Consider the following 261127-nt stretch of genomic DNA (forward strand, 5'->3'; position numbering starts at 1 on the left):
GGGCGAGGTGGCGGGCGCCTGTAGTCCCAGCTACTCGGGAGGCTGAGGCAGGAGAATGGCGTGAACCCGGAAGGCGGAGCTTGCAGTGAGCTGAGATCCGGCCACTGCACTCCAGCCTGGGCAACAGAGCAAGACTCTGTCTCTAAAAAACAAAACACAAGCCAGGTGCAGTGGCTCAAGCCTGTAATCCCAGCACTTTGGGAGGCCAAGACGGGCGGATCACGAGGTCAGGAGATCGAGACCATCCTGGCTAACACGGTGAAACCCCGTCTCTACTAAAAAAATACAAAAAAATAGCCCGGCGAGGTGGTGGGCGCCTGTAGTCCCAGCTACTCGGGAGGCTGAGGCAGGAGAATGGCGTAAACCCAGGAGGCGGAGCTTGCAGTGAGCTGAGATCCGGCCACTGCACTCCAGCCTGGGTGACAGAGCCAGACTCCGTCTCAAAAAAAAAAAAAAAAAAAAGTATACAGATCAGTAGTGCAGACTGAACTATTTTTTATTTTTATTAGTTCCGAACTTTCTAGTCTCTTAATTTGGTCTCCCTATCCCCATGTGCCAGTATTGCACTGTTTTAATTATGTAGCTTTATTTTTTCCTTCTTACTTTTTTAGAGACAGGTCTCACATTTTTAGAGACAGGGTCTCACTGTGTTGCTGAGGCTGGAGTGCAGTGTCTCGATCACAGCTCACTGCAATCTTGAACTCCTGTACTCAAGCAGTCCTCTTCCCTTAGTTTTCTGAGCAGCCAGGACCACAGGTGTGTGACACCATGACTGGTTAATTTAAAAAAAAAGTTGTGTTTTTTTTGTTGTTGTTGAGATGGAGTCTTGCTATGTTGCCTGGGCTGGTCTTGAACTCCTCATCTCAAGAGATCCTCTCGTCTCAGCCTCCCAAAGTGTTGGGATTACAGGCATGAGCCACTACACCTGGCCAAGTAAACTTTAGAGATTACTTAGGGAACATTGACGTATTTATAATGCCGAGTCTTCCTATCTCTTGGTAGGCCTGATGGGGCTTATTTATGAGGGAGGAGGAGCTGGGGCAGGAGACCCCAACATTCAGGTCTCACTGAGGGGAGATATACCCGTGACACTTCCATTCGGAACTGCTTCCTTGACGGTGATGTGGAGTGAGCTGGACCAGTGTGTGCATGCATGTGTGTACCCAAGCTCATGGCACATGGGGTGGGGAGGGGGTGGGGATGGCTCAGCAGTGATTGGAATGCAAGAGTGGGGACTTTGGGGCCTGTATGAAAAAGTGTTATGGCAGAGTGACACACCTACAGAAGAGTGTGGTCAACATAGGTCTCACACTGGGTGAATTTTCACAAACTGAACACACGCGTGGAACCACCACCCAGAGTAAGAACGGAACAGAAGCATCCTCAGGGGAGCCCTAAAGCCCCCTATGCACACCCCTCCAACCTCCCCTTACCCCTACCGGCTGCTCCATCCACACCTCCACATGACTTCTTAAATCTTCAGCTTTGCGGCCTCATAGCTAAAGGGATCAGGGAGGGGAAGCTGGGGAGTCTGTAGATATGGAATGCGGGTGCATACATCAGGTCCCTCCCTCTCCCTGCCCTCCAGAAGCACATAAAAAAATCTGACTGAGGGCCAGCCTCCCTGTTACACTCTGAGACTGTGCTCAGAGCTAGAAGACAAGACCTTTTAGGCTGTACTTCTGGGAAGGCAGAGGGCTGCGTGTTAAGCCTGGACCGAGAGTCCCAGAGCCCAGCTCCAGTCCTGGCGACATCGTTCACTGCTGCGTGACTTCTGGGCCCTGGTTCTCCTCATCCACCAAAATGAGTAGGTTGGCCTGAGTTGTCCTTAAGAGCCCTGAATAGCCTTAAAATAGCACTCCTCATCTCAGCACCCCACTCCCTGGCTGTAGCTTCTCACTGTCCCTTTTGGGACCAAAATCCTGTGTGTGTCCATCTGCAGGTACTAATGGCTTTCTTCTCAGGCCCTGCTGCGTCCTGCCTTTCATCTCTTTATTTGTCTCTCTGCTCCTGGGGTTAGGTTGGGGCCAGGGAGTGGATTGTTTGCCCTCCTTAGATATCTTTCTTTTTTTCAGACAGGGTCGCCCAGGATGGAGTGCAGTGGTGTGATCTTGGCTCACTGCAAACTCCATCTCCAGGGTTCAAGTGATTCTCCTACCCCAGCCTCCCGAGTAGCTGGGATTACAGGCACGCACCACCATGCCTAGCTAATTTTTTTTTGTTTGTTTTTTGTTTTTGAGATGGAGTTTCACTCTTGTTGCCCAGGCTGGAGTGCAGTGGCATAATCTCAGCTCACAGCAACCTTCTGGTTTCAAGCGATTCTCCTGCCTCAGCCTCCCGAATAGCTGGGATTACAGGCACCTGCCACCACACACGGCTAACTTTTGTATTTTTAGTAGAGACAGGGTTTCACCATGTTGGCCAGGCTGGTCTCAAACTCCTGACCTTGTGATCTACCCACCTCGGTCTCCCAAAGTGCTGGGATTACAGGCGTGAGCCACTGCACCCAGCCTAGTTTTTTTATTTTTTGGTATAGATGGAGTTTCACTGTGTTGGCCAGGCTGGTCTCGAACTCCTGATCTCAGGTGATCCGCCTGCCTCAGCCTCCCAAAGTGCTGGGATTACAGGCGTGAGCTGCAGCACACGGCCTTAGATATCTTTTCCTCTAATTAGTTTATAATCTTTGAGCGTTGACCCAGGCTGGACCTTCTTGGACTGGAGCCAGGTGGTTATCTCTGATGCTGCCAGGGGAGGATTAAATGTTTTATCTCCTGAGTTGGTCACATGCGCACGCAGGTCTCTGAGTCAGCATTGAGCATTACCTGTTTATGGGTCCAAAAGAACCTCCCTCCCAGACCCTCTCTCTAGCAGTATACGGTCCATGGTGTGGATGGGAGGAAGGCAAGGCCAAGGTAAATACTGACTCCGCCAAATACAAGACAAATACAAGCAGGTACAAGAAGTACAAATACATATGTGGGGGAGGGAGCAAAGGCCTGCCAGCCAGAGCTAGTCATCTGAGAAGAGGGGGTTGTGGACAGGTGGGGCTGGGAGCTGAGTCAGAGAAGGCCCCTGGGCCTCTGGTTAGAGCCTGGGAGCCTTGACTTGCCGTAGCCTGCGGCCTTGCCTCTTCCTGGACAGTGGCCGAGGGTGCCCTCTGAAATGTTAAGGAGAAATGAATGGGCCCAGACGATGGGGTGACCTGGGGAGGACGCGAGATTTGGAGTCCAAGGGGAGGCAGTTTTAGGGTCTAACTCATCCTATACACGCTGCGGCTGTGGGGAAGGGAAAGAAAGGCCAAGGGCATGACTCCTGGCTCCTGAGAGTCCCCCGGTATCCCATTAGGTTGGTAGCTGCAGTGATGGCGCTGACCCCCCACTTATGCACACCCCTCAAGCCTCAGCATTCCCTTCCCTGGGCTCTGAAGGGTAGAAAGATCTGAGAAGAGCGGGGAAGAGGAGAGGAAATTGGGAGAGGGGAAGAGAGAGGCTGGTGGGGAGCCCAGAGAAGGGAGCTGGGGGTGGAGTATGGAGAGCTACCTGGGCCAAGGAGGGAGGGGCTTTGGCCAGGCTCACTTGGATCCAGCATGGATTCCCTCACACGTGAGCTGTGTGAATTTGGGCAAGTTCCCTAACTTCTCTGATCTCTTGTCGCCTCAACAATGAAATGGGGACAAGACTTCCTCCCTGGAAGACTTTTGGTGAGGAGTAGTGGGCTCGTAGGGAAAGCCCAGGGCTCAGGGTAAGTGTCCCAACTGCTAATGATTGTTACAGTTATCATCACATCAAAGCCAGGAGCCAGTCTCGGTCCAAAGATGGAGAATGCAAGAACAGGCGACCAAGAGCCCTGGGACTTGTCCTAGCCCTCGTGGGAGCAGATTCTACATTTGTTTCCATTTGGACACAAGGTACCCACAGGCTTCTCCTGGAGGCTTCTCAGCACCCACCTACTTTTAGATCAAGACCATTATTGCTGGCAGGGGACCTTTGGTTTCTCTGTGGCCCCTTCTGAAATCCTATGCCTTTGCAACCCCAGAAGCTGGGTCAGGCTGGGGGGCCTCCTGTGCTGCCAGCTGGCCTGGGCAGCGGGGACCTACGTCCCTGCTCAGAAACCGGGGTGGTGGGATGGGATTAGCAGGCACGAGCCAAGTCTATGTCCTCGGTGGCAGGCCAGGCAGCTGGTTCACCGCTTACATAAATGGGGCCAGGAAGCTGAACTTGTTTTTGCTGGCAAGAGCCACGGCAAGCTGCAAGAGAGTTGAGAAATATGTGTCTCCGTGTGCGTGTTTTTCTCTGGTTATTGACATTTGCAAGTTTACTTGAAAAGGGGGAAAAAGTAGAAAAACAACAAAGCTGTTTGGGTTCCTTGCACCCAAACTTACATCCCAACTAGGGAGGAACCCCACTTTCCCAGAGCTGTGCTGCAGGGTCCCCAGGCCAAGGAGTGTCTGGGCTATGGTGGGGGTCCCAGTACCCCTGGGAGGGAGATTCCTAGGCCACTGGGACAGGGAGATACGGGCTTGCTTGCTGGGAGTTACTAGGACTTAAACTCTCTTTCCCTTGAGGAATAGGAGGCAAGGGAGGTTGTGGGAATTTTCCCTCCTCTAGAGCTCTCCAGGGAGAAAGAAGCATTTTTCTGAGGGCACTGGGACGATCTGGTCATCATCCTTCTCCCAAAGCCATCAACTACTAAAATAATAAATCCATAGATTAATTATGTGTTTTCAAGCTGAGTATTGTCTGCTTCTTGCCCTCTGAGAGCTAATGATTGGGCGCTATGGGATGCTAGACCACAGGAGTGGGGGCCCGTGGGGGTCCTACAGGTCACAGTCTGAACCCTCATTTCACAGAGAAGGCCAGTGGGCTCTGCCAGGGGCAGTGACGTGCCCATGGCTGCCTGTGAGTCATCACAAGACCAGGAATAGAACTCAGGTTGCCTGACAGCACAGAGCTGTTTCCTCTACACCAAGGGGCCTCCTGCTTGTGCAGATGTACTTTATTTTATTTATTTATTTATTTATTTTTGAGAAGGAGTCTTGCCCAGGCTGGAGTGCAGTGGTGCAATCTCGGCTCACTGCAGCCTTTGGCTCACTGCAACCTCTGCTTCCCGGGTTCAAGCGATTCTCCTGCCTCAGCCTCCTGAGTAGCTGGGATTACAGGCATGCACCACCGTACCTGGCTAATTTTTGTATTTTTAATAGAGATGGGGTTTCAGCATATTGGCCAGGCTGGTCTCGAACTCCTGACCTCAAGTGATCCACCCACCTCGGCCTCCCAAAATGCTGAGATTACAGGCGTGAGCCACCGCATCCTGCTGAGATGTACTTTATGTTAAAGAACAAATCAAGGCAGACTGTATGTTTGTGTCAGCCCAACCCCACACAATTAATAGTCAGTGATTAAACTGACCTGACCAGACCAGACACCAAGTGCCATTGACTGTTCAGGAGGAGCTTGGGGGTTTGTTTTTGGGAGGCAATACTGCCTCCTTTTGTGATCTTAGTCCCAGGTGAGGTGCTTCCTTGTCCTCTCTGTGGAATCCCATTCCTTCTTAGCTTGGGCTGAAGGTGCTCCCTCCCCGTATGTGACCCTGGCCTTGCCGCAGTCCTTGGGTGCCCCTTCCTCCATCCTGCCTCTGTACTGCTTCATGGTGCACAGGAGCCAAGGAGGGGCAGGGGACAGTTGGTTTTTTCTCAGGGAGATTGGAAGAGAACAGAAACAAGAAGCAATGGAATGCTCCTGTCCTGGAGGCTGGTGGGGCAGTGGAGAGAAGTGGGGAAGCCATTGAGCTTGCACATAATTTTGACAGGCTTGGCTCATGCCTGCCAATCCCATCCCACTGCCTGGGTTTCTGAGCAGGGACATGGGTCCCCGCTGTCCAGGCTAGCTGGCAGCACAGGACAGCCTCCAACCTAACCCAGGCTCTTGGGTTGCAAAGGCATAGCATTTCAGAAGGGGCCACAGAGGAACCGAAGGTGCCCCGGCCTGTGGAGTCAGGCCTGATCTCCTTGAGGGTGCTAACACCCTCCATGTTCCCCTGCAGGTCCTCCTTCCCTCCTTACTGCGTTTCAGATACTCCAGACACCAGCCCTCCCCAGAACTCTCACATTTTTTTTTTTTTTTTTTTTGAGACACAGTCTTACTCTGTGTCCTAGCTGGAGTGCAGTGGCACAATCACAGCTCACTTCAGCCTTGACCTCCCAGGCTCAAGTGATCCTTCTGCCGCAACCTCCCAGATAGCTAGGACCACAGACATGTGTCACCATGCCCAGCTAATTTTAGAGTTTTTTGGTAGAGATGGAGTTTTGCCATGTTACCCAGGCTGGTCTCAACCTCCTGGGCACAAATAATCCTCCCATCTCAGCCTCCCAAAGTGTTGGGATGACAGGTGTGAGCCATGGTGCCTGGACTCTCAATTCTTTTTTTTTTTTAATTATTATTATTATTATTACTATTTTGGAGATGTAGTTTTGCTTTTGTGGCCCAGGCTGGAGTGCAATGGCACGATCTCAGCTCACTGCAATCTCTGCCTCCTGGGCTCAAGCAGTTCTCCTGCCTCGGCCTCCCGAGTAGCTGGGATTACAGGTGCGTGCCATCATGCCCATCTAATTTTGTATTTTTAGTATAGGGTTTCTCCATGTTGGTCAGGCTGGTCTGGAACTCCCGACCTCAGGTGATCTGCCCACCTTGGCCTCGCACAGTGCTGGGATTACGCCCGGTGACTCTCAGTTCTTAATGCCTTGCATATGCTGTTCTCTCTTTATGGAATATAACTCCCTGTGGCTCGACTTATCAAACCCCCATCCATTTATCAAGGCCTTGATCGATCAAATCTCTCTTCCCCCTTTAGAATAATTGATCCCTCTTCTTAGTTCCCTCAGTATGTTGGAGACATTTATATCAGGTTGGCCTGTATTATAGATAGTTTTAAGTTCTAGGGCTTTGTGGGGTTTAAAGAAGATTACGATATAGAAAAGACGGGAAGGAGTGCCAGTGCATCGTAGATACTCAGTAACTTCAATATGGAGTTTTTTTTCCTGGATTAGGAACTTCTGAACTTGCACATCATGGGTGCACAAAAATTATTGAATTCTTGAAGAAGGGACAGGCATAGGCTTGTAATCCTGGCTCTAAATGCTAGCAATTGCTCACGGACAAATGCTCTGTTGATTGTGTGCTCTTTGCTAAATTTCAGAGTGTGCACCAGCCACGCCTTCGCCCCCGCCTGCCCGCCGTCTCCTAGGGCCTGCTATGCAAGGCCTGTGTGTCAGGCCAGCGGGGAGCATGAAAACGACTGGGCATATCTCCCAGGAGCAGGAAGGACTGCTCTCAGGAGCCCCTCCTCACCTGGTTCCCCATCGTGTGTCTTCCTTTTGGCCCTTCTCTTTGGTGGGGCCTACTTAGGGAGGGCCCCAGCAGATTCCCAGAAAAACAGGGACAGATGGGAGGAATCAAGGCTGAGCCCAGGGATGGTGTCTTGTGTCCACTAGGGAATCAGGCCTACAGGGGAAGGCTGGGCTATGCGTGCAGAATTCAGTAACAGTGACAGTGAGAGAACTCAGCAGTGCAAGGGCAAAGTGGCACTGTCTGGCCTGAAGGTGCTCAGAAGCTGCTTGTATTGAAAAACCCACCCTCATCCCCCGATATCCCTCAGTGCCCACTGTGCTCTGCCGTACCCTCTCCCTCCTTCCTAGAAATCCTAACTCAGACTGACCCAGGCCATCTAGCCTGTTTAATTTTATATATATATATATGTATATATATAAAAAATAAGAGCAATATAGGCAACTTATAGAAAATTCAAACACTACAGAAAGATGCAGGGAAGAGAAAGAAATCACTTCCAGCACCATCATTTGGAGAGGAGGGCAGAGGTAGCAAGAGGACACTTCTGTGAATGTTACTTGTTCTGAGAGTCACACATGAGGCTTCCCCACTGCCACCCGGCTGTCACGGGTACTGAGTCAGAGATTTGGGTCAGGAGGCAGAGGGCTGAGTGGGTTTGAGGGGAGGGGTGGTGCTGCCCACTCTGACTTTAGCAAGTATATTTTCTTATGGTCTTTATGAGTATTTCTTTGATCATTCTGCATACAGTGCTTTTAAAAGCGTAGTTAACACAGTGTTGTTCGCAGGTTCTAGAGGAAATATATTGTGAAGGAGGGCTGTGACAGGCAGTACTTGCCAATGGGTGGTTTATAATTAATCATTCCCTATTTTAAAAAATAGTGACTCAGTTTTAAAGATTCAGAAAACCATTACTCAAGTTCCTTGGCAGAGGAAGTGGCCATTAGGCTGCTCCCTGCAGCTCTGCTTTTGTGGAAGAGGAAAAAAAAATAGTATTTTTATTTGGTATTTCTCTGAGCTGCTCAGATACTTTGGCCATTGTTAGTGAGTGTAGGAGCAGAACAGCCCCTGCTATTGTTCAGGCTGGCCGCTGAACATGGCAAGAGCTTCCCGCTGAACTGGGGTAGGGGAAATGACCAGAAAGACGTATTTACTGGATTTGGCAAAGGCAGAAGCAGAAAAGAGAGCTTCCTCTGGCTCCAGGAGTCTATTTCCTTGCCTCAGCGGGCTCCTCTGCCCTCCAGCCTGGGCCTGCCCATCGCACAACACGAGAGGGCACCACTTAGACCCCCTCTCCGCAAACCGTGCTCCTGGGAGTTTTTGGTGCCGAGACCCTCCCTGTGGGTACCCCTAACGTGCCCTGTAGTCAACAAACATGCATTAAGCACCTACTGAGTTCTCTGATGAGTGATGACCAGGAGCTTCCAGTGTTGTCACCATGGTCAGGGAAGGGACCTTTTTATAGTTGAGGACTGTGCCGTGTGAAAAGTGCCAGTGATTGGATGAGCCGTGGTGGTCCTTGACCCCTGCCTTCGACCTTCATGCATCCTACACTTGTGTCTGTTGCATGCTGGTGCTCCTAGACTGCCCTGTGAATTCTGATTTCTGCTAATCAGCTGAGGAAGGGATATTGCAAACATTGCACTGGGAGCAGTTCTCTTTGGGCACTGTTTCCATCTTTGTTCCTGCAAGTTTGTCATTTATGCAGGAACTTGAAGTCCATGTTAGGCTTTATCTTGACAGCTGCTTTATCAAGTGGAAAATGGAAAAGCGGAAATATTGGTGCATTGATTAGAAGTGTCGTTGCATCTTCCATACGTAACCACATTCAGGCACTGATGGACTTCAAGATGTGGACTGGATGGGTAAACTGCTGCCTCCATCAGGTGCCCACTGGAGTTCAATGCACTGGACCATGTGTTCAGTTGTGAAGGAAAAGGGCACATATCACACACACGCCAACACCAGCAGTTTCACTCTTAGGGAAGTTCCTGGGCAAGTGCACTGAGTCATGAGAAAGTTAATAGCCGCCCTCTTTGATGTGGCAAAATACTGGGAATGACCCCAAACCTCCCTCAGTGAGAGAATGATAGGGTCACACAACAGAATACTACATAGCAGTGAAACTGAATTAACTATATATGTCAGTGAATCAGAGAAACATATCAATGAGGCCGGGCCAGGTGGTCATGCCTGTAATCCCAACATTTTGGAGGCCCAGGTGGGAGGATTGCTTGAGGCCAGGAGTTTGAGACCAGCCCTGGCAATATAGTGAAACTTCAGGTCTCAAAAAAAAAAAAAAAAAAAAGAAAGAAAAGAAAATAGCCAGGCATGGTAGCATGTACCTGTAGTCCCAGCTACTTGGGAAACTGAGGTGGGAGGATCAGTTGAGCCCAGGAATTTGAAGTTGCAGTGAACTGTAATTATGCCACTGTACTTCAGCCTGAGTGACAGAGTGAGACCCTGTTCCAAGAAAAAAAAAAAAAAAAAAAAAAAAGGGGCAGCCGGGCACGATGCCTCATCCCTGTAATCCCAGCACTTTTGGAGGCTAAGGCGGCAGGATGGCTTGAGGCCAGGAGTTAAAGACCAGCCTGGGCAATATATTGAGAACTTGTCTCTAGTAAAAATTAAAAAATTAGCCGGGCATGGTGGTATGCACCTATAGTCCTAGTTACTCAGGAGGCTAAGGTGGGAGGATTGCTTGAGCCCAGGAGTTTGAGGTTGCAAAAAGCTATGATTGTGCCACTGCACTCTAGCCTGGGCAGCAGACTGAGACTCTGTATCACACACACACACACACACACACACACACACACACACACACACAAAGGAAGTTCGAGAAAAGCACCAGCTGGGCGTGGTGGCTCATGCCTGTAATCCCAGCACTTTGGGAGGCAGAGGCGGGTGGATCACCTGAGATCAGGAGTTCAAGACCAGCCTGACCAATATGGTGAAACTCCATCTCTACTAAACATACAAAAAAAAAAAAAAATTTCGCCAGATGTGGTGGTGTGTGCCTGTAGTCCCAACTACTTGGGAGTCTGAGACAGGAGAATTTCTTGAACATGGGAAGTTGAGGATGTAGTGAGCCGAGATTGCGCCACTGCACTCCAGCCTAGGTGACAGAGTGAGACTGTCCCTTCCCCCGCAAAAAAAAAAAAAAAAAAGAAAAGAGAAAAGCACATCACAGCAGAAGACTATATTCAAACCATTTATATGAAGCTCAAAAATGAAGCAAAGTTAAGAAAAATTTAGGGATCCAGGGGTAGTGAACCTATTTTTAAAAGTTAGGTTGGTGGGCTCTCCTGGGTGTTTTATGCTTCCTAAATTAACTTTTATGTATGTAGCTTTTACATACATTACATATATGAATTTGCATGGATTATGTAATATATTAAAAAATGATGTTTGCAATGCTAAAAATATATTGTTGAAAATTCTATGTGAAAGCTATATTGTAGTTGGGGCTTTTTATAACCCTTTCAAGCCCTCTGGGCAGTAGCAGTCCACTCCTTATTGCCCTCAGTGGACTTCACCTTCGAGGGACTCAGATTTTTTTTTTTTTTTTTTTGAGACAGAGTCTCACTCTATCACCCAGGCTGGAGCGCAGTGGCATAATCTCGACTCACTGCAACCTCCGCCTCCCAGGTTCAAGCGATTCTCCTGCCTCAGCCTCTTGAGTAGCTAGGATTACAGGCATGCACCACCATGGCCAGCTAATTTTTGTGTTTTTAGTAGAGATGGTGGTGTTTCACCACGTTTGCCAGGCTGGTCTTGAACTCCTGACCTCAGGTGATCCACCCGCCTCAGCCTCCCAAAGTGCTGGGATTACAGGTGCGAGGCCCAGCTGGGACTCAGATTTTGCTGAGGACCAGGAGAGTACTGTATACTGTGTCCTGGCCTTGCAGCAGCGAATGCGTCTCCCATCTCTCAAGGGCAGGTCTCTGGGATGCCTGATTGTGTCTTCCTCGCCAGCGCCTGGCTGCTACAGCCTCCTTGAATGTTTATCAAACATAGGACTTGCTCACTGTGGGAGAAAGTAAGGCCATAGGGGTCTTAGGAACCTGCCCAAACTCCCCTGGCTGCATGGTGACAATTCAACCACCTTTCTTACCCAAGGTCCAGGGCTCTGTTGGTGACCAGAGAAAACCTTAGATGACCGGCTGCCATCATGGCCTTGTATCTGTCCCTATTCTGTCAGCCTCCGGGTAGAGGGTGCCAGGGAGGAGGACTCTGGCTCCAGGTGTGAAAGTGAGAGGGAAGTGTGAAGGGTATCTGTATAGCTAGGCAGGGCCCAATGCCAGGCAGAGCTATCTCTGCCCCTTTGATGTCTATGTCTCTCTCCCTGGACTGTGGCCAGTAGCTAGTGTGGGCTCCAACCTCACCAGCTTTGGGGGTGTTATCTGCCTGGGAGTCACTGATCCTTACTCCCTCCTCTGACAGCCACCTTGGATGAGGTGAAAGGAAGGACAGTCTGCTAAGTATGAGATAACGCCTCATAAACAAGAAGGGCTTTGCAGGCCAGGCAGGGAGCCTCGTGCTGCTTCTGAGTCCCAGGAGCATGGGCCAGGAGGTGAGGTCAGGCACTCAGCAGCTGCTGGTCCTTTCTGAAATCTTTGGCCAGATATATTGCTACTGCTTGCTAATAAACGGTTATGTATTTGGTTCGAAGGACCAAGTGTGCTTACATGAAAACTGGCTGTGTTCCCTGGCCTCTGTTTCCTTAGCTGGTTGGACTAATTTGATTGATTGGTTAATAAATGAGTCCAAGGTGGTTGGGCTAATTTTTATCTTAGATTCTATGAATCTATAACTGCTACTCAAAAAAAGTGTACTTGTTCCTTTAATCTTTAATCTCCTTTTTCTTGAGTAGTAGAATACACCCAATTTTTTTTCAAGGGGTAGATAATGCATTTTGTTTTTTAACCTTCCAGTTTGGTCCCTAGAGTAAACACAGCATTGCTGTAGTAGATGTAGGGTAGTGGAGGGAGCGTGGAACAGGGAACCAGAAGCTCTGGTTTCTACCCCAGCTGTGCATCTCGGCCAGTCTCCCGATCCTTCTGTGCCTTGGTTGCCAACTGTACAATAGGCATTCTGCCATGAATACCCTGCGATTCGGAGGCCTCCTGTGTACATGTGCACTTGGGTGCCTGGCATTCATTCCTAAGGGCATCCATTCATTCACACATTCATCAAGCGCTCAGCAGGCCCCTGCCATGGGCCAGGCAACGTCCCGGGCACTGGAATGTGACGGAGAACAACAGAGCAGGGTGCCTATTCCTGTGGTGCTTGGAGTCTTGAGGGAAAGGGAGACACGGAATTGGTAATTACATGGCAGCGTGTGGGCGACGTAGTGCAGAATGAGGGCCTAGTGCAGCTGAGGGACTGGAAACGATGTTTAGGCCAAGACCTGGAATAGGAGGAGTTGTCGAGGGGATGATGTGTGAAGAACGAGTGAGGAGGAGAGCTACGGGAGCTGAGGGGAGAGCGCCACACCTTCTAAGGAGTGGGGAGAGATGAGACCTCCAAGGACAGCAGGGCCCTGCGGGCCACGCTGAGGAGCTCGGACCTCATCCTGTGGATGGTGGCAGGCCCTTGAAGGGTCTTCTAATCCAGGGAGTGGGGCGGCTGGATTGTAGCTTCAGAAGGCTCTCCCAGGCAGCTGGATGGTGAGGACCAGGTTGGGGAGGCCACCAGGAGACTGCTGCCCTAATCCAGGCAGAGGTGACGGTAGCCTGGACCACTTCATGTTATCACTGAGGCCTCTCGTGGCTTCCTCAGACCAGAACGAAGCCCCTTCTTCAGTGGCTATGGGCTCACCGAGTGTCTTCTCCCTCTTCCAGAGGTGGCGAGAGGTGTGCTGACCAGTCTGCCAGGAGACAGCGTGACTCTGACCTGCCCAGGGGGAGAGCCGGAAGACAATGCCACTGTTCACTGGGTTCTCAGGAAGCCAGCTGCAGGCTCCCACCTCAGCAGATGGGCTGGCGTGGGAAGGAGGCTGCTGCTGAGGTCGGTGCAGCTCCATGACTCTGGAAACTATTCATGCTACCGGGCCGGCCGCCCGGCTGGGACTGTGCACTTGCTGGTGGATGGTGAGTTGTGCCTCAGAGCTCCTGGAGATAGTTCTCATAAGAAATGAGGCTCTGTGCATTCCAGACAGTCCCTGTCTGAGCCTTCAGACTCCCGCCATTTCCTTGGTGCAAGAATTTTGGGGAAGGCCCACCAATGTCTGCCACCCAGATGCCGGCAAAGACAGCTGCTGGGTGGGAGCGTCTGACTGATGGGAAACATTGGCTTTGGGAGTTAGGACTTCCGGTGAACTGGTGAATAGCCTGGGGCCCGGAGTCAGGCAGCCTGGGTTTAAATCCTGCTCCTTCACATACAGCTTAACTTCTCCGCCCCTCAGTGTCATCTTTGGCAAAATAAGGTTAATTTTATTACCTTACCTTAGAGTTGTTGCAAAGGGGGTATATGTGAATTTGCCTATGTGTGTGTGTGTATGTGTGTATCATACACATATGGTGCTAAAAAGTCTGTATAGCACATCCTAAGCTCTCAAATTAGCTATTCTTATTTTTTTTAGAATTAGCAAGTTCTTAGCTCCCTCACACGTAGATAAAGACTTCCTGGAACCAGTGCCCTGTGTGCCAAGCCCTATGCCAAGGCACTTTCTTCTTTGTATCTCTTATAATCCTTCAGCAGCCTTGTCAGGGAAAGCAGGCTTATCATCATTGCCATCATCATTACATTATCATCAGTTTATTTTATACATGAGGAAACTGAAGAGCGGCTACGACTTGCCCAAGGCCACACAGCCAGGTCTGTGTGACTCCAAAGCCCTTTTTTTTCCGATCATCCTATCTCCTCTTCAGACAAGTTGGCCCTGAGGTGCTTCCCTTCCCCTGTCCCGGATGCGTGTCCCAGACTGACATGAGGTCTTTGGTGTCCTTTAATTTCCAAGCTGCGATTCCATTCGTGTGTGGCGAAGTGTGGCCATGGTGTCTGGTCCTGACTGGCCCCAGGACTGGCCCCTAGCCATGCGTTCCCTTCAAGGGAGGCTGCCCTGCCTGCGAGGTCGGGTGTGCCCCAGGATCCCCGCCGGCCTGCTCACACCTGTGATGCTCTCCTTTCAGTTCCCCCCGAGGAGCCCCAGCTCTCCTGCTTCCGGAAGAGCCCCCTCAGCAACGTTGTTTGTGAGTGGGGTCCTCGGAGCACCCCATCTCCGACGACCAAGGCTGTGCTGTTGGTGAGGAAGTTGTAAGTATCTTGGGCTGAGCTGGGTGCACGTCGGCTCCCTCCTTTCTGAGGCCCCCAGAGAAGGGCTGGTTCAGGTGATTTCAAATCATTAGGAAGTAATTCCTTCAGGCTGAGGAAGAGGAGATGAGAGGAAACTGAGATTTACATTTGACTGCCCCCTTGAGCTAGGCACTGTGCTTGTGCTTGGAACCTTGTCCTATTCACTGTTATCACAACAGCTATGGGAAGTGGGCGTTATTTTTCTCACTTAACAGATGGAGAGACTGAGGCCCAGAGACTGATTAATGGGTTTGGGTCACTTAACTAGTAAGTGGTTCTGCTGAGAATTCAGTCCCAGTCTGTCTGATTTCATTCAAAGTCCGAAGGTTGCTCTGAAAAACATGCAAATGTCCCTAGGAGAGGGTAGCACAGCCAGCCTCTTATCAGTGTCTGGGCCCTTGTGGGCATATCAGGCTATTTCCATGATAAAGGCACGAGAGAGAAAGCGGTGATGGGCAGGGGAGAGGGAGCTAGGGGCCATGGGGCAAGAAGTCACGCCTGCCTGAGGGTGCCTGAGGGTCCCTACATCATCACAGGAAGACGGCTTAACGTGGGAAGACTTGGGATGGGTTCAGGCATGCATGTAGAGGAGGTAGAAGATGCTGAAAACAAATCTGCCTCTGCGGTTTTGCCGGTCTCCATCCCAGAGCCACCGTCTCCCCAGTCCAGAGGTTTACAATTGATTTTGAGCTATCAGTCATCAGAATACAGTGGCAAGGAGGACACATTCCAAGACCCCTAGTGGATGCCTGAAATTGCAAATGGTGCTGAACTCTATATATACTATGTTTTTCTATAGATATGTACTTATGATAGTTTAATTTATAAGTTAGGTACAGTAAGAAGTTAATAATTAATAATAGCATAGAACAATGATAATAATATACTGTAATAACAGTTATGCGAATGTGGTCTCTCTCTCAAAATCTCTTATTACTGTACTCACCCTTCTTGTGATGATGTGAGGTCGTGAAATGCCTGCATGGTGGGATGAAGTGAGGTGAATGATGTAGGCATTGTGACTTGGTGTTAGGCTACTAGGACTTTCTGACCATGTGTCAGAAGGAGGATCACCTGTTTTGGGTGACTCTGGGTCACCGAGCCATGATGATGGCGGTGGATGTCAGGACGAGCGACGAGTAGCATGTACAGCGCGGGAATGCTGAACAAAGCGATGATTCACGTCCTGGGCGGGACGGCATGAAATCTCATCACACTTCTCAGAACAGGGGGCAGTTTAAAACTTCCGAAGTGCTTATTTCTGGAATTTTCCATTTAATATTTCTGGACCGCAGTTGACCACAGGTAACCGAAATCTTGGAAAGCAAAACCTCAGATAAGGCAGGACTACTGCATCAGAAAGCCAGAGCAGTGACTTCAGCAGGGTGGTTCGGCTCCCACTTGGGTCTGTTTCCATAGAGTTACTGGGCCGCCCGGCAGTCTTATTTTTGTTCTGTCCTCTATGATGAAAAGTGCAGATTACCCATCTGTGAGTGATGCAGCTGCCATCAGCACTGTCAGCTCATGCCCCAAGCCTGGGTAGCTTCACAGTCCAGCGAAGGATACGCCTTGTTGTACCTCAAAGGCTTGTACCATAGACAGGATTAGGCAGGATAGAGACGGTGGCTGGCAACTTCCCAGGCCAGCCTGTGGAAATCTCTGTCACGTCTGACACTTCAAATGAAATACTTTTTTTTTTTTTTTTTGAGATGGAGTTTCGCTCTGTCGCCCAGGCTGGAGTGCAGTGGCATGATCTCGGCCCACTGCCACCTCCGCCTCCGGGGTTCAAGCGATTCTCCAGCCTCAGCCTCCTGAGTAGCTGAGATTACAGGCACACGCCACCACGCCCAGCTAATCTTTGTATTTTTAGTAGAGATGGGGTTTCACCATGTTAGCTGGGCTGGTCTCCTGACCTAGGGTGATCCACCTATCTCGGCCTCCCAAAGTGCTGGGATTACAGGCGTGAGCCACCGCGCCCGGCTTGACTGGAATACTTTCCATGTTGACAGCAGGAGTGGGAGAGAGTGCGGTGTCCGTGTTGCAGTGCTTGTCCTCCTCCTGAGCAGCCTCGAGCCTTTGCTTCCATCTGCTTTGAAGAGTCAGCATGGCCACTGGGCACCTTTGAAGTGAGGAAAGAGCAGGGGAAGTAGCTGCGAGAGCCTCAGGGGCCCCAGCCCCCACTGAGGCCCCACCCGGACCTCAGGCCACTGCAGGGCCTGGAAGAGACAGGCCCCTGGAAAGGGATTACTGGGAGCTCTGCTTTTTCTCTGCTTTTTTCTCTTGTGTGTCTGCTTTCATACCCTGGCCCAATTGCAGCACCATTCACTCCTTCTTCCACAGGCATGGGCGAGTTCAGCCTCTGCCTTGGACCAGGCATGATGCTGGGGCAGTGGGAGAGACGCAGGCCAACAAGACTGAGCCCCGGCCCTCTGACCCCGCCTGGGCACACACGTAAAGCAGTCGGTGACCCTGCCTTTGTGGCTGGGTGGAAGCCTGGGTGGTGTTGCGGGGAGGAGAAAGGGGGCTTTAACTCAGCCTGGAAAGGTTGGGTTTGTCCCATGTGCTGGACTCAGCAGGAGCCCAGGGTTCGAACCCAAGTCAGAGATGGCAGACTCATCACCCCAGCCAGATGGTGAGTGGCTGACGTGGCCTCATATCCCCACATGTGTCATAAGAGGGTGAAACCTTAGATTTCCAGGCCAGGTGGGATGGTGACTGACTCACCTCGAACGTCTTCAGTCACCCAGAATTCTTTTCTGGACTCACCTGCCAGAACCCCTCTAGCACTTTTTGAGTCTCTGGAGTGGCGTTTCTGCTGGGTGTCTAGTCATCTGAGGACAGGTCTTTTTTGTTAGTGCCTTAAAGCCAGGGTGGGGCCTCTCGATTCATTTCTACATCCCCTACAGTGCCAAGAGCACAGGCCCAGTGGGAGACCAGAGCTGGCCAGCCCACCAAGGCCTGAGTGACTGGCTGAGCCCTCCAGCCTAGCTCCCCTCACCCTTCGTGCCAGGCGCTAGGCTACATGTTTATATATATTTATAAATCCAGCTAGTTTCCTCATCTGTAGATTTTACATTTATTGCTCTTTTTCTTTTTTTTTTTTTTTTTTTTTTGAGATAGAGTCTCACTCTGTCGCCCAGGCTAGAGTGCAGTGGCGCGATCTCTGCTCACTGCAACCTCTGCCTCCTGGGTTCATGCGATTCTTCTGCCTCAGCCTCCCGAGTAACTGGGACAAGCATGTGCCACCACGCCAGGCTAATTTTTTTTTTTTTTTTTTTTGTATTTTTAGTAGAGACAGGGTTTCACCGTATTGGCCAGGTTGGTCTCGAACTCCTGACCTCATGATCTGCCCTCCTTGCCCTCCCAAAGTGCTGGAATTACAGGCGTGAGCCACCACGCCCAGCCCTTATTTTTCAGTCTTAACAGAACCAGCCAGGCATGATGGCTTACGTGGTACAACATGTTGCCAACAGCCTGGGCAACATGGTGAAACCCCATCTCTATTAAAAACACAAAAATTAGCCGGGCACACTCGGTAGGCTGAGGCAGGAGAATCTCTTGAACCTGGAGGCAGAGGTTGCAGTGAGCCGAGATTGCACCACTGTACACCAGCCTGGGCGACACAGTGAGACTCCATCTCAAAAAAAAAATAATAATAATAATCTTAACAGAACCCCTATGAGATAGGTAGTATTAATATTCCTGTTTGTAAATGAGAAAAGAAGACTTAGAGATACAGGGCTCATGAGTCTGGAGCTGGGATTCAAACCCCGGGATTCCATTTCCCCCTTCTCTCCGCTCTTGAGTCTATGCGAAACTGACAGGCGAGCCCTGCCCTTGTTTTGTGTCTAACAGTCAGAACAGTCCGGCCGAAGACTTCCAGGAGCCGTGCCAGTATTCCCAGGAGTCCCAGAAGTTCTCCTGCCAGTTGGCAGTGCCGGAGGGAGACAGCTCTTTCTACATAGTGTCCATGTGCGTCGCCAGTAGTGTCGGGAGCAAGTTCAGCAAAACTCAGACCTTTCAGGGTTGTGGAATCTGTACGTAAGCTCTTCCCCCTCTCCAGCAGTTTCCTTCATTTTTGATTTAATCCTTCTTATCGACTTCTCAGAGGGGCAGGGAAGGGGTGGTTGAGGGATTTGGTGAGTTGGTGGCTTTTGGGCGTTGCTTGCCGGGAGGTGTGGCAGTGATGAAGCAGGCCCTTGTGGAGCTGTGCCTGGGGAGTGAACGGGGCTGGGTGGGGCCCTGCCTGCTGGGAACTCAGCCTACATGGGCTTCTCTACACTATATTTGCTGCTGCATAGGAGCCATGCTCCCTTTTCCCACAGTGCAGCCTGATCCGCCTGCCAACATCACAGTCACTGCCGTGGCCAGAAACCCCCGCTGGCTCAGTGTCACCTGGCAAGACCCCCACTCCTGGAACTCATCTTTCTACAGACTACGGTTTGAGCTCAGATATCGAGCTGAACGGTCAAAGACATTCACAACATGGATGGTAAATTTATGTTTTACTTCTGGTCAGAGAGGTGCCCCCAGATGCTTAGGCATAGTAGAAAGGATACTAGAGGCCAGGCACGGTGGCTCACGCCTGTAATCCCAGCATTTTGGGAGGCCAAGGTGGGCGGATCACGTGAGGTCAGGAGTTGGAGACCAGCCTGGCCAACATGGTGAAATGCCGTCTCTACTAAAATTACGAAAAATTAGCCAGGCGTGGTGGTACACGCCTGTAATCCCAGCCACTCGGGGGCTGAGACAGGAGAATCCCTTGAACCCGGGAGGTGGAGGTTGCGGTGAGTGGAGATCACACCACTGCACTCCAGCCTGGGTGACAGAGTGAGACTCCATCTCAAAAAGAGAGAAAGAAAGAAAGAAAGAGTACTAAAAAGAAAACCATAGGCTCTAGGTCCTGCTTCAAAATTGGCTACCTTCGTTGCTTTGGATAAATGTTTTAAGCTTTCTGAGCCTTGGTGATATATCATTTATTAAATGAGAAGGATAATGCTAGGCCAGTCTCCTCTTCCCAGGCTTGCCTGTGAGGAGAGCAATGTGGGAAGGGATTTGGGCTATAAACATGTCAAGCATTGTGGCTTGCAGGATTCTGTAGTGCATGGGTGGGGCAGGGACTTTCTGATTCAGCTCCCGTGGGCCCTGAGGGCAACCCCTCACTAGTGGAGCCTCCGGGGTGGTGGGAGCCTCTAGAGGCCTCTGCCAGCTGAAGCACAGGGCTGGTCAAGGCACCAATCCACTGGGGAGATGCCTGCCCAGCACCACCCTGGACCCCTCCCCAGTCACTGTGCCCCCGCCCTCAGGTCAAGGACCTCCAGCATCACTGTGTCATCCACGACGCCTGGAGCGGCCTGAGGCACGTGGTGCAGCTTCGTGCCCAGGAGGAGTTCGGGCAAGGCGAGTGGAGCGAGTGGAGCCCGGAGGCCATGGGCACGCCTTGGACAGGTACTGGGGTGGGCACTGAGGAAGGAAGGGGTGTTTCAACTGTCATTGCATCAGATATCCATTGCTATGTGACAAGTCACCTCAAAACTAGTGGCCTAGGCCAGGTGTGGTGGCTCACACTGGTAATCCTAGCATTTTGGGAGGGAGGCTGAGGCGGGTGGATTGCCTGAGGTCAGGATTTCGAGACCAGCCTGGCCAACGTGGTGAAACCCCCGTCTCTACTAAAAGTACAAAAAATTAGCTGGACATGGTGGCGGTTGCCTATAATCCCAGCTACTCAGGAGGCTAAGGCAGGAGAATCTCTTGAACCCGGGAGGCAGAGGTTGCAGTGAGCCGAAATCACACCATTGCACTCCAGCCTGGACGACAGGAACGAAACTCTGTCTCAAAAGAAATAAACAGCTAGCAGCTTAAAACGGCAATCATTTATCTGCTTGAGATTCCAAAAATACAGTCAGTTAGGCAGCTTTTCTGCTGGTCTTGCCTGAATCAGGAATGCAGCTGCCATCAGATTGGGATGGTCTGAGGTGGCCTTGGTCACATGTCTGACGATGGTGCTGGCTGGTGGCCGGGGCCCTTGGTTCTCCCTGTGGCTTCTCATCCTCAGCTGCCAGCCCAGACTCAGGGCAGGCGGGTGGGGATCCCGCCACTGCTGGAGGGATGCGAAGTTAGCCGTATTTAATCTAGGGCAGTCACTCATGCTTTTTATTTTTTTCAAATGTTAAAGGTAATAATAATTGCCATTTGAGGACTGTTGAAATTAGCATGTTTGTTGTAGAACATGAAAAATTCCAGAAAAATATGAAGAATAATTATCACCAGTAGTTTTACTCCCTAGAGAAAACCAGTGAGATCATGTTAGTATGCTGCTTTCCTTTTTCTAGGTACATGTATATGTGTGTGTATTTATATGTATAAACGTGATATTCCCCATGTTGTCAATTACTTTTGGAAACTTAGTAACTGCATCATCAATATATATTTTTAAAAACCCCATGGAGATTTTTTTAAACTTAAATTTTTTTTTTTTTTGGAGACAGGGTTTCTCCTTGTTACCCAGGATGGAGTACAGCAGTGTAATCGCAGGTCACTGCAACCTCTGCCTCCTGAGTTCAAGCAATCCTCCTGCCTCAGTCTCCTAAGTAGCTGGGACCACAGGCATGTGCCACCACGCCTGGCTAATTTTAAAAAATTTTTTTGTAGAGACAGGGTTTCACCATGTTGCCCAGGCTGGTCTTGAACTCTTGGCCTCAAGCAATCCACCAGCCTCAGACTCCCAAAGTGCTGGGATTACTGGTGTGAGCCACCGCACCTGGCTAAACTTAAAAAAAAAAAAAAAAAAAATTGCTGATTTTTTTTTTTTGAGACGGAGTCTCGCTCTGTCACCCAGGCTGGAGTGCAGTGACGTGATCTCGGCTCACTGCAAACTCTGCCTCCCGGGTTCACACCATTCTCCTGCCTCAGCCTCCCGAGTAACTGGGACTATAAGCGCACGCTACCACGCCCAGCTAATTTTTGTATTTTTTAGTAGAGATGGGGTTTCACTATTTTGGCCAGGCTGCTCTTGAACTCCTGACCTCGTGATCCACCCGTCTCAGCCTCCTAAAGTGCTGGGATTACAGGTGTGAGCCACCGCGCCCGGCCTAAACTTTTAAAATTGTAATCAAATTAATACATGCACGTGGCAAAGAAGTAATAAACAGCTTATAACACTGAGCAGTGGTCCCTTGTCCCATGCCTTCCATTTCTAGTCCTGCTTTCTAAGGAAGTTGCTTGACTCTTTCTGTTTCTAGTTCCTCTGTTGGTGCCCTCTTTAACTCTAAACAAGCTTATATGGCTTTTTTTTCTTTTCCCGATAAAACCACTTGAGACATTATCTATCAACACCCTGCTATGAAAGGTTAGGATTAAGCAGACCTAGAATGCAAGAATCTCCCTGACCACAACCCAGACAGTGGTCAGCCAGCCTCTGCTTGAATGCTTCCAGAGCCAGAGAGCTTACTACCTCTTGTAGCAATCTGTTTTATTTTTCCCAGTGTTTTTGTTGTAGAATGGCCTCCTGGCTCACTTTGGGGTCAAATGTTTCTAGCCCTGTGGCATAGTTGAACCAAATTAATCATTCTTAAATAACTCGCAGTTAGGAAAAAAAAAAAGAATAAGATACCCATGTATTTGAGTAAGTATGGATAAAAAGGAAAAGGCAGAATTGACATCAGTCCCATCCCTACCCCTGCCACTTTCTCCCAGCCCTGGCCCCAGGGAGACAAGGCTTTCATCTGTCAGCTGCACATTCTTCTGCCAGATTGGATGGTGTGGGGTGATGGCTGTTCCTCCTGGCTGGCTTTGTTCTGTGGGGTCCTTGTCCCTTGTCTTTCCTGTCCTGGGGAGAGCCAGAGGAGTAGGCTGGGGCTTAGGATGTAATCCTAGTTGGATGCAGTAATATCAAGTACAAGCTTCCATCTTTGTTGGCACTTTCCCTGTTCATCAAGAACAGGAGGCAGCTTTCTATTGGGCCCTCTCCTCAAAAGCTTTTTTCCTGCTCAGGCCTGGACAAGGAGTGGGGCCTAACTACTATATCTTAGACCATTTTAATAAATCAGTGCATCCTTCAGGGTAGATCATATTGACCTGTCTATGGTTTTCTTTGATTTGTGTATACTTTGAGCCAAATACACTGACTTATCTGAATGCTGAGCATTAGTATGGCTTTGGGGGCCTTTTTAAGGTGGGGGGCGGAAATCAGCTCTAACATCATGCAGAGGAATAGGAATTCCAGATATAGGCTGACCCCTATTTTACCTTTTATTCCAGCCGCTTAGTTTAGATAGTCATAAGCAGCTTGAAGCAATCTCATTTTGTTAGAAAGTTTCCTCGTCTAAAAATTTTCAAATTGTAAAATATATATAATATAATATTTACCATTTATATTATTATTATTATTTTTTGAGATGGAGTCTTGCTCTGTCACCCAGGCTAGAGTGCAGTGGCGTGATCTCAGCTCAATGCAACCTCCACCTCCCGGGTTCAAGCAATTCTCCTATCCCAGCGTCCTGAGTAGCTGGGACTACAGGCACCCGCCACCGTGCCTGGCTAATTTTTGTATTTTTAGTGGAGATGAGGTTTCACCATATTGGTCAGGCTGGTCTTGAACCCCTGACCTCAGGTGATTCACCCACCTCAGCCTCCCAAAGTGCTGAGATTACAGGCATGAGCCACCGCACCCTGCCCATTTATATTATTTTTAAGTGTACAGCTCTGTGGCATTAAGTATCGTTGTGCAACCATCACCACTTTACTTCTCCAGGACTTTTTTCATCTTGTAAAATTGAAACTCAGAATCTGTTAAACAGTAACTCTCCTTTCACCCACTCCTTCCCCCAGCTCATGGCAACCACCATTCTACTTGCTTTCTCTGTGAGTTTGACTACTCTAGGTACTTCATTTGCTTGACTGTTTGCTTGCTTGCATGCCTGCCTGCCTGCCTGCCTTTGTCTCTTTCTCTCTCTCTCTCTTTTTTTTTTTTTTTTTTCTTTTTGAGACTGAGTCTCACTCTGTCGCCCACCCAGGCTGGAGTGCACTGTCGTGATCTTGGCTCACTGCAACCTCTGCCTCCCGGGTTCAAGCAATTCTCCAGCCTCAGACTCCTGAGTAGCTGGGATTACAAGCATCTGCCACCACACCTGGCTAATTTTTTTATTTTTAGTAGAGATGGGGTTTCACCATGTTGGCCAGGCCGGTCTTGAATTCCTGACCTCAAGTGATCCGTCAAAGTGCTGAGATTACAAGCGTGAGCCACTGCGCCTGGCCCTCTCCCTCTCTCTTTTTCTTTCTTTTTTCTTTTCTTTTCTTTTCTTTTTTTTTTGGGGGATAGGTTCTCCCTCTACCACCCAGGCTGGGGTGCAGTGGCGTGCGATCATGCTCACTGCAGCCTTGACCTCCTGGGCTCAAGAAATCCTCCCACCTCAGCCTCCCAAATAGCTGGGACTACAGGTATGCACCACCATGCCTGGCTAATTTTTGTATTTTTTATAGAGACAAGGTTTCACCATGTTGCCCAGGCTGCACTCCAGGTACTTCAAATAAGTGGAATCAGAGAGTATTTGTCTTTTGGTTACTGACTGACTTCACTTAGCATAGTATCTTCAAGATTTATTCATGTTATAACATGTGTCAGACGTTCCTCCCTTTTTAAGGCTGAATAATACTCCATTGTGTAGAGACACCATACTTTGTTGATTCATTCGTTCGTCAGGGGACACTGGGTTTGCTTCCCCATTTTGGTTGTTGTGCATAATGCTGCTATAAACGTGGCTGTGAAATATCTGTTTAGATTCCTGCTTTCAGTTCTTTTGTGTGTATATACTCAGAAGTATATTTGTGGTATCATATGGTAATTCTAATTTTCAATTTTCATGGAAATGCCATGCCGTTTTCCACAGTGGCTGCACCATTTTACACTTACACCAGAGTGTATATGGATTCCAGTTTCTCCACATCCTTGCCAACACTTGTTATTTTTCATTTTGCTGCAATAGTCCTCCTTGCGGATGTGAAGTGTTATCTCATTGTGGTTTTGATTTGCATTTCCCTAATGATTAATGTCTTTTTTGAGACAGAGTCTCACTCTGTCACCCAGTCTGGAGTGCAGTGGGGCGATCTTGGCTCACTGCAACCTCCACCTCCTGGGTTCAAGTGATTTTCGTGCCTCAGCTTCCTGAGTAGTTGGGATTGGCGTGCACCCCACACCCAGCTAAATTTTGTATTTTTAGCAGAGATGGGGTTTTGCCGTGTTGGCGAGGCTGCTCTCAACTCCTGACCTCAAGTGAGCCATCCGTCTAGGCCTCTCAAAGTACTGGTATTACAGGCGTGAGCCACCACGCCCAGGCTGAGCATCTTTTCATGTGCTTCTTGGCCATTCATGTATCTTTGGAGAAATATCTATTTAAATAGAAAGTTCTTTCTTATGTGAACCTAACTCTGGCCTCACTGGCCCTTGCTCTGTCCTCAGGGATAACCGATGACAAATTTCCTAGTCTGCTCTCTCTGAATTCTTTTGGAGTTCCCAGACTTGCATCTGCTTGGGCTCCTCTTCCCAGGCTGTTACATGGGATGGTCTGTGAATTCTTTACCTGTCTGGCCCCCTTCCTCTGAATCTGGTCTCATTTGTGGATGTCCCTCTTTAAGTTGCTGACACCCTCCCTCTCTTGGAAGATGGTGTGGTAGGGGCTGTCTGGCCAGCACTGGGTATGGTCTTCACTTTCCAGCCTCGGGTGGACATACTTCTGTGGCATAGACACAGCTTCTGTGGGAGCTCAGACAGAACAGTTGGTTTCTTCTCACATAAGGAGCGGCAGACTTTGAGCCCTCCACCCTATACATATGTGGTTTGAGGCAGGGGAAGTCTTCAAAACCCAGTGGTGAATATATCCAAGAAAGAAACCTGCTGCTCCCCTCTCTGCTGAGGGCGAGCAAGAGGAACTTGGATGATTCTGATGCAAGAGGGGGATTCAGGTTGGAAATTGGCAGACAGTTCTGAAAAATAAGAGGAAGGTTAGAACACTAGGTGAGGTGTTTGTTATGGACCACAGTTATTAGGCTGTTAGGGATGCGTCAGTGTACTAGACGCTGTATCACCGTGTGGGGTGAGCTTACCCACCCCAAGGACCTTCAGCTCTCAAGGCCCAGACAGACAGGATGCACCTGCCTCCCAGCCTAGGTGTGGGAGTGGTGGCCTTTGGGAGACACAGAGGTCCTGGGAAGCACCTGGGAGTCAGGTTGTATGACCTTGGTAAAGTTAGTTCAGCTCTCAGAGCCTCAGTCTTGTCATCTGTAAAGTAGGGATGATAGCACCAATCTTGTTCCTTTCAGAGAGTTTTTGTGAGTCTGATGAAAAAATATTCTTTAGAAATGCTAAAGTATACTGCACATATAAGTGGATCAGCAATTACAGGACGGTGCTGCTGCTTGGGAGGAGGAGAGTGGGACCAGAGGCATCTCAGAATCAGTATCCTGGAGGCCATCCTGAACTCACTGCGTTAGAGTCTGGAGGAGGAAATGGAGTGGGCGGTTTGAGAAAACTTTCCTGGTGGTTTTACTATGTGCTTGAGGGGGCTGGAGGAGGGCGCATGCCCCACCGTAGTATATCTAATATGTAATAGATGGTGCTTACAGCACGATAAGGCTGTAAGCAGACTGTTCTGTTGGGGCGGTTTAGAGATAGCAGGAAAAGCTTCATGGAGGAGGTGACAATTGAATTGTGTCTTAAAGGATGTGTAGGAGGGTCCCAGATAGAAAATGGGGATTGTAGGCAGAGGGAACAGCAGGTACAAAGGCACGGAACTGTGAGCAAGGGGAGGGTGGCAGGGAGCTGCTTGGTGAGGCTGACACCTGTGTGGGTGGGTGGTCTGAGTGGGACAGGTGGAGGCCGGCCTTGGTGGGCCCCTGTAGGAGTGGAAGTGGAATGCCATAGAGGGCGGCTCTGGAGCCTGGACTTCAGCAGGTGCTGAAGGTGCCCTTGAGGCTGGGGCTTGGCCCCCGCACAGACTGTAGCCCAGGACAGCCTTTTGCATGAAGCTGGGGGTCCCAGAGTCACTCTGTCGTAGCCCTGCTTTGGCCAGCAAGGCCAGGTCACGTCTGTCAGCACCTGCAGCGGCGGCTCATGGAAATTGTGCAGGCTGGTATCCGTGGACAGGGCGCGTGGTTGGCGGCTTTCTCTCAAGCGGGAGTTCTGAATTTATCCTCTCCTGATGGGAGTTCTCCCTGTCACATCAACACTGAGTCTGGGGGAACCACAAAATCATTTTTTTTTTTTTGGAGATGGGATCTCACTCTGTTGCCCAAGCCGGAGTGCAGTGGCGTAATCGTAGCTCACTCCAGCCTTGAACTCCTGCCTCAGCCTCTGAGTAGCTAGCACTATAGGCATGCATCACGATGCCCGGCTAATTTTTTAAAAAATATTTTACAGAGATGAGGTCACCCTATGTTGCACAGGCCTTGAGTGATCCTCCTGCCTCGGCCTCCCAAAGCTCTGGGATTTATAGCCATGAGCCACTGAGCCAGGCTGGAGCCCCTTTTCAAAGAGGGCATGGGGCAAAAAGCCTGGGAAAAGCCCATTAGGCACAAGGGGATTATTCCTTGCTCCTCACACATCCCTTTAACTCCCTCCTTTATTCCCCAAGAATGGGAATCACACCTGTTGGAGGAGGTACTGCCAAAGGTTTGCATTTGCACATGAGGGGGTGCCCTGAAGCCAGGACTGAGCAGTCGGTCCCTCCAGCTATATATTATCTTCTCAAACTCTTTGACTGTCCATTCTGGAGGAGTTTGTTTTGTTCCTCTCTGCAGCACTCCCAAGTGGGACATTCTGGGGTTACAGAGCCTTGGTTACACATTTCTGGAGAGATTTTGCCCTGTTCACTTCTCCATGTGGCATCCCCGAATTCCCTCTCAGCCCTGTTTTCTGCAGCTTTCTGGAACATTCCACTGGGGCCCCCCCCCCCACTTCTACTGCATCACCTGCCACTTTGTGCAGAGCACTGACTCTGGAGTCAGGTAGCATTCGGTATAGTTGCTGCCCTTGCCCTTGACCAGCACGACCCTGGAGAAGTACCTCACTGAGACTCAGTTAGCTTATTTGTCAAGTGGGAATAGTAATGCCTGCCTCAAAAAACCCAAACCCCAGCCTTGCTGGGTTGTGAGTCTTCAATGAGGTGAGAAGCAATTAGCACAGAGCCTGGCACATGACAAGGGTGCAATAAATGCCAGCAGGACTGCCTTTCACCCGTGTCTCCTGCCAAGCCTGTCTCTCGAGCTCTGGATTCATGTCTTCAACTCAGCCCAGACTTCTGGCCAGATCCTCCCTCCTGTGCCAGGTGCTCAGCATGACCCAAACCAAACATATCACACCCCTCACAGACCTCCCTGCCCTGCTTGTCCAGGGGACAGACACGCCACCCACTCAGCTACCCAGCCAGGAGCTTGCACATCACGCCAAACGTCTCTGCCTTGGTTTGGATTCTCACCACATCTCAGTAGTATCTAGCAGTCAGCCGTCGTGGTGCACTCCACTCTTCCTGCCTCTCTCCACGACCCCTCCTCCTGCATCCTCCCCTTGCCTACCCGCCTGACATCCCTGTGCACAACTGGGCGATTCCTAAGCATTGGGATTTCACGGGTCTGTAAAATTTCAAAAACAATTCTGGGGACCAATTAAGGTTGCCAGCTTTTTTATTTTTAGAGACAGAGTCTCGCTCTGTCACCCAGGCTGGAGTGCAGTGGCACGATCTCCGCTCACTGCAAGCTCCGCCGCCTCCTGGGTTCACGCCATTCTCCTGCCTCAGCCTCCCTAGAAGTTGGGATTAAAGGTGCCCGCCACCACGCCCGGCTAATTTTTTTGTGTTTTTAATAGAGATGGGGTTTTGCCGTGTTCGCCAGGATGGTCTCGATCTCCTGACCTCGTGATCTGCCCGCCTCGGCCTCCCAAAGTGCTGGGATTACAGGCGTGAGCCACTGCGCCTGGCCAACCATCACCATAATTTCTTAAAAGAAAAGATGCTTGGTTGGGCGTGGTGGCTCAGGCCTATAATCCCAGCACTTTAGGACGCTGAGGGGGGAGGATTGCCTGAGCCCAGGAGATAGAGACCAGCCAGCTACCGTAAGGAGACCCTGTCTTTACAAAAAAAAAAAAAGTTAAAAAAAAATTAGTTGGGCATAGCAGTACATACCTGTAGTCCTAGCTAAGTGGGAGGCTGAGGTGGGAGGATCACCTGAGCCCAGCATTTGGAGGCTGCAATGACCTATGATAGCACTACTGCACTCCAGCCTGGGCAACAGAGCCAGACCCTGTCTTAATAACAAAAAACGACCTTGCTTTAACTGCCCCCCCACACCTGCCCCCCCAAATGAGGAAGGGTGAAACCTCAGAACGAGGGGCGCTTTTGGCACCCAGACACCGTGGAGATGTACACACAGCCTTTTCTGAAGCCACTAGGCTTCTCTCTGCAGACCATTCCAAGTGGCGTTTGGGACCCAGCTGGAGGTGAGTCATTTCTCCTCGGGAGGCTCCTCAGTGAGGTTTATGTATTTGTTTCTGTACGAATGGAGGAGCAGTGATGAGCTGTCTGTTGGGTGGTTGAAAGGCTGTGAGGAAAGGTGTGAAGTAGGGTCTGCTGGCTCAGCATGGAGGAGCTGCCTGGCGCTGCTGAGCCTGTGGGTCCCACGGTCTCTCCTCCCCTCTTCGTGTGGCTTTGTGGTTCATTCCCACTTTAACCCCAGCAACCTGAGCCTCCAGAGGTTACTGGGCATTCTCTGGGCCACAGGCGGTGTTGGGGGTCAGGACTGTGGGTAGAAACTTTCTTCCTGAAGCATCTGTCTTGAGTATAGTATGGGGAACCTTTGAAAAACCCTAATGACTGAGTCTCATTTCCATGGTTCTGCAGCGACAAGCAAGGTGGAGCCTACAAGGCTCCAGATGAAACTGACTCTGGCTGGGTTTGGCAAACTGCTGGGCGGCATGAGCATCCGTGGGCAGCCATATTTTCTATTTAGGGCTGCCCCATCTTCTTTTCTTCTTTTTCTTTTTTCTTTTTTTTTTTTTTAGAGACAGGGTTTGACTATGTTACCCAGGCTGGTCTCAAACTCCTGGCCTCAAGGGATTCTCCCGCCTCAGTCTCCCAAAGTGCTGGGATTACAGGTGTGAGTCCCGCCTGCTCCGTCTTCTTTGTCTTCTGATTTTAGCTTTCATTCTAGCGTCTCCATGCCCTCAGGTCATGCTTTAGATACCCTGGGCTATGAGTGTATGACTGTTCTCTGCTGGGCTGGACTGAGCTGGGAAGAACACAAAGGAATAAGAAACTGGGTCCCGCCCATAAATTCTAGGTTCAATTCTGGTCACACTTGCTGTGCGGCCTTGAACAAGTCACTTTCCCTCTCTGGGCCTCTGTTTCCCCTCTGTACAATGGGAAGAGTGGATGCATTCTTGTACTCCCTCTAGTGCTGCGGGTGTGTGGTTTCCCCCTTACTGGTGACAGCATATTCCAGGAATTCTGGAAACCCTCCCCCACGCAGAAGCAGGGTCACCCTCTCCCCGCCTCCTTGCTAGTCCTTCTTACTCCTGGCCCAGTGAGGCTCATGATTTTTGTATAAACCATTCTGTGGAATTTTAGAATTCTTGATGGAAAAATGATGAGCTGACAAGAGAATATTTTGAAATCCAGAGCATTCCACTCACTGCCTGTTACGGTTAAGGCCCAGGCCCAGGCTTTCCTTGGATGCTTAGCCTCCTCTTGCCTTGGGGTTTCTGCAGACACACTGTTCCGTGGAGGGGGAGGGAGCCGTGAGGGTGCCTGGTCCACATCCCTGCTGCCGCAATGTGTACTAAACCCACACAGGCAAATGAATATTTGTTTGTTATATATTTTTTATTGCAAAAAGGTGCATAGAAGGAAATTGAAATAGTGCTTATCTCTGGTGATGTGTATCTTTCCATTTTCTTCCTGTGTGCAAATATATAGTATTATTATATATACTGTAGTACACAATAAATAATCATAAAATATATTTCTTTAGAAAGTTTGGATCAAAATACGTGGAATTTGTCTTGTCTTGCATTTTTTGTACAGCATTATGTCATGTCTTCAATGTTTTTCTAAAACAGTTTTGGCCGGGCGTGGTGGCACACGCCTGTAGTCCCAGATACTTGGGAAGCTGAGATGGGAGGATCACTGAAGCCCAGAAGTTAAGCTACAGTGAGCCATCATCATGCCATTGCACTGCAGCCTGGCGACAGAGGGAGACCCTGTCTCTGAAAATGTATAATAACTGGCCAGGCACGGTAGCTCATGCCTGTAATCCGAGCACTTTGGGAGGCAAAGCGGGTAGATCACCTGAGGTCAGGAGTTCGAGACCAGCCTGGCGAATATGGTGAAACCCTGTCTCTACTAAAAATACAAAAATTAGCTGGGTGTAGTGGCGGGCGCCTATAATCCCAACTACTTGGGAGGCTGAGGCAGAAGAATCACTTGAACCCAGTAGGTGGAGGTTGCAGTGAGCCAAGATCATGCCACTTCACTCCAGCCTGGGTGAAAGAGTGAAACTCCATCTCAAAAAAAAAAAATATATATATATATATATATATATATAAATTTTAAAGGTTTCTGCATTATGTAGTTATATCATAATTTCTATAACTAGTCCCTTATGGTTGGATATTTGGTTATCTCCAGCATGCTGGGTTTTTTTTTTTTTTTTGAGACAGAGTTTCACTCTTGTTGCCCAGGCTGGAGTGCAATGGCATGATCTCTGCTTACCGCAACCTCTGCCTCCCGGGTTCAAGTGATTCTCCTGCCTCAGCCTCCGGAGTAGCTGGGATTACAGGCATGTGCCAGCATACCCGGCTAATTTTGTATTTTTGGTAGAGATGGAGTTTCTCCATGTTGGTCAGGCTGGTCTGGGACTCCCGACCTCAGATGATCCGCCCAGCTTCCCAAAGTGCTGGGATTACAGGTATAAGCCACCGCGCCCAGTCCATGCTGTTCTTTTAAATAACATTGAGATGAACTTTTTTCTGATTTTCAAGCACCTGAGACAGGACTCCGGGGCCCGTGAATCACTAATAACAACTGTTTCTTCTGTCCACAGAATCCAGGAGTCCTCCAGCTGAGAACGAGGTGTCCACCCCCACGCAGGTGAGCTCCTGTTCTTGTAAAAGGGTCAGGGCAGCAGCACCTAGTGGTTAGGAGTGTGGGCGGATGCCAGACTGAATTTGGTTTAAATCCCAGCTCTGTCACTTAGTAGAAATGTGGCTGTGGTGAGTTATCTGTGCTTTTCAAGACTCTGTGAAAGGGAATCATAAAAATTATCTTGTCCCAGGACTGTAAAGAGTGGAGCAGCGTTGGCCTGGCACGCAGAACTGCCCTGCATCTAGCGGCAGCTATTTCATCTCTGACCTTTTTGGACACTGCTAATGGCTTAGCTTGAGATTGGATTCTGTTCATCTGAGTCCTTCCCCTGTGGAGTCCTGGTGTCATAACTTGCTGGAAAGAGGATTACCTCTGAAGCTGCTTAACAAATTCCATGAGTAATCCAATTTCCTATCCAACTATATCTCCTCCTGTGGCCCTTAATTCCCTAAATGCTAAGCTGGGAGGCACAGCCACTTCTGGAGCTGTGCAGCACAGGGAAGGAGCCTGGGGCTCTTGAACCTTATCTGTGTTCCATGTAGGAACAGCTGCAGGTGGAGCCCATACCCATAGGGCTAGAGTGCTCCCAACACAGGTTCTGGGGAAACTGACACCGACTGAGGACTGGCCTCATCCTGCTAAACTGTGAGCCTTGCATTTGCTATTTCATTGGCTCCTTATGTTAACGTTACAAGGGAGTGCTTGTAAGGGCTGCTTAACATGGGGTAAGAAGTCTGAGGCCAGGGCCAGGTGCCAGGGCTCACGCTTGTAATCCCAGCACTTTGGGAGGCCAAGGCGGGCAGATCATCTGAGGTGAGGAGTTCAAGACCAGCCTGACCAACATGGAGAAACCCTGTCTCTACTGAAAATAAAATCAGCTGGGTGTGGTGGCACATGCCTGTAATCCCAGCTATTTGGGAGGCTGAGGCAGGAGAATTGCTTGAACCTTGGAGGCGGAGGGTGCGGTGAGCCAAGATCGCACCATTGCACTCCAGCCTGGGCAACAAGAACGAAACTCCATCTCAAAAAAAGAAAAAAAAAAAAAAAGAGAGAAGTATGAGGCTGGGCGCGGTGGCTCACTCCTGTAATCCCAGCACTTTGGGAGGCTGAGGCGGGTGGATCACCTGAGGTCAGGAGTTCCAGACCAGCCTGACCAACATGGTGAAACCCCGTCTGTACCAAAAACACAAAAATTAGCTGGGCGTGGTGGCGCGTGCATGTAATCCCAGCTATTCAGGAGGCTGAGGCTGGAGAATCACTTGAACACGGGAAGCATAGGTTGCAGTGAGCTGAGATTATGCCATTGTACTCCAGCTTGGGTGACGAGAATCTCTATTTCTTTTGTGAAACTCCATTTCACAAAAAAACAAAAAATAAAAAGAAATCTGTCCAAGGTGACATAGCTTGTAAGTGGTGGAGCCAGGATTCCAGTCACAGTGGTACCTGCACCCTTGCATCGGACCTGTAAGGACAACAGCTGATTCAGTGTATCCACTGAGCATCTTCTCTGTGCAGGGTGCTGTGCCCTTCAGCTTTTGGTGGAGAGGCAGGTGCAAAGAAAGCCCCACCCTTAGCAGACACGGTGTGGATAGAAAAAATGCAAATAATAGTATTATTGATTTTTCCACTGTTACGAATGAAATGGAGAAAGGAATGCTTTGGGCGGATCGGGGAGGGCTCTGAGGAGGAGGTACCTCCTGAACTGGTTCTAAATGGTGGTGGAATCCACAGAAACAGGCTGATGGTGAGGAATGTCTCTTTTAGGCACCTACTACTAATAAAGATGACGATAATATTCTCTCCAGAGATTCTGCAAATGCGACAAGCCTCCCAGGTAAGGACTGGGTATTTTCACATTCACAGGGTCTGAGGGACAGATTTGTCTCTGCGGAAAGTCCTTTCTTATTTGGACAGGTCGTCAGAGGATCAATGGCAGAAATGTTTTGTTTTTATTTTTGTTTTGTTTTTTTTTTTGAGACAGAGTCTTGCTCTGTTGCCTAGGCTGGAGTGCAGTGCGATCTCGGCTCACCACAACCTCCACTTCCCGAGTTCAAGCAATTCTCCTGCCTCAGCCTCCCGAGTAGCTGGGATTACAGGGGCATGCCACCATGCCCGGCTAATTTTTGTATTTTTAGCAGAGACAGGGTTTCACCGTGTTGGCCAGGCTGGTCTCGAACTCCTGACCTCATGATCTGCCTGCCTCGGCCTCCCAAAGTGCTGAGATTACAGGCACAAGCCACCGTGCCTGGCCAGAAATATTCTTTTATTACTTTATATGTTGAAGTTTGATATTGTTAGCTAAGATACAATGAGGAGACTGTAAGAAAAATGGGATAAATCAGTGAGATATTTCACAATTGGCCCACAATACAAATGAATGTGCTGCAGACAAGATTACTGGAGTCCGAAATGGAATACCTGTTGAGGGAAATCTTTATTTTGGGAGCTCTTGATTTCAATGCTTCTGATTCCCTATCCCTGCAAGACCAGGAAAACTTACCAGTATTTGAATCAAGAAAGATCACAAGTCCTGTGTTTGACTAGGTGTATGGGACTTATGGAATCCAGACTCCAGAGGTTCAGTAGTTGAGTGGCTCCAGCTGATGACTCTTGGGCTTTGTGAGGCAGTCCTTGCCCTCGTTCCCCATCCCTGGGTGGATTCCTGCCTGCCCCTGATGCTGGCTGCCTCTGCTACAACAGCCCAGCTGCCAAGCCCTACCATGGTGCAGTGCACCTGTGGAAGACCTGCTAAATACCTGGGCCTGAGCTCTGCACAGCTGGGGACTCGGAGAGGATTAGAGCCATCCCTCTTCTCAAGGAGGCTACAGTCCAGGCCCCCACAAAGAGTAGACTGGTAACTGTGACGAAGACCAGCATGTGAGATGGGCAGAAAGGGAGGCACAGATAAAGCAAAGTGGAATTTAGAGATTTGAGAGAGTGCATCAAGCTGAGCAGTCACAGAAAGCTCATGGAGGAGGTGCCATTTGAAATAGGCTTTGAATGGCATGAGTGGGATGCAAGAGGTTGAGTGTTCAAAGGTTGCTATGGGCCGGGCGCGGTGGCTCACGCCTGTAATCCCCGCACTTTGGGAGGCCGAGGTGGGAGAATCACCTGAGATCAGGAGTTCAAGACTAGCCTGGTCAACATGGTGAAACCCCATGTCTACTAAAAAATACAAAAATTAGCCGGGCGTGATGGTGGGCGCCTATAATCCCAGCTACTTGGGAGGCTGAGGCAGGAGAATCGCTTGAACCCGGGAGGTGGAGGTTGTAGTGAGCCGAGATTGAGCCACTGCACTCTATCCTGGGCCACAGAGTGAGGCTCCATGTCAAAAAAACCCAAAAGCAACAGCAACAACAAAAACAAAGGCTGCTGTGGAGGAGGGGACCCTCCAGTCCTCTCTGTCCACCCTCACTGATGATTTTTTTTTTAACTTTTTTTAAAGATCAGCCCATGGATGGTCTTTAGTGAGGTCTTTTTTTTTTTTTTTTTTTTTTCCTGAGATGGAGTCTCGTTCAGGCTGGAGTGCAATGGCACGATCTCGGCTCACTGCAAGCTCCGCCTCCCGGGTTCATGCCATTCTCCTGCCTCAGCCTCCCGAGTAGCTGGCACTACAGGCGCCCGCCACCGTGCCCGGCTAATTATTTGTATTTTTAGTAGAGATGGGGTTTCACTGTGTTAGCCGGGATGGTCTCAATCTCCTGACCTTGTGATCCACCCGCCTTGGCCTCCCAAAGTGCTGGGATTACAGGCGTGAACCACTGTGCCCAGCCTGTCACTGATGATTTTATCTAGCTTCATGTCACTAAAGACCATCCACAGGCTGGCAACTCCCAATTTTATATCCCTACCCTGATCTGTCCACTAAGACCCAGACTAATGTACCCAACTGCCTAGTTGACACATGGGACATCCGCTAGCAGTCTCGAATATATATATATATATATATATATATATTTTTTTTTTAAGATAGATTTTTGCTCTTGTTGCCTAGGCTGGAGTGCAATGGTGTGATCTCAGCTCACCGCAACCTCTGCCTCCTGGGGTCAAGCGATTCTCCTGCCTCAGCCTCCTGAGTAGCTGAGATTACAGGGATGCGCCACCACGCCCAACTGATTTTGTATTTTTAGTAGAAACAGGGTTTCTCCATGTTGGTCAGGCTGGTCTCAAACTTCCGACCTCAGGTGATCTGCCCGCCTCAGTCTCCCAAAGTGCTGGGATTACAGGTGTGAGCCACCGCGCCTGGCCAGCATTCTCAAATTTAACATGTCTGAAAGAGAACACGTGACACTTCCCCACCTCTTCAACCCAGATCTGTTCTTCTCCATCTTCCCGATCTCAATAACTGGTACTGCGTTTGCTCAGATGGGGGATTGGGCACACTTCCTCCCTACTCCTCATCCTGTGGCCAGTCCCTCAGCAAGTGTTGTCCTTGTGCTTTGAGACGTACCTAGGAGCTGACCACTCCTCACCATCTCCAGCGCCAACACCCAGTCCAGCTCCTGCCACCTCTCATCCAGCAGGATTTCCTGGGCTGCCAACTGGTCTACCAACTTCTAGGCTTAACCCCCAACCAACTCTTTTCCAACCAGCACCTAGAGTGTCCCTTAAAACACAAATCCAAGCTCTCTCTGGCTCAGTGCCATCTCCCCCAGAGTATAAGTCAAAGTCCTGACAAAGTCCCCAGTTTCTACGGGGAGTCCTAGCGAAGCCATGTGGTCCCCTATCTTTAGACGTTGCCTCTCCATTCTCCGTTTCCTCACTCTGCCCCAGCCACAGTGCCCTCCTTGCTCCTCCACACATGCTCTACCTCAGGGCCTTTGTACTTGCTGTGTGCTCTGCCTGGACAGGCTTCCTCTGACGTCCACTTGGCCAGCTCCTTCCTATCACTCAAGTCTCTGCTCAGTTGCACCCTTCTCTGGGAACCTTTTCCTGAGAATTTTTTTAAAAAACATTTGTTTGTCTGTCTTCCTTGATTGGATGTAAGATCCATTTAGGCACATGATAGGCACTCAAAGAGTATTTGTTGGATGAAAGAAGGAACAAATATATGGCTTGGTGCCGTGGCTCATGCCTGTAATCCCAGCACTTTTGGAGGCCGAGGTGGGCGGATCCCCTAAGGTCAGGAGTTGGAGACCAGCTTGGGCAACATGGCAAAACCCCATCTCTACAAAAAATACAAAAATTAGCTGGGCGTGGTGGCGCGTGCCTGTTGTCCCAGGTACTTGGGAGGCTGAGGTAGGAGAATTGCTTGAACCCGGGAGGTGGAGGCTGCAGTGAGCAGAGATCACACCACTGCACTCCAGCCTGGGTGACAAGAGCGAGACTCCATTTCAAAAAAAAAAGAAGGAACAAATATAAAAGATGATGAAATATTAATAAATAAGCAAGCCAAGCATACTGCTTTCATTACACAGCTGCATCTCTCAAGAGACATGGGACACGCTTGGAGAAACTTGTCCTTGCAGCCACTGCCCACTCACCAGTCTGGGCTCATTGCACTGCCTGCCTCCAGTAGGCATCGGAAGTGATGGCTGGCAGGCAGCCTCTTCTTCAGCAGTGGATTGCATTTTGGGTAGAAGAGCCTGAATGCTGGGTCCATACAACTGTGACTGCATTCCCAGCAGAAGGAGATGGTTTGCTTAGATGTGCCCTCTATCCAGTCCAGGAACTCTGGCAGTGGTAGGAAGAGCCTTTCTGTGGGAAGACATGGCTGCTTGCAAAGCTAGTTTGTTCTTTCCTTCATTCAAGGAAATATTTTTTTTTTTTTTTTTGAGACGGAGTCTCGCTGTGCTCCCAGGCTGGAGTGCAGTGGCGTGATCTCGGCTCACTGCAAGCCTCCCCGGTTCACGCCCATTCTCCCGCCTCAGCCTCCCAAGTAGCTGGGATCACAGGCACCCGCCACCACGCCTCCGCTAGTTTTTCGATTTTAGTAAAGACGGGTTTCACCCATGTTAGCTTTCAGGATGGTCTCGATCTCCTGACTCCTCAAGGATCCACTCCGCCGGCCTCCCAAAGTGCTGGATTACAGGCTTATCACTTCATGCCCGCCTCAAGGAAATATTTTGGAGATCCTACTTTTGTATCTTCGCACTGCGGTAAGCTGCTGGCAGGCTACAAGTGAAAAAGACACATTACGCGGTCCCTGCCTCAGGAAACCTGGCACCTAGAGGTGGAACTGGAGAAATAACTGGGAGGGCCGCTTGCTCAGCTTGGAGTGGGGTCAGTTCTCAAAGGAAGTGACATCACTTCATCTGAGATCCAAAGGCCACGTAGGGACTGGACAGCAAAGGTGTACAGCAAAGGTGGAGAAAACAGACAGGCGAGAAGAGGGAATGTGTGTGGAGAGCCCTGGAGGAAAAAGATCATGGCTTGCTGGAGAAATGAATGATGTTCCTATGGCTGGGGCTTGAGTACCAAATGCGGGGACAGGCAAGAGATGACACCCGCATGGAGAAAACTGCTTCCAAATATTTGGTTTAAAGCATCCAATACTCTCTGACATTGTCCTCAAAGGAACTGCCATCAAGGAGGTCCCCAAAGCCTTCCGTTTGTTGTACCCTCTTTGTGCCTTATGGGGGCAGGTAGAATGCCACCAGAAAAACCATCCTGAAAGTGAATAGGAGTCCATGGCTAGCCACAGGCACTCAGAAACCCTGAGCTTGAGGTGTCTGTCTTGCCACATGGTGGAATCCTGAGGTCTGCCAGATTAAGCTGGGGGTGATTCTTCTAGAGTGGGCTTTGTTAAGAAACAAACAAACGAAAAACAGTGAAGCTTGTCAAGTGGCCTGTTGGTTGGCAGAGCTGTTTCATTTTCTGGGAGAGGGGTTGGAGGGGAAAGTTCCTTTGAGGCTTTTGACAGCACCAGCTAAGTGGTTTTCTTCTCCTCCTCCTGTTCCTTTTTCTCTATATTCTCCTCTTCCTCCTCTATCTTCATTTTTTTTTTTTTTTTTTTTTTTAACCTAGTGCAAGATTCTTCTTCGGTACCACTGCCCACATTCCTGGTTGCTGGAGGGAGCCTGGCGTTCGGAACGCTCCTGTGCATTGCCATTGTTCTGAGGTGAGATGGGTCCTGGGGGATGGCCCTGTGGTGTTCTCATATTTATGTAGCTTTCTTTTGCCCATTATGAAATTTACAGTGCATTTATTTATTCATTTATCCATTCATCAAATGAATGCACGCACCACAGCACACACAGCACCTAGTATTATGCCAAGCCCTGTTTTAGGTGCTGCAGGAGACAATGCTGGGCAGGGCAGATACAGTCTCAGGAAGAAGCCAGACACTAAGAGGTAATCACTGCTGTGGTAAGAGCTACAAAAAGCATGCCATGGTGAGGAGAACTGACCTGGCGTTAAGGAGGAAGAGGAATTGGTCTGAGAAAGAAGATGGTTCTTTTTTTTTTTTTTTTTTTTTGAGTCAGCGTCTCACTCTGTCATCCAGGCTAGAGTGCCGTGGTGCAATCTCACCTCACAGGACAACCTCTGCCTCCCAGGTTCAAGTGATCCTCCCACCTTAGCCTCTGGAGTAGCTGGGACTGCAGGTGCACACCACCCTGCCTAGCTAATTTTTCTATTTTTTGTAGAGATGAGGTCTCATGTTGCCCAGGCTGGTCTCGAACTCCTAGGCTCAAGTGAGCCACCTGCCTTGGCCTCCCAATGTTTTGGGATTACAGGTGTGAGCTACCACGCCTGGCCCAAAGAGGGTTCTTACGAGAGAAGCCCAGGATGTAATATGGTTGACAGTGTGTGCATGCACGTGTCTGTGGGGGGGCAGCGTGGTTGGGGCAATATGGGGTGGGAAGAGTGGAGAGGTAGGCTGGTGCCAGGTCATAAAAGGCCTTGAAAGAGAGGTGGGAGGAATTTAGGTCTTTTCTTGAGGGTAATGAGTGTCTGTTGGAGTTTTAAGAAGAACCTGGGCCAGGCGCGGTGGCTCACGCCTGTAATTCCATCACTTTGGGAGGCCGAGGCAGGTGGATCACCTGAGGTCAGGAGTTCAAGACCAGCCTGGCCAAAATGATAAAACCCTATCTCTACTAAAAATACAAAAATTAGCCGGGCATGGTAGTGCATGCCTGTAATTCCAACTACTCGGGAGACTGAGGCAGGAGGATCACTTGAACCCAGGAAGTGGAGGTTGCAGTGAGCTGAGATTGCACCACTGCGCTCCAGCCTGGGCGACAGAATGAGGCTCATCTCAAATAAAGAAAACCAAAAAGTCACTCTCAATGCAGTTTGGAGACTGGATGAGGTGGGTGAAAATGGATACAGTAGCCCAAGGTCTGGGCAAGAGATAATAAGAAACTGTTTAGGATGGTGGCAATGGATTGGAGAGCCATGAATTGATTCTTTTTTTTTTTTGAGATGGAGTTTTGCTTCTGTTGCCCAGGCGGGAGTGCAGTGGTGTGATCTCTTCTCACTGCAACTTGCGCCAGCACTTTGGGAGGCCGAGGTGGGTGGATCACCTGATGTCAGGAGTTCAAGACCAGCCTGACCAACATGACAAAACCCCATCTCTACTAAAAACACAAAATTTAGCTGGGCATAGTGGCACATTCCTATAATCTTAGCTACTCGGGAGGCTAAGGCAGGAGAATCGCTTGAACCCAGGAGGCAGAGGTTGCGGTGAGCTGAGATTGCACCACTGCACTCCAGCCTGGGCAACAGAGCAAGACTCCGTCTCAAAAAAAATAAAAAATAAAAAATAACATTTGAGAAGCACCACACAGTTAAATCCAAGGCATCCAGCAGGACCTCCTTAGGAATATTCTATGTATCAATCCAGGAACTTAAAGGTCACCTTTAAATGCTCTGCTCTAGTGTTCTTTTCCATCCATGGTTAGGAAATACTCTTTCAGGCTGAGCTGCACCCTGGCCTCTGTCTCCTCATGCCCATTTCATCCCAATCATCTTCATTCCATTTGGTCATTGGTTTTGTCATTCATTTCCAAGTTTGCAGAAAAGTCAGCCAACAGTGCCTTCAACGAACAAGCAATAATGAAATTTTTCAGTGTTCACAATTTTACTGCAGGAACTGGCTGTTTTTCATAAGCTGAAACCCTAAAATAAGTCAGGCTGGGTCTTCTGGGCAGTGGTTTATTGTGATAATATACAAGTGGAGGTGACATTGCACTCTGTCCTTCTTTCTACACGTAGAGAGCTTCCAACACGTTAGCTCATCAGACCCTGCCAGTAGCCCTGACCTAGCTTGACTACCAAGTGTGGTTTGGGTTGAAAGATTAGCAAGATGCCTTCTCAAATTGGGTTCAGGGTTGTTTTCACTTTTCTTTTTCTTTTGTTTTTGAGATGGAGTCTCACTTTGTTGCCCAGGCTGGAGTGCAATGGTGCGATCTCAGCTCACTGCAACCTCTGCCTCCCAGGTTCATGCCGTTTTCCTGCCTCAGCCTCCTGAGTAGCTGGAACAACAGGCGCCCGCCACCATGCCTGGCTAATTTTTTTGTGTTTTTTTTGAGTAGAGAGGGGATTTCATAGTAGAGAGGGGGTTTCACTGTGTTAGCCATGATGGTCTCAGTCTCCTGACCTAATGATCCGCCCGCCTCGGCCTCCCAAAGTGCTGGGATTACAGGCGTGAGCCACCATGCCCAGCCTTCACTTTGCTTTTTCAATGAAGTAGAGAACAAGCCATCTAAAGGGTGTGTGGAAGGTAAGATTCTTGATGAGTGGAGGTAGCTTCTTGGAGGACGCAAAGCCTTTTATATATTTTGGCCAGTGAGGGGCCATGTCAGCATTTACGGGTCCACCTCCTGCCTGTCAAAGGATTCCTTGCCTCACCCTAGGTATACCCTCCTGTGTTCTGGCTCTGTGTCTATATTAGGGATTCAACAGGCTTTTCTCATAACCCACCACAGGCCCTGTAGAGCAGATGTGATATCCATTTGACAGAGAAGGAAACTGAAGCTAAAAGAGATGGTATGATAACATCTAGTAAGAATAGGCCAGGCACAGTGGCTCACGCCTGTAATCCTAGCACTTTGGGAGGCCAAGGTGAGTGGATCACCTGAGGTCAGGAGTTCGAGACCAGCCTGGCCAACATGGCGAAACTCTGCCTTTACTAAAAATACAAAAATTAGCTGGGCGTGGTGGTGCACGCCTGTAATCCCAGCTACTCAGGAGGCCGAGGCAGGAGAATGGCTTGAACCCAGGAGGCAGAGGTTGCAGTGAGCCGAGATCGTGCCACTGCACTCCAGCCTGGGCAGCAGCAGCAGAAGAAGGCCAAGAATCAAACCAAAAACTCCTGCTCTTTCTATAGGGCCTTAGGGGTCATCTGGTGAAACTCTTTTATTTTATAAATGAGGAAACAGCCCCCAAAGGTAAAATGACTTGCCTAAGGACAAGCAAGAACCAGAAGTGGAGCACACGCCCTGAGAGTCCCTGCCTATGGCACCCGCCTGCTCTTGGCTAAGAGCTGGGCCCAGCTGCTCCCATCGGCCCACCACTGGCCCTTAACACACAGCACCATCTTGGTGTGTCGTAACGACAAATAGAGGAGCATCAGGTTGGGAACAGACCTGGTTTGCTATTCTGATGATGATGCTTGGACACTGGCTGGTTGCTAAACAACCAGAGTCCCTGCAGGCACAGACAGGGCCAGTGCCCTGTGCTGAGGACATGCCAGGAATTTATTTCCTAGCCTAGTGAGTTTCCATTTTCTTCTGTATAAGGCAAATTTGTTTGGAAAGAGGCCAGTTATTTCAGGCGATGAAGAATCCTTCTATTCCCCAAATCCCCTCTGTCTAGCAAAGAATATAAACTTAGAAATACTGTGGGGCTCTGGGCTGCCAAAATGGCTGAACCATGGTTACCATGGGATGGCCACATTTACAGTAGGTGAAGTGTGAGAGGCAGGTTGACTTCATCCTGCCAGTCTATACTATATTTTTTGTATGGCCCTAAGTCTTTTTCCAGCAATATCGGTGATTTTTTTCTTTGTCTTTTATTACTCATTCTTTTTTTCTGAATCATAGATGATTTTTTAAAATTTAAATAGGCTATTGAAAAGGCTTGCCATCTTACAGGGGCCAATTCTTCCCACCCTATTCCCTGTCCCCCACGGATTCTCTGTCTTTATTTTAGGTTATCAGGCATTGGGAAAATAGGATTCTCCTAGTAAATAATTATTTTTCTGCATATTTATCTAGAATGAACTTACATCATTAAATGAGGACTTCCTATGTGTATGCCTATGACTTAAACATCATTTTGTTTTGAATGTAGTGTATCATTCTGGTATTTTAAGAGCTTCTCCTACCTCCACAGCTGGGGGACAGGCAGAGGGACTTTCATGGTGTTCTGGGCCGTGGAGGTGGCTGGGTGCAGTGGGCACTGTCTGTGGCCTTTGGGGTAAGGGGTGGCACCTTGGTTTCTACATATCTTTCTAAAAAAGTGAGAGTTTTGAGCATTTTTAAAAACTTCTTTTAGCTACAGAATCTTTTCTTTAAACAAAACTTTTTGAAGCCCAAATATGTAAAATAGATAAAAGGTGGAGGTCCAGGTGCAAAAGAAGGCAGCAGAGAGCTCATCTGTTTCTTCTATCTGCCTGCCCCGCGTCCTCTCCAGCCCCCAGGCCCTGCTCACACCCATCCAGGCCAGCTCTGGACACCCTCAGGTTGGCTGGTTTCAGAGTCCTCTTTGAGTTTAGTGATTTTCAGAAAAGGATTTGTACTCTCCTTAGAATATTTCAAAAGGAAAGCTCACCGTTCTTGGTTACCCATTCGGTTACTTTGAAAAAAAAAAAAAACTAAGGACAGAGATTGCTTCCATATTAGGTCAATAGGGACTTAAATAATGACAAATGGAAAAAATATGTCATCCAAAGAGAGCCACTGTTAATTTTCAAAATGTAAATGTGATTAAAGTCTAACAAATATACAGAAAAGTTCCCACATCGTGTGTACAGTGCCATGAAGTATACGCACCCATGTCATTGTAATTATAATGAGATGCACGTGGCAAGTCAAGATGCCAAGACACCAGGTTGCAGCAGAGAAAGAGGTTTAATCAGAGGGTCACCTAAGGAGGAGATGGGAGGAAACCTCTGTGGGATCCAGCCCTACGGGGCTTAGTGGTTATTCTCCCCATGTGCGGAGATGAGAGATTGTAATAAGTAAAGACACAAGACAAAGAGATAAAGAGGAAGCAGCCGGGCCCCGGGGACCACTACCATCAAGATGCGGAGACCAGTAGTGGCCCCGAACCGCTGGGCGCGCTGATATTTACTGCATACGAGACAAGGGGACAGGGTAAGGAGGGTGAATCTTCTAAGTGATTTACAAGGTGAAGCAAGTCATGTGATTACAGGATAGGGGGTCCTTCCCTTTTAAGTAGCTGAAGCAGAGAGAGAAGGCAGCATACATCAGCGTTTTCTTCTCTGCACTTATAAGATCAAAGACTTTAAGACTTTCACTATTTCTTCTACTGCTATCTACCATGAACTTCAAAGAGGAACCACGAGTGCGGGAGGAGCATGAAAATGGACAAGGAGCGTGACCATTGAAGCACAGCACCACAGGGAGGGGTTTAGGCCTCCAGATGACTGCAGGCAGGCCTGGATAATATCAGCCTTCCACAAGAAGCTGGTGGAGCAGAGTGTTCCCTGACTCCTCCAAGGAAAGGAGACTCCCTTTTGTGGTCTGCTAAGTAACGGGTGCCTTCCCAGACACTGGTGTTACCGCTTGATGAAGGAGCCCTCAAGCGACCCTTGCGCGGGCATGACAGAAGGCTCACCTCTTGCCTTCTAGGTCATGTCTCACAATGTCCTTTCAGCTCCTGACCCTATACCCACCCGTTATTCCTAGGTTGTATTAGTAATGCAACAAAGAGTAATATTAAAAGCTAATGATTAATAATGTTTATAATAATGATTGATAATTGTCAATGATCATCTGTATATCTAATTTGTATTATGACTATTCTTATTCTAACTATTTTCTTTCTTTTTTTTGAGACGAAATCTTGCTTTGTCTCCCAGGCTGGAGTGCAGTGTCGCTATCTCGGCTCACTGCAAGCTCCGCCTCCTGGGTTCACGCCATTCTCCTGCCTCAGCCTCCCAAGTAGCTGGGACTACAGGCACCTGCCACCACGCCCGGCTAATTTTTTGTATTTTTAGTAAAGATGGGGTTTCACTGTGTTAACCAGGATGGTCTTGATGATCTTGTGATCCGTCCATCTCAGCCTCCCAAAGTGCTGGGATTACAGGCGTGAGCCACCATGCCCAGCCTACTCTATTTTCTTTAGTATACTGAAACAGTTTGTGCCTTCAGTCTCTTGCCTCGGCACCTAGGTAATCCTCCGCCAGCACCTCAAATCCATCTCCCCAAGGAATATGGGGCTAGGGTTGTAAAAATGTTGGACTGGGCCAAAGTATGGAGATGGTTGACTGGTTGCAGGGTGTAGGGTGAGGTCCAGGGACAGGGAGATGAAGAAGCTGTCTTCTCATGCCAATCCCATTCCTCTGTGAGGGTCTTCAAACTGGTTGCCGGAATTCGGGGTCTGTAAAACATCTTAAGTGATCCTTAAACAAAAGTGTTAGGATCCTAATGTCAGAAATCCTATCTACAGAAACAACGGGGATGCAGATGGTCAGTGTCTAGGGCTACGTGACTTTTTGCAATAAGGAAATTGGCCAAAGTGCAGCCTGATTACTGCTTCATTATAACTATTAATGTATTTCTGTCCAGAGCCCAGCATGCAATTTTTGTCAACCCTGTGGAGATGGTTTCACAATCAACACCCAGATCAAGAACACTTAATATTTAGACAAATTTCCTGAGTCTTTTTCCTCTGCCTAGTTTCTTGTTTGTTTTTACACAGCCATGATTATTCTGTATCCTCAACTCTGTATCCTGCCTTTCACACTTAGCACTATAACACAGGCATTCTTTCACATTGGTACAAATTCTTTGTAAATCTCACTTTCTTTTTTTTTTTTTGAGACGGAGTTTTACTCTTATTGCCCAGGCTGGAGTGCAATGGTGTAATCTCAGCTCACTGCAACCTCCGCCTCCTGGGTTCAAGCAGTTCTCCTGCCTCAGTCTCCTGAGTAGCTGGGATTACAGGCGCCTGCTACCACGCCCGGCTAATTTTTGTATTTTTCTGTAGAGACAGGGTTTCACAATGTTGGTCAGGCTGGTCTCGAACTCCTGACCTCGTTATCTGTCCGCCTTGGCTTCCCAGAGTGCTGGGATTACAGGCGTGAGCCACCACACCTAGCCATAAATCTCACTTTCATTAGCTGTAGTATTAGGTGGATATACCGAGTTATCTTAATCAACCTCCTATTACTTCTAATTGGTGGCACCCAAACATTACCAATTATTTGGGTGTTATTTTGCTTTTATTTTATTATTTATTTATTTATTTATTTATTTATTTATTGAGACATATCACTCTGTGACCCAGGCTGGAGTGTAGTGGCACGATCTCAGCACACCGTAACCTCCGCTTCCTGGGTTCAAGCAATTCTCCTGCCTCAGCCTCCCAGTAGCTGGGATTACAGGCATGCGCCATGACACCCGGCTAATTCTTTTTGTATTTTTAGTAGACACAGGGTTTTGCCACATTGACCAGGCTGGTCTTGAACTCCTGACCTCAAGTGATCCACCCACCTCGGCCTCCCAAAATGCTAGGATTGCAGGCGTGAGCCATCGCACCCAGCCTTATTTTGCTTTTATAAACAACACTGTGTTGAACATCTTTGTGCATGAAGGTTTTTTTATTTTATAGCTATGTTCTTTCTTTTCCCAGAAGTAGAATTCCTGGGTCAGAGAGTCTGAATTCTTTGAAATCCAGAGTGTAATGACTCTCTCCTCAGTCCTTTCCTACAGGAGAACTCCATTCAGTGACTCAGCATAGCTCCAGTCAGCAGCCCTACTGGGCTCTCTTCCTGTGTGGTGTCCACATGGTGAAGCCCTAAATAACATTCTGCAGATTGTTTATTCCATTTGGATACCAAGCTAAAAGCCAGTGGCAGATTTGGAGCCAACTATTAGTTATTTATCATAACAAGGACAGGAATAACCTGTCGATATAAAAAGAAACCCAAGGAAAATCCCCCAATCTTGTTTTTGACATTGGTTTCCCCTCCTCTTTCCCAGCCCTTCCTGGAGTAACTGATCTTCCATGGAATTGAGGGAGGCCACCTTGTTCCCACTTTGGGGTTAGTAGGCATGTCAGTCACAAAGTGGGAAGCAAGAGGGAGGGGCTGAGGCTTGGCGCACTGGCCACCCTGGCACAGTTGAAGAGCCCCTTCAGGAACGGGACGTGACTGTGCTTTTGAAGATCCATGTCACCATTTCATCTTTCTTTGAGCTGTCAAGTGACTTTTCTCAGTTACTGAGCCCTGGCTTTGGGCCCAGAGTGGAGCACTGTGAACGAAGCTGTGATCAGAGAGATGTCTATCTCCTTCCTGTGTAGCATTGACTTTCCTGTTAGATGAGTCAAATTGTGCCCAGTGGTGCCCACAGTTGAGTCTGTAGGAACTCACCAGCATGGTAGGAGTGGACCCAGAGGCGTAGGGAGAACTGGGGAGGTTGGCAACATTAGGAGCAAGAGGAATAGGAGGGCAGTTGAGGGAGCAGTGGGACCCTTTTCCTGCTATTACATGGCAGTTGCAAATTATCTGCCTCCTGCCAGCCTTACTTTGACTGAGAGGCCCATTTTCTTTCCCTGCTAAAATAATACTTTATTTTTCTTTTCTGTTCTTTTCTTTCTTTCTTTCTTTCTTTCTTTTTTGAGACAGAGTTTCGCTCTTGTTGCCCAGGCTGAAGTGCAATGGCGTGATCTTGGCTCACTGCAACCTCTGCTTCCCGGGTTCAAGCGATTCTCCTGCCTCAACTTCCCAAGTAGCTGGGATTACAGGCACCTGCCACCACGCCCAGCTAATTTTTGTATTTTTAGTAGAGATGGGGTTTCATCACATTGGCCAGGCTGGTCTTGAACTCCTGACCTCAGGTGATCTGCCCACCTCAGCCTCCCAATGTGTTGGGATTACAGGCATGAGCCACCGCACCCAGCCTATTTTTCTCTTTTTTAAGTAAATGTATTTGGGACTGATGATGTGTACCTAATGAACAGCCTCTGGAATGGGACAATTAAGGAACTGTTAAGTGACTTTTTGGTGCCTCAGTTTCCTCAGTTGTAAATTGGTCCAATAATACCTATTTCCTTGGGAGTGTTTTGGAAACTCAGCAACTCTTCAGAGTATGGTGAACTCCCTGGTGATAAAAGCAGTCGGGTCGGGTGTGCTGGCTCATACCTGTAATCCCAGCACTTTGGGAGGCCGAGGCGGGCGGATCGCTTGAGCCCAGGAATTCAAGACCAGCCTGAGCAACGTGGTGAAACCCCATCTCTATGAGAAATACAAAAATCAGCTGGATGTAGTGGCACACGCCTATAGCCCCAGCTACTCAGGAGGCCGAGGTGGGAGAATCACCTGAGCCCAAGGAGGTTGCAGCTGCCGTGAGCTGAGATCATGCCACTGCACTCCAGCTTGGGTAACAGAGCAAGACCCTGTCTCAAAACAAACAAACGAACAAAAAACAAAAAGACAGCTGATAGTTTTTGCTTCTTTGAGCTGAAACCTGGGAGCGCCAGGCCACCAGGGCGGCCAGCTGTTGGTGTTTTCCAATGTGGGCTTGTCACAGGGGGAGCTAAACATCTGTGTGGTTTGTCTTTGTGTGTTTATGTGAAGGTTCAAGAAGACGTGGAAGCTGCGGGCTCTGAAGGAAGGCAAGACAAGCATGCACCCGCCGTATTCTTTGGGGCAGCTGGTCCCAGAGAGGCCGCGACCCACCCCAGTGCTTGTTCCTCTCATCTCCCCACCAGTGTCCCCCAGCAGCCTGGGGTCTGACAACACCTCGAGCCACAACCGACCAGATGCCAGGGACCCACGGAGCCCTTACGACATCAGCAATACAGACTACTTCTTCCCCAGATAACTGGCCAGGGGGCACTAGCAGGCTGGACCTTGTGGATGACAGAGCACAAACGGGCTCAGCAAAGGATGCTTCTTACTGCCATGCCAGCTTATCTCAGGGGAGTGGGGCCTTTGGCTTCACGGAAGAGCCTTGCGGAAGGTTCGACACCAGGGGAAAATCAGCCTGCTCCAGCTGTTCAGCTGGTTGAGGTTTCAAACCTCCCTTTCCAAATGCCTGGCTTAAAGGGGTTAGAGTGAACTTGGGCCACTGGGAAGAGAAGCATGTCAAGACTCTTTGGACATTCAACACGGACACTCAAAAGCTGGGCAGCTTGGTGGGGGCCTCAGTGTGGAGAAGCGGCTGGCAGCCCACCCCCCAACACCTCTGCACAAGCTGCGCCCTCAGGCAGGTGGGGCGGATTTCCAGCCAAAGCCTCCTTCAGCCACCACGCTCCTGGCCCACTGCATCATTTCATCTTCCAGCTCAAACTCCTAAAACCCAAGTGCCTTTGCAAATTCTGTTTTTCTGAGCCTGGGGACGGCTTTTACTTAAACCGCCAAGGCTGGGGAAAGAAGCTCTCTCCTCCCTTTCTTCCCCACAGTTGAAAAACAGCTGAGGGTGGGTGGGTGAATAATACAGTATCTCAGGGCCTGGTCGTTTTCAACGGAATTATAATTAGTTCCTCATTAGCATTTTGCTAAATGTGAATGATAATCTTAGGCATTTGCTGAATACAGAGGCAACTGCACTGGCTTTGGGTTGCAGGACCTCAGGTGAGAAGCAGAGGAAGGAGAGGAGAGGGGCACAGGGTCTCCACCATCCCCGGTAGAGTGGGAGCTGCGCGGGGGATCACAGCCTCTGAAAACCAACGTTCTCTGTTCTCCACCTCCCACAAAGGAGAGCTGGCAGCAGGGAGGGCTTCTGCCAGTGCTGAGATCAAAACTGTTTTACTGCAGCTTTGTTTGTTGTCAGCCAAACCTGGGTAACTAGGGAAGATAATATTAAGGAAGACAATGTGAAAAGAAAAATGAGCCCGGCAAGAATGCATTTTAACTTGGTTTTTAAAAAACTGCTGACTGTTTTCTCTTGAGAGGGTGGAATATCCAATATGCGCTGTGTCAGCATAGAAGTAACTTACTTAGGTGTGGGGGAAGCACCATAACTTTGTTTAGCCCAAAACTAAGTCAAGTGAAAAAGGAGGAAGAGAAATAATATTTTTCCTGCCAGGCATGATGGTTCACGCCTGTAATCCCAGCACTCTGGGAGGTCGAGGCGGGAGGATCACTTGAGTCCAGGAGTTTGAGACCAGCCTGGGCAATGTGGTAAAACCTCATCTCTACAAAAAGCATAAAAATTAGCCAGGTATGGTAGCGTGCACCTGAAGTCCCAGTTAGTTGGGGGGCTGAGGTGGGAGGATCTCTTGAGCCTGGGAGGTCAAGGCTGCAGTGAGCCGAGATTGCACCACTGCACTCCAGCCTGGGTGACTGAGCAAGTGAGACCCTGTCTCAAAAAAGAAAAGGAAAAAGAAAAGAAAAAATATTTTCCCTATTAGAGAAGAGATTGTGGTTTCATTGTGTATTTTGTTTTTGTCTTAAAAAGTGGAAAAATAGCCTGCCTCTTCTCTACTCTAGGGAAAAACCAGTGTGTGACTACTCCCCCAGGCGGTTATGGAGAGGGCGTCGGGTCCCTGTCCCAGTGCTGAGAAGGGAGCCTCCCACGACTACCCGGCAGGGTCCTAGAAATTCCCCACCCTGAAAGCCCTGAGCCTTCTGCTATCAAAGGGGGAGGTTTTTAAAAAATCCCTTACCTCGGTGCCTTCCTCTTTATTTAGCTCCTTGAGTTGATTCAGCTCTGCAAGAATTGAAGCAGAACTAAATGTCTAATTGTAACACCGTGATTAACCACTTCAGCCGACTTTTCTGCCCGAGCTTTGAAAATTCACTGGTGTTAGTGGTTACCCAGTTAGCTCTCAAGTTATCAGGGTACTCCACAGTGGGGATATACCAGACCACAAAACCTTTCTAATACTCTACCCTCTTAGAAAAACAGCCACCATCACCAGGCAGGTGCAAAAGGAGGAAAGTGACCATGTTTTGTTTACCGTTTTCCAGGTTTAAGCTGTTACTGTCTTCAGCAAGCCGTGCTTTTCATTGCTGGGTTTGTCTGTAGATTTTAGACCCTATTGCTGCTTGAGGCACCTCATCTTAAGTTGGCAAAAAGGCAGGACGGCTGAGTGTGGTGGCTCACGCCTGTAATCCTAGCACTTTGGGAGGCTGAGGTGGGAGGATTGCTTGAGCTCAGGAATTTGAGACCAACCTGGGTAACATAGTGAGATACCATCTCTATTATAAACAATAACATTTAAGAAAAAAAAAAAGGCAGGCAGGTGGTTATGGTGGTTCCCTCCCATCCTGCTGCATAAAGTTTCTGAGACTTGAGAACAGCAAAAATGCTGTTAAAGGGAAATATTAAGAATGAGAATCTGCATGAAGGGTGATTATGTGCCCACAGTTAATTCTTTATACCGTTTTACCCACATGTGGTATTACCGAAGCCGGGCAGAAGCATGCTAGCGGAAGATGTGAAATTCAGATAGCTCATTATTGCCAAGAGCTAGGCAGCTTTGATCTCCAAATTGTTATTGCTTTCATTTTTATTGTAATGGAACTGCTTTTTTTTCTTTGTTTTGTTTTTGTATTGAAGAGGGTTTTTTTCCCTTTATTTTTCATAAGCTACTGTAAATGAAGAAAAAGTGTCTTCTCTGGGCTGTAGGCCTGGCTCAGTGTACACAGGTATACATCCTAAGCTCTCTCTGTTCTCTAATTTGTGGTGACTGAATATGTGTCTCGATCCACGGGGCATTTCTACCTGTATTTCTGCAGCACCCCCACTGCCTTGAGTCCCCAGCAGTGCTGTTATTTGCCTAATACCTGTAGCCATCTGCCACACAGCCAGACATGAAACGCTGGGACAGAGACCACTTAGATTAAATACAACAGCTTATCTTGCTGGGTGGGGAAAGTAAAAAATATGCTGGTTCAAGGTCTAAAGTAAAATGATAAATAATGTTTGTAGCATTAATGAAATATTTTCAAGAAATGTGTCTGGGGGTAGCATTGGCTATGCTGACGAGGCCTTTGGTAACTCAGAAAGCTCTTGGCCCCAATGGCGACTTGCCCTTGCACTTTCTTTATCAGGCTCTGAGCTCACACGGAGCCTCTGGCATTTCCCTGCTGTCTTGGGAGAAAGGAAACTGGTTGTGGCGGCAGGGTGTGGAATCTGCTGCTGGAACCAGGCTGGAAGCCCACCTGGTAGTGAACAGGGCCCAGCGGGGCAGGCTAGGAGTGTTGTGGTCTATGGGTTTGTGTCCTGGAGAATGTTCAGGAATGTCTTCTTGGCTGCTTTGGTGCTGAGCTCTGTTATCTCACAGCACGTCCTGAAGGCTAACCCAGGTGGGGAGGATGCGGACACCAGCTCCAGGTGGAGTTGGTGAGAAATCTGTCTTAACTTGGAGATACAGGGGCAACCTGTGACCCTTTGAGGCAAGAGCCCTGCACCCAGCTGTCCCGTGCAGCCGCGGGCAGGGGGCTGCACATGGAGGGGCAGGCGGGCCAGTTCAGGGCCAGTTCAGTGCCCTGTAAGGGCCCTTCAGCCTCCTGTCCTCTGTGCGGCTGGGCGCCAGCACCAGGGAGTTTCTATGGCAACCTTAGTGATTATTAAGGAACATTGTCAGTTTTATGAACATATGCTCAAATGAAATTCTTCTTTAGGAGGAAAGGATTGGAACAGCATGTCGCAAGGCTGTTAATTAACAGAGAGACCTTATTGGATGGAGATCACATCTGTTAAATAGAATACCTCAACTCTGCGTTGTTTTCTTGGAGATAAATAATAGTTTCAAGTTTTTGTTTGTTTGTTTTACCTAATTACCTGAAAGCAAATACCAAAGGCTGATGTCTGTATGTGGGGCAAAGGGTCAGTATATTTTTCAGTGTTTTTTTTTCTTTTACAAGCTATTTTGCATTTAAAGTGAACATTGTAAATGTTTGTAATAAATAATTTTTTAAAATACACTTGAAATGTAATTATTGCTTTGGGCACTTGGGTCATCTAAAAAAAAGGCTTACATGATTAATGAGGAGAAAGGATTGATGAAGGGTGGGTAATTAAGTAGAACCATTTTTGGGGGGTGTCCCCTTAATACAGGATTAAAGCACCTCTCAAAAGTAGGAAAGTTCAAGGAAGAAGCAATTTCTCAGAAGGCTTTAATTATGCAAGTATTTCCCACACGAGTCCTGGGATTTCTGGAAGGGGTGTGTGGGATTTTGCCACGCTTACATTACCAGGTGGTGGACAGGTGGGGAAGGAAAAGGAAGGGCCATTATTTGTCAGAAGACTGTTTATTGGACCTGGGAGCGGGCGTAACAGTATCACAAAGGCCACCCCGATCTCTTGATCATCAGATAGGCCGAATCCATCCCCTACTGAAAAGGATCTTAGGTAGGAAAAACTTGGGACACAGCCATCCACATCTTCCAAACAGAGGAAAAGCCATCACACGGACTCTCTGTGGGTGAGAGCTGCTGTGTAAACAGTTCAGGGATGGGGAGGAGAAAACTGCAGGGAAGCCTGGAAATTATGTAACTCCACTGGAGTGAGAGGCGCCGCCTCTGGGCCCCCACCTGGGCAGTCAGAGGAAAGCCACAGGACAGGTGATGGCAGCCACCATCTCCTTCAGAACAACATGCTCTCCTCTTTGAGGTTGGTCCTTGTCTTGCAGAAAGTGACACAGGCACCAGATGTCACCCAGGTGGCCAGGCTGTGTGGGCCGTGGAGGGGACACAGGAGTGGGCACTGGAGCCAGGACATGGAGGGAGTTGCCTCCCTTTCTTCATGGCATCGCTGTTAGGATGACATGGTTACGGTGCTCTTTCCAGAAGAACTTGGGAGAGCAGATGGTGATTTCTGTAGAGGACGGCAAGGAACATGCAGTTATTGGAACAGCCTCCTAAGAAAGTATTTTCCTTATTTACTGAGGCAGGGCAAACAAATCTTTCTGCATATCTGTGAGAATTACAGCACAGGGGCAGGAAACAGTGTTTGCCATCCTCCAGCAGCAAAGGTGTGCTGGCGAGGTGAAAGGCCTTTAAGGCCAGGTGCAGTGGCTCACTCCTGTAATCCCAACACTTTGGGAGGCCGAGGTGGGTGGATCACTTGAGGTCAGGAGTTCGAGACCAGCCTGGCCAACGTGGCGAAACCCCATCTCTACTAAAAATACAAAAATTAGCTGGGCGTGGTGGTGGGCACCTGTAATCCCAGCTATTCTGGAGGATGAGGCAGAAGAATCGCTTGAACCTGGAAGACAGAGGTTGTAGTGAGCTGAGATCATGCCATTGCACTCCAGCCTGGTCAACAGAGCCAGACACCGTCTCAAAAAAATAAAAAAATTTGCCCGGCATGGTGGTGGGCACCTTAATTCTGGCTGCAAGGGAGGCTGAGGCAGAAAGACTGCTTGAACCTGGGAGGTGGAGGTTTCAGTGAGCTGAGATCACACCACTGCACTCCAGCCTGGGTGACAGAGTGAGTGAGACTCTATCTCAAAAAAAAAAAAAAACAAAAAAATTAAAGAAAGGTTCAAATGCAGCACTGCTGTGTACAAGGGCTGGGGCGAGAGCTCAGAGCAACTCCTTAGGCAGAGTGGTGAGCCCGCGGGCCCCAGGGTGAGGGGCCTGTTGCACCATCTTTCAAACACTGCCCAATCTCTAGTGTCTTTATGGAAGCCAGCACCTCTATGCACCACTCATGCAGGCAGCGCGTTTTCCTGCAGAACATAAATGCTTTGGTATGCACTGCGGCCAGCTTGTTAGAACCCCATTCCTGGCTTCACCCTCAGGGATTCCAGTTCAACAGGTCTGAGCTGGGCCCCCAGAAAGCTATATAAGCTGCTCAGATGGTTCTGATGAAGGTGGTGATCCATCCTGACAGTGGCTGGACTGTGAGTTCCACAATGAGGTGGGTGCTGGGGGTTCCTCATACTTCCGGACCTGGTGGGCTTCAGTGGATCCCTTCTGTGGGTGGGCCTGTGCATCAGGAGGAGGCCAGGTGCCAACCTTCGACCCGGGCAATCACAATAGCATGAGCGTAAGTTCCACAGGTGATGCTGCTGTGCAGCCAGCTTTGAAGATCTCTGTGCCGGGGACCGCAGGGCTAGAGGTAAGATTCATGTTTCCGTGGGTATTAACTAGGAAACAAAAATCTATGGCAGCAAAGCAGTACACCACTGGCCTTACTGGTTACCTAGAAGTTCACAGGCCCTTTATGGTAGAGATATCTACTAAAATTACCTAATAATAATGGCTACAGGCTGGGCGCAGTGGCTCACACCTGTAATTCCAGCATTTTGGGAGACCAAGGTGGGAGGATGGCTTGAGGCCAGGAGTTCAAGACAAACCTGGGCAACATAGTGAGACCCATCTCTACAAAATAATTTTTTGTTTGTTTGTTTGAGACTGAGTTTTGCTGTTGTTGCCCAGTCTGGAGTACAATGGCACAATCTCGGCTCACCGCAACCTCTGCCTCCCAGGTTCAAGCGATTCTCCTGCCTCAGCCTCTCGAGTAGCTGGGATTACAAGCATGTACCACCATGCTCGGCTAATTTTTTGTATTTTTAGTAGAGACAGGGTTTCTTCGTGTTGGTCAGGCTGGTCTTGAACTCCCGACCTCAGGTGATCTGCCCGTCTCAGCCTCCCAAAGTGCTGGGATTACAGTGAGCCACTGTGCCCGGCTCTACAAAATAATTTTTTAAAAACCAATTAATCGAGCATAGTGGTGCATGCCTGTAGTCCCAGCTACTTGGGAGGCTGAAGCAGGAGAATCCCTTTAGCCCAGGAGTTGGAGGCTGCAGTGAGCTGTGATAGTACCACTGTACTCCAGCCTGGGCAACAGGTTGAGATACTGTGTGTCGGGGGGACAGGGGTGGAAGGGGAAGAAAGGAAAAAAAATAATGGCAGCTGGGTGCTGTGGCTCATGCTTGTAATCCCAGCACTTTGGGAGGCTGAGGTGGGTGGATTGCTTGAGCCCAGGAGTTTGAGACCAGCCTGGCCGACATGGCAAAACCCTGTCTCTACTAAAAATACAAAAAACTAGCTGGGCATGCTGGCACGCGCCTGTAGTCGTAGCTCCTCGGGAGGCTGAGGTGGTAGGATCACTTGAGCCTGGGAGTCTGAGGCTGCAGTGGGCTGTGATCACACCACTGTCCTCCAGCCTGGGTGACAAGTGAGAGACCCTGCCTCAAAAAAAAAACCAAAAACAAAAACAAAAAAACGCCTCCCATTTACTGCCTCTCCACCACGTGCTTTGTAAACAGGATATTCTTCCTTAATGTGGCTGCAATGTAATTATTCTCACCCGTTTACAGATAAGACACCTGAGGCTTATATTGAAGACAGTGGTCCAAGATGCCCATGCTAGTTAAGAGGCTGAACGAGACTCCAAACCTGGGTCTGCTGGACTCTAAGTGCTCTTTGCTTTTGCCATGGGACTCAGGCCCCAGCCACTCAGGGGCTTCTCTTACCAAGCCCTTTCTCAGGCCAGGCGCCCTCACCCTGTGTGGGGTGGGGCCTAACTCACTCACCCTGGGAGGAGATGGACCTGGTGTCCTCATGTGGTTTGTCACGTTTATCAGTGTGAGCTAGGGCTGGAGGCTAACCCATGGGAGTCTGAGCACACATACAAAGGCAAGGCTTCAGGGCTCCCATAGATGACCTTAAGGCAGCGGCAGCCAGAGATGGGTCACAAAGGAGAGGGGCAGCAACTGGTTTCTGACACAGTAACTCTCTGATCAGGGGCCAAATCAAGCCACTTCCCCTCCATCTATACCTATCCACACCTCTGTACTGCGTGAATGGTTTGGATTTCTCCTGTTGGTTCCTTGGTATAAATTTTGGTGAACTTCCTGAAAATCTTCCAATTGTGCTTTATTTATTATTATTTTTCAGACAGAGTCTTGCTTTGTCGCCCAGGTTGGAGTGCCGTGGTGTGATCTCGGCTCACTGCAACTGCCTCCCAGGTTCAAGCGATTCTCCTGCCTCAGCCTCCTGAGTAGCTGGGATTACAGGCATGTGCCACCATGCCCGGCTAATTTTTGTATTTTTAGTAGAGATGGGGTTTTGCTATGTTGGCCAGGCTGGTCTCGAACTCCTGACCTCAAGTGATCTGCCCACCTCAGCCTCCCAAAGTGCTATTACAGGCGTCAGCCACCACATCCAGCCAAACTGTGCTTTATTGCCTTATTACAATCCACTCCCTCTGAAACGATGGTCACCACTCTGTGAGTGGAGTTGCTCTCTGGGTGCAACGATTCATTCAAGGCATGTTTACTAGGCCACTGTGCTGGGTGTGGGGTACAAGAGGAACCGATGTCCTCCTCCAGGAGTTGGCAGTGTGCCTGGCCAGAGCCACACAATTAACAAGCAAATGCTGTGTCTGGGAGCAAATGACTAATCTGATCTAGGGAGTGAGGGAGCAGAGTAGGAGGGTCTGGGGAGGGGGAGGCCTGCCCAGGGCTGCAGGGAAGGGCTGCGGGCGGGGGCCCGGTGGGAGAGAGGCTGCCTTGGATGTCTACTATATTGAGCACCTCTGCAATGTTCTTTTTTTTTTTTTTTTGAGACGAAGTTTCACTCTTTTTGCCCAGGCTGGAGTGCAATGGCGCAATCTTGGCTCACCGCAACCTCCGCCTCCCAGGTTCAAGCAATTCTCCTGCCTCAGCCTTCACAGTAGTTGGGATTACAGGCATGCGCCACCACGCCTGGCTAATTTTGTATTTTTCAGTAGAGACAGGGTTTCTCCATGTTGGCCAGGCTGGTCTTGAACTCCCAACCTCAGGTGATCCGCCTGCCTTGGCCTCCCAAAGTGCTGGGATTACAGGCTTGAGCCACCGCGCCCGGCCAAACCTCTGCAATGTTCTAAGCACATTTACGAAGTCACTGAAGACCAGATTTGCTCTTTTTTCTTGTGTAGATATTTAAATTTTTTTAAATGAGCATTGTTTTTAGAATTAAAGATAGCTTGATTAAACAATTATAACCCCTCTATTTTGGAATAATCCAATCATATTATATGGCCTACGAAAAATTGTTTATTAAAATGTACAAGAAGTGGGTGGGGATCACAGACAAAACAAAATTGGCTGTAAGACAATAATTGTTGAAGCTGGGTGATGGGACAGTGTGGTTCATTGTATTAATTTCTTTTGAGACAGAGTCTTACTCTGTTGCCCAGGCTGGAGTGCAATGGCACAATCTCAGCTAACTGCAACTTCCACCTCCCGATTGGAGGTGGATCACTCCTGACCTCAAGTGATCCACCTGCCTCGGCCTCCCAAAGTGCTGGGATTACAGGCGTGAGCCACAGTGCCTGGCCCATTGTATTCGTTTCTAAAAAAAAGCTGGAGATTCTCCATTTTAAAATGTGCAAGTGTTTTAGAAAGAATGTTTCACTTGCAAGCACACCATCTGAAGCAGTCCAGGACGGTGCAGTGGCTCATACCTATAATCCATGTACTTTGGGAGGCTAAGTCAGGAGGATCGCTTCAGCCCAGGAGTTCAAGATCAGCCTAAGCAATATAGTGAGACCTTGTTACTACAAAAAATCAAAAAATTAGCCAGGTGTGGTGGTACACACCTGTGGTCCCAGCTACTTGGGAAGTTGAGATGGGAGAATTGCTTGAGCCTAGTAAGTCAAGGTTGTGGTGAGCCATGATCACACCATTGCACTCCTGCCTGGGCAAAAGAGAAGACCCTGTCTCAAAAATAACGTAAAATAAGGCTGAGTATGGTGGTTCACGCCTGTAATCCCAGCACTTTGGGAGGCTGAGGCACGAGGATCACAAGGTCAGGAGTTTGAGACCAGCTTGGCCAACATAGTGAAACCCTGTCTCTACTAAAAATACAAAAATTAGCCAGGTGTGGTGGTGGCCGCCTGTAATCCCAGCTACTTAGGAGGCTGAGGCTTGAACCAGGGAGGCAGAGGTTGCAGTGAGCCAAGATTGCATCACTGCACTCCAGCCTAGGTGACAGAGTGAGACTCTGTCTCAAAAAAAAAAAAAAAAAAGTAAAGCAATCCAAAATAAACCACACCATCTCAAAAAAAAAAAAAAAAAAAAAAAAAAAAAAAATTAAAGCAATCTGAAATAATCCACACCTTTCTTATCTTTTAAGTAAAATATGTTTCTTACCAACATGCTGGTTGATAGCTTGATCAACAAATTGGCTTTTATGTGCTCATCAAGTAATAATTTATCTTTCCCTCAATCCAAATTAGTAAACCTGTTTATTTATGCACATAAATTAGAAGGCAACCATTTAAAAATGTCATGTAGGAAGTATTTTAAATTTGAATCAAGATATTACAGTGATTCATACTACATGATTCACAAAGGGGAAGTAATTCTGGTGCTACCTGTGGATTCTGGAAATGATAACCTCATGCCTCAGACTGAATCTCCTCAAGGTATGTTTATCAGAGCTTAAATGACCTGAAGGACTTCACACTACCCAGTTCTACAGGCAGAGCCTCTCCCAAGCAGGGGAAAGGCTGCCTAGGCCCATGCACACAACTTGCCAGACCCAGCAGAGGATTGTCCTGGAGGTGGAGGTGGATACCGAAAACGCAATTCCTATTTCCCTTGCTCTGAATCCATGTGGCCCCTCTATGGGTAGAGAGCACATTGATCACACAGGTGACCTGAACGTGCAGTCTGCTAGATGCATTTCCATTTTAAGATAATAGACTGGCATTTCTGTGTGTGTGTGTGTGTGGTAACAAATGCATTAACATAAAATTTACCATCTTAACCACCTAATTTTTTTTATAAGAGATGGGGTTTCACTATGTTGCCTGGGCTGGTCTGGAACTCCTGGGCTCAAGTGATCCGCCTACTTTGGCCCAAAGCCCTGGGATTACAGGCACGAGCCACTACGCTTGGCCTATGTTAACCATTTCTAAGTGTGCAATTCAGCAGTGTTATGAATAACTACATTCCTATTGTTGTGCAACCAATCTCCAGGACTTTTAATTATTTCACGCAGAAACTCTGGGCTGGACGTGGTAGCTCGTGCCTATAATCTCAGCACTTTGGGAGGCCAAGGCAGGTGGATCACATGAGGTCACGAGTTTGAGACTAGCCTGGCCAACATGGTGAAACCCTGTCTCTACTAACAATACAAAAATTAGCTGGGCATTGTGGTGCATGCCTGTAGTGCTTGGGAGGCTGAGGCAGTAGAACTGCTTGAACCCGGGAGGTGGAGGTTGCAGTGAGTTGAGATTGCGCCACTGCACTCCAGCACGGGCGACAGAGCTAGATCCTGCCTCAAAAAAAAAAAAAAAAAAAAAAGAAAAGAAAAGAAAAGAAACTCTGCACTCATTAAACAACTCCCCATTTCCTTTTTCCCTGCTACTTCCTATGAATTTGACTGGGTACCTCATGTAAGTGGAATCATATAGCATTTGTCTTTTTGTGACTGACTGGTTTCACTCAGCATAATAGTCTCATGGTTCATCCATGCTGTAGGCTGTGTCAGGATTCTCTTCCTTGTTGAGGCTGAATGATACTCCCCTGTATTGCCAGCATCAGTTACGGGATTAGCAAGATAACGAAGCACATGCTGCCCAGTGGCCTCCAGAAATTCCTGATCTACAAGGTCAAGGAGCTGGAAGTGAAGTGCTGCTGATGTGCAACAAATTATACTGAGCTGAGATTGCTCACAATGTTTCCTCCAGAACCACAGGCCATTGTGGAGCGAGCAGCCCCGTGGGCCACCAGTCACCACTCCCAAGGCCAGGCTGTGCAGTGAAGAAAATGAGTAGACAGCTCAGTGTATATTTTGTTTTTAAATGAAACCATAAAAAGTGCAAAAAAACCAAAAAAACCAAAAAAACAAAAAAGCCACTCTAGAGTGAGACCTGGGCCACAATCTGGGCTCTACCACTTACTCTATGACTGACCCAGGACAAGTCATTTCATCATTCTAAGCACCCGTGTCTTTATGTGAAAAACCAACTTCCCACCTGGCTGAGTTGTGGCAGGTTAAAATGAGACGCTGTTATGATGGAAAGCATTTGTCCAGCAGCACACCTGGTGCGGAGAGAGTCTATTCTCACTACTTACATCTTGGCCTTTCACAGGGTCAGAATCCAACATTCAACACCCAAACCCTGGGTGCTTGTAAACATGTGTTCAATCTGAATTCTGAAAACCATTACTCTCAATTGCTCGGGTGCTGGTTGGCAGCAGCATTGCTTAATGTGAACTTCCTCTTCTCTTAAACACAGATGGGGTAAAAACAATAGGCACTTGTTCCACCTGGTGGCAACTTACATAAATGTTTAATGGAAGTTAAAAACGTGATACCATACTAAACAGGAATTTTCAGGGGAAAACTTTTTGACAGCAGACTCTACAGTATGCCCTTCTAGGACCTCACGTGAATTTATTTGTGCATTTCCAAATAGGAGCTTCCAACGGGGCTTCTCCACCATTGGCTGTGTATCCAAATCACCTGGTAGAATCTTTTTAAAAATAGGGTTTTGAACTTTGCAACAGACTTAGAGCATCCCACAGATGGCATGGGGCATTTGTATTAATAACAAACTGATAAAAACAGAGGCAGAGCCCAAATCTCCTATCTAGAGAGGGATGAGAACCAGTGCACTTTCGACTCAGGAAGAAATGGGCCAAGGAAATGGGAGTAAAACGTCCCTGTATTACTATTTTACTTGGGAAGAAAAACATAATAGGAGGACTCTAAATGTGAAAGAAGAAAGAAAAGATCAAATTCTGCTGGTTATGTTCCATCATGGTGCTTCTATATTTCATTAATGGTGATTGCAAATGAGACTCTGCTGTCGCTCTTACCATGGGAAGTCTTTTTCTGAAGGAAGATGATTCTCAGAGCTAACTGAATTAAGCCAAACCACTGTAGTTTTCTTGGAATAATGTTTATTTAAAGTTACATTTCAGAGGAAACCATCTTCAGGAGGGCATGAAGCCTGTATTGGCTACTGCAATACAACCAGAAATTTTATAAAACATTTCTGATATAAATTACTAAGGCACTACAGATAGGCACCTATATTACATACAATCTTCAAATATTTTTAAAAGTTGAAACTATGTATTAGTTGATATCTAAAATATTAAAGCCCCTGACAAACTGAACGGCTAAGAACTTGACAAAATGAGATGCCTGTCTCAATGATTCTGTTGCCAGCATATTAATTAAAATACAATTTGAGATTCTAAATTACACGATCCAGCCCTAGTCCACGGACCTTGTGATAGTTGTATCAGGCTTCAAAGCACCCTTTCTGCAGGAAAGGGCATTTTTCAAGATGGCAACTGCTGTGTCATCATTTTCCCCTTTCTGGACTGTATCAGAAATCCTTCAGAAAGCCCTACCCTTACATGCATAGCTGCTTTTCCCAACTGCAGTTTTCTCTTTTTCCACTAGATGGCAGTAACGCACCATCTTTCTTCACACAGGGTCCGTGGTGAAGGAGGGTAAGTTGAAGAGAAGGCCCACTGCACAGCAGGCCAAGTTTATCTAAGTCCAAGTCGGTGGAGTACAAAAATTAGAAAGGAGAATACAGAAGAGCGATTCTAACCAGGTCATAAGGCCAAACCAGTGCTCGTTATGGAAAAATAGGAGACAACTAATGAACGGGAGATCTGAGAAGGGTTTCAGTGCAATCCTGCTGAGTGTCAAGGGTGTGCAGGGAAGGGAAATGAAAGCGACATCACTGCACTCCCTGGACCCTGGAAGGAGGCAGAAACAAGGAGCTAACCTTTGACTGAAAAAGGGCATCTGATAGAACAGAAACTAACCCCACTTCACAAGCAACTGAAGAATGCCTCACAGTTGTTCTGAGTATCAAGATGCGTCCAATAATAACACCCAATAACAGACTAGTAACAGAGTTACATAATCCAATTAACAAATTAGGACAATTTCCCACCCGCCTCAAAAACTCCTGGCTGCCTTATCAACTACCTGCCCACCTCCCCATCCTGCGGCAGAGGCTAGTACACAAATACCAATTCTGCAAAGTACGGAGACTTCCAACAGCAAAGAATAAAGGCTTTCTAAAATGCTTAAGCAAGTGCTTTGAATAACCTGAAATGACACTTCTGCCCCCAACAGAGAGTAGGTATATCAATATTTACCTTTTGGTAGACATATTAACATTTCTCCATTATTTTATTCCTAGCTTAAATACACACAAGGCCAGTGGTTTGCAGGCCATCCTGATAGATACAACTATGGCATCAAAGTAAATAACAAGGTCCTTTACTCTCTATTCTTACAGGCCTGAAACTAACCCAATGAACTTGCCCAGTCATCACAAGCAGAGTATTTTTTAAAAGAGGTGTGAGTAAGAACAACACTGACACAGCTCTACGAATGCTAAATTCAAGGCAAATTCACTAAAAGACATTCTTCTCACGAGATAATATCCTGGGAGATGGAGTAACTCAAAGCAATGAGGACTACAGGAAAATACTTGTCTCAAGACAAAATGACAAAAAGCCAAAGCATTCAGAGCTCAGAGAACATGTCACAGAGCTGCAGATCAGCTGGCCAGGGAGGCTTAACAAGGAAGCCATTAGGGACACCCTGCTGGGCCTAATTGTTTTTAGAACATATGGAACTTTGTGCCACCACACAGCTGTGAACTCCCTGGCTTTTGTCAGCTTGTGTCACAACCTCAAGAAGAAAACAGTAGCTCACTAACCCCCCCACCTCCCACTTCCCACTAATTTACTGTATTTCTTCTTATAACCTCCTGTACAGCTGTAAAGCAACTGGACAATATATAAACCCTGCCTCTCCTCTACTTTTAATTCTATAAAGAATATAGTATGACTTGTCACAGAGAAATAGTATAGAAGCAGCACAATCCTGGGCATATGATAGAAGCTCAATAAATACTTAATGTATCTGGCCTGTTTTCAAAATGTTACTTCATTATACATTCATCACAGTTGCTGGGTATGGGCCAAAAATCATTTAGTGCACAAAGAAAAATTGTATAAAGCTTTTAGCATTTATTAAAATTAGAATAACTGCTGTATTCCCTTTGTAGAATAAGGTTAAAAGGTTTCATTTCTAGAATGTTAAACTACAAATAAGTTTAACACAATGAATAATTTGTATAAAAAAAAATAAATATTTGTTGAATGGATGCTGAAAAAACCTTTTAAAATCTTACACTAAAGATATAGTAAATGAACCAATACACATTTAAAACATTCTATCAGTATCCGAAAAAAACATTCCTTTTGGTTGGTCGGTTGCTTGTTGAGACACGGTCTCAACTCTGTCACTCAGGCTGGAGTGCAGTGGTGCGATCATGGCTCGCTGCAGCCTTGACCTTCTGGGCTCAGGTGATCCATCTACCTCAGCCTCCTGAACTGGAACCACAGGCATCCACCACCAGGCCAGGCTAATTTTTTTTTTTTTTCCCCGAGATGGAGTTTCGCTCTTGTCACCCAGGCTGGAGTGCAGTGGCGTGATTTTGGCTCACTGCAACCTCTACCTCCTGGGCTCAAGTGATTCTCGTGCCTCAAGTGATTCTCATGTCTCAGCCTCCCAAGTAGCTGGGACTACAGGTGCCCACCACCATGCCCAGCTAATTTTTGTGTTTTTAGTAGAGACGGGGTTTCACCATGTTGGCCAGGCTGGTCTCAAACTCCTGACCTCAAATGATCTTCCTGCTTGGGACTCCCAAAGTGCTAGGATTACAGGTGTGAGCCACCGTGCCTGGCCTAATTTTTGTATTTTTTGTAGAGGTGGGGTTTTGCCATGTTGGCCAGGCTGGTGTCAGAACTCCTAACCTCAGGTGATCTGCCTGCCTCAGCCTCCCAAATTGTTGGGACTACAGGCATGAGCCACCACACCCAGCCTACATTCTTTATTAATAAAATCACTGTGTTCCAGTGAAGAAAAGTTCCTCTTAAATTTTTAAAATCAAAGATCACACAACCTTTTGGCTGAGATCTTATCTGAATAAAGCAGCAAAAATTTACTAACCTCTAAATCTTATAGTTAAATATAACTAATAACTAGAAAGGTATATTTTCCTAAAAAATTAACCAAATCAACATTTTGTGTGTATTTATAAGCTACAAAGGTTAACTTTTGATTGATGACAGTCAGTACATTTGCATATGGGGCAGTTTTGAGACCCAAGTGACCAACCCCAGAATACAGACACATCTGCTGAATTTTAATTCTGGAGCCACTCACCATAGTACTCTTCTCACAGTATGCCATTCCCATGGTTTCTTTTCACAGTAAATAAACCGGTGATACAAGCTCATGATAAATCACAAAGATTCTAATACTATGAATCTTAAGTAACAGTATTTAAGAGAAAACCTCCAGGTCTTTTCAAACACTTCTGTAAAGGACAAGGCAGTCTGTTCAGTACAGAATGAGAGAATCTTTGTGGGCTTTAGAGACGCAGTTTGTACAATCAGATTTCAGGGTTATATTTTTTAAAAATTTACTACAAACACAAAGCAAATCTAATTTTAGAGACAAAAATTAAAAATTATTCCATAGCAACTAAAATGCCCAATGATGATGAAACAAAAGACACAAAAGTTATACATAATGAATTCAGTAACAAAACAGTTGTGGAGCTTTGCAAATTTCCAGAATTTTCAAATTCAGAAATGCAATCTTTGTTGTACCTTTTATTCTATAATTCAGAATTCTAATAATGATGCCAATGCCTAACAATATTGGTGATACGTAAACCTGGGGGATCTTCCTATTTATGCTTATCTCATTGATTTGCTAAAAAATGAGAAAATCCATAGAGATTGAGAGAACACACACTTTCTTGGAAAGGCTGACCAACAAAATAATCCTTAGGCCACACTCTGAAGTTGTGAATTTCCATGAACTCTAGAGCTGAATTAGGACTTCTGAGGGAGAAATACAACCTTCTTGCCCATCATTCACATTTTCTACTGCTCATTTATTTCCCCAATAATGAGTCCGATATAACATACTCTTCCAGTCCGCACCATCGTGTGAAAAAGCCACGTGGATTTTCTGTTGGTTTGTTTAGAGACCAGGTATTCCAGGTAGTAAGTAGGCACATTTCTGGAGAACTCTGATGCTCCTGAACTCTTGACTTAACTTTCCTGAGGGTCACACCGTAAAAAGAACACCAAACTCGAGCTGGAGGCAACAGCTAAATCATGATTTCTTATTGTAGAACTACTTAGCAAGGAAACAAGGGACAGGTCAGAAACAAAGTGTCATGGAATCACTTTAAGACCAAAGACTTGGCCAGGTGCGGTGGCTCATGCCTGTAATCTCAGCACTTTGGGAGGCTGAGGTGGGTGGATCATTTGAGGTCAGGAGTTTGAGACCAGCCTGACCCACATGGTGAAACCCCGTCTCTACTAAAAATACAAAACAAAAAATTAGCCAGGAGTGGTGGCACGCACTTAATAGTCCTAGCTACTTGGGAGGCTGAGGCAGGAGAATGGCTTGAACCCAGCAGTCAGGGGTTGCAGTGAGCCAAGACTGCGCCATTGCACTCCAGCCTAGGCGACACAGCGAGACTTTGTCTCAAACAAAACAAAAGACTCCGACTTTTCAAGGAAGACTCCCATTTTCTAGCAATTGCTAGTCCAGCCTTGTCCTCTGAGATGCTGGTTGTGCGCTGATGGTGCCCTTGCAGGTGCCAGAGGCCCAGGGCTTGCAGTGGCTGAACCTTAGTGAAGCTTGCTGTGCACGGGGTAGAGTAAAGTCATGTGTTCTGCCCCTTTGAAAGGCAACTTTTCATTGGAATAATAGTGTACCACTTCAGGGATGCTGTCAAACACAGCGCTTGTCTGATTCAGTGTGTATTTGTTGTCTTTGGTCTGAGCCACTATGATGTGGACACATCCTTGACTAGTCCTAGAATAAAAATCAAGGAGGAGACATGAATGAGTGGGCAGAGGATCCCTCCCCACTGGAAACAATTGCAGCCAGATTCACACTAAGTTGGTAGGTTCTCATCCATTCCCGGAATGGTTCTACACACACAGAAATGCATCTGACACTCTAGTGGAGCTCTCAGAAATTTCAGTCTAAATGCATGTAATCCTTGAGTGGTTTATCCTTATTACATATGAGTCATCAGGTACTGGAACAAAGAAAACAATTAAAAAGAATGCCAAGTCCCTTCTAGCCCTCAAATTGCAAAACCCGTGCTTACGCCCAAGCACGAGGCTACTAAGGTGAGACAGAAACTCATCTTCGGCTGGGCATGGTGGCTCAGGCCTGTAATCCCAGCACTGTGGGAGGCCGAAGTAGGCAGATGACTTGAGGTCAGGAGTTCAGGTCCAGCCTGGCCAATATGGTAAAACCTCATCTCTACTAAAAAATACAAAAAAATTAGCCAGGCGTGGTGGCAGGCACCTGTAATCCCAGCTACTTGGGAGGCTGAGGCAGGAGAATCACTTGAACCCAGGAGGCAAAGGTTGTAGTGAGCCGAGATTATGCCACTGCATTCTGGCCTAGGCAACAGTCAGACTCAACCTCCAAAAAAAACCAAAAAAAACCTCATCCTTCTCACCACAGCTAAAAGGACATATGTAAGGGTTCTTCTTCCCTTTTTTCCCCAAAAAGGACACATAAATAATAATAATAACCATTTCCTCCCCTCGCATCTGGAAAGACCATTCCTGGTTGTATAAAATGAAAGCTGGCACAGAAAGCTCAAAGATTTAATCCACAAGCACCAATTTCAGGAACACAGTCGAGCTATTCCTGGTATTGTATATCTGGTGGCCTATCCCATTTTCTGAGCCATATTGCTCAACTCCCCCGCCCCACTCTGTTCTTCTCCAGCCTGATTGTTTCAGCTGCAGGGGCTCAGCTTCCTCAGGAAGGAAATGCTGTTAGAGCTCTTGACAATGATCCTCCAATATAGGGCCACTGAACTCACAGAGCAGTGAGAATTTCCATCATACACACTCCACCAGGCCTACCAGGCAAAAGTGAATTTTCTGTGTACGATCAGACAGGGGGAGCAACAGGCAAGTTAGTATTTCCTTCTTTACCAGAAGAAACTGGTGTCAAAATTGCAGTTGGCATTTTGACAATCATTGGGGATCTTTATTTATTAAAGTCCCCAATACTAGGCAATAAAAGAAAAATGACTGTACTACCTGTTATAAATAATTCTTTTCATCAGGAATTATTTCTCTACTGAGAGGACCTACTCCAGATTAGGTAATGTAAGGTACAAATTGACTAATGCACAAAGATAATGCAATAAGACCTTCATTATCATAATAGATAATGGAGGCATTTACCCAATACCAATTTTGCATTCTCATCCGAGTGTCTCATGTTCCGCTGTCCAAACAAATGCCTCTTATTTTCTGCAATGCACACTCCTGTGAACCACCTTCACAGTATGTCTTTTTTGACTAGAAGACTGTCACACAGTGTTCCTTCCCCTTGGAGATGAGGAAAGCCATGGGGCTTACTTACTTTAGGGCAATGGAGTACCTGCTGTTCCCTGATTCACTATTTCGAACCAGGTAACCAGCTTCTTTGCAGGGCTGTAGTCGACTCTCAGCCTCAGCACGGCTGATGGCACCATGATACCAGCTGAAAAATGGGGGTGGAAGAGGGGAAGGCACCATGAGTGTCAAAATACAAATCCAGACTGGGCATCGTTCCATAAAGCGTTGTTTGAAATGAACTTCTGGCAGAGATGCAACAGCCTGAACTAGATCCTGCTTCACATTCAGAACAGACAAAATGCAGATCTGGGTGATCCCGGATCACAAAGCCTATCAATCATACAAGAGTGAGTTAACGGCGCTAGTGTCATTTCAACAGTTTTCACTCTCTACAGAAGAATAAGATTTACAATGAGCTTGTTGAGATGCAGTGCACTTTCCATTTTGCACAATGCACTGGGCTTTGAAGATGGGTTTTCATTAAAAGCCCCATCTAGGCAACTATTCATTAACAAAAATAATCATGTGAAATGGGCCAGTGTGCTCCCTGATACAAATCTGTCAGTAAGCTCCCAGCTATTTTCTGTTACAAGGGTCTGAGGAGGAGACTCACGGCTGCTTCTCCAGGGGCAGGCCCGGGTCCACTTTCTCCCCCTCACTGTGGTCCGAGAGGGCTGGCTTCAGGATCTTCTGGGTCCAGCTCTTCTGCCGGTGGTGCTGCCTCACTGTCTCCTCCCTGACGGAAGGTCGCTCAGCTCCTTCAAACTGGACTGGAAGAAAGACTCCAATTAACATCGCAGGCCACTGGGATGATCCATGTAAACTCCAAAGGAAAAAATCCTCTTTGCCTGCCTTGGCTCAGGAAATACGCATTTTCCCCCTTTAACGATAATATACTTCAAATTACCCTGGCTAGCTGAGCTCCTGCTGTCTTTGATATCTTATCACACTGCTAGCATCCCACATACAGACACTTTTTCTGTAAAATATTCATCAGTATAAAACAGTTTTAGATTATGAGAGGAAACCACTTTAATATATTTCAACATGGACTTTCAAAAAACTTGTGGTTTTGCGGCCAGGCACGGTGGCTCATGCCTGTAATCCCAGCACTTCAGGAGGCCAAAGCAGGCGGATCACAAGGTCAAGGGATGAAGACTATCCTGGCTAATCTGGTGAAACCCCGTCTCTACTAAAAATACAAAAATTAGCTGGGCGTGGCGGCACGTGCCTGTAGTGCCAATTATTGGGAGACTGAGGCAGGAGAATCACTTGAACCTGGCAGGCAGAGGTTGCAGGGAGCCAAGATGGCGCCACTGCACTCCAGCCTGGCAACAGAGTGAGACTCTGTCTCAAAAAAAAAAAAAAAAAAAAAGTCAAACTACTTGTCGTTTTGCTATGTTTAGAATAAAAGATTAAACATAGTTACAGGTTGAATCCTTGCAAGAATGTGTACCATCCTATAAAACCAAACCAACAGTTTTTAATATGAAATAATAAAGCAAAAAGAAAAGACAACTCAGAAACAGAAAGAGACTACCAAATACTACATCTGAGATGCCATGACACCTAGGCTGGACAGAAGGAGATGAAACGGCAGCACCTGGTACAGGACTGAGAGATGAGCAGGTACCCGAGAAGGCGACTCAAATCAAATGAAACTGACTCCAGGCTGGGCATGGTAGCTCTTGCCTGTAATCCCAGCACTTTGGGAGGCTGAGGTGAGAGGAACACTTGAGCTCAGGAGTTCAAGAACCACCTGGGCAGCATAGTGAGATCCCATCTCTAAAAAATTAAAGAAAAATCCGGGAGTGGTGGTGCACACCTGTAGTCCCAGCTCTTTGGGGGGCTGAGGTGAGAGGACTGCCTGAGCTCAGGAGGTTGAGGATGCAGTGAGCCATGATTGCACCAACGCACTCCAGCCTGGGTGACAGAGTGAGACCCTGTCTCAAAAAACAAGAAAAAAGACAAAAACTGACCCAAATGCTTGCTATCAAATATATTACCTTCTCCCTTCACATTGGTTATACTTTTTTTTTTTTTTTTGAGACGGAGTCTCACTCTGTCACCCAGGCTGGAGTTCAGTGGGGAGATCTCAGCTCACTGCAACCTCCACCTCCCGGGTTCAAGCAATTCTCCTGTCTTAGCCTCTCCAGCTGTAGCTGGGACTACAGGTGTGCGCCACAACACCCAGCTAACTTCTGTGTTTCTAGTACAGATGGGGTTTCACCATGTTGGCAGGATGGTCTCCATCTCTTGACCTAGTGATCCGCCCACCTCGGCCTCCCAAAGTGCTAGGATTACAGGCATGAGCCACCACGCCCGGCCTGGTTATACTTTTGTATTATTATTATTTTTGAGTCAGAATCTTGCTCTGTCGCCCAGGCTGGAGTGCACTGGCGTGATCTTGGCTCACTGCAACCTCCCTACCTCTTGGGTTCAAGCGATTCTCCTGTCTCAGCCTGCCCAGTACCTGGGATTATAGGTGCCCGCCACCAGGCCCAGCTCATTTTTGTGTTTTTAGTAGAGATGGAGTTTCGCCATGTTGGCCAGGCTGGTCTTGAACTCCTGGGGTCAAGTGATCCACTTGCCTTGCCCTCCCAAAGTGACTTGGATTACAGGCACAAGCCACCCACCCAGCCAGGTGTGTTCTTCCAATGGTCATTTCAGGCATTTCCAAAACAGCTGCACACTGAGAAGAGAAAGGAATATAAAGGTACCCACAAGGAAAAAAACAAATGCCGGGCCGGTGCGGTGGCTGGAAGCCTGAAGTCACACTGGGGCGGGCCTGGCCTGGCGCCCTCACCTGACAGAGCCCGCACGATCTGCTCCTTCTTCCACTCCCACGGCTGCTCATACTCAGCCGCGGGCCGCTCGTCGTTCTCGGGCAGCCGGCTGTCAGGGGGCCGTGCCTTCCCCTCTGCCCTGGGCCCCCCTTCTGCAGGCTCGTAGGGAGTGTCGTACAGCTGTGGCGGCTTCCCCAGGAGGTCCTTGGAACTCCGTCTTTTGGCCAAGGTCTCTGACTTCAGGCCACCCTCTGCAGGTTCACAGGGACTGTCAAGCAACTGGAGAGCCTTCACCAGGGGATCTTTGGAACCCCGTCGTCTAATTTCTGAAAAACACACACCATACACAATGCCTTGAAAGCAAAGGTGCCATAAAAGCCTGGTCATTAACCCAATTACCTCAGCACCTCTGTCTGTCTGAAGGTGGCAGATAACTCCAAGATTGTTCCCTGATGGGCTGATTACTTCTCAGCTGTGTTACAAAAGCAAAACGAAGGTGCCTACAACTTCTTCCCTCCAGCTGCCTGAGTCAGATAATGGGATCCACCTTTTTTTTTTCCTTTGAGACGGAGTCCTGCTCTGTCGCCCAGGCTGGAGTGCATTGGTGAGATCTCGGCTCACCGCAACCTCCGCCTCCTGGGTTCAGGCCATTCTCCTGCCTCAGCCTCCCAAGCAGCTGGGACTACAGGCGCCTGCCACCACGCCCGGCTAATTTTTTTTTTCTTTTTTTGTATTTTTAGTAGAGATGGGGTTTCACTGTGTTAGGCAGGATGGTCTTGATCTGATTTCATGATCCGCCCACCTCGGCCTTCCAAAGTGCTGGGATTACAGGCATGAGCCACCGTGCCGGCTGGGATCCACTTTTAAGGTGGGAGATTACATTTGAAGACAAGCACACCTCTGGGGTGCCACTTGCAGTTTGTAAGTAGTGGCCTCAGGGTAACCTGCTTAAGTTCCAGGTTCTGGTGTCTGCTCTGAGTATAGCTCACCTTCCAAGTTTTTTTATCTTGTCAGGAAGCCCAGATAAAAGAATTGTAATAAAATGGACTGCAAGTCAAAAATGCATTTAATACATCTAATCTACTCAGTATCATGGTTTAGCCTAGCCCACCTTAAACGAACACATTAGCCCACAGCTGGACATGATTATCTGACACAAAGCCCATTTTGTAATAAAGTTTTGAATATCTCATGTAATCTGGCCGGGTGCGGTGGCTCAAGCCTGTAATCCCAGCACTTTGGGAGGCCGAGACGGGCGGATCACGAGGTCAGGAGATCGAGACCATCCTGGCTAACACGGTGAAACCCCATCTCTACTCAAAAGAATACAAAAAACTAGCCGGGCGAGGTGGCGGGCGCCTGTAGTCCCAGCTACTCGGGAGGCTGAGGCAGGAGAATGGCGTGAACCCGGGAGGCGGAGCTTGCAGTGAGTCAAGATTGTGCCACTGCACTCCAGCCTGGGCGACAGAGCAAGACCCTGTCTCCAAAAAAAAAAAAAAAAAAAAAAGAATATCTCATGTAATCTACTGAATGCTGAAAGTAAACACCAGAATGGTTATATGTGACTCAAAGTACAATTTCTACTGAATGCATATCACTTTTGCACCACTGTAAAGGTTGAAAATTGTAAGTCAAACCACAGTAAGTCAAGGACTGTCTGGATATTCAAAGCACTGCTGCATATACACTGAGTTAAAGCATTTATGTGCATCAGTCAGAATTCTTGACTCCTATGCAGTTTCAATAAACTGGGGGAAGCCAGACACATTCACAAATAATATGTATTCGGCTAATAACTCCAGGATAAATCAAAGTAAAAGAAGTGTTACAAGGAAAACCAGTAATAACAACTCAGCAGCTAACATTTATCAATGGTTTAACATGTATGAAGCACTATTCTAAGTATCTAGTAACTTTCACAATCACTCTGCGATTATGGGATATCATTATTTATTATAGAAGAGAAAACTGAAGCACAAAGAGTTTAAGGAAATTGCCTAAACCAGTAAGTGCCAAAGCCTGGATTCAGAAGCAGGAAGTTGGGCTCTAGAAGCTATACTCTTTAGCCACTACACTTGGATTGACTCCAAGTGGAAGAGAAATGGAAGATGAGTTGACTTTGATAGAGAAGGTCATTTCCAGTGGAGGAAGCTGCATGAGTGAAGATATGGAGGTGGGAACGACAGAGGTCTTGTTCCATAATGAGGAGCTGAGAGATGAGTCTAAAGGCCAGAAGGCCACAAAGGAGAGAGGCAATGGGTAGTGGGAGAAGCAGCTGGAAGCATAGGCAAGCCAGGTGCCAAGGTGTAGACATTTTAAAAGTAAGGACACAAAGTTTAGACGGTTGTGTATGTAATACAAAACCATTATAAGGTTTTTTGTTTGTTTGTTTTTAGCAAGGAATAACAATTACATGTGTGTTTCACTGGAAGATAACTCTAACCATGGTGTACAGGATAGAGTAAATCAGAAAGGTACAGTCTGAACTGGGGCATAAAAATAGATGGAAAAAACCAGATGCAAACCAACCAACTACTAGCTAGCTAACCAGCCAGCCAGCCACAGTGAAAAGGAACTAGCAGCACAGGGTGGTGAGCAGCCTGGGGTCAAGGGGCCTTGCCAGGTAGACTTAGAGATGGCTGGAGTCTGGACAACCAGAGCTGGTGATATAGAGTCTACATTATACACCAACAGAAGCATCATTTTTGTGGCTCTTCTAAACGCCCATCAGGAAGCCTTCAAACCATCCTCTACCTGGTCATAGTCAAGGAGAAACTTTCTATATGCAGATATCTCATCTCATCTCTTAACACCTCATAAGCTCCCGACGGTCTACTTAAGAAGTGAAGAGGCTGGGCGTGGTGGCTCACGCCTGTAATCCCAGCACTTTGGGAGGCCAAGGCGGGCGGATCACAAGGTCAGGAGATCGAGACCATCCTGGAGAACACAGTGAAACCCTGTTTCTACTAAAGATACAAAAAATTAGCTGGGCGTGGTGGCAGGCGCCTGTAGTCCCAGCTACTCGGGAGGCTGAGGCAGGAGAATCGTGTGAACCCAGGAGGTGGAGGTTGCAGTGAGCCGAGATAGCGCCACTGCACTCCAGCCCGGGAGACAGAGCCAGACTTTGTCTCAAAAAAAAAAAAAAAAAAAGTGAAGAACACTCAGAACGGCATAGGAGGCTTGTATGAGTAGGTCACTGTCTTTCTCCCCAATTTCTTGACACTACCCTGCCCCATCTCTCCACAATTCAACGCTTTGCTCTGACCAAGTGGAACTTCTACAGTTCCCTGCATACTACACTGTCTTGAGCCCACCGGTGTCCTGGCAATCTTGCAATCCTTTACAATCTAACTCAGCATCTTCTCCTCTCTGGAGAAGCCTTTCCTGCCCACCTTCTTCTCTGATGCCCCACAGAGTTGATCAGGTGCTAAGGCTGGACCAACCCACTCTCACCCTGCTCTTCTCCCACTGCATCCATTTATATGTTGATGCATTTGTATTTTCAATTTGGTGGAGTCTGCCAGGGCAGAGACCACCATATCTTGTTTATTATTGCAGGACATATCATTGTGCTAAATAATGACTGGACGGATGGATGGGAGGAGAGGGAGGGGAGGGAGCTGTAGAATGTCTCCAGGCAGGTGACAGTGTGGATCTGGATGAATGTCAAGGGGTTAACAAATGGATCGTTGTGCATATTGTGAGAATGAAAGCAATCACAAGAGAAAAGGAGGGCAGATTGAAAACGAGAGAGGATCAAAGGCAGAATCTGGGACTCCTTCAGTTAAGGGTGGCTGGAAGGAGAGGTGCCAGCCAAGAAGGCTGAGGGGTCAGGTGAGGAGGAAGAGGCTTAAGAGACCGCAGGGCCGCAGACACAAAGAGTGGAAAGACTTTCTATCTGTAACTTCAAAACAGGCATGGGGATGGCCCGTGGAGAAATACCACTGACTCATTAAGACCTCTATAACAAAAAGAGGGCAACAAATCAGGGAAACGTTATTAAAATCAGGACACCAAATTCAAAAGCGCAAAACTTAGGTACAGGCTGAGGTTATAGTTCTCTGCTGACTAGGGGCCGTCAGCAGCTGTCTCAAATTCTGTGCAGGGACAGCTCATTGAAATCACCTGGGGGCTTTAACGCATACTGCTTTAACCACCAGAGGTTGGGATTGGATTGGTCTGGGGCGCAGTGTGGGAGTCAGAGTGTAAAAATCCCCCAGGTGATTCTAAAGAGCAGCTAAACCTGAGAACCACTTCCACAACTCCTGGGTGCCCATAGTCCCCATCCTGCTTCCTCGTGCTCCGGAGCCCATCTGTCATTGCTAGTCCCATCCTGAGGAGAAAGGTACTGCCTGTGCCTACAACTTTCACATCAGAATGTAGGAGTCGGAAGAACTGTCCCTGGCCCCCACCCCCAGGCCAGGCCAGGTATCTGGGGTTGTCTGAGGTCAGAGCTGCATCTCCTGAGTTCCTGGACTCTCAATCCTACAGCTTTTCTTCTTCATTGCTTACTCCAAACGGAGATATGGAAAACAAGAAACAAAAACATACTCTGCTCTTGGCTCAATTAAGACAAGGCTGTAATTTTTTTAAAAGGAACTTTTCTAAAGAACGAAGAAAAGGGAAGCAGAAAACACAAAGGAGTTCGAAGGATGAATATAGAATAGAATTTTTAGGTTTCTAATCATAGTTTACACTCAGTTGAGACCATCTGGCACAGGCTGGGGAAACCCTTTCCCAAGGTCCTCGCTGCAATTCTGCCCCAGCTAAACTAAGAAGAAAAAGAGGTGATTCCAACCTTAAGACAGAAGGAGCCCTGCTCACAAGGACATTTTAATACATTTGGATTAAAATGATGTACAGGGTGGACGGGCAGTGTTCCCACCAGGCCCTCCAGCCCACCTCCCCTAAAATAAAATAAAATGATGTATAGTGATTAGAATCTTGAGTTATTACACGTGTTTGAGTTTTTACTTTTGCAATGAGGTCCTTCTATATAGACAGTCTCCCCATACTTAAAGTTCTGGGAGATACACAAAGCATGGAGTTGAGAATGCTTTCTTGCAGGATCCTGGGATTAGGCAAAATCTGCAAACTGCTATCATCTTTTGAATCAATGTTTAATTAGGGGGAGAAAGGGCTTGAGCACAGGCCTCCCCTCCCCATACCACCCGCTCCCTTCAAGGGGAGTAACCTTCCAGTCCATTCCAACACCTGGCTGCCCCCAAACCTGAGGCGCCACAGAAACAGAAACAATCGTGGGGCCGCAAGCCGACCCTTCCTGCAGGGAGAATAGCCCCTGACGTGCAGAGCTGGCTCCAAGAGGAAACGAGCCTGAGAAGGAGGAAATGGCAAGAGGAAGCTACACCCTGGCTGCCGATAGAGGCCATTTACCACAGCAGACAACAGAATGCAGGGGACGGGCAGCAGATAAACACTCATTTGCGCCTGGGGCTGAAGCTCAGGACTGACCTGCACTTACTAAAAACATGCGGTTGGTTGGTGTGAAACATTATACGGGCCCAAAATTTTCCCTTCTCAATCCCCAACTCGCTGCAGGTAATTATGCCATTCACACAAAAACAAGAAAGTCTCAGCAGAAGACTAAGATTTTCTTTTACTAAATTAATTGTAGTTAGCAGTAAGTATTGCCCTATATAGTCCAGAATGCTCTATGAAAATAGAATTGTCTCTGGAGTGTCTAACTCATGGCTGTATCGACTAGGTATACACCTGCTAGGTGTATTATGCCCAGAATCTCACTGATGCCTCACTAAGGCAGTGACAGATGTGTTACCCCATTTTCACAGGTGAATACACGGAAGCCACGGTCATGCAGTAGCTATGGTGAGGCCAATTATTACCAACTCCAGAGTCCATGCCTTATGCTCAAATGATTTCATGTAAAACGTTAATTCCAATTTCCAAATAATGTGCCTTTTTCCCTAATCCATTTTAATCCATTTCATGTTTCCAAAACATTAAACTTAGAGCCTCTTAAGACTCTTATTTTCCTTCTGGCATCAGAAACAGGGGTGTTGGGCAATTTTTTACTCACATCTTTGATCAGTGCTCAAGCTTTTAAAATCACTTTAATATTTTCTTACTGAATAAATCTAAACATCTGAACAAAAGCAAGTATAATTCAGAAACCCTGAAATTTAGCAAGGAGAATAAAGACAAATCAAAACCAGTCTTCATTTGCACTTTTTTCCATAAGGTTTTTTCTGTTTAAATCTCAGGCAAAGATGGACATAATTTTTTTTTTTTATTTTTTATTTTAGAGATGGGGTCTCACGATGTTGGCTAGGTTGGTCTTGAACTCCTGGTCTCAACTGATCCTCCCACCTTGGCCTCCCAGAGTGCTAGGATTACAGGCACGAGCCACTGGGCCTGGCCAGATGGACATAATAGCTTTTTTTTTTTTTTTTAATGGAGACTCAAACAGTGAGGTTCTCTTTTAGATTTGGCTATTTAAACAAACCAACAAAATCATTTGGAAGTAAAAATAAAATTTTAAAAATAATCTTCAACTGGAGCTCAAAAGCTAAAACCACAGCTTGCTGAATGACATGGTATTTTCAGTTGTATAATTTGGACAAATTATTTAATCTTTCTGAACCTAGGTTTCCTCAACCGTATAAAGAAACCCACTTGCATGGTGGCTCACTTTGTGGCTGGCAATCCCAGTACTTTGGGAGGCCAAGGCATGAGGATCACTTGAGGTCAGGAGTTTGAGACCAGTCTGACCAACATGGTGAAACCCTGTCTCTACTAAAAATACAATAATTAGCCAGGTGTGGTGGCACATGCCTGTAATCCCAGCTACTTGGGAGGCTGAGGCAGGAGAATCACTTGAACCTGTGAGGCAGAGGTTGCAGTGAGCTGAGATTGCATTCCAGCCTGGGCAACACAGCAAGACTCCATCTCAACAAACAAACAAAACACTTTACAGGGTTGCTGCAAGATTTAGTGAGGTAATTTGGCCAGGCTGGTACCTAGTAAGCTCTCAATTTACAGCTGTATGACATCAACTGCAGAAAGAATCCTCATGCTAACTAGCCAATGGGAACTTTTAAAGACCTGTCCAATGCTAACGTTTCAAAGTGCTGGCTAAAACTCCTAATGCTAGACTATGTAGAATATTTCTGCTAAATATTTAGCTAAATATTTTAGCTAGACTAGTTAAAATGTTCCTGTGAATTTAGCAGAAAAACAGAGGTTTATATGAATATTGCCTTGTATTCAGTCATATCTTTTTATGAACAATCCTTTGGATAAATCTCAGTGATAATTTCCTCGTAAATTCATAAATTCTTAACTTTTAAAAGAACAAAGTTTTGGGGAGACCCAGGGAGCCTGGGTCCCATAGCGATTTGGCCACAGGAAAGCCATGGGCTTCTCTGGGTTTCCTCTGCCCCTGAGGTAGATGCTGGCTCCTATTCTCAACTTCATGGCACTTAATCATGCTTTTCAATGACTTATTTTCTTTGCTGGTGTTAGGTCTGTTTCCCCCTTAGGTTGTGAGGTCCAAGGGCAGAAATCATGTGGGTCTTGTTTCCTGTATGCCCAGAGCTCAGGACAGGGCCTAGTACATAACAAGTAAACTCCCAAGAAATATTTGTTGGGTATTCTAAAACAACATATGGGCAGTATTCCACACACCTAAGATACTGTTAAAACCAGACCTGTAATTCCCATTTCACTGGTAGAAAAAAGGCAATACAGAAATGGCAACACAGATTTAACCACTCCACAGTTTAACTGTGTTCATTAAAATCCTTTCCATCTCCAGAAACGCTGAAACAAGTAAAAAAAATCTCTATCGTTTCTCAAGAAAGATGGGAAATTTCTGAACTCGGACTTGACAATCAGGTACACAAGGAGCAAACTGAATAAAAAAGTAAAAGGTTTAAAAAACAAAAAACAAAAGCCCAGCAGCAAATCTTTTATTTCTAGCTTCCGATAAACTCACTTCCTGTTATTCTGTCCAGCTTCTAACCTATGAGTAGAATAAGAGGTAGAGTCTCTACACTGATTTCGAATATTCGAAATGAAGAAACTTTAAAATCCACAAATAAAATTTTTTTAAAGTTAAGAGCAAAGTATACTTAGATCACTAGTTTAGAAAGTAATTTGGATTTTTAATAAATTTGAATTTATTTGCCAATTGAATATATTAATTTTGTATTCCTAAATGAATTTATTTTCAGAAATTGTTTAAAACAGAGCATGGAACTTAATACATCCTCAAATATTAAATGCTAGTGATTATTATTACATTTATTCCATGTTGGACAATTTTGACTTCTGAAGACAACATTCTCGGTTGGGCGGAAAAATGCCTCACTTATGGGTGAAGTTTACGGTGGTTTTGCATATGGCATTTCAAGTGTGTCCTAAACGCCATGTGGTGTCGGGGGCAGACCACTCAATGTGGAGTGGGAGATCCGGGTGCTAATTCCTGCTCTGTCTCTTAAAACGTCTCCTGAACACAGGCAAGCCTGAATCCCTTTGATCTTGTTTTTTTTCACCCTGTCACGAGGGGGACAGCATTGTAGTCCCCTAGCTTACAGAGCTCTTGTGGGAATTACATGAAAAAACAAACAAAAAAACCCCCAAAATTATATTCATTTTTATAAAATCACAGCACGTTCCCTCTTATCAGTGCAGCTCTCCAAATAAACAGATGTACGGTATAAACTACCTACTTTAGTTAAAGAAAAAGAATAATAACCCAAGGACAAAGAAAGGTGAATCACAATTAAGCATAAAACTAAGAAAATCCTTTTCCTCAATTTTATGTAAAAGTAAATCCTTTACCCTATTCCTTTCAAGGCTCTGATGTTTTTTAAAACTCTGACAGTTCATTTTCACTTCCTTTCATTCACAGATTTCATTAGGGGTCACAGTCCAGTGACCTTCAGGGTCACAGCCTGGCCAGGGTACACCCTCCCCTCACGGACTGCCTTATCTCTGTAAGCAGAGAAGCAGGAAGCGGAGCCAGGCTTTCCTGTTCCAGCTCGTTTTCATTCTGAAGCCTGTCTTGGCCCTTCCAGTGTGCTGCCGCTACCCTCTGCTCAACTCATTCTGAGACTATACTTACAGAACCTGAGCTTGACAGCTCTTCAATCGGTTCTAAACAGAAGGGACAGAGTCTTTCATGTGGGACCAGTTACTCTTCCCAGGCATGAAACCCACAAGATTCAAATAAGGCTCCCTTGAGGCAGCACTCAGCAACTACATTTTTCATTATGGATAGAAGAATGTTTAAGGAAAACTAGGTGAATACATAAAGTTCACAAATAACTCTATATTATTTCTATTTAAGTATCATTTATATCAACTTAATTATGACTAAAAGGGAAAAGTTTGACACTAAGAATGACAGAGTGACTGCTTAGCTCACAAATTGGAATTGTTCTGACTTGAAAAGTTATAAGATTAGTCTTTGGTTTTAGGTGGTTTGCCTTGAATGGCTTGGTTTACAGCAGTTTTTTTTTTTTTTTTTTTTTTTTTGAGACAGAATTTCGCTCTTCTTGGCCAGGCTGGAGTGCAACGGCACGATCTCGGCTCACCACCACCTCTGCCTCGCGAGTTCAAGCGATTCTCCTGCCTCAGCCTCCCGAATAGCTGGAATTACAGGCATGCACCATGATGCTGGCTAATTTTTTGTATTTTTAGTAGAGACGGGATTTCTCCATGTTGGTCAGGCTGATCTCGAACTCCCGACCTCAGGTGATCCGCCCACCTCGGCCTCCAAAAGTGCTGGGATTACAGGTGTGAGCCACCACACCCGGCCAGCAGTGATTGTTAATTATTGCTTAGTAATTAAACTTTTGGCTCCAATATTGTAGAACTTGAGAAAGTCTTCTACTACAAAATGCAGAATCGCATCATATTTGCATTTTTTTTTTTTTTTAAGACAGAATTTCATTCCTGTTGCCCAGGCTGGAGTGTAATGGCATGATCTCAGCTCACTGCAACCTCTGCCTCCCAGGTTCAAGCGAATTCTCCTGCCTCAGCCTCCCGAGTAGCTGGGATTACAGGCATGCATCACCATGCCTGGCTAATTTTGTGGTTTTTTTTTTTCAGTAGAGACAGGGTTTCTCCACATTGGTCAGGCTGGTCTTGAACTCCCGACCTCAGGTGATCCTCTCACTTCAGCCTACCAAAGTGCTGGGATTATTGGCGTGAGCCACTGTGCCTGGCCTTTTTTTTTTTCCCCCCCCCCCGCTTTGTCGCCCAGGCTGGAGTGCCGTGGCGTGATCTTGGCTTGTTGCAACCTCCTCCTCCCTGGTTCAAGTGATTCTCATGCCTCAGATCCTCAAATAGCTGGGATTACAGGTACGCACCACCATGCCCAGCTAATTTTTGTATTTTTAGTAGAGATGGGGTTTCGCTATGTTGGCCAGGCTGGTCTCAAACTCCTGGCCTCATGTGATCTGCCCACCTCTCTCCCAAAGTGCTGGGATTACAGGTATGAGCTACTGTGCCTGGCCATGCTTGCATTTTTTAATAGATTAAACTCCCTTAAGTATGTATTAGATCCTTGGTAAGATGTATGACTCCCATTACGAATGTTAAAGCTTCTGAAAGTGGCCCCAAAATGTATATAATCATGTTAAAACTGAACATCACATTCTGAGCAAATCTGCACTCATAAATGTCACCTTGCACAGAACTAGAAAAACTATAAAGACTCCTTTAAATTCTAAAACTCTGAAGGATACTAAATCATAAAGGAAGTTACCTAGTCTGACATTAGTTTGGGGTCTAATTTCTGTTTCTTCAAGTCAGCAGGATCTGGTTAAATTGTTTTATCCCTCTTCCCCAATAGACACGGGTTGCTGTATTACAACACTCTCACTGAGTGTGAGATTTCAGTCCCTATTCTGCAGAGCCTGCTTACAAACCTGTTATCATTTGTTGTGCATCATATGGTTCCATGTAACCGTCGTTCTCTCCAACTCTCTCTGCATCCCTTTGACCCTTCGTCCGTTTGGCATCATAAGGGTCAGCATAGTCTTCTAAAATGATGACCTGTAAAAGAACAAGAGAGGACAGTTGCTAAGGGCCACCATAAACCAAAATGGCAATGGTATCAAAATGGCTACTGACATCTCCTGCATCTCCAAAGAGGTCAAAATCTCTACAACCAGTTCCAGATAGCTTTTGCACTTGATTATGTGTCCCAGTTAGACAAACACCTGATTTTTTTGGTCGTATAGTTGATTTGCAACAATTCATCTAAACTCTTTCACTTATCCCCAAGGCTCTTTATACCTTCCTTTATTTCCCCAAGCAATAAAACATTTTCTGGGTTAGAGGGTGGCAGGGGTGGATGTGGGGAGTGAAGGGTACCCGTGGCTTTACAGCAAAAAGGGTATGTGGCTTTACCATATACCCTATGAATTGAGTTTTTCAAACTTCAATCCGCTGAGCAGTACAGTCATAATGAGTCAGTCAGTCATCCACCAGCACTGGCTAGGCACTGTGAGGGAGTCAAAATAAACCTAAGACATGCTTCCTGTCCTCAAGGAGTGGATCACAGCTCCAAAGAGACAGGTTTCATAAATGAGAAACAGATCAGTACTAAACAGTATTGTACGCGTTCTTCGTTCAATAATTCACAGGCAAATTGACTGTCACAGGCTACAGACCAGATAGGGTTTTGATCCCTATCTGGGATCTCCTATTTTGTTTCAGAAAGCATCTGTCTTTCCAAAAATAGAAGGTGCCTGAGGAGGTGATGTGTGACAACATGGGTGACAACACCAGAGGTTAGGGAACCCTTCTCAGGGAGGAAGCTCCAGGCCTTGCTCCACAACCTCCGTTACATTCTCCAAAGAGTTTAGAAATAACACTGGAGTTGGTGAGAATTCAGATACATGAGGAGAAGCGAAGAGGAGGAAACAGCCTGGAAATAGCCTCAGAAACCTCAGACATCCAGAAGTGACAACCATAAAAATAACCAGACAACCACTGCAAGGGACTGTGACTGCGACTGCCATTCACTTAACCAACATTTATCTTGACTACCCACCATGTGTACTGCAGTTGCAAGATACAGTGAGGAACCTAAGATGATACTCAGCCCTTGGCTTCAAGGTGATTATGATCTAGTCACACAGTCAGGTGGACCACTGAATAACATATGAGCTGGGTCCCTGTCCCATCTTTACACAGCTCTCCACTCAGTGCTTGGCCCAGGGTGGGCATGCTGTATTTACAGTATGAAAAAATGGAGGAGTAAATAGAAGTGCTCAATGCAGACATACATAGCATGTATTATGGGCTCTTGACTTCATACAGGGAGGTAACAGGTTTGAAGCCAGGGCAAGAGAATATTAAAGCTCCCATGTTAGGAAATGATCGCCTGGACCGGAATCTGAAATCTCGGTTTGAGCTCTTTTCTCTTCCCGTTTCACATCGAAGAGAAGATAAAAACAACCAAATCAGACCAACTCAACTCAGCAAGAATGGATGGAGTCCCTTCCTATGTTCACACTCCCTTTCTTAACTTTTCCACACTGGACAGCACCCAGAAAACCTCCAGTGTGTCGGTCGCAGGACACATCCTCTCTTCTCATCTGTAATCTCCTTGAGAGCATTTTCTTGTCATATTCTGTATTCCCCAAAGTCTCTGATGCCCTGTGCCCCTTTTCTCATATGGTTGCTGCACCACAAATACCCATGGAATGAATGAAAGGGCAGCAGTCTTGGAGACTTGCTGAAGCTCCGAGGAGCCCTTTACTCGGTGGAACTGCAGAAAATGATGGAACTTCCAAATCAGTGGAGAAGGCGGTTGGTCAACCCATTTCCTGAAGCTTTGAAATGCATACTTCACAGTTGAGATGTTACCATTCCTTATGTTCAAGAAGCATAAAAGTCATACACAAGTCTAGCTTTGCAATTCCCCTGAATATCAAAATTAAAATAAACTACATCTATAAAGGGGTCAAATGAAACCAAACAGGAATATCTCATTCAACGACTCTTCTAAACTGCTAACAAAATTCAATGGCTAGTACATTTCTGCAAAGCTCCCCACCCCTAGAATAAGAATTTTTCAAGAATTAAAAAACAGTCTAAGAATTTTAAATGGTCGTTTAGAAGTTCCCGAATTGTGGAGAGAGAAAGGACCTTAGGAAACCTATCCTCACCGCCTCTTAGGTCTAAAGAAGCTTAGGGCTTAGCAGGTGCCCCGGGCTCCCCTTCAACTGAGAAGTGGTCCAAGGGAGGCTGTATTCTTACCGTGTCTTGCTGCTTAATAATCTTGCTCTTGTCCAGCTCTGGCCCCAGGGAGGAAGGGGAAGAGGACGCGGAGGAAGAGGAGCTGGAGCTGGAGCTACTGCTACTGGGATAGTTGCTCTTCCCGTTCTTCTCCTGAGTGTCCACCTTGATGAGCCTGTTGATGTAGGTGCTGCAGCCAGAGCTCTTGGTCGCACCCCGGTGGGGCTCCTCCTCTGTGGCCCGGGAGTTTTTGCGGCCCTTGCCCGCGGCGGCCTGAATCAGACCCTGCAGGCTGTCGCGGGACAGCCGGCTGTCCTTGGGGCCGACGCCGGCCCTGCCGCTCCCCAGCTCGGCCGCCGAGTTCTTGCGGCCCTTGCCAGGACCCGGCCCAGCGCCGCCCGCCTCCGAGTTCTTGCGCAGTTTGCCGCCGCCGCCCCCGGGCTTGGCCCGCTCCGACACGGTCTTCAGGTTCAGGGGGAACTCCTTGAACCACTTGGCCGCCATGAGGGGGCCCGGGCCGGCTCGGCCTAGGAGCGTCGCGGCCGTGGAGGAGGCGAGCGAGGAGGCCCAGCCCAGACACGCAGAGGCGCCAGGGGTCGGGGGCCACTGCATTCCCCGTGACTCGGGCGCTGGAGGCCGCGGCGAGGCCCCGCGACGGCTGCTCCGCGCGCACCCGTCCGGCCGTCGCCCACGCCCGGCAGGGTGGGGTCCTCACGGCCCGGGGCGCCGAGCGGGCGGGCGCTAGCCTCTGCCCCGGACACGGCAGGCGACAGGCACGACGCACGGGGGCCCCGCCCGGGCTCGTCTTCAACGCCTGCCCGTCCGGAGGACACCGTGGCTCTCGGAGACAGCGAGCGCCGGGGTCTTCCCCCTGCTCTTTGCTCCCGCGGTGGGAGAGGCTAGGCCCACGGAAGCCCCCTGCGGCCCAGCCCACGCTCCCAGGGACCAGAGGGGACCGAGCGGAGGCGGCGGGAGTGTCCTCGGCGCCGCGACAGACGGTGGACGGACGGCGGACGGCCCATCAACTTCGCGCGCCCCTCCCCTCCGCGGCTGGCGCCTCCCAGCCCCGCCACCTCCTGCCCAGAGCCAGGGGCGGCGGGGTGAGCGCCACGGGAGAGGCGGGTCCGAGGCTACGAGGTCGGGAGAAAGGGGCGGCGGCCGCACGTGCGAACCGGCCGCGCCCCACTGTGCGGAGAGCTCCCTGCTGCCGCCGACAGCCCGCGTCTGCACGGAGCCGGTCTCGGCCGGGCGCTGCCTTCACACGCGCCCAGGAGTGTGTCACGTGCGCCGCTCACCCCCAGGAAGGAAGCCCCTTGGCCCGCACTGCGCTAGGCGCCCCTCGCCCACCTACTCCGCTGCACTCTTTCTGCAAACGTTATTTTTGGCGGTAGGGCAGAGGTTGCGGGCTGAGGGTCGGGCGCAGGGACAACGGTCGCCAGCTCCTGCGCTAGTTCCGTTACTCTCCCGCGGCACAAGGTCCTGGGCGCCGCGAGGCTCTTATCCCCGTGGCCGCTGGGGATTGGCTGCCGGCAAGCCCCGCCCCGTGCCCCCGGGCTCTGAGGGGGCGGAGCGCGGAGGGAGAAGGCGCGAAGGCTGGGCGTCGCGACCGCAGGTGGACGCGCGTGGCCCGCGAGACGAGGTATGACTTGTTCCCAGGTCCCGGGCTGCCGGGCGAGGGTTGGGAGGGAGGGGCGTCGGCAGGCAGCTATGGAAAACGCCCTCGTCCCGATGGACGGGGGAAAGGGGTCGCTGTACCCGCGGGGACGTCGCTCGCTCGCGCCGGGTGGGAGCGGCCCTCCTAGTCCTTATTTGTGCAGGCGGGGAGCGCCATGTGCAGAACTGTGGCCTCTTTATGGGAAAAGACGCCTGTGCCATTCCTCCGTCCCTTTGAAGCCCTTTAAAAAACTTTCTGAGGCCGGGCGCGGTGGCTCACGACTGTAATCCCAGCACTTGGGAGGCCGAGGCCGGCAGATCACCTGAGGTCAAGAGTTCGAGCCCAGCCTGGCCAATATGGTGAAACCCGGTCTCTACTAAAAATACAAAAATTAGCTGGGCGTGGTGGTACGCGCCTATAGTTTCAGCTACTCAGGAGGCTGAGGCAGGAGAATCGCTTGAACCCGGGAGGCAGAGGTTGCAGTGAGCTAAGATCGTGTCATTGCACTCCAGCCTGGGCGACAGAGCGAGACTCTGTCTCAAAAAGCCAAAAAAAAAACTTTATGGTTTAGAAAACGAAATTTAAACTTAGTTTGCTGAACAGAAATCTTTTAGTTTAGCAAACTAAATGTGCTGCAGGAGCTGAGCAACACTGAGTCCTCATGTACAAGTCATGGAAACAGAATGATCCCGGCTGTGGACGGCCTCATTTGTGTGGGTGGTGGTTTGTGAGGTTGGAAAGCTGAAGAAATGCGTGCTCATACTGACCGTTCTTGAAAATGCGTATTGACATTTTTTTAAAGCTTTATTGAGATATAATTCACATACCATAAAATTCACCTGTTCTAAGTGTGCACCTCAAGTGTTTTCAGTATATTTGGTGTGTTTATAGTACAACCATCACAACAATCTAATTTTAGAACATCTCCATCACCCCCAAGAGAGATCTCCTGTCAGTTAGCAGTCACTCCTCATTTCCCTCTCTGCCTCCCCAATCCTGGACAGCCACTAATCTACTTTCTGTCTTTACTGATTTGTCTATTCAGAGAGGTGAAATCATGGAATATGTGGCCTTCTTTCCCTTAGCATCATTTTTGAGATTCATCCAGGTTGTATAGCATGTATTACTACTTCATTCCTTTTACATCGCCAAATAATATTCTATTGTATTGCTATACCGCACTTCATTCATTCATCAGTTGATGGATATTTGGATTGTTTTCACTTTTTGGCTATTATAAGCAACACTACTATGAATATTTGTGGAAAAGTCTTTGTGCGGACACGTATTTGAATTTCTCTTGAATAGTTACCCAGGAGTGGACTTGCTGGGTCATATGGTAATTCCCTGTCTAACTTTTTGAGAGCCTACTAAACTTTTCCAAAGTGGCTGCACCATTTTACATTCCTACCAGCATTAAGTTAAGGACATGTTTCTTCATGTCCTTAACACTTGTTAGAAATACAGGATGTTATCTGTATCTCTTGCTTTTAGCCACCCTGATTGATATGAAGTGTTATCATTGTGGTTTTGATTTGCACTTTCCTAATGGCCAAAGATGCAGAGCATCTTTTCATGTGCTTATTGGCCATTTGTATATTTTTGGAGAAATATCTAGCAGATCCTTTGCTCACTTTTTAATCGGTTTATTTGTTGTCTTTGTTGGTGAGTCGTAAGAGCACCTTATATATTCTTTAGGTCTTTTTAAAAACACAAAGCCTGGCCAACATGATGAAACCTCGTCTCTACTAAAAACACAAAAATTAGCCGACATGGTAGTGCGTGCCTGTAGTCCCAGCAATCTGGGAGGCTGAGGTGGGAGATTCGCTTGAACGTGGGAGGCAGAGATTGCAGTGAGCCAAGATTGCACCATTGCACTCCAGCCTGGGCGACACAAAAACAAAAAAACAAAAAGCAACAACAAAAAAAACTACGCAAATAGGATACTTCTCCAGACCAAACAATAGATTGGAAAGAAACTGAGCACTTTGGAATCATACGGTCATATGGTTTGGATTCACAACAAAAACAGGCTTCTCCCATTTGTGAGCATGGGTACTAAGTGATCTTGGCCAGATACTAGGTCATCACCTCTGCACCTCCGGGACTTCATCTGTAACGTGGGTTAACAATGTCTCCCTCTTAGAGTTTGAGTGAGGATTAAATGAGAATGTGTATTAGCTGCTTAGCATAGTACCCGGCAGGCCCTTAAAGGCATCTTGGACAGATTTATGCTGGGCCTTGGCTTGGGAAGTCTCAGTGCCTGTTCTGTTCTAGAAGCCCATAGGCTTTTCCAGGGATTACCAGGAACTGGGACTAACATCCTTTATCTCTGATTTTGCCTACAAACCTCTCTCTCCATTTTTTTTTTTTTTTTTTTTTTTTGAGACGGAGTCTCGGCTTCGTCGCCTGCTGGAGTGCAGTGGCCGGATCTCAGCTCACTGCAGCTCCGCCTCCTGCCCTGCCATTCTCCTGCCTCAGCCTCCCAAGTAGCTGGGACTACAGGCTTCACAACCGCGGCTCGCTAATTTGTATTTTTAGTAGAGACGAGGTTTCACCATGGTCTCGATCTCCTGACCTTGTGATCCGGCCACTTCGCCTCCCAAAGCTGGGATTACAGGCGTGAGCCACCGCGCCCGGCCTCCATTTCTCTTTATCCATCCATACCTAAGTCTTTTAATTATCCGAACTACTTTTAGTTCTATTTAGAATTGGTTGCAGCTAAAATGGTTGTTCTCTCCTACAGCTGGGAATAATTTAGAGAAAAGAGTTACTGTTTTATTTTAAAATTTAATGTTTTAATTTATGTTTTCTGTAAAGTACAGGAAAAAAAATCCCTTTAAAATGACTTTAACAGCCTTGTTATCTGTAGAAAGAGAACCAAGGCTTTGGAATCACAGGACTGAGTTACCTCAGTATCTTTTATAATTTTATAAAATCACCTGATATCCTTGAGCTTTGGTTTTCTCATTTGTAAAATGGGAAGATAATACTCACGGAATTGTAGGAAAGTGCCCGTGAAAACCATAAAAATAAACACAATAACTACCATTGAGTTCTTGACACCTGGCAAGTGCTTTAAGTGCAGTGTCTCAGTTCACTGCCATGATCTATGACATGGGTGTTTTGATTCTGATTTGACAGTTGAAATTTGCCCAAGGTCTCTGGACTGGACTCACAGGTGCATCTAACTCCAAAAGTTCTGTTATTTCCACAGGCCAGCCACTGTGCGGAGCTGTGTGTGGTTTTAAAGTTGCTCATGCTATCTGTATTCGTTTTCTATTTGCTTTCATAACAAAATACTACAACCTTAGTGGCTTAAACAACACAAATATTATCCCACAGTTCTGTAAGTCACAAGTCTGTCACACGTCTCAGTGGGCTAAAATCAACGTTTCGACAGGGCTGTGTTCCTTCTGGAGGCTTTAGTTGGAGAATCCATTTCCCTGCCTTTTCCAGCTTCTAGAGGCTGCCAGCATTCCTTGGCCTGCAGCCCCTTCCTCCATCTTCAAAGCCAACAACAGTAGTCCAGTCCTTCTCGTATCACATCACTTTAACTTTGTTTCAGTTGTCACCTCTCTCTCTCTTTTTTTTTTTTTTTGAGATGTTGTCTCACTCTGTCGCCCAGGCTGGAGTGCAGTGGCCCAATCTTGGCTCACTGAAACCTCTGCCTCCCGAGTTCAAGCAATTCTCCTGCCTCAGCCTCCTGAGTAGCTGGGATTACAGGTGCCTGTCACCACACCCAGCTAATTTTTGTATTTTTGGTAGAGACAGGTTTTCGCCATGTTGGCCAGGCTGATCTCGAACTCCTGACCTCAGGTGATCCACCCACCTTGGCCTCCCAAAGTGTTGGGATTACAAGCGTGAGCTACCGTGCTGGGCCTGTTTTGTCAGTTGATGGGCAACCTTAACTCTATCTGCAACCTTGCCATGAATCTAATATATTCACAGATTCTAAGGATTAGGATGTAGACCACTTTTGGTCGGGGGAGGGGGGCATTATTCTGCTTACCACAGTACCTATTCAGTGGTTACATGATGGTGAACTATCCTGGCATTCCTCTAACTGTGGCCGGTTGGCTTTGCAGGAGATCCTGTTGGAAAGCAACTGCAGCATGTAAGTCACTTCCTTTTGCTAATGAACAAGTCTTGCTCCATCCCCCAGCCTTCTCTTTCTCCCATTCCGGTCTCACCATGCCCCGGTCTTAAGACTGGCATCTCTTGCCAGTCAATCCTAACCCTAAGTATACTTTAACTGTTAGTGATTTAAAAGGTCTAGTGAAGGTCTTCCTGGCTTGGAACCTGATTCTGGGAGGAGGAAGGGAAGTCCTTGGTCAGGAAGGGGAATGGAGGTTTATGCAAGGCCCCTCTGGTTATGCCTAGCACATGTTTCCTTTTGTCGGAGTCTGAGCTTGGGAGGCTCGATGCTGACACCTGTGTTTGACAGGTCCTGGAATAGTAGTGACCCCCAACTGTCTGCTAAACTGTTTGGGAAGAATGGAGTGTTGGAAGAGCAGAAATCTCCAGGTAAGTTAGGCTGGGGGATTTGCTGGTGCTGGAACTCTCATCCTACAACTTGGATCCCAGTTAATGGTTCCCAGTCTGCCCAGTTTCTGTTCAGTGTGAAACTTGGGATCTGCCTAAATTCTGCTTTTCCTCCAGTCGGCCACCATGTTTCCTGTCTCATAGTGGATGTGACGCCTGCCACTGCTGCGATGCAGACCCTTACTCCCTGGTGCACCTGCTGCACCTAATCCCGTGCTTCTGTTTCACTTGTGCCTTCTTCCAGTTTTCCCTCTACCATCTCCAAAGTGATCTTTCTGAAACCGAGGTCTATTGACACCCCCTAACCGGTTACAGCCCTCACCCATATCACCCAGCCAGTGGAATAAACTGTGACTGCTGTGGTACAACCTTCTGTTATTTCATAGTTTGGCCTCACCTGCCTTTCTAGCCTCCTCTCTCACCACTCATTGCATGCAGTGTGCAGTCCACCTGGCACCTAGTCCTGGCTGTGAGCAATTTCCCAAATGTGCTGAGCTTTTTCATATCTCCATGTCCTGGCATGGGCTGTTCCCTCTGCCTGGATTCCCTTCAGCCTCCCTCCTGCATTCCCCTGCGTCCCTGCATGCTCCCCACTGTCAGCTTAGTGTTAACTCGGGAAGCACAACCCCATGGGTCCTGAAACACTTCATAATTACTTCTCTGATTGCAAGCGCTGAATTCCTGGTGTGCCCATGGCTCTAGGTCCCTGCAGAGTGATCCCCTGCTGGGGGGAAGGCAGGGATATGCACGGCCAGCACTTATCACGGACCACTCCTTAATATTGATAAGTATTGCTGAATGATTGGGTACAGTATAGCCATTCAGTGTTCACGGGGGGTGGGGGATGTTTGTAGGGGTGTATGTGCATGGGAATATTTTAACATTGAAGAAAAAGTGAAGTCAGGTGCAGTGGCTCACGCCTGTAATCCCAGGACTTTGGGAGACTGAGGTAGGAGGATTGCTTGAGCACAGGAATTTGAGACCAGGCTGGGCAACATAGAGAGACCCTATCTCTACCAAAAAAAAAAAAAAAAAAAAAAAAAAAGCCAGTTATGGTGGCATGTGCCTGTAGTCCCAGTCACTTGTGAGGCTGAGGTGGGAGGATTGTGTAGACCTGGGAGGTCGAGGCTGTAGTGAGCCATGATCATACCACTGCACTCCAGCCTGGGTGACAGAGCATGACTCTGTCTCAAGAAAAAAAAAAAAAGAAAGAAAGAAATACAAAAAGTGACTTATGTGTTCTGACTCCTCTGAATCCTGTAACCGTATGTATGCCTGCCATTTAACGCTGTTTTTCTTCTTAGGTTTCAAGAAAAGAGAGACAGAGGTGTATGTTGGCAATCTTCCACTGGATATTTCTAAGGTATTCTTCACAATAGGCTGCTTATCTTCCTTGGTCTTCCCATATGACTTAGTAACCTGCCAGTAACTTAATTTCCCCAGTTTTTAAAGACGTTTGAGAGCTATGATAGTGCAGACAGTCACTGGTTGGTGACTAGGGTAACCAATGCATCACAGTTTGCCTCGGACTTTCCCAGTTTTAGCACTGAAATGCTAAACTGGCAACCCGGGCAGTTAGTCCCACTCTTTATCCCTGTATACCTGGAGGGTTAGTCAGCCTTCTTGTCACTTTGGGTTGAGGCAGCTTCTTTTTAGGAAGGGACCTTGTTAGGGCTCAGCTGCTGATCCGTTGGTAATGGGGAGTAGTTGGTTTCAGCCAAAAAAAATGACACCTATTTGACTTTGAAATGAGCTGGTTAGGTCAGTGCTGTGTTAGTGGGACTTAGAGAGTAGAATGTAAGCAATCGTATTTTTGACCCCAGGCACCTTACTGTCTATTTGGAGAGGCCAGACCAACAAACCTGAAATAATTATAAAACAATATAAGTGCTTAAATTTTGTAGTAAGTATATTTGAAATACAGATGAAAGGAGAATGAAAGTGTGATCTATTGAATTGAAGCACCGCCTGACTTTTTTTTTGGGCATCTGCTACATGCAAAATATTGTGCCCCCCGTTTGTCATGCTTAAAGATAAACAGCCTAGTCCTTGCCCTCAAGGAGCTCAATCCTGGAAGAAGGATGAGAGAAACTAACCTTTGTGGATCCCCTGCAGCATGCCAGACATTTTTCACAATTTTCTTGTCTCCATTTTCCCTTGCTAACCAGTTCCACTCAATCATCTCCGCCCAGTTGTACTTTATTCCTTTACACTATTTACTATATTTTAACTGTCAGGCATGCGCTAGGAAGTAAGCTAAATGCTTTATTCATGTGATTTTATTAAATTATTATTGTAACTCTGGTTGGTGGTAATGCCCCCATCTTGGAGATGAGACAGCCAAGGCTCTGAGAGGTCACGTCCCTCAGCTAAGTACACAGACCTAGTGAGTGGTCAGTCAGGAGTGGAATCCAGGTTCAGTTGCTCCCAAGTCCCATGTTCTTTGCTTTGTGCCAAATCATGTAACCGATAAGATATGGCAATAACTCACCAAATAAAAGATGGACCATTATGTTTTGTCTGACAGAGAGAAGAAAATGGTATTGGAGCATAGTAAGTCATTGTGATCCAATAAATGAAATCATGTTCAATCAAAGGGGCAGGCTGGGGGATTCTTGGCACCTGATAGATGAGCCTACTGGGGCTGGTTCTTCTCCCCCGTTTTGGCAGGCTACTCCAATCTGTTACTTGACAGTGCAGTGGGCAGAGGAGCCCTACATGTGGGTCCTGCAGTGGTCGGGGGAGGTAAGATGCTGAGTAGTCCTGCCACCTCTCTCTTCCCCCCTACCCAGTAGACGCCATTCCAGAGCCCAGCACCTGGGGCTTGCTTGGCCATACTGTCCCACACCATGGTAAGGGAACGTTTCATCCTCATCCCCTTCACAGAAAGCAGCAGCCCTCCCCGTAGTGCCTTCTTTCGACTCAAACTTGGACCAGCCTCATAAGAGAGATTTGAGTTGTGCTTTAGAGAAGGAGTAGGGTTTTAAAAAGAAATTTCTAGACCAGGCATGGTAGTTTACAGCTAATCCCAGTACTTTGGGAGGCTGAGGCAGAAGGATCACTTGAGCCCAAGGAGTTCAAGACCAGCCTAGGCAACATAGTGAGACCACGTCTCTTAAAACAAAAAAAGAAAAGAGAAAAAGAAATTTCTAATGATAACATTAATGCCGTGTCAAGAACTGTGAAACGAGCTGAGTGTGGTGGTTCACACCTGTAATCCCAGCACTTTGGGAGGCCGAGGCGGGCGGATCACAAGGTCAGGAGATCAAGACCATCCTGGCTAACACACTGAAACCCTGCCTCTACTAAAAATACAAAAAATTAGCCGGGCGTGGTGGCGGGCGCCTGTAGTCCCAGCTACTCGGGAGGCTGAGGCAGGAGAATGGCGTGAACCCGGCAGGTGAAGCTTGCAGTGAGTCAAGATTGTGCCACTGCACTCCAGCCTGGGCAACACAGTGAGACTCCATCTCAAAAAAACAAAAACAAAAACAAAAAAACTGAAACGTCTGAGATTTTACCCTGATTACAAACTAATAAATTGGCCTGCAGCAGTTTCCAAGTTTCTGGTAGAAGACACAGAATCTTGGGTCAGAGTTGAAAGATCATCTACTACAATAGCCAGTATTTTAAAAAAACTTTTCATGTAATTAACATTTTAAAGTCCGGGCATGGTGGCTCACGCCTGTAATCCCAGCACTTTGGGAGGCAGAGGCGGGCAGATCGCCTGAGGTCAGGTGTTCGAGACCAGCCTGACCAACATGGAGAAACCCTGCCTCTACTAAAAATACAAAAATTAGCTGGGCATGGTGGCACATGCCTGTAATCTCAGCTACTCGGGAGGTTAAGGCAGGAGAATCACTTGAACTCAGGAGGTGGAGGTTGCAGTGAGCTGAGATCACGTGCCATTGTGCTCCAGCCTGGGCAACAAGAGTAAAACCCTGTTTCAAAAAAAAAAAAAATTTAATTATAGATATTATTTACATATCTTAAAATTTACCATTAACTTTTTGTTTGTTTGTTTGTTTGTTTGTTTGAGACGGGGTCTCATTTTGTCACCCAGACTGGAATGCAGTGTTGCGGTCTCAGCTCACTGCAACCTCTGCTTTCAAGGCTCAAGTGATCCTAGCCTCATATGTAGCTGGGACCAAAGGTGCGCACCACCATGCCTGGCTATGTTTTTGTAATTTTAGTAGAGATGGAGTCTTACCATGTTGCCCAGTCTGGAAAATTTGTTATTTAAAAATGTACAATTCAGGCCGGGTGTGGTGACTCATGCCTGTAATCCCAGCACTTTGGGAGGCCGAGGCGGGTGGATAACTTGACATCAGAAGTTTTAGAACAGCCTGGTCAACATAGTGAAACCCCATCTCTAGTAATAATACAAAAATTAGCCGGGCGCGGTGGCTCACACCTGTAATCCCAGCACTTTGGGAGGCTGAGGTGGGTGGATCACAAGGTCAGGAGTTCGAGACCAGCCTGGCCAACATGGTGAAACCCTGTCTCTACTAAAATATAAAAAATTAGCTGGGCATGGTGGCACGTGCCTGTAGTCCCAGCTACTCAAGAGGCTGAGGCAGGGAAATCACTTGAACCCGGGAGGTGGAGGTTGCTAAGAGGCAAGATTGCCCCACTGGACTGCAGCCTGGCAACAGAGCGAGACTCCATTTCAAACAACAACAACAACAATAACAACAACAACAACAACAAAATTATCCAGGCATGGTGGCACATACCTGTAATCCCAGCTACTCAGGAGGTTGAGGCACAAGAATCGCTTGAACCCAGGAGACAGAGGGTGCAGTGAGACGAGATCGGGCCACTGCACTCCAGCCTGGGCGACAGAGTGAAACTGTGTCTCCAAAAAAAAAAAAAAAAAAAGTACAATTCAGTTACTAGTATATTCACAAGATTGTGCAGCCATCAATCCTAATTTCTGAACATTTTCATCACCCCCAAAATAAACCTCATACCCATTAGCTGTCCTTCCCTTTCCCCCTTCCTCCTAGCCCCTGGTAACCACGAATCTACTTTCTGTCTCTTAAGGATTTCCTATTCTGGACATTTTATATCAATAGAATCATACAATGTGGAATTTTGTGTTTTCTTTCACTAAGGATGTTTTTAGGGTTCATTTGTGTTAGAGTGTCTTAGTATTTTGTTCCTTTTTTTTTTTAGACAGAGTTTCGCTCTTGTTGCCTGGGCTGGAGTGCAGAGTGGCTGGATCTCAGTTCACTGCAACCTCTGACTCCCGGGTTCAAGAAGTTGTGCTTTAGTCTCCCGAGTAGCTGGGATTGCAGGCATGCGCCACCACGCCTGGCTCAATTTGTATTTTTAGTAGAGATGGGGTTTCTCCATGATGGTCAGGCTGGTTTCGAACCCCTGACCTCAGGTGATCTGCCCGCCTCAGCCTCCCAAAGTGCTGGGATTACAGGCATGAGACACTGCACCCGGCGACTTTTTCCTCTTTTAAGGTGCATATCTTCTAGCTCTGTCCGCTGAGAGACCTTGGAGCTCTGATTACCCAATAGCAGTAACACACCTAGCCCATAGATTGTGTTCTTTTCCACTAAAGAGAACCAGGCCTGCTTAGAAAAATGACTGATTCCAGATCTGGAGCTGTTATGCCAGAAAGCTATCAAAGACTATTGAAATTTGAATGAAAAGACAGGAGGTTTTATTCAGAGGTGGTTTATTTAGAGGTGGTGTTCTTATTTCTTGGAGTTTGTGCTGAAGTGTTTGCATGTGAAGCAATGTGGTGTTTGAGATTTGTTTCGGAATAGCCTAGTGGCCGGGAGAGATGTTACGATGAAATGGGAATGGCCATGAATTGAGAATTGCTGAGGCTGCTGAGTAATAGGCATATAGGGATTTGTAATACTATTTTATCTGTTTTTATTCTGATTTGAAAGTTTCCAAACAAAAAGAAAAAGACACAAGAGCAAACAAAGAGGGTGTCCCATGCGCCAAAGACGGAGCAATTTGAGCATCAAGTACTACATTTGATTAAAATTCACCAATGATTTAAAAAAGCATTAATTTGTAATGGTATAAAGAAGGGAGAAATAACACTGGACACAACTAAAAATGGAAAGATAATGGTTCATTAACATAAAACTTGATAATTAAAGAGAAGGAAGAAGTATTTATCTTGTTTTTCCAACGCCAATGTAATAGCATTTTCAGAGCAAAAACACCCTAGTGAATGAGAGAAAGTTCTTTACAGAAGAACTCTAGCTCATAAATGCAGAAGAAATGATAGAATTAAAAAATGACCATTGTGCAAAGCCCAGTAAGATACCTGTTTCAGACAGTGGTTATCTGAGCTTCCTTAATTCATCAGTTAAAGTATTGATGGGCACTTTTACAATGGATGGATCAGGATGTTACCATTTGAACTTGCTAATTTTAGCCTCACTAAAAATGAGATAACCAGATATGAGCCCCCTAAAAAGTGATGCAAGATAAAGGCAACCACAGCATTTTAAAGTTCTACCAAAAAAAACACACCTATACTAGTCAAGCTCTATGACAGATTTGTAGTCAAAAGGAAATATAGGTAATAGAAGACCAAAATAATGCCACTGAGATCCTCAGCAAGATGGCTGAATAGGAACAGCTCCAGCCTCCAGCTCCCAGCACAAGTGACACAGAAGACGTGTGATTTCTGCATTTTCAACTGAGGTACTGGGTCCATCTCACTGGGGAGTGCTGGACAATTGGTACTAGTGAGCTGGTGCAGCCCGACCAGCAAGAGCTGAAGCAGGGCGAGGCATTGCTTCACCTGGGAAGCGCGAGGGGGAAGAGAATCCCTTTTCCTAGCCAAGGGAAACTGAGACACACAACACCTGGAAAATCGGGTAACTCCCACCCTAATACTGTGCTTTACCAAGGGTCTTAGCAAACCAGCAGATTATATCCCACACCTGGCCCAGAGGGCCCCACGCCCACGGAGCCTCCCTCCTTGCTAGCACAGCAGTCTGAGATCTAACTGAAAGGCAGCAGTGAGGCTGGGGGAGGGGTGCCCGCCATTGCTGAGGCTTAAGTAGGTAAACAAAGCCGCCAGGAAGCTCAAACTGGGTGGAGACCACTGCAGGTCAAGGAGGCCTGCCAGCCTCTATAGACTCCACCTCTGGGGACAGGGCATAGCTAAACAAAAAGCAGAAACTTCTGCAGATGTAAATGACCCTGTCTGATAGCTTTGAAGAGAGCAGTGGGTCTCCCAGCTTGGAGGTTGAGATCTGAGAACGGACAGACTGCATGCTCAAGTGGGTCCCTGACCCTTGAGTAACCTAACTGGGAGACATCCCCCACTAGGTGCAGACTGACACCTCACACCTCACATGGCTGGGCACACCTCTGAAATGAAATTTCCAGAGCAAGAATCAGACAGCAACACTCGCTGTTCAGCAATATTCTACCTTCTGCAGCATCCTCTGCTGATACCCAGGCAAACAGGGTCTGGAGTGGACCTCAAGCAAACTCCAACAGACCTGCAGCTGAGTGTACTGACTGTTAGAAGGAAAACTAACAAACAGAAAGGACACCCACACCAAAACCCCATCAGTACGTCACCATCATCAAAGACCAAAGGCAGATAAAACCACAAAGATGGGGAAAAAGCAGGGCAGAAAAGCTGGAAATTCAAAAAATCAGAGCGCATCTCCCCCTCCAAAGGAATGCAGCTCATTGCCAGCAACGGATCAAAGCTGGACGGAGAATGACTTTGATGAGTTGAGAGAAGAAGGCTTTAGTCAATCAAACTCAGAGCTAAAGGAGGAACTACATACCCAGTGCAAAGAAACCAAAAATCTTGAAAAAAGAATGGAAGAATGGATAACTAGAATAATCAATGCAGAGAAGGCCATAAATGAACTGATAGAGATAAAAACCATGACACGAGAATTACGTGACAAATGCACAAGCTTCAGTAACTGACTCGATCAATTGGAAGAAAGTATCAATGACTGAAGATCAAATGAATGAAATGAAGTGAGAAGAGAAGTGTAGAGAAAAAAGAGGAAAAAGAAATGAACAAAGCCTCCAAGAAATATGGGATTATGTGAAAAGACCAAATCTGCATCTGATTGGTGTGCCTGAAAGTGAGGGGGAAAATGGAACCAAGTTGGAAAACACTCTTCAGGATATCATCCAGGAGAACTTCCCCAACCTAGTAAGGCAGGCCAACATTCCAATTCAGGAAATACAGAGAACGCCACAAAGATACTCCTTTCCCAGTTATGCACCAAGGCACATAATTGTCAGATTCACCAAAATTGAAATGAAGGAAAAAATGTTAAGGGCAGCCAGAGAGAAAGGTCGGGTTACCCACAAAGGGAAGACCATCAGACTAACAGTGGATCTCTCAGCAGAAACTCTACAAGCCAGAAGAGAGTGGGGGCCAATATTCAACATTCTTAAAGAAAAGAATTTTCAACCCAGAATTTCATATCCAGCCAAACTAAGCTTCATAAGTGAAGGAGAAATAAAATCCGTTACAGACAAGCAAATGCTTAGAGATTTTGTCACCACCAAGCCTGCCCTACAAGAGATCCTGAAGGAAGCACTAAACATGGAAAGGAACAACTGGTACCAGCCATTGCAAAAACATGCCAAAATGTAAAGACCATTGATGCTAGGAAGAAACTGCATCAACTAACGAGCAGAATAACCAGCTAATATCACAATGACAGGATCAAGTTCACACATAACAATATTAACCTTAAATGTAAATGGACTAAATGGTCCAATTAAAAGATACAGTCTGGCAAATTGTATAAAGAGTCAAGACCCATCAGTTTGCTGTTTTCAGGAGACCCATCTCACATGTAGAGACACACATAGGCTCAAAATAAAGGGATGGAGGAAGATCTACCAAGCAAATGGAAAACGAAACAAGGCAGGGGTTGCAATCCTAGTCTCTCATAAAACAGACTTTAAACCAACAAAGATCAAAAGAGACAAAGAAGGCCATTACATAATGGTAAAGGGATCAATTCAACAGGAAGAGCTAACTATCCTAAATATATATGCACCCAATACAGGAGCACCCAGATTCATAAAGCAAGTTCTTAGAGACTTACAAAGAGACTTAGACTCCCATACAATAATAATGGGAGACTTCAACACTCCACTGTCAACATTAGACAGATCAACGAGACAAAGTTAACAAGGATATTCAGGAATTGAACTCATCTCTGCACCAAGCAGACCTAATAGACATCTACAGAACTCTCCACCCCAAATCAATAGAATATACATTCTTCTCAGCGCTACATCGCAATTATTCCAAAATTGACCACATAGTTGGAAGTAAAGCACTCCTCAGCAAATGTGAAAGAACAGAAAGTATAACAAACTGTCTCTCAGACAACAGTGCAATCAAACTAGAACGCAGGACTAAGAAACTCAATCAAAACCGCTCAACTACATGGAAACTGAACAACCTGCTCCTGAATGACTACTGGGTACATAACGAAATGAAGGCAGAAATAAAGATGTTCTTTGAAACCAATGAGAACAAAGATACAACATACCAGAATCTCTGGGACACATTTAAAGCATGTGTAGAGGGAAATTTATAGCCCTAAATGCCCACAAGAGAAAGCTGGAAAGATCTAAAATTGACATCTTACCATCACAATTAAAAGAACTAGAGAAGGAAGAGCAAATACATTCAAAAGCTAGCAGAAGGCAAGAAATAACTAAGATCAGAGCAGAACTGAAGGAGATAGAGACACAAAAAACCCTCCAAAAAATCAATGAATCCAGGAGTTTGTTTTTGAAAAGATCAACAAAATTGATAGACCGTTAGCAAGCCTAATAAAGAAGAAAAGAGAGAAGAATCAAATAGATGCAATAAAAAATGATAAAGGGGATATCACCACCAACCCCACAGAAATACAAACTACCATCAGAGAATACTATAAACACCTCTATGCAAATAAACTAGAAAACCTAGAAGAAATGGATAATTTCCTGGACACACTCTCCCAAGACTAAACCAGGAATAAGTTGAATCCCTGAATAGACCAATAACAGGCTCTGAAATTGAGGCAATAATTAATAGCCTACCAACCAAAAAAAGTCCAGGACCAGATGGATTCACAGCCGAATTCTACCAGAGGTACAAGGAGGAGCTGGTACCATTCCTTCTGAAACTATTCCAATCAATAGGAAAAGAGGGAATCCTCCCTAACTCATTTTATGAGGCCAATATCATCCTGATACCAAAGCCTGGCAGAGACACAACAAAAAAAGAGAATTTTAGACCAATATTCCCTGATGAACATCGATGCAAAAATCCTCAATCAAATAATGGCAAACCGAATCCAGCAGCACATCAAAAAGCTTATCCACCATGATCAAGAGGGCTTCATCCCTGGGATTCAAGGCAGGTTCAACATACGCAAATCAATAAACATAATCCAGCATATAAACAGAACCAAAGACAAAAACCACATGATTATCTCAATAGATGCAGAAAAGGCCTTTGATAAAATTCAACAGCCCTTCATGCTAAAAACTCTCAATAAATTCGGTATTGATGGAATGTATCTCAAAATAATAAGAATTATTTATGACAGACCCACAGCCAATATCATACTGAATGGGCAAAAACTGGAAGCATTCCCTTTGAAAACCTGCACAAGACAGGGATGCCCTCTCTCACCACTCCTATTCAACATAGTGTTGGAAGTTCTGGCCAGGGCAATCAGGCAAGAGAAAGAAATCAAGGGTATTCAGTTAGGAAAAGAAGAAGTCAAATTGTTCCTGTTTGCAGATGACATGATTGTATATTTAGAAAACCCCATCATCTCAGCCCAAAATCTCCTTAAGCTGATAAGCTACTTCAGCGAAGTCTCAGGATACAAAATCAATGTGCAAAAATCACAAGCATTCTTATACACCAGTAACAGACAAAGAGAGAGCCAAATCATGAATGAACTCCCATTCACGATAGCTTCAAAGAGAAAAAATACCTAGGAATCCAAATTACAAGGGATGTGAAGGACCTCTTCAAGGAGAACTACAAACCACTGCTCAGTGAAATAAAAGAGGACACAAACAAATGGAAGAACATACCATGCTCATGGATAGGAAGAATCAATATCGTGAAAATGGCCATACCGTCCAAGGTAATTTATAGATTCAATGCCATCCCCATCAAGCTACCAATGACTTTCTTCACAGAATTGGAAAAAACTGCTTTAGTGTTCATATGGAACCAAAAAAGAGCCCGCATTGCCAAGACAATCCTAAGTCAAAAGAACAAAGCTGGAGGCATCATGCTACCTGACTTCAAACTATACTACAAGGCTACAGTAACCAAAACAGCATGGTACTGGTACCAAAACAGAGATATAGACCAATGGAACAGAATAGAGTCCTCAGAAATAATACCACACATCTACAGCCATCTGATCTTTGACAAACCTGACAAAAACAAGAAACGGGGAAAGGATTCCCTATTTAATAAATGGTGCTGGGAAAATTGGCTAGCCATAAGTAGAAAGCTGAAACTGGATCCTTTTCTTACTCCTTATATGAAAATTAATTCAAGATGGATTAGAGACTTAAATGTTAGACCTAATACCATAAAAACTCTAGAAGAAAACCTAGGTAATACCATTCAGGACATAGGCATGGGCAAGGACTTCATGTCTAAAACACCAAAAGCAAAGGCAACAAAAGCCAAAATTGACAAATGGGATCTAATTAAACTAAAGAGCTTCTGCACAGCAAAAGAAACTATCATCAGAGTGAACAGGCAACCTACAGAATGGGAGAAAATTTTTGCAATCTACTCATCTGACAAAGGGCTAATATCCAGAACCTACAAAGAACTTAAACAAATTTACAAGAAAAAAACAACCCCATCAAAAAGTGGGCAAAGGATATGAACAGACATTTCTCAAAAGAAGACATTCATACAACCAACAGACACATGAAAAAATGCTCATCACCACTGGCCATCAGAGAAATGCAAATCAAAACCACAATGAGATACCATCTCACACCAGTTAGAATGGCAATCATTAAAAAGTCAGGCAACAACAGGTGCTGGAGAGGATGTGGAGAAATAGGAACACTTTTACACTGTTGGTGGGATTGTAAACTAGTTCAACCATTGTGGAAAATAGTATGGCGGTTCCTCAAGGATCTAGAACTAGAAATACCATATGACCCAGCCATCCCATTACTGGGTATATACCCAAAGGATTATAAATCATGCTGCTGTAAAGACACATGCACATGTATGTTTATTGTGGCACTATTCACAATAGCAAAGACTTGGAATCAACCCAAATGTCCATCAGTGACAGACTGGATTAAGAAAATGTGGCACATATACACCATGGAATACTATGCAGCCATAAAAAAGGATGAGTTTGTGTCTTTTGTAGGGACATGGATGCAGCTGGAAACTATCATTCTCAGCAAACTGTCGCAAGAACAGAAAACCAAACACCGCATGTTCTCACTCATAGGTGGGAATTGAACATTGAGATCACTTAGACACGGGAAGGGGAACATCACACACTGGGGCCTATTGTGGGGAGGGGGGAGGGGGGAGGGATGGCACTGGAAGTTATACCTGATGTAAATGACAAGTTGAAGGGTGCTGACGAGTTGATGGGTGCAGCACACCAACATGGCACATGTATACATATGTAACAAACCTGCACATTGTGCACATGTACTCTAGAACTTAAAGTATAATAATTAAAAAAAAAGAAAACCTAAAAATAAAAAAATAACAATGCCACCATAAAGCAGTAGCACTCTTGTCTATAGAACAGCTGACCTGATTTCCAGAACAAGTCAGTCGTGGAAAAATTGAAGTAGATCTGATAGAGATTTAAGGAGATTTGGAAGAGACTTAGGGGCTGGGTGTGGTGGCTCGTGCCTGTAATCCCAGCACTTTGGGAGGCCAAGACAGGTCACCCTGACCAATATGGTGAAACCCCATCTCTACTAAAAATACAAAAATTAGCCAGACATGGTGGTGGGTGCCTATAATTCCAGTTACTCGGGAGGCTGAGACAGGAGAATTGTTTGAACTTGGGAGGCGGAGGTTGCAGCGAGCTGAGGTCGCGCCACTGCATTCCAGCCTGGGTGACAGAGCAAGATTCTGTCTCAAAAATAAAATAAAATAGAAGAGACTTAGAAATGACAGTGAAATACAATGATTAGCCTTTGTCTTGATCCTGTTTTGGAAAAAACAACCACAAAAAGACATTTCTGAGACAATTGGTGAGGTTTACCTGTTGATAGTAAGACATTATTGTTTTTCTTAGCTTGATAATGGTGTGTCTAGTGAGAAAATGCCTCTTTGAGGAGTAGGCTAAAGTATTTAAGGGTGAGATGACAGAATGCCTGGGATTCTCTAAGACACTGGTGAATAAGGGGTGGAGAGACGGGAAACACACAGAATGGGGGTGCTGGTTGAAGCATGGTGATGGGCTTGTGGGAGTTTATTGTACTCTCTACTTCTGTGTATGTTTGGAATTATTTCATAACAAAAAGTTACCTACATCCAGAACCTGGCACCTGTTGTCACGCCGCTGCTTGCACCCCGGCCAACCCACTGCTGTCCCATCTAGATTACTGCCAGGGATCTTAGTTCATTTGTCTTTTTTTTTTTTTTTGAGACAGGGTCTTGCTCTGTTACCCAGGCTAGAATGCAGTGGTGCAGTTATGGCTCACTGCAGCCTTGAGCGCCCGGGCCCAAGCAAGCCTTCTACCTCGGCCTCCCATGTAGCTGGTACCACAGGAACACATCACCATACCCAGCTTTTTTATTTATTTATGTATTTATTTTTTTAAGACGAAGCCTTACTCTGTTGCCCAGGCTGGAGTACAGCGGCGTGATCTCGGCTCACTGCAACCTCTGCCTCTCGGATTCAAGCGATTTTCCTGCCTCAGCCTCCTGTGTAGCTGGGGTTACAGGCGTGCACTACCACGCCTGGCTAATTTTTGTGTTTTTAGTAGAGGGCTTCTAAAAATGGGGCTTCACCAGGTTGGCCAGGCTGGTCTCGAACACCTGACCTCAAATGATCCGCCCACCTTGGCGATCCGCCCACCTTGGCTTCCCAGAGTGCTGGGCTCAGCCTCTGGCTAATTTTTATGATGGGATTTCGCCGTGTTGCTCAGGTTGGTCTCAAACTCCTGGGCTCAAGTGATCTGCCTGCCTCGGCCTCCCAAAGTGCTGGGATTACAGATATGAGCCACCACACCCAGCCCGCTCTTCTTGCTTCTGCCTTGCTCCCCTGCAGTCTAATCTTAACATAGCAGCCAGAGTGACCCCATACAGTGGCAAGCAGGTCTTGGCCCCGCTCCACTTAGAAGCCTCCAGTGGCTTCCCTTCTTATTTAGGAAGAGCAGAGTCCCTTGTGGTCTTGCGTGAACCACTCCCTGTGCCTGCCTCACTCCTGCCTTCTTCCTTGTTTGCTCCACAGCAGCTTCTCTGGCCTTGCTCAGCCCAGAACCTGCCGTAGGGCCTTGCACCTGCAGTTTCCTCTGCTCACTGCTCTGCTTCGGAGGTGGCCTTCTCAGAGGCCCTCCCTGGCTCTTCTCCCTCAGTTGCAGCCCCCATTCTTCCTGTCCTTCCTGCTCTATGTCTCCTTAATACTTTCCACCATTGAACTCACCACACCTGCTACTTACTCCTCTTATTTTTTTATTTTTTGAGATGGAATTTCGCTCTTGTCACCCAGGCTGGAATGCAATGGTGCGATCTTGACTCACTGCCACCTCTGCCTCCTTAAGCGATTCTCCTGCCTCAGCCTCGCGAGTAGCTGGGATTATAGGCACCCACCACCACATCCAGTTAATTTTTGTATTTTTTTAGTAAAGATGGGATTTCACCTTGTTGGCCAGGCTGATCTCAAACTCCTGACCTCAGGTGATCTGCCTGCCTCAGCCTCCAAAAGTGCTGGGATTACAGGCGTGAGCCACCATGCCCTGCCACCTGCTACTTACTCCTCTTAGTGATGATCTCTTCCCCATAAAAGATGAGCCCAGGAGGGCTCTGCTTTCTGCACCTAACACATTTCTAGCACAGAGTGGGCACCTAATAAGTATCTATTGAATGAAAGAGTAAGAGGAAGTGAAGATAGCGTTGATGACTTTTTCAAGGATTTTAGTCAAAAAGAAGAGTAGGGAGATAGAGTAGTAGCTGGAGGGGTGTAAGGGGTCTGAGATGTTATGTGTAATAAGTATTAACATGGCGAATTCGTATGCTCATCCAATGGAGAGGGAAACTGATGCTGGAAAGAGAGGAGCTGATTTAGCGGCAGAGGCCTCGAGAAGGTGGGAAGGAAGGGATCGGGGCAGGGAGAGCTCTTCCACGTAGAGGGATGAGTACAGATGCGGGGGTGGTGGGAGAATGAAAGTTCCCCTTTGGTTGCTTCTCTTAGTGAAATAAAAATCAGGGTTCTCTGCTGAATAGAAAGGATGTGCAAAGTGTGTACAGTAGTTTTTTCTGGGAGAGTGGGGGTATGATGAGGAGGAATAGGTAGTAGGAATGCCATGAAGTACTGGACACCAGGTAGTGATTGCAGTGACAGACCCAGGCACCTAAGCTGGTTAGTGAGCACAGCACGGGGCCAGGAGCATTGCATGGTGGCTCATGCCTGTCATCCCAGCCCTTTGGGAGGCCCAGGTAGGTGGATTGCTTGAGGTTAGGAGTTTCGGATTAGCCTGAGCAACATGACAAAACCCCGTGTCTATGAAAAATACAGAAATAAGCCAGGCCTGGTGGCGCATGCCTGTAATCTCAGCTACTTGGGAGGTTAAGGTGGGAGGTTGGCTTGAGCCTGGGAGGCAGAGGCTGTAGTGAGCCAAGATCATGTCACTGCACTCCAGCCTGGGCAACAGAGCCAGACCCTGACTAAAAAAAAAAAGCACAGCAAGAACATTGTAGGTTCGGGTGGGGCAGGACGGTTAGGAGAAAAGGGTCAGAGTCAGGGGTTTGCAGGAGGGTGGAAAGCGGTGGAGTCTGAAGGGTCCCAGTACGGAGGAAAGGAGTTGGAGAACCAGAGGTGTGAGCAGGAAAGATAGGAGGGGGTCAGAGAGTGCGGGGTTCAAAGCTGTCATTTGGGGGTAGGCATTGGGAATGACCATGTCTGGGGTGTTCCCTGGAAAGCAGGGAGCTGAGGTGCTGGGCAGGTGGTTGTTGATCCCTCACCTTCTGTCTGTGTGTTTGTGGCTTGCTTTGATCATGTCCGTGTTGGCATGTGCAGCTCTAGGCAGAAATTTCAGCTGTTACAATATTCCTTTGTATGAACCTACCACAGTATGTTTACCTGCAAATAGACATTCCAGTTCTTAGGTTGTATCATATGAAATAGCTGGTATTGGACCTTTTTTTTTTTTTTTTTGAGATGGAATCTTGCTCTTGTTGCCCAGGCTGGAGTGCAGTGATGCAATCTCGGCTCACTGCAACCTCCGCCTCCCGGGGTTTAAGGGATTGCCTCAGCCTCCCAAGTAGCTGGGATTACAGGCACCCGCCACCATCCCTGGCTAATTTTGTATTTTTAGTAGATGTGTTGGTCAGGCTAGTCTGGAACTCCTGACTTCAGGGGATCTGCACACCTCAGCCTCCCAAAGTGCTGGGATTACAGGCCTAAGCCACTGTGCCCGGCTTGGACCATTTTTTTAATCTGCAAAATCATCAATTTCACATGGTTCAAACTAATATTTTTCTAGGTTTTGCTACCTTAAGCAGAGCTTCAGTGAACCAGCTTGTACGCGTATCGGTGTGCGAGGTGTGAGTGCCTCTGGGGCCTGTACCTAGGTGGGGGGCATCTGGGCCACATGGTCCTCACAGCTGGACCAGGAAGGGGACTGACTTGCACTCCCACCAGCAGCACAGGGTTCCTCTGTCATGAATGCTTGGTGTTTCCCAACTGTTAAATTGCTGCCAGTTGGATTGGCATGAAATTACTTAGCACTTAGGTGACTGCAGTAACCTTCTGCGTGTCTGGCACAGAGACAGTGGTCCATAAATGCTGGTGCCTTAACTAATAGCAGGCTATAGATCCTTTAAACCATGTGGTTGGCGGTGATTGACTGAAAGGGATGTGTCTTTAAGTGAAATAGGTTACAAAGCAGAAGGTACAGTATGATTTCATGATATTTATAGTAGATGTGAAGTGTTCATATTTTGGCGGCAGGATTATGAACAATACTTCTAGTTTGCTTATCTGTGTTTTTTTAAAAAAATTCTACAATAAACATTCAATGTCTTTGTAATTTTAAAAAATCCTGGTAAGTTACTTTTATGATTTAAAATGAGATGTAGAATTCCCTACGGGGCATGAGGCAATTTTAGCTTAATGTAGCAAGCCTCCTTTCATATCTATAATTGATCAAAACCTTTTTTTTTTTTTTTCGAGGTGGAATCTTGCTCTGTTGCCCAGGCTGGAGTGCAGTGGCACAATCTTGGCTCACTGCAAGCTCCACCTCCCAGGTTCATGCCATTCTCCTGTCTCAGCCTTCTGAGTAGCTGGGACTACAGGCGCCCCCCACCACACCCGGCTAATTTCTTTTTGGATTTTTAGTAGAGATGGAGTTTCACCGTGTTAGCTAGGATGGTCTCAATCTCCTGACCTTGTGATCTGCCTGCCTCAGCCTCCCAAAGTGCTGGGATTACAGGCATGTGAGCCACCGTGCCCAGCCGATCAAAACATTTTTAAATAAACAAATTAAACTGTTAAGGGGCAGGAAAAAATGTCAAAATTAGGGCATGCTTTCAGATTTTAGAAATTCCTAGTGATAACTATCAACTGTAGCAGCATCTGCTGATGGGGCACCCTTACTGATAACACTGATTGAAATTCCATGGATGGGCCGGGCGCAGTGGCTCACGCCTGTAATCCCAGCACTTTGGGAGGCTGAGACGGACGGATCACCTGAGGTCAGTAGTTCAAGACCAGCCTGACCAACATGGTGAAACACTGTCTCTACTAAAAACACAAAAAATTAGCCGGGCATGGTGGTGGGTGCCTATAATCCCAACTACTTGGGAGGCTGAGGCAGGAGAATTGCTTGAACCCAGGAGGCGGAGATTGCAGTGAGCTGAGATTGCGCCTTTGCATTCCAGCCTGGGCGACAAGAGCAAACTCTTGTCTCAAAAAAAAAAAAAAAGAAAATAAGAAATTCCGTGGATGAAAAGATGTCATTGGGTTTTTAGTATTTGTGTGTGTATGTTGTGGGGAGCGAGGGAGATTCTTCTCTCACCCTCAGGCACATTTTCTGGAAACTCGTGCTTCCTAAATCTGAAACCATGGAACAGTCATTTTCGTTTTCAGTCTTGGCTGTGTATTGAAATCATCTGGGGAGCTTCTTAAAAAACACCGATGCCTTAGTCCCAACCCCAGCAATTCTGGTTTTGTATACCTGGAGTGGGCTAGGTGTTGCATTGGTAATTAAAAGAGAAAAAGTATTTACTCCCCAACTGAATGTTGTCTGTAGTCGAAATAGAGAACCATTGCTGTGGCACAAGGGTTTGCAGACTTTTTCTGTAAAGGGTCAGATAGTAAATGCTTTTTGTTGTTTTGTTTTCCTGTTTTGTTTTGGTTTTTTTTTTTTTGAGACAGGGTCTTGCTGTGTTGCCCAGGCTAGAGTCCAGTGGTATGATCTCAGCTCACCGCAACCTCTACTTCCTGGGCTCAATCTATCCTCCCACCTCAGCCTGCTGAGTAACTGGGACTACAGGCATGCACCACCATGCCCAGCTAATTTTTTGTATTTTTTGTAGAGACAGGGTCTCATGTTGCCCAGGCTGGTCTTGAACTTCTGGACTCAAGCAATCCGTCTACCTCAGCCTCCCAAAGTGCTGGGATTTCAAGCTTGAGCCACTGTGCCCGGCCACATAGTAAATACTTTATGCGTTGAAGGCCATTGTAACCTGAAAGCAGCTGTAGACAATGAGCGAATGGATGTGCATAGCTGTGTTCCAGTAAAACTTTATTTACAAAAAAAGGTGGTGGACTGGATTTGGCCCAAGGTTATGGTTTCCTGATACCTGCCAAAATATTCGTTTTCTATTTTATTTTAACAATAGTAAAACCTGAGAAGAAAACTATGATTTTGCACTATATAATGGAAAAAAAAATGTAGGATTTGAAGTTCAGAGTCTGGAGTTCAAGTCCTGTTTCTAAATTGGCTATATAGCCGTAGAGACATCATTTAACCTCTCTGATCCTTATTTTATGCCTCTGTGCAATGAGTGTAGTAATAATGTGTACTTTATAGGGTGGTTGTGAAAACCAAATGGAATAAAGGATATGAAAGTGCTTGGTAAACTGAAAATGCTAAGCACACATTGCTCGTTCTCACAAATTGCTTGTTGCTCAGCATCTTGTAGATTCATGTGTAATAAACATTAAATATTTAAGATAAAGCAAATTAGAAAATTTGAATATAAACATAGTATAAACATGAAGACTGAGAAAAATGAGTTATACCTAATGCATTTCTATTTTCTTGAGCCAACAAAGTGACCTTGGAAGATGGTATAAATATAAATTTTTTCCAAAATAGAGTTTTCCAGAGAAAAATTGGTTTTCATCATGGTTGTGAAATGTTATAATCATTAACACTCTTGTGGGGAAGCCAAGGAAGGAGGAAGTATTGAGGGGTACAGGCAGGAGTTGAAAGAGCTGAAGCCTGAAGTGAAGCCATCACAGTGGGCAGCAAGCGCACGTCTGTGACCTGCAAGGAAGCATTTCAGTAGGGCTGGAACCAGCCTGGCGCAGGCAGTCAGAAGGGAGTGGGCAGGGAGGAAACGGAGGCATTAGGTGGAGACGGCTCTTTCTACAAGTTTGGCAGAAAAGAGAAAAAATAGGGTGTAGCTCGAAAAGGCCTCAGGGTGGCATAGACATTATCATAAAGCAGGGGAGGTTGATGCCTTTGTGTAGACAGCAACCCAAGCCCGTGGAGCAGGATGGGGAGCAGGGGATGGGGTGAGGAAGATGGCCTGAGGGCAGACTAGGAGAGGAGTTAAGAAGGGTGTGGGGAAGTGTCTGGGGAAGAGGAAGGGAACCATATCCCTGGGCAGAGGCCAGGCAGGGTTGAGAAGCAGTGAGGAGGAGGTACTTGCAAAGCTTCGGAAGTCACTTCCTCCTGGGAGCATGCCCTGACCACCTCCTTTCCCTCCAAATCTGGATTAAATGACAGGACGTGTGCGCCCATAGCCAGCTGTATGTGCAGTGATGAAATGGTCTGTTTACTTGATTGTGTTGTCTGCATCCCTGCTTGACTGGTGAGCTTCACTGAAGACAGGGCTGTGGCCTTTCTTGTGTATCCTACAAAACCTGGCACATACAGCGCATAATAGATCCTCATTAAGTATGGGTTAAATTGGATCCAGACTTGCTGTCTGGGGATCTGAAACCTTGAGAACTGTTTGTAAGTTATGTCTCTGGGTCTCTCTCTTTTAAACCCTGGTGTTGTAGGAAGAAATTCTGTACCTTCTAAAGGACTTCAACCCTCTTGATGTCCACAAAATCCAGAATGGCTGCAAATGGTAATGACTGTTCTTCCTTTGTTTTCTTTGGGAAGCAGCTCCTTTCCTCCCTGTTCATTTTGCTGATGCACTCACGTTGCAGACTAGCCCAGCAACCGCCGCATCCACACCCACTCTGACTTGGCAAAGGAACATTTGGGAAACCCCCTTTCCATATTTAACCCTCTGACCCAGCAGCGAATACTGTCTTATCAACAAAATCCTGGCTTAGAAGTCCAGAGACCTGGGTATATATTTGGTCATGCCCTTGCTGTGTTTTGTGACTTGAGATAAGTTACTATACCACCCTCAGCCTTAGTTGTTCCTGAAAACCAGACCTACTTATATTTTCCCTTTCTTGTTTTCAAGGCAGTAAAAAGTGGTTTAAACATTTGTTTGTTTGAGACAAGGTCTCACTCTGTTGCTCAGGCTGGAGTGCTGTGGTATAGTCTCGGCTCACTGCAATTTCTGCCTCCCAGGCTCAAGCAGTCCTCCCACCTCAGCCTCCGAAGTAGCTGGGACTACAGGTGTACACCACCACATCTGGCTAATTAGTGTATTTTTTTGTAGAGATGGGGTTTTGTCATGTTGCCCAGGCTGGTCTGGAACTCCTGGACTCAAGTGATCCTCCTGTCTTGGCCTCCCAAAGTGCTGGGATTGTAGAGGTGAGCCACCACACCTGGCTTGCTTTGAACTTTTGGGGCAGTAGTATTAATGAAACTCAAAGTCATAGACATATGCTGCATAGTGAAAGTCAGCTCATTTCTTCTGCTCCTTAGAGGCCCATGACAGTATCTCACAGTGGCGCAGGCCCAAGTCTGGACATACTTGTAGCCTGCTTGTTCGTATTCTGTCACTGCAGAGAGAGAGGACACTGCCCTTCCAGCTCAGGCTTGGTGCCTCCCTGCAGCTCTGGGCTTCTCTGGAGATGTGCTCAAAGCCGCCCTCTCTCTCTTCCCTTTTCAGCTTTGCATTTGTAGATCTGGGCTCCATGCAGAAAGTGACACTTGCAATCCAGGAGCTGAATGGCAAACTCTTCCACAAGCGAAAACTGTTCGTGAATACAAGCAGAAGGCCCCCCAAGAGGACCCCTGATGTGATACAGCAGCCCCGGGTGCCACTGGTATGTCTTCTGGCCTTTCTGCTCTGGGGCGTTCCCTTTTCACCCTTTGGAGTGCGGCTGACTTTGCTTTCAGTGCTTTCATCCACCTCCAGTCCAGTCTGACTGTGGAAAAGCAGGCAGGGTCTTGGGTGAAATCAGGGAACTTTTATGGCCTTTAACAGTCAGAAGTAAGGTCAGATGCAGAAAACTTGGAATTTGTAAATTAAGGAGACTATATTTTTGGCAAGGATAAAAAGGGTCATTAGGCAATTTAGTAAGGGCTTTTACAACCTGGAATATTGAAATTTAGGTTTTCCTTGTTAATGTAGCAGACATTGAGTGTCTACTGTTTGTACAGCCTTGTTCTGGCTGCTGGTGTGAAGTATAAGACAAAAGTCAATAAAATCCAGTTCTTCCTGGCAGGAAGATAAACATTGCCAAATATGAGGTATGAGGGGCAGTTAATGGTGGAGGCTGCCTCTGCAGGCGGAGAAGATAAGGTCCATAACTAACCCCTGGGGACTTCCCTCAAAAGGAGGAGGGCCCGTTCTCGGTACACAGAGGTGAACCAGGAGAAAAAGATCCCATTCCAGAGCCTGAAGTGTTAGTGCTAGAAGCTGACTTGGCTGCACATATGAGGAAATCTGAACAACAGTGGCTTAAACAAGTTAGCGGCCGGGCGCGGTGGCTCAAGCCTGTAATCCCAGCACTTTGGGAGGCCGAGACGGGCGGATCACGAGGTCAGGAGATCGAAACCATCCTGGCTAACAGGGTGAAACCCCGTCTCTATTAAGAAATACAAAAAACTAGCCGGGCGAGGTGGCGGGCGCCTGTAGTCCCAGCTACTCGGGAGGCTGAGGCCGGAGAATGGCGTGAACCCGGGAGGCGGAGCTTGCAGTGAGCTGAGATCCGGCCACTGCACTCCAGCCTGGGCGACAGAGCGAGACTCCGTCTCAAAAAAAAAAAAAAAAAAAACAAGTTAGCGATTTGTTTTTCTTTTCTGTAGAAGTCAGGAGGTAGGGAGTCCAGGGTTGCTCTGGAGCCTCCATGGTGGTATCAGGGTTCTAGGCAGGAAGAAGGGGAGAAGCAGAGGGCAAAAGGGGCCTGCATCCGCTTAAAAGGCTTTCCAGAAGCCCTGACCACAGTTCTGCTTGTGTTTCGCTGGATATCCCTGTAACTGGTGGCCTTAAGTGCACAGATGCTGAGAGATGTAGTTTTGAAAGATAGACACATTGTTGCTAAACTTGGGGTTCTGTCCGCAAGGAAGCAGAGCATGCATATGGCTGGCAGTTAACAAGGTCAGCCACAGAGCTAGAGAGGTTGGAGGTGGAGGCCGAGAGATGGGTTGGAATTATTGACTACAATAGATTTTCAGAGGTGGGCCAGGCGCAATGGCTCACACCTGTAATCCCAACACTGGGAGACCGAGGCAGGAGGATGGCTTAAAGTCAGGACTTTGAGACCAACCTGGCCAACATGGCAAGACCCCATCTCTATAAACAGGAAAAAAAAAAAAAAAAAGATTGTCAGAGGTGACTCCCTTTGCTAATTTCAAACTCTTTCTCTTCCCTTGTCTCTTAAGCCCTCTTTGAAAGGGCAAACTGTAAGACTATACTGCTTAGGAACCTTCCTAGTAGCAGTTGTCTGCTCTTCTCTGTGTTATGCCCTTCACCGAAAACTTCCGCTTCAGGCTCATTATCTTTCTGTCTTATCATCATGCAGATTTAGCATCCACATGGATGATTTGTCTAAGAGTCCAGTCACTTACTTCCTGGACTGTTGTATCTTTTTTTTTTTTTTTTTTTGAGACGGAGTTTGGCTCTGTTGCCCAGGCTGGAGTGCAGTGGTCGGATCTCAGCTCACTGCAAGCTCTGCCTCCCGGGTTTACGCCATTCTCCTGCCTCAGCCTCCCGAGTAGCTGGGACTACAGGCGCCCGCCACCGCGCCCGGCTGGGTTTTTTTGTAATTTTTAGTAGAGACGGGGTTTCACCGTGTTAGCCAGGATGGCTCGATCTCCTGACCTCGTGATCCACCCGTCTCGGCCTCCCAAAGTGCTGGGATTACAGGCTTGAGCCACCGTGCCCAGCCGTATCTTTTTTTTTTTGAGACAGGGTCTCATTCTGTCACGCAGGCTGGAGTGCAGTGGAGCGATCTCAGCTCACTGCAACCTCTGCCTCCTAGGTTCAAGGGATTCTCCCACCTCAGCTGGGACTACAGGTGTGAACCACCATGTCTGACTAATTTTTGTGTTTTTTGGTAGAGACAGGGTTTCACCACGTTGACCAGGCTGATCTCAAACTCCTTCCTGACCTCAAATGCTCTGCCCACCTCAGCCTCCCTAAGTGCTGGGATTACAGGTGTGAGCCACTACACTCCACCTGGATTGTTGTATCTTTAATGATCTTTTCTTCCACTTGGTCACAGTTTCTCATTCCCATAGCTCTATTTCAGACCTTGTCATCACTGTAACCATTTCAAGCATCCCACTCTGCACTGTCCCCTAGTCTTTGCAGCTCTCTTACTCTGAAAGAATGGTTCTCAAGCTTTAACAAGCATCAGAATCAACAAAAGAGTTTATGAACACAGCTTTCTGAGTCCTAGCCTCAGCGATTCTGACTCAGTACATGTAGGGTAGGGCCTGGGAATTTGCACAAGCTTCAGGTGGTGCTGATGCTCCTGGCTCTGGGACCACATTTTAGTAGCAAGGCTCTATAGCCTCAGTCCAACAGTTGATGCATTGGCACACATAGGCACCCAAAGTCCACTGACCCCACCGTTTTTTCATTATTCAATATTCTCTTTGTTCTTTCATTTTCCTCTTAGCCTAAATTCTGTAGTCAATAACTACCTTAGTTCAAACACCTTTAACTCCATTGCCCTTTTCTCACTAGGTTATAGCTTGCAGAACACTAATCCTAGTTGAAGCCAGCCCTCTGCCTATTCTGAACCCACCGTCTGAGCCCCTGAAGACATTCACACAACCTTGCTAACTGGTCTCAGTATGTGTGTATGGTCACAGGCTTTCCCACTGTTCCAAACTGACCTGTTTTGGAATTCTCTGATCTTTTCTCCTCCTATGTCCAATCTGCTCTTAAGCCCATCTAATGAATTTTCCATTTTAGATATTTTTCAACTTCCATTTGATTCTTTTTTTCCATTTATCTGCTGAACTTTTTCATCTTTTCACCTATTTTGTCTCTTTTTTTAAGATAATATTTTTATAGTAGTTATTTTAAAATCGTTTTCTGCTAATTCCCACATTTGAGTCATTTGTGAATCTGCTTCTATTGACATTTATCCCTTGATTATGGGTAAAATTTTCAGGTCCTTTTACAAATAGTTTTTTGTTTTTTCCTGAGACAAGGTGTTGCTCTGTCACCCAGGCTGAAGTGCAGTGGCTCAATCACGGCTCACTGCAACCTCCACCTCTTGGGCTCAAGCCATCCTTCCGCCTCAGCCTCCCTAGTAGCTGGGACTACAGGGATGCACTACCTTGCCCTGCTACTTTTTGTATTTTTTGTAGAAATGGGATTTCATCATGTTGCCCAGGCTGGTCTCAAACTCCTGGGTTTAAGTGATCTGCCCACCTTGGCCTCTCAAAGTGCTGGGATTATAGCCATGAGCTGAGCCACTGCACCTAGCCTATAGTAATTTTTTATTGTATGTTGGACATTATGGATGCTATATTGTGGAGACTTATGTTATTGTCCTCTAAATGGTGTTGAAATTTTTCTAGCAAAGATTAAATTACTAGCAGATCTTTTATCTTATTAAGGGTTTTTTTGTGTGTGTCATAGTTAGGATTGGAATGTTTCATTGTGAGCCTTCTTCTTGGGTAACATCATTTTTCCTAAGGCTTGGCTTTTGTAGGGTCCCAGGTGAGTGCTCCGGGTGCTTGCCAAGGTCTGTCCCCCTTGCTGGGTTGGAACTCCATTGTCTCCAGCACTGTGAGACCTCCGGCATCTGTGTCCTCTCTCAGTGCCCTCTCCCCCACCTTCACAGCAGCTGTTCTCTTTAAGGCCTCCTGGTACTTGTCCTGCACCACGGACAGCTTAGGCCTCAACCAAGGACCTGAGGTAGACACCTAGATTCCTTGGATTTCTGTGTGGCTCCTTCCTCTTTGGTCCTCCGTCCCCAGATTCCTGCCACCCAGACTCTGTTGCTGCCCAGTGAGACAGCTACTTTCTGCTTGGGCTCTGTTTCCCTTTGCTGTGGTTTGGGAAAATGCCCCCAGGCAGAAGGCCAGGGTGAATGTGGCACTCACGTGCTTTCGTTTGCTCAGGAAACAGCCCTCTGCCATCTACTCTCATTAGTTCTATGCTGGAAACGGTGAGTTCCGCTATTTTGTCCAGTTTTAGAGTTGTTTGGGGTGAGAGTTAAGTTGTGTCATGCCAGAACCAGATACTGGAAAAGAGAATCATGGCTCTCACCTTTTTTTTTCTCCTGGGATAAAGATGATTTTCCAGTGTTCCCACTGCTTTTGAATTAGAAATAAGTACACAAAATCTGAACACAAAATCTCCATACATGTGGACATTTAAAAACATTCCTATGTAAACAACACATGGGTCAAATAAGAAATTATAAAGAAACTTAAAAACACTTAGAACTGAATAATGAGGAAAATACTACCCCTGAAAAGTTTCGGGATATAGTGAAGGCAATATTTAGAGGTTCGTCCAACCTTAGAGGAGCAAAGAAGAAAGGTTGAATATTAATAAGCTAAGAGTTGATTGAAGAAGTAGGTAATTTTGAAATCCAAGTAGAAAGTAGACATTAATGGCCGGACACGGTGGCTCACACCTGTATTCCCAGCACTTTGGAAGGCCAAGGTGGGCAGATCATCTGAGTCAGGAGTTCAAGAGCAGCCTGGCCAACATGACAAAACCCCATCTCTACTAAAAAATACAAAAATTAGCCGGGCATGGTGGTGAGTGCCTGTAATCCCAGCTACTTGGGAGACTGAGGCAGGGAGAATTGTTTGAACCCCGGAGGCGGAGTTACAGTGAGCTGAGATTGCGCCACTGCACTCCAGCCTGGGCAACAGAGCAAGACTCTGTATCAAAAAAAAAAAAAAGGCTGGGTGCAGTGGCTCATACCTGTAATCCTGGCACTTTGGGAGGCTGAGGTGGGCGGATCACAAGGTCAGGAGTTCGAGACCAGCCTGGCCAATATGGTGAAACTCCGTCTCTAACAACAACAACAAAGAAGAAAAACTAGCCAGGCGTGGTGGCATGCACCTGTAGTCCCAAGCTACTTGGGAGGCTGAGGCAGGAAAATTGCTTGAACCTGGGAGGTTGCAGTGAACTGAGATTATGCCACTGCACTCCAGCCTGGCAACAAAGTGAGACTCCATCTCAAAAAAGAAAAAAAAAAAGTTGACATTATTGAAATTAAAAAAAAAAAAAATCTAGCCAGGCACAAGGGCTCACGCCTACAGGCGCTTTAGCAGGCTGAGGTGGTAGGATCACTTGAGCCTGGGAGGTGTAGTGAGCTATGATAATGCCACTTCACTCCAGCCTGGGCAACAGAGTGAAACCCTTTCTCTAAAAAAAAAAACAAAAAAAACAAAAAAAAAACCACCAAAAAAACAAAACTTTCACTTTTTTTTGGTTTTTATTTGAGACAAAGTCTTGCTCTTTCGCCTGGCTGGAGTACAGTGGTGTGATCTCGGCTCACTGTAACCTTTGCCTCCTGAGTTCAAGCGATTTTCCTACCTCAGCCTCCCAAGCAGCTGGGATTACAGGCACACACCACCATTCCCGGCTAATTTTTGTATTTTTGTAGAGATGGCGTTTCATCATGTTGGCGAGGCTGGTCTCCAACTCCTGACCTCAAGTAATTGCCTGCCTTGGCCTCCCAAAGTGCTGGGATTACAGGTGTGAGCCACCGCAACCTGCCTGAATTTTTTTTTTTTTTTTTTTGAGACGGAGTCTCACTCACTCGCCAGGCTGGAGTGCAGTGGCGCAGTCTCGGCTCACTGCAACCTCTGCCTTCTGGGTTCAAGCAGTTCTCCCTGCCTTGGTCTCCCGAGTAGCTGGGATTACAGGCACCTGCCACCATGCCCGCCTAGTTTTTGTATTTTTAGTACAGACGGGATTTCGCCATGTTGGCCAGACTGGTCTCGAACTCCTGATGCGGGTCATCCACCCGCCTCTGCCTCCCAAAGTGCTGGGATTACAGGCGTGAGCCACTGCGCCTGGCCCTGAATTTTTTTTTAATATTTGTTGAATCTGTGGATGTAGAAACCACAGATATAGAAGACCAGCTGTATTGGCTTAGGGCCAGACAGTTTGACCAATAACATATAATAGATAACTCAAAAAGAGGCTCATTCGTACACAGAAACTATTATTCAGGTAGAGTGGTAGATCTCTGGGGAAAGGTACACACTTCAGTAAATTGAACTGGGACAATTGCTTATTCATGAAGAAAACTATGAAATTGTATCCTTACCTTATCCCATGCACAAAAATTCTAGGTGGATTATAAACTTGGTAATGAAAAGCAAAACTTAAAAACTTAGAAGAAACGTAGTCGAATATTTTTTTGATCTCAGTGAAGATGATCTTATCAGATGTCCTACTAGATATGATCTCAGATAAGATTTGTCAAGGCATAAAGCATCAGGTGAAAAACAAAGATGGATAAGTTAAAATAAAGACCACCTCTTTGAAAGTTGATATATAAAGGAAGATAAATTCAAGCTGAGAACTGGGAGAAGATATTTGCAATAATATAACTAACAAAGGATCAGGAAAAGTATCATAGACTTTGGCCAGCGATTCAAATATGGCCTGTTGCCCATTTTTATACTGCTGACAAGCTAAAAATGCTTTTTTATTACACTTTTTATTTTGAGATTAATAGCAGATTCACGTACAATTGTAACAACAATACAGAAAGATCCCATATACTCTTTATCCAGTTTCTCCCTAGTGTAACATCTTACAAAAACTATCACAACCAGGATAGTAACATTGACCCAGTCCAAATACAGAACATTTTACTTTTTGTCTGTTCTATAGTTTTTGTTTCTCTGTTTTCCTGAGGCTTACTTGACCATTTTTTAGAATTCCATTTCTTGGCTGAGTGCAGTGGCTTCATGCCTGTAATCACAGCACTTTGGGAGGCCAAGGTGAGGGATGGCTTGAGGCCAGAAGTTTGAGACCAACCTGGTCAACATAGGGAAACCTCATCTATTTTGAGATGGAGTCTTGCTCTGTTGCCCAGGCTGGAGTGCAGTGGCATGATCTTCACTCACTGGACAACCTCTGCCTCCTGGGTTCGAGATTCTCCTTCCTCAGACTCCCTAGTAGCTGGGACTACAGGCGTGCACCACCACGCCCAGCAAATTTTTTTGTATGTTTAGTAGAGATGGGGTCTCACCATGTTGGCCAGGCTGATCTAGAACTCCCGACCTCAGGTGATCCGCCCGCCTCAGCCTCCCAAAGTGCTGGGATTACAGGTGTGACATGCTGCGCCCTACCACAAAATTTTTTTAAACATAAAAATAATAAATAGGCCAGGTGCGGTGGCTCATGCCTGTAATCCCAGCACTTTGGGAGGCTGAGGCGGGTGGATCACGAGGTCAGGAGATCAAGACCATCCTGGCTAACACACCCCGTCCCTACTAAAAATACAAAAAATTAGCCGGGCATGGTGGTGGGCACCTGTAGTCCCAGCTACTCAGGAGGCTGAGGCAGGAGAATGGCGTGAACCTGGGAGGCAGAGCTTGCAGTGAGCCGAGATTGCACCACTGCACTCCAGCCAGGGTGACAGAGCAAGACTCCGTCTCAAAAAAAAAAAAACAACAAAAAATGAAAATAATAAATAGGCCGGGTACAATGGCTCATGTCTGTAATCCCAGCACTTTGGGAGGCTGAGATGGGCGGAGACCAGCCTGGCCCACATGGTGAAACCCTGTCTCTGCTAAAAATACAAAAATTAGCCGGTTGTGGTGGTGCATGCCTGTAATTCCAGCTACTCGGGAAGCTGAGGCAGGAGAACCTGAACCCGGGAGGCAGAGGTTGCAGTGAGTGAGATCGCGCCACTGCACTCCAGCTTGGGCTACAGAGTGAGACTCGTCTCAAAAAAAAGTAATGATAATAAAAATAAGTAGAATTCCATTTTTATTTATCTATAGTGTTAAGTGCATCTCTTTGTATACCTTTTTAAATGGTTGTGCTAGATGTTACATTATTACATTATATACATATAACTTACAGCTTACTCATGTTGGTTTTACCAGTTTGAGTACATCTATTTACTTCCCTTTACCTTTCCCTGTTAATAATGCAGTTGTATTTGAAATAAAATATTTACTCTATAAACATTTAGATCCAAGTCGGAAAGAATTATAATGTGTTTTTTTTTTTTTTTTTTGAGACAGAGTTTTCCTCTTGTCACCTAGGCTGGAGTGTAGTGGCGTGATCTCAGCTCGCTGCAGCCTCCACCTCCCAGGTTCAAGCAATTCTCCTGCCTCAGCCTCCCGAGTAACTGGGATCACAGGCATGTGCCACCACACCCAGCTAATTTTGTATTTTTAGTAGAGACCTTGCCATGTTGACCAGGCAGGTCTTGAACTCCTGACCTCAGATGATCCACCCATCTCAGCCTCCCAAAGTGCTGGGATTATAGGCGTGAGCCACCACACCTGGCTAGAAAACATAATTTTTGCTTCAACTGTCAAATATAACAGAAAACTCAGGAGAAGGAAGATGTATTGGTTGGTGCAAAAGTAAGTATAGTTTTTGCCATTAAAAGTAATAGCAAAAACCGCAATAACTTTTGCACCAACGTAGTATTTACCCGTATTTTTTCTGTGTTCATTCTTTTTTTCTTTTTTTTTTTTTTTGAGACGGAGTTTCACGTTGGTGCAAAAGTAAGTGTAGTTTTTGCCATTAAAAGTAATAGCAAAAACCGCAATAACTTTTGCACCAACGTAGTATTCACCCGTATTTTTTCTGTGTTCATTCTTTTTTTCTTTTTTTTTTTTTTTGAGACGGAGTTTCACTCCTTTTGACCAGACTGAAGTATAATGGCGTGGTCTCGGCCCACTGCAACCTCTGCCTCCCAGGTTCAAGCAATTCTCCTGCCTCAGCCTCCCAAGTAGCTGGGATTATAGGCGCCCACCACCACACCAGCTAATTTATATATATATACACACATACACGCACATACACACACATATATATATATATTTTTTTTTGGAGACAGAGTCTTGCTCTGTCGCCCAGACTAGAGTGCAGTGGCGCGATCTCAGCTCACTGCAAGCTCCGCCTCCCGGGTTCCCGCCATTCTCCTGCCTCAGCCTCCCGAGTAGCTGGGACTATAGGCACCCACCACCTTGCCTGGCTAGTTTTTTGTATTTTTTAGTAGAGATGGGGTTTCACCGTGTTAGCCAGGATGGTCTCGATCTCCTGACCTCGTGATCCGCCCGTCTCAGCCTCCCAAAGTGCTGGGATTACAGGCGTGAGCCACTGCGCCTGGCCTATTATTATTTTTTTGAGACGGAGTCTCACTCTTGTTGCCCAGGTCAAAGTGCAGTGGCGTGATCGCGACTCACTGCAATATCTGCCTCCCGGGTTCACGCCATCTTCCTGCCTCAGCCTCCCGTGTAGCTGGGACTATAGGCGCCCACCACCATGCCTGGCTAATTTTTGTGTTTTTAGTAGAGATGGGGTTTCACCGTGTTAGCCAGGATGGTCTCGATCTCCTGACCTCGTGATCCGCCCGTCTCAGCCTCCCAAAGTGCTGGGATTACAGGCTTGAGCCACTGCGCCCAGCCATTTTTATATTTTTAGTAGAGACTGGGTTTCACTACATTGGCCAGGCTGGTCTTGAACTCCTGACCTCAGGTGATCTGCCTGTCTTGGCCTCCCAAAGTGCCGGGATTACAGGTGTGAGCTACCACGCCCGGCTTCTTTCTTACTTGCTAACGTCCCAAAGTTCTACCTTTTATCATTTCTTTCCTGTTTAGAGAACTTCCTTTGGCTGTTCTCCTAGGGTAGGTCTGCTAGTAACAAATTCTTCCTTTTCCTTCATCTGAGAATGTGTTAATTTCCCCTTCATTCCTAAAGAATATTTTCTTTTTCTTTTTTTTTTTTCTGAGACAGAGTCTTCGCTGTTGTTGCCCAGGCTGGCTGGAGTACAATGACACGATCTCGGCTCACTGCAACTTCTGCCTCCCGGGTTCAAGTGATTCTCCTGCCTCAGCCTCCCGAGGAGCTGGAATTACAGGCACCTGCCAACCATGCCCAACTAATTTTTGCATTTTTAGTAGAGACAGGGTTTCACCATGTTGGCCAGGCTGGTTTTGAACTTCTGACCTGCGGTGATCTGCCCACCTTGGTCTCCCAGAATGCTGGGATTAGAGGCATGAAGTGTCTGGCCTAAAAACATTTTCATTAGATAAACAGTTTTTTATTTCAAACTGGAAACATAATTGTGCCACTTTCTTCCGGCTTCCATGGTTTCTTTCTTTTTTTTTTTTTTTTTAAGAATTTTTTTCATTAAAATTTTTTTTTTCTTTTGAAACAGAGGTGGGGTTTCACCATGTTGCTCAGGCTGGTCTTGAACCCCTGGACTTAAGTGATTCACCTGCCTCAACCTCCCACAGTGCTGAGATTACCCAGCTGAGCCTCCATGGTTTCTGATGAAAAATCTGTTGTCATTCAAATTGTTTTTCTCTGCATTCAAGATTTTTGCTTGGTTTTTAGTTTTCAGAAGTTTAATTATGATATGTCTTGGCATGCATTTCTTTGTGCTTTTGCTGTTTTGGGTTCACTTGCCTTTTTGAGTCTAGGTTTTCTCGGTCTACCGTCTTTCTGTTGTTCAGATTGCGTAATTTTTATTGCTGTGCCTTCCAGTCACCAGTTCTTTCTTCTGGTCCTCCATTCTGTTGTAGAGTTTACCCACTGAGCTTTTTATTTTGGTTATTGTATTTCTCAGTTTAAATTTTTTTTTTTTTTTTTTTTTTTTGAGATGAGTCTCACTCTGTCACCCAGGCTGGAGTGCATTGGCACAATCTTGGCTCACTACAACCTCGGCCTCTTAGGTTCAAGCGGTTCTCCTGCCTCTGCCTCCCAAGTAGGTGGGACTACAGGGGCCCGCCACCACGCCCAGCTAATTTTTTTGTATTTTTAGTAGAGATGGGGTTTCATCATGTTGGCCAGGCTGGTCTTGAACTCCTGACCTCAAGTGATCCTCCCGCCTCAGGCTTCCAAAGTGCTAGGATTTACAGGTGTGAGCCACCACTTCTGGCCTAAAATTTCCATTTTTAAATACTGTTTTTTGCTGAGACTTGGTTTCTTTGCCGAGAGTTTCCATTTTTTTTTTCATTTGTTTTAAAGGTGCTTGTCATTGTTCCTTGAAGCATTTTGTCATGGCTGCTTTAAAATGTTTGTCAGGTAGTGCCAGCACCAGTGTCGTCTCGGCATTGGCAGATGTTGATTGTCTTTTTTCATTCCACATGAGATTTTCCTGGTTCTTGGTATGAGTGAGTTTCACTGGAAACTTGGACATTTTCTTGTTATATTGCTGGACTGGATTTTGTGTACACCTTGTGTTTTAGCTGGCTTCCTCTGACGCTGCTCCCAGAGGGGAACATGGTACTGCCTCGCTGCTGCCAGGTGAGAATGAAAGTCAGGCTCCCTACTCAGCCTCTAAGGCGGCAGGGAGCGCCTTGTTACTGCTAGTTCTGGTTTGTGGTCTCCACTGACATCTTGGCTTGGATGGTTTCATTACCCCTGGGGAAAGTCTTGACTCTCCACTACACCTCTTCTGACACCACCCTAATAGGGAGAGATTGGAGGCTTTCTGTCTGTGAGGTGGGTATGGAAGTCCAGGTTCCCAAGTAGTTTATATTGACACCCAGGCAGGGTGGCCGTAGGGAGAGATCGGTTTCGTTATTGGGTGGGGGATGAAATCCCTGGCTGCCTGCTTGGCCCTTTGTGATCAGGGTGGGGATATTGGGCGACTCATCCCAGCCTCATGAGGGCAGAAGTCTGGGCCCTGCATGCTGTCTTTGCTGGCATGCGTGGAGTTGGGCTCGCCTTTTTGGTGGCGTTTAGCTGGAGTAGAGGAGTTATTATCTACAAGCTTTCTGTCTTCCTAGCCTGTCTCCTTTCTGGTGCTTTGGCTAGAAAGAGCAGGCTTTTGTTGGGGCTTTCTTTTTTCTGTGCCTATTGGTGTTTCTGGGTTGCTGGCCTCTTCAGTTCTAAGTTTGGAATATATAAAGCAAAAGGAAAACCCAGAGAAGTCATCACCACGTTGTACCCTGAGTTCCAAGGTCTCTGGCCAGCCTGTTCCCTTCTCTCCACCTCTCAGAGTCTTCTTATGTTCATTTTATATGTAATGTCCCAGGCTCTTAGTTGTGTTTAACAGAACTAAGATGAAGTATGTATATTTCATCTTCTCAGAGTGGAGGTTCTAAGAACAATTTTTATTTATTTATATTTTTAGAGCAGGGTCTTGCTCTATTGCCCAGACTTCAGTGCAGTGGCGTGATCTGAACTTACTGCAACCTCGAACTCCTGGGCTCAAGCAGTACTGCCTCAGCCTCATGAGTAGCTGGGACTACAGGTGTGTACCACCATGCCCAGCTAATTTGGCCTCAAGCAATCCTCCTGCTTTAGCCTCCCAAAGTGCTGGGATTGCAGGGGAGCCACTAGGCCCAGCCATATATATATATATATTTTCATTTTCTATTTGTAGAGATCCCACTCTACAAATTTCTATTTGTAGAGGGTCCCACTATGTTGCCCAGGCTGGTCTTGAACTCCTGGGCTCAAGCAGTCCTCTCCCCTGCACTTCCCAAACTGCTGGGATTATATTGGTGTGAGACCCCCAGCCGTTTTTTTAAAAAAAATGAAGAATATTTCATGACACATGAAAATTATATGAAATTCAGTTTGTGTCTGTGAAGCATTCCTGGCATGCAGCCTCAGCCGTTTGTTTACAGATTGCCTGTGACTGCTTCCTCACTGCAGCAGCAGAGTGGACTCGTGACAGACAGTAAGTCCCCTAAAATCTAAAATATTTATTATTTGGCCCTTTGCAGAAAAAGTTTGCCAGTTCCTGGGCTAAGATCTAGGCTATTTTTTAAAAAACAAAAATAAAAAAACAGGATGAAAGTGCCTGGAAATCAATGCGAGAAAGAAACAACCTAATAGAAAAATGGGCAAGAGCTAGGAATAGGCGTTTTGTAGGTGAAGATACATAAAAGCCAGCAGGACCACATCCGCAGGCTGCAACTTTCCCGTTGCTTACCACAAGGTGGCAGTTTCTGACAACACCCAGGCACCTGGTGGTTTTCCATCACCTGCTCCTGTCGAGTCAGCCACCTTTGATGCTGCTGGTTTCTGTGGTTTTGCCCATCCTGGTAGAACTCTCTGCCGAAGGAGCAGGGAGTGGGGAAGCCCCAGATGCTCACTGTTTTCATACAAGGGTCAGTCGTTGTTACTGTTTTCTTTTTAATAGATGTGTTCAATTTCAAGTATGCTTCAGTCAATTTCCAGAGTCCTAAAGTGGTTGTTTTTGACAGTTTGTCAAGATTTGTTATTGTTTTTTGGGGAGAGGATTTGTTGATTGAAATATTTTGTAGTAAAATTGTTTTAAAGAAAGGAAAAGGTAACATTAGAAGATCAGCTTACGTAGCACAATACACACATCCAGGCAGAGTTCAGGTCAGCATGGGGGAGAGATTATCAAATGATGTAAGATAATTTCCCATGGGGGAAGGATGTGAGTTTTCAGATACAAAGCAGCCAGTGAGTGCCCAGGATAATGAATGAGAAAATAAAAACCTACATGAAGGCACTTTACAGAAGTATTTTTAGAATACTAGGGATAAGCCTTAGGAAGAGAATCCATATTGAAGGATATGGAATCAGGTGGTGTGATAGAATTCTTCAGGAAAATAATACCCAAGCCCAAACAAGTCAGTCAAGAATAAGGGTAGCACTTTGGGAGGCCAAGATGGGCGGATCACTTGAAGTCAGGAATTTGAGAACAGCCTGGCTAACATGGTGAAACCCCATCTCTATTAAAAATACAAAAATTAGCCAGGCCTGATTTTGTACACCTGTAATTCCAGCTACTTGGGAGGCTGAGGCAGAAGAATCCTTTGAACCCAGGAGGCAGAGGTTGCAGTGAGCCAAGATCGTGCCGCTGCACTCCAGCCTGTGCATCAGAGCAAGACTGCATCTCAAAAAAAAAAAAAAAAAAAAAAAAAAAATATATATATATATATATATATGGGTAGGCCATCTGCAGTGGTGTGCACCTGTAATCCCAGTGCTTTGGGATTTGGGATTTGGGAAGCCGAGGCAGGAGGATTGCTTTAGGCTAGGAGTTTGAGAACATCCTGGGCAACCCTGTCTTCAAAAAATGTGCCAGGTGTGGTGGCACACACATGTAGTCCCAACTACTGGTGAGGCCGAAATGGGAGGGTCACTTGAGCTGAAGGAGTCTGAGGTTGCAGTGAGCTATGATTGTGCCAGCACTCCAGCCTGGGTAACAAAGTAAGACACTGTCACTTTTAAAAAAAGGTAGAAAAAGACTTGCTCAGAAAGGTAGGGTCTCAAAAAATGTGTGCCCCATGTACGTGTTCCCATGTACGTATTCTCAGAAAGCTATGAAGGAGTGTGTTCCAAAAAAAATGAATCAGTAAAGCCAAAACAAGACAGAGTCTGGTATCCAACCCAAATCCAAGAGGAGAGAGATGAGAGGCTTCCCAGATTGGCCACAGGCAGTCCTGGAACAGTGCAGCAGGCAGTCCAGAACAGAGTGAGACTCTAGGGGTGACGTTGACAGGAAGAAAAATGGAAAAGGGTCACTGGAGGTTACAAGATTCAAGGAAATCCAAGTAAATGGACTGGGGACAAAGCAGCAGTTAATTCCTAAGAAAAGGTTGCAGGCTGGGTGGGGTGGATCACGAGGCCAGGTGTTCGAGACCAGCCTGGCCAACATGGGTGAAACCCCGTCTCTACTAAAAATACAAAAACTAACTGGGTGTGGTAGCACGTGCCTGTAATCCTAGCTACTCAGGAGGCTGAGGGGGTGAAACCCTGTCTCTACTAAAAATACAAAAACTAACTGGGTGTGGTAGCACGTGCCTGTAATCCTAGCTACTCAGGAGGCTGAGGCGGGAGAATCGCTTGAACTTGGGAGGCAGAGGTTGCAGTGAGCTGAGATTGTGCCATTGCACTCCAGCCTGGACAATACGAGCGAAACTCCATCTTAAAAAAAAAAAAAAAAAGGCCGGGCGCGGTGGCTCACGCCTGTAATCCCAGCACTTTGGGAGGCCAAGTCGGGTGGATCACGAGGTCAGGAGATCGAGACCATCCTGGCTAACACAGTGAAACCCCGTCTCTACTAAAAATGCAAAAAAATTAGCCGGGCATAGTGGCGGGTGCCTGTGGTCCCAGCTACTCGGGAGGCTGAGGCAGGAGAATGGCATGAACCCGGGAGGTGGAGCTTGCAGTGAGCCGAGGTCGTGCCACTGCACTCCAGCCTGGGCGGCAGAGCGAGACTCTGTCTCAAAAAAAAAAAAAAAAGGTTGCTTAGGAATAAAAAATAACACATGACTTGATTCAATAGTGATCAGGATTTTCAGTCACATAATAGAACACTGGAGGGTTTGAGCAGGCGGTGACATAGCCAGATTAGAACCCATTCACATGTTCATATGTTTTAGAAAATCAACTTTGTTGAAGTATTCAGTATACTTACTGAAGTATAATTTACTTAAAGTGAACCCATTTAAGTGTACAGCTTGATGAATTTTGACCAGTGCATGCAGGATGTAACCACTATCACAATCAAGATAGAGAACATTTCAGTTGCCCAAAAGATTCCCCCTTCAGGGCCCCCAGCAGCCCTCAGCTGTTGTCCATCCTTTCGATCAGATGGAGCTTTTCCAGCGTGTCCTGTAAATGGCATCAGGGTGTGCGTGCTTCTTTGTGTCTGGCTTCTGTCATTCAGCGGAATGTTATTGAGATGCATCCATGTGGTTGCACCATCAGCAGTTCTTTTTTTATTGCTAAGTGATACTCTGTTGTATCATGTGCCACCATTTACTCGTCCTTGCACCTAGATTTAACTTTTAAAGGGACCTTCTAGAACCCACTGGAGGAGGCCAGAATGGAGGCAGGAAGACCTGCTTCTGGCGGTCCAGGGAAGAGATGAAAATATATTGTCACACCAGCCCTGAGGCTGCCCCCCAAACACGCCAAGTGCATCCCCACCTTAGGGCCTCTGGACCTACCATTGTTAGCCCAAAAGTCTCTTCTCCCAGGTGTCTATAGGGTTTGCCGGCTCCCTTCATTCTAGGCTCCACTGAGCAGTCACCACCTCAGGAGGACTTTCCGTGAGACACCACCCACCCCTGGCTCTCTTCATCCCCTCTCTCTGAGTTGTGTCTCTTCATCCCTCTTACTGCCAGCCAAAGACATTATTCCTCTTTGTATATTTATTTAGTGTCTGCTGCCCCCAGGAGAATGTGAGCTTTGTGGTGGCATTTTATATTTGTGGGTGACTAAATGGGGGCTCCCTGAGGAGCCCATGCAAAGGTCTTTGTCTTTCATCTTTGTCATTTTGTGTCTGGCACATAGCAGTGCAAGTGATTAAAGAATGAAAGGGAAGCAATTGAGGTTAGAGCTGCAAATGTGAAATTTCCACCAGGATGGGCCCCTCAGGTATTCCCAGGTGCAGTTCCCCAGGTTGGTGGAGGTCAGGGCAGGGGTAGACAGCACTTAAAGAGAGTTGGCCCAGGGTTGTGGCAGTGAGCAGACTTGGAGGCTGCAGGTTGGGAAGCTGCCTGTGTTCTGGGTGTCATGAGGCTGTACCCTGCTGAGTGTATGCAAGAACTTCTCCCAGGTGTGTGGAGGGGACTGGATGGATGGTCCCACCTCCAAGCCTTCTGCCCACCAACTTTTGTGTTCCTGTTTCTCCTCTCCCACTGCACGGACTCCCCAGCATCACTCTGGAGCAGGCGCACCTCTTAGGACACTTGACCAGCTGGTAGAAATGTCCCAGAACAAAGTAAAGGGATAATTAACAGCTGTTGATTGATCTGGGCATGAGGGTGACCATGCTTGTAGCAACAATGGAACGTAATTAAAATTAGCTGATCTTGCAGCTATTGAGGTGCTGCCTTGATCTCTGTGGCTTCCATGTGGCCACCTTTGTATTACAGACACATCTGGAAATTGGAGGTCTGTGTTTAGGTGACATACCTGCTGTGGCTGTTGGATGATAATTATGTAGATTTTCCTCTGGAACTTAATTTTACAAACTGTCAAAACGGGCTTGTTATATTTATCACTTAAATCATTAGGGAATAATAATTAGACCAAAAATGATGTAAAATGCTTCTGTATTAATAATCATTTTTAGCTTGAAACTGCTGGTGATAATTGGTTTGCGGGATTGGTATTTAGAACTGCCTTAGGAGAGGCCGGGCACGGTGGCTCACGCCTGTAATCCCAGCACTTTGGGAGGCCAAGGTGGGTGGATCACGAGGTCAGGAGATCGAGACTATCCTGGGTAACACCGTGAAACCCCATCTCTACTAAAAATACAGAAAATTAGCCAGGCGTGGTGGTGGGCACTTGTAGTCTTAGCTACTTGGGAGGCTGAGGCAGGAGAATGGTATGAACCTGGGAGGCGGAGCTTGCAGTGAGCCGAGATCACACCACTGCACTCCAGCTTGGGCGACAGAGCGAGATTCTGAATAAAAAGGCACCTTATGTGCTTGCCTAGAGGGGGCCAATTTTTAGCACCGTGGCTTGGCTTGGCTTTGTTATGGATAAAGAAGAGAGGCAGAATGTGGTTGGTTTAGCGAGGAAAGGTTCAATTTGGGTCTCATTGATTGATAGCAGTAGTTAACTTTCACTGAGGACTCACTGTCTAATTGTTTTACTGTGTGAACTCATTTAATTACAGCAGTAGGTGCTGTTAACTATCCCATTCTGCAGATGTGAACACCAAGTAACTCACCCAGACTTAAGCAGCCAATCTCCCAACCAGGATTGGGGTCCAGACAGCTAACTCCTGAATCCGCACTTGTAACTGCTGTGTTGTGCTGCTTCTGTTTCTTAGTACCTACTGCGTGTCATTGTCCTGAGCCCAACTAAATCCTCATATCAAGGCAGGTGGGATTCCTGGTGTGGAAAAGGAAACCAAGATTTAGAGAGTGAATAATTTGCCCTAGGTCATTTCTTTCTTTCTTGTCTCTCTTTTCTTTTTTCTTTTTTTTTGGACAGAGTCTCACTTTGTCACCCAGGCTGGAGTGCAATGGCACAATCTCGGCTCACTGCAGTCTCCGCCTCCTGGGTTCAAGCAATTCTCCTGCCTCAGCCTCCTGAGTAGCTGGGATTACAGGCACCTGCCACCATGGCCGGCTAATTGTTTGTATTTTTAGTAGAGATTGGGTTTTGCCATATTAGCCAGGCTGGTCTCGAACTCCTGGCCTCATGTGATCTGCCCACCTAGGCCTCCCAAAGTGCTGGGATTAGAGGTGTGAGCCACAGCACCCAGCCGCCAGGTCATTTCTTATTTGATTCTTTCATTCACACATATTTACTGAGAGCTTAATATGCACCAGGCATTTCCTAGGCCCTGGTGTTACCTCCATGATCAAGGTAATTGTTGGAAGACACTTGTCATTCTTGTTCTTGCGATGCTTACATTCCAGTGGTAAAAGAGACAATAAAAAAGAAAATACCAGATAATGAGTAGCAGCTGAAGAACTAAAATATGATGATGTGATGAAGAGTGAGATGTCACTTCTTTAGATGGTTCTTAGGGAGGCCCCTTTTGTGGAGTAGTGACATCTCTACTGCGATCTGAATGCCAGCTCAGAGCCAGCCACTTGGAAGACCAGACTAAGAACATTCCAGGCAGAGGGAGGCCTGCAAGTGGCCCAAGGTATGAGCCTGGTGGGTGAAGGGGAGTGGAGTAGGCAGAGAGGTCACTGGGAAGGGGCGTCCGTTGGTAAGCCTTGAGAGCCAAGGTCAAGACTGGGTTTTATTTGTAAGCATGATGGAGAGATGTTGGAAGATTTTAACCAGTGATGTCATGTGATCTGCTTTTTGTTTGGAAAAGATCACTGTCCTCAGGTGATTGGATTGTGGGGGCAGGTGCCGCAGCAGAGCTCCCTGTTTGCTGTCGTTGTCATTCTGGTAAGAGATGGCGAGTACTGGGGTGGTGGGTATGGACACGGAGAAAAATGTTCATGGGCTCAGGTGTGTTTTGGAGGAGGAGGTAGCTTGGCTTGCTGATGCATTTGATGTAGGGAGCTTGGGAGAGAGAACTTGGGTGAACTGCTTTGTAGTTAGTGATGCGGTAGGCTGAGCACAGTGGCTCATGCCTGGAATCCCAGCACTCTGGAAGGCTGAGGCAGGCGGATTGCTTGAGCCCAGGAGTTCAAGACCAGTTTGGGCAACATGGTGAAACCCCATCTCTGCAACAACAACAACAACAACAACAACAACAAAAGATGCAGTTCACTGAAATGGAGAAAGCCAGCCTGGGGAGGGTCTGCTTTATTTGTTTGTGATTGCAACTCCTTGGGTGAGTCTGATGCAGACATGCTAAGTCTGTGTACCTCTTCACTCTCCTGTCAAGTGGACATCACATGTGAGTGGAATTCCAGAGAATGATGAGGGCTGGGGCTGCAGCTTTGAGAGTGCACGGTACGTTCTTGATACCTAAAACCGTTGCACTGGAGATGGCCTTGGAGAGAAGGTGGATGGGGAGAGGACAAGTCCTGAGATGTGCCAGTGTTGAGCAGTTGAACTGGGAAGGCCAGCCAGGAAAAGAGAAGGAGAACCAGATACATGTGATGCCAAGAGATGCGTTTCTGGAAAGAGGGAGCGGAGAGAATACTGCAGGTGGATTCAGAACAGGGAAGTGACTGTTGGATTTGGCAGCGTGACAGTTCATGCTGACCCTGTGCAGGGCCATTTTGGGGAAGCCTGGGAGGAGACTTGTGAGTGTGGATGTAAACAGCACAGAGACCGTAAAACTGTGAAGTTGCAGTGAGAGGAACACAGAAGCAGGAATTGGGGGAGCTGTGAGGTCAGTCAGGGTCTTTCCAAATGGGTGTTAGATCCTGCTTGTTTTGCTGTGGAAAAGGCCCACACGGGAGGGAGACAGTGCTGGAGGAGCAGCCCGGTGGGTCTGCAGAGTAAGGGCTTGAGCCAGAGCGGGAGGAAGCAGGTGCATGCAGCCAAGTGTGCAGGGGAGGGATGGCAGGGAGGGCAGGAGTGGGAGAGGGGCTGGTGGTCGGGGTGGGTAGAAGAGGACATCCCGTCTCATTGCTTCCCGTTTGCTCTCTGATGAAGAGGCAAGTTAATGGGCAGGGGTTGTGGGCATGAAGAAAGGAGAGGATATGAGGTCCTTTGGAGAGAAGGAAAGTCGAGGCGTGTGGTGGGTGGTGGTAGTGGGATGGAAGCACCTGGATGCAGGGCAGTGGGAAGGGGGACAGATACTTGGGTGTCCCCAGGGTTGGGGGTTTTTCAGGTGAGAACAGTGGTGAGAGGGAGACCAGCGTGGGTTGGGGGCTGCAGGGCTGTGGAGAGTGGCAGGGCACCTAGGCCTTTCTGTCCCCACCCAGCCCTTCATCAGTGTGACTGCTACCTCTTGTCTTCCTCCCTGCAGGTAGTGCCAGCAGGGCACCAGGCTAAGTGTCCCGGTGGTGCCTTCTGCCCCTGTCTGGGGAAGGCTGCTGGGCAGCTCATTCTGTGACTGTACCTCCGGATGAGCGCTCCCTGGCAGCAGCCCTGCTCCCTGCCTTCCCTGCTCCTGATCATCTTTTCTTTGGGTTGGCTCAGGATGCCATGAGGATGGAGAAAGTGGGTGGATGTCTCAAAAGTCAGCTCTAAAGTCGGAGTCAAAACAGGGGCTGCCGATGCTCTGTCTCCCAGTCTACCTGTAGTGATTCAGCATAGAAATCAATAAAACAAATGCCACTGTGGCTGAGTGAGACCTTTCATTTTTCTCCCCAGGTGTTGGAGAAGGCTTCTGGTGAAGGATTTGGCAAAACCGCTGGTGAGATTCTGCGCTGCCATCTGTTCCCAGGATGTGGCTTTGCAGCTCCTAATGGACCTCTTCCAGCCCCACTTGGGATGGCTCCCCCTTCTGCAGCCTCCCTTCCAGCTCCATCCCCTGGTGACCCTTAGTGTAGAAATACCCTTTTCCCTTTGTTCCTCTAGGATGCTTGCTTGCTTGTATTTTTTCTTTGAGACAAGGTCTCGCTCTGTCACCCAGGTTATAGTGCAGTGGCGTGGTCATAGCTCACTGCAGCCTCGATCTCCTGGGCTCAAGCCATCCTTCCTTCTCAGCCTCCACAGTAGCTAGGACTACAGGTGTGCATCACCATGCCTGGCTAATTGTTAAAATTTTTTGTGAGATGGAGTCTTGCTATGTTGCCTAGGCTGGTCTTAAACTCCTTGCCTTAAGTGATCCTTCCACCTCAGCCTCCCGAAGTGCTGGGATTACAGGTGTGAGCCACCATACCGAGCCCTAGGATGCTTTCTTAAATAAAGAATATCATCCGACCGACCCTTCCCACCCAGATGAGAATCTAGAGACAGAATTGGGAGGGTGCAGCTTCTTGGCCCATTTTATGCTTCCTTTGAGGGCAGGGCGAAGGCCTCTTATGGGTTAGGGGAGCACATTCCTCTCTGGGTAGCTCTGGTGCCTCCGGGACTTAGTCTTCTGCTTTCTAGCTATTATACAGCTCGCTCCTAAAGCTCCTGTTGACCTGTGTGAGACAGAGAAACTGAGGGCAGCCTTCTTTGCAGTCCCCTTGGAAATGAGGTGAGCAAGGTATAGAAAGACCACCAGGGCAAATGGCGATTACAGACATCTCTGTCCCACAGAGAGTGGGGACAGGGATAGTACTGGGGTGGGGGATAGTTTTCGGGAACTCGTGTGTCAGATCCAAGCTGTAAGGCTGTGACCCACACTGACTTATAAAATCAGCTTCCCAGCTGGGCCCGGTGGCTCATGCCTGTAATCCCAGCACTTTGGGAGGCCAAAGTGGGTGGATCACTTGAGGTCAGGAGTTCAAGACCAGCCTGGCCAACATGGCAAAACCCCGTCTCTACTAAAAATACAAAAATTAGCCGGGCGTGGTGGTGGGCATCTGTAGTCCCAGCTGCTCGGGAGGCTGAGGCAGGAGAATTGCTTGAACCCAGGAGGCAAAGGTTGCAGTGAGCTGAGATTGTGCCACTGTAGTTCAGCCTGAGCAACAGAGTGAGACTCTATCTCTAAATCAATCAATCAATCAATCAATCAATCAATCATCTTCCACTTATGTACAGCAAAGGCCTGTGACTGTCCGCTGCCCTGGATGCCAGGAGGTCATCATGCCAACCATGTTCCCTGCTTTGCTTTAACAGTGGATACCGTTCTTAATGTCAGGAGTGCCAGAATTATCAGTTTGACTTGAAATGCTGTAGGGCCTGTAGCTTTTTGTCACTCGTCACATGTGGTTTAGGCAGGTGGTTGAGTGGAGCAGCAGGGTGACATTTGGAATGTGTGTAAATGTAGGGGAGGAGCAGCTTTGGGATGGAAGGCACATCCTGCATGGTGGACAGTCCACACCTGCATCATTTAGAGACTCATAAATCACTTAGGAGACCCAAAATCTACCCATTGAGGACTTTAGTCCACCTCTCTGTCTCGGAGTTTCTCAATGTGTTTTTGTTTCCCTCTGCTGCGTCCTTTTCCTGCACTCTTCAACCTGTGCGCCCCCAGACTGGCCCTTCCTTTCCTCTGCCGTGGACTGGGATTACTTGAGAACTGGCTTTGGCTCCCACCCTGGAGAGGGTGGGCACAGCCCTCCTGCTTAGGGAACTCATCCCCCAGGCAGTTCAGCCTCCTGCAGGACAGGCGTTGGTCCAGTCGTTCCTTTCCTTGCTCTCCTTGCTCTTCCCGCAGAGGGTCCTTCCTGGTGCTGCTCCTGAGGGAATGCTTCCGAGACCTGAGCTGGCTGGCGCTCATCCACAGTGTCCGTGGGGAGGCAGGGCTGCTGGTGACCAGTATCGTCCCGAAGACCCCGTTTTTCTGGGCCATGCACATCACTGAGGTATGGACTGGTTGTTGGCCCCCTCAGGCTCCTGTGCCTTCCTGCGTGGCCTTCCGAGGGTGGGCACGGTAACAGGGCCGGTCAGTGGTGGAGATGCAGGGTAACTACAGTCTGATCCCCAGGTTCAGTTTCGTTCTCTCCCACCTCCTACCTGTTTCCTTTGGGAAAGATTAGCAGTGCTAATGTAACAGGTGACATCTACAGAGGCAGATTTGTAATGCAGTGCAGGCAGTGGGGCCATTGCATTTTGCATCCCACAGGCTCTGCACCAGAACATGCAGGCGCTGTTTAGCACCCTGGCTCAGGCGGAGGAGCAGCAGCCCTACCTGGAGGACTCCGCTGTTAAGCGTGGGACTCGCTGTCTGGCAGAGTACCACCTGGGGGATTATGGACACGCCTGGAACAGGTGTGTGCCTGGGCAGGGGTAGAGCCTATGGGAGAGGTGTGCAGGGAAAATGCTGCCTTCTTGCATTCTCTTCCTTTGGGCTCTGGTTTTTTTTCTTGTGGCTTCTTCTCTCAAAATCATCTTTATCATTATTTCCTCACTCAAGAATTGGGGAGAAACAGAGCAAACTCGCTCTTCCTCCCTCCCACCTCCACTTTCACATCCGCTTTGTCGAAGACTGCTGTGCATGGCACTAGGCGGAATGACTTTCCTCTGTCTTTCTCCTTTCCTCTGCCAGGTGTTGGGTGCTGGACAGGGTGGACACCTGGGCTGTGGTCATGTTCATTGATTTTGGACAGTTGGCCACCATCCCTGTGCAGTCTCTGCGCAGCCTGGACAGTGACGACTTCTGGACCATCCCACCGCTGACTCAGCCATTCATGCTGGAGAAAGGTGAGACATCTTCTACCTTCCTACTGAGGGTTTCAGGGACAGGAGAAGCCATGGTTGCTTCTGGGACCTGAGCAGGAAACAGCATAGTGGGCGGCCAAGGTGCTTCAGTTTCTCTTTCTGAAAACCCAACCCCCGTTTTCAGCATCTGACCCCAGCAAAGCTGCCTCTCAAGTGTTGGTTTTCATGCCTGGGGTCTGGAGCCCAAGATCCCAAGAGGGACCTCAGATGCTGCCCAAAGGCTGAGTTCTCTGGAAGGGAAGAGAAGAGGGCAGATTTCCCACCCCTGCTTCCACCAGAGCTGTTCAGCTTTCATCTGTTTTACATACTTTGCATGTTGCTTCAGATTTCACTGGAAAAGGATTCTGCCATAGAAGAAAATTAGCACTCGAATACCAGTGCTAGAGGCCAGAGCACACCACTTAGCACCGCACTCTCCTAATGTGGTTTATTTAGCCTCAGACACCTGCGGGTTTCTCCATAGGTGGAAATGAAGAGGCCCTTTCTCAAGATCGAAGTTAGGTGAAATGTAAAAAGATGAAAGAATGCTTTAGGGGGCAGTCAGGAGAAGTGGAGATGAAGAAGCATACATATACATACACAGGAAGTAAGATGGAAAAGTTTTATTAAAAAAATTTTTTTTTTGCCAGAGGCAGGGTCTCACTCGGTTGCCCATGCTGGAGTGCAGTGGCATAATCATAACTCATTGCAGCCTCAAACTCCTGGGCTCAAGCGATCCTCCCACCTTGGCCTCTCAAAGTGCTGAGATTAGAGGCATGAGCTGCTGTGCTTAGCTGAGATGGAAACATTTTACAGAAAAACTAAGTTTTTTTTTTTTTTTTTTTTGAGATGGAGTCTCGTTCTGTTGCCCAGGCTGGAGTGCAGTGGCGTGATCTTGGCTCACTGCCAACTCTGTCTCCCAGGTTCACACAATTCTCCTGCCTCAGCCTCCTGAGTAGCTGGGATTACAGGTGCCCGCCACCACACCCAGCTATTTTTTTTTTTAATTTTTAGTAGAGATGGGGTTTCACTATGTTGGCCAGACTGGTCTCGAACTCGTGACCTCGTGATGCGTCTGCCTTGGCCTCCCAAAGTTCTGGGATTACAGGTGTGAGCCACCCGGCCCTCAGACAAACTAAGTCTTGAGATAGAGGCTTGCTATGTCGCCCAGGCTGGAATGCAGTGGCGCGATCTCGGCTCACTGCAATCTTCGCCTCCCAGGATCAAGTGATCCTTCTGCCTCGGCCTCCTGAATAGCTGGGATTACAGGCATGCACCACCACGCCTGGCCAATTTTTCTGTTTTTAATAATGATGGGGTTTCACGATGTTGGTCAGGCTGGTCTCGAACTCCTGACCTCATGATCTGTCTGCCTCGGCCTCCCAAAGTCCTGGGATTAGAGGTGCGAGCCACCACTCCCGGCCAAAATATATATATATATTTAAAGATGGAAAGGCATCTCCCAATTGTGCAGGGCCAAGGCTTCCTGGGAGGCTGGTGGGGCTTGTGCCCAGTGGGCAGGGAGCACCACCCAGAGGTTGTCTTGGGTCATTGCATGAAGAGGGTCCCTGCTGCCCAGCCTGGGAACAGTCAGGCATCAGGAGCTTCTTCAGGTGACCCAGGGAAGAGGAGCTTCCTGTCTCAAAGTGCAGATCCCAGCCTGTCAGAAGGGCCAGAATCCCCAACCCAGAGATAAGTCAGACAAGTGTCAGTTTTCTTCCCTTTATGGATGAGGAAAATACGGCTCAGAAAAGTGAAATGAACTTGTACTTAATAGCAAGAAAATGGCATAGCTGGGGATGAAACCTAGGTCTGACTCTTAGTGATTCAGTTTCATGCATACAGAGAGTCCCAGAGTTTGGGGGCTGTGGTGGGATGGTGGGAGTTGCATGAGGGACAACATCCTTGGGAAAGGTGGGTTTTTGATGAGCTCCCTGCCTGGTTCCAGCATGTAAGAGTGCCCGCTTCTCATGGTGAAAACCTCTCCACTTTTAACCTTGCTCTATCCAGCCGAAACTCTCAGAACAGAGTTCAGTGAACATGATTTTCTGTCCCCAGTAGAATTTCTCATTAAAAATCCCAGATCCCTGTAATTATTTTAACAAGTGCCTCCTCCCTTTATCTGCTGTTATTTTGCCCTCCCCCATGCTACCTTTTCAGCATTTATCATCTCATTTGATCCTGGCAGCAGGGATTTAGCAGAAACTAGCAGAGACTTGCTGGTTGGAGCTGGTTGGCGGCCAGAGCACTTTCCCTGCAGCCCCCGCCTTTTGCTTCCCTCCTTTGCTCCTCCTGCCCAGCCCCGTGCCACTGAGGTTTTGTTGTTGTGTCTTGTTTTGCAGACATTTTGAGTTCATATGAGGTTGTTCATCGAATCCTCAAAGGGAAAATCACTGGTGCTTTGAACTCGGAGGTAACTGCCCCTGCTTCTAACTTGGCTATTCTCCCTCCACTCCTGCCCTTGGGGTCTCTGCAGCAGGCTGCAGCCTAGGCCTGGATACAGTATTTACCTGGCATTCTTAGATCAAATGAATTGCTTATCTGAGGGGTTGGGTGAACTGGCTGGGTGGGCCTTCCTTCCCACCAAGGCTTTGTCTTTCTCTTCCAGTCGCACATCCTAAAGTTTGAAGAGTCTAAATAATGGGGCTCCCCTCAACATGTTCCCTCTCCTGTTTGCCACGGATACAGAGGCCACCTGCCCTGCCTTCTCGTACCCCTTTCACCCTTGAGGCCTGGGAGGTGAAAAAAGCCAGACTGTGCCCAGGATTGATTTTCATTTTGCTTTTACTCCCAACTTCCCTCCCAAAAGAGAGTGAAGTCTCATTTGTCATGTGTCTTTAGTTCCCCAACTTGGCATGAACATTTGAACCAAACATAGGAAACTACCATTAGGTTGAAAGCCTGAGGCAGCTGGAATGGTCTTTCTTGTGTCTCTTCTTTGTACCCCAGAGCATGATATAAGTGGTCCTAACAGATTCTGGATAATGGAGAAGCCCTCTGCTAGTTTTCCTGGCATTCAATGTAGAATAGGTAGAGAATATTTAACCAATGAGCAAATAAATGTTGGCATGTTTCATGAGTTTGGAGTGATTGATACTTCTTTCCAGCCACCCTTCCACTGCCCTGCCCTGCCCTGCCCTGCCCTCTAAAACTGCTGCAGTGAGATTAGAGCCTGCCAGTGTGGGCTCTGGGCCATGCAAACCCTGCCTGGGATATAGATACATGCTTGAGGTATAGGGTAAGAGTTAGTTTCATTTCTTCTTGCCTTCTAAGTGGAGAGAAGAAAATTGTTTCATGATGATATGGCCTTGATTCTTTTTTATACTTTGTACTTTATTAGAACCCTAAACTTAAGGTCATAAAAGGGAGTGCTGGGTTTGGCAAGAAAAATGGAGGATTCTCTTAGAGTTGGTGTCATGCAACTCACAGGAGCAGGCATTTCCCTCTATGTCAAGTGAACATGAACCCCACTGTTTCTTCAAATAATTTTATTAGAGCCAAACTATTTAAATAATTTTATTTGTTTCATCCTTTGGTAGATGAGAAAAATACATTACAAAATACATTATACAGAAGACAGCTCACAGTACACGTTACTAAAAACACAATCTACATTCCAGCCAGGGCTGGTGGTAAGTTCAGAAGAAAGCCACAGAGGCCTTGAAAACCAGATTTCAGCTCTATGGAATGAATTTTCCCCTTATGTCCCGTCTTTATCTCAACCTCAGCATATGTTTTATTAGCACCCCTAATTATGTGGGTGTGGGTAGGGTTAGAGCAGCATTGAGTGGGACTGGTGGACTCTCCATCCACCTAAAGCAGCAAACATTAAAAGTCCCTCAAAAGAAAAGGGGTGGGGGAGGGGGAAAGAATGGCCAATGTGAAAATTGCCGTGTCTCAAAGCATTACAGAACTGCTCTAGCATCCTACAGTTCCCAGGCAGCTGTCCCAAGTCTGGGTTTTCTGAGACTTGGGTCTTCACTTGGCCATCCTTGGCCTCTGTAATTTCCATCTTTATGAGAGCTGCTGGCATCGTAGGTCCTAAGAGGCTGTCTCAGTCCCAGAGCAAGCTTATAGACAAAGTGATACAGGCAGCACCCGCTAGATGCAAAGTCATGCCCAAACTTTTACAACAGCAAGTACATACAACACAGCACTGACAGTTCCATCTCAGTACAGACTCCCCACCTCACCTTCCCTTCCTGGATGTTCCTGAGCCTGGGATAAGGACACAGGTGTATAGAACAACCCCCTTAAAATGCTAACCCTTTCTAGTAGGACCCACCTAGGGGGAGTGGCTTGAAAGAATCCGTAATTTCCCAAGCCAAACAACTTCAGAGCTACACCTGTTCTTTTTGATAAAGCCAAATGAAGCAAGAGAGGAAGGTGAGCAGAGCTTACCAATGATCACCATCCGGTGCTGGTTAGAAGCCACTTTCCAGGAGAGGAACCAGTGAACAGCGAAGAGTTGCAGCCACACAGCTGAGATCAGAAAAGACCACATACACACTTGGAGACTGTGTCCCCATCCCCACTCAATTCATTCAAAAGGAATTCTACGAAGCAGCCTCTTGAGCCTCATTTTCTTTTTCCTAGAAATTTGAAAACATCTGTGACTAGAAAAGTAGTCCTAAGAATTACCACCATCGTTTCAGCCTACCACGTCGCAGTTTGGCAGGCCAGGCTCTGCATTCCAAGGGGGCAAGTGCTGGTTGCTCCAGAGGCCTTGAGGAGAAATCTAGGGGCAGACCAAGTGCGTGCTTCAGCTCCATGTTTCTCTTGCTTTAGCAGCAAAACGCAGCCTCTCATCTCTACCAAAGCAACACTGGACTCGTACCCCACCCCACCTCCCAAGTAGTTCAGGGGATGGGGTGGGATGTGCGAATAAAAATAAAGATGAGTCAAGACCAGCATCTTCAAATTAACAAACTGTAATTGTTTTCCCAAAGATACATTTTTTTCATACACATCCATCATACACTGTAACCAAAAAAAGCAGTGTACATGAAATAAGAGAAAATAAATTAAAAATCCATAGCATAGGTAAGGAGGCTCTAGTCTGGAGCACAGCTGAGTTTCCAGCAATATAAGGAGGCTCGAAAGTTTCTTTTATAAGAATGCCTGCTAGCAAGGGTTCCAGCAAGGTGGTTGGTTGGTCTGTAAGTCAGTCTTGAGTACTTGAAACAGTTCTGTGTTTGTTTTTTTTTCCTTAGCGTTTAGAATAGCCATCATTGTCCTGCAATAGGCAGAGCTATCACGTCCAGGAAAAATGAGGGAGGGAACCACAGAGGCAGCGTGAGATCCAAATACAGCATTCAAAGGTAATTGGTCCAGTGGTGCCTGGGGAGGGAGGAAGGGTGATACTCCAGGGTTAGCCGTCTTCCTTTGGGGGTGTGTACCAGCCTGCAAAGAAATGGAACGGTCAGTGAGGTAGAGGTTCAGGCCCACCCTCCCTGTCCTGCCCCAATCCCTGATGATGTCTCCAGTGTCAGAGGTAAGAGGATGTTGGGGAGGGCTATGCTGTGTGGGGAGAGGTGTATGGGAAGCTGAGAGCCTGCATACCTGGAGATGAGAAAGAAAGGAGAATGATGTGCCCAACCTGAGATGATGGGGGAGTTAGATGAGCTGTTTCAAAAGGTGGTTAAGAAGTGGGTAGCACCAAGTTTATCGGTGATATGATCATTTTGGTGTGTTTCTGGAAGAGGTTGTGAACGTTAGCCACCGCCAGTCCCTCCTGGGAGAACTGGGGCAGGTGCTGTGCTAATCGGTGGTTAAATATCAGAAACCCAGAAGGGGTTCTTGCTCTGTGGCTGGAAGTGAAAACCTGGGCGTGGCAAGTGTCCGAATCTCCTGAGTCCTGGCTCCAGCCTCACCGTTTTTTTCGTGGATCTGCACCAAGGACTTGTAGGACTGCTGTGCTCTTGTCAGACTGTATTGAGACTGGGAGGAGGAAGCCACCACATCAGGCCATGGCCAGCTGTGGCCTTACTGCCCCTCACCTTCTGCAGGCTGTCACCCAGAGACCCCGGAGTCCCAGCTCCCAGCACTGTGGTCTAGTAAAACACTAAGTACCCTCCACCTGGGAGGTCCGTTGGGGGCATAATCCCATAGTCTTCCTTTTCCAGACCGGCACCCTCCCAAAAGTCCTAGGGGTGTCCCTAGGGGCCAAGGCACAGTTGTTCCAATGTGGGGACCCTAGGCCCTCTCATCCAATGCCACCAGTCCAGGGGCCTTATGCTCATTCCTCTAAAGAAGGCAGCCTTGGCCTGCTAGTGGCCCCAAGTGTACTTGGCTCCACCCAGCCCCACCGGCCCCAGGGCCAAGATCCTTACTTTGTTGGCTCCAAACTGCACTCGTGCTTTCCCCTTCACCAGTGTGGCACTGATCTGCATGATCACTGACTCTATGGAGTAGGCACTGCTCCAGCCCTGGGTGAAGGGAGGGACAAGGCAAGCAGGTCCGGATGGAGCTTCCAGAGAAGCCTCATGCTTGTCCTCTGGGCAGTCAGCTATGTCTATAGGAGGGCCCTTGCCCTTTGCCCCCAGCACTGCCACCACCTGTCTTTCTGGGTCAGTGGGTGCAGACCCAGCCCAGCAGAATGAAAGGGCCACATCATGCCTATCACCCAGCCTGCAGGGATTTATGCTGTAAAGCTCAGCCGATCCCCAGCCAGGCTGGCCTGGCCAAGGAGAGGCAGGCTCACCTGTTTGGTGAGAAGTTCCATGCAGATGGCCCCTCCGCCCAGAACATACCTGCATGAGAAAGGTTAGTCAGCTGTGCCTGACAAAAGCTCCAAGTCTCTTCCCCGCCCTCTGCCAGAGGAGATGCCCTCTTCCGCATGCCAGCCACTCACCCTCCAGAGAGGACTGGAGACACAACCCTGACAAATGGTGGGTCAAAGGGAAAGTTATCCTGAGAGAGACAGAGAGATGACAATCAGGGGAGGGAGGCCAACATCCTCCACAGGACTGTCAGGCAGGCAGGGCAGCCTAGGCCAGAGGGAGACAATGGAAAGGAAAAGCCTTACTTTAAAGGAAAAGTTAAGTAGGATGAAGTCGGCTCCTTCTTTCTCTTTGAGGATCTGGAGATCGTTGTGCAAAGCGCTGTCCTGGTCAACTCTAAGAAGCAACAACCCTAGGCTCAGATGCCTGGTTCCAGCTCAGGAGCTTCATAAGGGCTCCCCTGCCCTGGCTGGCAGCAGACCACCAAACCACTGCCCACACCCACTCCAGGACCCTGAACGAAAATGCTGGATGGGGCTGCCCTGGAGATCCCACCACAGTAGCCCCACTCATACTCCCCCTCAACTTCCTCTCCAATCCCAGAGTCCCCACTCACTTGAGGAGTTTGACATTCCAATCATACAGACTGTCATTCACGAGTTCGACTGCATAGTTTCCTGGAAGGAGGGAAAAGATAGGTGTTAGTAGGATGGTCCAGGTGGTGAGAGTGGATTCTAATGCAGACCCCTTTCCCAGACTGAGAGAAAAAGATCAACAGCTGTAGGTTCACCACAGATGGACATGCAACCAAGCCACTGGCTTGAGGAGCTCCATTCTTGGCCTGAAAAGTTCATAAGCAGTCCTGGACCCCAGAACCTCTTGGGCCCCTTGCCACCATACCCTTCTTTATGGGTGACTCCTGTGCAGGCCCCTCTCTGGGGCAAACTCACCGCCTTTGAAACTCTGTGATCGGTATATATCCCTGAGCTCCTTCATCAGCCGGTCAGTGGCCTGCACCGAGCCAGACACTGCACCCTGTGAGGGACGGATGACATGAACATTCCTTGGTCATGTGGTTTGTAAACACACGTTAGACCTTAGGGGCAGTCTGGCAGCTTGCCCAGGATTTAAGGAAGGATTAGGTACACCCCAAAAAAGGAGTCTGCTCTCCATACTGAGATACGATGGCCTACTACTTCCCAGCCATTTCCCACCAACCCCTTCACCAGCCTCTCTCTAGAAGGCACGTACATTTAAGTAATCTTGCCTCTGGTTCTTTTTAATTTTCTCTAGGATGGCCAAGTTTTCTTTTCCAATGCCATCATCTTCAGATTTCTTGCCCTCAGCTGGCTCTTCCTCTTTCATTTCATAGTGATCTAAGTCTTCTGTGTCCTGGGGGAGGTGTGGGGTGGGAGTGAAAAGAAAAGGAAAAAACCAACACAGGTTAGAGAATGACCACCACCTTCCCAGTCCCATTTGGCAAAGAGCCAAAAGTTAAGATGCAGCAGTCCATCCAGCAAGTCTTATTAACGCAACACGCTTCCCATTTTTAGAACAATTTCCAGCCCCATTCCCCCCACAGTCTAAAGGATTAAGGCAAATGTCTTCTTCAGCTCTCAAGCTACAGCAAGGACTTAGGAAGCGAGCAGAGCTGCAGCTGAGACTGAGGCAGGGACTTAGCCCTCTTGTTCCCTGGACTGACCCTGCTCCAACTGTTCCTAAAACTCCCTTGGCAGCAGAAACTCTTCCCTAATTCCTAGCAGAAATGACTTGGGCCTGACCCTGTGACTCAAAGCTCATGTTTCACCAGGTGACTATTGCACCCGGGAGTTCTCAGGGCCCCAAGCCTAAAAGAGCAACCTGGATCATTAAATCTCCTCTCCTCGCTACAAATGGAGGGCATGAATCAGGTATGCGGAGGCACCCACTGCCAGATGGAAATGAGAAAGGATGTCCAAAGAGATACATGGTAGAGGTCAGTAACAGAATTAGCCCCTTATTCATCCTGCTCTAAGTGAGCAAGCAGCTAGCTCACTGAGCATAGGGGAGGAGGAGACCCTATCTAGGGTTCAGCCCCTCAGCCAGATGTTGGGGGTGTGGCCCAGAGGGCTGTCCACTGTCTGGCAGTAGTAAATTTCATGTCATCAGCCCTTTGCCAGTCTCAAGAACCTTACAGGGTTATAGAACCTGGGATATTAACCTAATGTTAGGAAATAAAAGTAATCAGAGTGATCTCCCCATTTCTGGCAGGACATACCTAATTACATCAGCAGGTAACGTGTACTGAGTGTTTATTACATGCCAGGTTCTGTCCTATGCCACACATACTAGCTCATTCCATTCTTACCACCACCACTCATTATTCTATCATTATCCATTTTACAGATGCGGAAGCTGAGTCTAGTGAGGTTGATTATCATGCCCAAAGTCACAGAACTCTTAGCAGAGCTAAGATTCAGTCAAGTTCTGTGTAGCTCTAAATCTCAAATTCCTAACCATGATTTTATATTCTATACAAGCATGTTTTTAGAGAATATATCAGATAGATTGTTTAGCACTTATGTATCGTCTAAAGTATTTTATATATAACACCTCATTTAATCTCAAAACAACCATATGTAGTAGGTATTATAATCCTACTTTATAGGTAAGACAACTAGGCCGGGCGCGGTGGCTCACGCCTGTAATCACAGCACTTTGGGAGGCCGAGGTGGGCGGATCACAAGGTCAGGAGATCAAGACCATCCTGGCTAACATGGTGAAATCCTGTCTCTACTAAAAATACAAAAAATTAGCCGGGCGTGGTGGTGGGCACCTATAGTCCCAGCTACTAGGGAGGCTGAGGCAGGAGAATGGCGTGAACCCGGGAGGTGGAGATTGTAGTGAGTGCAGATCACGACACTGCACTGCAGCCTGGGCGACAAAGCGAGACTGTCTCAAAAAAAAAAAAAAAAAAAGAAAACTGTAGCTTAGTGAGATTACATAAAATTCCTCAATTAGGATAGCTAGGATACAAACACAGGTTTGTTGGACTCCAAAGTCATTTGAAATTAACTTACCCAGTATTTGGTTTGAACCACGTTGCACCTGTCTTCAGTGGTTGGATATGGGTGCCCTGTCTCCTCTACTACACTGGCTATTCCTCCGGGTCAGTAAATCTGTATTTCTTTCACATTTTTCTCCCTCCAGTTCTAGACTGGAGTTCTGGATATGGGTGATCAATTCCTTTGGTATTTTTCTCTCTCCAGTTCTAGACTGGAGTTCTGGATATGGGTGATCAATGCTGCTGACTGAAAGAGCTTCCAGCCAATGCCACCTCAGGGGGCAAGCCTACCTCAGGCATCTCCTCATCTTCATCTTCTGAAGACACGTCTTCCTGTGTGCACTGCAGCGGGGAGGGGAAAGATGGAGATCAGAGCCCCAGTGGCTTGCTACAATGCAGCCTCCAACCTACTCCCCTGAGTCCCCAGGTCTGGAAGCTGTGTGCCTGCCTGTCATGTTGCCAGTCTCTCCACCAGCCAGATCTGAGTGGAAGCAACAGCCCAGGGAATGGCTTTGCTACCAGCCCATTATTTTTCGCCTATCACTGCCAAAGAATAAAAGAAAAGCAAAATGGCTGCCTCTGTCACCCACCTCATAAATCCCAGTTTAATTTTCCTAAGAACCCCTCCTTTACTTGATCTTCTTTAGACTGATACTGCATTCTTGGTTCTCACTAAGGGGCCTGGGTCCCCAGTGGCCACCAACTGTTATTGCTAAGATAATGGTAAAAATTCCCCTGCTCCCTTTCAACATTTGGGATGCTGCCCATGAGAGTGAGTTTTGATATGAGAGATGAAGCTACCAGTGCCCTATTTAGCCAGAGAAGATTCCCATCTGGAGAAGAACAAGGGTGAGAGTCATAAGACATGTACGTTTTTGGGAGCTGGTGGGGATGGAGAAAAACTACTGCAGATTTGTCTCATTTATTTACTGAGTACTCTGTGGGGCAACTCTGCACAACAGGGCCCGAGGCTCCTCAGCTGCTCACCTGCTCTGCTGGCAAGGGTTGATCCAGCATCTCCACATCTGGATGCTGAGGGAGGTTATAGAGTTTACACAGGTCGGAGATGATCCTCTTCAGATGCTGCAATAGCTACAGGTAGGGGAGCACAGAGATATCAAATACTCCTTCCCCACTCCAATCTGGACAAGTACATGGATGAGCTCTTAGTTCAGGCCCCACACCAATACCTAGTTCTCTAAGCCTTATGGGCCATGTGGCGGTGGGAATGAGTCTCCTGATGGACCAATCCCGGGACCGGTGCAGGGTCTCCCTCTGGATTCGGTAAGCAACTCCCCTGAGAGATCGTACCCTAAATGTTGAGCTGTGTACTGTCCACTTTTCAGGATCCCTTTCACAGGATGCTTTTGTGGCATGGGCCTCATAGGAACAAAATGCACCCCTACCCTGTGGCCCCCTCACCAGAGTATTCCCTTTCTTTATGTCCACCAGCCTCTCCAAGACAGCAGCCAAGTTAGGGTCATCAGACTCCACCGACCAGATGGGGGGCACAGCAGGATATGACTCCTGAAGGGAAAAGAGCAACAAGAGCAATCAAAATGGGTGACTCTGGGAAAAGCCAAATTTTGCCTGTCCTCTTCCCCCCAAGACTTCTAGCCCCTTTTCTTCCCACCCCCACCCCCTACACACACATAAAAGCCCAACTCAGGTCAGCACCTAACCAAGCAGCTTCACAACAAATTCTAAACTGGACGAAAAACAGTCCCTGGGATGACCCTTTCCAAGCAGCAGACTGGAACCTTTTCATTCTTTCCTCGAGAGTACAAACCAGGAAACCTAGCACAGCCAAACTTGGCTAACAGCAAAGGGGTAGTCCTCATCTCCTGCACTGCCTATACAAGTTCTAGACTTCAGGTTCTCCCTGGACCCAGAACAGAGTCCTCCAAGCTTGCTTTTGAAACTCCAGAATGGGCTGAGGAAGGGATCACCTCATCACAATGACACTGAAGTGAAAAAAGCAGAGTTCTGTAGGAAAGTAAAAAAACTAGACTGTATCTCCAGAACCCAAGAGTAAAAGGGTACTGGCAAGAATCTACCCACACCGCTCCCAGAAGAGCCCCTCAAAGACCAATTCTCCCCACCTCTCCCTTGGGAACCTGCCACCTTCTCAGTCCAGGCGTGGGCTGTAGGGCTCCACATGGCAGGCTGGGAGAAAGCCTACGCTTCTGACATTCCCAGCATTCCTGAGCCACGGTGCCAAATGCAGCCTGACCAGACTCCCCCTCTGCCCAAACCAAGGGGACTAGTTTAGGCCAAGTATCCTTTATAGCCATGGGGAGTCTGGCTGAGGACCCCCTAAATTTAACTTCCTGCCAGGGACAAAAGCAGTAAATGGCCTCTGGCAACAGAAAGAGCAGCTGGATGGGGGCAAACCTACCCTTAAGGAATTAGAAGCTTAATTCAGGAACAAAATTAACTCTTGAGGTTCCCACACAAGCCAGGGAAACCTTATCCACCTCCACTGGGTATCTTAGCATTGTCATGACTCTAATCCTCAATGCTGAAGGAAAAATAATTATCAAAGATGCCCAAGTCTTCACTTGACTAAGCCACTCCTAGTCCTTCAATTTTAAGTTTCTAGCAGGAAAAGAGAAAGGAAATGAAAGAGAAATGGGACATACGAGTTTTGGTGGGTCACCAATCAATCCAAACTGAGGCTTTACCTCACCAAACCTTAACCTGGTCTGATTGAGAAAACGGACAGAAAACACCATGTAAGTTGAATTCAGTCCCCCAAGTAGCAGAGAATTCACAACTCTGCCTTTCCCCAGGCTACTCCGATTAGGTCTGTCTGCTTGGATAAAGTACTGTCTGCTAGCATTTCAGCTACTGCTCCGGTAGAAAGAATACCATCACAGCAGGTAACACCAACCAATGTAAGTGCTATACCATGCAGTACCAGACATTCCCAAATTAGCAGAAGCCAATTCTCTATTCAAGGGATGTCTGAGGGTAGATCAGGCAGGGGACATGTAAGGTGTATGCCTAGGATGGAATGACGCTCACAGGGGAGAAATGGAACTGTTACTGCCTAGAATAAATGGGGGTAGCGCTGGCACATCACATCACTATCATTACCAGGAAAAGCAACAACCCAGGGCAAATGGACATATCCACAGGGAACAGGGAGGGGAGTGGCAGAACTGCTACCAGCTGAGGCAAAAAGAGGAGAGTTAGAGGTTACACCAGAAAGAGAGAATTAAAAGGAGAGAAGGAAGAGGAGTCAACGAATTGCAAACTATCACTTGGTGAAGTTGAGAGAGCAAAGAGGGGCTGCCTGAGGGATACCTAGGCGGGGATCCCACAGGTGGCAACCTCCTAAGTCAGAGGTACTACTGAGAAGGGGGCATCACTGAAATGTGCAGAGGGTTTCAGGCCAGGTCTTTGCAGCTAGGATCAGTGCCGAGGCCTAATATCTTGAAATAAGAGTAAGGGGAAGAAAGGTGCATTCCTAGGTAGCAAGATAAAGTTGTGGAGGAGTAGCCAAAAAGAGCCAAAATCGTGAACCTTGGGATGGTGGGTGGGTTCGTGGAAACGGGTAGTCTAAGCGCCATATGTCGGGGTGTCCCTCACTATCGGGGTCAATGGTAGAGATTCTGGGTGCACCGCATAACCTCTAGCAGCAGAAACAAATGTAACCTGGAGAGAAAGAGCTGAGCCCTAAGAGGGGCTTCGGCCTCCCAGGTCCTTCAAGAGCAAAAAGCTGGATGGAGTGATCCTGGGTCCCTGACAAGGGGCCCCCACAGAGGAGCACGAGAGGGGGTCCTCACCGTGATGTTGCAGTGGATGCGGACAGGATCCCCAGGCACCGACCCCCGTGGGGGGAGATGCGGTCCGGGCGCGGCCCCCGCCCCGGCCCCTCCGGCCCCAGCCAGCAGGAACTCGCAGCTCAGCTCGTCCAGGCAGGCGCTGGCAATGCGGAAGCGCTCGTGGCCGCGGTGGAAGATGGACTCGAGCAGCTTCAGCTCTCGCCTCAGGCAGGGCCCCGGCCCCGGGCCCCCCCCCTGGGCCGCCCCCGGCCCCCGGCGCCGCCCCCTGGCCCCCCAGCTGCTGCCCCGGCCCCGGCTGCTGCTGCCCCTGCGGCTGCGGCTGCTGCATCCTCCGCTCCGCTCCGCTCCGGGGCCGGCGGGCCGGGAGCCTCCGGCCTCCGCTCCGGGCTCCGCCGCCGCCGCCGCCGCGGTCCGCACTTCCTGATCCCCCCTTCGCCAAGATGGCGCCGCCGCCACCTCCGGGACAGGCCCCCCCCCCCCCCCGCTGGCCCCCCCCCCAGCCGCCGGAAGCCGCGCGCCCCTCCTCCTCCTCCTCCTCCTGGGCGGCCCCGCCTCCGTCCCCTCACGTGACTTCCCTGCTCTGGCCTCCTCCACGTGATCTCTCCGTCTTTCCCGCCCCCCTGTTCTCGCCTGCCACCCTCCACATGTGACCCGGGGTCTGGGGCTTGCCTCTGTGAGCGCCTCTGTGCGCGTTTGCGTACGTCGTGCGTGCTTGCGCGCGACGCCCCTTCTCCTGCGCTCCCCTCTCACGTGACCCGGCGCCGCGTGCTCCCAGGGGCTACCCGCGCAGGACGCTGTTTCCTGCCTCGGGCCCCGCTTCCCCCGCCCCCGAGCCGTGACGAGCGTGCCCGGCGCTCCATGGACAGAGAAGAAAGAAGTGCGGTCTTCGCCGTGCAGTCTTTATCCTGCGCCCCCATGCTGGTCTTCGGCGCAGGATACCGGAGCCTCTGGTCCCCGTGGGGGTGGGCATGCGGCGTCTTCATACTGAGGGGTGTGTGGTCGGGGTAGAAGCCGGGGACCGGAATGCAAGTGGCGGGGATTCTCGTCCCAGCCCTTTCTCTGATGGCGTTTTGTGACCTTGGGTTAACCACTTTCCTGCCAAGTCTCAGTTTCCTCATCTGTACAATGGCTCTCATGAGGATGATGCCTGTTTTTCCTATTCCCAGGGAGGGATTCGATGCGAGGACACCATAAAATGAGGAATGATAATAGATCACTGCTCGGTTATGTACAAGTGTTAGTCAATATCTGGCCTTTCGCGCTTTTCAGACCCCATGGGTCTGGACGAGGTTGGGGGAAGGACAGCATGGGCTTCCTCTACGGAGTCATGGAAGGGTGCTGACTCGGGTGGACCCCATTACCCTTCCTAGGCCTAAATGGCTAACACCTTGTCGCAGTGGTCCTGGCAGTTGCCGGGAGTAGGTAGTGCCTCCGGACCCTCGCTAGGTGGCACCATCACAAAGGACAAAGCTGGCTGAAGCTACAGAAATCCCGAGCTGGCGTTCGTTTGCCAAGGGCAGGTGTTGTTAGCCTGTGGTAAGGCCTGGTCATTTCTGCTGGGCCAACTCAGCCCTTACACCAGCCGGATTGCCCGCTTTCTCTCCCACTTGGACTAAAATAAGCTAGCCTTTCCTGAAAGACTATTCAGTTGCCTCTGCAGAGGCCTCCTTTGGTCAAGTTGGCGTATGGATATTTGAAGATGATTACGGTTACGGTCTGCTCCTGGTCTTCCTGGGGCCATTTGTCTGGTTTGGGTAGCCTGAACAGTTCGTTACATGTTGACTTTGTGTCTGTGTGTGCAAGCTGAAAGCTTAAAAGGCTGTGGTAGGAATTCCTGTTTATTATTTCCTGAGCGAAGGTGTTTATATATATATATATTTTAAGACAGGGTCTTGCTACCTCGCCCAGGCTGGAGTGCAGGGGCACAATCTCAGCTCACTGCAGGCTCGACCTCAAGGAGGCCTCAAGCTATCCTCCCACCTCAGCCTCCCAAGTAGCTGGGGTTACAGGTGCGTGCTACCACAGCTGGCTAATTTTTTAATTTTTTTTGTAGAAAGGGGTCTTGGTATGTTGTCGAGGCTGGTCTCAAACTCCTGGGCTCAAGTGATCTGCCCATCTCAGCCTCCCAAAGTGCTGGCATTACAGAGGTGAGCCACTGTGCCCAGGTACAAATATTTTTAAATCTCCCAACAACATTGCAAGGTAAGTATTTTTACCCCTATTTACAACTGGGGGAAAGGAGTGACTCTGCAAGGAGATACAGCCTGTAAACAAGAGTTTCTAGGCCTGTTTCCAAAGTCCATGCCCTTGTACCCCACTCTGCCTTTTTTAGTGCTTTGAACCCCAGCTCTGCCAACTACTAATGATGTGACTGTGGGGAAATTACTTAGCTTGTTTGTGCCTCAGTTTTCACACCTGTAAAATGGAGATCGTAATAGTACCGACTTGTTAGGAGGATTATGTAAGAACACATGTAAAATGCATAAAATAGTGCCAGTGGTAAGAACTCAAACATTTTTTTAAAAATCGGGGCTCAGCATGGCTTGTGTCTAGTGAACGGAGAGAAGGGTAGGAGATAAGTCCAGTGAAGAAAGCAGGGGCTAGATTATGGAGACCACAGTACATTGTTTGGGTTTTATTCAAAGCACAATAGGAAACCCCTGGAGGATTTTAAGCAGGAAGTGGCATGAGCTGATTTAAAAATTTAAAAGATGGCCTCTTGTGGTGGCTCACGCTTGTAATCCCAGCGCTTTGGGAGGCCAAGGTGGGTGGATAACGAGGTCAGGAGATCGAGACCTTTCTGGCTGACACGATGAAATTCCGTCTCTTTTAAACAAAATACAAAAAATTAGCCGGGCGTGGTGGCGGGCACCTGTAGTCCAGCTACTCCAGAGGCTGAGGCAGGAGAATGGCGTTAACCTGGGAGGCGGAGCTTGCAGTGAGCCGAGATCGTGCCACTGCACCCCAGCCTGGGCGACAGAGGAAGACTCCGTCTTAAAAACAAAAACAAATTTAAAAGATCACTCTGGCTGTTCTGTGGAAAATGGATTGTAGGGATTTTTTTTTTTTTCCTCCAAAAAATCATTCATTACAGGTGCCCATATTTGGAGTAGAGTGAGCAACCTCTTTTGACTTGCTCCCTGAGCATAGAATTCTGTCATTGACTCAACAAATAATGTCCTGAGCACTTGGTCTTTGCAGGAATTGTAGAGGGCACTGGGGATGCAGAGATAAAGAAGACAATGGCTCCTGTGGGAACATGATTTGTGGTACAGAGGAGAGAGGCTCCTAACGTGGCAGCTCCTACTCATTACTTTTGTTGTATTCTTGCTCCAGCCCTTAGGAGCACGCAGTGATGGATGAAGTGAAGCCAGATCTCACTGACAGTAATACAGTGTGATGAACACAATAATAGGGATCAAGAAGGGGAAGGGCCTTGAAGGGCAATATTATTAATAGGATTAACTCCCAAAAAAGAATTCGAAAGTAAGAGTTTCTTAGGTGGAATGGGAGAACATTCTGAAAGAACTAGGTTCTAAAGTAGAAGGAGGTTGGGAAGAAAGGTCTAAAACAAAGAAAGAATGACTTAAGAAGGGGGCTGGTATGGTGGCTCACGCCTGTAATCCCAACACTGGGAGGCAGCTGAGGTGGGCAGATCACATGAGGGCAGGAGTTTGAGACCAGCCTGGCCAACATGGTGAAACCCCATCTCTACTAAAAATACAACAATTAGCCGGGTGTGGTGGCGGGGCACCTGTAGTCTCAGCTACTCGGGAGTCTGAGGCTCGAAAAACACTTGAACGCAGGAGGCGGACGTTGCAGCGAGCCAAGGAGCCAAGATGGTGCCACTGCACTCCAGCCTGGGTGACAGTGAGACTCTGACTCAAAAAAAAAAAAAAAAAAAAGAGGGAAAGGGACAAGGAGGGAGCTCAGCATAGGCAAGAGTTGTAGAGGTGTTGATCATTGGTGCTATCGCCTGAGATCCCAGGGTAACCCTGATAGCCTGGTAGTATCAATGCTTCTGAAAGTCAGTTTAGCAATTAATATTAAAAACACGTTAAAACTTTAACCCAGCAATTACACTTGGAAAGAAAAGGCATGTGCACAGATTTGCCTAAAAGGGAACGCTATGTACCTGTGAAAAATAGTTATCAAAAATACTTATTGGTATGAAGAGTTGTTTGAGAAATAGTAAATGAAAAGAGATTAGACTGAAGTGAGCTGAAGATTTAAAAAATTTTAAAAAGAAAGGTGGTTACAAAGCTATATTACAGTGTGCTCCATTAACAAAAATATGTGATTTAGTTATGTACCCATCAGAAATGCATATATAGTCATGTGTCAGTTAATGATGGGATACATTCTGAGAAATGTGTCTCGGTGGCTTTTTGTTGTGTAAGTGTCATAGAGTGCACTTACACAAACCTAGATGGTGTAGCCTACTACACACCTAGCCTATAGGGTCTAACGACTCCTAGGCTACAAACCTGTATTGCATGTTATACTCTACTGAATACAGTCACTGCATCCCCCGTGCCTACTAGAATTTCTGCAATTACTGTAGGCAGTTGAAACACAATAATATGTATTCTTGTATCTATCTAAACACAGGAAAGGTACAGCAAAAATACAGTGTTATAATTTTATGGGGGCCACCTTTGTATATTGCAATCTGTTGTTGACTGAGAAGTCATTACATGGTACATGACTATATTTGTATATCAAAAGTATGAAAAAGAGTGTTCACAGCAGTATTATTTTTCAATAGCCCAAATAGGAAACAACCAAAATATCCATCAGTGGTGAAATTGATAAATGATAGTATATTCATACAATGGGATAGTCCACAGCAATGAAGGTGAATGAACTACAACTATATTCAGCAGTGTTCACGATTCTCACTGGCATGTTTTTTTAAAAAAAACAGACACAGACCGGGCACGGTAGCTCACATCTGTAATCCCAGCACTTTGGAAGGCCGAGGCAGGTGGATCATCTGAGGTCAGTAGTTTGAGACCAACCTGACCAACATGGTGAAACTCTGTCTCTACTAAAAATACAAACAATTAGCCGGGTGTGGTGGCGCATACCTGTAATCCCAGCTACTCAGGAGGCTGAGGCAGGAGAATTGCTTGAACCCAGGAGGTAGAGGTTGCAGTGAGCCCAGATCACGCCATTGCACTCCAGCCTGGGCAACAAGAGCAAAACGCCAAAAAAAAAAATACACAAAAGATTATGATTCCATTTATAAAAAGTTCCGCAGGCAACGTTGATCTCTGCTATTAGAAGACAGGACAGTAGTTATTTATTTTACCTTCAGTCATTTTTTTAAAATTGTGGTAAAATACACATAAAATCTGCTACTTTAAGTATTTTAAAGTGTACAGCTCAGTGGCATTCAGTGCATTCACAAATTGTATAACCATTACCACTGTCTAGTTCCAGGTAAGTAGTCACCACTCCCCATTCCTCCCTCCTCCCAAAATGTTAGTTTTTTTTTTGTTTTTTTTTTTTTTTTTTGAGATGGAGTCTTGCTCTGTCGCCGAGGCTGGAGTGCAGTGGTGCGATCTTGGCTCACTGCAAGCTCTGCCTCCCGGGTTAACACCGTTCTCCTGCCTCAGCCTCCTGAGTAGCTGGGACTACAGGCGCCCGCCACCACGCCCAGCTAATTTTTTTGTATTTTTAGTAGAGACGGGGTTTCACTGTGTTTGCCAGGATGGTCTCGATCTCCTGACCTTGTGATCCACTGGCCTCGGCCTCGCAAAGTGCTGAGATTACAGGCGTGAGCCACTGCGCCGGCCCCAAGGTGTTACTTTTGAAGAAGAGAGAATAACTACTGGAAGGGTCATCATGGGGACTTCTGGATATTAGTTATGTGTGTTCCTTAAAAAAAAAAATCTAAATGGTGGCTATATGGCTGTGTTTATGTTGTGAAAAATTAGCTATACACTTGTATATACTTTGCTGTATGAATGTTATATCTAAGTACATATAGATAAATTTGGAGGGGTGTGTGTGTGTGTGAAATATTGCTAACACTGATTTTTTTCCTGGGAGGTAGGAGTATGAATCCATTTTGTACTTACTATGTTTTGCTAACTTGTTTTCCAATTGGTATTCATGAATACATGTATTACTTTTGTAATAAAAATTTTAAAATTTAAAACATCTTTTTTTTTTTTTTGAGACAGAGTTTCATTCTGTTGCCCAGGCTGGGAGTGCAGTGGTGCAGTCTTGGCTCACTGCAACCTTTGCCTCCCGGGTTCAAGCATTTCTTCCTGCCTCAGCCTCCCGAGTATCTGGGATTACAGGCGTGTGCCACCACACCAGGCGAATTTTTGTATTTTTCAGTAGAGGTTTCACAATGTTGGCCAGGCTGGTCTTGAATTTTTGATCTCAGGTGATCCGCGTCGGCCCCCTAAGTGCCAAGATTACAGGCGTGAGCTACCACACTCAGTCTAAAACACCTTAAATAAAGGACAATAACATTGATTTTAAGCCTTTTTTTTCCGCCTTTTTTTTTTTGAGACAGGGTCTGGCTCTGTTGCCCAGGCTGGATTCAGGGACACAATCTCGGCTCACTGCAATCACGTCCACCTCCAGGGCTCACAATATCCTCCCTCCTCAGCCTCCCAAGTGGCTGGGACTACAGGCACATGCCACCACACCTGGCTAATTGTTTTAATTTTTTTGTAGAAACAGGGTTTCACCATGTTGCTCATGCTGATCTTGAACTCTTGAGCTCAGTCCATCCACCTGCCTCGGCCTCCCAAAGTGCTGGGATTACAGGCGTGAGCCACCGCTTTCCACCAATTTTAAGCCTTTCAAGAGAAAACATTCCTTATCATCAGAGACAATGGGAGTGTCTCACCAAAACTTTGCCCAATTACTATTTAGCCTCAGGATTGATACTTCTACGTCTGTTCATCACCCTCTGTGGTTCTGGACCTGTCCACTCTTCCTGGCTGCCTTTCTTCTTGGTGGATATGGAACGAGTATGTGTGGGAGAGATGAGGAAGGAGGGTGTTTCAGCCCTGCTTAGACACGGAGTGGTTGTGCTCAGAAGACTCACTCCTTGCCAGGCTGGAAGTAAACTTGAAGCAAAAGCTGGGGGATTTGAGAAGAGAAGGTAGACTGGCCTGGAAGTTGCATCAGGAAAAGCCAGAGGCTTTAAGCAAGCAAATAACCCCCCAGTTTCTCATCCCATAAACAAGCAACCATTACAGAAAGAGATTTTTGTAAGAGAAGACTTTCACAGCCTTCCTCAATCATTCTGCATCCACCAAAACTCCCTGTATCTCTTAGGAGTTTGGAATACCTTTAAGTCATCCTTGTCTTAATGACTTTCTCACCTTTCAAATCTCAATTTTCATCTTCATCCCTTCTAGGTTCTTAGACACTATTAACCTCTTCTTCCTCTGTGCTTCCATAGCACTTTCTTTATATGTCTGTTAGAACAGCCACCACATTCTATAATAATTTGCTGCCAAACTGTGATCTCCTTAATAGCTGGGACTAAGTCTTTTTGATCACTGCATCCTCAACACATATGGTCCACAACACACATGTGGTTTCCTGGCAAACCACATATACCTAACAAATGTTGATCTAAATTGTTGAAGGAAGATCTTCTTCCCACCCTCTAACTTTTCCTTAAGTAGAGAGACTACACACACATTCCTTCCCTTTTCCTTAAGGTTTTTCTTCAGTCCTTTTCTTTGTTCCAAGATTTCTTTAATTCTTAAGAGATTATTGTGCGTTTACACATGCGCGTGTCCCAGAGCAAGTGGTGCAGATTTATGCCCATTTCCATGTGCATCATCGGGTCTGTAGTCTTCCTCCTTCAGTCCTCTTCTAGAACTTTTCTGCTGCTTCCCTTAATTCCACGACCTGGGGACATGGTAAATACATTGTTTTTAGCTGAGCTTTTATTTATTTGTTTGTTTAGTTTTTAAAATGGGGTCTTGCTTCATTGCCGAGGCTGGAGTGCAGTGGCGCCATCACACCCCAACCTGCAGCCCCGACCTCCCTGGCTTAAGAGATCTTCCTACCTCAGCTTCTCGAGTAGCTGGGACTATAGGCACACACCATCATGCCCGACTAATTTTTAAACTTTTTGTACACACATGATCCCATTATGTTGCCCAGGCTGGTTTCAAATGCCTGTGCTCAAGTGATCCTTCTGCCTCAGCCTTAGAAAGTGCTGAGATTATGGGCTTGTGTCACCTCTCCTGGCCCCTAGCTGAGCTTTTAGAAAGGAATTTTCCCTACACATTAAAAAGTGTCAGTCCAGTACTAGCCCTTTTCCTTACCTGTTGAGCCCTTAGGGACTGTGTTGATTCATAATCTAGAGAGGCAGCCACTGCCTCAGGTGGATTCATTTATTCATTGTACATGCTCTGGAAACATGTAACAAGGTATCTGATCTAGTCCTTGGTCAAGCGCAGCTTCCTTGAGGAATTGACATTCCTGCCAAATGCTCAAAGTTAAGTAGAAGGTGATTAGGGGGAACATGGGTTATAAAAGAGCCAAAGAGAGCTATGCATTTAAGTCCCTGAAGTGTGGGGGATGGCACGGATAAAATGTTCAAGCATCCTGAAGACCTTGCCAATAGTTGGAATGTGGAGCTGCGGGTGGAGTGACCCAGATGAGGTTGAAGTAAGCAGGGACAGAACAGGACAGAGCCTTGCTGTGTGATAAGTCTGCGTTAGGAATATTTTGGTTGAAAGTGACAACAAACCCACTGAAGGAAAAAGAGGGGCTAAGAGTTCAGGATTCTCATCCTTGGTCTCCTTTGTGTTAGCTTCTCTCTTGGTCAGGCCTCTGTGAGTGGTCTCTGATCTCCCTAGTCACACAGAAGCCAACAGCTAGAGTCAAGAGAAGGGGGTGAGGAAGGCCGATGAATAGGGGCTATTCATCTTTCCACTCTTACCCTCAAGGCTACCTTCTTTGCAGGCAAGTCTAGACCTCCTCAGGTAGACCCTCAGTGGGTGGGCAGGAAGCTTAGCCTTTTAGGGACTTGAGGGAAGTAGAGAAGGGGACAAGTGAGGGGATGCTGTTCCAAGACTCCAAAGCCGTTTGCTTTCTTAAAAATAGCAAACCCACAGCCCCCTATCTCTTTAAGGGCCTAAACGCATTTTCTCTGCTGTATCCTCAGCCTACCTGGGGAGCAGGATCATTTGGGTTTGGTAAGAGAAAAAAGGAGGCTGAAAACTCCTCCTGTCTCCCGACCCTCGTTCTGGCCCTCTGGCCCTCAGTACTAAGCAGGCCCTGACCCACTCGTCTTACTCCTGCTGCTGCTTCCCGGCGGGTCTCGCGTCCCTTCTCCGACCACGCTCCAGGTCCTGCCCCAACTTTAGGACTTCAGAACTCCTCCACCGTGCCGGACAGCCCTTCTTCTACCTCACCCACACCCTACCCGGGCAGAACCAATCGAAGACTATCCCACCCAGGGACCCCCCTTTTTTTTTCTGGGAACCAGCGTTTCCGCCTCCGGGGCGCAGACTCCTCCCCCTCACCGTCCCAATTGTATTCCCTGGAAGAGCAGCCGGAAAAGCCTCCGCCTGCTCAGACCGGGATAGGCGAGAAGCTGGTTTCTCCTCGCAGCCGGCTCCCTGAGCCTCAGGAACCACCGCGGCGCCCGGCACCACCTGGGACCAGCTCCAGGCGGGCGCGGCTTCAGCACCACGGACAGCGCCCCGCCCGCGGCCCTCCCTCCGGCGGCGCGCTCCAGCCGGTGTAGGCGAGGTAGCGAGCTATGCCCGCGGCATGGCCCGGCGCTGCGGCCCCGTGGCGCTGCTCCTTGGCTTCGGCCTCCTCCGGCTGTGCTCAGGTAAGGGAAAGACGGGCACTGGCCAGGTTCTCCTACCCCAGCCAGCGGCCCAAGACTCGGCGTGCTCTGACTCACCCCTGCTAGGCCGGAAGGTGGAAGAAGGGATTCCCTAGAGGTGGGAGAGTCTGCTGGGGGTTAGGGGAGAGCCCCCGGGACTGCAGAGAGCACCTGGGAGGCTGCACTGGGAAGGAGACAATACTCGAAGGAGTAAGTGAAGCAAAAAAGAGATGGAAACCTGGCCAGCGGTGGTAGGGGTGGTGCAGGCACAGAGAGCAAGGAGGCAGGGGATCTCCCCAGGTGTTCTGGGGTGGCAGGAGGGCCGGCTCTGAGGGCGCTAAGATGCCATCTGACTTTTTGTGAATCATTATCTCAAGAAAGGTACCTGGTCCAGCACCCCTCCCTGGGCTCCCCATCGGTTCCCATCCCCCACATTGGGCTCCAGATTCTCGTCACCCCACAGGGGCAGAGAAGGGGAGAGAAAGGAACGGACTTTTCAACCCTCTTGTAGGGTGGGACAGGAGACTTGGAAGGGAAGAAGCTCTGCCAGGCTGAGGACTAGGAAGGAACTCTGAGGGGATGGGAAGGGGTGTGTTCGTGCAGAGTTGCAGAGGGGGGTGCACTGTGGGGAGGGCAGGCACGAAAGGAATGCACAACCGAATGAGCTTTCCACACCTACAGGCCACCTCTGGGGGTGGGCTGCTGTGTGTGTGAAACTTGGGGCTAGATATATGCCTGACCCACAGCTTAGGCAGCCCAGCTATTCCACTCCAACTCAGTGCCTTTAGGGAGAGGGGAGGATGGCGTCGTGACCACAGTCACGTGTCATTATGTGAGGCACATAATGCCATTTGCACATGTAAATGGTGAACGGGAACAGTTATTTGTGTCCCACCACACATATGCTTCTCCTTCTCAATCAGCAGGAGAAAGGGCGTGTGTTGTGGGACACAAATAACTGGGACAAATAACTGTTCCCTTTCACCGCCCTGCAAAACCTCCCTTGACTCATAGGTATTTGCTGGGGAAACCATGGAAGCAGAAATCTCAAACTGCCCTCTGAGAATCTGGGGGAAGAGCTGGTCTCCACGGATCTTTGCAGAGTGGGTTCTTAGTCTCAAGGCATCTCTGTTGGGCTGTCTGGACTCCTTGGTCAGTGGTCTCAGAGAGGGGCTTTTCTACGAAGACATTAATCTGGGGCTTCCCTGGGGGTAATCTAAGCATTTTGCAGTATCCTTAGGGACATAGGCAGATACTGGTTGGGCCTGGATTGTTCCATTTGCCCGGGGAGAGTGGGATGTTGGATGGGTTCTCCTTGCCTGCTTGCTTACTTTCTTCCTGCCTTTCCCCTGCCCAGGGGTGTGGGGTACAGACACAGAGGAGCGGCTGGTGGAGCATCTCCTGGATCCTTCCCGCTACAACAAGCTTATCCGCCCAGCCACCAATGGCTCTGAGCTGGTCACAGTACAGCTCATGGTATCACTGGCCCAGCTCATCAGTGTGGTGAGTGGGGGTCCCAGACTCTCTGCCCAGCTACTGAAGTCAGCCCCACCAAAATGTGTTAATGCTGGTGTGCTTCCTCCTCTGGTGTTTCCAAGGCTTGGGGAGGTGTGAGAGGGACCCTGGGTGGTGGCAGTGAGCCCACAGGCTGAGGGGCCTTCTCGGCAGCCTCTCTTCCTCCCTGCAGCATGAGCGGGAGCAGATCATGACCACCAATGTCTGGCTGACCCAGGTAAGCATAAGTGCTCTCTTCTACCCACACCCCTGGCCTTCTGTCTCCTCCTTTTCCCCCATGTGCTTTTTTCTTTCTTAATCTCTCAAAAGAGGCAGAAAGGTATAGAGTTTGGAGTCCTAAATAATTGGATTTGAATCATGGCACTCACCAGCTTTGTGACTTTAAACATATTAAACTCTCCAAGATTCATTTTCTCATTTGTAAACGTAGATTCTAATACTGTACTTTGGCCTAGCTGTGCAAATTAAATGAGAAAGTACCGTATGAGCTACACTTGATGGGCAGAGAAGTCACTGTGGGGAAGAGGCTGGCTTTTAAAAGCTCCCTCAAGCCATATGGGCCCCCTCTAGTTCATTTCCTTAACCTTGAGCCCCTCCCAGGGCAGAAGTTGGTACTGCCTCCCTCTCTCATTTCCCAGGAGTGGGAAGATTATCGCCTCACCTGGAAACCTGAAGAGTTTGACAATATGAAGAAAGTTCGGCTCCCTTCCAAACACATCTGGCTCCCAGATGTGGTCCTGTACAACAAGTAGGAGCAATGGGAAGGTTGGGGGAGACGATTGGAGGGCTCAGGGAGGGAAGGGGTTATGGGGAAAATAAGAGAAATTAACTTATGCTGTGGGAGGGGAGGGACTTGTAATAGATATACAGTCACTACCTAGACAGACAGACCCAGACCAGTAAGGTACAGTGTGGACAGCCAAGGTGACCTGGGCAGTGACCAGCCCACTCCCAGCCAGTTAGGACTCCCAGTATGTATTTGATGATGTGGTAGGGATACAAACAAGTATTGACAGCCCCCAGTGCCTCAACTGATTCAGTAACAGGCTTTCCTGGAAGCCTGGGAAGGATCAAAGAACTTTAATGTCCCAGTTTCTCCTCCAGGTTCTATCCTGTCTCCTGCAATAATCCATCTCATCTCTAAGGTGCAAAGCCACCTTCCTCAACTGATGGGACCATGCCCTGTCCCCTTCCATTGCTTGGGGCTCCTCACACTGGCCTCCTGGCTCCCCCAACTTCTCCCCCCTCATGAAGATCAACCAGCTTATACAATATGTGACAAGTAGCAGACCTGTCCCCTCCATCCACCCACCACCCCCTTCTACCTGCGAGGTGTCACACAGGCCTTCTGACCAGGACACTTCTCCTAGTTACTAACCACCACCCCCCATATCCCCTTCTTGCTCAATTCCTGCTCCACCTCTCTATACTCCTGGAGGTTACTCTCAGACCTAGGTGTCCCTTCCCCATGTCTCCCTCTGGTTTTGCTGTCCTCCAACTAGGGGCTGGGTTGATGGGCTTAGGCCAGGGCTGACTGTGCCCATCCCTTGGCAGTGCTGACGGCATGTACGAGGTCTCCTTCTATTCCAATGCCGTGGTCTCCTATGACGGCAGCATCTTCTGGTTGCCGCCTGCCATCTACAAGAGCGCATGCAAGATTGAAGTAAAGCACTTCCCATTTGACCAGCAGAACTGCACCATGAAGTTCCGTTCGTGGACCTACGACCGCACGGAGATCGACCTGGTGCTGAAGAGTGACGTGGCCAGCCTGGACGACTTCACACCTAGTGGTGAGTGGGACATCGTGGCGCTGCCGGGCCGGCGCAATGAGAACCCCGACGACTCCACGTACGTGGACATCACGTATGACTTCATCATTCGCCGCAAGCCGCTCTTCTACACCATCAACCTCATCATCCCCTGTGTGCTCATCACCTCACTAGCCATCCTTGTCTTCTACCTGCCATCCGACTGCGGCGAGAAGATGACGTTGTGCATCTCAGTGCTGCTGGCGCTCACGGTCTTCCTGCTGCTCATCTCCAAGATCGTGCCTCCCACCTCCCTCGACGTGCCGCTCGTCGGCAAGTACCTCATGTTCACCATGGTGCTTGTCACCTTCTCCATCGTCACCAGCGTGTGTGTGCTCAACGTGCACCATCGCTCGCCCACCACGCACACCATGGCGCCCTGGGTGAAGGTTGTCTTCCTGGAGAAGCTGCCCGCGCTGCTCTTCATGCAGCAGCCACGCCACCATTGCGCCCGCCAGCACCTGCGCTTGCGGAGACGTCAGCGTGAGCGCGAGGGCGCCGGAGCCCTCCTCTTCCGCGAAGCCCCTGGGGCCGACTCCTGCACGTGCTTCGTCAACCGCGCGTCCGTGCAAGGCTTGGCTGGGGCCTTCGGGGCTGAGCCTGCACCGGTGGCGGGCCCGGGGCGCTCAGGGGAGCCGTGTGGCTGTGGCCTCCGGGAGGCGGTGGACGGCGTGCGCTTCATCGCAGACCACATGCGGAGCGAGGACGATGACCAGAGCGTGAGTGCCGCAGGCTGGGACCCCAGGCGTGAGATACAGGGTCTGCCAGGGCCCGGGTGTCTGGAAAGCAGCGGCGTTCTGTAGACATGCAGACCCAGTAGGAGTGCAGGAGAGGGAAATGTGAGTCAGGCCTGTGTTGCGGGTCTGGGCGCTGGCTAGGGCCCTTCTGGGTTGGCTTCCGGGAGATGGTGCGGCCTAAATTGGGGTTGGTGGATGACGACCTTGCTGCTTCCTGAGGGCTAGCACCCAGGGCAAAATCCCTGAGCTGGGCATCGTTATATGGGTAGGGAGGCCTGAAACATGAGGAGGCCCTTTAGGGTTGGCAGCCAGCCTGTGGCCGTGACCCCGAGAGTCCCTCACTGCTGCTTGCATGCCCACATCCAAGTTGTTAACCTGCAGTTCTTAGCACCAGTGGAGATGAGTCCTTTGTGCACCCCAGGGCAGGAGGGGGCAAAATTGAGGACAGTAGGAGTTGTGTGTATTGGGGGAGGGGTGGCGTTGGTGGCGGGGTTAGAGATTCCAGGAGCCTGCTTGTGGCGGAGAGGATGGAGTCCCAAATCAATATCCCTGCTCTTCTGAGTCCCAGGGGATGGCCTCCTGAAATATTTATGGAGATTGGGGTGGGTGAAGGAGAAGGCTCCTTGGCCCCTTCCCCAGGCTTTCTGCACACCCGGATTTTGACTTCTTCTACAGCCTTCCCTAAGAGCTTCCTTGAGACTGAACCAAGAGTTGAGGGGAGATATGATAGGTTGACATCCACCCCTGGCCCCCCGCACTTTGGGCAGGGGCCAGACCCACCCTGTGGTCAGTCTCTGGCTACCTGGCTGGTTCCAGGCTGAGACTCAGCTGTTGCCATGGTGACTGGGCAGGTTTCCTCTGGGACAGCTGCCATTTCGGCTGGGGGATGAGGAAGGGCATTGCGGTGTGGGCCTCAGAGATCTGTTTCCCTGGACAGCAGGAGATGGGTTGGAGCTGAAGCTTGGGCCAGGGAACATCTTACAATCTTGATGGAAGAAGAGGGAGGCAAACACTAGAGGAGATGGGGTGGGAACCTTAGAGCCAGCTGAGGCCAAGTGGAGATGCTGGGATTCAGGGACTCAGCAGGCTGCGGTCACCGCCTCCACCTCTCCTGCTGCAGTCACGCATGTATTGTGCATTTATTGAGCTAGGTGCTGAGGATGCGGTGACCTACTTGGATGCTTCACAGGCACCTCAAACTCAACATGCTCAAAACCGAGTATTTGGTCTACATCCTAACCACCAACTTGCTCCTCCACCAGTTTTTAGTACACGGCATCACCATTCACTCCATGGCTCAGACCGAAAACTTGGAGTGATCCTTGACCCTGTCCTTTCTCACCTCCCTCTCTGTCCAAGTCATCAGAAGTCTTGTCCTGTCACAACCCCAAAGTAATTCTCAGCTTCATCCACTTTTCAGCATCTCCATGCTAACACCCTGATTCTAGGACATCATCAGCTCTTGCCTGGTCTAGGGCAAGAGTCTCCTAATAGTCTCCCTGTTTTAGTTCCTGTGCTCCTGCATCCAAACAATGTCGCCCTCTCAGCTCATGCCTTTCCCTCCTTGCCCAGGTCACTGGTCACTGACTTATCTTTTGTTTGTTTATTTATTTATTTATTTATTTATTTATTTAATTGATATGACGTTTCGCTTTTATTGCCCAGGCTGGAGTGCAATGGTATGACCTCGGCTCACTGCGACCTCTGCCTCCTGGGTTCAAGCGATTCTCCTGCCTCAGCCTCCAGAGTAGCTGAGATTACAGGTTCCCGCCACCATGCCCAGCTAATTTTTTTTGTATTTTTAGTAGAGATGGGTTTTACCATGTTGGTCAGGCTGGTCTCGAACCCCTGACCTCAGGTGATCCACCTGCCTCAGCCTCCCAAAGTGGAGGGATTACAGGCATGAGCCACTGCGCCCGGCCTGGCTTATCTTGTCTTAAGCAAACCAAGCTCTTTTGTGGCCTCAGGACCTTTGCATGCATCGGTCCCTCTGCCTGAGATGCCCTGATTTTTCTTTTAAAAAATCATTACAATTATTAACTTTCACTCTACTATTTGAGAGTAAATTGTAGACACTGTGACCCTTTATCCCAAATAATTCAGTGTGTTTCTCCTAAGAACAGGGACACTGTCTTGCATAACCCAGGTTCGGTCATCAACTTCTGGAAATTTAGCATTGATATCTTTATCTCATATAAATTCCACATTTAAATTTTCCCAATTGTCCCAGTGATGTCCTTTGTAGCATCACCCCCCACCCTTGTCCTAATCCAGGGTCTCAAATTACATTTAGTTGTTGTGTCTCTAGTTTCCTTGAATCTGGAACAGTTCCTCACCTTTGTCTTTCATGGCATAAACGTTTTTAAAGGGTCCAGGCAGGCTGAATGTCCCTCCGTTTGGGTTTGTCTGATTGTTTCTTTATTCGACTTTTTCCTCATGCAGCTGGTTCTCTCTCACTCATCAGACCTTGGTTTAAATCTCACCTCCTCAAAAAGGCATTCCCAGACCACACTCTAAATGATACCTCCTCCTCTTCTTCATCTCAGTCCTTTGTTTGCCAGTGTGGAATTTTTAAATTTGTGCTTATTTTTGCTCCACCTCCCTCAGTAGACTGGAAACCACTGGATGCGTTTCTGTTGTTCATTCGCATCCCCAGTGTGTAGCATGGTGCCAGGTATATAACAGGCACAGTTGCCACTCGAATGAGTTCTTCAGCTGCTGACTAAATAAAGATGTTCAGTGGCTGTCTCCCCACCCCGAGCTGGCCGGGCTCCAGATGAACACGTGCACAAAGGCCCAGACTCAGGCAGGAATGGAGCAGCTCTGAGGAGACGCTGGCCCTTTGTGCAAGCCTTGTGACTGGCTCTCAAACTCACAGACAGGATTACCTTTTTGACTGATTTGTTCACATCTAGGACCTGGTCCTCACCCTCTGGGGACTGTGGTGTGGTTGGATGGGGCTCAATGTGTGATCGTAAAAGGAGCCAGGCCGGCTGAGGCAGCCATTTATTCACTAAAGCATCAGCCATTTACTCAACACTCTGTTCCAGATGCTGAGATGACAAAGATGAATCAGGGTCCTTGTTGTTTGGGGACTTGTAGCTTAGTAGGGGGACAGGCATGCAAATTGAAACAATACAGTACAGTAAATATACTGTGATGGAGACATGTACACAGTGCAGAGGGAACCCAGAGCAGCCAATAGTTCATGCTGATCTGGGGGTCGAGGCAGCCTTCAGAGAAGGTGATGTTTGATTTGGGCTTTGAAGGATATGTAGGAGGATACCAGGTAGAGAAAGGGAGCTCAGGATTTCCAGACATAAACGAAACCCAAAGACACAGAGACCTGGGAGGACACACTGGGGTTTGGTAGGGCTATGTTATGCGGTGGGAGAAGGAGGAGATAGGCTCATATTTGTCATGGGTGGGTCTTGATTCCAGACTTGGGAGTTTGCATGGGCCCTGAAGGCCGTGGGGCCACTGGAGGCTTTTACTAAGATCAGAGCCATGCTTCAGCAAGGTCATTCTGGGATCACGGCAGGAGAGGAGTGGGGTGTGTGTCTGCGTGGTGGGACCCGTTTATACATGTTTGCCTCCCATCCTGCATCACGTGACCTGGGCCTCCTCCGTCTCCTCCATCCAGGTGAGTGAGGACTGGAAGTACGTCGCCATGGTGATCGACCGCCTCTTCCTCTGGATCTTTGTCTTTGTTTGTGTCTTTGGCACCATTGGCATGTTCCTGCAGCCTCTCTTCCAGAACTACACCACCACCACCTTCCTCCACTCAGACCACTCAGCCCCCAGCTCCAAGTGAGGCCCTTCCTCTTCTCCATGCTCCTTCACCCCGCCACCCTCTGCTGCACAGTAGTGTTGGGTGGAGGACGGACGAGTGAGCTATCAAGAAGAGGGGTGCCGCCCCCACAGATCTATCCTTTTGCTTCATCTGGAGCCCCTCCTCCCTCACACCTCCATCCACACACAGCAGCTCCAACCTGGAGGCTGGACCAGCTGCTTTCTGTTTTGGCTGCTCTCCTCCTCTTGTACCAGCCCAGGCAATAGTGTTGATGAGGGAGCAAGGCTGCTGAGAAGTGGAAGACAGGGATAGCAGAGCCATCTACCTTGAGGAGAGAGTGATGGGCAAGGGGCCAGGATCGTCTGCTGCCTCCAAGTCATGGGAGAAGAGGAGTATAGGACAAGGGGTGGAAGGGCAGGAGCTCAGACCGCACCAGGCTGGCCTGACACAATGGTAGCTCTGAAGGGAGGGGAAGAGGAGAGAGGCCTGGGTGTGACCTGAAACCTGCCACTACTTGAGTGGACAGCAGCTGGACTGGGTGGGCCCCATAGTGGTCAGCTGTTCCTGCCCAGTAGGTTTAGCCTGGCCCCACTGTCACAGACCCCTGGGGGAGGCTTCCAGATCAGTCCCACAGCCCCTTGCTTCTAAGGGGTCCAGATACCTGCCCCAGATCCTCTTTCCCCACTGAAGAATTCTACGCCCTCTGGACTTCCCTCTCCTTCCTTCCTTTTTCAGGCTCAAGGTGTGGTGGGCAAGGCTGAGTATTAGGGGAGCTTCTAAGTTCTGAATCTTTGGGTGACCTGCTTGGAGTCTGAGGTCCAAATACTTGAACTCTGTGAGAAGTCTAAGTTCATGGGCTTTTGGAACTGGAAGAACTTTGTACAGCCATGGATTCCAACATGAGCCATGTTGCAGATGAAGAAACTGACCCACACGGTGATTCAAGCCCAGGTGGGTCTCTGACTCTTCCTCCCTGCCCTGAGATCCATCTGTCGAGTGCCCTGTTTTTTCCCCACTTTGAACTGACTGGTTACTCGAAGGAAGTGAACTAAGGATGTTAGCTTTAAGCCAGCCCAGCCTCTTTGCCCACAGCAGAACTGAGGTGAATAGCTGGAACTCTGCTACATCCGTGCTGCTCCAGTCTCTTCTGCTCGTGGCTCCATCCTTCTGGCTGTTACTCTTCCTCTTCCCCCTCCCAACCAAACCTGAGCAGCTTTGAAGCAGGACTCGGGAAGGACAGGGCTGCTGCTGCCAGTGACACCTCAGAAAGCATAGCCTTGGCTTCCTGTCCCTGGAAGCTATACCCTGACTCTGCTCCCAGAGGCCGGCTGGAGGCCACCTGGCTGGGTAGCCCAGGGAACAGACTTCTTAAGGGATCTCCTGCTTGCTTGTGTTCCCAGCCTGGGCTCAATGCTGGGTCAGCAGATGGTGGGTTACAGAGGGGTCAGCCTGCCAAATGCACCTGAGGGACCTGACCTAAGTCATTTTGTCCCTAGAGCCCAGCTGGGACTCCTGCTTCTCTAGGCAGGGCAGAGGAGGGAGGAGACACAGCACAGGAATAGAGCATGGGGCAGTGACCCCAGAGTCTGGATTCAAGTCCCAGCCCTGCTAATAACTCATGTGAGCCAGCTCGAGCAAGTCCCTTCACCTTGCTAGAGCTCAGCTTCCTGGCCTATAAAATGTGGGTGGTAATGCCCTCTTCCTGGGGTTGCTGTGAGGATGAGGCAGTGCTTGTGAAAAAGCCTAGTGCTGTACCTGGCACAGAGTAGATGCTTCATGAATGTTGAGTCCGAGAGGCAACTGGAGCTGGTGAGAATGGGGTCCCGACTGTCATGCCAGCCTCCCTCCCAGGCCCACTCTTCCCCCATCTCTTCCCTGAGGAAACCAAGTCTCCCTTATCAGGAAGAGCTGGGGGAGCTGGGAGGAACATTACAGGAACACCAGAGGGAGTCTAGCAGGTGGGCGGGCTTCTCTCTGGAGCCCCCTTAGCAGTTTCATTCCATTCCTGGGCTGAACCCTTGCTCTGCCCCTACCTCCCTTCTGGGGCAGGTGTGTGCTCAGGGACCCTGGGCTCTAGTCCTGGACTGGCTGTGCAGCGCCTCCTGACACAGGTGAGTGCTCAGGGCCCTCAGGCTCCAGTCCTCTACTGGCTGTGGAAGCACATCACTGGGACAGGAAGCCAGTGGCTGCAGGAGACAGGCCTTAGCACATCTCCTCGTCTGTCAGGAGGGGCTCACGGACACCTTTTCTTGGTAGCAAGGAGAGTGTCTCTGCACTATGGAAACTTCCCCTCTTCTAGAGCAGATTGGGAGCTGCCTTTTTTATGCCTGAACGCTCCTCAAACTCATGGTCCTGGGGAAGGCGTCTTGGAACCAGAAGCAGCAACAGGACAGGAGCCTCCCTCTGAAGGGTAGGATGCCGGCCTGAGGCCCTCCCTCTTGGCTCTCCCAGGGCCTGGGCTAGCCGGAGGCCCCAGCAGCTGCTGCTGTGGCCGTGCTTACTTTTAGTATTTCCCATATGTGGCTGTTGTCCAAGTTAAGTCACCAGATGGTGCTAGAGGGGATGGCAGAGAGCAGCTTATCCAGCTCCTCTCCATGACCCGGTTAACACACAAGGAAACAGAGGCCTAGAGGTTGTCTACTGTTTGACCTCTTATAAGAGCCAGCCGTGCTGCATCTACAAAATGAAGAAGGCAGAGCTAGCTGAGGTCTTCAGCAAGGAAGAAAGGGGTCAGTGTATATGAGAGGGTTACCTGGGCAGTGTCATTCTCTCCATCTCTGTATGCAGCCCTTTGGGGACCATCACAATAAGGAAGAGGTGAGGGCAGAGGTGGAGGCTCCACTGCCCAGGCAGGGTGTTACCATGTGGTGGGACGGAGTGTGAACCCTCAAGTGCACTGGGAAGCTTTGGGGAACCACAGTCTCTTCCACTCTTGGATCCTGTGTCCTCTTCTCTTGATGTCAGGGAAGCCCCTATGCCTCCTTCCCGTGGTGGGGCTATCTCTGCAGAGAATCAGGTGCCCAAGCTGGGCAAGGACTGGAGGAAGCTCCAGATCCGGAGGAGGCAGAGACTGGATGGAGACCTGGAGCAAGGGTTTGGGAGGGGAAGTGAGGAAACAGGTTGAGATGATCTCCATCAGAGCTGGCAAGGCCGCAGGTGATCTGAGAACTATTTTTGTCTAAAAAGAAGGCGCGCACAGGCTCTCTGCTTTTGACAGGTGGCGTTGCAGTGGGAGGAAGGCAGCTTCCTGGCAGTGAGGTAGAAATACTGTAACAGCTGGTACCAAGTTACTGAAAATTTAAAAGCAAACAAGACACAGCAGCCCCCAGGTGGTGTGTTCTGCTGAGGAAGGCTATGGCAGAGGAAGAGCAAGACCATTTCCCCCTCAGGGAGGGCTCTTTGGGTGGTTTGGAGACCCTGGGCTGTTTGTATCCCAGTATTAGCTCCCATTACTAAGGGTCTGCTCTGCGCCAGGTCCTCAGCGTGTGCTGTCTTTATTCCTCACAATCCTGTGGGAAGGGGCCTCCACCTACATAACAGAAATGCGGCTAAGAGAGACTAAGTGACAGCTAGTGAGTAGTGCTGGGCCTGAACCCCAAGTGCCAGGCCTGAACCCCAAAGTTCATACTCTTGCTGTAGCCGCTGAGGCAGGCAGAAGAGCTCCTCGGGAGGAAAGTGAGGGGCATTCAGGGCCTTCTCTGAATCACTCTCCAAGCCAGAGTAGACCCCCGGTTCCAGTTGTCCTCCTCTGTTTCTGGGCAGGGACAGGCAGGTGTCATAGCATCCCTCCCGGCCCAACCAGTGCTGGCCAGACTCCCATTCACCGACCTTGACTAGACAGAGAACAGCCACCTTTTAGTATTCACCCCAACAGGTCGAGACGGTCAGTGTGATGGCCATGCGGTTCCTAAGGGACCATAGGTCTAGGAATTATTAGGACACTCACTCAGCCACCCTCGATGCCATCTGCCCCACACTGCCATTCATCTCCCCCATCTGCACTCCTGGAGTATTGGCACTGGTCTAGCCCACTCCAGGTCAGACTCATTAGGAACTCAAGATTCTCGTAAAGAAAGTTGTTTCCAAATTTGTCTTGTCACTCTATTTGGGGGTTGGGAGAGAGCCCGCGGGGGCCAGTGTTGGCCAATACAGGAAAAAGGGAGAATGCTAGAGAAACTGGACTCATGAGAGGTTAAATACATCACAAGAATCCAAAGAAAAGGTGACTGGTGACAGTCTGCTGAATCACTGTGATTTGTTGCTTTACAAATTCACTCATCAGATGTAAAAGAAATGGCCAAACGACTGGGCCTGGAGTAGGCAGAGTCCAGAAAAGGCCTCCGGGAGTCCTTTGTAAAGGACTGGATGGAGGCGAGGACCACTCTCCTGGAGGTGGGGATGGCTGGGGTTTCCTCTCACAGTCCCTGTGCTCTGGGAAGTTAAGGCTGCAGGTTGCATAAGACCAGACCTGCAGACCTGGGCCTACATCCTGGAAACAGTATGAAATTGTGAGTCCCCTCAATGAAATGCAGGGTGGACAGCAACTGAAATGAGCTGAAGAAACTCCCTCTTGGGCTCCCACAGGGCAGCCCTACTTCCCAGCCCACTCAGGGAGCGCTGTGGGAGGACAGTGTTGTTCCCTCTGGAGACAAAGTGGCTGGGCACTTGCCTCAGGCTTTAAGGAAACTGTCCACTTTCTAAAAGACCTGGCACTACATTTCCCTCCATGTGGAACAGGAGCAGTCTGAGAACAGAGAGGACAGAGGCACTCGAGGTTCCTGGTACATCATAGCAGGCGGAGACAACGGCCTTCACTGTCCTTCAATTTAAAACTGTTGGCCAGGTGCGGTGGCTCACGCCTGTAATCCCAGCACTTTGGGAGGCTGAGGCAGGTGGATTACCTGAGGTCAGGAGTTTGAGACTGGCCTGGCCAACATGGTATACAAAACATTAGCTGTGTGTGGTGGCGGCACATGCCTGTAATCCCAGCTACTTGGGAGGCTGAGGCAGAATTGCTTTAACCCAGGCAGAGGTTGCAGTGAGCCAAGATCACACCATTGCACTCCAGCCTGGGCAATGAAAGCGAAACTTCGTCTTAAACAAAACAAAACAAAAAACCAACTGTTCAGCTCACCCAGCAATGTAATCTCAGTAGACGATGAAGAACCCCTGTGGTGGTGTGACGTTCTGGTCCTCAAGAAATATGCCCACAAACAACATGTCACTGGCCCTTCTAGCCTCAGTTGTTCCTTCTGTGTAATGGATGAGGCAGGTTTCATTGGGATTTAGCCTGTTAGGTACTTTAGATCCTCTGGTATGGTATTTTTAAAAGGTCCAGGATGAGTCTTCTAGAAATTCTGATGTAAGTTACATGTGAAAAAAGGTACATTCTCTCTGAAATTCAAGATGGAGAGATAATTTGGATGTCATCTATGATGTAAAAACAAAATGGTCTATCTCCTAAAACTACAGCCAAGCCTGTCCTGGTCCTGGCTGCAACTTTACTCCAAATATGGACATTCCTGGAAGTCAAACAGCTGGTAGTAGTGGGGTTTGGAGGTAAAAACACCCCTGAAGGAGAGCTGGAATTATGTTAACAGGTGATTCTCTCTCAAGGGGTTTTCCTGCTCTGGGTCTTGAAATCTTGCATCTCAAGTCCCGTGGGACACGGTATTTAATAGTGGGCTCTGACTGGGTGCGGTGGCTCACGCCTGTAATCCCAGCACTTTGGGAGGCCGAGCTGGGCAGATCATGAGGTCAGGAGATCGAGACCATCCTGGCTAACAGGGAAACCCTGTCTCTACTAAAAATACAAAAAATTTTTTAGCTGGGCGTGGGGGCGGGCGCCTGTAGTTCCAGCTACTCGGGAGGCTGAGGCAGGAGAATGGCATGAACCGGGGAGGCGGAGTTTGCAGTGAGCCGAGATCCTGCCACTGCACTCCAGTCTGGACGACAGAGCAATACTCCATCTCTAAATAACTAAATAAATAGTGGGCTCTGCTGGGGAAGGGCCCTGCTGGGGAAGTTAATCAAAAGGTGCCTGATGAACCCCACCCCACCCAGACGCAAACTTATCCACAAAGGGAGGTTCTTTGAAACTGCTCCTTTCCAAAGGTTGAGGGACAGCCCTGTCCCCAACAGGTTCATGTCAGATGCCACTGGTGCTGTTATCAGAAACCCCAGGGCCACAGGTCCCCCTGTTCCCATTTTCACCTCCCCCAAGAAACCAGGACTTAAAACTTTCTAAGAATTCAGATTCTTGGTTTTTTTTTTATTTATGAGGAATGTATATTGTTAAGTCACTGTTATCAAGGGACACATAAAAGCAGAATCATAAAACTGGACTGCAGCCATTTTCACGGTACCCAAGTCTATGCTTGGGGTCTTCCTGACTCTGTTCTTGGAGTCAAAACCAAGACTCCAAAAAACCAACAAAGTCCCTTCAATGTGAGTAAAGGAAACAGCTTCAAGCACTGACAATTTTTACAAGTGATTATTCAAGGAATGCACAGTAGCCACAGTTCAGACAAATCAACTACAAAAATCATTAAAAAGAAGAGTGGGGAGGGGCACTGCTTATTAAAAACAAAAGACTGGACAAAGAAATTGAAGATAACAGTGGGCGGAAGCTCTGCCTCCTCTGTCCCGTGTGACTCAGAGGGGCATGGGGGCGCGGGGGTGTGCGATCTGACACGGCTCATTTCCAGCAGATGCATGGAATTCAGGGATGCCTCGCGCTCTTCCTACAACAGAAACTGAATACTACAGGCTTGCTAGATAAGATCTCAGGGGTGAGTGGGGGTTCTGATCTTGTGAGAGCCAGTGTTCCCAGTTAAAGAGGAGGCAGCTGGCCAGAGCTCTGCTGGAGAATCTAATGCCCAAGACGGACCAGAGAGGCCAAACAGCTTGAGGACTCAGCAGGTGACAACCCTGTAGCCTGGAGAGGGGCTGCGCTGCCTTCTGATGCTGAGAACCACAGACCTCTCTGACCTGGATGTGGGTGCCAAGACTGATTTACTGTGCCCCCAGCAGACCCAGAGCCAGGGAGCAGGCCTCTTCTACCCCAGGAGACAGGCATCATTTCCCTACCGGTTCCTTGGGATGCTTTGGTGTTCTGCAAAGGCATCCTTAGTCTATTTTTTAAAGTTGCATTTTCTTATTTTGGTCATTTTTTGGTCAAAAGTACCGAGGGTATAGAATAAAAGCAAAGATGTGAATGTCTCTACCAGACAGAGGGTGACCTAGTCAGCAGTTTGGAGGGAAATCATCTGAGGGTGCTGGCTCAGCACATTCTCAGATGAAGGTCTGTCATCTAAAGGAGAGAGGCAGGCTCAGGTCCTGAAGGTCGCAGAGCCTCAGTAGTCCTCCTGAGTGTGTCCAGCTGACTGTTATCAAGTAACACGTAAAAGCAGAATCACAAAACTGGACCGCAGCCATCACAGCACTCAAGTCTATGCTTGGGCTCTTCCCTGCTCTGCTCTTGGAGTCATGACCAACACTCTAAAAGTCAACAAAGTCCCTTCAACATGAGTAAAAGAAACAGTTTCAAGCATTGACAATTTTTACGAGTGACTATTCAAAGAATGCACAGGAGCCAGAAGCCAGACTCCACAGGGAGGCCAAAGGCTCTGAACACACGAGTCAATGTTCATGGAGGTGTAGACAAAAGATTCCACCTCACAGAGTTTGAAGACAACCTGTCCTTTCACCCACTACTACTGCTTTCTATGTCAACACTATAAAGATCAGGTCTGCGCTCTGCCCACGAGCCTACTTCTGAAGCCATCTGGAAAAATGAAAGCACTTGGATAAATGGAAAAGTATGCCTGAATTTTAAATCTGCTCAATTATAGGTTGTCTGTAGCAGTTAAGAATCAACATCTATGGCATTCTTTTAAACACTCCTAATTTACATATGACTTAGTCAACTTCTCTTGGTGTCACTGTCATGAGAGATATTATGCAGGGTAGAACAGTGACGTGAGCCAACAGGATTTTTTGCCCTTATTCTTGCTAAGTCATGATTATCTGAGCAGAGGTGATTTTCTACCCTCTTGGATTTGTCCTGGATTTTTTCCTACGTTGGCTAGGGTGCACGCCCAGCATTTGCAGGGCAAATTCCTAGGAGTGCTTTAGGAGAAGAGGCAGCTGGAAGCTTGGCAATATCCCAAGGCATGCCCATGCTCCTGGGAAGTGGTCTGTGTCACCTTGCTGGGTGAAACCTCCGCTATGGCTTGGGCAACTCCCTTAACCCAGTCTGGCTGGTTCTAGACTTCCCTGCTGCCGGGGAAAGGGGAACACTTCCAGGGAAGCAGCTTTCCTTGCCTTGCCCGCCCTGCAGCTGGCTAAAGTGCAGGATGGGAGGATGGCAGGGCATTATCTGTAGGCTCCAATCACACTTCCGTGGCACTGGGAACTGCAGTTTCCAACTCCTACCCTTACAAATGTTTCACCAGATCCTTTAAGTTCGCCTTTTTACCCTCTGAGGGAGAAAAGGAGAAATTCTGATCACAAGGAAAGAATCTCAGAAGGGGAAGGGGGAAGTAGAGGGGTCTGCGTAATCCACAAAAGAAATCATCAGTCTCGGACATGATCCAGAATTGACTGAAACCTAATCAAGACCACAAGAGGTCAGTGTAGCAAACACAAAGGGAAAGGAAATGGAAAAAAAAAAAAAACTTTTAAGAGGAAATGGACTGCAGGTGCTCAGTGACTATGTATGCTTTGAGTATAGAAAGAAAAGATCACTTCTTAGGTTTCTACCTCTTCACTTGGGGGAAAAAAAGGGGGGCCTGGCCAGACCTTGCCTAGCAATCCCAAAGAAAGCAGGATAAATGGGAACCCAAAGTTTTCAGTATCACCAATTATGGCTTAAAAAGAAAAAAAAGGAGGAAAAAAAAATCCCCTGACCATGTGATGAGGAATGCTACGACCTACCTCTCTCTCACCCTAGTATGACACACCCTAATCCATCTGTCACCGGAGCATACTATACTGGGCAGAGATAAAAGTTCTTTTCCTCCTGGGGTTTGCTAATCCAGTTCCCATAGCCCATATCCTTCAAGCTTTTTTTGAAGTAGTTCTTGGCCGTCTCGTAGTCACGGGCAGCTTTCTTGGCCTCACCATAGGAGAGTCTCAGTAGATCCCTGCGGTAACGGAAGGAGCAGAGCTTCTTAAATAGAAGAAAAATGTTCTTTTTGGAGACCCGGGACAATTCATTCCGTGGCCTAGAGAAACAAAAGCACTCATTATTCACCTGGGACCTGTAAGATGAGGAGCTCACAGTGGAGAAACCGTGGCAGGGAAGGTGGCTCTCAAGCCCTGAGACTGCAGAGGTATGATGCACCCTTGCAAGTCAGGGCAGAGGCTTGGTCCTCACTGCGCTCTCCTGTCTCCTTACCCATCCACGGTGCCTCTGGTACCGTCCAGGATCTCCAGGTCATAGCCATCAGCCAGACACCAGTTGACGCTTGTCTCCTTAGTCTTCCCAGATTGCCTTTTGGAATCATATACGCTGACTCTGCCAACCTAGGAATCCCAGAAGCAATGGGAGAAAGATGGAAACCTTTCAGGAATAAGATTCTGAAGCAGGGACTCGAGACTTATAGCAAAGAAGAAATGCAGAGTCATGATCTTTCTCCTGTATTTAGGGTTCTGTTTGGCTAAGACAGAGCACACTCTAGACATACTAACTCCACCTCGATTCAGATTAATTCCAGACTAAGAGAAGGAAAGCCCTTGGCATCCAAAAGGAAGACAGTTAAAGTTCTTGGGACACCAACAAATGGTGGTGGTGGTGGGCCACTGTGGGCAATGTTCCCTTGTGGGCTACCACTGCGGGCAGTGTTCCCTTGGGGGCAATGTTCCAATGTGGGCTACCACTGCGGGCAATGCTCCCCTTGCTCACATTGTACATTTTTCCTCTATTTACGTGACTGCTTGAAAAGGAGAAAAATGTCAGGGAAAATAGAAGGGGGGTTATAGCACCTTGGGGTGGTTGACAATAAAGGGATGTCGTAGTCCATCCTCAAATGCACTCCCATCTCTTGTCACACGACAGCAAATAGCCCGGGTCAGATGCCCTTGGCTGAAAAGGTAACCTGTGTACAAAAAAGAGAAACATATATACCTGTGTTTGCACCAAATGCTGTTAAGAGGCAGGGGCATGTGGGGATTTTGGAGGTACAAAATGCAGTTGTCAAGAAAGAGAAACAGCTGCCTTGTTAGGAAGCACCTTCTGACCGGGGCTACCCAGGATCTCCCTACCACAGCACACTGGACAACCAGTACCTGAGGGGTGACTCATGCTCACTTTGACAGGGGAGACAAAACACCTGGCAACAAAACATGCCGTTTGGGATTTGGGCACAAGGACGACAGACCAGTTCCAGATCCCAAGGCAGGCATCTTACCCAATGTAACAGATTTGAGATAAATGGGCTGCAGGAAGTGGGTCAACAGTGCCCCTTGCAGGCCCAGCACATTCCAGCGTAGGATTTTGTCACTACAGGACATGGTACGGAGTCTCTCCCCGAGCCGAATGCCATCCCACGTAGGTACAATGTCACTGGATTCCACAGGGATTGTGCCTTCTCCTATGTGAGAGACTTGGGTCAGACTTACAGGGGCCAGTGGACCAAACCACTCCCTGGCGTGGTTTTTATCCTCCTTAAGCTTGAGCCACAGGCAACATTCATTCATTCTTCACATATTTCACAGCATCTGCTATGTGCCAGGCACTATGCTTGGTGCTGGGAAAGAACTTGGTTAGCAAAACCAAGTAAGATGCTTGTCCTCCTAAAACATCTACAGTGGTGAGGAGATTGAAAGGGGAGAGAACAGACACTAAACCAGTAGCCAGTACATACAGAAGAATTCCACATGCTGATAGTGCTCTGAAGGCTTTGAGGGAGCTATGACGGAGGACCACAGGGGGAACCTCCTGGGACAGCAGCAGCAGGGGAACCCAGACATGGAGGAGAAGGACAGCTGGAGTAAGAGTGTTTCAGGCACACAGGACAAAAGCAACGGCCCCAAGGCAGCCAGCGGATTGGCTGTTTAGGGGGCAGACAGAGAGCCAGTGTGGACACAGCATATGCGAGGAATGGGGAAAGTGGCATGAGAGGAGGCCGGGTGATCACAGCAGGTTTTGCTTGTATATGCAGTGCAGTGGGAAACCACCATAGGGTTTAAAAAAAAAAAAACAGCTTTACTGAAATATAGTTCACATGCCATACAGTTCACCCATTTAAAGCATACAATTCAGTCGTTTTTAGTATATTCACAGACTTCTGCAACTGTCACCACAGTCAATTTTAGAACATTTCATCGCTCCAAAAAGAAACCTTCTACCCATTGGAGCAGTCACTCCTCATCTCTCCAACCCTCCCACTCCTGGCCCTGGCAACCACTAATCTACTTTCTGTCTCTATGGATTTGTCTATTCTGGACATTTCATATAAATGGAATCATACAATATGGGATCTTTTGTGACTGGCTTTTTTCATTTGGCATCAAGTTTTCAAGTGCATCCATATCGTAAGCATGTATCAGCACTTCACTTCTTGTTATGGCCAAATAATACTCAATTTATGGATATACTTGATGTTTTATTTATGAATCCATTAGCTGATGGACATCTGGGTTGTTTCCACTTTTTTGGCTCTTGTGAGTAACGCTGCCATGAACATTCACATATTAGTTTCCGCGTGGACACAGGTCTCCATCTCTCTGGAGCATACACCTAGGAGTGGAGCACTGGCTCCATGTAACTGTGTCTATACTTTAGGGTATTTAGCAGGGTTTCAGGACCACCATGATGACTGCTGACGTGGCCTGAACGCAATGGAGTGGATGTGAGGAGACAGTAAGGAGACAGGAGAGGATAGGAGAGAAGGAGCCAGTGGACAATGCAGAGTCAACTGCCAGCTAGACAGGAGGGACCCGGGCGCTTGGCATCCTCATCTGTCACCTCCTTAGGGCTGGGTTGTGCCGCACTCTTCATTTCCTCCCCCCTTTCTCGAGGCGATCCTATGCATTCCCGTGGCCATGAAGACCCTATAGGGGGATGACTCCCATATTTCTATTTCCAGCCAAGCTCCCTCCTCTAAGCTTCACATGGGAACCCCCACTTCCTATTTGACTTGGGGATCTCCAAGGTCTCCCAAACTAACACATTCAAAATAGAACCTTGATCTTACCACACAGCTCCCCACCCAGGTCTTCCCCTTCCTGTAAACAGCACCTCTGTGCCCAGTGACTAATGGTAAAATCCTAACAGCCTTGCAGAGACTTGGGGGCCCGGGGTCTTGCAGAGCCTTTTGCAAAAAGGAGGCGGGGGCATGTATCACTCACCGTTTTCCACCTTGGTGCGGAGCTTGCCTTGTTTGGGATTCTCAAAGACAGGGTAGTGGCGGGAGTCTGTGCTTTCCATAGCACGGTCGCTGCAGGACTTGTCAAAGAGGGCACCATCTCCACATGGAGCGGTGCTGAAAAACAGGGGTGGCTGTTAAAACTCACCTGTGGGAAATCTGCAGTTTCATGGGGCTCCAGAACAACTAGATGTGACAGAAGCAATGGACGTTTTCTAACGCCTACCATGGGAGACTGGAGGTGGACAGCAGTACACTTGAGTCATTCTACACCTGAATATGGACCTCAAACCCACGGTGGAGTGTGGCTTATTGTATGAGGTCCGATTTACAGGCCAAGAGAGCATTCGGATACCCAATTCTAACAGCCTGGCAGGGCCCACCCTGGCAGCAACAAGAACTGTACAGACCTGATATAGAGATGGAATGACACAGTCTTTTTTATTTGGAGCTTTTCTCCTCCCTTAGCAGGTTCAAATATACTATCCTTCGCAGTCTGGGGGTTGTATTTCATTAACTCACTGTAGAGAAACCTACAAAAACAAAGTCTGGTTAGGAAGGTAGGTTTAATTCTGGGAAAAACAGTTGCTTCTATAATCGGACCTCCAAATGAGCAAGTAAGGAAAAGCCTCAATGTTGCAGACCTTTCACAGTTTCTCAGGTGGAAATTCTCCAGGGGAGACCCCAGCATTTCATAAAGCATAGTTAGCCTTTTGGGTCTCCTTCATTTCTGCTGAGGGCTCCTCGCTATGGCAGCTACAGGGATTCTAGGGCAGAGCAAACTGATTCAAGGACTACAGGAAGCTGTTGCTCCTTTCCAAGTCTCTCCCTTCATAAATTAAAGAAAAGGTGACTTAGAGGAGAAAGCTGGCAGGGGCATCAAGGTTGTGTAGGTCCTCAAATAGAAATGGAAAGCTGCCTCATCCCCAAGGCCCTGAGGACTAAAAGGTCATTTTGTGTTTTCCGAAAAGGACATGAAGCAGCAGAGTTAGCAGAAAAAAGGACAGCATTTAAAACCACGCGGAGTAGTGGGAGGCAGCTCAGGTCACAGAGGGGATGGATTCCACCAGACAGGTTCAAATGGACGGGTGAAAAGCAAAGGCTGCCACTGCCACATCATGACCCGTCTGTCTGAGGGGGATTCAGAGAGGCCATGTCAGAGCCACGTGCGACAGGGAACTGGAGCTCTCCAGAGCCGGGCAACCAGGCCACAGCTCTGATCTCGCTCACCTGATGAAGCCTCTCCGGGAGATGATTTCTGCATGGCAGTCATTGACAGTTTCTCCCTTCAGGCTGAGAGAATCTCCTTTCACACAGCGATTCCCTAGGAAGGTGTTTAAAACAGAAATAGAATAATGGAAGGAAACTGATGACAAACAGGATGATGGCTATTTGTTCTGAAAGCTTCAAGGCAGAAACAGCCTCAACTTCTCAGATCCTAGACTCCCATATTCTCTCCTCTAGGAACTAACTCATTCCTCACTCTGAATTGACTGCAGCTAAAATGAGTCTCTTCTCCCTGCCTTGGACTTGCATGGACTCCAGGGGAGGATGAGAGGGACCCGCTTTCAGGCGCCACAGGAGGCGGCATGACTCAGCCTCACTCACCTGTTCCCAAGCTGACGACGACACCCATGTCCTCAGAGTCTTTTTTCATAACGATGGCGGCCAGAATCTTGCGGCCGAGCAAGGAAGGCTGGAAGCTGTTAGTCAGAGTGTTGAAGCACCGGTGGCTCAGCATGGCTATCTGGTCATGGAAGGTGCTGCCAGTGAGAGGGAGCTGTGGGGAAAGGAGGCTGTGTCAGCACCACAAAGCTGAGGCTGCGTCCACCATATTCACCATGGCAGGGAGATCAAGCTCTACTTGTCGTGTGAGTCATCTTTTCCTTCTTATATCTAGTGTCCCAGTTATATGCTCTCTTGAGGCTAAAAGTAAAGCCTAGGAATAACTCGCATGACAGCAAGAGCCACCTCCACTTAGAGAGAAGTTAGGAGAACCCCCCACCCCAAAAAAAGGCACCAAAAGTAGACGTCTTAACTGTCTTTGGCTGTGCTTCTGGGGACCTTGAGAGGAGGAGCATAGTTCTTCTGAGACTGGCCCCTGTCACTGGGGTTACCTCTGTGAAACCCATGCGTTCTGCCTTCTCGTTCTCCCCAATCAAGACACGGAGAGCCGCATCTGCTGCTTCCTGCTTGCCTTGCTTCTTGCTGTGTGCGCAGACGGCTGGGAACCAGCGACCCCCAACTTTTGCTTGGTAAACGAACCTTTGGGATGAGAAGCAGAGAATGAAGACAAGCGCCAGATCCTGACAGTTGTTCCAAGGAAGGGTTAGTTTTGCTGAAGATGTGGCCGGTCTTGCAAACATATGGACCTGTCAAACAGAAGCTGTTTCTAAGGCAGCATGTCCTAGATTTTGGTCATTCATGAATCGCCACATGATTTGTGCCAGATCCAGGTATCACTTGGACTATTACTTAATATTTTTCTCTAAATTGACTTCTTAGAGTCAGCCACTGTGGCTCACACCTGTAATCCCAGCAACCTGAGGAGCTAAGGTGGGAGATCACTTGAGGCCAGGAGTTCAAAACCAGCCTGGGCAACATAGTAATCCCCCAGGCAACATAGCAAGACTCCTGTTTCTTTAAAAAAGAAAAAAAAAGTTTAGCTGGGCATGGTGGTGTGTGCCTGTAGTCTCAGCTACTCGGGAGGCTGGGGTGAGAGGATCACCTGAGCCCTGGAGGTCAAGGCTGCAGTGAGCTATGATCCTATCACTGCACTCTAGCCTGGGCGAGAGAGCAAGATCCCCATCTCTAAAATAAACAAACAGACTCTTTAAAAATGTAAATATCTGTAATACTAGGTATGAAAAAAGAGATAAAAATGTAAACACACTGAAATAGGAAACTTCGTATCACTATTGTAAACGGAAAACCAGTATCACCTGCCACATATTGAAAGTGGCTGTAAAACGGGATATGATAAAATCATGTTATAAAATTCTGACCAGATACCGTTACCAACTTGGACTCTTACTTCATACACTGATTTTTAAAGCCCCCAACTCCATTCCCTCATTTACTTCCTATTAGCTCAAGGGGACTTGACCTGGAAAGGTCATTAGGTCAAGGTCGGCCTTAGGCCAGGCACCCAGACTTTTCTGGGAGTTGTTTTGCAACTCCTGGCAGGCTTGAGCTAACTCTGGGTTAAGGAATGGATCCTGGGCCCATGAGCTGTGCTGATAATAAAGTGCCCAAGTGGAGCAGGGAGGTGGCTTCTACTGCTCCGGCCGGGAATTTCCACAAACACAGAGGGAAGGGCACGGTGAAGCAAAACAGCTTGGAAATGTATCAGACAAGGCATCAAGAATCCTAGCTTTCAACCAGATCCTAATCTATTGGCTGAGAACCCAGCTTTGGATACTCAAACTGCATACAACAGAGGCTTCAGTTTCAAGACTTAGCAGCTCGGACAGTAAAAGGAATCAACGTTTATGTTCAACCACATGGAGTTTCTCACTGTTCCTTGATGATCCGAAGCAACTGAATACCTTCACTCCTTTCTTTGCCCATGCTGGCAGGCTCGTGCAGGCCAGTGGGCTTAAGTTCAGAATGAGAGGGACAGTGGCATGAAAAGAGGATGGTGAAGGGGGTCAGGGACAGATTGTGTAGGATCTTTACCTCAGGGATCCAGAAGAATTTCATGACTGCCCTATGTGTTTGAAAAGAATATGAACTCTTATGTGCAAAGTTTTATAATAGTATGATATATTTACATACATGATAAAAGTTTGTTAATTATGCAACTAGAACCCTTTAGAGCTGTGCTATCCAATATGGTAGCCACTAGCCACATGGGGCTACTGAATTTACGTTAATTACAATGCAATTAATAATTCAGTGCCACAGCACACTAGCCACAGTTCAAGTGCTCAATAACCACATGTGGCTAGTGGTTGGCCTTTTTAGTGAAATGAGTTAAAGTGAAGACAATGAGTATGAATAACTCTGAGAAGTTTGGCTGTAAGAGAAGCAAAGAAATGAGATGGTAGCTGCAGGAAGATACGGGGTAGAGGGAAGGTTTTTAAAAGACGGTCATGGGCATGTTTCAAGGCTGGTGGGAATGATCTGAGATGGAGATGCTACAGATGAGGGGAGAGGAGACAACCAAAGTGGTAAAGTCTTAGAGCAGATGAAAGGGATGGGGGATCCAGGACACAGGGATAGGATGAGGGATACGTCCTTCACTCTTGCTGGTACAGATGGAGGTAGCGGGGTAGTTTGGTAATGGAAAGATAAGGTATTTCTTGTATGCTTACTGCTATTTTTTCAATTAAGTGTGAAGTAAGGTAGTTGAAAGTGAGGAACGGGGTATGGGTGGAAATCTGAAGAAAGAGGCAAAGGTCTGAAATGGTTCTCTCAGCAGAGGAAAGAAAATTAAGAAGAAAAATGCTGGGAAAGGGACAAGAGTGTGGGGAAAGGGCAGTCCTTTATTAAAAACCTTCAACAGCTCTCCACTGCTTTTGTGGTCAAAGCACTAACATGACTAAACAAGGCAGGCCCTGGTGGGCTACCCTGACTACCTCTCTAATATCCTCTAGTGCCAGCCTTCCCTTGTGCTCTCTGCTTCACCCGTAAGGGCCTCCTCTCAGCCCCTTCGCCAGCTCTGCTCTTCTTCCACCACAGGATTTAACAGTGTCCTTCACCTAGAACCCTTGGTCTCTCTCTCTTCATCATCCTTAAAGTCCCAGCTCAGGCAGTACTTCTTGGGGCAGCCCTTCCCCCTCTGCTTACTGAGTCAAATTGTGCTATAACTGATTCTCACTGCAACTCGAGCCCTTTGGAATACTTATCAAATATGAGATCTTACATTTTTTTAGGTGACAATTGGTTAATGTTTGGCTCCTGTTCTAAAAAAAAAAAAATAAAGAAGATACTCCATAAATAAGCGTTGAGTAAATAAAGTAGAAAGATCAGTTAGGAGGCTATTTTGACAGTCTAGATGAGATCGTGGCTTGGATTAGAGTGCTGACACTGGAGGTAGAAAGAACAGGAAGGGATATGGGATAGAAATTCTAAGTATAACTAATAGGACTTAAGGATGAGTTGACAAAGGAGGTAAAGGAGGTAGAGGAAAAGATGATCCTCAGGTTTCTGACTGGAGCCACTGGGCAGACAGTGGTATCACTTACTGAGCTGGGAAAGACTGGAGGGAAATGAAGTGAAGGGGGCAAAACCCAAGAGTTCTGCTTTGGACATGTCAGATTCGGGACGTTCATCCAAAGAGAAGTGACAAGTAAGCAACTAGACGGAGGAATCTGGAGCTCTGAGTGGTCTCCAGCATTTAGATATTAAAAGTCATGGCCGGCGTGGTGGTTCATGCCTGTAATCTCAGCATTTTGGGAGGCCGAGGCGGGCGGATCATCTGAGGTCAGGAGTTCAAGACCAGCCTGGCCAAAACCCTGTCTCTACTAAAAACACAAAAGTTAGTCAGATGTGGTGGCAGATGCCTGTAATCCCAGCTACTCGGGAGGCTGAGGCAAGAGAATTGTTTGAACCCGGGAGGTGGAGGTTGCAGTGAGCAGAGATTGCGCCATTGCACTCCAGCCTGGGCGACAGAGTGAGACTCCACCTCCAAAAAAAGAAAGAAAGAAAAAAAAAGTCAAAAAATTAGTTAATGTCACCAACAAGGGTAGAGAGAAAGGAAAAAAAGAAGACCCAGCATAATTCACATTAAGAAAGAACGAGAGTATGTTATTAAGAAACGTAGTTACTCAATTAGCATTTCCCCTCTCTATGCAACCTTCCTCAACTCCCTGGCAGACACTGGCGGCAGCGCCCTCTGTGTCCCCACAGCACTCTGCATTCACCTCTGATGGCACATTTCTTTTTCTTCTTTTTTTTTTTTGGAGTCTCGCTCTGTCACCCAGGCTGGAGTGCAGTGGCGCAATCTCAGCTGACTGTAACCTCCACTTTCCGGGTTCACGCCATTCTCCTGCCTCAGCCTCCCGAGTAGCTGCGACTACAGGCGCCCGCCACCGCGCCTGGCTAACGTTTTGTATTTTTTAGTAGAGACGGGGTTTCACCATGTTAGCCAGGATGGTCTCGATCTCCTCACCTTGTGATTCACCCGCCTCGGCCTTCCAAAGTGCTGGGATTATAGGCGTGAGCCACCGCGGCCGGCCTGATGGCACATTTCAATACTGCTATGGCTATATGTCTGCTACGCACTTGGGCAACATTTTTTCATATCTTCAATCTAGTTCATAGTGAGTTCTTACATTCTCAATGAATTGACTTGAAGTCCTAGAAAGGATTTCACAGAAGATTTCACAGAAGAGAAGGAGGAAATGAACTGAACCTATCATGTGAAGGCCTGTGCTTAAAGATAAGGAGATGCTTATTGAAAGCAAAGGATATGAAGTAGTAGAAGAGCAGCTGGAGAGAGACTGGGCCTCTCCTTTTCCAGATGGCTTAAACAGTGGGCAGATGTGTGTTCTAAATTGGGTCATGTTGGGCAAAGGGCTACTTTAAAAAATTATGTTAAAAGTTCTTACGTATCAATAAAGAGTAACAATCTGAAAGAAAACTGGAAAAGGACAAGAGCAGGTGGTTCACAGAAAAGGAAATGCAGATAACACATAAATATGAATACATGAAATGACATTACTTCTATTTTTTTTTTTTGAGACGGAGTCTCACTCCGTCACCCAGGCTGGATTGCAGTGGCACAATCTCAGCTCACTGCAACTTCCGCCTCCCAGGTTCAAGTAATTCTCCTGCCTCAGCCTCTGGAGTAGCTGGCATTACAGACGCGTACCACCATGCTCAGCTATTTTTGTATTTCTAGTAGAGATGGGGTTTTACCACGTTGGCCAGGCTGGTCTCAAACTCCTGACCTCAAATGATCCACCAACCTCAGCCTCCCGAAGTGCTGGGATTATAGGCGTAAGCCACCATGCCCGGCTGACATTACTCCTATTAAGGAGAGACAAATTTAAAGTAACAAGATAGCATTTTATAAGTTTTAAAGTGTCCCTCCTTCCCCAGAAGCAAACACAGTTGCCAGTTTTTTCGATCCTTCAAGAAAATATTCTAGCCATATACAATCTTCACCTCTCCTCTCACTTTACACCTTGCTTTTCCACTTTGTGATAGACCTTAGAGATTAAGAAAACATGCCTGTTGCATGGCAAGAATGATGCCATCTTGATGCAAAACCACCATGACCACCAATATTTGACTCCCGCATCCCAAGGTGTTTGGTAGCATAAATAACTCCACACAAAGATTTCTACCAAGCCTCCCCGCCAGCTAGTGCTCATAAGTTTCACAAGAAAGTATAAAGTGTGACCAGCTGCGTGTTTAACCAAAAAAGTCTCTATAGGAAGCATACTTTCTGGAGGATAAGTGCAGGGATCCACCGTCTTGCAGCCACCCAGTACATCATTTCTGTTCCTAAGTCCTATTAAATATTTCTTTCTGAAAAACTGAATTTGTCAGCTTCTATTCAATGAAATATTATGCAGCTATGCAAGGAGTCTGGTAAGTAAAGCAGTCAACATGTAAAACAGAAGACATATCTGTTTAAAAAGACAAAAGGGAAAATGTGCTAGTTATGCATAGCAATTTCTAGAAGGACTCAAGAAACTGGTATAGTCACGTACTGCATAACAATGTTTTGTTCAATGACAAATCACACATATGACAGGGGTCCCATAAGATTATGATGGAGCTGAAAAATTCTTATCACCAAGTGCAGGGGTCTGTAACCCGTTAGGAACCTGGGCACACAGCAAGAGGTGAGTGGCGGGCAAGCAAGCATTCCGGTCCGAGCTCCGCCTCCTGTCGGATCAGCAGCAGCATGAGATTCTCATAGGCAGTGCGAACTCTACTGTGAACTGTGCATGCAAGGGATCTAGGTTGCACGCTCCTTAGGTATTTACTATATTTTTATAATTATTTCAGAGTATACTCCTTCTACTTTTAGAAAAATAAGTAACTAAAAAAAGCCTCAGGCAGGTATTCCAGAAAGCACCGTTACCATAGGAGATGACGGCTCCTATGCATGTTATTGCCCCTGAACACCTTCCAGTGAGACAAACGTGGAGGTGGAAGATGGTGATACTGAGGATCCTGACCCTGTGTCGGCCTAAGCTAATGGCTAATGTATTTTCATCTTAGCTTTTAAGAAAAAAGTTTAAAAAGTTTAAAAAAAAATAAAATTTAAAAACAGAAAAAAGACTATAGGATAAGGATATAAACAAAGGAAATATTTTTGGATAGCAGTACATGTTTGTGTTTTAAGCTAAGTATTATTACAAAAGAAACAAAAAATAAAAAAGTTTATAAAGTAAAAAAATTACAGTAAGCTAAGGTTAATTTTTATTAAAGAAAACTATTTTAAATAAATGTAGTTAGTCTAAGTGAACAGTGTTTACAAAGCCTACACTAGTGTACAGTCATGTCCTAGACCCTCACATTCACTCTCCACTCACTGGCTGACTCACCCACAGCAACTTCTAGTCCCGCAAGCTCCATTCATGGCAGGCGCCCTATACAGGTGTAGTATTTTTTATCCTTTATGCTGTCTTTTTACTGTCTTTTCTCTGTTTAGATAGAGACACCAATACTTACCAGTGGGTTGCAGCTGCCCACAGTATTCACTATAGTTACATGCTGTACAGGTTTGCAGCCTAGGAGCAACAGGCCGTACCATACAGCCTGTACGTGTGTAGGAGCCCATACCATCTAGGTTTATATAAATACACTCTGATGTTCTCACAACAACAAAACCATGTTTCTCAGACCGCATCCCAGTTGCTAATGCATGACTATAGTAGTATATGGGTCTGGGGAGAGAAACTGGAAGTCTGAGACAGAAATGAGACTTTTCATTGAAATGACTACTTTTTCAATCAGCTTAAATGATTTTTTTCAAGATGGAGTCTCACTCTGTTGCCCAGGCTGGAGTGCAGTGGCGCGATCTCCGCTCACTGCAACCTCCACCTCCCAGGTTCAAGCAATTCTCCTGTCTCAGCTTCCTGAGTAGCTGGAATTACAGGCGCCTGCCATCACGCCCAGCTAATTTTTGTATTTTTAGTAGACACAGGGTTTCACCATATTGGTCAGGCTGGTCTCAAACTCCTCCTCAGGTAATCTACCTGCCTCAACCTCCCGAAGTGCTGGGATTACAGGCGTGTGACATGTCTGGCCTGACTGATTTTTTTTTTTTTTTTTTTTTTGGGCGACAGAGCGAGACTCTGTCTCCAGGCTGGAGTGCAGTGGCCGGATCTCAGCTCACTGCAAGCTCCGCCTGCCGGGTTCACGCCATTCTCCTGCCTCAGCCTCCCAAGTAGCTGGGACTACAGACGTCCGCCACCTCGCCCGGCTAGTTTTTTTTGTATTTTTTAGTAGAGACGGGGTTTCACCATGTTAGCCAGGATGGTCTCGATCTCCTGACCTCGTGATCCGCCCATCTCGGCCTCCCTAAGTGCTGGGATTACAGGCTTGAGCCACCGCGCCCGGCCCTGACTGATTTTTTAATGTACATATACATTCCTTTAAAAATTAAAAAGTCAAAAAATTAAAAAGGATCATGCTTATTGGAAGAGTGAACACATTCACTCTTGGCAAGTCTATTGTCTTCTAAGAGGCCATGGAGACAGGGCTGGACTTGTTTCCCTCAACTCGCCCCTTCTGTCCTACACAGCTAAAGCACACCCTTGTTTTCCCTGGGTTACAGACCGCCCCAACTGGTGACACATGCATTAGCCAGGACTAGGACACTCACTTGGGCTCGTGAGGAGGTCCAGACTGGTCGACCAACTTGAATTCGGCAGCAAAGCCATGGGAGCGGGCGTACTCCAAAAGGCCACCCACAGGATTGGTGTTCAAGTATCTCACGAGCTCGCCAATCTTCCTGACCTTGTTGGGCATCACGGATTCCAAGTTATCAAGTGACTCTGAGATCATACCTTCGGGCTAAAGGAGAATCCGTCAAACAGAGGAGCCGTAAACACTTCAGGAAATGTCGAGGGAGTCACTGGCAATCTCAAACCACTCAGTTGCTAAAAATGGCCTGTATCTTTTGAGTAGGAAAATGCCCTACCTGGTCATCAGAAGTCATGGAGTTGGTTGCCTCCCCATGCAGGGCCTTCATGGCTTCCTCTGCGGCCATCTGCTTTGCCACTTTCTTGCTGGGGGCACTCACACTGGGGAAAGTTTGGGCTCCCACTGCAACACAGTACTGGAACCTGATAGGAGATGAAGCAAGTAGAAGGATTAAAATGATTTTGATTGACGAGCCTGATCTAGCCTTTGCCAGGCTGCCATCCTCCACTACTGGTAATTTCCTTGAACACATCACCTCTGTGCAGTCACATGTCATGCAGTCACTTCTGCCTTGAACAGCCAGTGTCTCTTAGCCTGGCTGACCCCTTTCAACATTTAAGCATCAACCTAGTTTCACCTGTTCCAGGAACACCTCTCTTGAATATGTGAGTCTACAAACCCACAGGCAGACAGCTTCTCAGGTCCTGTACCTTTCTGTCCCACCAACAGTGAGTGACCTCCAAGCCATGAACCTCCCCAGTGCTTGTAGAAAAGATAGAGTGGGCCAGGAATTCCCTTTGAATTCCTAATCCCTAATTCTCTGCCTCACAAGCAGCGACCAGGCCCTTAGAGCCCTCCTTACCCCATTTTGAAACAGGAGAAATTGGTCAATCTGCCATCCCTGAGGAGGCAAGGAGGAAAATGTGTCTCTTTTTCTTTTTGAGAAAACCTCAGCTGGATAGAGGACACGTGGGACATACTTGGGCTCATGGGCAGGGCCTTCTTTGGACAGGAGACGGAATTCGCAGGAGTTCCCCAATTTGTGCATACACTCGAGCAGTGTGGTGACGGGGCTCTTCCCAGAAAAGAAGGATGTAGCTGAAGGGGTGGGGGTCTGGGACTCTGTGGTCTAGAGAAAATGAGAGACAAGAAGAAAACAAAACTAAGAAAACACTGGTTAGTCCATCACAGAAGAGGGGATGGGGATGGGGGACTTTCTTCCCACCAACTGTCAACGGGTTGGCTTTCCAAAGCTAAAGGAGCTACGGGGGCTCTCATTCCATATCTTCCAAGAGAGAAGATTGGCCTCAATAACCTTTCAGGTCTGTTTCAACTCTGAAATTCTGTAAATCCAATTATGTTGGGAAGGAGCAGAGAGAGGAGCTGGATATGAGAGGAGGAAAGATGGGCTGGCGAGGTAGGGTAGAGGGAACAGTGGGAAGCTGACTCCGAGATAGTGTCAGTTCTTTAGGCTGGCATTACTTCAGGGGAGTCAGTTACAATCCAGACACTGACAGGGAACTGATAGCCTCCCAGATGGCAGGAGGACACCTACCTTCTCTGATTCTTTTTCTGTGGAATAGTGGGATGATTCTTCTGATTTTCCACTGTCCTTGGCTTTGGCTTCCTCTAGCAGAATTGTCATGGCTTTCATAGCTGCATCCTGCTTGGCCACTTTCTTGCTTCCAGCTTCAGCTGGGGGAAACTCTCGGCCATTGATGACAACCTGGAATTTAAATCTTGACGGAAAGTGGTTAGATGTGTGAACAGGAGTCTAAGTCATTCCTTCTGCCTTCTCCAAAGAGACCTTCAACCTGGAATTTTCTGCTACGCTAAGGGACTTCTGACTTGTGGGCGAGATGAAGGACAGGCCAAGGAACTCCTTCCTGCTACTTAAGGTTCAGCCTGTCCTTTCTTTTTGTAAACAAAGCAGCCAGTGACTCTTTCCCCACAGCTCAGTGAAGCAAACATAGGCACAGATGATAGGAAACTAGCTCAAGGGAAACCCACTATCTTTTAACAATGAATTAACATAAACTCCCCCCACACAAAATTGATGGGCCAAAAATCGCCATTACAGTCTTGTGAGCAACCAAAAGACCTTCATTCTAAAGCAACTGTGATAGACTGGCTTCCTCAAGGGAGGGTCCTAAAAGATAGTGAAGGCTTCTTATAACCCAGTCTCACGCTCCCCACTACCTAGGGGGATCAGGCATTTGCCACTTATTAGTGGCTGGCTTTTGTCCCTAGACCTGTATCACTGTAGTTTGTTAAGAGTCACTCTATAGCTCCATTTGTCTCAAGCTATTTTCTACATAACAAGGAATTTCCCCTTGTTATGTAGAAAAAAAAAAAGCATTTGTTCTAGGCTTCTGGACTTAGCCTAGGCCCCCCCTTTGTTCAAGCGTTCAAATGTGGTGAGCTCTTTGCTCAGTCTGCGATTTCATTTAGAAAAGTAGGTCTTTCTTATTTCCTAGGTCTTCTGATATATTTGAACATGGCACCAATGTTTCTTACAGTGTGAGTCCAAAGAATGATTTACCACAAAATCCACTGCTTTCCTCCAACTCTAGGGAGGAAGGATGGAGACAAAAGAGAATGATGGCCATCCAGTCTCTACCCCAAACAATCCAGCTCTGGCCTTGCCAGCTTTTGGACACACACATCCCCTTCTCTTAACAGCTCTTCTGAAATGCCAAATTGTTATCATGAAGACAGTCAAGACAAGGAATAAGGGCCCTAGCCAGGAATCTACACCCCTAGAAATCAGGCTATGTAAACATAAAGGTCAGTGGAATTCTCCCCCATCCTAGTGGCTCTTTCTTTGGCTACAGCTGCAGGCACTCAGCTTCAGTGGTTTTGCTCTCTTTTATGCCCTTCAGCAGCTCCTGTTTTCCTCAATCTGTCCACTGGCCTATTAGGACCTACAGTGTAGGGCCTGACCAGCTATCTGAGTGAGGTAATTGCTGACTTCACAGCTCAGGAGTGGCAGCAAGTGCTAGCCCACCCATCTGTGCAGAGGAGGTGTATAAAATTAGAACCACCACCTTCAATAGGCAGGCAGGCAGCCGTGCATGCGCTCCTCCATCCTTTCCCCCCAGCAGCTATGCAGAGGGGGGACTGTGGACCTGCAGATGCTTAGCAGCACAACCCACCCCCCACTCTGTGTATACAGCCTGCCCAACCCACCTGGTCCTGCACCTCTCTCAGAAACAGCTTAGGGAGGACGGGAAGGCCTATAGAAGGGAGTTAAGTCTTTATTACCTCTGGCCTTAGGAGGCAGGCATGATGCTGATGCATGGAGACCAATCATTTTTTTTTTTCTGGGATGGAGTCTCGCTCTGTCACCCAGGCCGGAGTGCAGTGGCACCATCTCAGCTCACTGCAACTTCCACCTCCTAGGTTCAAGCATTCTCCTGCCTCAGCCTCCCAAGTAGCTGGGATTACAGGCAAGCACCACCGCCCCCGACTAATTTTTATATTTTTAGTAGAGATGGGGTTTCACCATGTTGGCCAGGCTGGTCTCAAACTCCTGACCTCATGATCTACCTGCCTTGTCCTCCCAAAGTACCAGGATTACCGGCGTGAGCCACTGCCCCTGACCCTCAAGACCAATCATTTCTTTTTTTGAGACGGAGTCTCGCTCTGTGGCCCAGGTTGGAGTGCAGTGGAGCAATCTCAGCTCACTGCTACCTCTGCCTCCTGGGTTCAAGTGATTCTCCTATCTCAGACTCCTGAGTAGCTAGGACTACAGGCACGTGCCACCACGCCTGGCTAATTTTTGTATTTTTAGTAGAGACAGGGTATCACCATGTTGGCCAGGATGGTCTCAAACTCCTGACGTCGTGATATGCCTGCTTCGGCCTCCCAAAGTGCTGGGATTACAGGCATGAGCCACCGCGTACGGCCAAAACCAATCATTTCTGAAGAAGCTTCATTACAGTCAACAGAGTCAACCTCCCCCTTGTTCAGCCAAGATTCTGGCTGGTCCAAGGTCTATATTCCCTGCTCAACATCTGCAGAAAGGGCCAATCAAGGGGGATTTAGCTAAAAGGCAGCAGGGAAGGAGGAAAAGATAGGCGCCACCAAATGGCACTGCTCACAAACTAGCCAAGACTGCGTCAGGAGCAAGAGCACCTGACCCCAACCCTAGGTACAGTCCTGGGTGGTCTCTTACCGAGGTTCATGGGGTGGTCCACTCTGCTCTATCATGTTGAACTCACAGGTTTGACTAGCGAACTGGGCATATTCTAACAGCCCGCTGATGGGGTTCTTCAGCTGGCACTCTGTCAGTTTCTTGTAGGGTGAACACCGTGGCAAGCCATGACTGTAGAAGGAGGGCATCTCCATGATGGCTCGAAACTCACCTGGTGCTGCGCGGATACTATTCAAGTCATCTGGGATGTCATCTGTGGCCCACTGGCCATTTTCAAAGTCAACATACCCTGCTTTTGAGGGGCCATTGTTATGAACAGGTGGTTTCAGTCTTACTGGTTCTGGTCTTGCCTCCTGCCTGTTTTCTAACTTTATGACAGGTTCCTGCCCATTCTCCACTTTTTCGGTGGTTACCATGTTATTTGAGGCATTTGATGTGGGTATATTACAGGTGAGAAACTCTGTGTTTCTTTTGGTCTCAGGGATTGCAGCTGGAGCGGTTTCAGGAACACTGTTCGTATTTCTCTTGATTTGCATCCTCTCTCGCTTCTTGTCTGTCAAATGCCATATGGGAGGGGTTGTCCCTTGTCTATAGACATCCCCCTGCCTTTCCATGTCAATTAGCACGGCATTTATATCTCGGGCCTTGGTGAGGCCAATATTTTTAGCCAAATTCAGGGCAGAGGAGTCAGACACATTGAAGAGATAGTCGCAGATTTTCTCCTTGATCTCAGCCATGTCAAAAAACTCAAGAGGATCTTCCAAGGCAGATGTGGAGTTTCTGTCTTCAGGTTCCAAACTCGGCTCTGAGTTTGGGGCTCCTTGGCTATGACCGCCTGGTCTAAGCACTGGCTGTGCTGGTTCCAAGCCTGGAGCTGAGACTGCATAAAGGCTCAAGATCTTCTGGAGACAGATGTGAGTTTCTGTCTTCAGGTTCCAAAATTTGGTCTGAGTTTGGGGCTCCTTGGCTATGACCGTCTGGTCTTACCACTCTGCCGTGCTGGTTCCAAGCCTGAGCTGAGACTGAGATAAAAGGCTCAAGATCTTCTGAGACAGATGTGGAGTTTCTGTCTTCAGGTTCAAATGGGTCTGAGTTTAGCTCCTTGGCTATGACCGTCTGGTCTTACCACTCTGCCGTGCTGGTTCCAAGCCTGAGCTGAGACTGAGATAAAAGGCTCAAGATCTTCTGAGACAGATGTGGAGTTTCTGTCTTCAGGTTCCAAATTTGGGTCTGAGTTTGGGGCTCCTTGGCTATGACCGTCTGGTCTTACCACTCTGCTGTGCTGGTTCCAAGCCTGAGTGGAGACCGCGATTTTCCACAAAGGGGGTGTTCCTGCCTCTTTCTGTAGCTTGCCCTTCTTTGCCAGGGAGTATAAAACTCGATTGATTTCTTTCTTTGGAGCCCCCAGTTTCCAAGACAGATCATGTGCTGTAGTGGCCTTCCCTTCCCCAAGCTCTTCCAAGAACTTTAAGATCCTTTGTTCCTGATCTTGGTTGATACTCAGTTCCTGGAAATGTGAGGAAAGGCAATCAACACCTCTCCGTGGCGGAATCCTGCCACGTGGTGAAGGATGCTGGAACCCTCTCTGGAGCCCCTGACTTCCGAGATGCACGCACCTGGGGACACCCCTGATATCCACTTGCCTGCCTCTGGTACTAGAGGCAGGTAGTACTGGAAACCTTGGCTGGAGTCCTGGGAGGGAAGGTGGCAGTGATGGTGTCTGCTTTCCAATCACCGGCGCTTCTGGGATCTGCCCCTTGAGAAACTCTATTTGCTTAAGCAGGAAACTATTGGGGGAAGATCCTGGCCCAGGCTGCTGGTATCTGAGCTTTCTGTGCTCATAGCCTTGAAGTGGATGGGGGTAGTATCCGTTGAGGGAATACCCCTGCAGAATAAGACAGCAGAAAAGAAAATGAATTAGGGCTGCAGTGGTGAACCTGTGGAGGCCCCTCCCTTTGCTGCCTGTGGAACAGCCCTTGATGGGCTGAGAAGGCAATTGAGCCATGCATGGGCTTATGACTCAGCTAGGGTGACTTGCCTACCTCCTAAAACCTGCCTAGGGGCCTGCCAACAGGAACACGGAGAGGGGGGCAGGAAGCAAAGCCCGCAGAGCTTCCAGGAGCACAGAGGTTCTGAGGCCTCAGCATAGCCTCTCCAGCAACCTAACTTACTTTTCCCTTTGATGGAATTTAAGGGAGTTGAGAAGGAAATTTTCTAGTCAAAACAATTACCCTTTTAAAATTAGAACAACAAATAAATGTTACTCTGTTTTGAAAACAAAAACAGAAACCTGAAATAACCAGTACAATCACATGAAATAACCAAGGGAGACGGGACTAGGGAAGGGACGAGATGACCTCTCCTTGAGTCAGGCTCACTAGCGCACAGCCAGTGCACCTCCGCCCACCTGTCTCTAAGATCTATCGTTTGGATGACTATGACAAAAGAATAAATCTGATTGGATCAAACTGAACCCCAGTCCTCCAAGGCTGTAACAGTGCAGTAACAAAAACAACCTCCAGGTGGGAAAAGGCCACGGGACCTGAGAGTCATCTCTGTGGCTCTCCACTGCCATCCCGGGAGGATCAGAATTCGGTTTTCAGGGAGCTGGAGGGTTTCCTGATAAAAATGGCACACTGTCCTCACTCTTCAGTGTGGTACCCAGGCTCAGAAGGGATGCCAGAGACTTTTGCCCAAACCACCCAGGCTCTCCTGGATGTGTGGAACTGGCAGCATCTGCTCCTCACCACCTCAGACCAGCCCTCCTTCCCTAGCTACCTCCCCATAGCTGCTTCCACCGCATGTTCTTCTGAACCCTGACGGACAGGGCATAAGCAACCCCATGTTCTCATCTGCACATTTACCACAACACCGAGCACCTGTGACCCCTTTCCCCACCCACCCACCTGCAAACCAGTACTGTCTTCTCCCCAGGGCTGTTCATTGGAGGGTGATGGAGCCAAGAAGTACTTACAAGCCTGGGGGTGTCAGTAAATACCTTGCTTCCTTTCCCTGGGGCTTGCAGACTGGGAGGAGGGATTCTGGCAACATTTGCTCACACTCACCACCCCCTCCTCAGACTCTCCTGAAGGCTGCACAGGTAGAGCTGGGACCCTTTCTTACATAACTCTAGCCTTCTACTCTTCCACATCCTGACACACTTAGGGGATTTTAGCATTCTTGTCAATCACTCTCACGGTGCCCTGGCTACAGGGATCCTTAACCCAGTAATCTCCATCTCTACCTTTCTGCCACACAATTGGCTTGTCTAGCTACTCCTTCAATCTCACTATGACTGTAACCTAGGCCATCACACCAAGACCTCAAATCCTGCAACTCTTTTACAGTGGCTGACAAACTTTTTCTATAAAGGGCCAGATAGCTCTGCCACTGTAGCGCAAAAACAGCCTCACACAATAACCAAACCTTTATTTACAATTCATTTACCGTGAAGTTTTATTTATAAAAACAGGTAGTTTGTACCTGTGGGCCATCGTTTCTTGACTCCCGCTCTTTTCTGATGGTGACTTCCCTGTGTTTCTACAAATTCCGCTCCTTACTCTGGTGAAACCTGCTCCTCGCATGACCCTGGCGAAGCCGCCATTCAGCCACCCTGATTCTTCCCCACTCTGACTTCACGTACCTCCTCACCCCACCTGGATCTCATGTCAGTTCCCTTCTCCACCCAAGGCCCACTGTACCCCTTTTCTTCTCCAAAGCTTCCCAATGGTACTGGAGAAGGACCCTGACTTATGCTAACAGGGCCCATAAAAATTCCTTCTCTTCAACTTCAGTTGGTCTTCGCTGTGTGGTGGTCCATTCTGTTTAACAAACATGCGTTAGTGCACTGTGGATTGAGCGCTCTTCTTTTAAAAAATTCTCCTCCCAGGGTTTGGTGACACAGCACCAAAGGTCTTTCACTTTTTCTTCTTTGTCCCTTTTTCCCACCCCTTATAATTTTTTAATAGCTACTGTATTAACAGTTCCACCCTTTATATAATCAGTCTCCAAGGTTTTAAGGACCTCTTCTTCCTTTATAATTTATTTCCTAGGTTGCTTTAATCACTGCCCGAACCTAAACTAGCCCTCTGAGGCAAAAACACTCAAATCTACTATGTCCAGCCACTACCTTGTGTGGGAGCTTAAGATCTGAATTTCCAACTATGTCGACAATCTGCCCACTTAAATATCCTGCCATAATTCAAGAAGCACATATTCTGAACCAAATTAACAGATCCCCTCAAACTCAGCTCCTTCTCCTGTAGTTCTTATTGCTAATGGCATCACTCTCCTCCTAGCCTACTAAGGCTAGAAACCTGAGTCATCTTTGCTGCCCGCCTCCTGGCCTCATCTCCTGGATCTAATCAGGTAGTTGCTAAGTCCCGCCTTGTCTGCCACCTCTGTACTGTCTCTTACATGTCTTCTTTCAGTTCCAGCCCCTCATTACCTCTTACTGGGCCACTGCAACGGCCTCTATCTTCCTATCCCTCTACATGCCAATCCAGGTGGCACATCTCCCTCCACCGCCACCTATCACAACTCTGACCCTTTCCTTATAGAGCTCCTTGATTCCCACCTTCTTCAGCCCTTGGGGTTTCCTCTCCTTGAGCTTCTCCCACTCAGTACCTGTTAGACCATTTACTTTACCTTGTATAAGAGTTACGGATTTTTTTTTTTTTTTTAATGGCACACACAGATTGTAGTGTCTGAAAGGTAATTAACATTAGGTGTCCTACAAGTTATACTCAACTCTCTATTCTCAACATTCCCAACACAGTATTGATGAGGGGCTTCAGTTGATTCCACGGTGAGCTCCTGGGATCAAGGACTATGCTTCAATCATCTCTGCCTCCCTAGCACTTGGCACAAAGTTGATTCTCAACAAACATTTGTTGAATTAATGACTGCATGAACAAGATGCCGCTATGCGCTATGCAAGCAATCATATCTTCTTCCTTGTTCCTCTTGCTGCACCCTCGCGCCCACCATATTGCTAGGAACAGAGGCAAATGTGTGTAGAGTGAGTGCTGGCTCCCAGAGCTTAGATGTTCTCCTATTACCTCTTTGAGTGACCTTGGGAAAAAAAAACTGTGTTTCAAAGTGGCTAAAGTCAGTTAAAAGCTAAATGTTTTTTAAACTGCTACTCTTGGCCCAAATCTGGAAAATATTTTAATGTCTGTCTATAGAAGAGTTAAATTATGATACATTCATTCTATGGAATAGTACTTACACAGTTATTTTTATTTTTCTTTTTTTTTTTTTTGAGACGGAGTCTCGCTCTGTTGCCAGGCTGGAGTGCAGTGGCGTGATCTCGGCTTACTGCAATCAGGCTGGAGTGCAGTATGATCTCAGCTCACTGCAATCTCCGCCTCACGGGTTCAAGTGATTCTCCTGCCTTAGCTGGGATTACAGGCACGTGCCACCACACCAAGCTAATTTTTGTATTTTTAGTAGAGACGAGGTTTCACCATGCTGGCCAGGACGGTCTCGATCTCCTGATCTCATGATCCGCCCTCCTTGGCCTCCCAAAGTGCTGGCATTACAGGCATGAGCTACTGCACCCGGTCAGTTATTTTATTTTTTCAAAATGTGTCATATCTATTTGTATTCATCTGGGGATAATTTAGGAACCATATGTTAAATAAAACAACAAAAAGTTGTAGAATAATATGTACATTATAATTTTTTTCCCCTAAACAAAAAGAGAAAATCCATGAATGTGTATGTGTGTGCACACTGGAATGAACACAGAGAAAAGAAAGGATATATAAATTTGCTAAAGGATATCTTAGGGCAGTAGGGTTAGAGGGAGAGGGGGAGATTAATTTTTCTTTTTGCCCCCTTAAGTCCCCTAAAAACCAAGCCACCACTGAGAACAGCCATTTGGAAAGCTACTGAATAGGAGAGCAAGAAAGTGAGCAAGCAACCCATAGTGATCATTTCTAAATCTCTCAGCATCGCCTCTATGCAAATTACATAACAAGTTGTTTAACATTCATTGCTCCCCAAATTTCACTTTGATCTGGTCTCACTACCAGACCAAGAGATAAGCACTATCCCCTTTGCCTTTACCACACAGGTTCCACAGTGTCATACACTGATACCTGTGCAGAAATGCTTTTCCTTCAAGGCAGGCATCCCTAATCCTTTCAAAGGAGTGGTATGTATGTATATCTTAACGAAATTGAGGTATATAATTTAGATACAGTAAAATTTATCCTTTTAAGTGTATAAATTTATGAGTTTTGACAATCGCCACCACAATCAAGATATAGAACATTTCTATTTCCCTAAAAAGTTTTTTCATGCCACTCAACAATCAACTTCTTCCGTGATACCCAGTCCCTGGCACCCACGGATCCACTTTCCATCCCTATAACTCTGTGTTTTTTCCAGAATGTCATATAAATGGACTCCTATAGTATGCAGTCTTTTGAGTCTGGCCTCTCGTGCTTAGCATAACGCACTTGTGAATCACCCGTGTTGTTACCTGTAACAGTAGGTCCTCCTCACTGCTCAGCAGTTTATCTGTTAACCTGCTGAAGGACATTTGTGTTTTTCCAGTTTTTAACTATAATTTATAAAGCGGTTAACAAGCTTTCTCCTACAGCTTAAGAAGGGCCATTTTTAACTCCCGGAAGGCCTTCCGGAGGGGGATAGGGTACGCTGAGGATAGTGTGCGCTGCTCAGAGTCCGAAAGTTGTTCAAATGGTGCTAAAGCGGGGGTAGGGGGTTCCCAAGGGGCCCTAGCAGAAAGGGAGACGGGTGTCTGCCTTGACATGGGCTCAGGCCTTCCTACTCAGACGGGGGCGCATTTTCCCTCAAGCCCTCTTCACTCACTGCTCCATTCTGCAGAATTAATAAGCAGGATACAAATTCACAAATTCCTAAATCAGCAATGCTGCTTGGCAAGACCACACACACACCCACACACAGACACAAACACACACACACCCCCCACACACACTCTTAACACTCACAAGACGCACAAATTCCTAAACCAGCAATGCTGCTTGGCAAGACGACACACACACACACACACACACACTCACAAGACAGCACACGCTATGCACTCCAACACAAAGCCCGTGAGGTTATAAGACAAGCCCAGACGGCGGCGAAGGTCCAGGGCCTGCCTGGCCGGCCCGGCTTACCTGCCGCGGGTTCATGGCGCCCGAGAGGCATTGCCCGACCCGACCCGACCCGCCGGCGGCACGAGCCTGGCCAGACCGCTGGGCCGCGCCAGCCCCTCGAGGCCCCCACACCCCTGCTGCTTCGCACTGCAAGTAGCCCGAGGCGTCGGCACAGGAAACTCTGCGGGTCTGCGCGCCGGGCCCAAGATGGCTCCGGTTCAATTTCGCTTTCGTTTCCTCGGAAAGCCTTCCCCTCCGGAAAGTTTGGCCAAGAGGAGGGGCTTGAGCAAATCTTGCGCCAGTGCTTGGTTTCAGGTCGGTTGCAAGTCGAACCCCTCCCTTGCATGAGAACTACGGAAGGAACTTTTTTTTTTTTTTTTTTTTGAGACGGAGTCTCGCTCTTGTTGCCCAGGCTGGAGTGCAGTGGCGCAGTATCAGCTCACTGCAACCTCTGCCTCCCGGATTCAAGCGATTCTCCTGCCTCAGCCTCCCGAGTAGCTGGGATTACAGGCGCGCGCCATCACTCCTGGATTTTTTTTTCCCCCCGGTAGGAACAGGGTTTCACAACGTTGGCCAGGGTGGTCTCGAACTCCTGGCTTCAAGTGATCCGCCCACCTCGGCCTCCCAAAGTGTTGGGATTACAGGCATCAGCCCCCCGCCCGGCTGGTACTCTTCTTTAGGAAAACCGCCGTTCCAGTACTGAGCTCCTAATTCCCCGCACAGGCCTTAGGCAGGAATACACGAATAGAGCAAAAGAAAAACAAAGGCACGCAAAACTTCAGGCCAGAAACAGCATGAGGCCCTGTCCTCCCTCCCTCTGCGCCAGCGCGGTGGTGGCCGCGTCGCCAATGTGGCGGGGGGAGGGGGGGGGCGGGAGCGCGGATCTCTTCAAACGACGAAGGTCCCCACCGTGGGGCCTTGTTAATGCTCCTACTATGTTACAAACTTAAGCAGATGCCAGCCAGTAAAAAGTACCAAGAGTAGCAACAGCAGCAGTGAACAATTTTGGATCTAGGTCATAAAAACTATCCCACCAGGCAATGGTTAAGTACTTTACATCTCCCTTAATCTTCACAACAGCCCTCCAAGGTAGGCATTATACCCACTTTGCAGGTGTAGAAACCGAGGCTTGACTAAGGGAACGCTGCTGCTAAATCCACGTCTGAAGGCGGAAAGCTCAGTCTTCGGGGCTTCTCTACATTCATTCAAATTACACCATTACTTTCAAAAAGATAACTTTTGTTATCTGGAGGGACAAAAGTCAGATTTGCTTCATGGTCAGGATTCTTCTTTCTTTTTTTTTTTTTAAATTCGGAGTCTCGTTCTGTCGCCCAGGCTGGAGTGCAGTGGCGCAATCACCGCTCACTGCAAGCTCCGCTTCCCAGGTTCACGCCATTCTCCTGCCTCAGCTTCCTGAGTAGCTGGGACCACACGCGCCCGCTGCCACGCCCCCGCTAATTTTTTGTATTTTTTAGTAGAGACGGGGTTTCACCGTGTTAGCCAGGATGGTCTCGATCTCCTGACTTCGTGATCCGCCCGCCTCGGCCTCCCAAAGTGCTGGGATTACAGGCTTGAGCCACGGCACCCGGCCAGTCAGGCTTCTTTAACAACTTGATTTTTGTTCAAGGTATCTGGGAAACGATTATTGTAGGGTTCAACACCATCCTCACCTGTGAGAAAGTTCTTTCCCTGTGTTTAATCTTAATTTTACCCCCCTGCTTCTGAGATTACAAGGCAGTCCCTTTATAGCAGTATTTCCAGCTGATGCCCTTTCACCGTGTTAGTCACTCCAAATTAACATTCCCTTGCAGGCTGAGCTCTGTCTTCCTTCTGGGCCTTTGCACATTCTATTCGTTGGCCTAGCATGCCTCCTCCACTGCTTCCAGTGAAGCAACCTTTCAAATCTACAAGGGAGGCCTTCCCCACAGCAGGTAGGAGAGGGGAGGGGGAGCATGTGCTGTTTGTGGTTTCTTACTCCATGCTTCTTGAGTTACTGGGCACCTATCCCTAATAGGGCACTTGTACATTCCGCTAAAAATGCCCCATTCGATCATTTAACAAAACTTTACTAAGCACCTAATTTTGAGGCAGATACTGTGTTAAGCACCCAGGATATGACACAAATAAGAGTGCCATCCTTTAGCTAGTCTGGTGGGGAAGATGGATGCCTCAGTAATCACAATTATCATGTATTTCTTGTTCATATATCTGCCTCTAGAATTGTCAAGCCATCTCCTCGGGGGCAGGCAGCATATTTTATATCCCTATTTCGCCTTCAGAGGGCTGGTTAGTTGAAAGAATAACAGACCACTCAGTAGGTATAACAAGGGCAAAACAATCGAAAGACAACTTCACAGGAGGTAACAAAATATCAAACATATGAAAAGGTCCTCAACCCCATCACATCAGAGAAATGCACAGTATAGCTACAGAGAGCTACTGTCCATTCACCAACAGACAGCATTAGCCAACTGATCAGACCAGTGGCAGCAAGGATGCAGAGCAGCTCCTAGTCACTACAGGAAACCAGTTTACCATTATCTAGAAAGGTCTGACTATACACACCCCAAGAAGTTCATAGTTGCATTATTCATAATGTCTGTAATAGCCCCCAAACTGGAAAAACCCAAATGTCCAGCAAAAGTAAAATGGATAAATAGTGGCATATGCCTATGATGGAATACGATACAGCAACAAAAATGAAAGATCTACACATGCAACAAGGTAGCTAATTATATAAATATGATACTGAGTGGGAAAAGTCATATGTATACTATATGGTCCCACTTACAGAAAGTCCCAAGCCAGGTAAAACCAAACTATAGTATGCTCTGCATAAAAGACAAAATGAGACCAGGCGCGGTGGCTCACACCTGTAATCCCAGCACTTTGGGAGGCCGAGGTGGGCAGATCACGAGGTCAGGAGATCAAGACCATCCTGGCCAACATGGTGAAACCCCGTCTCTACGAAAAATACAAAAAATTAGCTGGGCATGGTGGCGGGCGCCTGTAATCCCAGCTACTGCGGAGACTGAGGTGGGAGAATCGCTTGAACCAGGGAGTCGGAGGTTGCAGTGAGCCAAGATCGTGCCACTGCACTCCAGCCTGGGGACAGAGCAAGACATCTGTCTCCAAAAAAAAAAAAAAAGACAAAATTGTGGTTAATTACTTCTAGGTAGAAAGGTGGGAGTTTTGACTGGGAAGAAATACTTTGGGTACTGGTGATGTTCTAGCTCTTGACTTGGGTAGTGGCTACATATGTTTGCTTTCCAATAATTTAATTATACATTTATGTTTTATTCACGTTTCTGTATATATATGCTGTATTTCACAAATTTAAAAGCTAAAAACAAACAAGAACCACAACAAACTCTTGCTGTTGCAATTCCAGTCCACTTTCCCATGTTTTTTTTCCCTTCCTTTAAGTAACAGGAGTTATATCTTACCTCTGCTTTCTTGTCTTCAGGCAAGACAATCTGAAAGCCTTTAACCCTTCTTCAGAAATGATTCAGAAAAGCTTTAATCACAACTACTGTGTGAGGGAAGCTGGACCGCTGCTCCCCCCATCGCTTTTAATCTAACATAGGACACAGTGGCGAAGCAGTGACCTTTCCTCAACAGAAGGTCAGTTTACGCCTTGAAAGAACAACTCCTATTGTCATTTAATCTTAGCAGCTCAAGTAACTGCAGTCTTATTCATAAATGTTTTTTCTCCTCCTCCTCAGTAATTGTTTTAACTCCCCCAAGGTTGAGAGGTAGTGATGTCTTTTTTTTTTTTTTTAACTGTTCTATTGTAGGAACTTGACAAGTTGGATGAAGGTCTTTAAAAAAGTAAACAAAAGTAATAGGTTTATTTCAGAAAATACAGACCAGCAAACACAATAAAAATCACCCATTGTTAATTCATCATTCATCCATGCCTACCCTTTCAGCGGTTTCCCTGTAATCCCACCAACACTCAAAGGCACCGCCAACACATGGGGGGGGGTCAGTCCTCTCCCAAGGGAGGAGCTCTTCCTATAAAGAATGGCTCACCTCCCCAGGAGCCTGTGAAATGACCCCAGATGTGTCTATACCACCTAGGGTTACTTATAAAAACCACCTAAATGATTAAGAGTTACTGTCTAAAAATGAAGCACTCAGAAACTCAGTATTCTCAGAAGTCTGGCTTCCACATAGCTGTGCCAAGCTCTAGCTCCATAACTGCATTCAGGGGGTGAGACTTCCCCACTTACAGGAAAGGACATGCTATTATCAGGGTTCCTGAGTTGGTTTTGTTTTCCAATCCCTGCCATTTTTGCTTTTTAACTATAAGTAACTGTTAGTCTGGCTTAGTAATTGTTAATTTGGTTTGTTGTGGATCTTCTGTTTAACCTTACCGCGTGCAGGGATACATATTTACAACAGTCTTTTTTAGTCTATAATTTCCTATAACCAGACTTTACTACACATATGGGCTATATCCAATTGGAACGTCTATCTCCCTGTCTACTGTAAAGCAGATGTCTGCAAACTCCTTCAGTATTTGCTCATACAGTGATACTGGGACAGAAATGTACTGCATGTGAATATATCCTAAACAATCTGCAACATATTATCAAAGAAAGTAATAAATTACTCAGTTATTTTTAAGTACCAGGGCATCATTTTAGAATAACTCTTAGGAAATGCATAGCAAGCAATTCAGAGTTGCTAGGCACAAATTTATTGCCCTCCTTTTTTGTTACTGTTGTTTCTCCTCAATTCTTTATCGAGTTCTTTATTCCACTAAAATAGCTCCTAACAATCAACATTAATTTTCTTTTTTTTTTTTTTTTTTTTTTGAGACAGAGTCTTGCTCTGTTGCCCAGGTTGGAGTGCAGTGGCGTGATCTCAGCTCACCGCAACCTCTACCTCCCAGCTTTAACTGATTCTCCTGCCTCACCCTCCCAAGTAGCTGGGACTACAGGCATGCGCCATCATGCCTGGCTAGTTTTTGTGTTTTTAGTAGAGGTGGGGTCTTGCCATGTTGGCCAGGCTGGTTGCAAACTCCTGACCTCAGGTGATCCATCTGCCTCGGCCTCTCAAAATGCTGGGATTACAGGCGTGAACCACTGCTCCCAGCTACAACTGGCTTTTGAAGTTACAAGAAAGCAAGAAATGTGGCCGGGTGCAGTGGCTCATGCCTGTAATCCCAGTGCTTTGGGAGGCTGAGGCGGGCAGATCAACTGAGGTCAGGAGTTCGAGACCAGCCTGACCAACATGCAGAAACTCCGTCTCTACTAAAAGTACAAAATTAGCCGGGCGTGGTGGCACATGCCTGTAATCCCAACTACTAGGGAGGCTGAGGCAGGAGAATCACTTGAACCTGGGAGGCGGAAGTTGCAGTGAGCCAAGATCGCGCCATTGCACTCCAGCCTGGGCAACAAGAGCAAAACTCCATCTCAAAAAAAAAAAAAAAAAAAAAAAAGGAAAAGAAAGAAATACCTCAGGTACCTCCAGAAGAAAAAGAGGTATCTAAGAGCTATTAAGTGCCTTTATCCAATCCAGTAAGTTATCTAGTAAAAAGAAAAAAGTGGTATTTATCAACTATCTATATGTGCCAGGCTTAAGTATTATATAATAAAGATATAACATTTGTAATAATATTACATATGTAAAATAATACTAATAATAATGACTAACAGGCCTGTGTACAATCTTTTGCAAGTATGTATAACCAATAAATGTACATTCAGTCTGATAATTACCCCACAGGGTGACCCTATACAACTTGTGGTTTTATACATTATATCCTGATACCCTTAAGCCGCCTCTCCAATGCTAGATTGGTCTTGGATGCAGCACCTGACTGACTTCTGGCCGGGCTCTGGCCAACACAGATGTTCAGCTACTGGCCTACATTTGGGTTCTACTGAGTGGGGACCGAAAGTGGGAGATCTCCCATCTTCTTCTTCCCTAGGATTCAGATCCAGCCTGTGGGGGCTGCTCTCAGTCCCAGCCTCATGCAAGAGCAATGCCCCCATCTCCATGGCTTGTAGAAAACAGGAGGGGACAATCACAGTCCTGTCCTGGGCAGGCTCAAGGCAGCCACTGCCCTGAGTTCTGCAGTGTTTCTCAGGGAAATAGGCTGATTTCACCAACAGCCAATTTGCGGAAAGTCAATTTGCCAAATGGTCAATTCCTTGAATAACCAATTTACGAAACAACCAATATGTTGCATTTACTTTTTTCTTAAATCTCCCTAGTCTTAATTGACCAGTTTTTATTCTGTCTTCTTAATAGAATTTAGAGGAAATGTGCTCTGCTCTCTCCCTGCTGCTGCAGAGCAGAAGATTGAGGAGAAAACTGAGGAGGCAAAGGGGTAGGATGGAGAGGCTTTTGCAGAACTTTCAGTGAACTGGTTTTCTTGGAATTTGACAGAGAGCCATTTCCAAGTGACCACTTGTCTTTACAAGCATTTCTTTTAGTGTTGGCAAGTTCAAAAAAATTTCCATCTACACACACAGAGGAGAGGGCCATGTGAAGACAGAGTAGAGAATGATTTGAAGATGCTGGCCTTGAAGACTAGAGCGACGCGGCCGCAAGACAATCGATGCCAGCACCCACCAGAGGCTGGGAGAGGAAAGGAATGGATTCTCCCCTACAGCCTCTGGAGGGAGGACAGCCCTGCCAACATGGCCCAGTGATAGTGATTTCAGATTTTTGGGCTCTAGCACTGTCAGAGAATAAATTTCTGTTGTTTTAGAACACCTAGTTTGTGGTTATTTTTTACAGCAGACAGCCATGGGAAACTACTACAGCATCTTTGCTGGGCAGTACAAACCAGGGAGCTCCAAGTCCAGGGCTGCCAGAGGCTTTGCTAGGCCAGACAGGAATTTCTGCATTTGGGTACATCAAAGGGAAAAGGCCAAAACAGATTAGATGTCATAGATGTACTTATACACAGCCATGATGTCCTTTTTTTTTTTTTTAAACAGACAAGGTCTCTGTCACCCAGGCCAGAGTGCAGTGGTGCAGTCATGTCTCACTGCAATCTCAAACTCCTGGGCTCAAACAATCCTCCTGCCTCAGCTTCCTGAGTGGCTGGGACTACAGGCACATACCACCATGCCCGGCTAATTAAAAACATTTTTTTTCGTAGAAATAGGGCCGCACTGTGTTGCCCAGGCTGGTCTCGAACTCCTGGGCTCAAGCGATTTGCCTGCCTTGGCCTCCCAGAGTGCTGGAATTACAGGCGTGAGCCACCATGCCTGGCCACATTTTTTAGTTAAACCAAACAGTACAGCCTTCTCGTTATTGTCCAACAGAATTAGTGCTTTTAGTTTTGTCTGATTTCATTTTTTTTTTCTAGGAAGATACCATTAATTTACATTTTTTTAAATGATGAAAATAAATCAGGCCGGGCGCGGTGGCTCAAGCCTGTAATCCCAGCACTTTGGGAGGCCGAGACGGGCGGATCACGAGGTCAGGAGATCGAGACCATCCTGGCTAACACGGTGAAACCCTGTCTCTACTAAAAATACAAAAAAATAACTAGCCGGGCGAAGTGGCGGGTGTCTGTAGTCCCAGCTACTCGGGAGGCTGAGGCAGGAGAATGGCGTAAACCCGGGAGGCGGAGCTTGCAGTGAGCTGAGATCCGGCCACTGCACTCCAGCCTGGGCGACAAAGCGAGACTCCGTCTCAAAAAAAAAAAAAAAAAAGAAAATAAATCATCTGTGAAAGAAATAAATTTCCAAGGCAATAAAATAAAATGCAGACAAACTTTTAGTAAGATTGTGTTTTGTGATTACAACCTCCTAACCGGTTTCCCCGCATGTACTTTGGCCTCTTTTCTATCCAGTCTTCTCGACACAGCTTGTGTGATCTCTGAAAACCAAAATCTGATCATGTTATGCATGGAATTCAAGAAAATTCTAAACTAGCAATTAAGGGGGGAGGGGGAACACAGGGAGATGGGTTCCAAGAGGGCACAAGGGAGGCTTCAGCAATACAGATAAGGTTCTCGTTCGGGGGAAGGTGTTAGGTTCACGCACATTCATTTCATTATTGTATTTCAGTGATACATATATGCTGCAGGAATCTTTTATGCAAATCAAATATTTACATTATTAACAAAAAAATACTTTGATGGCTTCCCAATGCTCTTAAGATAAAGGCAAACATCTTTACACAATGGCTCCAAGGCCTTACATGGCCTAGCCCTGCCACCTTTCTCCCTTCTGTTGGACCATGCCCCATCTCTCTGTCCCCCAGCCTCCCTGAGCCTTCTTTCCCTCCCTCTAGATTGCCATGCTCCCTCCTGCCACATACTTGCCCCTCTCTCTGGATTATTTCCCATCCTTTTCACTATACTGTGATTTACCCTTCAGATCTCTGCGTAGTCCACACTTCTGGAGGAAGAGCTTGAGCTCTAACCCCTACCCCCTCCCACTGCATGCTTTCAAGCTCCCCTTCTCATATTTACATTTGTAATTTTACATTTTTTCATGTGGTTTTTTTGGTAAATGTCCGTCTCTCTTACTACAAGTTCCAAGAAGCTAGGGTTATACTAGTGTTTTGCTTTCAGCGTACTCAAAAATATTTACTGAAAAACTCAACATGCGCATTTCCCTCAAGAGACAGTCCATAGCTTTCAGACTCCCAGAAAGATCTGTGTACCCAAATCGAAGGTTAAGAGGCACTGCTCTAAAGACTTTGTTCTTTCCACTGTTGTACTTCAACTCTGGCTTATGTCTTCCTGACCTGGCCCACTGCCCTCTCCAGCACTTGTCTGGAGTTCTAGTGGATAATGGGTATCTCAGAGGAGGGCTAAAGTTCCCAATATGGAGTACAGTGAAAAGTTAAAAACTATAAAGTGATGAATCCCAACATGGCTGTCTAGCCAGTGGACTGGACTTCTACCAAAACAATGACTGGGGCACTATTATCCTGACTCATCGACACAGTGAGAGATAACTTATCAAAAGCCCCTGCAAGCATCCTGTCCTGCTTGTTGCTTAGACAGTGCCTAGTCCAGATAACACTGGCCAATAAGTAGCATTTGGAGACTTTGATTCCCTAATATGGGACAGAGACTGTGTGTTTTAAAAACCTACCTCATCCCTCACTGCCACCCCCAAAACTTACATCTCAGAGCCTAACTTTTGCACTGAACTGGTTCTCTGCTGGGCAGTAAAACTTCTGCTTAGCATATCAATCTTTGATGCCAGAGTCTAGATGCTTACTTTAACAAAGTTCAAAGAAGGCAGGCATTGTGGGCAGAGGTGGGATTCTGCATGAAAGTGATTGACGCTAATGATCACCTTTCCCTCCTAAGCTGATTAAACCAACATGAAACCTCTTCCAAACAGGAAGACGTGAGAGGATACTTAATATAATAAAGACCATCTATCATAAATCAACAGCCAATATCATACGTAGAATGGAACAGTTAGACACTACCACTCAAATGAGAAACAAAAAGGCGGCTACCATTACCATTGCTATTTTCCTTAATTCTAAGATGCACTGCTTTTTACATCCTAACATTTCTGATATTGGAATATGAATTATAGTATAAGTATACATTTAATACAGTGTCCCCCAAATCTGTTATTAAATCAATAGCATGTCCTTATGCTCAATGGTCTTAAAAGAAATATGGTATTTAACACATATGTTTACTATATATATTTAATATATTTTACATATATGGAAATTCTTACATATTCTACATTACAAAACAAAAATAAGAGATAAACTATTAAAAAGAAAAACAGATTATTTGCAGATGATATCATCATAACCCTAGTTGATCCAAGAGGATCAAATGAAAAACTCTTAGAACCAATACCAGTCAAAGAATATGGTTGAATATAAGAGAAATATATAAAACACAATAGCTTCTTTATATGCAGGGAAAATTACCATATTCTCAGTAGCAAATAAAACATTAAAAAAAAGAAGTATCTAGGAATAACCCTAAGTGAAGCGCTTACATGTGGAAAAGTACAAACTCTGCTGAGGAATATGTCTTAAATAGAAGGACATACCAGTCTCAAATGTGATGGCAGAATACTTTATGAATGCTAATTAATACCAAATTAAATAACGATTTACTGCAAATACTATGAGGTTGGGGCAGGAAGGAGTGGATACCTGACAAAATGATTACTCTAAAGTTCAGATGCAATTGATAGGTCACTGGATGGGAATAAATAAATAAAGTTCAAGTACAAGAACAAAGAAAACAGTTTTTTTAAAAAAGAAGACAGCTATGCTAATTAAACCAAAGCAGCACTGGTATAAAGCAAGGGTAGAGCTTCAGACTAACAGAAAAGAACCACCTCCCTCCAAACAGAGCCTAGTGTGTGCAGAAATCCAATGCAAGAGGAGGAACCAAAAACAGCAGTGAAAAGAAGGGTTATTCAACAGATGGAGCTGGGCTAACTGGATGGCTATTTGGAAAAAAAAAAAATGTCTAGGGTCTAGCCTTATATTAATAAGCCAAAACAAATTGCAAATGTATTGAAAGACTAAGTGTAAAAAAATTAAATAAAAACACCAAGAAACAGGCTGGGCACGGTGGCTTATGCCTATAATCTCAGCACTTTGGGAGGCCGAGGCAGGTGGATCACCTGAGGTCTGGAGTTTGAGACCAGCCTGGCCAACACGGTGAAACCCCGTCTCTACTAAAAATACAAACATTAGCCGGGCATGGTGGTGGGTACCTGTAATCCCAGCTACTAGGGGGGCAGAGGCAGGAGGATCGCTTGAACCCGGGAGGCAGAAGTTGCAGTGAGTCGAGTTCGTGCCACTGCACTCCAGCCTGGGCGACAGAGTGAAATTCCATCTAAAAAAAAAAAATGAGGCAGATAGTGCTAGTGGCCTATGCTAGAACCATGCCTCCCTTTCTGAGAGTGCCGTGATTCTGTCCACTTTCCTAAGAAGGCCAGGTTCCCTCCCCAGCCCCAGAGGAAGGATGTTAATTAATCTAATCTAATCCAGTATTGAGGATTCCACTTCTTTTGTCAGTGATACATGTGAAACATTTGTGACCAGCAAACCACAAAAACAATCTGTCTGGGGCTGTCTGAGAGAAAGGGCTCCTCGCTGGGAATAAGTGATGTCCAGAGGACGGCAAGGCAGCGGGCTGGAACACTGCTGGGTTGCTGAATCAACCATCATGGGAACTGCTCTATCTGTACGAACCAACACAACACTGCCTGAAAGACCAAAATACTCCTGATGATGTCTGAGAGGTGGGCTAACCTGTGATTTTATTGACTTCTTAATAGCTTTCTATAATTTTCAAGTTCTTTTTAATAATAAGGCATGTATCACCCTCAAAATAAGAAGAGGAAGGTTAGTAAGAACAACAACAACAACAACAAAAACCAACTACTTACTGCATGAATCTTGCCTTTATGAAGCTCACAGTCTAGTAATGGGAACAGTCATGTAAATAACTGACTAGAATATGTGATAAAACCATAATGGGATGCCACTTCACGGCTACAGAATGGCTAAAATAAAAAAGACTCACAATACCTAATGTTGGTGAGGATATGGAGCAAACTAGCATTTTTGTATACCGTGGGAACATAAAATGGTACAACCATTTGAGAAAACTGTAAGGCAGTTTCTTCTAAGGCTAAACCCAGCATTTATACTCCTGGGTACTTACCCAAGAAAAATGGCCACAAAAAGATTTGTACAAGAATGTTCATAGAACCAGGAGCTGGAGGATGGGGGAAAAGAGGAGCTGTTAATGCATATAGTTTTAGATCTGCAAGATGAGAAAGTTCTGGAGATTTGTTGCACAACAATGTGACTATACCTACAATGTGACTATACCTAACAATGCTGAACTGTACACTTAAAAACGGTTTAAGGGCTGGGTGCAGTGGCTCATGTCTGTAATCCCAGCACTTTGGGAGGTCGAGGCGGGTGGATCACGAGGTCAGGAGTTCAAGACCAGCCTAGTCAAGGTGGTGAAACCCCATCTCTACTAAAAATACAAACATTATCCAGGCATGGTGGTGGGTGCCTGTAATCCCAGCTACTTGGGAGGCTAAGGCAGATAATTGAATCTGGGAGGTAGAGGTTTCAGTGAGCCAAGATCGTGCCACTGCACTCCAGCCTGGGTAACAGAGCGAGACTCCGTCTTAAAAAAAAAAAAATATGGTTTAAGATGGTAAATTTTATGTTGTGCATTTTACCACAATAAAAGACAGGAAAAAAACTGTTCATAGAGGCCAGGCGCGGTGGCTTACGCCTGTAATCCTAGCACTTTGGGAGGCCGAGGCGGGCAGATCATGAGGTCAGGAGATCGAGACCATCCTGGCTATCATGGTGAAACCCCATCTCTACTAAAAATACAAAAAGTTAGCCAGGTGTGGTGGTGGGCGCTGGTAGTCCCAGCTACTGCAGAGGCTGAGGCAGGAGAATGGTGTGAACCTGGGAGGCGCAGCTTGCAGTGAACCGAGACTGCACCACTGCACTCCAGCCTGGGCGACAGAGTAAGACTCCTCCTCAAAAAAAAAAAAACAAAAAAAAAAAAACGAAAAAAACTGTTCATAGAGCTTTATTCTTAATAGCCCCAAATCAGAACAACTCAAATGTCAATCAACTAAATGAATAAATAACTTGATGCATATTCACACAATGGATACTGACACATGCAACACGGTTGATCCTCACTGAAAGAAGCCACACACAAAAGCACATACTGACATGAAATTTAAGAACAAGCAAAACTAATCTAATCTATAGTGACAGATATCAGACATCAATAGTGTTGGCCTTTGCGGGTGCTTTCTGAGGTAATGAAAAATGTTTTACTTCTTGATTTGGATAGTTAAATGGTATATATTTTTGTTAAAATACATTGAAAGGTACACATAAAATCTGTGCACAGAGGTACACATAGATATACCCCCATGAAAAAAGTCTTACGGAAATAGTGAGGAAGGGGAACTGGAAGAGGCTGAATTCCTCATCTTGGCTACATGCTGAAAAGCTGTTGCCAGGCACAAGTGCCTCTTTAAACCAGACAGCCATACATAAAATATATTTTCATGCAGCAATTTATGGAAACACTAAGAATACTAAAATTATGATTATCTATATATGTGAATCTTAGTTTTGTCAAGCAAGCTTTTTACTATTTTAATAAATTATTTAAAAAGAAAAAACATAAGTACAGTAATATAAACATCCTTAAAACAAAACAGACCTTTAATTAAAACTGATTTTATTTAAAATATTATACTATTTTCATCAAATATCTTGTTAAAATCTGAAATAAAACTGAATGCTAGCTTTTTAAAAGTCGTATGTAAAAATGCAAGCCATAAAAAAAAAACTAGAACACGGAATAAGGAAAAAAACCGTTTTATGCTCACAAGCAAAAGAAATCAAAAAGGATAAAATTTGTCTACAAAAGAATTAGATTTGTATTTTTAATGATAAAGCCAAAATTAGATGACAATAAACTAAAAAAAATTCACTGCAAACAAAATTGTTTGCTTTTTATGAGGACAAACTCATGTTTTTTAGAATATTTGTATATTTAAAAAATCACTTAAACGCAGTAAGTGAATAGACAAAACATCAACCAAAAATTTAAAAAGTAAAAATAAAAATGGCTAAGTATGGGTAAAAAGGGCTCAAACTTAATTATAATAAAAATGCAAATTAAAATGAGATGCTATTTCAAATTTAGCTAAGATTTTCCCTTTTTAGTAAAATAGTTCTGGAGAGGAGGGTAGGGTGAGGGAGAGGCACAGTAAGTACTCAGGCATTGCTGATGGCAGTGGAAACTGGTATTCACTTTTTAGGAAGCAAATCAGGACTAAGCCCTACAACAGAGTACTGCAGCTAGACTGAAACTGCTGCTTGGATGTTTGGAGTAAGAGCAGGGTTAAATAATAACCCTGTCATTTCAAGTCTCTATTTGTATGAAAAGTACTTTGTTGTTGTTGTTGAAAGAAAGAAAGAGGTATTTTTTCCCTTTCTTCATGTGTTGAGGGGTGGGTGTGGCACGGCTAGGGTTCCCGCAGATAAGGCATAACATCCATCTTCCTGGAAGATGGATGTGCTCTGCAGGGGCCTGAGGATGTGGGTTTAGGCCCTTCCTGGGGGAAGGCTGAAGACAGACGCTTGAGCAGCCCATGTCCTGAAGAGCAGAGTGGGCTCTGAGCCACTGGTTCCCCACCTGGCTCTGCTACATATCCTGCGGCAGAGCATGGCTGCATTTGGGTGAAGACCAAACAAAGGCGATGAGATGCAGTATAATTACTAGCTATGGCTGTAAAAACTCGAGGAAAGGGCAGGGACAAGACCTATATCAGGCTGTTAGATAGCTCTAATGGAGGGCGAGATGGACTAGATGCAGAGTAGTCTTATTTCTGTTCTTGAGTGTTTTGGTATTTAAAAAGAAAAAAGTTTTAAAGTTGACAACCCTTGGTCCCCAAACTCCAGTCCAAGAGTGAGTTCCTATTTATGAGGGACTAAGAACAGTGCCTGTCACCTTGTAAGTTCTTAAATAAATGTTTTACAAATAAATACTCCAAGGAAAGGGCCTGAAAATATGGAGAAAGCCTTAATATACAACCCATCAAAGTTCAGAAAGGTTTGAGAGGAGTGAAACATCACACAGGGTAGAATTTCCAGCTGGAGACTCCTTGGGCCTGACCTCTGCAGGTTCAAACACATATGGGTAGAGGTGTGCTGCCTTCCTGGGATGCCACGGTACTCAAGTTTCAGATCTTTACAGTGAGAAGTGTATCTATCATGCAGATTGGAATGTTCGTCAACATAATGCCAGCGTTTTCTTCCTGTGGGAAGATTTCCATTCATTCATTTAATAAACATTTACTGAACATATATTATATGCCAGTATGAGGCACTGTCCTAGGCCTCAAGGTAGTTTTGTTTTGCTCTGATAACAAAGAAAATTCCTTTCCACATTGTTCTCATGGAGCTAATGAGAGACAGTCAATGAGGAGAGACAGGCAATAAAGAAATAAATATACAATGTCAGTTATGAGTGCTATGAAGACAAATAATGCTAGCTAAGGGTAGGAGATAAGGAATACAAAGCAAAGGGCACTCTGTCCTCAACGGGCTCTCAGTCTAGTGGAGAAATGACCAATAAACAGACAATTATCAAACAGAAATAAAATCTAAAAGGGGGTTGTGCTCAGCTGTTTATGGGAGCAGAGAGAAGGGATGCCTCGCTCATTAAGGAAGGTGTCAATGAAGGCTTCTGGGAGAAGCATGACCTGAATCTACAAGGATCAGCTAGATGAAGCAATGGGGAAGGGCAACCCAAACAGCAGATGCAAAGGTACAGAAAGGACGGAGAGCACATAATGGATACCACAGTGGGAGTCTAAGTTTGATGGACAAACACAACCCACTGGATTCATTCCAGTTGGAAGGTTCTAGAAGGACCCCAAAGAAGTGAGATAAGAGCACACATGTAAGCACACGTGTGCATACACACACCCCTGCAGTAGTCATGTGCTGTTTCTGCCTGCCTAGGACCTCTGAACTTCCCATCCCATAAGATTATGGAGGGGCAGTTTACTTTCTCATCCCAGGAGTGAGTCTATGATGCAGACCTCTCCAATTGTGGTCTCCCTATTTGTCAGCAATGGTTAGGTTACAATGCTAAAAGACAGGTCATAGGCTTGGGGCTGCTGACTGGGAGCTTTTTCAGTATGCATAGAGAAAGCAGCAAGAAGGCCGGGCGCGGTGGCTCATGCCTGTAATCCCAGCACTTTGGGAGGCTGAGGTGGGCAGATCACCTGAGGTCAGAAGTTCAAGACCAGCCTGGCCAACATAGTGAAACCCTGTTTCTACTAAAAATACAAAAATTAGCTGGGGGTAGTGATGGGTGCCTGTAATCCTAGCTACCCAGGAGGCTGAGGCAGGAAAATCACTTGAACCCGGGAGGTGGAGATTGCCGTGAGCCGAGATCGTGCCACTGCACTCCAGCCTGGGCGACAGAGAAAGACAAGCAAGACTCCATCTCAAAAAAAAAAAAAAAAAAAAGAAAGAAAAGAAAAGAAAGCAGCAAAAGAGGATGAGGTCAATAAACAAAATGGAGTGGAAAAAGGAAGGACCAAGAAAGCCCTCATGACATCATTTTAGACCCAGGATCCAGCCATGCCTGAAGATTGCCTTTGGACTTTCTAGTTAAATAATCAAAGGGAGGAAAAAAACTGCTTTTGCTTAAGTTAATTTACACTGGGTTTGTGCCACTTGCAAGTAGATTAATATACAGTCCTTTTGAAGAAGAGCTTCATTCTGTGTGCATGTGGCAAGGGGTGGTACAGAAGGAAAGGGAGGCTGATGTCAGAGGGTCTCACCTATTAAGTCTGATAAATATGGTGAAATAGGTAGCTTCAAGGTAACCAGAGGGTATAGAAGCAGCAACTAGACCTCCTTGGATGGAGAAACTGAGAAGTGTGTGTGTAAGTCGCAGTCTATATGGATGGCTTATATAAATTTTGTATGTTCCTAATAGTTCACTATGCAACCATAAGTCATCTTTAAGTATCTTTAAGACACAGAAGAGCTCATCAAAAATACCAGGAATATCATCTGTTTGAAACTAGTGTACTATTCCTACAATGAATGCACATCAATCACAGGTCTTTCCCAAATATTTAATTTTGAGACAAATATAATATTTTGAACTCTTTATCCCTGATGTGAAACAACCATCCAGTGCTCTCCAGAAAACTCAAGCAGTTGTACCCATTAAGGTCCAAGTCTAACAGATGTTATAGCAAAACAAATTGCTGTATCTCAAGAGATTACTACAGAAGCCCAAAAGCTCAGATTCTGTTGTTCACATGTCTGAGAACTCTAATCAGTTGGTCACAGACAATACTACCGATCTTGGTCTGAAACAGAGCTTCAAATCTTTAAATCCAAGAATCAGAAAAATGCTCATATTACAGTGTGTTATAGTATAAAATTAGCTGGCTTAAGGAGCCTTTGTGTCATAAGCACTGGGCCTCCTTCTGGCAGAAATAACAATGCCTCAGGATTTCTTTTTTCCACAAGCATTTTCCAAATACCTACTTTGTACCCATGATCCCAGCACTGTGTGCCCATGAGCCTTTCCTTTTTCTCTGGGTGAAAAGGCCAAACCTTGGTTCATATCTGGACAACACTGAGTAAAAAATGTAAAATAAAAAGTAATGTATCATTGGACAACTTGAGATGTTACTCTTGCAGCCAGTGCTGGCCCACTAAACTCTGGGCCTCCTTTCCCCCACCACACCAGGTTTACATTGCTGGGATACTAGTCACTGAGAAAGAGCAAGACTCAAACCACATAGCTGGCTTCCAGTTCCAGCTCTGTCGTTAACTAGTGTCAGGACCTTAGCCAAGATTCACTTCTCCATCTGTAAAATGGGGATAATATTTAGTGCACTAGGTTGCTGGAGGGATGAAATAAGTTAGTATATGTAAAGTGCTTGACACAGTGTCAGGTACACAGCAAGTGCTATATAAAGAGAAGCGAAAGGCCAGGTGCGGTGGCTCATGCCTGTAATCCCAGCACTCTGGGAGGCCGAGGTGGGCAGATCACTTGAGGTCAGGAGTTCAAGACCAGCCCAGCCAACACGGTGAAACACCGTCTCTACTAAAAATACAAAAATTAGTCGGGCATGGGCCAGGCGCATTGGCTCATACCTGTAATACCAGCACTTTCAGAGGCCGAGACAGGTGGATCACCTGAGGTCAGGAGTTGGAGACCAGCCTGGCCAACATGGTGAAACCCTGTCTTACTAAAAACGCAAAAATTAGCCAGGCGTGGTGGCATGCTCCTGTAATCCCAGCTACTCGGGAGGCTGAGGAGGGAGAATCACTTGAACCCGGGAGGTAGAGTTTGCAGTGAGCTGAGATCGCGCCACTGCACTCCAGCCTGCGGGATGGAGTGAGACTCCTTCTCAAAAAAAGAAAAAAAAATTAGCCAGGCATGGTGGTGCACATCTGTGATGCCAGCTACTTGGGATAAAATGAGAAATAAAATAAAATAAAATAAAATGAGAAGCTATAATTAATACAGTGAGTTTTGTTTTTATTTTGTGACAGAGTTTCGCTCTCATTACCCAGGCTGGAGTGCAATAGCGGGATCTCAGCTCACTGCAACCTCTACCTCCTGGGTTCGAGCGATTCTCCTGCCTCAGTCTCCCGAGTACTGGGATCACAGATGTGCACCACCATGCTGGGCTAATTTTTGTATTTTTAGTAGAGACGGGGTTTCACCATGTTGGCTAGGCTGGTCTTGAACTCCTGACCTCACGTGATTCGCCTACCTCAGCCTCCCAAAGTGCTGGGATTACAGGCATGAGCCACTGCTCCCAGCCTAAAGTGAGATTTTCACCTCTTTGCAGTTCTAGAATTTAATGCAGAGAGATTTTACAGCAGAGAGAGTATAGATTTTGAGATTCCCCCCCACCACCAGCCCCAAGTCTACGTATCATATCTGGCAGTATAGCAAACATCTAAAATAGCAAAAAGTTCTCCTGCTTCTCAAGCAGCTGTACCAATAGGAAACCTTCAGCAAGGGAGCAAGTCCAAGCGCCTGGGTACTGGGCCCTTACTAATAATAGCTAGACACTTCGAATTCTGACACCCAGGGCAAGGTAGATATAATTATCCTCATTTTGTAGATAAGCCCAAGTAGGAATGGAGAGGTTAAATAACTCATTCAATGTCAAACAGCTGCTAAGTGGCAGACCTGACTCCAAAGTTCATGTCTGCTTTCCACTCTATTTCCCTGCTTCCCATATAGCAAGCACTAACTGTTTGTAAATAACGAACAAGATATTTCAAGATCTTTAAAAAGATGGGAAACAAGGCTTCTCTGGTAGAAAAAGAAGTTGGCATCACAACTGCTGACAGTTTGACGCCCTTGCCTTCTCTGCTCCCAATGACCCGCTCTAGCAATCCTGCTTCCCTCGCTAGCAAGAAGACACTATGTAGGCCTCTGTTTGCAAGTCTCCTCCCGTAGCAGCCTAGACTCTGCTCCCTCCGCTAACTGCATGCTTGGGCTCCTCCACACAACATTCAAAATCCAATGACAGGTATCCCTTTTTGGAAGGCAAGTTTCCCAAACTCTGACACCAACACGAAATACCTGGGGCCGGATTACCCTCTAGTGGGGCCCCCAAATCAAGCTAAACAGAGAAGGAAGGGGAGGTGACGCAACTAGGCCTCCTGCGCCAAACAGGCTGAGTGCGGCGGCCGTGACCCCGCAGTGGGCTCTCCACAGTGGCCTCCTACGCCTTCCCTGTGGAAGGCATGCCAAGGCGGCGATGTTATCTCTGGGATAAAGGGCCGGTCCTAATGCAGTTTGTGGGAGAAGGCGCAGCAAAGCGCCTACCGGGGCGAGTCCCAGGAGCCTCGCTCTCCAGTCACTCTCCGAGGCGGGGGAGTCGGCGAGAGGGAAACAAGGGCCTTTGGTACCCAGCTGTTGGGCTCCGGCTGGCACGAGCGCCGGAGCATCCGTGCGCAGCCTCTGCCGCCCACACCCGCGCACACACAGGCGAACACACGGGCGCACACACACGCACAAAAGTACACCGGCCCTGGGCGTCCGCCTCCTGGAAAGTTGCCGAGACCCGCCACTATGCCCCTACCAGCCGCGTCCCCACCCAGCCCTGAGGCCACTCTCAGTGCCCCGCCGGGGCGCCCCCGCGCTTCCTCTAACATCAACGCCAGAGACTGGAGAGGCCGCACGCGCCGGGCGTTCCAGCCCAGGAAGGTGTGGCCGAGAAGGATAGAGCCTCTTACCGGGTCTTGTACTTCCTCCGGACACGGCCGAACACCCGGAGGCTGCCAGTGCGGCCGATACCCTCCCCCCGCCCTCCCCCACCACGTAGCCCTCTCTACCTTCAGTCGGGAATCAATGGTGTGGTCGCAGATTGGTGACATCATTGGCGCGCCGGGCGTGGGAGGAAGAACCACGTGATTCTACCCTCTTTTGTTTGCGCTCTAGGAAATCAAGGTTTTTGTTGCTAAGTCTTCCTTGGTTTTTTACGTTGTGTTAATGCCGCTGTTTGGGTAGGGTGGGGAGTAGGTACATGGGTTTAGGATGCTGCATTTTTGCCCATGGCCTTGATTGAACTCCTTCTTAGTCATTTATAACGTGGTTGGGCCGGAAGGCCTGAGAAGATACGTAGGTACAATCCTCTTTTTAAAAATAGACCACAGAATTAGCCAATAATACGTAATAACCAGTAGACCTTGAATGGACCGTTTAAATTAAATTAAACTAATTCATTTTTAAAATAATATAATGAACACCTTCTTTAACTTGACATGCTAAGAACTAAAATATTATCAATTAACTTTCATCAACTTTTAAGTGGTCCCCATCTTCTGCCACTGCCTCTCCATCAGAAGTAACCCCCATCCTGAGTTTGTGTTTTACACAACTATTATATTGCTTTAATTTCTTTTCGCATTTATATATATTACTAAGCAATGTATTTTTACTTTTTTAGTTTTGTGTATGTTTCCAAACTTTCATCTAGAGTCCTGGGCCTGGTACATTTTTCTTTACAGACATGTTACTAAGATTCATCTTTGTTGACTGAAGTTACATTTTGTTCATTTTCACTGCTACATAAAAATCCATTATGTACCATAATTTATCCATTCTCCAGCTGCCAAATCTTTGTGCAATTTCCAGTATCTTGCTATTTCCAACAGTGTTGGAAATCAGCATTGCTTTCTGGTGCCTCGTGCAAAAATGTCTCTTGGGTGTATTTACCTAGGAATAAAATTGATAGGATTTTGGAATGCCAGTATTCCACTTTATATGATAGTACCAAATTTTTATCCAAAGTGGTTGTACCAGTTTATACTCCTACCAGCATGTACATCTTCTCTCACACCTCAGATTTCTTGGTTTTTGCTAATGCATGGTCTCAGACTGGCCTTATTGAGGTTAAGCATCTCTTTTAGATATGTGTTGTCCATCTGTAGTTTCTCTTCTGTGAAATGTCAGTGTAGGGCATTTGAGGGATTTTAGGACTGAGCAAGAAAAAAATATATGACCAAGAGGTGGCATTAGCACACTCAAGCTTTATTTGTGTGAGCTTTGACAGGTTTGCATTTAAGGGAAGTCCCTCGCAGCATGAGAAGATCCAGAGATTGGGGGTGGAGAGAAACCATCCAAAAAGGGAGGAGAGAAGGAAACTTCCAGAAGGGAGTGGCCTTACCATGTCCAGGTGATGTTGTTCAGCGGCCTGTGGGAAGTCTCTGTTTCAGAAAGCTCCCAAGGGCAGCAGTAAATTGGAGTCTTCATGAACCATGGATTTATCTTATCTATGACTAACAGATGTTGGGCACAGTTTCATGAGGTATACAAAGCAGGCAAGCAGCTCTAAATGCCTAAAAATCTGCTTCGTTGGGTTATATCTAAAATGCCTGGATGTATAAACATTTGAATTAGGTGCTGAAAGACTTTTGAGATAATAGATACCAGCTTTCTGTGAAGAAATAAACAACCCGGGGACCCAGATACAGAGGCCATCTTTGGCTCTTTATGTAACAGTCAGTTTGAGTCTTTTACTGTTGTTTTAGTGGATTGTTTGTTACATTATTCATAAACTTGGGGCACTGATTCTTTGTCAGTTATATGTGTTGCAAATTTATCCTTCCATTGGTGTCTTTTCACTTTCTATTTTGATAGACGTTCTTAACTTTGAATTTATTAATATTTATCCTGTTTTTATTTTCCCCCTACCTAATATATGTTCACTTACTCTTACTCCTAAAAATCTATAAATCCTTATTCCCTCTGGAATTTACTTTTGTATATAGTGTGAGGTAGGGATCCCATTTTACTTTTTACATACAAATGACCTTTATTTTCCCCCAGCTTTGTTTATTGACTAGCCCCACCTTTCCCAACTTTGTTATATATCAACATTCCAGTTACTTATGGGTCTATTTCTGATCTATCTATTCTATTCCACTGGAAAATTTGTGTATCTTGATGTCAATACCACAATATTTAATTACCATAGCTTTATAAAAAGTCTTGACATTTAATAGTGCAAAATCTCCCTTTTATTCTTCATCCATCTTTTTTTTGGGCTATGCTTGGTCTTTAGTTTTACCATATTTTAAGGCAAGCATCTCAAGCTGCACACACACACACGCAACACGCAGCAGTAACAACAACAAAAACCTGTCGGCATTGCATTGAATAATAAGTAATATATAAATTTTGAGAGAATTGACATTTTGTGATTCTGAGTCTTCCATTCCATAAGCAAGGGATAACTCTCTTTTTATCAGGTCTTCATTAATGCTTTAATTTGGGTTCATTATTCTCTTTGTTCAGATCTTGCACATCTTTAGGGGAATTTATTCCTAGATACTTTGTAGCTTTTGTTGCTATTATAAGTGATGTCCTTTAAAAATATGCTTTCTAATTTTTTGATGATGGTATAGAAATAAATTTGATTTTTGTACGTTGATATTGTATCCAGCCACAATGCTAAACTCTTGTTTGTAGTAATTTATTTATTGATTCTTTTGGATTTTGTATGTAAACAATCATTATCTGAAAATAATGCCAGTTTTCCCCTTTCCTACACCCAACCCTTATTGCTTTTTATCTATCTTAAAGTGTTACACTGGTTTGGCCAGATGCGGTGGCTCATGCCTGTAATCCCAGCACTTTGGGAGGCTAAGGCAGTCAGATCACGAGGTCAGGAGATTGAGACCATCCTGGCTAACATGGTGAAACCCCATCTCTACTAAAAATACAAAAAATTAGCTGGGCATGGTGGTGGGTGCCTGTAGTCCCAGCTACTTGGGAGGCTGAGGCAGGAGAATGGTGTGAACCCGGGAGATATAGCTTACAATGAGCTGAGATCACACCACTGCACTCCAGCCTGGATGACAGAGCCAGACCCTGTCTCAAAAAAAAAAAAAAAAAAGTTACACTGGTTTGGGGGAGAAGGCAATGCATTGTTCCAGTTCAGTGTTGTTGGAAATGGTTATAGTAGGCATTCTTGATGCTCCCGATATTCAAAAAGGGAACTTAGAATTATTTTTGTGTATTTTATGATAAAACAGAATGATATTTTTGTAGGCATTTTGTAAATCTCCTTTATCAGGGTAAGGAAGGTACCTTTTATTCCTAGTTGAATAAAATGTAAAAATCTTGAATGAATTTGAATTTAATTTATTTCTACAACTATTGAAATCATCACACAATTTCTCCCTTTAATATGTTAATATGATAGATGATATTTATAGAGTTTATATTAAACTACTTATCCTTGCATTCCTAGGATAAATAACTGGACCATAAAGTCTCAATTTTATATGCTATTGTCGACTCTGTATTCTGTGTCTATGTTATATTCTATGTAGGATTTTTGTATTTGTGTTTATGAAAAACATGAACTTGTGATTTTCTTTTCTCATTCTGTCTTGATCTGTTTGGGTTTCAAGGCTCATAAAGTGATATAAGGAGTATTCCCTCTTTGTGTATCCTCTGGAAGAATTTTAATAAGATTGGAGTGATTCTCCTTTCAAGCATCAGTAGAATTCACCAATAAAACTGTCTGGAACTGGGTTTAGTGGCTCACACCTATAATCTCAACTACTTGACAGGCTCAAGCAGAAGGATCACTTGAAGCAAGGAATTCAAGACCAGCCTGAGCAACATAACAAGACTCCATCTCCAAAAAACAAAAACCAAGCAAAACAAAACAGAACAGAACAGCAAAACCATCTGGGCTAGGTATTTTCCTTGTGTGAAGATTGTAAAATACGACTTTGATTTATTTAATAGTTATGAAACTATTCAAGTATTTTCTTTCGCTTTGAGTCAGTTTAATAAAATAATAGGTTCTAGAATTTTTTCCATGTCATCTAAGGGTTTAAGCTTATTGGCATAGTTATTGATTGTATTATCTTCTTAATCTCTGCTGTATTTATAACTCTTTTTTCACTTATAATATTACTTGTGGTAGACTGTGTTATTGCTCTCCAAATATTTGCTTCTTTTTTTGTAAGAGGACTATGCATGTCTACCTAATGCTATGTGACTTGAAGTGACTCTTGTGACAGGAGAATTAATACCCAACCAGCTGTGAATGGGCTTGATCATCATATATGAACAGAAACTTTAAAAGGTATCATACCTGTTTCTATCAGCTTTCTTGCTCTTTTCTCTCTTCCATGAGAATGGCATGTGCTTGATTGGGGACCCCAGAATGAAGAATACATGTAGAGGAGCGCCCGGCAGAGTCAACATATATAGCAAATAAGAAATAAACACAGAGACTTGGGATTTTGTAGTTACCAAAGCATATTATAGTGAAAACTGACTGATAAATTATTTGCCTATGACTTCTTATCATTTTTTTCTTAAATAAATCATTGCAGAGGTTTATTTATTTTGTTGGTATTTTTCAAAGAACCAACTTTGGTCCTTGTTGATTCTCCCTGTTTTCTATTTCATTTCTATCTCTAGTTCTGCTCTTATAATTATCCCCTTCCTTCCATTTTCTTCAAGTTTATTCTGTTGTTTATTTCTTAAGTTGTGTGTTTAGTTCATTAATTTTCAGCCATGTTTTTCTCCTCTTTAAAAACATTTAAGGCAATAAATTTCCTTCAAAGCACTGCTTTCTGTATCCCACAAGTTTTTATATATAACATTTTCATTATTATTCAGTTCAAAAATATTTAAATTTTTATTGTAGTTTCTTCTTTGACTCATTATTTAAAAAGTATGTTCTTGCCAGGCATGGTGGCTCACACCTTGTAATCCCAACACTTTTGGAAGGTGAGGCTGGAGGAACATTTAAGCCCAGAAGTTTGAGACCAGCCTGGGCAAAATAGTGAGACCCCATCTCTACTAAAATAATAAAAATAAAAAATTAGCCAGGCATGGTAGTCCCAGCTACTGAGGAGGCTGAGGTGGGAGGATCACTTGAGCCCAGGAGTTTGATGCTGCAGCCTGGGTAACAGAGACCCTGTCTCTTCTGACATATTTGCATTGTTATCTTAATTTTTATTATACTTTTAGGCCGGGCATGGTGGCTCATGCCTGTAATCCCAGCACTTTGGGAGGTTGAGGCGAGAAGATCACCTGAGGTCAAGACTTTGAGACCAGCCAGACCAACATGGTGAAACCCCATCTCTACCAAAAATACAAAAATTCACCGGGCATGGTGGTGCCCACCTGTAATCCCAGCTACTCAGGAGGCTGAGGCAGGAGAATCGCTTGAACCCAAGTGGTGGAGTTTGCAGTGAGCTGAGATGGCGCCATTGGACTCCAGCCTGGGCAACAAGCGCGAAACTCAGTCTCAAAATAATAATAATAATAATTTTTATTATACTTTTATTTAAAATGTGCTGATATTTGCCTAATTGGTTAATTTATAACCTAGTCTGAGAAATACAAGGTTGATAAGAATTTGTATTCTCTCAGTGCAAAATTGATATATGTCCATTATTACGAGATTGTTAGTTTTGTTGTTCAAATATCCTGTATCTTTGCTTCTTGCTTTCTGCTTGAATTACCAGTCACAGATAAAGGCATGTTGAAAAATCTCCCACAATGATGGTAGATTTGTCAGCCTCTCCAGTTTTTATCAATTTATGCTCCCTGTACTTGGAACACATTTGATTAGGTGCTTATGTGTTTAGAATTGTGTTATCATTTTGGTGAATTAAATTTTATATCATGACACAGTTATCCCTTTCTATCCCTACATTGCTGTTTGTCTTAAAGTCTGTTTTGTCTGATATTATCATAGACAAATCAGCTTTCTTTTAGTGAGTGTTTACTTGTAATATTTGCAATCCTTTTACTTTCAACCTTTCTAAGTTCCTTTGCTTTAGATGTGTTAATGCATACAGCTGTATTAAAAAGTCCTAACTGATCAAGCCTATAATCCCAGCACTTTGGGAGGCCAAGGCGGGCGGATCACGAGGTCAGGAGATCGAGACCATCCTGGCTAACACGGTGAAACCCCGTCTCTACTAAAAATACAAAAAATTAGCCAAGCGTGGCGGTGTGTGCCTGTAATACCAGCTGCTGGGGAGGCTGAGGCAGGAGAATGGCGTGAACCCGGGAGGTGGAGCTTGTAGTGAGCGGAGATCGTGTCACTGCACTCCAGCCTGAGCGACAGAGCAAGACTCCATCTCAAAACAAAAAAAAAGTCCTAACTGATCATCTGTCTTGTTACTGTTAATTTTGTTCCATGTATATTTATTGTGATTTCTTTTTCTTTTTTTTTGAGACAGAGTTTTGCTCTTGTTACCCAAGCTGGAGTGCAATGGTGCAATCTCAGTTCACCACAACCTCTGTTTCCCAGGTTCAAGTGATTCTCCTGCCTCAGCCTCCCAAGTAACTGGGATTACAGGCATGCGGAACCACACCCGGCTAATTTTTGTATTTTTGGTAGAGATGGGATTCCTTCATGTTGATCAGGCTGGTCTTGAACTCCTGACCTCAGGTGATCCGCCCACCTCAGCCTCCCAAAGTGCTGGGATTACAGGCTTGAGCCACCACCCCCGGCCTATTATGATTCTTTATATATTTAGACTTTGATTCTTCCTTTTATATTTATATTTGTTCTACATTTTCTAGGTCTCTGGGCTTTTTTTTTTTTTTTTTTTTGATTAACTGAGTTCTTTTTGCATCTTTTTCCTTCTTCCAGGTTTTCACTAAAGATGTAGAATTAATTATACTTTATTTTTTTAGAGGTTATTTCAGAAATGTGTCATGTATTTTAATTTAACAAGGCATAAATTTTAAATATGTTTACCGTTCTCTTCTAGATAGCATAAAACATTTAGAATATTTTAATTCTTTTCTTACCTTTTCTGACTTATATGGTACTGTTGTCTAATTTTTTGGTTCTTTCTTTTCTTTGTAACTCCACAAATTAGTAATTGTCATTTTAATTTACATAGGCAATGTTAGGATTTATATACAGGGAAACAAACAAAGCCAATATGAGGATGTGTTTGCAAAGTAGCTGCCACTAAATACAACTGGGATAGCTCAATCTATGGGGCTCTTCTCCAAGAAGTTGTATAAAGTGTGTCTCAGCAAACTATGCTTGAGGGAATAAAGATATCTTCAATCCCTCAACAAACTGCTTTGAGAAAAGAAGAGAGGAATTTCTCTACTGGCTTTTGTTTTTCCTGTTATGAGGGTTAAGTCTCCTGCCCTTCTGTCTCATACATATGTGTCCCCTGGTGTTTGATGACTCCGCATCAACAGAAGGGTGGAAAGAAGCATGTGGTATTGGTATGGAATAAGGTCTTGTCATTGTGTGCCTGCGTGAAGGTGAATGCAATCCATGCAGACTTAGTTCTGTGAACTCTAAAAATCGGAGACAGGTCTCAGTCAATTTAGGAAGTTTATTTTGCCAAATTAAGGATGTGACCTCCGACATAGCCTCAGGAGGTCCTGACAACATGTGCCCAAGGTGGGTGGGGTACAGCTTGGTTTTATGTTACATTCTATATTAAATTTTATAATGCATTCTAGTGAGACATGAGACATCAATCAACATATGTAAGATGTACTTTGGTTTTGTCCAGAAAGGCGGGACAACTTGAAGCAGGCTTCCAGGTCATAGGTAGGTAAGAGACAATGTTTTTGAGTTTCTGATTAGCCTTTCCAAAGGAAGCAATCAGATATACATTTATCTCAGTGAGCAGAGGGATGACTAAGTTCTGTCTGTCCTTTGTCCCCAAGGAATTTCCTTTTGGGCAAATTGTGAGGGAGGTGTATAGCTTTTTTTAGTAGTTATCTTTTTTAGGAATAGAATGGGAGGCAGGTTTGCCCTCAGGAGTTCTTAGCTTGATTTTCCCCTTTGGCTTAGTGATGTGGGATCCCGAGATTTATTTTTCCAACAGCAGTGACTGGAGCTGGATTCAAATGTCCTGGAGACAGGTGAGGCCAAGAGAATCTGAAGTGGGGCGTATGATGAGAAATAAAGAAAGAGAATGTTCTCAAAACAAGGAGCAGCATTTTAGAGATACAAATATGGGAGAAAGCACTATTATTTTAGTGAGATGCAAGAATAGCAATTCGTTTCTAACGAAGGAGTCCTACTATATGAACTCTTGTAAATGTATTTTTACTTCTGTGAGCCTTTTTTGCAATCTCTAGAATTTAGGGTTAGAAACACATGAATTTGAATTCCTAACATTGGGAATAATTAGAAGTAGAGGAACAGGCTACTGGGAGAGCGTAAAAGAGGTTTGTACGTGTAGATGTTTTTTGCTTGATAGTTTGGGAGAGATAAAGACAAGGCAAAGAAAAGGCTTTAGAATGGTCCATCTCAGCATCGCTGCCAGGAGCGGTGCTGAATTATGTGTCACAATGCCTTGCTTTGTTCCAATGGGTTCTCAAAGTTATTGCTGGCAGAATTTTACATTTGAGAAGTTTGAGAAATACCCCGGGTACTGTTAATGGCTTCCTTTTTCAAGTTCACTGAGCTGGGCAGAATAAATAGAAATCACCCAAAGACATTGCAAACCAGATCAAGCCTCCCATCAAGAACAGTTAGGAAAGCTGTTCAAAATATTTTTAAAATATCTGTTTGGAAGCATTGGAGAACTACCAAGATAGAAAAGAACTTAGGGGTCAGGATTCTGGAGAAGGGAGAATTCCATAGAGGTGAGACAAACATCTGGCACCACTGAGGTGTTCCTAGTTTCAAAGTCCAACCTGAGAAAATGAGAAGTTGAGCAGAACTTTTGGAAGTCTCTCTGGGCAGAGTAAACAATAACTGTGGTTCAGAGCTCATCAATGAGAAGGAGTTCTAGTAAACATCCCAGACTTTCTTTCTTTCTTTCTTTCTTTTTTTTTTTTTTTGAGACCGTGTCTTGCCCTGTCACCCAGGCTGGAATGCAATGGCATGATCTCAGCTCACTGCAACCTCTGCCTCTCGGGTTCAAGTGATTCTCCTACTGCAGCCTCCTGAGTAGCTGGTAAACATCCCAGACTTACAATTGGGATTCCTAAAGGGCTATATCCTAGGAGTAAGGATGAGCCAAAATCGACTAACTCTCAAAGACTGAAATTTGGTTTGAAGCAACTTGATTTTAGATTTATTCTGGTGCCATGCCCCTACCTTAACCTTTCCTATAAATAAGAATAAGTCCTCTCTGGGTGATGATAATATTGTCCAGTACCTCAAATTATTGCTATAATTTTTCATACACAATGTCTAGCATGTAATGAAAAATAAGCACGCAAAAAAAAGACAAGACTGCCAAAAATTCAGTTAGAAGACAGACAGTAGAAAAAGACCTATGGAAGATCCAGATATTGGAGAAATCATACACATAATTTAAGATAACTTTGATTAATGTGTTCTAGAAATTAAATTACAAGATGCAGAATTTCAGGAGAGAACTAGAGACTATAAAAAAAGAATCAAATGAAGACTCTAGAACTGAAAAATGCAATAAATGAAATTAATAATTCAATAGATGGGTTTAACAGTTGATTAGAAGCAGTTGAAGAGAGAATAAAAGAAATAAAATACTAGAAGAAAATATCTAGGCTGAAATATGGTGAGATAAGGAATATAAAGTACATATAAGAGCATAAGAGATATTTGTGGCTCATGCCTGTAAATCCCAGCACTTTGGGAGGCTGAGTCAGGTGAATCACTTGAATCTAGGAGTTTGAGACCAGCCTGGGCAACATAACTCCATCTCTACAAAAAATACAAAAATCAGCCAGGCATGGTGACACACACCTGTAGTCCCAGCTACTTGGGAGGCTGAGGTGGGAGGATCACTTGAGCCGGAGTGAAGGTTGCAGTGAGCTGAGATCATGCCACTGTACTCCAGCCCAGGTGACAGGGTGAGACCTTGTCCAAAAAAAAAGTCTAGTATCTTCTACCTAGAAAAAAAAGATGTTTGAAACAAGGTGAAAACATCTAACATGTGTAACTGGAGTTTCAGAATGAGAAGAGAGAGAATGGAGCACAGGCTGAAGAAATATTTAGAGAAATAATAGCTAAGAATTTCCCCATACTGTCAAGAGATGTTGATCCATAGATTCAAGAAGTGCTAGTTCAACCTCAACAGGGATAAATACAAAGGAATCTACTCCTAGGCAGATTACAGTAAAGCTGCTGAAAACAAAAGCAACAATTAGACTGAGTTAAATTTTCTTCTTTTTTTTTTTTGAGACAGAGTCTTGCTGTGTCGCCCAGGCTGGAGTACAGTGGCGCGATCTCGGCTCACTGCAACCTCCACCTCCCTGGTTCAAGCAATTCCCTTGCCTCAGCCTCCTGAGTAGCTGGAATTACAGGCATGTGCCACCATGCCTGGCTAATTTTTTTGTATTTTTAGTAGAGACGGAGTTTCACCATGTTGGCCAGACTGATCTCAAACTCCTGACCTCAGGCAATCCACCCGTCTGGGCCTCTCAAAATGCTGGGATTACAGGCATAAGCCACCGCACCTGGCCCAACTGAGTTAAATTTTCAATAAAAACTATGAAAGCTAAAAGACAGTGAATTTTAACTTAAAAGCACTTAAAGACAATAAGTAACAACCAAGAATTCTACACCCAGTGACACTATCCTTCAGGAATGAAACAAAAATACAGTTTCAGAGAAAAAAAACCTGAGAGAATTTATCCCTAGAAGAATCACAGTAAAGAAAATACTGAAGAGAGTTATGGAGAAGGAAATGATTTCAGATGGAAGCATAATAATTAAGGAAGAAATAAAGAGCAATGGAAAGGGTAACACTCCAATAGTATTTTGTGGATTAAAATTTATAGAAAATTTAAATATATATGACAATAATTTTACCAAAAAAAAAGAGTGTGGTCAATAGATATAAAGTTCTAAGTTCTTTGCATTGTCCAAATATGGTAAAAGTACTAATTTTTATTATACTTTAAAAAGTTAAGATGCATGCTGTAATCTAGAGTAGCCATTGAAAGAACAGTAAGAGAAGATATAACTTGTAAGCTAATAGATAAAGAAAACAGGATTTGAAAAATTCAAAAGAAGGCAAGAAGGAGAGAAAAAGAAATACAGAATATAGAAACAATAAGTAAGATAGATTTTAAGCCTGAATATGTCAGTAATTACATTAAACATAGATGGACTAAAAAGTCCAATTAAAGAGGAAGATTGTCACACTGGATTTAAAGAACACATACACAACTATATGTTGATTATAATAAACACAGCTTAAATATAAGGACACAGAAAGGTTGAAAGCAAAATAATGAAAAAATATATAGATACAACACAAATTCAAAACAAAAGAAAGCAGATGTAGCATAAATACTTTAATGTATAAAGCAAGATAAGAAGTGAATGGCCAGCCTGGGCAACATAGTAGAACCCCATCTCTATGAAAAAAATTTAAAAATTAGCTGGGTGTGGTGGCACATGCCTGTAGTCTCAGCTACTAGGGAGGCTGAGGTGGGAGGATCACTTGAGCCCAGGAGGTGGAAGTTGCAATGAGCTGAGATCACACGGCTGTACTCCAGCCTAGGCAACAGACTGAGAGCCTGTCTCAAAAAAATAAAATAAAGTAAAATAAAATAAAATAAAATGGAATAAACAGAAATGTTTCATAATAATAATGGGGTCAGCTCACCAAGAAAATACAACAATATAAAATTTGTATGTACCTAATAACAAGACATCAGTATATAGAAAGCAAAAAAAAAAAAGACATAACTAAAATAAGAAATAGAGAGATCCTTGATTAGAGTAGTAGATTAGATTTCAACATCTCTTGTTAACTAGAAAACTATCAGACAAAAAAATCAGTAGGGATATAAATGATTTGAATGATGCAATAAATGTTACTGAAATGTTACATATAGAACACTGCAACAATTGTTGAATATACATTCTTTTCAAGTACACATGGAACATTTACTAAAACTGACTATATGTTGGATCATAAAGCAACTCAACAAATTTAAAATGATTAAAATCAAACAGAGTGTGTTCTCTGGCCACACTTAAATTAATTTAGAAATCAATAATAGGCCGGGCGCGGTGGCTCAAGCCTGTAATCCCAGCACTTTGGGAGGCTGAGACGGGTGGATCACGAGGTCTGGAGATCCAGACCAACCTGGCTAACAGGGTGAAACCCCGTCTCTACTAAAAAATACAAAAAACTAGCCGGGCGAGGTGGCGGACGCCTGTAGTCCCAGCCACTTGGGAGGCTGAGGCAGGAGAATGGCGTAAACCCGGAAGGCGGAGCTTGCAGTGAGCTGAGATCCGGCCACTGCACTCCAGCCTGGGCGGCAGAGCCAGACTCTGTCTAAAAAAAAAAAAAAAAAAAAAAGAAATCAATAATAAAAAAGGTAAGTAGAATATCTCTGAACGTTTGGAAATTAGCAACATACTTCTAAATACCTAATGGATTAAAGAAATCACAATATACATGAAAAGACATTTTGGACTAAATAATGTTAAGAATAGCTAAGCTTACAAGATGCAACAAAAGCTGCCGTTAGAGGAAAATTTATAGGCTTAAAATTGAAAACGTATCAATTGAACCACAGAATATGTATAGAAATAATGACATAGAAAAAAGAAAGCCTGAAAATAGTGATGTAAGTATCCATCTCAAGAAATTAGAAAAAAAAAATACACACACATACACAGTAAATTAAACACAGAAAGTAGAAAGAAAGGAAATGATAAAGATAGGAGTAGATGTCCTGTGAGTTAAACAAAAAATGAAAATAAAAATAAAGATAAGAATAGAAACAAATAAAATATAAAACAGGTTTATAGTAGAGACTCAATAAAGGCACAAATTGGTATTTTGGAAAGACTGATAAAATAGAAAAACAGATAAAACTAATCTAGAATAAAAGAGAGGAGGCACAAATAAAGTCAGAACCAGAAAGGGGACATAGCTATAGATGCTATTTAAGAGTAGTAAGAATTGGCCGGGCGCGGTGGCTCAAGCCTGTAATCCCAGCACTTTGGGAGGCCGAGACGGGTGGATCATGAGGTCAGGAGATCGAGACCATCCTGGCTAACAGGGTGAAACCCCGTCTCTACTAAAAAATACAAAAAACTAGCCGGGCGAGTTGGCGGGCGCCTGTAGTCCCAGCTACTTGGGAGGCTGAGGCAGGAGAATGGCGTAAACCCGGGAGGCAGTGAGCTGAGATCCGGCCACTGCACTCCAGCCTGGGTGACAGAGCGAGACTCCATCTCAAAAAAAAAAAAAAAAAAGTAGTAAGCATTATAGATGTTTGGGTTTTATTCCCAGAGTTACATATTGAATTGGTGTGGGATACAGCCTGGGCATAGAGATTTTCAAGAGGTCCTTGGAAATCTAATGTGCAGCTGATTTTGAGAACATCAGCTATAGGGTGATCTGGTTGGGCCATTGTTGGAAAATCCCTGATGTTGGTATATTTGGTTTTTTTTTACTTTTCTCTTAAGCTGTTCAGATTCCCCTGTGAAAAACCTTCCATTTTCCTGCCTAGAGGATATAACCCTGGTTAATAACTTTCTGATAACTGAGCAGAGGAGGAGGACTGAGGGGTCTTAACATTTAACAAATAAGTATTCCCTTTATCCTGTTTTCAGAACAATAACCTTTAATCTCAACTGTATCTGATCCCAAACTAGAGGCCCTGTTTTACTTTCTTCATAGAATAGGCCTAAGTCTTTCACTGGAGCAGGAGAGGGGCCAACACAAGGCCTCACACTATGGAGAAAGGGGATAGATACTTTCGCTGTTTCTTTTTTGTTTAAAAAAATTATGTTTGATTCAAGGGGTGGGTATATGTCAGGTTTGTTACATGGACATATTGCACAATGCAAGGTTTGGGCTTCTATTGATCTATGGATAGCAAGCATAGTACCCAATAGGAAGTTTTTCAGCCCTTGCCCCTCCTGCCTACCTCCCCACTTTTGGAGTTCCCAATGTCTATTGTTCCCATCTTTACATCCATGTGTACCCAACGTTTAGCTTTCGCTTATAAGTGAGAACATTCAATATTTGGTTTTCTGTTTTTGTGTTAATTCACTTAGGATAATAGCTTACCGTTGCATTCAGGGTGCTGCAAGGACATGATTTTGTTCTTTTTTATTGCTGCATAGTATTCCATGGTGTATATATACCACATTTTTGTTATCTAGTCCCCTGTTGATGGGCACCTAGGTTGATTCCATGACTTTGCTATTCTTTGCAATTATTATTATAGCACACCCTTCAGTTTAGTCAGGCCTCCTCCTCCCCCTTGCTCTCTTCATCCTCCTTTTTTGTTCTTCATAGACTTTATTTTTTAGAGCAGTTTTTGATTCACAGCAAAACTGAGCAAAAGGCACAGAGATTTCCTGTGGGAAACCCCATTCCCCCCTACATGCATAGCATACCCCCTATTATCATCCCCCACCAGAGTAACACATTGGTTATAATTAATGAACCTACACTGACACATCATTATCACCCAAAGTCCATAGTTTACATCAGGGATCACTTTGGTGTTGTACATTCTGTGGGTTTGGGTTTGGACAGATGTATAATTACATATTTTACCATTACATTATCAAACAAAGTAATTTCACTGCCCTAAAAATCCTTTGTGCTCCATGGATTTATCTCTCCCTCCTAACAACCTCCAGCAACCACTGACCTTTTTACTGTCTCCATAGTTTTGCCTTTTCCAGAATGCTATAGATTTGGAATTATACAGAATGTAGACTTTTCAGATTGGCTTCTTTCACTTAGTAATATGCATTTGAGTTGACTTCATGTCTTTTCATGGCTTAATAGCTTATTTCTTTTTTAGTGTTGAATAATATTGCCTTGTCTGGATGTATCACAGCTTATTTATCCATTTATTTATCTACTGATAGACGTATCCACTTATTTATCTACTGACAGATATATTGGTTGCTTCCAAATATTGGCAATTATGAAAAAAGCTGCTACAAACATCTGTGTGCAGGTGTCTTAGTCTGTTTTCTGCTGCTACAACAGACTACTACAGACTGGGTAACTTACAAACAATAGAATTTTATTTGGCTCATGATCCTGGAAGCTAGAAAGTTCAAGAACACGGCATTGGCATCTGGTGAGGTTCTCAGGGCTGCATCATCTTATGGTGGAAGGTGAAAGGGCAGGAAGGCACACACAAGAGTGAGAGAGAAAGGTGGCCAAACTCATTCTTTTTATTTTATTTTTTATTTTCATTTTTTTAGAGACAGGGGTTTGCTCTGTCACCCAGGCTGGGGTGTAGTGGCATAATCATAGCTCACTGTAACCTTAATGCCTGGGCTTAGGTGATCCTCCTGCCTCAGCTTCCTGAGTAGCTGGGACTAAAGGCACATGCCACCACTTTTGCCAATTTTTTTTTTCTTTTTTTTTGTAGAGACAGGGTTATATTGCCCAGGCTGGTCTTGAGCTCCTGGCCTCAAGCAATTCCTCACTTTTTGGCCTCCCAAAGTGCTGAGTTTACAACCACGCACCACTGCATCTGGCCAAAATCATTCTTTTATCAGGAACCCACTCCCATGATAACTAACCCATTCCTGAGATAATGGCATCCATTCATAAGAATCACCTCTTAAAGCTCTCACCTCTCAACACTGGTGCATTGGCGAGAAAATTTCCAACACATGAACTTTTGGGACATATTTATACCATAGAACAGATTTTCGTGTGGACGTAAGTTTTCAGTTCATTTGGGTAAACACCAAACAGTGTGAGCGCTGGATTGTGTGTTAAAAATATGTTTGGTTTTTCAGGAAACCACCACACTGTTTCCAAAGTGACTACACTATTTTGCATTCCTGCCTGCAATGGATGCAAGTTCCTGTTGCTCCACATCCTTGTCAGTATTTGGTATTGTCCGTGTTCTTGATTTTGGCCATTCTAATAGAGGTAGAGTGGTATCTTGTTTTAATTTGCATTTCCCTGATGATGTGACCAGCAGCATCTTTTCATATTCTTATTTGCCATTTGTGTATCTTCTTTGGTAAGATGTCTGTTGAGGTCGTTGGCCCCTTTTATATTTCTTTGTTTTCAATGGACATGTAATAATTGTACATATTGGCCGGGTGCGGTGGCTGACGCCTGTAATCCCAGCACTTTGGGAGGCCGAGACAGGTGGATAACGAGGTCAGGAGATTGAGACCATCCTGGTTAACATGGTGAAACCCCGTTTCTACTAAAAATAAAAAAAAATTAGCCAGGCGTGGTGGCGGGCGCCTGTAGTCCCAGCTACTCCAGAGGCTGAGGCAGGAGAGTCGTGTGAACCCGGGAGGCAGAGCTTGCAGTGAGCCGAGATAGCGCCACTGCACCCCAGCCTGGCGACAGAGCAAGACTTCATCTGGAAAAAAAAAAAATTGTACATATTAATGAGGTACATGTGAGATTTCAATACATGTTTACAATGTGTAATGATCAAATGAGGGTCTAGTTTTTAACTGGGTTGTTTACTTTTTTATTACTTAATTTTGATAGTTCTTTGTATACTTTGGATAACAGTCCTTCAGATATGTCTTCTGTAAATATTTTCTCCTAGTGTGGTTTCTGTCTTTATTCTCTTGACAGTGTCTTTCTTTTTTTTTTTTTTTTTTTTTTTTTTGAGACGGAGTCTCGCTCTGTCGCCCAGGCTGGAGTGCTGTGGCCGGATCTCAGCTCACTGCAAGCTCTCCGCCTCCCGGGTTCCGCCATTCTCCTGCCTCAGCCTCCAGTGGCTGGACTACAGGCGCCAGCCACCCTCGCCCGGTTTTTGTTTTAGTAGAGGCGGGGTTTCACCGTGTTAGCCAGGATGGTCTCGATCTCCTGACCACCATTGATCCACCCGTCACGGCCTCCCAAAGTGCTGGGATTACAGGCTTGAGCCACCGCGCCCGGCCTCGACAGTGTCTTTCACAGAGTAGACGCTTTTAATTTTAACAGAAGTCCAGCTTATTAATTCTTTCTTTCAAGGATTGTGCCTTTGATTTTTTTTTTTTTTTTTTTTTTTTTTGAGGCGGGTCTCGCTCTGCTACCCAGGCTGGGGTGCAGTGGCGAGGTCTCAGCTGCAGCCAGCCTCCCGGGTTCACTCCATTCTCCTGCCTCAGCTTCCTGAGTAGCTGGGACTACAGGTGCTACCACCACGCCCGGCTAATTTTTTGTATTTTTAGTAGAGACGGGGTTTCACCGTGTTCACCAGGATGGTCTCGAGTTCCTGACCTCGTGATCTGCCAGTCTCAGTCTCCCAAAGTGGTGGAATTACAGGCGTGAGCCACTGTGCCCGGTATTTTTTTTTTTTGAGACACATTCTTGCTCTGTTGCCCAGACCAGAGGGAAATGGTGCAATCTCGGCTCACTGCAACCTCTGCCTTCTGGGTTCAAGTGATTCTACTGCCTCAGCCTCCTGAGTAGCTGGGACTGCAGGCACGCGCCACCACATCCAGCTAATTTTTGTATTTTTTGTAGAGATGGGGTTTCACCCTATTGGCCAGGCTGGTCTCAAACTCCTGACCTCGTGATCCGCCCACCTCAGCCTCCCAAAGTGCTGTGATTGGGATTACAGGTATAATTACAGGCCTGGCCTGATGTATCTTAAAAGCCATTGCCAAACCCTAGGTCATCTAGATGTTCTCCTATGTTATCATCTAGGAGTATTACAGTTTTAAAAGTTTTTGTAGCTTTGCATTTTGTGTTTAGGTTTATGGTCCATTTTGAGTTAATTTTTGTTAAGTCTGTGTCTAGATTCTTTTCTTTGTGTGTGTGTATGTGTGTTGTCGTCCGTTTACTCCAGTATCATTTGTTGAAAAGGCTATCTTTTCCCCATTGTATTGCCTTTGCTTCTTTGTCAAAGATCAATTGAATATATTTATATGGGCCTATTTCTGGGTTTTCTACTCTGTTCCACTGATGTATTTGCCTTTTTTTTTTTTTTCTGATATCACACCTCTTAATTAAAGTATTATGGGCATGGTGGCCCATACCTATAATCCCAGCACTTTGGGATACTGAGGCAGGTGGATCACCCGAGGTCAGGAGTTTGAGAACAGCCTGGCCAACATGGTGAAACCTCATCTGTACTAAAAATACAAAAATTAGCTGGGCCTGGTGGTGCACACCTGTAATCCCACCTACTTGGGAGGCCGAGGCAGGAGAATCACTTGAACTGGGGAGGCGGAGGTTGCAATGAGCTGAGATCACGCCATTACACTCCAGCCTGGGGGACAGAGCAAGACTCCATTTCAAAAAAAACAAAAGTATTATGGGAAGTCTTGAAGTCTGGTAATATCAGTTACCCAACTTTTTACTTCTCCTTCAATATTATGTTAGCTATTCTGGTTCTTTTGCCTCTCTGTAAAATTTTAGAATCAGTTTGCCAATATCCACAAAATAACTTGTTGAGATTTTAATTGACATTTCATTGACTCTGTAGATAAAGGTTGCTTTCATTTTTGAATGTTGGGCTTTTACTCAGCTACCTTTTTTTTTTTTTTTTGAGACAGGGTCTCACTTTGTCACTCAGGCTGGAGTGCCATGGCACAATCTCTGGGGGCCTCCACCTCCTGGGCTCAAGCGATTCTCCCACCTCAGCCCTCCAAATAGCTGGAACTACAGGCATATGCCACCACATCTGGCTATTTTTTATTTTTTGCATTTTTGGTAGAGACGGGGTTTCACCATGTTGCCCAGGCACGTCTCAAATGCCTGAGCTCAAGTGATCCTCCTGCCTTGGCCTCCCAAAGTACCACGATTACAGGCGTGAGTCACCACACCTGGTCTCAGATACCTAATTTAATTATCGTATTAGTTATAGTAATTTTTAATGGATTCTTTTGGTGTTTCTGTGTAGACAATATTGTCCAGAAGTAGTGATTATTTTGTCTCTTCCCATTTCACTTTCACTCTGTTTCGGTCTTATGTCATTGTCTGTGATCAACAGTAAAACTTAGCAGTGATTTCCTTGTCTTGTTCACTCCATTTATTTAGCAGAATTTATTGAACTCCCATTATGTATTAGGCATAGTTTTACCTGCTGAGGATACAGCTATGAAAAAATAGTCAAAGCACCTGCCCTGATGAAAACTGTACTTTGGTTTGGAGAAGGAAAAGACAGAAAAAAATAAATGAACGTATAATTTCAGGTAGCATAACAAAGAAAAATCAAGCAGAAGAAGGAGAAAGACAGTTGTATTCATTCATTTTGTGTTGCTATAAAGGAACTTTAACCTGAGGTTGAGTAATTTATCAAGAAAAGAGGTTTATTTGGCTCATGGTTCTGCAGGCTATATAAGAAGCATGCCATCAGCATCAGATTCTGGTGACGGCTTCAGGAAGCTTCCACTCATAGCAGAAGGTGAAGCGGGGGCAGGCCTGTCACATGGTGAGACAGGGAGCAAGAGTAAGAGGAGGAGGTGCCACGCTCTTTTAAACATCCAGCTTTCATGAGAACTAAGAGAGTGAGAACTCGGTCATCACTGAGGGGATGGACCCCAGCCATTCATGAAGGATCTGCCCCCACGACCCAAACACCTCCCACCAGGCCCTGACTTCAACTTTGGGGATCCAATTTTAACATGAGATTTGAAGGGGACAAATATCCAAACTATATCAACATTATATCCATTTTCTTCCTTAAAAAATAGCTTTATGGAGATATGATTTACACTCCATAAAATTTATCAGTTTAAAGTACACAATTCAATATTAACATAGTTGTGCAACCATCACTCATAATCTAGACTCAGAATATTTTCATCAACCCCCCAAGAAACCCCATACCCTTAGAGATCATTCTCTGTTCCCATCAAACCAACCTTTCCCCAGTCCTCAGCAACCACTAATATAGTTTGTGTCACTATAGATTTGTCTATTCTGAATGTTTCATATAAATAAAATTACACAAGGTGAGGTTTTTGTTTGTTTGTTTTTTGTTTGTTTTTTGAGACAGAGTCTTGCTTTGTTGACCAGGCTGGAGTGCAATGGCGCAATCTTGGCTCACTGAAACCTCTACCTCCCAGGTTCAAGCAATCTTCCCATGTCAGCCTCCTGAGTAGCTGGCACCACAGGTGTGTGCCACCACACTTGACTAATTTTTGTATTTTTAGTAGAGACAGGGTTTCACCACGTTGGCCAGGCTGGTCTTAAACACTTGACCTCAGGTGATCCACTCGCCTCAGCCTCCCAAAGTGCTGGCATTACAGGCGCTAGCCACTGTGCCCTGCCTTTTTGCTTGTTTTTGACACAGGGTCTTGCTCTGTCACCCAGACTGGAGGGCAGTGGTGCAATATCAGCTCATTGCAATCTCAGCTTCCCCCAGCTCAAGCACTCCTCTCTCCTCAGCCTCCCAAGTAGCTGGAACTACAGGTGCAGGCCACCACACCTGGCTAATCTTTGTATTTTTTGTAGGGACAGTGTTTCGCCATGTTGCCCAGATTGGTCTTGAACTCCCACACCCAAGTGATCCACCTGCCTTGGTGGATTTATAATCCCAAAGTGTTGGGATTACAGGCGTGAGCCACTACACCTGGCTCTATGTTAGTATTTCATTCCTTTGTAATACTTAATAGTATTCCATCATGTAGATATGCCAAATTTTGTTTAGTCTTTCATCTGTTCATGGAACTTGGGGTCGTTTCTACTTTTTGGCTATTATGAATAATGCTGCTATGAATATTTGTGTATGACTTTTTGCATAGACATGTTTTTATTTCTCTTGGAGTAGATAGCTAGGAGTAGAATTTTACAGTCATATGATACTTCTATGTTTAGCATTTTGAGGCCGGGTGCGGTGGCTCACACCTGTAATCCCAGCACTTTGGGAGGCTGAGGTGGGTGGATCACTTGAGGTCAGGAGTTCGAGGCCAGCCTGGCCAACATGATGAAACCCCATCTCTACTGAAAATATAAAAATTAGGCCAGGCACCGTCACTCACACCTGTAATGCCAGCACTTTGGGAAGCTAAGGCAGGCAGATCACGAGGTGAGGAGTTCGAGACCAGCCTCACCAACATAGTGAAACCCCGTCTCTACTAAAAATACAAAAATTAGCTGGGCGTGGTGGCACGTGCCTGTAGTCCCAGCTACTTGGGAGTCTGAGGCAGGAGAATCACTTGAACCTGGGAGGTGGAGGTTGTAGTGAGCGGAGGTCGCGCCATTGCACACCAGCCTGGTGACAGTGGGAAATTCTGTCTCAAAAAAAAAAAAAAAAAAAATTAGCTGGGCATGGTGGTGTGTGCCTGTAATCCCAGCTACTCGGGAGGCTGAGACTCAAGAATCACTTGAACCCAGGAGGTGGAGGTTGCGGTGAGCTGAGATCACGCCACTGCACTCCAGCCTAGGCGACAGAGTGAGACTCGTCTCCAAAAAAGAAAAGATAACATTTTGAGGAACTGCCAAAGTGTTTTTCAAAATGTTGGCACCATTTTACATGCCTACTATCAATGTACAAGGGTACCACTTTTTCCACATTTTTGTCTGTCTTTTTAATTATAGCCATTCTAGACAGTGAAGTGGTATCTCATTGTAGTTTTGATTTGCACTTCTCTAATTGACACTACTGGTGTTGGATATTTGTATATTTCTTTGGAGAAATGTTTATTCAAAATTGTTACCTATTGTTTTAATTGAGCTATTTGTCTTCTTATTGAATTATAAGAGTTATTTAATAGTCTGATTTTAAATCATATATGTTATTTGCAAATATTTCCTTCCAGCTTGCAGGTTGTCTTTTCACTTCCCTCATGATGTTCTTTGAAGTTCAAAAATTGATATTTTGATAAAGTCTGAGTTATCAAAACATTTTTTTCTGGCTTGATATGGTGGCTTATGCTTATAATCCCAGCACTTTGGGAAGCTGAAGTGGGAGGATCACTTGAGTCCAGGAGTTCAAGACCAGCCTTGGCAACATAGTGAGACCAGTCTGTACAAAAATATTTAAAAATTAGCTAGTTGTGGTGGCACATGTCTGTAGTCCCAGCTACTTGGGAGGCTGAGGTGGGAGGATCCCTTGAGCCCAGGAGGTTGAGGCTGCAGTGAGCTGTGATCATGCTACTACATGCCAGCCTGAGTGACAGAGTGAGACCCCATCTCAAAATTTTTTTTTCTTTTGTCACTTTTGGTGTCATATGTAAAAAGAAAAAAAAATATTGCTTTTTGGTCCTATGATTTCTTCTAAGAGTTTCATAGATTTAACTCCTACATTTAGGTCTGTGATCCATTTTGAGTTAGTTTAGTATATGGTATGAGGTAGAGGATCCAGCTTCATCTGTTCGGATATAGATATTCGATTATCCCAGTACTATTTGTTGAAAAGACTATTTTTCTCCACTGAATTGTGTTGGTGCTTTTGTCAAAAATCAGTTAACCATAAATGTAAGGGTTTATTTCTGGACTGTTAATTTTATTCCGCTGTCTATCATACCAGGCCCATACGCTCATTGTTAGTATGTGGACATATAATAGATCTGTATATTTATCGTATAAACTGCAATCTTGCTGAATTTATTCATTCTAATAGCTGTTAGTAGATTCTTTAGGATTTTCTTTTTCTGTTGTTGTTTTTTGTTGTTTTTTTTTTAGACGGAGTCTTGCTCTTTTGCCCAGGCTGGAGTGCAGTGGTACGATCTCAGCTCACTGCAAGCTCTGCCTCCTGGGTTCATGCCATTCTCCTGCCTCAGCCTCCCGAACAGCTGGGACTACAGGCGCCCGCCACCGCGCCCGGCTAATTTTTTTGTGTTTTTAGTAGAGACGGGGTTTCACCCTGTTAGCCAGGATGGTCTCGATTTCCTGACCTCGTGATCCGCCCACCTTGGCCTCCCAAGGATTATAGGCGTGAGCCACCGTGCCCAGCCGATTCCTTAGGATTTTCTAGACACAAGACCATTTTACCGGTGAAAGAGATAGTTTCACTTCTTCGTTTCCAGGCTGGTTGCCTTTTATTTCTTTTTCTTGACTAACTGTACTGCCTGGAACTTCCAGTACAATGTTGAATAGTGGCAAGAGCAAATATCCTTGTCTTATTCTCAATCTTAGTAGAAAGGCATTCAGTCTTTTCCCATTGAATAGCATGTTGTTGCAAGATTTGCATACACGCCCTTTATCAAGTTGAGGAAATTCATTACTATTGCTAGTTTGTTGAGTGTTGTTATAAAAAAGGTTTGGATTTTATAAAATGCTTTTTTTTGTATCCATTGAGATGATCATGTGGTCTTCTTTATTCTATCAATATGCTGTATTACATTAATTTATTTTTGAATATTAAACCAATGTTGTAATCCTGGGATAAATCTCACTTGGTCATTATAGATCATCCTTTTTTATAAGTTGTTGGATTTGGTTTGCTAGTATTTTGTTGAGGGTTTTGCATCTATCCTCACAAGGGATAGTGTTCTACAGTTTTCTTGTGATGTCATTGAATGGTTTTGGTATCAGGGTAATTCTGGACTTCTAGAATGAGTTGGGAAGTGTTCTCTCCTCTTCTGTTCTGGAAGAGTTTGTGAAGGATTACTGTTTTTTCTTTTCTTTTCTTTTCTTTTTTTCTTTTGAGATAGAGTCTCACTCTGTCACCCAGGCTGGAGTGCCATGGCATGATCTCAGCTCACTGCAACTTCTGCCTCCCTGATTCAAGCAATTCTCATGTCTCAGCCTCCTGAGTAGCTGGGACTATAGGCAGGCACCACCACGCCCAGACTAATTTTTGTATTTTTAGTAGAGATGGGGTTTTGTTATGTTGCCCAGGCTGATCTTGAACTCCTGGCCTCAAGTGATCCACCTGCCTCAACCTCCCAACCTCCCAACCTCCAAAAGTGCTGGGATTACAGGTGTGAGCCACTGCCCCCTGCCTGTTAGTTCTTTTTTAAACGTTTGGCAGAATTCACCTGTGACGAAATGTGAACCAGGGCTTCTCTTTTCTTTTTAGTAGAGATGGGGGCTTGCTCTGTTGGACTTTTCTTTGTGGGAAGTTTTTTTTGTTTGTTTGTTTTTTTATGAGACGGAGTCTCGCTCTGTCGCCCAGGCTGGAGTGCAGTGGCGCGATCTCAGCTCACTGCAAGCTCCGCCTCCCGGGTTCACGCCCTTCTCCTGCCTCAGCCTCCCGAGCAGCTGGGACTACAGGCGCCCACCACCGCGCCTGGCTAATTTTTTTGTATTTTTAGTAGAGACGGGGTTTCACCGTGTTCGCCAGGATGGTTTCGATCTCCTGACCTCGTGATCCGCCTCAGCCTCCCAAAGTGCTGGGATTACAGGCATGAGCCACTGCACCCGGCCTGTGGGAAGTTTTTAAGTTACCAATTCAATCTCTACTCATTTTAGGTTCTTTTAGATTTTGTTTCTTACTGAGTTAGTTTCAGTAATTTGTGGCTTTCTAGGAATTTTTCCATTTCATCTAAGTGACCTAATTTGTTGGCATACAGCTGTTTATAGTATTTTTTTACACTCTTTCTAATTTCCATAAGGTTGGTAGATATGTTCCCATTATGGTTTGAATGTATGTATCCCTCCCAAATTCATATATTGGAACTGAAACCCCAAGGTGATGGTAATAAGAGAGGAGGCCTTTGCGAAGTAATTAAGTCATGAGGGTTGTATCCTCATGAATGGATTAGTGCTCTTTTAAAAAAGGGTAAAGGGAATGCCTGAGTGCCTTTTGCCCTTCCATTTCCTTTCCTTTTCTTTTCTTTTTTTTTTTTTTTTTTTTTGAGATGGAGTCTTGCTCTGTCCCCCAGGCTGGAGTGCCATGGCGCGATCTTGGCTCACTGCAACCTCTGCCTCCCGGGTTCAAGCAATTCTCCTGCCTCAGCCTCCCAAGTAGCTGGGATTACAGGCACCCACCATCATGCCCAGCTAATTTTTGTATTTTTGTAGAGACAGGGTTTCACCATGTTGGCCAGGCTGGTCTTGGACTCCTGACCTCAGGTGCTGCGCCCACCTCGGCCTCCCAAAGTGCTGGGATTACAGGCGTGAGCCACCATGCCTGGCCTGTCCTTCCACTTCTTCTACCCTGTAAGAACACAACGTTGGTCTCTTGTTGTCCCCTTGCACCATGTGAGGACACAGCAAGAAAGTGCTATCTTGGAGAAAGCAGCCCTCACCGGATGCCAAATCTGTTGGTGCCTCAATCTTGGACTCTCAAACCTTCAGAGTTATCTGGTCTCAGATATTTTGTTACAGCAACAAAAATAGACTAAAACAATTTGCTTTTGCACTTTTGATTTTAGTCATTTGAGTCTCTTTCTTAGTCTAGCTAACGGTTTGTCATTTTTGTTGATCTCAGAGAATTTACTTTGGTTTTATTGATTTTATTAGTTTTTTTCTTTGTATACCCCATTTCATTTATTTCTGCTTTAGTCTTTATTATTTCCTTCTGCTTGTTTTTGGTTTAGTTTGCTTTTTTCATTTTAATTTCTTAAAATAGAAGTTTAGGTTATTTATTTGAAATCTTTCTTCTATTTTAATTTAATTTATATATTTATTTTGAGACAGAGTTTTGCTCTTGTCACCCAGGCTGGAGTGCAATGGCATGATCTCAGCTCACTGCAACTTCCACCTCTGGGTTCAAGCGATTCTCCTGCCTCAGCCTCCCAAGTAGCTGGGATTACAGGCACCCACCACCACACCTGGCTAATTTTTTGTATTTTTAGTAGAGACGGGGTTTTACCATGTTGGCCAGGCTGGTCTTGAACTCCTGACCTCAGGTGATCCACCTGCCTCGGCATCTCAAAGTATTGGGATTATAGGTGTGAGCCACCGCACCCAGCCTTTCTTCTATTTTAATACCGGTGTTTACAGCTATACATTTTTCTTAAGCACTGCTTTCACTGTATTCCACAAGTTTCAGTATGTTGTATATTTGTTTTGATTTGTCTCAAAATATTTTCTAATTTCCATTGTGATTAATTTACTGGTTATTTATGGGTGTATTATTTAAATTTCACATATTTTTGAATTTCTGAATTTTTTTGTTATTGATTTCTAATTTAATTACACTGTGCGCAGAAGTAGTATTTTGTATATCTCAGTTCTTTTAAATTTATTGTGGCTTGTGTTATGGCATAGCATATGGTCTATCCTGGTGAATGTTCCATTCACATTTAAATAGAATGTATATTCTGCTATTGTTGAGTGGAATGTTCTGTAGATGTTAGGTCTAGTTGGTTTATGGTATTGTTCAAATCTTTTATACCTTTATTGATTTTCTGTCTGGTTGATTCAGATAATTTTTGGAACTCTAATGCTACCTTAAAAAGCCACCCCAAACCTCAGTTGGCATACAACAATCCACATTTAGCTCACAAGTCTGTGGGGTTCAGCTAATCTGGGTTGGGCTTCCTTATGTGTCTGCAATTAGCTGTTAGCTGTGGGTTGTCTGAAGGCTCAGATGATCTTAACTAGGCTTGCTCACATGTCTGAGGTTCAGCTGCCTATAGACTGATCTAAGATGGCCTCAGCTAGAACAATTGAACATTTATTATGTAGAGGTAGTTTCCGTCTAATCCTAGTTCGATGAGTTTTTGTTTGTTTGTTCATTTGTTTGTTTGTTTTTTGAGATGGAGTCCTCACTCTGTCTCCCAAGCTGGAGTGCAGTGGCATGATCTTGGCTCACTGCAAGCTCCGCCTCCCGAGTTCAAGTGATTCTCCTGCCTCAACCTCCCAGTAGTTGGGATTATAGGCGCATGCCACCACCCAGCTAATTTTTGTATTTTTAGTAGAGACGGGGGTTCGCCATGTTGGCTAGGCTGGTGAACATCAGGTGATCCGCCAGCCTCAGCCTCCCCAAGTGCTGGGATTCCAGGTGTGAGCCACCGCATCTGGCTGTTTTTTTTTTTTTTTTTTTTTGAGACGGAGTCTCGCTCTGTCGCCCAGGCTGGAGTGCAGTGGCGCGATCTCGGCTCACTGCAAGCTCCGCCTCCCGGGTTCACGCCATTCTCCCGCCTCAGCCTCCGAGTAGCTGGGACTACAGGCGCCCGCCACCACGCCCGGCTAGTTTTTTGTATTTTTAGTAGAGACGGGGTTTCACCATGTTAGCCAGGATGGTCTCGATCTCCTGACCTCGTGATCCACCCGCCTTGGCCTCCCAAAGTGCTGGGATTACAGGCTTGAGCCACCGCGCCCGGCCCTGGCTGTTTTTTTTGGTTTCTTTTTTTGTTTTTTATTAATCATGAAAGGGTGTTGAATTTCATCAGTGCCTTTTCTGCATCAGTTGAGATGATCATGTGATTTTTATTTCCTTTATTCTGTTAATGTGGTGTATTGCCTCAATCGTTGTATGTTAAACCAGCTTTGTAACCCAGGAATAAATCCCACTTTGCCATGGTGTATAATCCTTTTAAAATACTGCTGTATTTAGTTTGCTAGTATTTTCCTGAGGATTTTTGCATCAATGTTCATGAGGGATATTATAATGGTAGTTTTTCTTTTTTGTAGGGTCTTTGCCTTTGATATCAGGGTAATGCTGGTCTCGTGTCAAATTAGGAAGTTTTCCCTTCTCTTTCATTATTTGGAAAAGTCTAATAAGGATTGGCATTAGTTCTTCTTTAAATGCTTGGTAGAATTTATCAGTGAAGTCATGAAGTCCAGTGTTTTTCTTTGTTGGGAGATTTTTAAAATTACTGCTTCAATTTCCTTACTAGTTATAGGTCTATTCAGGTTTTTATTCCTTCATGATTTAGTCTTGGTAGGTGTTGTGTTCCTAGGAATTTTTCCATTTCATATAGATTATCCAATTTGTTGGCATACAATTGTTCTTATAATCCTTTTTATTTCTATGGAATCAGTAGTAATGTCCCAACTTTCATTTCTGATTTTAGTATTTTGTCTTTTCTATGTTTTTCCTTAGTCCCTCTCCCTAAAGGCTTACCAACTTTGTTGATCTTTTCAAAGAAACAATTTTTGGTTTCACTGATTTTTCTCTATTGTGTTTTTCTATTCTCTGTTCTGTATATTGGTCTAATCTTTATTATTTCCTTCCTCCTGGCAGTTTTGGGTCTCGTTTGTTCTTCTTTTTCTAGGTCCTTAAGTTGTAAGTTTTCTAGTTCCATACGTGCATCCAGTTCCTTAAGGTTGTTGACTTGATATCTTTCTTGTTTTTTTAATGTAAGTATTTACAGCTGTACATTTCTCCCTTAGCACTGCTTTGGCTGCATTCCATGTTTTGGTATGTTGTGATTTTGTTTTTGTTTGTCTCTGGGGATTTTCTAATATTCCTTTCATTTATTCTTCCATCTAATGGTTGTTTAGTGTCTAATTTCCACAGATTTGTAAATTTTCTGGTTTTACATCTGTTACTGATTTCTAACTTTATCCTGTCATAGTTGGAGAAGATACTTTGTGTGATGTAGATCTTTTAAAATCTATTGAGACTTAATTTTTGCCCAAACATATGGTCTATCCTGGCAAATGTCCCATGTGTGCTTCCAAACATATGCATATGTTCTTGTTGGGTAAAGTGTTCTTTATATGTCTGTTAGATCTAGTTGGTTTATTATGTTGTTTAAGTCCTCTGATGTCTTACTTATCGTCTGTCTGGTTGGTCTAGCCATTATTGAGAGTGGGGTATTGAAGTCCAACTACTATTGTAGAACTGTCTATTTCTTCCTTCAGTTTTTGCTTTATATATTTTGGTGGTCTGTCATCAGGTACATAAATGCATATAAGTGTTATGTTTTCTTGCTGTTTTGAACGTTTTATTAATATGTTATATTAATATCCTTCTTTGTCTCTTGTAACCTTTTTATAATCTGAAATCTGTTTTTACCTGATATTAGTATAACTACCCTTGCTCCCTTTTGGTTACTATATGTGTGAAATATCTTTTTCCATTCTTTCACTTTCATTCTACTTGTGTCTTTGAATCTAAAGTAAGTCTCTTGTAGACAGCATATAGTTGGACCATCTGTTTTTATTCATTCTGTCAATCTCTGTCTTTTGATTGGAGAGTTTAGTCCAACTTACACTTACTGGCTGGGCGCGGTGGCTCACGCCTGTAATCCCAGCACTTTGGGAGGCCAAGGCGGGCGGATCATGAGGTCAGGAGATCGAGATTATCCTGGCTAACATGGTGAAACCCTGTCTCTACTAAAAAAACAACAACAAAAAATTAGCCGTGTGTGGTGGGGGGCACCTGTAGTCCCAGCTACTCGGGAGGCTGAGGCAGGAGAATGGCATGAACCCAGGAGGCAGAGCTTGCAGTGAGCTGAGATTGTGCCACTGAACTCCAGCCTGGGTGAAAGAGCGAGACTCCATCTCAGAAAATAAATAAATAAATAAATAAATAAAGTAATTACTGATTTGGAGGGACTCAGTTCTATCATTTTGCTATTTTTTCCCATATGCTGTATAGCTTTTTTGTTCCTCATTCCCTGCCTTACTATCTTCTTTTGTATTTAACTTTTTGTAGTGAAATATTTAAATTTCTTTCTAATTTCCTTCTGCATGTATTTTATATCTGGTTTTTTCTGTTTGTTTGCTTGTTTGTTTTTGTGGCTACCATGGGGATTACATGTAACATCCCAACATTATAATGCTCTAATTTGAATTTATACAGTTTAACTTTAGTAACATACAAAACCTTTACCATTCTCTCCCCACCCCTTTTGGTTGTTGATATCACAGAATTGTGTCTTTATACATTGTGTGTCCCAAAACATAAAGTTATAATTATTTAAATTTATTAGTCTCTTACATTATGTAGAAAACAGAATGTGGAGTACGAACCAAAGTTATAATAACATTTAGACTAATAATTTCTTTAAAAACTATTCATGTCTTAAATCATGTAGAAAACAAAAAGTGGAGTTATAAACCATTTTTACAATAATACTGGCTTTTATTATTTTTTATGTGTTTGCTTTTATTGGAACCTTTATTTCTTCATACAGCTTTGAGTTACTGTCTAGTGTCCTTTCATTTCACCTTGCAGGACCCCCTTGAGCATTTCTTGTAGGGTGGATCTACTAGTAATAAACTTTCTTAGCTTTGGTTATCTTGAGATGTCTTAATTTCTCCTTTGTTTTTGAAGGATAAATTTGCTGGATGTAGGGTTCGTGGTTAACAGTTTTTTTTTTTTCTTTTAGCACTTCAAATATATTGCCCAGCTGCTTCCTGGACTCCAAAGTTTCTCATTATAAAGTTGCTGATAATCTTAATTAGAATCCCTTGTGTGTGACAAGTTGCTTTTCTCTTTCTGCTTTCAAGATTCTCTCTTTGTCTTTCAAAAGTTTGATTATAACGTGTCTTAGCGTGGGTCTCTTTAGTTTATTTTACTTCTTGGGTGTCTATATTCATGTCTTGTATCGAATTTATCATGTGTATATATTTGTGTAACCACCACCAAAATCAAGATAAAGAACAGCTTCATCATTGCAAGGCTCCCTTGTGCCACCCCTTTATAGCCACACCCACTGCCCCTTCCCCTCATTCCTAATTCTTGACAACCTTTAATGTGTTCTCCATCTCTATCATTTTGTTACTTAAGTAATGTTATATAAAAGAAATAATACTGTATGTAGCCTTTTGAGATAGGCTTTGTTTTTTTCAACTCAGCATAATTCCCATGAGATTCATCTAGGTTGTTACATGTATTAATAGCCCACTCCTTTTTATGACTGAATCCTAGTCCATGGTATGAATATACCAGTTTGCTTAACCACTTGCCCACTGAAGGATACTGGGGCTATTTTCAGTTTTGAGATATTATGAATAAAGCGGCTATAAACATTTGAGCATAGGTTTTGTGTGACTATAACTTTTCATATCTCTGGGATAAATGCCCAAGAATGTAATTGCTGATTTTATTCTTTTTTAGAGAGTATCTTGGATCATCTTGGCTCTTTACTCTTTCACATATATTTTAGAATTGGATTCTCAAAATTATGAAAAACACTTTAGAGTTTTGATAGAAATGGCATTGAATCTATGAGTCAGTTGGGTGAGAATTTAGGATATTGAGACTTTCTAGCCATTGATAATATTTCTCTCTTTTTACTTAATTCTTCTTGATGTATTTCAATAAAGCATTATGATCTTCTTTGTATCAGTACTGCAAGTATTCCCAGGTGCCTGTATCAGTCAGGAAAGACTGGTTGTGCTATGGCAATAAAACAACCAGAAAAGTTTATTTCTTCCTCATGCTACATGTTCATCATGAGTCAGGGGGCTCTATTCCACATTCTACTTTTTTTGTATATATTTTTTCACCTTCTAAAACCCTTAGAATGTTCCACATTTTTATCATTCTTACTTTGGGGCTCAGCCTAAAAGGGAAGCTTGGAGAAGCATGCACCGGCTCTTAGGCTTCTGGCTGGGAGTCTGTCACTTCTGCTCACTCTGCATTGGCTAAAGCAAGTCTAAGGCTGACACTTGTCATATCATGTCTCTTTCTCTCTGTGTGTGTATGTGTGTGTGTGTTTCTGTCTCTGTCTCTCTCCACACATACACACCCTCTCCAAGCATCTTGGGAGCCCTGAGTCAGCATATAAGAAGTCTAGCTACCCTGAAGCCACCATGCTAGAGAGATCATATGTAAAGACCTCACAGAGATAGCGAGAGATGCCTCCAAAACTGAGCTAGCAAGTATTCTTTCTTTTTCTATCATCCATAAAAACTCCTGTAAGATTGGAATGATCTTCTCCTTGAAAATTTCGTGTAACTCACCTGGAAAATATCTGGGCTTGGTATTTTCTTTGCGGGAACACTTTAAATACTGGTTGAATTTCTTTAATTATTTTAGAGCTATTCATTCTGCCTTTCTCGTCTTGAATCTGTTTTGATAAATTATATTTTCTAGAAAGTTTTCCGTATCATCTATGTTTTGAATTATTGGCATTGATTTGTTTATACTTTTATGTTTAAATGTTCACTATAACCATAGTTACACATTTTATCTCCTTTTCCATTTTCAGTATTGCTTATTTGTATATGCTCTCTCTCTCTCGCTCTCGCTCTCTCTCTCTCTGTCTCTTAAATTTTTCCAGAAGTCTTTCAACTTTCGAAGAATCAGTTTTGGCTTTGTTGATCCTCTGTTTTCAGTGTCATTACTTTCTCTACTTATTGTTATTTTTTTCTTCCTACTACTTTCCTCATGTTTATTCTGCTGTTTGTTTTTTTTTTTTTTTTCCAAGTTGGAGCTTTAGCTCATTATTTTTATCCTCTCTACTTTTTAAATTATAAGCATTTAAAGTGATTAGTTTCTGGCCGGGCACGGTGGCTCATGCCTGTAATCCCAGCCCTTTGGGAGGCCGAGGCAGGTGGATCACCCGAGGTCTGGAGTTTGAGACCAGCCTGGCCAATATGGTGAAACCCCATATTTACTAAAAATACAAAAAATTAGCCGGGCGTGGTGGCAGGTGCCTATAATCCCAGCTACTTGGGAGGCTGAGGCAGGAGAATCGCTTCAACCCTGGGGGCAGAGGTCGCAGTGAGCTGAGATGGCGCCATTGCACTCCAGCCTGTGCAACAAGAGTGAAACTCCATTTCAAACAAACAACAAAAAAAAAGGTTATGAGTTTCCAACCTTTTCGGTGTTGAAGTCTTAATTTCAGCAATTTTAGTTTTTATTTCTAGAATTTATGTTTGCAATTTTTTCATATCAAGGTCATTTTTATAGTCTTTTGTTCCTTTATCATGTTTTAAAATCTTTCTTAAAAACCTGTCAATTCCTCATTTGTTTTACTTCATATGGTCATGTCAATGCTGAGGTCTTTGCGAGTCTGATTTTGTTGTTAATTTCTCTGCTGACTTTCTTTTTTTTTTTTTTTGAGACAGAGTCTCGCTCTGTCACCCAGGCTGTGGAGTGCAGTGGCGCTATCTCAGCTCACTGCAAGCTCTGCCTCCCAGGTTCACGCCGTTCTCCTGCCTCAGCCTCCCGAGTAGCTGGGACTACAGGCGCCCACCACCATGCCCGGCTAATTTTGTTTTTGTATTTTTAATAGTGATGGGGTTTCACTGTGTTAGCCAGGATGGTCTCAATCTCCTGACCTTGTGATCCGCTCCCTCGGCCTCCCAAAGTGCTGTGATTACAGGTGTGAGCCACCACGCCCGGCCTCTTTGCTGACTTTCTCATATGGTGTCTTTTCCTCATGTGTATCCTATAATTTTCATTGTGATCTCATGTTTGTTGGAACTGCACCTGTGAATAATCTTTGAAATTTACATTAAAGGTGTATTCCATTAGAAAGGCTTTGTTTTTCCTCTGCTGAGTGCATTAGGGACACACCAAACTTGGGACCTCTTTACATTCTTGGCTTGGAATTGTTTTGACCAGGCAGGTAGCATGAATTTTGGCACCAATGCTTTGTGAAGGACAACTTAATGCTTATGAGTTATTTTGGGGGAGATTTTATTTCATTTTAGTCAGAGCTGTGTCATTCTCCTTTATGAGACAGGCTTTTCTTTGTAGTTCATTCTTTCACTGAGAGGATAGCCCTTTGGGGGTCCTGACTTTATGGAAGATTTTACAACCAATTCTCCAGCTTGCAAGGGCACTAAGCTTTGCCTTTGGTTTTATAGCATAGTTGATAGTGATAGGTTACTGGGGCTCATAAGATGCCCGTTGGAAAGCTGCTGGATTCAGTGCTCATTCACCCACTGGATTTGTGCTGTTGATTTATTTTGGACTCTGAGGAATTCCCTTACTCTCTTGCCAGCTCAGCTATGCATAAAAAGAGATTTTTAAAAAGATTTTATTCAGTACTTTAAGGAGTTTTTTTAGTAGGAGGGTTTTTTGTTTTGTTATGTTTTTAATGATAACTTGTCTTCTATGTTGCCAGAATGGAAGTCCCATTTATTCTTCAACCCACTCCAGTCTAGTTTCTATCTCTACCACTTCATTAAAACTGCTCTTGTTGAAGCTATCAGCCATCTCCATGTTGCCATATTCAGTGAACCTTTCAGTGTCTTTGCTTTATTTAACCTATTAGTAGTATTTAGCACATTTTATCACATCCTTTTTTCTTGAAACATTCAAAAAGTAGTTACAAATGATATTAAAATTCTCTTTACGGCTTCAAAACATATTGTTTGTTTCACTGCATCATGATGCATCAACATTGGTACTGAATACGTATGTATATTAAGTATTTAATAACGTTGGAATCAATATAATTCATGGTAAAAGTATTTTCAAAATCTTTAGGTTCCTTATGTGACATCTGACATTTACTCATACAAAATGAGATCAAAGCAATATACTGAGGTTAGAATAAATATATAACCAACTTTCAGTCTATTATGAACGTATCTATTCTGTGAATAGAATATTCACAGAATATTATGATGTAATACCTATTATGTAATACTATTATGATGTCATACCTCTCCTTATAGTAATAATCACCCTGAACCATCAGTAAGTCATTAATTTGTCATAACTAGAAAAGGGTAAGTTTTTGGTAAGGATATCAATTAATAAGCATAGCTAGCCACTGCAGATAATAAACTTAAAATTCCTTAGGTTGGCATTCAGGTCTTAACTTATTCCTCCAGCCTTATTACTCCCAAGAAAAGTTTACCTTTCCCAACAATGTGGTCTAGTTCTACTCTGAATATGCTTATCTGCTTTTAAAAGGTTATTTGCAGAGACAGGGGCTCACTATGTCACCCAAAGGGAAGATCACCTGAGGTCAGTAGAGTGCAGTGGCACAATTATAGCTCACTGTAGCCTTGAACTCCTGAGCTCAAGCAAGTCTCCTGCCTCAGTCTGCCAAAGCACTGGGATTACAAGAGTGAGACACCATGCCTGGCCTGCTAATTTACTTTTCTACCTATGCATCTTCATTTATGTGCTTCCCTTCCATGTTCCCCTCCACTTTTCTCTAATTCTGCCCAAATTTTCATTCTCTCAAATTGTACCTATGAAATTCCTCCACTTTCAGGAAACCTTCCAGGCAATTTTAATAATCATAGGAAACTCCTGACCTAGCTCCTAATAGTCCCCACTTCTGGTATTAGTGCTCTTGTATAATCCTCTCCCTCTGAGTGTAGGCTGGACCTAGTGACTTGCTTCTATAAGCAAATAAAATACAACAGAAGTAATGAGATGACACTTCCACGACTCCTATCTTGCTAGTACTCTCTCTCTTGCTGGCACTCTCTCACCCCTTTTGCTTACTCTGATATTGTGAGATGCTTCACAGACAGACTTACCTGGCTATGACCTGAAGGAGGCCTCAGTGCAACAACTCATGGGGAACTGAATCCTGCCAATAACGATGCAAATGAGCATGAATGCAGATCCTTTCCAGTTGGGTCCTCCGATGAGATCACTGCCTCAGTCAGCACGTTGATTGCAGCCTTGTGAAAGACTCTGAGGCAGAGCACCCAGTTAAGCCATGCCTGAACTGTGAGGTAACAAGTATACGTTATTTTTAGCCACTACACAGCAATAGATAATGAGAACACCAATGTATATTGAGTATCCCTTCCTTCAAACTCTAAGAACTGATTATCCTGTTTGTTATTATTACAAAAGATACACATGTACATGGTGAAAAACTCAAACAGTACAAATGGTATAAAGTGAACAGTAAAAGTCTTCCCTCAACTTCCTCCTGCTCACCCTCTAGACTAGGCATTATCAATCATTTCATAGATATCCTTCAGAAGTGTTCCAACACAAGTAGGATCACACTATACATACTCTCCTACAATTCATTTCACTTAACGCTTTATCTTTCCATACAGATCTATAACACTTTTTGAAATACAAATTATATTCATTGCTTTTTTCTGCTTATGAAAACGATACATGGTCTTAGTTGAAAATTTGACATATACAGAAAAGCATTAAAAAATTGTGCCTCAGTCAGGCACGGTGGCTCATGCCTGTAATCCCAGCACTTAGGGAGTCCGAGGCAGGTGGATTACGAGGTCAAGAGATCGACACCAGCTCTACTAAAAATACAAAAATTAGCTGGGCGTGGTGGTGGGCACCTGTAATCCCAGCTACTCTGGAGGCTGAGCAGGAGAATTGCTTCAGCCCGGGAGGCGGAGGTTGAAGTGAGCTGAGATCGCACCTTTACACTCCAGCCTGGGTGACAGAGCAAGAGTCTGTCTCAAAAATAAAAAATAAAATAAATAAGTAAATAAAATAAATAAATAAAAATAAACAGGAGAACAAACATTGTTTAAAAAGTAAACCCTAAGCCTACATTTAGGACCATTTTTTAAATCATTCAGGGAAGAAATGAATAATGAACACTGATCTGTAAGCAAAATGTCCTTTTATATGAAAACATCCACTTTTTAGGAAAAATAAAAACACCTAATGCAAGAGAAATAATGATAGCTATTGCCTATCATAGTTTTGAACTTACTTAATGCAAATGGTTCTAATGCATTATTCAAAGTATTTCCTTATCACTCTTGTATTTAGCCAGAGTAGATTAAAGCCAGTTGTTACTGTGTTCTTGGTTTCCAGTTTCTCTTAATGTCCCAAAGGTAAAAAACACAACTTTTCTTAGAGTATTTGGAAAAAGACTTAAGCTAATTTGGTTGCTGGCAGCAGATATTCTCCAGTGCATTTTTATTCCAGGAAGAACCATTTAGTCTATATTCTACTAGAAGTAATGTAGTTATCACAGGAAAGAACCTATTTTACCTAATGGCATATTTAATAAAAGTGAAGCCTACTTTATATAACTGCCTTCCCATCTCAAGAATCAAGGATGTTCGCAATGAAAGTTTGACCTATTCACAGTTTCATAAACTTCTTAAAGATCAACCCTGATCTGAGCAGTTGTACATGGCTTTAGGGAGGCCAGCCAAGTCCCTGCTCAGTGAATGTTATTGGTGATCAGAAATGCCAGGTGAGGAAAAATTCCCGTGTGCTCACATCTCTTGGCCGGTTTGCTATCCTGAGAATCCCCTTCGTCATGCTTTCCCATGACTTCATAAGAAATGGGTAAAACACTGAATTATATTAGCATAAAAATTGTAGGTATATTTCAATCTATCTTTCGGTTTATTTCTTGTCCCCCACCCCCTGCTAATATTTATGTCCAATTTTCAAACTGGCAAGAGACCTTGAGCAGCTGAAAGTAGATTTCTAAATGACACTCAAAACTAAAAGGGCAGTGTGGAATTGCCAAAGGCCTGGTGGCCTAAAATCAGGCCTTTGGGTCCTGACTCTCCTGGGTGACATCTTTATGACCCGCCTGGGTCATGTCGTGAAACAACCTGAGCTTCAGTTTCCCCATCTACAAAACTGCGCTAGTAATATCTTTCTTGCTCACTTCATAGGGTTTTTATGAGGATTAAATAAATCTAGAAAAGGGCTTTGGAAATGGAAAAGGGTGAAATAAAAATGTTGCTTATTACCCACATAGCATCTGAACTGTTTCTGAAAATTTCCTTTATTCTTTAGCATGTATACACCTAACACCATTTGTATAAGGCTCAGTTATTTCTGTGCAAATTCAGTAGAACAGCTTCCTTACTTCGTTTCTAAGTAAACAACAAGAGCAACAAATATACAATTTTAGATATCTAAGGGTAATGTGTTTCCCTTATGTGGCTGGAACTCTGTTTTAAGCCAAAGGCCTTCCTTGTTGCCTGCTGTTCCCGATAAGCTACATGTTAACAAATAGCACACCACTTCCTGGACAGAAATCTTTTAGTGACCTGCTCTTTTTCCTGGGTGTTGGCATTTTCTTCACAACCCACCTTGGAGTTTGAGATCAGTGCTTCCCTGGACACGGATTATGGCTTTGGCATCCACTAGGGGTTGGAGTTGTGGTCCTGCTGTCTTTGAGGAAAGGAGCCAGGGAACCAGCTCAATTTGCTGTTCAGCCACTTGGCTGCCGCCCTGGATGGTACAGTTCTCTTATTATGTGCTAGAGTCCCAAAGTGGCTGGGCATTTGGCCCAAAGATAAAACAGGCCATTTTGTTAATAGCTGTGTTTCAGCCCATCAGCTTGGGAAGGAGAATCAAGGCTTTAAGATACCATTTACGATAGCAAGTCAATATTCATTATATATAGGAATAAAGAAATCTCAGCCCTCTGTGAAGAAAATTATAGAACTATTCAATGACAATTTTAAAAACACTTTTAAAAAAGATGAATTATGATCATAGATAGGAGGATTCACTCTCATGTCAGTTGCAATCCCAATAAAATTCCTTTCTCCGTCTCCTTGGCCCCCTACTTCTACTCAAAACGCTAAAGTCCTGTTGGTTCTGCTTCATTTTTTTCCATCAGCCCACTTCTCTCCCATTCTAATTTATTTTGAGTCAGGTTTATTTCTTTTTGAATTACTGAGTCTAATTTCTTTAGATTCATGTTTATTTCTTTTTGAATTACTGAATCAGCCCCTAACTGTTCTTTCCAACTCATCGTTCCATCACTGCAGCCAGCTTTAATTTTTGAAACGCTCACCTGAGCACAATTCACTTCCTGTCCACCACTCTTCAGTGACTTGGCATCACCCTTGGAATAGAGCCCAAATTCCACAGCAAGAGATCCCAGGCCTCTTCTCAGGGCCCTCTCCGTTTCCACTGCAGCTCTCGCCAGAATGAAGTACTTTACTTCCCCAGGAGGACCCTACTCCTTTTGCTAGAAACACTTCTTCCTGCCTGTAGGAAAACAACCTGTTGCATGGCAAGAGCAACAGTGAAATAAGAGGTGGGACTTGACTCGGGAGGTGGGGCTCAGACACCAGACCAAATTGAGGATGCTAAAACAGGGTGGGACAAAAGCAGCCTCCCACAAGACACACCCATCAGTGTGCCATGTCAGTTTACCAATGCCACGGCAGCACCTAGAAGTTACTGCGCATTTCCATGGCAATGACTCAATGACCTGGAAGTTACCTTTTCTTAGAAATTTGTGCATAAACCACCCCTTAATTTGCATATAATTAAAAGTGGGTATAAAGGCCACTGCTGAGCTGCCTCTTAGCTGCTAGTTTGAGCCCACTGCCTATAGGGTGTCCCTGCTCTGCAAGGAGCAGTACCTGTGCTACTGCTGCACACGGCCACTTCAATAAAAGCTGCTGTTTAACACCATGGGCTCATCCTTGAATTCTTTCCTGAGTAAAGCCAAGAACCCTCCAGGGCTAAGTCCCAGTTTTGGGGCTCTCCTGTCCTGCATCAATACCATCTTGAAACAAAACTGCTCTGATGGCTGCTTGACTCCCACATACCAACGTGTTCTGCAGCAGCATTTTTAAGTGATGCCTGTAGCGTAGATAACCCCTCATAGCTTACCTGGGCCAGGGCTCACGCCTGTAATCCCAGCACTTTGGGAGGCCGAGGCAGGCAAATCATGAGGTCAGGAGATCAAGACCATGCTGGCCAACATGGTGAAATCCCATCTCTACTAAAAATACAAAAATTAGCCAGGCATGGTGGTGCGTGCCTGTAGTCCCAGCTACTTGGGAGGCTGAGGCAGGAGAATTGCTTGAACCCGGGAGGCGGAGGTTGCAGTGAGCCGAGATCGTGCCACTGCACTCCAGCCTGGCAACAGAGCGAGACTCCATCTCAAAAAAAGAAAAAACAAAAACCAAACAAACAAAAAATTGCTTACCTGAGCTCCCCAGTGGTTATGAGTTTCAGCAAGAAAATCTGAGATGTGACCAGCTCAACATGTCTTTACCCTAAAAGCTTCCTTTGCAAAAGATACTTTCTGGAGGGCCAGTGTGGGGATCCACCATCTATTTTTCTTTTTTTTTTTTTTGAGACGGGGTTTCACGCTTGTTGCCCAGGCTGGAGTGCAGTGGCATGATCTTGGTTCACTGTAACCTCTGCCTCTCGGGTTCAAGCGATTCTCCTGCCTCAGCCTCCCAAGTAGCTGGGATTACAGGCGCCCACTACCACGCCTGGCTAATTTTTTGTATTTTTAGTAGAGACCCCCGGGGTTTCGCCATGTTGGGCAGGCTGGTCTCGAATTCCTGACCTCAGGTGATCCACCTGCCTTGACCTCCCAAAGTGCTGGGATTATAGCCATGAGCCACTGCGCCAGGCCAGGGATTCACCATCTTGCAGCCACCTGAGACATGGCTTCGGTTCATAAGTTCCTATTAAATATTTCTTTCAGAGAAACTGAATTTGTCAGCCTCTTTCTTCAGAGGCTGTCACCTCCCTTGTCCTTTGGCAGCAGATTCACTCACCACAGAACACTACCCTGCTCTACCCCATCTGTTCACCTCTTCCCTTTGTCACCTGATTAATTACGTCTTGCTAATTATTCAGAACTACACTTGGCTTTAATCTCTGCTGATCTGCCAAAGCTCAATTAGTTGCTCTTCCTAATGGCCACAAACCTCAATTTCCTTATCTGCAAGGTGGAGATAATACCATGTATACTCTATGGCTTTGGTGTCTGCCTCGTGGTAGGAAGGGTGACCATACATGCTGGCTTATGTCTGTTTTCCCTAAGTCATGTCTGGTTAGTGTCCTCTGAGAATGGAAACCATCTTTAGCCACACCGTTTAATAG

At 46.2% G+C, this 261127-nt stretch overlaps 6 protein-coding genes and 4 long non-coding RNA genes across 18 annotated transcripts; 5 read left to right on the forward strand and 5 right to left on the reverse strand.

Annotated features, from left to right (window-relative positions):
- Positions 1 to 3711: 3711 nt before the first annotated feature.
- IL6R (interleukin 6 receptor) lies at positions 3712 to 52772 on the forward strand. The gene is made up of 11 exons (XM_031653330.1): positions 3712 to 3907; positions 13187 to 13435; positions 14477 to 14600; positions 16980 to 17090; positions 18495 to 18676; positions 18965 to 19131; positions 19946 to 20087; positions 31725 to 31771; positions 33530 to 33599; positions 38732 to 38825; positions 48474 to 52772. The coding sequence occupies exons 5-11, from the start codon at positions 18610 to 18612 to the stop codon at positions 48718 to 48720; spliced, it is 834 nt and encodes a 277-aa protein (XP_031509190.1). The 5' UTR covers positions 3712 to 3907; positions 13187 to 13435; positions 14477 to 14600; positions 16980 to 17090; positions 18495 to 18609; the 3' UTR covers positions 48721 to 52772.
- Positions 52773 to 64967: 12195 nt separating this feature from the next.
- SHE (Src homology 2 domain containing E) lies at positions 64968 to 85099 on the reverse strand. Its single transcript, XM_009182255.4, has 6 exons — positions 84280 to 85099; positions 81939 to 82065; positions 71043 to 71348; positions 68850 to 69006; positions 68262 to 68381; positions 64968 to 66677 (listed from the first exon to the last, which is right to left on the reverse strand). Exons 1-6 carry the CDS (start codon positions 84868 to 84870, stop codon positions 66491 to 66493), a joined length of 1488 nt encoding a protein of 495 aa, XP_009180519.1. The 5' UTR covers positions 84871 to 85099; the 3' UTR covers positions 64968 to 66490.
- A 310-nt stretch (positions 85100 to 85409) lies between these two features.
- Positions 85410 to 141276, forward strand: TDRD10 (tudor domain containing 10). 4 transcript variants are annotated; one of them, XM_021924291.1, is made up of 13 exons: positions 85410 to 85897; positions 90001 to 90029; positions 90360 to 90439; positions 91762 to 91820; positions 110920 to 110990; positions 111936 to 112092; positions 133086 to 133128; positions 133809 to 133899; positions 135025 to 135172; positions 135433 to 135578; positions 135856 to 136010; positions 138350 to 138420; positions 140604 to 141276. In XM_021924291.1, coding segments are annotated over exons 2-13 (1047 nt in total). In that variant the 5' UTR covers positions 85410 to 85897; positions 90001 to 90027; the 3' UTR covers positions 140628 to 141276. The 4 variants fall into 4 exon arrangements, with proteins under 4 accessions (XP_021779983.1, XP_009180503.1, XP_003892771.1 ...); XM_009182239.3 differs by lacking the exon at positions 140604 to 141276 and adding an exon at positions 138616 to 139086; XM_003892722.5 differs by lacking the exon at positions 140604 to 141276 and having other exon boundaries at positions 138350 to 138587.
- On the reverse strand, positions 140923 to 149975 carry UBE2Q1 (ubiquitin conjugating enzyme E2 Q1). Its single transcript, XM_003892723.3, is given in 14 exon segments — positions 140923 to 141410; positions 141881 to 141947; positions 142340 to 142435; positions 142711 to 142759; positions 142861 to 142919; positions 143035 to 143125; positions 143346 to 143406; positions 143680 to 143764; positions 143981 to 144121; positions 146064 to 146114; positions 146760 to 146864; positions 147195 to 147299; positions 149564 to 149797; positions 149799 to 149975. Coding segments are annotated over 14 exon segments (1269 nt in total). The 5' UTR covers positions 149892 to 149975; the 3' UTR covers positions 140923 to 141378.
- On the forward strand, positions 144108 to 146347 carry LOC108581596. 2 transcript variants are annotated; one of them, XR_001893976.2, is made up of 2 exons: positions 144108 to 144704; positions 145919 to 146347. It is a non-coding gene; the product is annotated as an uncharacterized LOC108581596 (long non-coding RNA). The 2 variants fall into 2 exon arrangements; XR_004177492.1 differs by having other exon boundaries at positions 145978 to 146347.
- A 6102-nt stretch (positions 149976 to 156077) lies between the features above and the next one.
- LOC108581600 lies at positions 156078 to 159009 on the reverse strand. The gene is made up of 2 exons (XR_001894017.3): positions 158852 to 159009; positions 156078 to 157453 (listed from the first exon to the last, which is right to left on the reverse strand). It is a non-coding gene; the product is annotated as an uncharacterized LOC108581600 (long non-coding RNA).
- Positions 159010 to 159067: 58 nt separating this feature from the next.
- CHRNB2 (cholinergic receptor nicotinic beta 2 subunit) lies at positions 159068 to 169389 on the forward strand. 3 transcript variants are annotated; one of them, XM_003892724.3, is made up of 6 exons: positions 159068 to 159395; positions 160750 to 160895; positions 161080 to 161124; positions 161546 to 161655; positions 162462 to 163434; positions 167096 to 169389. In XM_003892724.3, exons 1-6 carry the CDS (start codon positions 159332 to 159334, stop codon positions 167264 to 167266), a joined length of 1509 nt encoding a protein of 502 aa, XP_003892773.1. In that variant the 5' UTR covers positions 159068 to 159331; the 3' UTR covers positions 167267 to 169389. The 3 variants fall into 3 exon arrangements, with proteins under 3 accessions (XP_003892773.1, XP_009180522.1, XP_009180530.1); XM_009182258.3 differs by having other exon boundaries at positions 159080 to 159395; positions 161061 to 161124; XM_009182266.3 differs by lacking the exon at positions 161080 to 161124 and having other exon boundaries at positions 159080 to 159395.
- Positions 169390 to 169876: 487 nt separating this feature from the next.
- Positions 169877 to 173035, reverse strand: LOC116269748. Its single transcript, XR_004177494.1, has 2 exons — positions 172380 to 173035; positions 169877 to 170327 (listed from the first exon to the last, which is right to left on the reverse strand). It is a non-coding gene; the product is annotated as an uncharacterized LOC116269748 (long non-coding RNA).
- A 454-nt stretch (positions 173036 to 173489) lies between these two features.
- On the reverse strand, positions 173490 to 220677 carry ADAR (adenosine deaminase RNA specific). 3 transcript variants are annotated; one of them, XM_031653343.1, is made up of 16 exons: positions 220618 to 220677; positions 194705 to 195488; positions 193625 to 194423; positions 191003 to 191186; positions 190428 to 190576; positions 189725 to 189869; positions 189407 to 189597; positions 181734 to 181881; positions 181225 to 181396; positions 180847 to 180940; positions 180027 to 180149; positions 179600 to 179733; positions 177658 to 177840; positions 177233 to 177345; positions 176646 to 176773; positions 173490 to 176472 (listed from the first exon to the last, which is right to left on the reverse strand). In XM_031653343.1, exons 1-16 carry the CDS (start codon positions 220660 to 220662, stop codon positions 176235 to 176237), a joined length of 3630 nt encoding a protein of 1209 aa, XP_031509203.1. In that variant the 5' UTR covers positions 220663 to 220677; the 3' UTR covers positions 173490 to 176234. The 3 variants fall into 3 exon arrangements, with proteins under 3 accessions (XP_031509203.1, XP_031509202.1, XP_031509204.1); XM_031653342.1 differs by having other exon boundaries at positions 181656 to 181881; XM_031653344.1 differs by lacking the exon at positions 220618 to 220677 and adding an exon at positions 200758 to 201196 and having other exon boundaries at positions 193625 to 194438; positions 194717 to 195488.
- A 110-nt stretch (positions 220678 to 220787) lies between these two features.
- Positions 220788 to 225148, forward strand: LOC110740974. The gene is made up of 2 exons (XR_004177495.1): positions 220788 to 220907; positions 224203 to 225148. It is a non-coding gene; the product is annotated as an uncharacterized LOC110740974 (long non-coding RNA).
- Positions 225149 to 261127: the final 35979 nt, after the last annotated feature.

Source organism: Papio anubis, chromosome 1 (assembly GCF_008728515.1).
Source record: "Papio anubis isolate 15944 chromosome 1, Panubis1.0, whole genome shotgun sequence".
NCBI classification, from domain to species: domain Eukaryota; kingdom Metazoa; phylum Chordata; class Mammalia; order Primates; family Cercopithecidae; genus Papio; species Papio anubis.

What these genes read in the sequence shown, in the direction of transcription:
- IL6R (XM_031653330.1), top strand. Translation starts at nt 18,610, where the DNA reads ATGTGCGTCGCCAGTAGTGTCGGGAGCAAGTTCAGCAAAACTCAGACC. An exon ending in CTTTCAGGGTTGTGGAATCT is followed by an intron (nt 18,677 to 18,964) that starts GTACGTAAGCTC and finishes CTTTTCCCACAG; the next exon opens with TGCAGCCTGATCCGCCTGCC. An exon ending in AGACATTCACAACATGGATG is followed by an intron (nt 19,132 to 19,945) that starts GTAAATTTATGT and finishes CCCCGCCCTCAG; the next exon opens with GTCAAGGACCTCCAGCATCA.
- SHE (XM_009182255.4), bottom strand. Translation starts at nt 84,870, where the DNA reads ATGCAGTGGCCCCCGACCCCTGGCGCCTCTGCGTGTCTGGGCTGGGCC. An exon ending in TGCACAACAAATGATAACAG is followed by an intron (nt 71,349 to 81,938) that starts GTTTGTAAGCAG and finishes TGTGTTTTTCAG; the next exon opens with AAATTAGACGACGGGGTTCC. An exon ending in GATCGTGCGGGCTCTGTCAG is followed by an intron (nt 69,007 to 71,042) that starts GTGAGGGCGCCA and finishes TCTTTCTTCCAG; the next exon opens with TCCAGTTTGAAGGAGCTGAG.
- TDRD10 (XM_021924293.2), top strand. Translation starts at nt 89,948, where the DNA reads ATGATGGTGAACTATCCTGGCATTCCTCTAACTGTGGCCGGTTGGCTT. An exon ending in GCAGTCCCCTTGGAAATGAG is followed by an intron (nt 133,900 to 135,024) that starts GTGAGCAAGGTA and finishes CTCTTCCCGCAG; the next exon opens with AGGGTCCTTCCTGGTGCTGC. An exon ending in TATGGACACGCCTGGAACAG is followed by an intron (nt 135,579 to 135,855) that starts GTGTGTGCCTGG and finishes TTCCTCTGCCAG; the next exon opens with GTGTTGGGTGCTGGACAGGG.
- CHRNB2 (XM_009182258.3), top strand. Translation starts at nt 159,321, where the DNA reads ATGCCCGCGGCATGGCCCGGCGCTGCGGCCCCGTGGCGCTGCTCCTTG. An exon ending in GATGTGGTCCTGTACAACAA is followed by an intron (nt 161,656 to 162,461) that starts GTAGGAGCAATG and finishes ATCCCTTGGCAG; the next exon opens with TGCTGACGGCATGTACGAGG. An exon ending in GCGAGGACGATGACCAGAGC is followed by an intron (nt 163,435 to 167,095) that starts GTGAGTGCCGCA and finishes TCCTCCATCCAG; the next exon opens with GTGAGTGAGGACTGGAAGTA.
- ADAR (XM_031653342.1), bottom strand. Translation starts at nt 220,662, where the DNA reads ATGATGTCACCAATCTGCGACCACACCATTGATTCCCGACTGAAG. An exon ending in GGACCTCCTCACGAGCCCAA is followed by an intron (nt 181,882 to 189,406) that starts GTGAGTGTCCTA and finishes CTCATCCCAAAG; the next exon opens with GTTCGTTTACCAAGCAAAAG. An exon ending in CGTCGTCAGCTTGGGAACAG is followed by an intron (nt 180,941 to 181,224) that starts GTGAGTGAGGCT and finishes ACACCTTCCTAG; the next exon opens with GGAATCGCTGTGTGAAAGGA.